The 237,596-nt window shown below is 47.6% G+C and overlaps 8 protein-coding genes across 14 annotated transcripts; 6 read left to right on the forward strand and 2 right to left on the reverse strand.

Annotated features, from left to right (window-relative positions):
• The first annotated feature begins 532 nt into the window (after nucleotides 1–532).
• On the forward strand, nucleotides 533–31,180 carry TECPR1 (tectonin beta-propeller repeat containing 1). The gene is made up of 25 exons (XM_053276819.1): nucleotides 533–684; nucleotides 1,711–1,943; nucleotides 2,711–2,893; nucleotides 5,536–5,658; nucleotides 6,563–6,688; nucleotides 6,921–7,095; nucleotides 7,180–7,280; nucleotides 8,000–8,101; nucleotides 9,213–9,358; nucleotides 9,973–10,484; nucleotides 11,761–11,906; nucleotides 12,544–12,699; nucleotides 14,022–14,171; nucleotides 16,038–16,195; nucleotides 16,338–16,465; nucleotides 16,932–17,034; nucleotides 18,936–19,032; nucleotides 19,419–19,498; nucleotides 20,523–20,579; nucleotides 22,164–22,338; nucleotides 22,697–22,832; nucleotides 24,996–25,088; nucleotides 25,478–25,584; nucleotides 26,191–26,310; nucleotides 27,334–31,180. The coding sequence occupies exons 2-25, from the start codon at nucleotides 1,713–1,715 to the stop codon at nucleotides 27,529–27,531; spliced, it is 3,603 nt and encodes a 1,200-aa protein (XP_053132794.1). The 5' UTR covers nucleotides 533–684; nucleotides 1,711–1,712; the 3' UTR covers nucleotides 27,532–31,180.
• A 5,237-nt stretch (nucleotides 31,181–36,417) lies between these two features.
• BHLHA15 (basic helix-loop-helix family member a15) lies at nucleotides 36,418–42,434 on the reverse strand. Of its 2 annotated transcripts, XM_053276574.1 has the most exons (3): nucleotides 42,143–42,192; nucleotides 41,595–41,754; nucleotides 36,418–38,482 (listed from the first exon to the last, which is right to left on the reverse strand). In XM_053276574.1, the coding sequence occupies exon 3, from the start codon at nucleotides 38,406–38,408 to the stop codon at nucleotides 37,881–37,883; it is 528 nt and encodes a 175-aa protein (XP_053132549.1). In that variant the 5' UTR covers nucleotides 38,409–38,482; nucleotides 41,595–41,754; nucleotides 42,143–42,192; the 3' UTR covers nucleotides 36,418–37,880. The 2 variants fall into 2 exon arrangements, with proteins under 2 accessions (XP_053132549.1, XP_053132548.1); XM_053276573.1 differs by having other exon boundaries at nucleotides 41,595–42,434.
• Nucleotides 42,435–43,972: 1,538 nt separating this feature from the next.
• LMTK2 (lemur tyrosine kinase 2) lies at nucleotides 43,973–104,610 on the reverse strand. Of its 2 annotated transcripts, none has more exons than XM_053276324.1 (14): nucleotides 104,181–104,610; nucleotides 78,529–78,665; nucleotides 75,639–75,783; nucleotides 74,896–74,969; nucleotides 71,885–72,003; nucleotides 70,562–70,649; nucleotides 63,878–64,011; nucleotides 61,526–61,610; nucleotides 59,933–60,054; nucleotides 59,049–59,198; nucleotides 55,407–58,278; nucleotides 53,181–53,310; nucleotides 52,400–52,648; nucleotides 43,973–48,929 (listed from the first exon to the last, which is right to left on the reverse strand). In XM_053276324.1, exons 1-14 carry the CDS (start codon nucleotides 104,224–104,226, stop codon nucleotides 48,901–48,903), a joined length of 4,380 nt encoding a protein of 1,459 aa, XP_053132299.1. In that variant the 5' UTR covers nucleotides 104,227–104,610; the 3' UTR covers nucleotides 43,973–48,900. The 2 variants fall into 2 exon arrangements, with proteins under 2 accessions (XP_053132299.1, XP_053132298.1); XM_053276323.1 differs by lacking the exon at nucleotides 104,181–104,610 and adding an exon at nucleotides 94,888–95,266.
• A 47,257-nt stretch (nucleotides 104,611–151,867) lies between these two features.
• Nucleotides 151,868–161,201, forward strand: LOC128336843 (parvalbumin beta-like). Its single transcript, XM_053277130.1, has 5 exons — nucleotides 151,868–152,009; nucleotides 152,522–152,593; nucleotides 158,131–158,263; nucleotides 159,914–160,023; nucleotides 160,646–161,201. Exons 2-5 carry the CDS (start codon nucleotides 152,533–152,535, stop codon nucleotides 160,672–160,674), a joined length of 333 nt encoding a protein of 110 aa, XP_053133105.1. The 5' UTR covers nucleotides 151,868–152,009; nucleotides 152,522–152,532; the 3' UTR covers nucleotides 160,675–161,201.
• A 1,925-nt stretch (nucleotides 161,202–163,126) lies between these two features.
• LOC128336609 (parvalbumin beta 3-like) lies at nucleotides 163,127–175,241 on the forward strand. Its single transcript, XM_053276519.1, has 7 exons — nucleotides 163,127–163,152; nucleotides 165,767–165,787; nucleotides 167,593–167,633; nucleotides 168,980–169,042; nucleotides 171,764–171,836; nucleotides 173,491–173,600; nucleotides 175,115–175,241. The coding sequence occupies exons 1-7, from the start codon at nucleotides 163,127–163,129 to the stop codon at nucleotides 175,162–175,164; spliced, it is 384 nt and encodes a 127-aa protein (XP_053132494.1). The 3' UTR covers nucleotides 175,165–175,241.
• A 236-nt stretch (nucleotides 175,242–175,477) lies between these two features.
• On the forward strand, nucleotides 175,478–185,298 carry LOC128336610 (parvalbumin beta-like). Its single transcript, XM_053276520.1, has 5 exons — nucleotides 175,478–175,508; nucleotides 177,084–177,155; nucleotides 181,077–181,209; nucleotides 182,717–182,826; nucleotides 185,273–185,298. The coding sequence occupies exons 1-5, from the start codon at nucleotides 175,478–175,480 to the stop codon at nucleotides 185,296–185,298; spliced, it is 372 nt and encodes a 123-aa protein (XP_053132495.1).
• LOC128336844 (parvalbumin beta-like) lies at nucleotides 182,817–203,501 on the forward strand. Of its 5 annotated transcripts, none has more exons than XM_053277134.1 (8): nucleotides 183,795–184,010; nucleotides 185,273–185,324; nucleotides 185,617–185,679; nucleotides 189,001–189,168; nucleotides 190,087–190,158; nucleotides 195,941–196,073; nucleotides 202,642–202,751; nucleotides 203,324–203,501. In XM_053277134.1, exons 5-8 carry the CDS (start codon nucleotides 190,098–190,100, stop codon nucleotides 203,347–203,349), a joined length of 330 nt encoding a protein of 109 aa, XP_053133109.1. In that variant the 5' UTR covers nucleotides 183,795–184,010; nucleotides 185,273–185,324; nucleotides 185,617–185,679; nucleotides 189,001–189,168; nucleotides 190,087–190,097; the 3' UTR covers nucleotides 203,350–203,501. The 5 variants fall into 5 exon arrangements, with proteins under 5 accessions (XP_053133108.1, XP_053133109.1, XP_053133106.1 ...); XM_053277131.1 differs by having other exon boundaries at nucleotides 183,795–183,940; XM_053277133.1 differs by lacking the exon at nucleotides 183,795–184,010 and adding an exon at nucleotides 182,817–182,826 and having other exon boundaries at nucleotides 185,273–185,679.
• Nucleotides 203,502–223,301: 19,800 nt separating this feature from the next.
• LOC128336669 (parvalbumin, thymic CPV3) lies at nucleotides 223,302–227,904 on the forward strand. The gene is made up of 4 exons (XM_053276671.1): nucleotides 223,302–223,362; nucleotides 224,948–225,080; nucleotides 226,394–226,503; nucleotides 227,806–227,904. The coding sequence occupies exons 1-4, from the start codon at nucleotides 223,302–223,304 to the stop codon at nucleotides 227,829–227,831; spliced, it is 330 nt and encodes a 109-aa protein (XP_053132646.1). The 3' UTR covers nucleotides 227,832–227,904.
• Nucleotides 227,905–237,596: the final 9,692 nt, after the last annotated feature.

The raw sequence follows: 237,596 nt of genomic DNA on the forward strand, positions 1-237,596 counted from the left end.
CATTGATTGCATTGCTGTGTTTTCCTGAAGTGCATCTTCTTATTTTGAAATCGAGTATATCTAATTCTGCTAGTGTTTATATATAGAAATAACTGATCAGTTTCCTGTCTATTGCATATAGAATTTTTAATTCCTGCATGGAGTTTCAAGGGCAAATAGGGAATTTCAGCTTCCGGTACGGAACACTGCAACGAGGCTGGAGGTTCGGAGGTTGCCGCTATGGCCACCTCTTTCCACTGGATCTCGCGTTTCACCGGGGTGGGGGGGTTAAGGCCATCCCAGACTCTGGTGGCTTGCATTCTTGGCCAGAATCCCAGCAATTTGACGGTGATCGGCCGCCGGGAAGCTGCCAGTGGCCCAGCGGCCTATTTCCTTGCCCGCCCATGCTCTGCCTTCGTTGGGTGGCGAGGAGCCTCCCCCGGCCCCGCATACTGTGGCTAGCTGGCGACCGCCTGACGCTCCCGCGGGGAAGGAAGGCGGCGGAATGATCGAACGCGGGCGGTGGAATAGAACGCCATGTAGCCATCTGGTCGGCTCGCGGACCAATCGCGGCAGGGCTCTGCGCTGCCCAGCCAATGAGCGGGCTGCTTCGCCGGGCCCGGACTTCCTCGTCCTCCTGCCTGCGGTTGCTCATATAGAAAGAACCGCCGCCACGCAGGACGTGGCGGGCAGGTGATCGCGCAGGTAAGGCGGGCTGCCCCTGATGGGCAAGGGCGTGGCAGTCACCGGGCGGGGGGAGCAGCCACAATCTAGGTCACCGAGGCCACGATTCCCAAGTTGGGCCCCACTCACACTCTCTACTCCTCCTCTCCGCCTCCCCGGCTTGTTATATCACCCATGAATGGTGGCTTTTTAGCTTTTTAAAGATGCATTGCGGAGTGATTGTCGACCGTCATGTCATCTCGGCTGATGCAGCAACGCACGCGCCTCCTTTTCCGCCCTCTTCCAAGCCTAGCCAGGGTTTTCCCTCCCTGCTTCATTACAGGGGCTTCCTTTAAAAAAAAATTTTTTTTTAAGGGAGTTCTAAATTGTGATTAACATTCGTTAGGAGTGTCTCGTATGGAAAGACTCCAAACCCTCTATATCCGAGATACGGGCTGGGTGCCCCCTTACTGGCAAGCTCTGCTGTGACCCGAGCAGCAATTAGATGCGTTCGGTCATCAGCGCACCACCAGGTTGCTGGCAGGACCGAAAAATAATGGTGCCACTGCCACCCCAAATATACTTAATGGGCAGCACGTCCAATGAAACCGGTGGGACTTGCTTCTCATGAGGCGTGCTTGTGATCATGAGAACAGAAGGGCAGCCCTGCTGGATCAGGCCCAGGAAGGCCCATTTGGTCCAGCATCCTGATTCCCACCGTGTTCCCACCAGATGCTGCTGGAAACTGGCGTCAGCCCAAACCGCAATGGTTTTTGTGGGGGGACCTGTTTGTGGGGCCCCACTCCCTTCCTAGATCTCTTAATATAGGGAATCTCGGACTTGGGTCCCCAGATGTTGTCTATGGGGACCCATCTGAGCACCCCTCTTCTTTCCCTGAAGCCAGAGGTTCTCAAATGTAGTAGGTCCCCAGATGTTGACAACTCCCATACTCCCCAGCCACAGTGGCCTGACCCCTCTCCTAAACACTCATTCAGTGCTGAGGATAGCACAGGCCTTTCTAGAAGCGGGGTAAGGCCTGTGCACCTACCTGCCCCTGTTCCTTTCCAGCCATGGCCGCTCCTGGTTCCCTCCTGTGGGCCGTTGACATCTTCGGCAGAGTCTACACCCTTTCGACAGCTGGCCAGTACTGGGAGCTCTGTAAGGACGGGCAGCTGGAGTTCAAGCGGGTGTCCGCCGTCAAAGAGTGCTGCTGGGGAATTGCCTGCGACCATCAAGTCTATGTTTACATCCACTCCAGCGACGTCCCAATCAGGTACCAGGAGGAAACCTACGAGAATCAGGTACGGAGAGAAAGGGGTGTCTTGGAGACGGTGCAGCTGAAGGTGTCAGTGGTTATTTCTGACCGAGATGCGATTCCTTGCCTCCTGTTGGCCTTGTTGGTTATTGATTTTGTGTGTGTGTGTGTGTTTCTGATATTTGTTTCTGCTTTGGAAACTTTTGTTGAAAAGTGGTATATAAATATTTGTTGTTGTTGATATCATTGTCCAGTTTCTTTCACGTGAACCACCCTTCTAATGTTGGTTGGAGGGCGGGATACACATTCTATAAAATAGATTTCTGAGTGCTCAAAGAACCGTAGAATATTGGATTTGGAAGGGACCTTGAAAGTCATCTAGACCAGGGATTCTCAGCGTTGGGTCCCCAGATGTTATTGGACTTCAACTCCCATAATCCCCAACCAAAGACCACTGGGGCAGAGGATTATGGGAGCTGAAGTCCAATACCATCTGGAGACCCAACGCTGAGAATCCCTGATCTAGACCGACCCCCTGCTCGGTGTTGGAATCCTGACAGACGCCCATCCAGCCTCTTCTGTCAGAAGCCTTAAGAACATAAGAACAGCCCTGCTGGATCAGGCCCAAGGCCCATCTAGCCCAGCGTCCTGTTTCACATAGCCTTGGCAGAGCCCACCATTCATGAGTCGGGTGGTTCCACTGTCCAACAACTCTTCCAGTTAGGAAATGCTTCTTAATGTCTAGCCTCAATCTGCCTCCTTAGCCTCTCAGCCCAAGTTCCTTACTGCTCGTCTGTTTGATCTCTCTGCCAGCGCTGGAATCCGGTGGTTGGCTTTTGTGAGAAATTGTTGCCCAGTGACCGATGGCAATGGAGTGATGTGAGCGGATTGAAGCACCAGCAGCTGGAAAGCTTTATGCTGCTGTCACCTCACTGGGAGTGGGAGTCTGACTGGTATGTGGATGAAAATTTTGGAGGGGACCCCACAGAGAAAGGGGTAGGTGAATCACGTTGGAAAGAGATGCTCATCCTCTTTTAAATATATATATATATATATATATTAAAGGGGAGGGTTGGCTACTTGGTAGGAAGAGAGGTGGGCTTGAATTAAAAAATGCTTACTAAATATATAGGTCAAATGACATGCCGGATTGGAATACATATTTATGCGCAATGAGAAATATTTGCATGGGAAAGCTTTCTCGGAAATTTTCTAATTCAGATTTTTAAAAATCTGAAAAAAGAGCCCCTGGTGGCGCAGTGGTAAAACTGCCGCCCTGTAACCAGAAGGTTACAAGTTCGATCCTGACCAGGGGCTCAAGGTTGACTCAGCCTTCCATCCTTCTGAGGTCGGTAAAATGAGTACCCAGAAGTTGGGGGGCAATATGCTAAATCATTGTAAACCGCTTAGAGAGCTCCGGCTATAGAGCGGTATATAAATGTAAGTGCTATTGCTAAATGCTATTGCTATTTTTCTGGAAAGCCCACATCTCTGTTAGTAGGGCCATAGGCCTCATTTGCTACCAAGGGTTCAAGAGGAGAATGTTTTGGGCTCGGATGGGGCATTTTAAACAGAGGGCAGAGACTACTAGGCCAGAGACGGTGCCCATGCAAAGAGCGGGCAGCATCCAGGCTCAGTTAGTCATGACTAAGTTCCATTGGAATTAATGGGACTTAACGTAGTTGTGACTAACTTGTCTCCTTAATTTGGGTGGTGCTTAGTCATGACGAACTAGACTGGATGCTGCCCTAGATTGGATGCAGTTGTGTTAGCAGAGAGAGAGCAATGACTATTGCGCACTTGTTGCAGTGAGGTGGATGGGATCTAATTTGGCATGTTTTATTTGACTTGCATTTAGTCAACAAAGCTAAGAAAACAAATGCAGGGTTTAGACTAAGTCATGACAAAGCATAGTTGAAACAAAACAGGACAAGTTAGTCAAGACTAACTGAAGTCCCTTTCATTTTAATGAGTCATTAACTTAGTCTGAATCCTGCCCACAGTTAATTTTACACGCTGAATAAATATTTCAAGCATTTTTCCAAGAGCCAAAAGAAGTTGAACTGATGTATTTGATTAGGGCAAAAATTCAGACTGCAGGCAGTTTAAATGTTAATATGCAATTAAGTCTAAAGCTTTACATGGAAATGTGTGTTCCCTGGGATACTTGTAAATATTTCAGGACACGGTGATTCAATAGCACACATTTCCCTTGTGTGTTTGAAATTCTAAGAGCAGAACTGAAAGCACTGAACACTTATTAGTTTTCGCATGATCCAAGAGTTGCACATGATCATCTGGCAAAAGTTAATTTCAAGTCTGGAATTTCCCTCTTTGCCTGGGTGTTGTATGTTGCCAGATAATTTTATGGGAAAATGCATTTTTCTGTGGGGGGGAAACATAGCATCAGATTTCACACACACCACTTCCCTCAGCAATTGCTCATCCGAAATCATGGTTTGTGGTTTGGTTTTGGTTAGGGGATTGGGCTTGAGGCTCTCTTCCTGGGACACTGCTCTCTCACTCAAGCCCTATTCCCTGCTATTCTGGTCTCCAGGGCTGCAGAAATCTACTAGTCTGTGACGAGTGAAAAATGCCGTTGTCACGGCAGGCATGCTCTTGGCCCCTTATTGCTTGTGCCAGCTGTGTATTGTCTGTACATCTGGCCCAATAAGATTAATTAAATGGAGCAGAATGGTGTGCTAGAAACAGAAGGAATAGATGTATACCAGTGTTCCCTCTAGCAGGGATTCCCAGATGTTGGTGACTACAACTCCCATAATTCCCGGTCAAAGGCCATAGTAGCTGGGGATGCTGGAAGGTGTAGTCAACAACATCTGGGAATCCCTGTTACGGGGAGCACTGGATGTACCCCACTGAAAAAGGCTGTGTTGCTCTGTTGCAGCAAAACTAAGATGGATCCTTGTCGCACCTTGAAGCTAGTACCTTGGAGAACGAGCTTTCATGGGCTACAGTCCATTTCGCCAGAACCTGAATTGTTAGATACACCTTTGAATGTGTGGACCTTGACTTATGTAGAAATACAGCTTGCTCTTGAACTATACTTTTAAAGCTTTCAGTTTGGAGAAAATTCCAGATTGGCTGTTACAGGAAGTGCATCATGAAATGATTGGCAGGGCCTGTAACTTCCTTTAGACTCACAAAACCAAGACCTTCGAGAGCTGGAAGGGACCTTAAAGGTCTTTCAGGGTGGCCATCTCCCGGCTCACTGCCGGAAACAGCCACAGCATCCGTCCAGCCTCTGCCTGAAAACCTCTCGAGGAGGCTTGGCCACCACTGTGTGAGGCTGTAAAACAGTTAGGAGGAATGTCCTGAGATCTAGCCTGGAATCTGCTTCCTTGTCCTTTCAAATGAAACGTTGCTCAGAACCACAGGCAGGGTGCCGGGTGGGTGGGTGGTTGGTTGGTTGGTTTGGGTTGGTTGTTTTTTTTTAATGGGCAGGGCCAGCAATGATATTTCAACACATCTGTGGGTTTAGAACTGCTCTACAGAGGCAAGGCAGGCTCTTTGCATTAGGGCGGTGGTTGCCCTCTGTGCCTAGAGTGGTTCTGAGCTTCATTCTCTGTAAGGTCAGAGCACTGCAAAAAGCAACTCTCTGCCTCTGTCCTTTCATGTAGGGCTGGACGTATGCCATGGACTTCCCAGCCACCTACACCAAAGACAAAAGATGGAACTCCTGTGTGCGGCGCAGAAGGTGGATTCGGTACAGGAGATACAAATCGCGGGATACCTGGGCAAAGGTCTCTCTCCTCCTTCCTCTTGTCAAGCTTAAGATCTGTCTAGACCAGGGCTACCCAGCTGCCACCCTCCAGCTGTTTTTGGCCCACAGTTCCCAGCATCCCCAGCAGGAGGATGGGAGTTGTAGGTCCACATCTGCAGGAGGGCCAAAGCTGAGGAGCCCTGCTCTAGAGTGTTATGGCTGTGCCAAATCCCTTCCCCGCTCCATGTGTACAGCTTCTGAATGCCTTGCAAAATGAGAGCTGGTCTTGTGTAGCAAGCATGACTTGTCCTCTTTGCTAAGCAGGGTCCACCCTGATTTGCATTTGGATGGGAGACCATGTGTGAGCACTGTCAGATATTCCCCTTACGGGGTTGGGCTGCTCTGGGGAGAGCAGAAGTTTCCAAGTTCCCTCCCTGGCGGCTGAGAGAGATTCCTGCCTGCAACCTTGGAGAAGCCGCTGCCAGTCTGTGTAGACAATACTGAGCTAGATGGACCAAGGGCCTGACTCAGTATATGGCTGCTTCCTATGTAGAATGACAGCTGTGAATAATGCAAAAGTCCTCCTTTAGCCTCCTAAGAAGAGCCCTGCCTACTCAGACCATAGCTTCACTTAGTCCAGTCTCCTGTCTCTGGAAGCATCTGGCTACTGTACTTTAATTATTATTATTAATAATAATTATTATTATTTTATTTATTATTAACCTGTTGCTATTAAGATGCTGTGATTTTCTTCTAAGATTCCCCCTGCCTTAGTTTCTACTACCATGTATAGTCAGTCAGTATTTTCAGTGCCCTTCCAAAGTTGCCAAACGTTCTCTGAACACTGGCACAGTTAATACAGATTGGGCCATGGGCAAGGCAGGCACAGGGCATAAGAGGGCATAAATGCTGATGAGAGGCCATTTCCTCTTGTCTTGCTGTAGATTCCATCCCAGGAGGACCCCAAGCAGCTGCCAGACCCTTTCAGCGATCTCTCCGTTGGAGGATGGGAGATTACCGATGAACCTGTGGGGCGTTTATCCGTCTGGGCCGTCTCTTTACAAGGAAAGGTAATTTTTATTGCTGTTGAGGATGGACGGTTGTTACGACTTGAGGTTCTGCACTCAGGCTATTCCAGGGGTAAAGGCATTTTTCAATGATGGTCGCCGTAAGCAAATTTTCAAGTGGATATTGTGTATACCAAAATTTCCTCCCACTGGTTTTTGACCTCCAGCATGCAAAACTCTGCCACTGAGCTGCAGCCACTTCCCACACTTTCTGAGAGCCCCCTTCTCTCCCTAGGTCTGGTACAGGACGGACGTGTGTCACCACAATCCAGAAGGTTCTTCCTGGTCCTGCATAGCAACACCTGGTGAAGCTGTTCAGATCAGCTGTGGGCCATACGACCTCCTTTGGGCAACCCTTTGGGAAGGCCAAGCCATTGTGAGGGAAGGGATTGACAGGAATAGTCCCCAAGGTAAGCCCCGTCTGATCATGGGAAAGCATTTTTCTTGAATGGCGAGAAGCAAGAGGTCTCACAGTTTGCTCTTCCTTTTGCTAGGAATTTCTTGGACAGTCATAGAACCTCCGGTCCCTGAGAATGGAATCTTGCATGTTTCCGTGGGCGTGAATGTGGTCTGGGCCGTTACCAAAGACAGAAAAGTAAGCAACGGTTGTTGTTGTTGTTGTTGTTGTTATACAGTACTAGTTTCCTTCAATATGGTGCTGACTTTCAAGTTTCTAGTCTAGTTTCCTCTGGGCAGTGGCACAGCGGGGAAATGCTTGACTAACAAGCAGAAGGTTGCTGGTTCGAATCCCTGCTGGTACTATATCGGGCAGCAGCTATCTAGGAAGATGCTGAAAGGCCTCATCTCGTACTGCACAGGAGGAGGCCAGGGCAAACCCCTCTGTCCTTTATTCTACCAAAGACAACCACAGGGCTCTGTGGGCGCCAGGAGTCGAAATTGACTGGATCGCACACTTTACCTTTTACCTTTTCCCTCTGGGCAGCAAAAATGATAAAAGGACTCTATGATTATTAGCAGCCTTGCCACATGACCCGAGCTGATCTTAGGAGAACTATCAGACATCAGAAGACCCATCCTTTCCCCGAATGGTCTTGTGGTAGTGAGCATGGGTTGTCCCCTTTGCTAAGCAGGGTCTGCCTTGGTTTCCACTTGGATGAGAGACTACATGTGTGCACTGCAAAATATTCCCAGGATGGGGAGCCATAGCTCAGTGGAAAAGCATCTGTTCGCATGCAGAAGATCCCAGGTTCATTCCCTCGCTTCTCCCAATAGGGCTTCATTCCTGCCTGTAACCCAACCTCCCCTGCCCCGCCCGCCACACAACTGCCTACTGATTTGTGGATTCTGTCGTAGGTCTGGTTCAGAAGAGGTGTGAACTCGCACAATCCATGTGGCACCAGCTGGATCGAGATGGTTGGCGAAATGATGATGGTGAACGTGGGGCTAAATGACCAAGTAAGTCTCCCGTAGAGTGGACAAGGGCTCAGTGTTCCCTCTAGCAGGGAGTCCCAGATGCTGTGGACTACAACTCCCAGAATCCCCAAGCCAAGGCTATTGCAGCTGGGGATGCTGGGAGTTGTGGTCAACAACCTCTGGGAATCCCTGTTAGAGGGAACCCCGCTGTGGAGAGGATTCCGCATGGGCAGAAGCTTCATCCAAGTCCAACAATTCCTCGGGGGCCACCACTGGCTCCCAGGGCTTACCACGAAGAGGACGGCCTACAGGGAGCCACAGACAACTGCCGGTCCCTTGACTAGCCTGCTCGTCGAGGACACATTTGCCAATGAGCGCTGCACAAAAAGGCCGCCTTCCTTGATGCTTCTCAGAAGAGGAGAAGCTTCTCCAGGCCCTGGAAGTTCCCAAACAGGGCGGCAGCAGCAGCAGCAGCACAAGAAGGCCTCGCAGCAGGGGCAGGGTCCTCGGCCAGCGACACGGTGTTCTGGCGGAGAGAGGCCAGGCGGATCAGATATCCCCAGAGGGCTCACTTCGTCTGCTCCTTGAGTTGCAAGAGCTCCTGAGTGGCTCTCTGCAGAAGCCGGCCTGGCGGACGGGCCAGTCCCCCTCGCAAGATAAACATGGCATCCCCTTGATAATGCCGGGAGTTGTAGTGAACAGCATCTGGACATCCCTGTTAGAGGGAACAGTGCAAGGGTGGCCCAGGAGCAGGTGTGGCCTGCTTTCCCCGCAAAGTGTCTGCTGGAACCCCATACCTGTGGGGAGAGGAAGGACTTCAGGTCTGTTGGTTGAATCAGTGCTCTTGGGACTCAACTTGGCAGACCAGTCCAGGGGACCCAACGAACTCTGGTTTCTTGGGTTAAGACCGAGTCCCAGGTACCTACTGAGCTCCCATGCACGTCTTCCTCTCCCTCGGTGCTCATACCATATTTAGCCATATAGAGATGTCTCTGAATTTAAGACAGCCCCCTTTAAAAAAAGAAAAAGAAAAAGGACTGTACAGGCAAACAAACCAAGATTAAACCATGACTGTGGGTTCAGATATCGTGCGAGACCAAGGTTACGACAAACCAGCCCGTTTTTCCCCTTTCCCCTAATGTACCCTTTTCAGGTCTGGGGCATCAGCTGTGAAGACAGAGCTGTGTATTTCCGGCAGGGCATCACACCAAGTGAGCTCAGTGGGAAAACGTGGAAGGCTGTCGTCTGCAGCAGGGACAGCGACCGTTCTCAGACGGGAAGCTCCACAAGTCTCCTCAGGTAGCGATGAAATGCAAGCAAGCGGTGGGTGGCCAAGAGGGGACTCCCGCTGAAGTGCTTGTGGGACCCAGGCCTGTATAAACACGCCAGTGACGATGCTTCTGTGAATAAGAATGGGCTGGGATTCGCTAGGCGGTCCAGACACTACATGGAACCATGGTTTGCTTTAACTGAGGTTTGTTTGAGAAACCTGGATTGCCATTGCAGACGATCACCAAATCTTGGTTTGTTTTGCCATATTTAGGAATAACAGACCCACTCCAAGCCTTGAGTTCAGATTGTGGTTTGACTGCCTTAAAAATAAATGGAGACTGCTCTTTTTATCCAGGCTTTTGGCCAATGAGCTGTCCTTGCTCTTTTTAAATCTTTAGCTGCTTTTGTTCTGTTTTTATGATTTGATTGTTTTTATCTTCTTATTAACTGCCCTGGGGTCTTAGGACGAAGGGTGGTGAATTAAATATAAATAAATAAGCCATAGTTAAACTTAGCCATGGTTAAATAAACCATGGTTTGTTGTGTGCGGGTCTAACATGCAGACTAACCTCAGTTAAGATGAAATAAACCATGGTTTTGCATCTCTGAATGCAATCAATGTTCGGTCTGTCTTTTCCTAGCGCTGGCTGCTTCTTCACGGATGACATCAAGGAACAAACCACCTCTGTCTCCCGGAATGATGGAGACCTCCCATCGGATCCTGAGGCGCCTCTGGCTCTAGCCGATGTTTGCCTTCCAGAACCCGGTGCTGGTGATGACTGTAACCAGGCCGGCCAGCCAGCAGAATCAAATGCAGCCCTGGTTGTGGATCCTGTGCTCCGCACTCCCGAAGAAGCCCCCTCTGCTTTGGATCAGGGACTTGAAGGTGTCCCAGAAAAGCCTTCCTCGGATCCCGATTCCCACCCCGCTGAACTACAGTGGACTAATATTGATCTGAAAGAGGCAAACAAAGCCGCTCTACTCCCCACTAACACCTACGCGGAGACGTCCAGCCTCTCCTCTTTCGGCATGTTATCCGTCGGCGCCGAGGATCATTATGGCGCTGACGAGCATCCGTTGTGGGCCTGGGTCTCTGGCGGTGGTTGCCTCATGGATTCACATTTCTCACTGAAGTGGTTCACAGTACAGTCGGGTAAGCAGGAACAGAGAGAGTTGCCTTATTGCTGAGTCAGAGCCTTGGTCCATTTAGATCAGTACTGCATACACGGACTGGCAGCAGCTTCTCCAAGGTTTCGGGGAGGAGTTCCTCCCAGGCCTACCTGGTGATGCTGCCAGGGAGGGAATGTGGAACCTGCTGTAGGCGAGCAGATGGCCCTATCCCCTAAGGGGAAAATCTTACAGTGCTCTCATGTAGTCTCCCATCCAAATGCTAACCAAAGCAGTCCCTGCTTAGCAAAGGGGGCAATTCTTGCTCACTGCTACAAGTCCAGCAGTCCTTCCACCCACGATCCCTTCTGTGCAGCCCTGTGCTGCCCCCAAAGCATCATTTATTATCAAATATGTGACATCTTTTGCTTGTCTCAAATTTTAAGATGATGATTTTATTTATTTTTTTAACGTATTTGTATCCAGCCCACTCCCGAAGTCTCTAGGCGGTTGGCAACAACAAAACAATTTATAAATAGGGTGGAAGTCCATGGGTAATACTTGAGGGTGCAGAACGTACATAGGTAGAAGAGGTTTTAAGAGCCCCTGTAATAGGGACGCCTCGGCCCTGCATTTTAGACTGACACACATCTTCAGATTTCACAAACCGCGTATGAATCGGACTGTTGGTCCATCTGTTGGGTGCATTTTCCCTTCTAATTGGGCAAGGTGCACCTTTTCAAGTGGTTGCTCCCTGCTAATAAAAATTAGGAGGGGGAGAGCAACTGTCTCTGTCCAGCTCAGTATAGCCTCCCTCCAGCTGCTGCAGTGTCTCTGTTTCTTTGTAAGATTGTTCCCCTTTTGGAGAAAGGGAGCCATCTTCCTTTTTGTTGTTGTTATATAGACAAAATATAATCTGTGGAATTCTCTGCCACAGGATGTGGTGATGGCCACCAGCTTGGATGGCTTTCAAAGAGGCTCAGACAGATTTTGGGAGGGCAGGCTACTAGTTGTCGCCTATAGTCTACCTCCCAGGCTCAGAGGCAGGATCCCTCTGGATCCCAGTTGCAGGGCAGCATCAGCAAGAGAGAGGGCCTGCCCTCACCTCTTGCCTGTGGGCTTCCCAGAGGCAGCAGGTGGGCCACTGTGTGAAGCAGAATGCTGGACTAGATAGCCCTCCTTGGGCCTGATCCAGCGGGACTCTTTGAGAACTTCTTGTTGAGAAAGCGGCACCTAAGTATTCTTAATAATATTGTGTTCCAGGTAGCAAAATGATAGTCCTGCATGTCCCCTGATCACGTGGTCCTCCTTTTCTGCTCTAGCCTTGTCCTCTTCTGGTCAGTCCCTCTCTCTGTCCATCACCCCGGCGCAGACGGCCGCATGGCGCAAGCAGATCTTCCAGCAGCTCTCTGAGCGAACCCGGCGGGAGCTGGAGAACTTCCGGCACTACGAACAGGCTGTCGAGCAGGTATTGTAAAGAGTGACCCAAACAATTGATTGACTGGTTAGGTGCCGTCAGGTCGGTGTCGGCTCTTAGCGACCACAGAGGTAGATTCTCTCCAGGATGATCCGTCTTCAACTTGGCCTTCAAGGTTTCTCAGTGATGCATTCATTGCTGTCGGAATCAACTTTGCTGCTGGTCGTCCTCTTCTTCTCTTTCCTTCAACTTTCCCCAGCGTTATGGGCTTCTCAAGGGAGCTGGATCTTCTCATAATGTGTCCAACGTATGATAGTTTGAGCCTGGTCATTTGTGTGTCGAGTGAAAATTCTGGATTGAGTTGTTCTAGGATCCAACATTTCTTTGTTTCCCTGTCTGTCCATGGTCTCCTCAAAAGTCATCTCCAGCACCCAAGTTCAAAAGCGTCAGTGCTTTTTCTGTCTTGTTTATCCAAAGTCTGGCTTTCGCGTCCATAGAGTGTTAGGGGGGGAAACCATGGGCCAAACGATTCTAATCTTTGTAAGTGACCCCAACGATGGAATCCTGAAACTTTAGAAGGAAGAAATCTCTCTGTAGGGTATGGAAAGTCAAATGGGGTCGAGGAGGAGGAATGAAGCCCGCTTGGCTCCTGCCTCTAAGTCCCGTCGGGTACGTTCTGTCTCTCCAGTCCGTCTGGGTCAAAACGGGGACATTGCAGTGGTGGAGGAACTGGAAGCCGTACAAGTGGGTGGACGTGCGGGTGGCCCTGGAGCAGTTCACGGGGATTGACGGCACGCGCGACAGCATCCTCTTTATCTACTACATGCACTGCGAGGAGAAGAAGGTATTTCCGCCTGGCATCCTTGCCCTGTTGGCTTCTCGTTGCTGTTTTGAGCAGTGGTGGTAGTTTGTTTGTCTGTCTGTTTTTTAAAATATTTGTATCCCGCTCTTCCTCCGAGGAGCCCAGAGCGGTGTACATGGTTAAGCTTCTCCTCACAACAACCCTGTGAGGTAGGTTAGGCTGACAGAGAGAAGGGGCTGGCCCAGAGTCACTTCGTGAGTTTCAGGTCTGTCTGGGGATTTGAACTCGGGTCTCCGCCATCCTAGAACCAACCCTGGTTCTCAGAGGGATCAGAGAACCCTCTGATCATCCTAGATCAACCCTAGGATGATCCTAGTCCATCCTAGTCCAACATCCTAGTCCAACGTTTGCCAGGTGGTGTAGTCCAACCACTACACCAGGGATTCTCAACCTTGGGTCCCCAGATGTTATTGGACTTCAGCTCCCATAATCCCCAAGCCCAGTGGCCTTTGGCTGGGGATTATGGGAGCTGAAGTCCAATAATATCTGGGGACCCAAGGTTGAGAATCCCTGCACTACACCACCTGGCAAACGTTGGGTTTAGGTAGTGATTGGAGTTAGCTGAGTTCACCGGTCAGCCGCTCGCACAGAGCTAAAGGTTCCTTTGGAATGCTTCACTGCGGTCAAGCGCTGCAGATAGTTCTGTGCAGCGTGGTGATGTAGGGCAAGGAGACCAGGGCCAAGCAAAAAGTTGCACTGAGAGAGGGAATCAGACGGGTTGAATCCTAGCTAGTAGGTGACCGTGGCCAGCATAGGTGGCTGCCATATACTGAGTCAGACCCTTGGTCCATCTAGCTCAGTATTGTCTACACAGACTGGCAGCAGCTTCTCCAAGGATGCAGGCAGGAGTCTCTCTCAGCCCTCCCTTGGAGATGCTGCCAGGGAGAGAACTTGGGACCTTCTGCTCTTCCCAGAGTGGCAGCTCCATCCCCTGAGGGGAATATCTTGCAGTGCTCACACTTCTAGTCTCCCATTAACATGCAACCAGGGCGGACCCTGCTTAGCTAAGGGGGCAAGTCATGCTTGCTACCACAAGACCAGCTCTCCTTCTAACACAGGAGTGTAGCAAGTGGGGCCCATGCCCCTTTCTACCCTAGTCCAACACTCTCACCACCGCATCACACTCGCTTAGCCCAGAAAAGAGAGAAAACGTGCCTCCTGCCCTTTGATCACTCATCCAGGATGTTTCTGGTATTTATTCTTCCATCGTCCTCTTGATCGGAGTCTTTAAAATTTTTTAGTTATCTCTTATCTGTTCTTCTTGATTCGAAAGCCGGTGTTCTATGTCTCCCCACCGCCCCCAGTATATCCACGTGTTCCTCAACGAAATCACCATTCTGGTTGAGATCCTGAACGAAGCCAAGCACTCCTTCGCTCTGTATACCCCTGAAAAGACGAAGCAGCGATGGCCCATCCGCCTGGCCGCCACCACCGAACAAGAAATGCACGACTGGGTGAGGATGACTCGTGTTGGTTGTTTACCACTTTCCCACAGGAATGTACTCCAAGCGGTTTGCATAGAAAAAGAATAATAATGATTTTAAGTTCACTCCAATTTTAATTAACTCTCCAGGTTGATCAGATGAATTCCTTCTTCTTTCACATTCTAATATTGACACCACCTTCAGTGTTTCAAAATTCTGTTCTGGGGCTTGCTTTATGTATGTTGTTTGTTTATTTATTTATTTATCATATTTCTATACCACTTTGTATAGAAATCTCCAGGAGATGTACAAGTTAAAACATAATATTTAAAAAGCAACTGATAGTTAAATCGGTAACTTAAATTCTTAAGAAGCAAGCTGTTCTCTGAATCTGATTGTGTAGGTTAATAAGAACATAGGAAGCTGCCATATACTGAGTCAGACCATTGGTCTATCTAGCTCACTATTGTCTACACAGACTGGCAGCGGCTTCTCCAAGGTTGCAGGAGGCAGGAATCTCTCTCAGCCCTTTGAGAAGCCAGGGAGGGAACTTGAAACCTAGATACCCTTCCCAGAGCGGCTCCATCCCTTAAGGGGAATCTCTTACAGTGCTCACACTTCTAGTCTCCCATTCATATGCATCCAGGTCAGACCCTGCTTAGCTCAGGGGACAAGTCATGCTGGCTACCACAAGACCCGCTCTCCTGTAGTAGTAATAGTTTTTATAATTCTGTGTTTTTATTTGTGTTGTGCTTGGTGGTGTTCTCTGGACTTGGATCATAATAACAATAAACTTCAGTAATAAGAAGTTGGTTCTCTGTCCCCCCAGAGGGCTCACAATCTAAAAAGAAACTCAAGGGAGACATCAGCAACAGCCACTGGAGGGATGCTGTGCTGGGGTTGGATAGGGCCAGTTGCTCTCCTCCTGTTACATAAAAGAGTGTCGCCACTTGAACAGGTGCTTCGTGGACCAATTAACAGAGGCAATTGATTTCCTGCCCCAAAGGGACTCACTGTCTGAAAAGGGAGAGGTACCGGCACCGTCCACTGGGAAGGATGCTTGCTGGGCTGAAGAGGGCCCAGTTCTCTCCCTGCTACATAGGAGAAAGCCACCACTTTGGGGGGGGGGGGAATTGACTCTTTGCCCAGTTGGCAGGGGTGATTCCCACCCAGAAGCGTCTTTCCCTGCTTAGCAAAGGGGACAATTCGTGCTTGCTAGCCACAATCCTCCCCTCTTGGGTGCCATCGGAAAATATCCCCCAGGCTGGTGGCGATAAGAATTGGGGGCAGTCTTCCCTCTCCCGGGGATCCCCAGCTGTTGTGGACGGCAACTCCCAGAATCCACAGCTGCGATGGCTTTTGCTTGGGGATTCTGGGAGTTGTAGTCTACAGCATCTGGGGATCCCTGGGAGAGGGAGCACTGATTGTGGGTCCTGCAACCGATACGAAGCAGTGATGAGTCGTGAGTGGGTCTCTGGTGGGTGTGTGGGATGGTGGCCCGGAGCTCAGGAATGACCCAGCCGCTCACAAGGAGAGGAGAGCTGGTCTTGTGGTAGCAAGCATGACGTGTCCCCTTAACTAAGCAGGGTCTGTCCTGGTTGCATATGAAAGGGAGACTAAAAGTGTGAGCACCCGCCCGGAAGATATTCCCCTTCTTAGGGGATGGAGCCCCTCTGGGAAGAGCATCTAGTTTCCAAGTTCCCTCCCTGGCAGCATCTCCAAGACAGGGCTGAGAGAGATTCCTGCCTGCAACCTTGGAGAAGTCGCTGCCAGTCTGTGAAGACAATACTGAGCTAGATAGACCAGGGGTCTGACTCCATATATGGCAGCTTCCTATGTTCCTATGTTCCACTCCTCCACTGCTCACCCTTGTTCACCCCTGTTTGTGCCTCCTAGCTGGCTCTACTGAGCACATCCTGCTGCGAGAGCCGCCGGATCGGGGGTCCTCCCACCCATCAGGCCATCTGGTCTCTGACCTGCAAAGGCGACATCTTCGTGAGCGAGCCCAGGCCGGACTTGGAGGCTCCCAGCCACCCGATGCCCTGTGACCAAATGTAAGTGGCTCTGGCCAGAAGTGCCAAGACGTTCACTCTTGCAAAGAACTAGGACCTTGGGGGTTCTTGAGGCCCTGTGGGCAGGCCGGTGTGAACGGTGTACTGTGGGTACTGTACTCGGAGGATTCTCTTGTCCCTGTAGGTTCTGGCGCCAGATGGGAGGGCATCTCCGCTTGGTCGAATGCAACAGCCGGGGAGTCGTGTGGGGCGTAGGGTATGACCACACGGCCTGGGTTTACACCGGGGGATACGGAGGAGGCTTTTTCTCAGGTAGCAACCACTGCTGGTTTCTTCTCTTTCTCCTCCTCCTTCTGTGTTCAGTAGTGAGCATCCAAATTGGTTTCCCAGGTTGGTTTCTCCCACCCCCAGGATAAGGAAGGATGCGACTGCCTCCCGGTTTAATCTTGGCTTGAAACCTTTTCCACAGGAATGCTTACTGGACAAAGAGGCACCTTTTTAAAAAGTGGTGGTTCTCTTGTATTTAGCAGGAAAAGAGCAGTTGGCCCTATCCAGCCCCAGAACAGCATCCCTCAGAGGTTGCTGCTGGTGTCTACCTTCTGTTTATTTTGGACTGTGAGCCCTTTGGAGACAGGGAACCTTTCATTCCTTCATTCTTTCATATGTAAACTACTTTGAGAACTTCTGTTGAAAAGCAGTACCTCAATATTTGTAGTAGTACATGTGGTGGTCGATGCTGTGCCCTGCAGATGAATAAATAGCGCTCTGGGTCTTGCAGGTTTGGCGAGTAGCACGGATAACGTTTATGCCCAGTCGGATGTGAAGTGTGTCTATATTTACGAGAATCAGCGGTGGAACCCTGTCACAGGGTACAGCAGCAGGCAAGTGAAGTGGGAACACCGACCAGAGGCCGAAGCTGTCCAAGCAAAGAGAAGAGTGGGTCTTGTGGTGGCAAGGCCATGAACTGTCCCCTTTGCTAAGCAGGGTCTGCCCTGGTTTGCATTTGGATGGGTGGCTACATGTGAGCCCTGTCAGATATTCCCCTGAAGGGATAATGGGGCTGTAGCTCTGTGCATCGGAGCATCTGCTTTGCATGGATATTTTTGTGGATATACCCGTTGAATATCCGTCTGTCTATTGTCGGGGTCCCTGGGTACCCTACGTTACTCATAGGGTCCTAGGCAGTCGCAAGTTTGGTGCCAAAAGCTCAAAGGGCGCGGAAACGCATAGGGAACAGATAGTCATTCAGTTTTGAATACTCTGAGTGTTTTCTCTGAATGCATGCATACCCCCGTGCTCTGAAATCTGTTATTTGACCATGCTAGGGAGACCTAGGAACAGTGTTCCCTCTAACAGAGATTCCCAGATGATGTTGACTACAACTCCCAGAATCCCCAAGCAAAAGCCACCATTGCAGCTGAGGATTCTGGGAGTTGTAGTCAACAACATCTGGGAATCCCTGTTAGAGATTGCACTGCCAAAGAACTCAGCGTGGTTCTCCCAGATGAGTAGATACCCGATCTCATCACACGAGGGCACAGTTGCATAAAACTTTCGACACGCGGAGGGGGAAAATAGTGATCTGTCAAAGACAACTTGCGGTGGCTGCCCAACTCACACATGTAGCCCTAAAAAACATAAACTTCAGTGGAGATCGATATGTGATTGGAAAGGTTTATCATAAAGCTCTGCTTGGAGATCTTGGATTGGCTGCCGTTCCCATCTCAAAGGGTTGCTTGATCACAAACCCCTGGTTAGCTGTTTATATAGGTTAGAGGTTTTTATTGCATTTTAAATTGTTTTAATTACGTGAATGTTTTAATGGTTTTATATTGTGGACTGCCCAGGGACTTTTCTGTATGGGGAGGCATATAAATGTATTAAATAAATAAATATGATGGGTTTGTTCACACAATGGTTCGAATCCACATTTAAGGTGGGCTATCAGTGACTGTAAGAATCCAAGCTAAGGTCGGAATCTCAAATTTATCTTGAGCCATAAACCACCTTGGCGTGGATTCACACAATCACACAGATGTCAGTAACCCACATTAAACCTAGATTTGAATGATGGTGTGAACCAAGCCAATGCAGCCTGGAGCCAAAATTTTAACAGGAAAAATTGGGTTCATTTTTCCCTTCCTCACTTGCATTCAACCAGGATTCCATGGGGAAGTTTCTTTTTCTGTTTCTCTTTTTAGCAGTCACTTTTAGAACACTCTTATGCAACTTTTCTCTTAGGGCTGGTTTGGGTGCCTCAGACTTGTCCTTCCTGTGTGGTGGGGTAAAGGGGGTGAAGGAGGGAAGGGCCAAAGGAGTAGAGCATCTGCTTTGCATGCAGCGGGTCTCAGGTAGGGCTGGGAAAGATCCTTGCCTGAATCCTTGGAGAGCTGCTGCCAGTCAGTGTTGACAGTCCTGAGTTAGAGGGACCAAGGATCTGACTCGGTAGAAGGCAGCTTCCTACGTTCCTCTTTGTTCAGGCGCCCTTGTGTTCAGACTGGGAAAACTGTGTGCTTTAGGCTGTCGCCCTAAACACACTTCCTAGGCCAGGCATCCCCAAACTACAGCCCTCCAGATGTTGCTGGACTACAACTCCCAGCATCCCTAGACACAATTTTTTGTGGCGGGGTATGCTGGGAGCTGTAGTTCAGCAACATCTGGAGGGCTGCAGTTTGGGGATGCCTGGCCTAGACCATTAGTGATGCTGAACTGGGTTGGACTTGCTGCTAAGGAAACATGGACCCACGATGGGCAGTGAATATCGTGCCTGTTTGCTTTACAGGGGTCTGCCCACAGACAGGTACATGTGGAGTGATGCATCCGGCTTGCAGGAGTGCACGAAAGCACACACCAAACCGCCCTCGCCCCAGTGGTCGTGGGTGAGTTGATGCTGTCTGTATGGGAGTTGATTCTGACCGTGGCTGGGCTGGCCTCGTTTATTAAAAACGTGTGTATACGGCTGTCCCTGCAAAAATGCTCTCAAAGTGGCTTATATAGCAGAAGCAATGAGCGGATGCCTCCCTGTCCCCACAGAGCTGGGCGGGATGCTCTGCTTGGTGGAACAAGGATAGCTGACCTCTCCCTGCAGAGGGGATGATGGGAGTTGTAGTCCAGCAACATCTGGGGACTGAGGTTGGAGGTGCACCCTGCTCGGAAGGTGCACTCTGTTGGAAGCCGCTCCTGTGCCCAGGGCAGTCTAGTGGTTTTCTTCTGCTGCTGCTTTCAAATGCGCGTTTCTCTCCAACCTTTCCTCTGCACAATCCAGGTGTCCGACTGGTACATCGATTTTAGCGTTTCGGGAGGCACGGATCGGGAAGGCTGGCAGTACGCAGCTGACTTTCCAGCGTAAGGGTTTCCTTCCGGATAACGTTCATGGTCTGGCTAGCATAACCTACCTCCATAACTTACCTCCTGGTTGGAAATGGCAACATGAATCCATCAGCCAGCCGAGGTGGTCCCTACCCCCTGTGGGGAGAAATGCTCATTGTGACTGTTGACGAGGTCTCCACCCCGGACATGGAAAAGAGGCGATTGCATTGCAAGACTGCTGTTGCACTTCTTATCGGCCTGACGATCGGGCCTGCTGTGGCCACATTGGCAAGGGTGTCTTGAAAGCTTTTAAAAGTTTTGAAAACACAAAAAATGACTATAAAACTTGATTGTGGTCAGAGGAACGGAAGTGAAAATTCCAGAGACATAAGTTTTGGGCGGTATAAAAACATGTAAATAAATAAATAAATAAAATTGCCAGGAATGTCCTGCAAGGATTTTTCCATGCCTCGGCTAACTGGGCAAAGAGGCACCTTTTAAACATGGCGATTCTCTTTATTTAGCAGGGGGAGAGCAACTGGCTCTATCCATCCCCAACACAGCATCCTTCCAGTGGCTGTGGCTGGTGTCTATGTTTTTTGTGTGTTTTAAATTTTTTTTATTTGTTTTAAGATTCTGAGTCCTTTGGGGACAAGGAGCCATCTTATTTATTTATTCATTTGTTTGTTTATTTATTTCTCTATGTAAACTGCTTTGGAAACTCTTGTTGAAAAGCAGTCTATCATTTTGTTGTTGTCATTGACAGAGTGCAACCATTGGTTCGTCCTTGCCCTGACCCTTTCCTCTGTGCAGAAATGACTGCAATTTTACCCTAATCGTTTGAATAAAGGGATAAAGAGGGGGGTGATCACACATGGAAAGCTGTACGTGCAACGATGCTATTGCCTATTTTTGACCCCTAGGGGGGAAACGTTGCCAAAAAATCACTCTGAGCTTTTGTCCCCTGAGAGAAAAGCTTTTGTCTTTGCTGAGGGACAGTAGGTGGTGTCGGATCATTCCGGGCTTGCAATCTCAAGTGGCACTACTTCTTCTTTGGCAGGTCTTATCACGGCAACAAAACAATGAAGGACTTTGTGAGGCGTCGGCGCTGGGCCAGGTAATGCCCTGGATGTTTCCAAACGCTTCCGGTATACCCCTCCTTCAAGCTTCCCCCTTTCTCTCCCTTTGCATGTCCCTTCCCCACCCAACTCTCACCCACCCTGTCGGGCAGTGGGGGTGGGGAGGGAATCCGGTTCGATTCCAGAGTCCACGTTCAGCTTTAACAACTCCGTCTTTAGCATTGTCCGTGAGCCAGCCAGGCTGGTTGGTACCACCTGGGCGGACGGAGGCTCGTTGTGATTCTTGACCGGTTCTATGTCCCCAGAGACAGCCTTGCAGGACTTCTGCTTTTCAGTGGGTTATCTTGCTTTTATTGTCCAGACCATCAGGCCTGTGGTGGCCACATTTGCAATGGTGTTTTAAAAGCTTAGAAAAGTTCAATAAAATGTTGATTTTGTTGGTGGAATTGAAATGAAAATTGACCGGGATGTCCTCCAAAGCTTACTCCCTGGAGAGAGGACAACAGTTTGTTCATCGTTACCTTAGCCCTTTTCTTTGTGCAAAAATGACTGCAATTTTACCCCAGTTTGGGGGTGGGTGGGATAGGGATAAAGTGGGCGTGCTCACCACAGAAAGCTGTAAGGGCAACAAGGCGATCCTCTCTTTTCCATCTCTAGGTGGGGCAGACATGGCCAAAAATCCCTCTGAGCCTTCATCCCCTGAGATGGTACCAATGGCAAAAGTTTGTGGGTTTGCCCCATGGACTTCTTGCCTTTCTCCACAGCCCGCCCCTCATATTAGCTCTGCTTTTAAGGAGGGCTCCTTGGATGAACATTCAGCACCCCACGGGATCATGCTCCAATTCCTCTCCCCACCACCCTCCCTCACCAGACTAATCTGTAAAATACACACTCTTTAATTAACACCCGTATTCAGCATTTCGGGCCTGAAGCACCAGCTTCTCCTATTAGAGCAAAGCCCTCCGGTCTCAAACAGCTGCATATCCTGTCCGTCTAAGTAGGCTCTGTGGGAACTGTGGCTCTGTTGCCAAACATAAGGCCCAAATGTGTTGTGTGTCTCCCCCCCCCCCCCGCCCGCCCGCTGCCCCCATCCACACGCTTAAACTTTCAGGTTTGGATTCAAGGAGGTCTAAACTGAGGGACTGGGAAGAAGGAAAATGCCACATTTTGCAACTAATGTGGAAGCCATCTCTGCTGACTTTGGAGTTTATCCTTCCTAGCTTCTTTCACACCCTCCCAGGCAGAATCCTCAACCATTAGAGTTGGAAGGGACCTTTAGAGGTCCACTATTCCAGCCCTCTGCTCGCTGCAGGAGACATTTCGCGAACGGAAATAGGGACATTCTTGTGTCCCTGTCTTCATGTCTGCGCACATGCAGACATGCCTCTTGTACTATTACCCACTGCTCAGGGCTCACCTCTGCCTTGCTATATACTCAAGCCCTAGTAGTAAGCTTTATGGTTCACAAAGCTTTAATTGCAAAAACACAAAGCTTTTAATCCTTATGGTGGTCTGGACTTGGCATATCTCGGGGCCAGGAGGCTGTTCCCCAGATGTGCAGAGCCATTATCTTAAGGTTTGAGAGAAAGACTGCGCTCCATATGTCTTCCACTCCCTTTTAGGAAATGTAAAATGGTCACCACTGGGCCATGGCTGGAAGTCCCTCCGATAGCCTTGTGGGACGTCTCCATAACCCCTGGATTGCCGGCTACTGAAGAAGAATTTGTTCCTCTGTGGGCCATCAGCGACAAAGGGGACGTGCTCTGCAGACTAAACATCACTCCCCAAAACCCAGCTGTAAGACTGCCTCCCTCACTTTGTGTGTGTGAGTGAGTGTTGGTGTGAGTGTTGGCAGGTTCAGATGGCACACAGAAAACCAGGGTTGCATCTTGCCTCAGAAGAGTTCTCGGCATCGGTCATGACATCTGAGCCGAGTGACCTTGGAAACAAACCGAGATCAATCTTGATATTCCAACCAACTGATCTTGAACTTAGATGGTGGGAGTTGTGGTCCAACGTCATCTGGGGACCCCAGTTTGAGAACCCTTGTTCTAGTGTGCTTAACTTTCTCCAGAATCCAAGAATCACCAAGGTTTTATAACCAACACATTCTTTCTCTCTTCTCCCCAACCCACCCTCCTTCCTGAACTACTAGGGAACCTCTTGGTTGCATGTGGGGACAGACCAGCCCTTCATCTCGGTCTCCATAGGAGCGTTTCATCAGGTGTGGGCTGTTGCTCGAGATGGCTCTTCCTTCTACCGTGGATCAGTGTCTCCTAATAAACCTGAAGGTGAGCCTGTGGCCATTTGACCTTAGAGAGGAGAGCTGGTCTTGTGGTAGCCAGCATGACTTGTCCCCTTAGCTAAGCAGGGTCTGCCCTGGTTGCATATGAATGGGAGACTAGAAGTGTGAGCCCTGCAAGATATCCCCCTCAGGGGGTGGGGCCGCTCTGGGAAGAACCTCTGCATGCAGAAGGTTCCACCTTCCCTCCCTGGCAGCATCTCCAAGATAGAGCTGAGAGAGATTCCTGCCTGCAACCTTGGAGAAGCCACTGCCAGTCTGTGTAGACAATACTGAGCTAGATGGACCAGTGATCTGACTCAGTATCATGGGAATGTAGAAAGCTGCCTTCTGCTGAGTCAAACCATTGGTGTATCGAGTTCATTATTGTCTACCCAGACTGGCAGCGGCTTCTCCCAAGGTTGCAGGCAGATTAGTCCATGAGCTTGGCCCACAAATTTGGGCCATCAGTACCATCTTGGGATGAATGCTCATAGTGATACTTGATGTCTGTCTCCCTAGAGATGATACCATTGTTCCACTTACAGCTTTCTCCATGCTACCATCCCTTTTTAATCCCTACCCCACAAATGATTAGAGTAAAATTGCAGTCATTTTTAATAATTCATTTTTAACAAATGAATTAATCAAATTGATACACTGCCCCAAACTTCCGTCTCTGGGCGGTTTACAACAATAAAAGCAAATTAAGACAAAAATGAAAACCTTAAAACAATTTAGCACCGCAGTCAATTGAAAAAGCTTGGATGAAAAAAAAAAGTCTTTTTGCACAGAGCAAAGGATTAGGGTAACAATGAACAAATTGTCTTGCTCTCTTCATGGTGTAATCTTTGGAGAGTATTCCTGCCAGTTTTAACTTCCATCCCTCTGACAACTTCGATAAAATTCAATCCTAGTTTGTGTGTGTGTGTGTGTGTGTGTGTGTGTGTGTGTGTGTGTGTGTGTGTGTGTTTAAAGCATTTAAAACACCCTTGCAAATTTTACCACTGCAGGTCTGATGGTCAGGACAATAAAAGCATGATAACGCACTGAAAACTGGAAATATTGCATTGCTATCACCTTTTTTAAGCTCCAGGGAAGTAGACCTCATCAAAAATGGGCTGTTCAACTTCAGCCCTCCTGCAGATGTTGGCCTACAACTCCCATAATCCCTGATGCTTGGCCACTGTGATTGGGGATTATGGGAGTTGTAGTCCAAAAACAGCTGGGGGGCCTAAGTTGAGCAGGCCTACTAGATGATGCCAACCAGCCCATCCCCATACTGAATCTCCATTCAGTATAGGGTGCGTGTGTGCATGTGCGTGCTTCTTTCCCACCTTCCCTCCATGATGGAACTGAAGGTGATCTTCATGAGGTTTGCAGGCGTCTCCCATCTGGGCACAGCCCACACTAAGACCTGCTTAGCTTGAGAAAAATGACTATATTGCGTGCATTCAGACCTTAGCTTGAAGCATCCCTGCTTAGCTAGGAGACTGGTTAGCTAATTCTAGGAAGCAACCCCCTCGCATTCCAAAGTTACTGGAAGGGCAAGGTGAGATCGGATATAGAATCGCCTAGCCTCAGCCCTTGGAAGACAGTGGGAAGGAGGGAAAAACTACTCTGCTCCGGTGGTCCCTCTAATTTTTTTTATCTCGGTGCGGAATGAGTTTTGTTCTGGGCGGCAGTATCAAGGCAGGGTGTGTGCCCCATGTCATGTGCATTCAGAATGGGGCCTTCCTGATTCAACCTGAGCGGGATCTACAATGAACTGAGCGGACATCTAAAAACGTGTGAGCACACACACGCCTTAGAAGGAACAGTGTTCTGCCCTGAAACTCTCTGTGTCTGGATGTGTCATAGGATTGAGGTTTTGCATCGAAATAATAATAATAATAATAATAATAATAATAATAATAATAATAATAATAATAATAATTATTATTATTATTATTATTATTATTATTATTATTATTATTATTATTATTAAAAATTCAATTTCTATACCGCCCTTCCAAAAATTGCTCAGGGAGGTTTACATAGAGAAATAATAAATAAATAAGATGGATCCCTGTCCCCAAAGGGCTCACAATCTAAATACAAAACATTTTCCCACCAGTTGTACTTACTTGTTTTGTTTTGTTTGTGCTGGTTCTCTGCCTGTATCTTCATGCAGGTGAATGCTGGTACCACATCCCTTCCCCTCCAAAGCAGAAGCTGAAGCAGGTTTCAGTGGGGCGAACCTCTGTGTTTGTGGTGGATAAAAATGGTGAGTTGGGAATGACTGTAGCTGTTGTTCTGTTTTGTTTCTTGTGTAAACTCCTCACTCCATCTGAGTTACTGTTGAAACACTTGTTGAAACACAGATTTCCTTTTAGACCTTTACAAATACTTACTGATTTCATGATTACATATTTAGAGTTATGATTGTCCTCTTTAGTTACATCTGGTATAGGAAAGCAGTTCTCCTCCTGTGTGGTGGCATTTCCAACTGAAGTTAGAAAAGACAGTACATTTGTCTGCTTCCATACACAGATTCATAATCAGATCCGTCGATGAATGTGTGGAAGGGCAGTACTGAATGCTTAAGACCATCCCAGTAGACGTGAGAGCTGGATGGATACCCCTAAACCCGTCTCACGTTGTCCTCTTTCATAGGTAATCTGTGGTATCGTCAGGGAATCACACCCAGTTACCCTCAAGGATCCAGCTGGGACCACATTTCAAACAACGTCCGCAAAGTCTCCGTTGGCCCTTTGGACCAGGTCTGAGTTCAGCATCGAAGCATCTCTTGAGTTATGACGGAAGTGGATAAGATGCACGAGACTAGCCAAGCTGTGTTACTAGTGTCTCTTACTGATCAAAAAGGGGTGGGTGGGGATACATTGTGGTGCACCATGGAGAAAAACAGGGTTGTAGAAATGGTTGCGGGTTTGCTAATTCCATAGAAAACTTCCCAAAGGAGGCCTCGGAAGATTGTCCCCACCACTGCTTCCATTCTATCCTTGCAAGAACTCAGCTACTTTAGGCTGAGAGCTGGAGTCACACTGAAAGTCGCCCAGTGGGCTGAACAGGAATTCAGCCTTGGACCTCCCTGGTCCTAGTCCAGCATTATAACAGATTTCCAGATGTTGTGGACTACAACTCCCATCATCCCTAGCTGCAGTGGCCTTTGGCTGGGGATGATGGGAGTTGTAGTCAATAACATCTGGGAATCCCTTTACAGGGAACACTGATTCTAACCACTCCACCACACTGGCTCTCTGAAGAGCTGTCTTGTTATCGGTTTTTCTGTACATGTGTTTAAGAGACAAAGTTTATTTGCTGTCCTGTTCCTCTCCTACAGTTTCTCTTATGTGTCTGCATCCTAGGTCTGGGTGATTGCTGACAAAGTGCAGGGAAGCCACAGCCTGAGCTGCGGAACGGTCTGTCATCGGACGGGTGTCCAGCCAATGGAGCCGAAGGGGCTGTCCTGGGACTACGGGATTGGGGTGAGTTCTAGGAACCCAGAATTACTCTAGCTTGGGGGGAGGCAACCCTTGTTTTTGAACTCCTGGGAGTTGTAGTTAAGTAATAGCTACAGAGCCAGGGTTGCCTGCCTGCCCACCCACCCCAGCCTCTAGGTGGTTAATTTAGATGTTCTCCTTTTGTAAATAGCTCAGAGTACTTCTACTGGAGATTAGTGAGGGTTTTGTGTTTTAATGTAGTTAAACATCTTTGCTTTGTGGTCTTAGTTTTTCTGTTTGCATTGATTGTTTTTACTTTATAAATTGTTGTAAACTCTCTTGATGGTTTCCGCCCCCACTGTGGAAAGATGGTCTGTAAATATTATAACTAGGAGGTAAGGCCGGTTGTTGACAGGACAAAGTCACTTTGTGTAGATTACACTTATAAGAGTTCATGAAATTAAGTCTGTGTGATGGGATTTTTTTATTGATGTGCTTGCAAAACAGAACTAAAAGAACAGTTTTGAATTTGTAGGATTTCAAGTTCAGACCTTATTCATTTAATTGAATAATTGCCATACAAAGTGAATTTGAATCTGAGAAAGATCTTCTGCTTCTCTTGGGCATGAGGTCGTTTGTGAATTATTGATCTGATGATTGAATCTAAAACAATCTGTTGAGAACAGTAACAGTTAAGATATGAATATTAGATTCAAAATTTCTTCTTAAAAATACAAATAAAGTTTTTTTAAACCTGGTGTAAAAAGGAGTGTGTTCAGCTAATTTTAGTGGCAGGATTGTTTATGCAAAATTTGGCATCTGTAGGGTAGCAAAAGTGTGACTTTATTACAGTTTATTAAAAACTTTATTTTGCACAAACGAATCCACCAACAAGCAAACTCTTCAAAATACAGAATACATCCAAGTGCCAAAAGATTTACTCCAGTTTCCACAGCAAGTCAGCATGATCTCTGCATTGCTGTCTGTCTGTCTCTCTCTCTCTCTCTCCTGGGCATCCCAGATGCTTAAGAATTTCTGTGAACAAACTCTCCTGTTGCTGACTCACAGGGTGGTTGGGAACATGTGACAGTAAGAGGGAATGCAGCCGAAAACTCCAGGACCGTATCGCAGGAGCCTTTGGCGGAGCACCCAGCCAGATCCAACGAATCGGAAGCCGGAGAGAGCGAAGGAAGAAGAGACCCTCCTCAGATCACTGTCTTTGTGGACGAAGCTCAAGACCAGGACCGAAATGCCGTCCCGTGTTAATGCCTCCGTTCTCTGGACACAGCATGATTTTACCTGCCCGCCTTCCACTGGCTCCACCCACCCCAGGAAATGTCAAGGTATGGTGGGGACTGTACAGCGCACCCGGCTGGACACCTGTGCGAAGGGGAGAGGAGAAGATCTCCTTTTGCGGGCGCTCACTGTGCAACCCCCACATCCTCGGCATCCGTTCGTCTCGGTGCGGATTGGTGGGTGGTCCGGGATGGTGTCGCACAGTTCCCATTGGAGCGGCCGGAGGCTGTGCCCCTCTGGTGCTTGGGGGAGCAGACCTGAAGTGTGGGGTTTGTAGAACTGGAATTTTCTACGTGAATGGTTTTCTTCTAAAAGAAAAAGCAAGAGCCCTTTAATTTATTCTTGAAGTAATATATTTATTAGCCGCAGCGCTCCTGAATAGCCTGCAAAGACATCCGGTCCGTCCACGTAAGCGAAACCTTTGTACGCAGCTGCTCTTTAAATGTGCATGAATGTAAATCGGGTCTCTTGGAACTTGGGTTCTTTGAATACTCTTCTGTTTGTTTCCCCCCTAAATCCCTCCTTTTGGCTATACAGTGTCCCCTAACACATACAGTGGTGATGCTGCCACTGAATTCTGCGGAGCTGCTTTGTGAGAAGAGGGTCCTGACAAGGTAATCTGCTATGGCAGGGGGTCCCGATCTCATCGTACTACAACTCCCTTCACACCCGCCACAGTGTTCTGGCAGGGGATGGTGGGCATTGTAGTCCGACAACATCTGGAGAACCACGGTTGGCCCCCCCAGTGCTACAGGGTGGTTTGTTGAAACTGAGCCAGGCTGAGCCCCTGGTTTTTTGGTTTTGTTTTTGATGGGATCCCCCCCCCCCCCGCTTTTCATTTTTCATAGTGTCCATGAATTCTGCTCTAAAATAGGAGCAAACCACTGACATTTAAGCATAGATGGGCCTTGAACTGCAGCGCTGGTTAGTTACTGGGTGCCCAGCCCAGCTCTGCCCATGATCGTCACCAGCAAACATGTGAAAGCTTTTAGCAACCCCAGATGGCTAGAACTGGGATTTAGAATCAATTTCCAATGACATCCATCACATTGCAGCAGGCATGGAGAAACTTGGGGTCTCCACCAGCAGTGTTCCCTCTAAGAGGGATTTCCAGATGTTGTTGACTACACCTCCCATAATCCCCAGCTAAGGGCTGCTGCAATTGAGGCAGACAGGAGTTGTAGTCAACAGCATCCATGAGTCCTTCTTACAGGGAGCACTTGTTCTTTATCTTCCCTCCCCCCTTACCCCTCAAATGCACTTTAAATGAGACACATTAGTGGAGGAGAAAATGAGTCAGAGGGTTTCTTCCGATGCAAACAATCAGCTGTGATTGAGGTGCTGCATGCACAAACCAGGTGCCTGTCACGGCTCGATACTCGTACTAAAGGCTGATCCTTCACAGAGCTGGGACCTCTTGAGAGGTCAAGAATTCTACTGGTGCAGTAGAATCTGCCTGCAAGATCTGGCACAGAGCTTCGCACTCGAAATGCCCCAACTCGAAACAGGCCGTTCCAAGTGTTTCGTGCTCGAAACAGAATGCCTTTCAAATGAAGGTTCTGTTTCGAGCTTGGCACAGAATGATCCCGTTCTGAGTCAGAATGTTTCGAGGGTTCTGAGTGCCTTTTGGGCGGGCTGCCCCCCCCCCCCGCCCCATTCTGGCTAGTTTTGGCACTGGCTCGTGACCTCCTTGCTTCTTGGTTGGCTCGTTATCTTACAATTTGTATGACAATAAGCCAACCATGAAGCAAGGAGACCGCAAGCGAATCAGAAGCCAGTGCCGAGCAAGGGCAAACCAGCCTGCCAAAAAGGCATTCCGAGCACTTGAAACATATCAAGTTCCTTCTCTCAGAACTGGCTTGGCAGGTTGTTCCAACAGAACGTTCCAGGTATTTGTGTTCCGTTCTGAGTTTGGAACGGAATGCAAATCCCATTCCCTTCCAAATCCCATTTTACGGAGTTGGAGATGGAAGGTATTGTCAGCAGTTGCTCAAGCAACATCCAGACTCTTTCTTCCAGTGTGCGGAAAGGGGCGCAACTGTGTGGATGCCACTTGTGAAACCGCTGGGGGCCACGGCAGCGCCAGCACCGAGGTCTTCTGACCCAGTTATACTGGCGCGTCATAGGAGCCTTCAGAAGCTGTCCATGTTCCCCCATGGTAACTATTTTACGAATTACCCCACAGTTTTCAGAGTTGCATTTCACTAATCATAATATAATAGTCACAATTGTAGCTATTATGTTATAGGCTAATTATAGCCAGGGATTTACAGCGTGTTAGGTGTATCTATCTGGTTTATAATAATTCTAATGAGTTTCAGTTCATTGTATCTGTACTATATCCTGTGCTGGTCTTTGACTGTAATGAAGTTGGTTGATTGATTGGTTCCCCCATGGTGTAGAATCCGATGGGGTGAACATCTGCCTCTCCTGGACTACCAAAGCCGTAAAATGCACATTTCTGAGTGCAGAGTTTGATTCTGGAGTAATTCTGGGATATTGTACGGTGAAACCCTCCCTGGACTGTACCAAATAAATGAAAAATACAGGAGGGGTGTATGTGTGTGAGGGAGAAAGAATGAATGATATAGCACAAGGGTTCCCAGCCTGAGATCCTCCAGCCGTTGCTGAACGACAAATCCAGTTATTCCCCAGCCACGTTAGTGGAGTTGTTGTTCAACATCTGGAGGATCTCAGGTTGGGAACCCTGGATACAGCATGTTTGAAAACTGCAGGGAGAAAAAGAAGCCATCTCTCTCTCTCTCTCTCTAGCATGCTTGCTTTCCATAATTGGGCGTGTTTTATGGGAGGAAGCAGTTGCAGATGGAGTTGTCCACCCCCATGATCCTTTTCACCGTATAGTTGAGCACTTTTAGCCCAATCAGAAGTGTGTTATCAAGGCCTGCAGGCGAACATCCCGACTCACACAGCCCTGGAGCGACAGGGGAGGGGTGACGTTTGCCAATCTCCCCTCCCCTCTGAAGCCCGCTGTGCCTCCCGGAAATATGTCCCCAGGGCTCGGATGACATCTTTCCATGACTGTCCTGTGCGGACATTTTCTCTAGCGATGTAAATAGCACTGTGTGGCATGGGTTAGAGCAATTCTGTATTTGCAGCCAATCTGTTTCACGTTTGCATGTAGTTATCTTTTAGAGCTTTATATGTGCAAGCGTATTTGATGCCAAGCCAACCCAAGATTCACAAAGGGGGGAAATTGAGAATTTTCTTTTTTATAAAACGTGCTCCTTCCAGATAACTTTTGTTCAGTTTTGGAACAATGTTCGGGTTTGCTTTAGTTTTGTGGGAGGGTTTGCATTAATTTATAATGGAGGGAGGAACCCGAAATAACCTTTTGCTGTATTTATTCCTGTGGTTGTACAGAAAAGCCTATGGCAATCACACATGAGTGTTTGGTCTGTTTTAATGTCCTCTTGTTATTATATACCCTTCTTTCTCTTCCCTGCAAAAAACAAAAACTCACGTGATTCTCCCCCCTTCAAATACTGGGAGCAAAGTTTTTCCAATGCACCTCCCCATCTGAAGTCAGTGGGGCTACAGGAGAACACACTCTCTGATGTAGAATAACCTCTACTGTATCAATAAAATGAATGTAACCTGGTACATGTCTTCTGACTGGCTTCTGTACCAACGCTTTGGGTTGTAAACAGCTGCATGGTGGGAGAAGTGTGCAAGGTTTATTGTGCTGAATGGTTTAAAATGGGCATTGCTTGTTCTTCCTTCATATTGTAATGAAGAAGCCTTAGAGATGAATTGCACTAAGACCAAGTTTATTTCCTTTGCTTAAGTGCCCCAAAGTCCATTCTTGGCAGTTGAATGGCCATGAAATTGAGCCAGTCGAGAGCTTTAAAGGTTTAGGCGTCGTTTTCTAAGCCTCCATCAGAGGCAGTCAGTGTTTGGGCAGGTTTGCAAGGAGAAGAGAGTTCCTTTTGAATTGGTGTTGCCTAATTGTCTGAATCCTCTCCCTGGCAGTCTCAAAAAGACTCCACTTCCCCAGCCAAAGAAAATGCTGCTTTCCGTGCTGTGGTCTTGAGAAGCAGGGCCTAACAAAGAGCTGGTATTTACTCAAGGTATTTACTTATTTTGCACAAGCAGAAGTGGTACATTCTGTACCACTTGTGCAACAGTTAGCCTAACGATGGGCCATGCCAAAAGCATGACCGCCTGTGGCTCCCACCGACACAAGGACACAGCCATGAACGAGGGAAGGCGGTGCCTTTTCGCTTCTACAGCCTCCCTTCCTGCTTGTGAGAATAATCGGCGTCTCGTATTTCGCAAAGCGGCCTTAAAAGCAGCAGACGGGTTTCTCCAGACAATGAGGCGATTCTCACGAGCCGCCAAACTCAGGCGAGGGCTTGCGAGCCTAGGCCAGGCTACTCAGGCGCAGCGCCGGAATCGGGGCTGATCCCAGCGCTGCCGCCTTGCCTAACCCTACTTCTAACCCCTGCCAACTGAGCAAAGAGGCACCTTTTTAAAAGTGGCGATTCTCTGCTATTTAGCAGGGGGAGAGCAACTTGTCCTCTCCAACCCCCACACAGCATCCCTCCAGTGGCTGTTGCTGGTGTCTACCTTAAGTTTCTCTTTTAGGTTGTGAGCCCTTTGGGGTCAGGGGACCATCTTATTTATGTAAAACCGCTTTGAGAACTTGGGTTGAAAAGCCGTATATAAATATCTCTCATCGTAGTTGGCTTGATCCAGGGTTATGGGCATGAGCGTGCCCTTAAGCCTGGCCTCAGGGTCATGCAACCCAAGCATACACTGAGCCCAACAGCAAGAGCACCAAGCTGAGAAGGATCCCTCGAATCACTGTGCCGCCGGAGTGGTGCATTGAGAGATGCCAGAGGACTTGCCCCCCCCCCCAGGATATTTGTCTTGGCTCTTTGGTAGGACTGTTGCTTTAGGAACTGCTTAATTTAGATTAAAAGTGGGAGTTGAACAGCCATGAAATAAGCTTTCAAATCCAGTTATCTTTCCCTCTGTGTTGGTCCACCTTCACTCTTGGTTTTTAATTATGGTTGTATGCTGCTTTGAGCATGTGGGAAAGGCGACTTATAAATATTTAAAATCAAAAAGATCAGGCAAAAACGTAGGTCACAGCTATTAGCTTGGATTGCTAGAAAGAGCCAATGGGTTCAGAGGCAGTTGGACCCAACTGGTTTTGAACGTTTCATCTGATTGGGACAGGAAATACTTGTGGCTCCGTCTTGTGGGATTAGGGCCAGTAGTACTTAAGCCAATCAGATGTGGCGCCTGACCTGTAAATGCCACCGGCATACAATCCAGGGCTCTGTATATGCGTGAATCCATGCAGTGTACAGAAAGGCTGATCAAAGAGTTGGTAGCAGATCAAGTTCTCGGCAAATCCTATTAAACCATTTCGTGAGGACATCATTGTTCTAGTTCATGGATCATAACCTTTACCCTGTTCTGCTTAAATGATGCGGATGATTTGACTTTTACCGAGGGCTCCGTTGGCCATAATCTCTTCCTGAAAGTAAACAAGTGTGACCTTTTCCAGATGGCTCTTCCTCCCCTCTCCATCCTCCAGCAGCTGAAGAGGTTTAAGTATGCCACACAAGTCCTCCGGTGGGATAATCTCATCAGTGACTGACATACAGAGCGAGGAGGCACCAGTGCAGGGAGTGAGCAGCCTAACACAACTTCCCCACTAAGTAGCCGGACTGGTGTAGGGTAGTGGTTAGCAAGACCTGAGTTTAAATTCCCGTTCAGTCATGAAACTCTTTGGGTGACTCCGAGCCAGTCGCTGAGAAGATAAACATAACCGTGTATACTGCTCTGGGCTCCTTGGAGGAAGAGCAGGATATAAATGTTTTTAAAAAGTGTAGTGGAGAAGGGATTTTTTTTAATGCCTTCCCCTTCACTAGGAAGACCTCTGTGCCACCCAAAAATGTGTCCTTGAGGGTTGCACAGCCCTCAGGGACATATTTGGGTGGCTGAGTGTGCTACCTAAGGAAAGGGAAGTCATCAAAAATTGCTCCTCCCCTTCTGCACGGGTGCAGTTAGTCTGGATGTTCTGTTAGGCTGTTCCCTCACATCTTGCCATGTATGTCAGGTTAAGGTATATTTTAACCATGACCTTTTAAAGTGGTGTCTCTCCCATTTATCAGGGGGAGAGCAACTGGCCCTCTCCATCCCCAGCACAGCATCCCTCCAGTGGCTGATGGTGGTGTCCAGTTTGTTTCTTTTTAGACACAGAGCCCTTTGGGGATAGGGAACCATCTTATTTATTCATTTCTCTATGTAGACCCCTTTGAGAACTCACACTGAATAGCTGTATATAAATATTGACAGCACAGAGAGTGATTCTATGCTGAATCCAGCAAGAACTCTTCCATTTACTATAAGGGGCTTACAACATGCTAAAAAGCATGGAAATCGCCACTTAACTTGGTCACCTTCAGTTCCCCACCTCTCAGGGGATGGGAGCTGGTCTTGCAGTTGCAAGCATGAATTGTCCTCTTTGCTAAGCAAGGTCCACACTGGTTTGCATTGGAATGGGAGACTCCATGTGTGAGCACAGGAAAATACTCCCCTTAAGGGAGGGGTCCACTCTGGGAAGAGCATCTGTCTGCTTGCAAGCAGAAGGCTCCATGACTTCTCCCTGGCATCTCCAGGTAGGGCTGAGATTCCCACCTGCAGCCTTGGAGAAGCTGCTGCCAGTCTGTGTAGGCCAGTGTTTCTCAACCTTTTTGGAGTCAAGGACCGCTAAATTCTTCGTGCAGAGTTTCAAGGACCAGCAGAACTTGCATCTCTGGGCAGTTTACAATTAAAATAATATAAGCATTAAAATCATTAAATTTGGAATCTTTTGCAAACATGGAATATTAGGGGTTTTCAACCTTGGGTCCCCAGATGTTGGTGGACTTAAACTCCCATAACCCCCAACCACAATGGCATTTGGCCATTATGGCTGGGGATTATGGGAGCTGAAGTCCACCAACATCTGGGGACCCAAGTTTGAGAACCCCTGAATCTAAAAGCCTGAACCTTTCAAACCACTGACCCATTGACCCACCTATTGACCCACCCTTTCACCCACCCTTTGACCCATTGACCCACCCTTTCACCCACCCTTTGACCCATTGACCCATTGACCCACCCTTTGACCACCCTTTTGCCCCCCCTTTGACCCACCCCCCATTGACCCACCCACCCACCCATTGACCCACCCTTTCACCCTTTGACCCACCCTTTCACCCCCCCTTCCACCCATTGACCCACCCACCCTTTGACCCACCCTTTCACCCTTTGACCCACCCACCCACCCATTGACCCACCCTTTGACCCTCTTCACCCATTGGCCCACCCACCCTTCGACCCATTGACCCACCCTTCGACCCATTGAACCTTGCTTGCTCCCCCTCCCCCAAGGAACATCCACCTGCACTCCCTTTCTGCGCCTCCATGATACTCCTCTTCCTCTTCTGTGCCATGTGCAAAACTGAGGAAGTGAGTGCCTTGATTGCAGTTGTTGTGGGGGTGGGGTTGACTCCCAGCCAGGGACCAGCACTCAACTCTTTGTGGACCGGTAGCGGTCCAGGGACCGGTAGTTGAGAAACTGTGGTGTAGGCAATACTGAGCAAATGGATCAATGATCTGACTCAGTAGAAGGCAGCTTCCTTCGTAAGCTGTAAAGATCTTGCAGAGTCTCAGCCTGTGCTGGCTTTACACATTAGACTCCATAAGACCACACTCAGCTTCCCTCTTTCAGCTCACCATTGGGCTGTAGAATGATGCAGTCAGGCAGAAAACCAACAGGTACAGCTGCTAAGCAGTGCCCTTGAGCAATAGGAGGCACCCAGCACTTCTCTCCCGTTGGCTTTCAAACATCCCCTTAGTACGTCAGAACAACTGTGCCAAGCGGCTGGCTTCGGAAGAAGCCAATGTTTGTTTGCCTTGCAATTAAAGTACTTCAAATAGGGTTAGCCTTTGTGTTTGTCTTTCCAGGGCTGCGGGCTCTTTCGTACCCTGTGGCAGGTTTGTCTGTTCTTTCCTTCTCCACAATCTGATGGGCCATGCAGGAGGCGGGGAAAGACGCAACCAGTCTTGCTACGGCTATCTCAAAAGTACCTGGGCATCACAGGAATAGAGGAAGCTGCTTCATGCTGAGTCTGACCCTCGGTCCAGCTGGCTCAGTACTGTCTGCACTGACTGGCAGTGGCTCTCCCGGGTTCCAAGAGGGAGACTTCCCCAGCATTATCTAGATGCCAGGGCTTGAGCCTGGGACCTCCTGCACGCAAACATGCAGATGCTCTTCCACTGAGCTAGGGGCCCCGCCATCCCCAAGGGGAACAGCTTACAGACCTCATATGGAGTCACCCATTCAAATGCAAATGAGGGCAGCTGCTGCTTAGCAAAGGGGACAATTCGTGCAAAACCCACTCCTAATTTCAGGGGTGGGTGGGACCCGTATATGCTGTTTTCCAGCCTAGTCTGAACTATTCCCTTAAATACAACCCAGTCTACAAGTTCTTCCTAGCCCGCACTTTCATTGCATGAGCTAATAGGCCTACTTATTGACAATATTTATACCCTGCCCATCCAGTGCACTGCTGTTCATGTGCAACTTGCAAAAAACAACAACAACAACAAACAAAAAAAACTGCTGCAGGCCTGTGTTAGGTGCTCTGCAGGGGAACTGTATAAAACCTCTGTTTGGTGCTCCCCAAGATCAGCTCTGGTTGCCTTTACCCTTATGACTTTTCGTAAGCAAGACTGTGTGAACGGGAGCCGAGACCAAGAGCCAGAAGATTTGACAGCAAGGAAGGTTGGCGCAAACACACACAAGCACAGAAAACACTCTCCTTGCTTGAACAGTGCCATTCAATCTTTTTATTATGTTTCGCAATATGTGATCGTTTCATTTTTCACATTGCTCCCAGCTGGCCCAGAATTAGCTTAACCAACCACACCCTCATTGCAAATCAACGCGATTAAACTACACAATGTCTTCATTTTCAGATCAACACACCTACAACAAAATACTAGCCATATGATTATTTACAGTTTTGAACAAGACGACAGCTCCTTCCAGCCTCAGTTGTGGTAGGTGCTGGACACAGATAAATTAAGCGTTCTTCCAGGCATCACAGGTCCAGATCCAATAAATATGAACAACAGCCCAGTGTTGATGCCTGGATGTCTCCATTCATTACTGTAACATATGAAGCTGCTTTATGCCGAGGAGGAGAGCTAGTCTGGTGGGAGCAAGCATGACTTGCAACCTTAGCTAAGCAGGGTCTGTCCTGATTGCATATGAATGGGGAGACTAGAAGTGTGAGCACTGCAAGAGATTCCCCTCAGGGGATGAAGCCGCTCTGGGAAGAGCATCTAGGTTCCAAGTTCCCTCCTTGGCAGCATCTCCAAGACAGGGCTGAGAGAGATTCCTGCCTGCAACCTGGGAGAAGCTGCTGCCAGTCGGTGAAGACAATACTGGGCTAGATAGACCAAGGGTCTCACTCAGTATACGGCAGCTTCCTATGTTCCTCCACATCATGCATACTTTCAGAAAAAATCCATCATGTTCTCCATTTGTTGCCTTTTTTTTCCCTAAACTAATAAAATCCTAAACTCTGTAGCCTTTCCTTGGAAAGAAGGTGCTCCAGCCCCCTAGTTATGTCTGCTGCCTCCTTTTCCAGCTCTCTCATGTCGCTTTTGAGATGCGGCAACCAGAACTGCACAGTAGTCCAAAAGGCCGTGGCATTTATACAAAAGCATTCTAATATTAGTAGTTCTACAGTGTGGAATTTGCCGATTTCACAGCCCCCAACGCTGGCTTGACATTTTCATCGAGCTGCTATTTGTTTTTGCATTTCCATCCTGCCCTTCTTCCAAAGAGCCCCAAACAGTGTACAGAGTTACTTTTATCCTCACAACAAGCTTGTGGGGTAGGTTAGACTACAAGAGAAGTGACTGGCCCAGAGTCACCCTGTGAGTTCCATGGCTGGATTTGAACTCGGGTCTTCTCAGTCCAAGTCCAACACACTCTTCGCTACTACACCACGCCGTTCCTTGCAGCTTCTTCCCACTACATTTCCACATTTCCCCTGTGTCTGAGCCATTGTTATTGTCCAGGTCTTGCAGACATCTCTGCAAGCGTTCTGGATGTAACCAGTAGCACCTACCACGCGTCAAACCAGAAGAAGGTACAGCTCCTTCCAAACAAGTGTTCCTCACAAAAGCTTTGGCAGCGGACTGGAGAAAAATCGCACGCTGGTGCTCCGCAATGTTGGCACGCCCCCCAGAAACAGAAATGCAAAACCGGGGACCGGACGCTCACTTTAGCTGCCTTGCCTGAAGCTGTGGATCTGGGTGGAATACTTCTGGAGCTGCTCAGCTGGTTCCTCCTCTCTGCTCTGCTGCTGCTGCTGCTGGTAATGTTCGTACAGTTTGGATCTGCCGCTAGAGCCGGACCCCTCGACGACCGGGAGGTGCCCGTTGGACATGCGGAGGACCGTCGAGGTGAGAGACTTGATGTAGTTCTTGGCCAGGGTGAGGGTCTCGATCTTGGAGAGCTTGTTCTCGGCCCGGACGTGCGGGATGACCTCCCTCAAGGCCTGGAAGGCGTTGTTGAGCTTGTGCATGCGCTGGCGCTCCCGCTCGTTGCTCTCCAGCCGGCGCATGCACCGCTCCTTGCTGCTCCAGGGGCGCTTGGCAGGCCGCGTGGAGGCCTTGCGGCTCTCCGGGTTCCTCTTCTCCGTGCGCCGCGAGCATTTCAGAGCTGCTTCGCTGTTCTGGGTCGGTTCTTGGCCGAGAGCGTCTTGGGCGACCACGTGCCGATGTTTCGTTCCTTTGCTTTTGGCCTTCATCGCCGGCGCACAGGGAGGCAGGCTCCGGAGGGGTTATCTCCCGCGGAAAGATGCTCCCGGCACCAACCAGAGGGCTGTTTTAAAAAGAGGACACCAATTGGTTGCCACTAGGGCCACAACTTTGGGCTTGTCAGACATCACTTAACGGAGCCCTGGCCATCATGTGAGGTGGGGTCCGAGGAGGACAGAAATGGGTATCCTTTGGCACAAGGCTCATAACTAAGAACGTGTTACTTCAGGAGTGGGGCTGGGGCAGTCAGTACCATCTCAGGGGACCAATGCTCAGAGTTATTGTTTGCAACCTCTGCCCCAGTAGAGATGGAAAACAGGAAATAGCCTTGTTGCACTTACAGCTGTCTCTGGGTTACCACTCCGTCCTGATCCCTACCCTCAAACAATTATGGTAGAATTGCAGTTATTTTTGCACAGAGGAAAGGGTTAGGGTCACAACCAGTGTTCCCTCTAACAGGGATTCCCAGATGTCGTGGACTACAACTCCCATAATCCCCAGCCAAATGCCATTGCAGCTGGGGATGCTGGGAGTTGTAGTCAACAACATCTGGGAATCCTTGTTAGAGGGAACACTGTTCCAATGTACTCTCTTCATGGAGTAATCTTTGGAGGACATGCCTGCTAATTTTCGTTTCCATTCCTCTGACAACATCAAACATTTTTATAGTCGTACTTGTGTTTTTAAAGGTTTTAAAATACCATTGCAAATTTGGCTGCTGCAGGCCTGAGGGTCAGGACAACAGAAGCAGGAGAACACACCGAAAGCTGAAAGGTATTGCAACGCTGGGACCTCTTGTCCATCTCTAGAGGTGTAGATCTTGTCAAAAATCGCAATGAGCATCCGTCCCCAAGATGGTACTGACCATCCCAGCTGGTTCATGGACTATACTAGAAACAAACCAACATTTTAATACCAAGATTTAAGTTTAACAAGTCTGAAATTCAACTCTGAGTGCACCTTTAACACATGCTAACCATGCATGATTCCTTCTGTATTCAATATTTCCTAACATGCCTCTCATTCATCATGGGATGAGGCTGCAAATTTTGAATTAAAATTTCTGCAGACAGAAAGTGGGTTAAAACTCTCCGCTCCTACAGATTTGTTCTCATCCAAACCACCGTGTGGACGTGACGTCACAGCTAAAGTGGTCCATTGGGCATTAAATCTGAGTCAGGTCTCGGCTAACGTGCGAATTCTGACCAAGAAACCCACCTAGCCAACATTTCACTTCCCCACCGTGGCCAGCCGGATGGCTCTAAGAAAGCCCAGGTGGTGTGTAGGTTGTTGCTCATCTGGAGGTAGCAGTGAGGCATTATATTAGCATTCTTCCTTGTAAGGCTCGGGGGTGGGTGGCAGCTCAACCCTCAGTGAAACTCCCTATCTAACCTTTCCGTTAGGCCAGAGTGAAGCTTCGCCTAAAGCTGAATATTCTGCCCATGCGGAGATGACCATTCTCACCAGACAATGCTGCACTGTCCCCAGGGCTCCTTTAAAGGGAAACGGAGCCCACTTGAGCCCCCACACCATCTTAGGAAGGATGCTCAGAGAACTGGGCAGTGGCAGCCCAGCTAATGGTCACAAAATTCGTGGGCTCTGGAATGTCTCTTTCTAGTGCTGCATGGGAAACCACACTGACAGGGGTGCCTCTGAGCAGGCAAAAGAGCACCTCTCTACCACTGAAAGACCAACTTCATCACCCACACAGTTGTGTGTGTGCTTGGTTTTTTGAGGGGTGGGGAGGTGTTAAAGTTCTGGCCATGCCGCCATCTTTAATTCTTAAGGTGAAATATGTGTAAGCTTTGAGCCTGAGCTTCCTTAGAATAGAGCAAGCTACCATTCTCAAGACAAATGTGGCACAGAACAAAGCAGTCAAATGACTCTGCTCTTCACTGGATCTTCTTGATGACTGGGAATATTAGCAAAGACAGCTCAAAAGTCAGAGTCCTTTGAGGGGGATAAATGGCTGGTAGAGAACACAACCAAGGCCTGGGGAGTCAACAAAGGGCCCGGGCCCCAGTGAATTACCCAGAACCCCACGTCATCTCAGCCCCCTCCCTGATCTCGTCCTGAAAGGAAGTACAGCAGGAGTCACCTGCACAGAGTATGATGCGGAAGAGAGCCTGACCCAACTCTCTGCTGCCTTCTCCTCCTCCACCGCCACCGGTGCTGTATTCCGTTTGCTACTTTAAATGATTGGTTGGTTGGTTGGTTAAGTGCCATCAAGTCAGTGTCGACTCTTAGCGACCACATAATTCTTGTGGGGCGGGGCATGATTGAGTTTGCTTATCAAAAGGCGGCTGTGGGCGCTGGATCTTCCAAGGACCTAGCAACACCACTGCTGATGGAGATACCAGCCAGAGCCAACTCTAGCCATAAAGACCTTTTGGGGTCCCCACCTCACCCCAAGCCCCTGCACTTCTCACACCCAGAGCCATTGCTGATGTCATGGCAATGCACACCGAAAAATATAGTGCGGACGAGATGCAGTGTGCGTGCAAGCACCGTCTTCCACAAGCGCAATCAGCAAGGGGGTCTAACTGGCTGTCGCTCTCGGATGAGCAGACAGTGGGTGACAACAAGCCGCGACTGATTGCTCCTTAACAGCTCTTGGGCACATCCAAGCTGTTCTCTTCTTCCACTGTGCCAGCCCACCGATTCATGACCGATACCCTCGTCGTCCGCAGCCTGCCCCAGAAGTTCAGGTGAGAAGCTGCAACCACAGACACCTTTTTGCTTCAGCCTTGCTTATGGGAGATTTTGAGAAGTTAAAGCCCGAAGGAGGATTACTATTCCAGGAGGAAGGAAGAGTGGTCAAAGACTAAGAGCAAAAAGTCCGCTTGAAAATGCATGGCTTTGCTTTTTAAAAGGCAGTCACAGCCCCAGTGTGGTGTTCTTCTAGGCTGTGCCATGCATCACGGATCAACACCTAGCCCTCTTCGCCTTCACCTTCAGTTCTGTTCCCGCTCCTTTTCAGGGCTTGACAAGCTTTCAGGATTGCTGGGCCATATCTTCGTTTATTCACTGGGAGGTCATGTGCCAGTAATATATTTTAACACATAAGGTCTCTCTCTCTAGACATATAAACCAACTATTGTATGTAAAGTAAATAGTGTTTTTAAAAAATGCTTAAAAAGCTTAATTTAAAATAGTTTTAAAAAAGCAGATCTTACCCATTTCATGGGACCCGATGTGATTCGCTGGTATGTTTGAACTCCCTGTCTTGCATCTAGTGGCAGTTCCCAATTTTAAAATAAAACGAATGCCCAGAGTCTAAGCTTTGTCCCTCGAGAAGCAGAATTGGAGCAACTCTCTCACTCACAACGTCCATTCCTGGATACAGTGGAAAAGATGATCTAGCACAGAGGAACCGGCTCCTGCCAAATTCAGTGGGGCAGCATGAGTCGCACTCAGGATCATTGTGTGTGCCACAGCTGGACTACCCGTTACATGCCAGGCACAAACTCTGCGGGTTCATTGCACACATGCACAGTTACTCACCCCGGTTCAGTGCATGCACAGTAGTCTGTGCCCTGCAGCTGAGGTGGCCAGAGGCTTCCAAAATAAACGCCGCGGCTCATCACTTGCACAGACCCTTCTTTATACGTACCGACACCTGCACAACATGTCTGAGCGGGGTTTGGGGCACTGGCCTCTCTGAGCAGCTCCCTGGCTGAATGGATTGACAGGGCACACACAAAATAATGAGCTGGGGGCCTACCTGGCAACGCCGCAGCCTCCACCACCATCCCCGGCCGCTCTAGGCTGGCATCAGTCACGGGCGCGCAGCAGGCAGGACCATTGGGCTTCCCCGGTCTCTGGCAAAGTGCTCAGGAAAGAGAGGACACGTCACTTTAATGCACAAACAGGGGAGCGGGGCGGAGCTTGGCTGAGCCAAAGCTTTTGCAAATAAGCCAAGGAGGGTGTGTGTGTGTGTGTGGCAGTTCCAAGACTGGGAGGGAAGAGCTCACTTAGCCGTGCGGCCGGCACTTTGCGGAGCAGAAATCTCCAAGATCCGGGCATTGCTCGCTCTCTCCAGTTGGATCTCCCATCACCCCCAGCCTCAGCTTATTGTGGCCAGGGATGATGGGCATTGTAGTTCAAAAGCAGCAGCAGCTGCTGGAGAGGCCAGGTTGCCCAACCCCTGCGTCACAGCGACTAGGCGGCTGCTGTTTTGACTGGCCACGTCAAGGGAAGCAAAGGGAAGCCCCCTCCGCCGTTTTTCCTCAGGTAGAAAAGTTCCGTCCAAATGAAGCCTGCAAAACGTGTAGACAACCCGGAGCTAGATGGACCAAGGGTCTGACTCGGTAGAAGGCAGCTTCTTTGTGGGAGTCGCTGGTCTTGCAGTAGCAAGCATGGACGGACCTCTTTGCTAAGCAGGGCCTGCCCTGGTTTGCATTTGAGTGGGAGACTCCATGTGCGAGCTCTAGAAGATCTTCTCCTTAAGGGAGGGGGCTGCTCTGGGAAGAGCCCCTGCCTGCTTGCATGCAGAAGCTTCCAAGTTCCCTCGCTGGCAGCATCTCCAAGATAGGGCTGAGGGAGACTCCTGCCTGCAACCAAGGAGAAGCCGCTGCCAGTCTATGAAGACAATATGGAGCTGGATGGACCAAGGGTCTGACTGGGCATCAGGCAGCTTTGTATGTTCCTGATAGGCGTAGGGCAGCAGTAAAACTGAGGTGGTAGCCGCAGCAGCCCCTGCCCTCCATCCCCTCCCCACTGAATGATCTGCTAGCCGAGACCACTGCCTCACTTCACCTCCTTATGATCCAACCTGGTCGATCAGTTTGCTCCGTTCTAGCTCTGCTGCGTTTGGCTGTCTGGGCCCCAGCCAAATCCCACTGGCACTGGAGAATCCATTGTACTCACCTTAGCGAAAGGTGGCCCCTTTGAAGTTCTGTCCACAGTGCTTTCACATCACCTGATCCTGAAGCCTTCCGCACCGGCAAATGCAAGCTCCAAGCAGTCCCTTTTGGGCAGAGAGTTTGTAGTCAAGGCAGGAAATCAGTGCAGAAGACAAGTCTCTTCAGAGCGTTCAAGTTCTTTAATTAGGTTTCTTCTTGGGGAGCAATTGGGCAGGATGTTTTCCCTTGGATCTCTGAAATTAAAATGATGCAGGAGTTGAGCTTTAAAATGGAAGCTGAATCTCCAGCGAGGGGGCCTGACCCCACAGACCCTGCCGTGGCCAAAGCCCTGCAGCGCAGTCACCGCAATAATACTTACCGCAATCTCAATCATAGTGAGAGGCAGCATGGTGTAGTGGTTAAGAGTGTTGGACTAGGACGAGGGAGATCCAAGTTCAAATCCCTGCTCAGCCATTCCCCGAGTTCAAATCTCCGTTCAGCCAACCCCCTGCTGTTCACCCAACTCACTGGGTGACTCTGGGCCAATCACTTCTCTCTCAGCCTAACCTACCTCACACGGTTTTTGTGAGAACATACATAAGCCATGTACACCATTCTGGGCTCCTCAGAGGAAAAGCAGCATATACTGGATCAAACCTCTAGGACTGGGTGGCAGAACATACATACATACATACATACATGGACACGGGTTTATAAATATATACTTTTATTTTATTTTGAATATTAAATAAGGTTCTTTAAATTACAAGCAGTCTTGAATCACACTATGCATGATCAATGTACAGTAGAAATATTACAGTTTTAAAATGTACACAATTTAAAGACAATTCAACCTGAAATTTCATTAACTAGGATATTGCCATAAACCTCATACCTGTATTAGATTCCAATAGGAAAACCTCTCCCCTATGATTTTTTACACATAAATTTCCTCATTTACAAATAGAGTGAAACATCATATATATACACATAAACCAGTACCATTTACCATTAGGTTACATCAACCACTGTGCAAGATCAGACGACTTATTAAAACGGAACTAAACATATCTTAAACTCATTCAAGTTTCATTTGCAAAACACACCAAAACAAAAACCCACAGACTGGTGGTATTTATACACTCATTACATTTTTCTGTTCCGTCTTATACACTTCTCCCCCAAGATTTCTCCTTACCAAAGACTGGATACTTTGTACAACTTAAAGCTGAATAAGTTAAAATGGTTTTATACTCCATTCTTATTTTTAAGGCTATTTCTTGTAAGGCTAATGTGTTTCCAAATCCACCTTCCACCACAAAAATAGCCATTTTACCATCAAAGTCGTTCCAGCCGAGTGCTTAATTGCTATTCTCCCTAAAAACTAAGCTGGTTCATTCTCTCTCCAAAAAATAAAAGATAAAAATAAATGGAGAAACACACACACACAAATCAGACCTGCATATAAATCACAATCTAAAATACTGATTTTTAAAAGTGGGCGTGAATGACTCTCATTCGTGCTTCACAGGGGAGGAGCGGGTGGCTTTTACATTCTCTTACGTGAAGGACGCTGGACATGATTTAGCAGCTAAAACGCTTCCCGTTTCGTTGGGCCTCTCACTCGCGACGAGCATTACAGACTTGCCTCACCTAGATATTTTTCTCATGGAAGCATCAACGTGCATTTTTCAGTCTGGTCCTATGGACCAGTGCTCCCTGTAAGAGGGATTCCCCGATGCCGCTGACTACAACTCCCATCACCCCCAGCTGCAATGGCCCTTGGCTGGGGATTACGGAGGCTCAACCACAACTAGGGGTCCCCGGTTACAGAGAACACGGCTATGGAGCTCTGTCTCCACAACAACACTGCAAACAGGCAGTTTAGACATGGTCCCCACAAAGCCCTGCTTTGGGGCCTGGCAACAGCCCTTGTGGGCAACTGTTCCTCTGGCCACGAGGGTCATCGCCATCCTATAGCAGGGGTCTCCAGTTGGGTCTCCAGTTGTTGCTGGACTCCAATCCCCATCACACACACCCCCAGCCACAATGGCCTTTGAGATTATGAGAGTGGTAGCCATCGTGGCTGGGGAAAGTGGGAGGACCCAGGTTTGAGAACCCTGCCCTGTGGGGTTCAGTGTTAGGGACCACTGCTAACCCCAACCAGCCTCCTGACTCTGGGGGCGCAGCTGCACCCCAAAACAAGACCAGGGTAGGTTAGGCTGCTAAGACGGCAGGGGCCCTGTGGCCCTAACAGTGGCACGATCTGCTGGAGTTTAGAAAGAGAAGTTCTTGCTAGCAATTCATCCCTATGGCGGTGGGGAGGATTCTTTTGATCATGCAGCTGTGAAAGAAAATATTGTGGTCTGCTGGGGAGGGCAGCAATCTTTGCTTATGTAGCAGCAGCAATGGCTGGGATAAGACTCCCTCTGGCCAGTCCTGGGGCTTGCACACCTAGCCGTAGGAACGTCTCAATTCGCACACAGGTTCTTAAGCACGGAGAGGAAACACACACAGACAGATCTGCTCCTTGCAGAACAAGGGAGTCAAGTCAACTGCTCTGACTCTTTCTCTCTCTCTCTTCCTCCAACTATAGTGCAAAAGGGCACAGAAGTCAGCCTGGAGGCTGCATGGCAAGAGGTCTCTCCTTAATGGCGGTATGAAACTTACCTTCAAAGTAAGTCTCGGGAGATGGGGCTACAGGGCGGGATCCCTGGATTTAAGAGGTGCTGGGGGGGGGGAACCAGCATGGGAGTTAAAGTGGCGCACATGTCAAAAGTTTTGGGAGCAAAAAGGTGCATTCCTGGACCATTCCACCAACTAGGAGAGAATCTCTTGCTCACACCAGCGCAGGATGCATTCTGGGAGTCTGTCAGGGCAATGAGACAGCTTACACGGGGTATTCCCCAGATACTGCTGGAATGATCAGCTTCAAAGATCAGAGTTTGGCCCTCATGTGAACACACACACACACCCCTCTACAACACTGGAATTTTATTTTGTTAAGCCTTTCATGGTTGCCACCAATCATACGACTCATTTGCAAGGAATGACTTAGGAACACTCCCAGGGTTCATAACACCTCTCAAGTACAAACCCTGAAGCCACATGCAATATCTGATGTTTTCACGGGGGTGAGGGTGGGGGGGGGACAGTATATTAACGTGGATTTCAGACTTGAGATAAAGGAGTTAAAGTTTCCTCTGCAGCAGGATGTTTTCCAACAACGGTACTGTTTAAAAAATGGGCGGGGAAAAGCTCCTCTCCAGATCGCGGCTGGTGGAATGTACACCCTACGCCTCTGCACAGTTCCTCCTCATTTGACTTGATAAATGACATTCTAAGTCACAAACCACACACTTCGGAGCTTTCCCATCCTGCCCTACAATTCCATATATGGGTGCACACTCCATGGCAGAGTGTTTTCACACTTGCTTTTGGAGTTCCCGTGCTTTTACAAAATTTAGCACGCTATGAGGGAACTGGGAAGGAACACACAACCCCTGTCAAGGAGCCCTCCTCTTTGAAACCTGTGGAAGAGGCTAGCAGCCGTTTCAATAGGCCCAAGGTTGTAGTTTGCGTTCTAAAGAGGAATCTGGGGCCGGTCCAAATGCGCTCTTCCAAAGAGGAGCTCTGCAGGACGCCACCAAGGATAGCGCATCGGGGCGAGTTGGCACTCAAGGGCATGTTCTATGAAGCAACCCATTTCTGCAGCCGATCTCACCACCTTAGAGTTCCTTGTGAATTGAAGCGCTGGCACTGGCAACTGTAATGTACTTCCATTCCAGCCCTTCCCCACGAGGGGAGAAGAGGTGGAGAAAACACCCCAGTGCTTTTATACATTCTTTGATAAAGGGTGTTGAAGCGTGCCAAGGTTATGCGCCTTCCCAGATGTTTCCAGCTCAGACCCAAGAAGAAGGCCATGTAGATTAGTCCAGTAGTTCAAAATACAAAACCAATCCTATTTCAAAACCCTTCCTTTGCCAAAATTGTGGCTGCATAATCTGGTTTGCAGCTCAACTGCTCCCTTTCAGAGCAAGGTAAATAGGAAAAAAAATTGCAAGGGTAATCACAGCTATGTTCACACCACATTTTGTGGGCTCCATTTCCTATCTTATAAGCAAGCCAAAGCCACTATCCAGCAACAGCAGGGAGGTCTGGGAAGGCCTTGAAAACCATGGAAGGAAACCAGAATCTAATGAAGCCCTTACGTTTCCACTTGCTCCCTTAGAAGAACCGTACTCCCCCCAGAGGATACTCTTTCCAGCAGCCAACCTGGAGAAAATCCACAACAGACCATTCTGAATACAGGAGGCATAGGGAGACCCTAACACAGGGGTTCTCAAACCTAGGTCCTCAGATGGTGTTGGACTACAAAGCTCATCATCCCCAGGCGCAATGTCCAAAGGCCCATTGTGGCTGGGGATGATGGGAGTTGTGGCCCAACACCATCTGGGGACCCAGGTTTGAGAACCCTTGACCTAACCTGTTTGGAAGCTTGGTTCTCAGCATCCACCGACTACACATCAGGGAAAGCAGGTAGACTTAGAAAGTCCACTTTATTAAAGCCGCTTCTTTATAATGACCAAAGAACAGAGGTGGAAAGCAACCGCATGGAATAAACACATCCACCAATGAGGTTAGATCCCTGAATAGGAGATGCATGGTATTAGCTGTTATCTAGCAACCAGGATCATCTGGAATGAACATGTGCATGCATACATGCACGCGCGCACACGCACAAGTGCATGGAAAGATCTTATGGATCTTTCCTAAGATCTAAGAAAGGGTCTTACGGATATTTGAAAAGTCTTCCGACATCACCCCCCCGCCCTAAGAAGTCAACTCATGGAGCACTTTACTGCAAATAATAATCTCTCTCTCTCTCTCTCTCTCTCTCTCTCTCTCAAAAGTGGGGCAGAGAATTGCCCTTTTAGACACATTGCTAGCACATAAAGTTCCAGAAATTATAAGAACAGGAAGACTGCAGCTCTGGACATTCCAACAAGAGCACCGCGCAGAAAGGAGGCAGGAATTCAAAGCAAACTGGTTCAACGGGCCAAACCAACCACCACTAGATCAAGAAGCAAAGAAGAACGGCTTTATACAGCGCAGGGGAACCGCAGGAGGAGAAGCCAATAGTGCATCTGCAGCTAAGCAGCAGGCAGAGTCTGGGAAATATGGCTTGCTACGCAACAGCTGTTCGTCATTTCAAGGGACCGCTGCTCAGCGACTGTACAGGTTCATAGACATCATATAACAGGGCTATAAAAGGGGTATGATACAATCCTATATATAAACCAGAACATAACCATTTTACATAATTCATTACAAATTGTTTGTAGAATACTTCAAGTACTTGAGGGAGAGCGGGGAGCCAGCACAGAACCACCTTTAAAGAGGAAAATGCGAAAATGCACCATTTCCAAAACGATACACTACAAAAATTAACATACACCTTCCCAGTCCAAGGCCTGATCCAACATTGCCGTCCATGATCGCCATCCGCTTGATCGGAGGGCCTGGGCAGATCTACTGCCTTTTCAGAGGCAGGAGTTTCTCGAAGGTTTGTTGTTAGAGAGAAGCAGCACTAGATGTCCCCACCAGCGACTTCGTGCACAGAGGAAACTTCAGCTGCCTAGTCTTTTTCTCCATCTTCGCTGCTCCCTGTCAAATGACAAAAAGCCATTAGGTGGGGGGGGTTACCCCTCCAGAAGCAACACCAGTGGGTTTTCTTTCAGGCCCACATCCTGAGAACCTCGCCCCCGCCCCACAAGCTTGAAACTGAGGTGGGGTAGATGAAAGTCTTAAAGGAAAAAAGCAACAACATTTTTGTGTAACGCCTAGTCAACTCAATCCCGCAGTGGACTGCTATATGAGCATTAAGAAAAGCCCTGCTGCCGGATCAGGCTAGTGGGCCATCCAGTCCAGCATCCTACCCCACTGAGTGGCCGACCAGGTGCATCTGGGAAGCCCGCAAGCGGGGAACCGCCCCCTCCTGTTGGCACTCCCACCACCTGGTGTTCAGGGCCATCATGCTGATGGAAGTATGGAGTTGCCATGAATTTCCACTCCATGAATTTGTCTAATCCCCTTTTAAAGCCATTTAGACCAGGGATTCTCAACGTGGGGTCCCCAGATGTTACTGGACTTCAACTCCCATAACCCCCAGCCCCAGTGGCCTTTGGTTAGGGATTATGGGAGTTGACGTCCAATAACATCTGGGGACCCAACGTTGAGAATCCCTGATCTAGACCAATGGCCATCACCACATCTGGCAGCAGCGAAATCCATCGCTTAACTACACATTGTGTCAAGAAGAACTCCCTTTTGTCAGTGTTGAATCTCCCAGCATTTAGCTTCAATGGATCACCCTGGATTCTAGAAGTACGGGGTGGGGTGGGGGGCTGCCCACTTGACCTACACCGTGCAGGATTGTATGCCCCTCTATCATGTCCCCTACTTTCTAAATTACAAGAGGCCCAATGGTTGTGGTCTTTCCGCAGAGGGGGGTGCCTCCAGCCCCCTGTTCATTTTGGCTGCCCTTTTCTGCACCTGCTCCAGCTCCAGAGAGCCTACAAGACTTTTTCCAGTGAGTTGGGCCCTTTGGCTTCTCTCTCCCTCCAGAGTAAGATCCTGATGTTGAGAAGCACAGCAATGGTTATCCATCTCCTGTTAAGAAATCCTCCCCTCTCGGCACACCTGGAAGTCTCTCAGGCACAACTGTCTAAATCGCACACTTCAATGTCACGGTTCAGGACATTCAAAAAGCCATGCGCTATCAATGCCACCAGTGTTTAAGGTCAACGAGGAAAGAACGTTATCTAATCAGCCCTCCTCAAAGAAAGGCAAACAACCTCTCACCACTGAGGCGGAGGGGAGCTCGTAGCCCAAGGGCCTGCCAGTACCAGGGCCGTCCATGTGCCCCAAACCAAGCCAGATTCTACGTCTATCCTTAAATATAAACAATTCGGCATGCTTTAACTTCTGGTGGGTTTGGTCATCCTTTCTGGCAAAACAGGGCTAGCTCCAGGTATCGCGTGCTTGCACAGCTCCTGCCCATTTCTTGTGCAGAAGAAGAACTGCTTGGTGGGTTGAGCTCAGTGGGGATCAGATCGGTCCTGCTTCACTGCTAGGGCAACTAAAGCCTTCGCCTTGCCTCAGGAAGCGACCTCCTCTGTTAGCAACTCCAGGGCAGCTGCTGGAGAAATGGCTAGAAAGCACCATGAGCAAGGGCTGAATGGGCAGAGGGACTGGAAAGAGATCAGTCACACGGGGCAGGGGTTTAAACTTGGGTCCCCAAACGTCATTGAACTGCAACTCCCACCATCCCCAGCCAAATGCCTGAAGGTCACAGTCGCTGGGAGTCGTATTCTATATATAGACTACATTCATTCAGTCCGGTCCACAGACCACAACACCTCTGAAACATCGGAACTAAGAGAGGTATGATCAAATTTACAAAATATAATTTCACGTAAATTTGGCAAGGGGGGGGGGAGAGAAGAGGACAAAAAGGAGAGCTGAAAGCAGCCAGTGTTCCCTCTAACAGGAATTCCCAGATGTTGTGGACTACAACTCCCAGAATCACCAGCCAAAGGCCACTGTGGCCAGGGATGCTGCGAGTTGTAGTCCACAACATCTGGGAATCCCTGTTAGAGGGAACAGCCAATGCAGCTCAGCCTCTCAATATTTCTGACCTATTTGGCTGCAGGTGAAAATGTAGCTTCCTAAAGCCAAAGCCATTGAGACTTAAATGCTCTGCTCCAGTTGAGGCCATTCAAGGCCGGAGTTCTCAAACGTGGGTCTCAGGTGGTATTGGCCTACAGCTCCCAGCATCCCCCAGTCACAATGGACAAGGCCGTGGTGGAAGCCTTCATCCAACCGCATCTGGGCACCCAAGTCTGAGAACTCCCGACACAGGAGGACCACCTAAGCGCTAGGCCCCCCAGCTGATACTGGACTACAACTCCCATATCTATCTATCTATCAAATTTGTATGCCGCCCCAAACTTTCGTGTCTGTTTACAATAACATAACACCAGTTAAAAACACATACCCTGCTAACTGGGCAAAGAGGCACCTTTTACCGTGGTGATTCTCTTTATTTAGCAGGGGGAGAGTAACTGGCCCTATCCACCCCCAGCACAGTACTTCCAGTGACTGTTGCTGGTGTGTGTCTTATGTTTCTTTTTAGAATGTGAGCCCTTTGGGGACAGGGAGCCATCTTATTTGTTATTTCTCTTTGTAAACCGCCCTGAGCCATTTTTGGAAGGGCGGTATAGAAATCGAATTATTATTATTATTATTATTATTATATACAAAAACTTAAAAACACTTTAACAATTTAAAAATAACCCGAGATTAAAACCCGAAAATATTAGGAAGCTGAGAAAGCTTGAGCAAAAAGATGGGTTTTCAGGTGTTTTTTGAAAATTGCCAGAGATGGGGAGGATCGTTCAGGGAGCGCATTCCACAATCTCGGGGCAGCGACCGAGAAGGCCCGTCTCTGTGTAGCCACCAGACGCGTTGGTGGTAATTGGAGATGGACCTCCTCACATGACCTCAATGGGTGGTGGGGCTTGTAATGAAGAAGACGCTCTCTTAAATACCCAGGACTTCAGCCGTTTAGGGCTTCGTAAGTTATAACTAGCACTTTGTATTTTGCCCAAAAACCTATTGGCAGCCAGTGTAACCCCATCAGCAAAGGAGTTACATAGTGGCCAATAGCTAGGGATTATGGGAATTGTAGGCCAACATCTGTAGGAGGGCTGAAGCTGAGCAGCCCTGCACTAGACCCAGGACACAAGCCATGATACTGCTACCGTGTTACCTGTGTGTGCTTATTTTATTCATCGTCACATTTTTATACCGCCTTTCATTAAAACAATCTCAAGGCGGTTTACAAAACATCTAACTCAATATAAGACAAGCATGGTCAGCACACAGAGCAGAGCTCCCTCAAATGACCTCGTCAAACAGGCAGAAACCCTTGTGACCAGGCAGTCCCTCAGGAATTCAGGGCGCGCGCGCACGCACACACACACACACACTTAACACTTTCGTTTTCTTGTGCATGACTTTAAGGCCAATGATGGTGCAAGCAACAAAACTACAGCCCCAAAGGAAATACTTGCCTCCCTGCTCCATATCCGAATCTGTAAGGTGAGTGAGAGAAAAGCTTGCCATGTTTGCTGGTGAGATGGAGAACCTGGAGTAAGGGGACGAGTGAGACCAGTTTTGTTCAGGGCTCCGAGGTGGCGGTGGCGGAGAGAAGTACTTGGAAGTCTGGAGAGAAGGCCTGGAATGAATGGGGCCATTTGCTGCCTTCGATAGAAAAGAGGGCTCTGGAGAAGAGAAGTCGTCGTCCCATTCGAAGCCACCACCTGGAACACACACCACACAAATCAACACACACAAACCTATGGAAGTGTTAGTGGCCACAATCCAAAGGGAATGGACTCCTCGTTGGCCGAGGTGACCTTCTCTGTGGATTGTGCCCAAGTTCAGTATCAAATCGGCAGATTAAAGCAGAGGCCCTGTACCATGTTCCAATATGGCGGCAAATTCTAATGGCATCAACAGTTGCTTCACTAGTAAAAATCAGCGAGGCCAGCCAGATATACCCGGGAAGCCCACCAGGGACCTAACCCCAGCGTGAAATGAGGGCCTCCCTGTATGGAATTCTGTATTTCCTATTGCAATTTATTTGTTTTGTTATGTGTTTTAATCGAATGGTTTTTACCATTCTGTTGTTGGAGCTGCCCAGAACACAGTTTGTCATGGGCCAGCTAACAAAGAAAGTTTATCTTCAGCAGCAGCAGCGTTGGAACTGCATCTTTACAAAATGAAGACTATCCCCTCAGAACACAACACACACTACATAGAACCTTTAAAAAAAAGCATTTCCAGAAATACCTTCTTCATCAGTAGAGCTTTCTGAATTTGTAAATTTATTCAAGTAGTTCAGTCCTGAAGCTGGAGGAGGAGTGGAGTCTGAGTAGTTTGATTCTGCAACTCTGTTTCCAAGCTCTTTGGTTGGCGTTTCCTAAAAACCCAAAGGGAGATGCAGTTGGCTTCTGTAATGGCATGCCTGTAATGGTTCAACAGGTGAAGATTTGCTGAACTCCTAAAGCATGTTATTGGACTTCCAAATGAACTCTGGGACTATTTGCAGGAGTCCAGATTCCCCTGACTTGGGATCGCAAGCCACTGTGCCACAAAAATGACTAGTAACAGTATTGTTATGCCTTTCATTCAGAATTCTATAGCTGCAGTAGCCATTATTTCTGAACATTTAACACCCAGATCATCTTTACTTCTGAACATTTAATGCCCAGAGCATTCAAAGTGCTAGTGTTAACCTTGAAAACCCTAAACGGCTTCGGACCAGGTTACCTGAGAGAGCGCCTTGCTCCATATGTCCCAAGCCAGACCTTAAGATCTTCTTGGGAGGCCCTCTTCTGGTGCCTCTGCCAAACGAGGTGAAGTGGGTACCTACTAGGAAGAGGGCCTTTTTGGTGGTAGCACCCCGTTTATGGAATAGCCTCCCCAGTGAGGTTTGCCTGGCACCGTCCCTTTGTTCTTGTAGATGCCAGGGGAAGACCTTTTTGTTCACTCAGGCCTTTAACTGATTTTTTAAAAAAAGTCTTAGTAGCTCTCTATAATGTCTGCCTTACAAGGGGTGAACTGCAACTGAGAGAGTGTTGACTGATTAGCACAACTACTGCTAATCCATATTTCCTGAGCCCCTGTCTCTATAACACAGCAGTGGCAGGAAGGAAGTTACGAACTTACAGAAAACCATGACAGTGTTTAACCAAATCATCCTTCTCATTAACTCGCTGTTCTGCTGCCGCCTACATCACATTGGGTGTAATATATCAGAGCAGCACAGCTCAGATTTTTCAGGTAGGGTGTGTGTGTGTGTGTGTGTGTGTTTAGAGAAGCACTTTTATCCCAGGAATTCTGCACCGTTCTGAAAACAAGACCTAAATTCACTGTGCTGATCTGTCTTCCCACAAGGTATAGAAGGCACCTTGTGGCTATCTTATTATAGAACTGAGAACTAGATACACAACCTTGGAGCTTGCAAAGTAGGTCAACTATTTTCAGAGAGAGCAAGACATATGGGCACGTGCACATACACGTACTGTTTTGCAAATCTATTGTGCCTTATAATTAAAACTGGAGGCTGCTGTGATCCAGCAATTATGTTTTCGGCCTCACATGCTTCTTTACTGGTCTCCACTCAGTGCAGTTAATGGCACGGTTGTGTACCTATTTGAGAAGCAGACCATGCAGCACGGCACAAGGAAGCTTCTCTATTCACAGAAGGCCATGATAATATTTGGGTTCTATTGCACTAACTGCATTTGCCTGTCCCTGCCATGAATAAGGCAGGAGCTAAACCACAGAGGGCGAGCAGGATACTGTTCAGCAGAGCTCTCTCTTACAGATTCATTCCAAATGTTATAACCTTGCTTCAAACCTCTAAAAAAAAAAAAGAGGCATCAGTTCAGTTACTTCGCTCCTTCTTCTATGTCCTTCCTCGGGCAATTTTAAGTTTCTTTTAACAACTGCGATGTTGCTGGTTTCTTATTTTTGTTAACATTTTGGAATCTCAACCGCTGCCCAGAGAGATGAAGCCATTCTTCTCCCCCACCCCACCCCAACTCCCCACTTTGTTAGCCACAGTGAACCCTGGCTCTACACAGACTTCACATTTAGGAATGACCAATATGGAACTGCAAAGTTGCAGGTATATCCCTTGCTGTGTACATGGTGCCTGAACCTGTGCCTGAGCATGTTCAACACACAAAACCCCACAGCAAGAGCTGAAATGTATCAAGTCCCTTCCCACTCTGAAACACAAATGTGTGAAAACTAAGGAGTTTGAGACACTCTGGGCAGTGACTGTCTTGAGAAAATGTTCTTCAAACTGATGAATTTCCCACTCTTTTTGTTCAAGTTGTCCTTCTCATTCCCTGGCCCTGCGCTCTATTAGCTCTCTCCACCTGATTGTCTGTTAACTACCCTCAGAGTCTGTGAACATTCCATTCCATTGAGTAATGTTTCGTTACCACAATGAGCAGAGGCGCTGCACTACTACAGATATAGGAAATATTATACACAACTATATACCTGATCAAAGAGATAGACTGTGACATCATCAAAGAATGTTACAGCTTTCCTCTCATTTTGCAGGACGTTTTCATGAGGATTGTTCTGTCTCGGAAGCTTTGGGTGTTTCAGCAAGCTCCTCAGATGTTTCCCGTCATCATTATCCGTAAGGATGATTGGTATTGGGTGCACAGTCTCCTCATCGCTGTCAGAGCTAAGACCATGCAGATGAAAAGTTCTCATGTCATCCTCTGAGTCATCACTATTTTCATCTTCTTCATCCGCTTCATCCCCATCCAATGACAGACCAAGCATCCCAGAAACATCAAGTTTGCCAAGGTATTTCCCTTCAATGTCTGGCTCTTTCAGCTTATGACCTTCAAGGTGACACAATGAAGGTTTTTCAAAGGCTTCAACAGGGCCATACAAGTTGGGAACAATCTTTAAGTCTCTCTCAGGAAGAAAATCTGCTGTGTTGGTGCCCATGCAAGAGACGCTTCTGGGGAAATCCTCATATATTTCAACGTCATCATCATTGGTAGATTCAAGATCCACCGCAGGTGGCAATAAAGTTGTGCCACCATCTTCTTGATAACTCTCCTGCCTTGACGTATTTCTCTCTTGTGGCTCTAGCCTTTCAGCTAATTCCTGCTTGGAGCACAAGTTATTCGTCAACTGGCCATCAGCTATTTTGTTACCATTTGGCCGATCCTTTTCCATTTCAAAATATTCACCACACGGCCCACCCTCCAATAGTACTTTTGGCTCGGCTGATGTACTGATAACTTCTTCAGATTTCTTATCGAGCTCAGAATCGTTGTCAGAGAAATAGGCAGAATCTCGGTATGAATTTTGGATCCCACCCAAGGAGGTCTTAGGGACTACTCCAAAGCTACTCGTGGCATGTGCTGTATCGGAATCTCCGTTGGCGTCCGATGACACAATGATCACAGGAGTATCACCATTTCCCCCAGCACCAGACAAAGCAGTGTCTTCATTAGAGTCACTGCCCGTGAGGTGCGAAGTCCATTCTGGAGACTCCAGATTCTCAGTTTCATAACCACTATCAGCAGGCTTATCAGGCGGCAAAAGTTTCTGGGGACCCTGACCTACTAGAGACTCCAAGACCTCACTGACATCTAACGAATCTAATGAGTCTGGTGTATCTACAGATTGCCCCATGCTCTGTGTAGGGGTGGACAGACTGTCTTCCAGGAGACTGTCTTGACTGACACAGTCTGCAAGAAGAGCAGGGGGGAGAGCAGTTCCCTGCAGAGCCTCTTGGTTATGTGTTTGAACCTGAGCTGAAATTCCACCGTTCTGCTGCAGAGGAGACCCCTCATTTTGTTCTGACCTAGACTGCTTATCCTCCACGCCACGGATCAACTTGTCCCAACTACTACTACTGTGGTGATTAGGTTCCTGGTTTTTTATCGGCCTGTCTTGCTCGTGAGCACTGAGTGCAGTCTTTTGAGAGAGGTTATTCCCATCGGTTTGGTTTTTGGCATGAGCAGAGAGCCCTTCGACAGAGGCGGCTACGGAAACTTGATCCATCCCAAGATAGGAGTCATCAATACTGCATCCAGAATTACCATCCATTCCGACCTCTGAAAGGTTTCTGCCAGTTCTCAATAGGGGGGCTAGCTGTTCCTTATCCATCACAGGTGAGCTAGAAAGTAGCTGACTTGCCAGAACAGACGGAGGCAGAACACTCACACTTTCATCTGTATCTATTTGCACTAAATGATCAGCTTTGTGGGCTGGAGTATTTGAACCCATTTTAAGTTCAACCCCCAAAGAGTTCCTATTTGGTGTCTCTAGCATGTGTGTGTTGTTGGATGCGCTTTGGAGATCACCTCTGCCAGCTTTGTTGTTCCCCATTAACAAGTTTTTTTCTTGGAGAAAAAGGAAGTTATCAGACAGCTCTTCTGAAGTCAGAAGGCCAGGATCAGACAACTGCTGTACGGCATCCTCATACAAGTCAACAGATTCACATTCAGAAATCTGCCGAGGAGATCCCTTCTTGGGCAGATCAGCTATGACAGAGTCCTCTACACCCAAATACGAAACCGCTTCAAGCTCGATGTGAATATCATTTATATCTGTTAATTCAGATCTAGTTTTTGCACTTGACCACTGTTCTTTTCCAGGGACATCACTGAATAGATGTTGAATAGGGCTTTCAGGGCCAGTCACATGCAAATCCTTGGAATCTGCATTGCAGAAAAGTTCCCCATCTGTAGTCGATTCCGCAGCATCAAAATCCCCAAGAACCATGAAGTGAGAAGGTCGGTCTGTTGGAATTTCATGGCCGTCTACTTCCGTAGTCAATATGGATGGCTGGTTATCAAAGTTGACTTTAGTGCTTCCGCCCTTCTCTTCTAACTGGATGTAGTAATCATTTCCCACAGAAGGCTTATGGGCGTTGAATACAGGAAGTTGCCCAGGTACCCGGAGGGAAGTTTCCTGCCCACTTTCATCCTGCACCCCCGGTCCTTGCTCGGTAAGTGTGCTCTCAAAAACCTCCAGCGGGAAGAACATGTTGGTGTATGTCATCCCTTCATCCGGGCTGGGCTGGCTGCATTCGTAGTGGTCGTGCTTGGCCGCCTCCCAGATGTATTCGAAGCTGAGCCCGCGACTGGTTTCCGTCACCGTGAGGACTTCTTCCAGCTCGCGGCTGAGTCTGCTGCCTGGGAAGTGATCCAGGATGGGGAAGGCAGAGTCAGCCAAGGGCTCTCGATTGGAAGGGTCCGGCTTGAGATCGTCCCACTGTTCGGGATCGAGCACTGAATCCCTTTGGCTTTGCAGACGGAGGAATGTGAGCAGCTTATGGACTTCCTCGGCTGTGGCTCTCTTGTCCGAAGGCAGCCAGCAGAACTGCAGGACTTCATACCTATGTGAAGGAAAACAATGTGTCAATGTCACTCAGGCAATAGCAATGTCTTTATCACAAGTAACCGATGGCCAGGAAATTTAGGACCGAGAAAAGAAAGGACTTTTTCACACGGCACATAATTAAGCTATGGGATTGCCACAGGATGTAGTGATGGCCACTAGCTGGGATGGTTTTAAGAGGGGCCCCAGACAAATTCATGGAGGACAGGTCTATCCATGGCTACAAGTCTGACGGCTATAGGCCACCTCCAGGGCCTCTAAAGGTTGCAGGGGAGCAGCAGCAGCAGGAGAGAGGGCCTCGACTCTTGCCTGTGGGCTTCTCAGAGGCATCTTGTGGGCCACTGTGAGAAGATGGAATGCTGGACTAGATGGATGCCTTGGGCCCGATCCAGCAGGGCTGCGCTTCTGTTCTAAGTCATTTCAGATGAACCAGCTCCTAATTCGTTCTCTTTAGCCAGCAAATTTTTCAACTAGCTAAACTCCTGCAAGCTTTTTATTCCAATGGCGAATTTGGCATGACAGAATAGATCGTGTCATAGTGAAGAGCATGAGCTTGAGCCCTTATCCTGGTTCACCTTCTACACAACCGCAAATTCACTTATGGTTTTAGGCAAGCCAGTCTCTCTCTGTATCTCAGCCTCTCCTCCTAGCCATCCACAACACTGGCTTCAAAAAGGGAGACAGTGTGAGAAACACTTAGTGCTCAGTATTTGATCTGGAGCTTTTCCCAAGTATTGTTCCATCTATTTCACAAGATCCAAGCGTTACCATCTATCAGAATAGGGCTGTTCAAGAGGTGGTTCCGAGAGCTTCGTCTGTTTCTCTTTTATGACCTGCGTCAGGACCTCATCGTTGGATAGATCTGAGTAAGGCTTCTCCGCACTGCTGAAAAGCTCCCACAGTGTCACACCTAAGGACCTGCAAAAGGAAAGCCATGAAAGCCAGACACCCAATTATAAGAGGAATAGCTCATGATGGCGCATGGGCCATAAGCCACGACGACAGAAATTCCTGATAATCTGGTGTGTGACTTGTTCACTAGCATGGACTGTACTGGGATTTTAACCACTGCCCAACTACACTGTAAACAGCCCTGAGTGCAGGACAAGCATGGACCAGCGGAAGCTGCCATATACTGAGTCAGACCCTTGGTCCATCTGACTCAGTATTGTCTGCACTGACCGGCAACGGCTTCTCCAAGGTTGCAGGCAGGAGTGCCTCCCAGCCCTACATGAAAATGCCAGGAATTGAACCTGGGACCTTCTGCATGCAAAGCAGATAATCTTCCACTGAGCCACAGCCCTCATCCTCACCGGGATCAGGTGTGGGAAGTGCACAGGAAAGAGGCTTGTGTTTTCCCAGGTAGCCAATTTGCTCTAACCCCAAAGGTTCAGGTCACAAGACACCCAACTGTGAAGCAGACTGAGATCAGTTGCTATTTCTTTTATGCAAAAAGCATTTCTTCCCCTACAGTGAGTAGGAATTTGAGCACTACAATTAGTCAACAGCAAATCCCGTGTTAAATTTTCAATAGAACAGAGGGACTCTTGGCAAGAACACGACTTCGCTGAACACTCCTTTCAATCAAAGCCCTCATACAATTCTCAGTATAAAAAAAAAAGCCTTAGAGACTACCAAGATGGTCTTCCTACCAGATGTTACTGTACTTCGTTTGCTCAGCTGTCAGCAGCCTGTCTTGAAAGCTGGTCACCAGCTCTGGCGCAGTCCACCGCAGAGGCACCAGTTTCTTCTCAGCTGTTTCAATATAGTCCTCCTGTCATTTCAAGGGAAAAGCCACCATTAAGGAGAAAGCACAACCATCTATGCCGAAGACTGAGACCACGAGCTTCCCTTTGATTTCTTACTTCGACTACTAAGCCACATTTGCCATCAACCGCCATCTGGCACATGATTCAGGCACATCGCTTCCTCACTCAGAAGAGCAAGCGACAGACTTGCACACAGCTGCATTTAGGACAGCCCCGAGAAGTTTGCTTTTAAGCAAAAAGCCACCTTGGGGAACGGAGGATGACGGGAAACGGCAAGCGAAAGAGGGCCAAACGTCAGCCAGGATTTTAAACACAGGAAGAGCTAGTCTTGTGGGAGCAAGCATGCCTTGTCCCCTTATAGCTAAGCAGGGCCCACCCTGGTTGCATATAAATGGGAGACTTGACGTGTGAGCACCGCAAGATCTTCCCCTCAGGGGATGGAGCTGCTCTGGGAAGAGCAGAAGGTTCCCAAGTCCCCACCCTAGCAGCATCTCCAAGAGGGGGCTGAGAGAGATTCCTGCCTGCAACCTCGGAGAAACTGCTGCCAGTCTGGGTAGACAATACTGAGCTAGATAGACCAATTATCTGACTCAGTATATGGCAGCTTCCTATGTTCCTATGAAGCTGCCTTGTACAGAGTCAGACTGTTGGTTCATCTAACTCAGTAGTGTCTACACTGACTGACAGTGGGTCTCCAGAGTTTCAAACAAGGGTCGTCCTCAGACCCACCTGGAGATGCCGGCAGGGACTGAAACTAGGCTCTTCTGCAAGCAAATCAGGGGCTCTTCCCACTGCGCAACAGGAAATGCTCACTGAAATGCACTGGCTCCTCCCGAATGGCCATCGGAATGCATGGGAGGCCACTGGCCCCGCGGAGGTTCCATGCATTCCATGGCCACCTGGTTCCTCTAGCTCCGTGTTCTCTACACTGACTGGCAGCGGTTCTCCAGGGTTTCAGCAGGCAGGAGTCTCTCCCAGCCCTACCTGGAGTTCCTGCAGGGGACTGAACCTGGGCCCTTCTGCATGCAAAGCAGATGCTCTGCCACTGAGTGACGGCTCCCAACATCGCCCCTGATCACATCCACAGCCTCCCAAGGCTCCTTTTCATTAAAGGGAAAGGGGGGGAAGGAATGGGGAGGGGATTGGTCTGAGGCTCATCAACGTAGTCTTCAGCCACGGCTTAGTGTTGCCTCTGAACTGGGCAGCTTTGTGAATGCAATTCTAGTTTACACACAAGATACAAACATGCACAGAGAGGCTGAGAAAACATCAGCAACTCCCGAAGATAAACGGATATGTTTATAGCACAGGGGGGGTTCGGTTGAAACTACAATAAGGGTACTGAACTAGAAATCAGGTAAGCTTCATAATACATGACTTGCTAGCTTCAGTCACTAGGATCATCAGTAATTAGTCAGAATTTCTCTCACAACACCCAAGCTCTGGTTCTGGAACCATCTTTAAAGTTTAACTTACCTTGTACCTACTGAATCCGATGCCATAATCTCCTATTTTTACGTTTAAATCAGACGTGAGGAAGCAATTCCGTAAGGCTAAGTCACTGGACGGGGGAAAAATCCAAAAGCATTGCCGTGAGAAAAGCAAGAGACAGCTCCAGTCAAGTGCAGATGATAAAAATCAATAATCTAGCTAACAGAGCTGAATTCACCTCACTCAGCATCATACTAGATGATGTTCTCAAACACAGTTTGATTTTAAAGGGCACCAGGAGCTTCTAGCATCCAAAATGAACAAGGAATTTATTTATTTATTTATTCATTCATTCATTCAAAATTTGTACACCGCCCAAACTTTTGTCTCTGGGCAGTTAACAATAGCATAAAACAAGTTTAACATATATACAAAAAACTTAAAACAATTTAACAATTTAAAAATAAACCAGAGATTAAAACCTAAAAAACTGTAGAAGGCTGAGAAAGCTTGGGCGAAAAGATGGGTTTTCAGGTGTTTTTTGAAAATTGCCAGAGATGGGGAGGATCGTATCTCGGCAGGGAACGCATTATTCCACAATCTTGGGGCAGCGACCAAAAAGGCCCATCTCTGTGTAGCCACCAAATGAGTTGGGGGTAACTGGAAACGGACCTCCTCAAATGACATCAATGGGCGGTGAGGCTCGTAGTGAAGAAGACACTCTCTTAGATACCCGGGGCCTAAGCCATTTAGGGCTTTGTAAAGTTATAACTAGCACTTTGTATTTCGTCCGGAAACCTATTGGAATGGGTCAGGCTATGCTTATTTTCGTATGGAGAGCCAGTATGGTACAGCACAGGGGTGCCCAGCCTTTTAAACACAAAACATCCCTTCTATCACAAAAGAGGGAGGAGGGAGAGAGAGAACACACGAACCCGTACATCTACTCCGGTCCCTGGCTTACATCAACGAGGTTATGCATGAGTACTCCCCTTGAAATTAATAGGCTCCCTTAATTTTCATAAACTGCTTATGAGTAACTTAATCTGGATGGAAGCCAATGAGGAGAGTAATCTGTCTCATAACAAACATTTAAAAGTGTGTGTGTGTGTGTGTGTGTGTGTAGACACACACATATACACAAAGGGAGAGAGACTACTCCACTCACTGGCTCACATCCACGCTAAGTTACTCATAAGCAGTCTTACTGAAGTGAATAATTTCAAGGGGAGCGCTCAGTGCCAATGGGGACGCCAAGCCTCTGCATGTAGCCAGCCAATCCGGGGCAGAGGCGGAGGGTCTGCCCGCATCGCTGAGGATGCGTCCGCTTCAAGCCAGCCATCCTCAGAGAGGGAACACACATCACATGGGGAGGCGGCAGGAGGGCTTCAAGGGCCCCCTGGGGTAGCAAGTCGGGGGCTGGCTTGGAACGGCTCAAACCCCCACTCAGCCGCCTCCTTCCGAGTGTTGGACAGTGAGCCATCATCACTTGGGAAGGAACAGAGGTCAGCTTTGAAAGCCTTTTCCTGGCACAGATCAACGGCAGGGCTCCACTGGCTGATCCATAAAGCAAAGCGCAAGCCGTTTAAATTGGGAATGAGTGGTAACATGAGAGCCGGAGTTCTGTTAGCACTCAGGGGAGCCACACGCAACACTGGCTGTAGTCAAAACTGGAATGCCACCGGCCTCGGTGATCTGAAGGTGCGACCAAGGCGTTGTGTGAGAGATCACGGCGGCAACACTATGGTGCTAGCCTCGTATCTGTGATGTCCCAGCCAGGGGCACAGCAAGGTTGGCGTGGGCCCCTGTGCCCCATCACCTGCTCTGGAGAGGGCAAGAGGAGGAGAGCACAAAGGGCAAGCGGCCGCTTAGCTGGCAGGCCCCTTCTCGCTCGGAAGCCCCCCTCCCACCACAGTTCAATTAGAGCCATCCCCCTGGACCCAACCCCTGGACGAACGTTGGACCAAAGCAGTAAGACCCACCATGCAGAGATTCCTCTATTCCCAGGGATGGGAGTACTCCACGTACCCCAGGACATCTCGCAACTCCTTAGACTCAAGGTGGGAGGAGGGGACAGCGATTGTGTGGGAGGCAGAAGCCGAGTAGGACAGGCACATCCGACCCACACCCCCAGCATTTTACCAAAAGGCCGCCTGACCCAGCTCCTGCCTCCCACACAATCGCTGTCCTCTCGCCTCCCACCTTGCTATTCAAGTTTACATGGCAGCCGGCCAGGACTGCCACCGCCTCTCCCACCCTAGCTGCATGCTCCTCCAACCCCGATTAGGCTCATGAGAACCAGCCTCTTGTTTAGAACTTCTAGCCGCTGGCCTGAACAGGAGGCGCTCCCCCCGCACACCCCAAGGTAAGCAGAGTGCGTCTGCTTGGAAGCCGTACCCGTGCACGAAGTTATGCTTATGCATGATGGCGAGCCCGGCAGCAATCTCGCAGGCCATCCTCTGCAGCAGCATGATCTGGGAATCGCCTTGAACGTTCTCCTGCTCGCTGCACAGGTACGCTTTGAGGTCACCCTGGAAGACAAGTTCAGAACACTCATCAATGGCTTCTCGCACTGGCGGCACCCGGCAGGTATTTCATGAAGCAGCAACTAAACACATAGTTTCCTTCTTGTCAGTCAACGGGGTGATTTGGTGGAGTTATAAATAAGCTGGTGCTTAGAGAGCCCCGTCCTCGGATTTCAAGCCTCCGTAAGGCTCCTTAGGAGGAGGAGGAGGAGGAGGCACCCGAAGTACACACAGTGGCCCTTTTAAGGCTATTTAGTGGCTGAGGCACATCCATGCAATTGTGGACAGAGCTGGGATTCACGTTATGGCAAAGTGAAAGGTGCACCTGCAGCTCAACTCCAAGACAGGGAGGGCGCAAGGCAGGACTAGCCGGCTGCAGAAAAGGCATGAGGAAGAGGGGGAAATAGGATACAGCCGGTCTGCGCAGCGTCGGCCCCCTAGCTGCCACTGGACAACAACGTCATCCCTGAATATTGGCCACTGCGGCTGAGGATGATGGGATTTTTTCAACAACTCGAGGACCAAAGCTGTGCAGTCCTGGGATAGAGCAGCAGTGCAGGGGACAGAGTGACCTTTGCCAGAAAATGAAAGGCTGAAGTATCCACCAACACAGGAAGCTGCCTTCTGCAGAGTCAGACCCCTGGTCCGTCTAGCTCAGGATTGTCTACACTGACTGGCAGCGGCCCTCTGAGGTTTCAGGCAGGAGCCTTTCCCAGCCCTGCCCGGAGATGCTGCCAGGGAGTGAACCTGGGACCTTCTGCATGCCAGGCAGATGTGTTTCTGCTGATCTATGACCCCATCCCCTCAGGGGAATCTCTTAGAGGGCTCACATGTAGTCACCCATCCAAATGCAGAGCGAGGCAATCCCTGCTTACTTAGCAAAGGGGGCAATCCCTGCTTGCTACCACAAGACCAGCTCTCCACGACACTCATGGTGAGCAACATTATGAATCTGCCCCCCCCCCCGCCAGGAGCAGAGCCGACACATAAAGGCCTCCTATGAGCAGGTACTACACACACAGGCTTGCGTTAAATGCATCTACGGTTAGGACCAGGCAGACTGATCCACCAAAACCACCTCAAAAACCAGTTTATTGCATTTATTTATCACCCCTTAAGAAGGCGTTTAAGCTTTGCCTTGAGAAGGCATAGTTAAGGTGGCTTTACAACATTTATTTTCTGCACTAAAAACGTAAGCGCTTCACACTGTGCAGCTGGCAGCAAAGGGGACCCTAAATGACAGTGGCCAATTGCAAGCTGCACATTTCAGGAGCAACCCAGGAGGAGATGTACAGAACTCCTCTGCGTCCGGTGACTGGGATCCCGATGCCTGGATTCCAGAGAAAAGCACTGGAGGAGAGACATCCATGGTCTGGGCCTGGGATGATACACACCTGCATCTCTCAGGCAGCCTTGCGTCACAGGACTGTGCCAGAAGTGCCTCGGCGGCAGCTCTAGATGGCAGCAAATTACCAAACAAAAGCAAGCAACTCGAGACTTCCTTCTTCTTTTTTTTTTTTTAAAAGCAAGACCGCAAACTCACAAATTGGCTGGATCAATCTCCTACAACTTATGTGAACTAAGAATGACTGGGGGTTGCTGGAGCACATGCTTCGCCTTCTTTTTAAGAAGGAAGCGATTTTCCTGAATGCCCTCAGCCCAAGATTCACTGGTGCCAAAATATCTCGTGCAAAGAGCCCTTTGGGCAACGGGTCTTTCCAAACAGCACTGGGGAAAGCACAGATGAAGACGAGCCTGAACAAAGCTAGGCTGGGTAATGGCATGAATACTTCCTCCACGCAAAATATGTAAGGGCAGAGGCTGCCAGAGGGTTGTTCCAGCAACACGATTCCATTATGCTCCGAAGAACGTCTCTGTCCACTTGCAGCACCCATCTCAGTGCGGGTGACATGAAGCTTCTGTGCCTGGATGTGTTGCTTCGACCTTCGAGATTGTTAGAATGAGCATGGGTTTTATTTGATAGCTCGTAAGAGCTCATTGCCAGCCACTCAAGGCTTGGGTTATTTCACACCCTCCACCAACTGTGCACTCCAAAGCAGTGCTCTTTGCCACTTTGGCAAAACCACCCTTGCCACCGGGCTCAAACGTTCCAAGTCCCCTCCCTGGCAGCATCTCCAAGATAGAGCTGAGAGAGTTTCCTGCCTGCAACCTTGGAGAAGCCGCTGCCAGTCTGTGTAGACCATACTGAGCTAGATGGACCAAGGGTCTGACTCCGTATATGGCAGCTTCCTATGACCTCTGCACAGCCCTGTGCTTTTCTCGGTGCTGGGAGGACCCTGTAAGAGAGACGGCGCATTGTCTTAATAGCTCTGTGGGGAAAGCACTGGGAACGGCCACACTTCCCAGCGCTCCATGCACGCCTTCCAAGATGGCGCTACTGGGGCTCAAGAGGGCTCTCTTCCCCTTAAAGGAGCCCCTTGGCACTGGGCAAAACGCAGCACTGTGTGGAGGGCATGGTCGTCTCCGCACAACGCCGGGGGAACTGTGCAGCGGTGTTCCCTCTAACAGGGAGTCCCAGATGCTGTGGACTACAACTCCCAGCATTCCCAAGCCAAGGCTGTTGCAGCTGACGATGCTGGGAGTTGTGGTCAACAACATCAGGGAATCCCTGTTAGAGGGAACCCCGCTGTGGAGAGGATTCCACATTGGCAGAAGCTTCATCCAAGTCCAACAATTCCTCGGGGGACACCACTGGCTCCCAGGGCTTGCCACGAAGAGGACGGCCTACAGGGAGCCACAGACAACTGCCAGTCCCTTGACTAGCCTGCTCGTCGAGGACACATTTGCCAATGAGCGCTGCACAAAAAGGCCGCCTTCCTTGATGCTTCTCAGAAGAGGAGAAGCTTCTCCAGGCCCTGGAAGTTCCCAAACAGGGCGGCAGCAGCAGCAGCAGCACAAGAAGGCCTCGCAGCAGGGGCAGGGTCCTCGGCCAGCGACACGGTGTTCTGGCGGAGAGAGGCCAGGCGGATCAGATATCCCCAGAGGGCTCACTTCGTCTGCTCCTTGAGTTGCAAGAGCTCCTGAGTGGCTCTCTGCAGAAGCCGGCCTGGCGGACGGGCCAGTCCCCCTCGCAAGATAAACATGGCATCCCCTTGATAATGCGGTTCTTTGCTCCTCATTCATCATTCTATCAACAAGGAACTCTGTGCGCTGACAAAAGGTTGGCCACACACAGCTGGGTAATATATTGCCGTTAATGAGGCCATTGCGACACTATTTTTAACCTGGTACAAGTCTGTGATGACAGGAAATGATACCCCATTAGTTAATTATAGATTAAGAGGGTGGCCACGAACATGCCATGTAAGCTGCAGCACCATCATTGGAGGCAAGGGGACACCAAGGAGCCATCACCCGCTTGGCAAAGCGCGGCAGCTCTGCCCGATCGAGGGCCCAGGACAGAAACTGGTGGCGAACACTTCCTCGTTCACGAATGCGCTGCTGCTCTTGCTCAAGGCCATACAGAACAATACAAGAGCAAAGTGTGTATAGCTGCAGCATTCTTGATGGTCTCCAGGTAGTAAACCAAAACCAGCCAAGGACGACAAGGGGAAGAGAGTGGGTCTTACATAGGAACACAGGAAGCTGCCTCCTATTGAGTCCAACCCTTGAGTCCATCCAGCTCAGTATTGTCTTCACAGACTGGCAGCGGCTTCTCCAGGGTTGCAGGCAGGAAACTCTCTCAGCTCTATCTTGGAGATGCTGCCAGGGAGGGAACTTGAAACCTTCTGCATGCAAGTTGGCAGGTGCTCTTCCCAGAGCAGCCCCATCCCCTCAGGGGAATATCCGACAACGCTCACATATAGTCTCCCATCCAAATGCTAACCAGGGCAAACCTTGCTTAGCAAAGGGAACAATTCATGCTCGCTACCACAAGTCCAGCTCTTCTCCCTTAAGACATAGGAAGCTAAGCAAGGTCTGCCGTGGTTTGCATTTGGATGGGAGTCCAGATGTGAGCTCTGTAAGATGTGGGGTCACAGCTCAGCAGAAGAGCATCTGCACACTTACATGCAGAAGGTCCTGGGTCCAATTCCTGGCAGCACCTCCAGGTAGGGATGGGAGAGACTCCTGCCTGCAACCTTGGAGAAGCCGCTGCCAGTCTGTGTAGACAATACTGAGCTAGATGGATCCATGGCCTGACTCTGTAGAAGGCAGCTTCCTAAATTTCAAATGACTGAGAGTGGGGCTGTCGCTCAGCAGTAGCGCATCTGCTTTGCATGTAGAAATTCCGAGGTTTAATCCCTGGCGGCCCCTCCAAGCACGACCAGGGAAGACTGCGGCCTGGAACCTTGGAGAGATGCTGCCGGGCAGTGTAGACAATACCGAGCAAGATGGACCAAGGGTCTGACTCCGTAGAAGGCAGCTTCCTAGATCCCTAACATTTTCCCTCGGACAAAACCTAACACCACACTTCAGCGACCTGCTCCGACATGAAGAAGTCAGCCTGAAATTGGTCTCCATCCATCCTAAATCCTGTAACAACTAATCAAGTCTCCTCAGCCAACCAAGGCCTAATTAAAGCAGGACTGCAGCAATGCCCCTTCCCTTGAGCAGGTCCTTCCCAGCAACTGCTCGCTGCCGTGACCCACTCTGCTGTGTGCCACACTATTCCTATCCAGAACAGCGTCCCCATCAGAAAGGGCTCATCAGTGAACATCAGCCGGGGAAAGGCACGGCGGCCGTGCTTCCACGCTGAGCGCACACTGGCCTGCTGTTTATGGACATTTACACCCGGTCCTCTGCCAGGTGTCCTCATCTTCACAGTGCTACTCAAATACTGCAGCTCCGAGGCCCTCTGATGCCACCGCCTGGCAAGAGGCACAAGCTTTCAGGAGGAGACCTGCTGCATCCTGATGTCATCAGCCCGGTTTTAACCCACAGGCATGTAGGCAAGCACAATGAATTCTAAGCTCAGTACATGAAGATGATCTCCCCCCGCCCTGGAAAAGAGCATCTACGAAGGAAACATTTGCCACGCAAACATCTGTTAATAGGGCCAGGGAGCACAGAAGGCTGTGAACGCCAGCCTCACGCCCCACTTTTCTTCTCACTTGCAAAAGTTACACACCTCGCACTTACAAGTAACAAAGTATTTTTGCAGCTGACACACTGTGCATTATTCTGCTTTCAAGAGCAGCCTCGGTTTCACCGAAGCAGACTGTAGTCGCAGGGGTTAATTTCTATGGCTATCATTTAACTCCACTCTCAAGTTTACACAGGTGCCGATTTCTTAGCTGCAAAGCTACAGTACTGGCTAGAACAGAAATTTTATCCTGGCACATAAAATCCTGTCTGAAGTGTACTTGTACAGGGACCAGTGGTTTTTAATTTATTCAGAAATGATCTAGGGGTTGGGGTAAGCAGCAAGGTGGCCAGATTTGCAGATGACAAGTGAGCCATGAGTTTGGTCTAGCAATACAACTTTATAATCATTTCCTTTAATAATTTTCTGTCTGTCTCTAGAGGTGTTCAGTGCTAATTAGCTTTCATTTTCTGCCCTTCCCGGGCGTAGTGTGCTGAACACAATGTTTCTGTCTTTGGAGTCTAGGTGGATAGCTACCAGCAAAGGGTCTTCTCTTGAAGACCTGGCTGCAGAACACTCTCCCCAGATCGATTTGCCCAGCACAGACACAGTTAATCTTTCGATGCAAGGTTAATACTACAGTATTCTCTTTTCCTGAGCCTTTGACTAACAGCATTAAGCTGCCTCTTCCATTTTTAATTGCCGTCTATTGCATCTGTTTTATCCATTTATGATTGTAGGTTGCTTTCTTTTAAATACATTCTGACATTTTATCTCTGCAATGTTTTAAAATCAAACATAATCCACTTGAGGACTTACTGGTAGAAGGACAGAGCAAAAAACCCCAACAATTTAAGCACACAAATGTGGTTTACTGCTAGGTATGTTTACAGGGGGCAGAAAACCAATGCATTTATATCCGTTACTTATTCTGAATGTTCAGATTCCTATTGCAAAGAATGAAGGGACTCTTTTCATTTCAAATTTTACCAACCACACAAGTCGACAGGTTTGTCTCCAAGGCAACCCAAAATAGATTCAATCTCTCCCAAGGCACGGAAATCAATCACTATCATCATAAAGATGTCTTCACAGTGGTCTTGCACTGATGCTACATATTTATTTAATCATCATATTCATCATATATGGCAGCTGCACAACTGGAAACTATCTAGAGCAGTAGACACCACCAAACTGTGCTATACGTATCTGACTTACATGAGTGATAGTGGCAAGACGGAGCCAAAACCAAAGGTTCCGCGGAGAATTAAAATCCCTACAAGCGGGCTAATACACCAGTGGAAGCAGGAAGGAAACTCTTGGGACCTGTGCTGTAATGGTTAGGGATTGCTGTCAATCTGTTCTAAATGCATAGCAATACACAGAATGCACCCGTGAAGCTGAGGAGCCATACATTTGTTAACCTGGACCCAGTTCTAAGACATTCAACTCCAATTGTACACCTGCAAAATGTCAAGTGGCTGTTAGAAAGACATCGCGCGTTTTGCTTACCAAGTCACAAAACTCAAAAACCAAGAGATAAGGAATGGCTTCTACACACTGCCCGGTACACTGGAGGACGTTAGGATGCTGAAGAATGCTGCAAAAGGAAAGGGAAGAGAGACAATCTTAGGGTCAGAACACCTTGTTTCATTTCAAGTTCATGAGCTACCAAGTCAGAGAACTCTTGACCACAAGCATCCGGTGGTCCATGACAAGCGACACCCGCTCCCCCACCAGCCCCCAGGGCCAAACTCAAGGGCACAACCACAAGAAGCCCATGCTCAAGCTACAGACAAGGAAGCTCAGGCACAGTACGATGTAACTGGACTTAGACAGAGGAGACCCGGGTTCAAATCCCTACTCCAACTATGAAGTTCACTTGGGATCCACAGGCTGGTCACTGCCCGTGTTCCCTCTAGATGAGATTTCCAGATGTTCACTACAACACCCAGCATCCCCAGCTGCAATGGCCTATGGTGGGGGATTATGAGAGTTGTAGTCAACGACATCTGGGAATCCCTGTTAAAGGGAACACTGGTCACTGCCTCTTACCTCAACAGTTATTAGTGTAGCCAGGCCCACAAACATAGGGCATCGGTATCATCTCAGGGGACGAAAGCTCAGAGTGGTTTCTAGCAACGAATTAAACCACCACCACCGCAAGAGATGGAAAATAGGTGATGTCATTTTTGCACTGGCAGCTTTCTGTCTGTTATCACTCCTCCTCTCTCCTGACACCCAAATGATTAGAGTAAAATTGCAGTCATTTTTGCACAGGGGAAAGGCAATGCTCTCACCTGTTTTCCATCTCTAGGGGTGCAGAGCTGGTCCAAGTCCAGAAGGAGCATTCGTTCCCCCGAGGGTACCAACCGCCCTAGCTGGCTCATGTGGTATAACCTAGCCTTGAAAGCACTGCTTAGGAAGATAAACCCGTTTATACCACCCCATATACCACTCTGAGCTCCTTGGAGGAAGACGGAGTATGAGAAAGGAGATACGTGGCGCTTGTACGTCACCAGGAAAAAAGCTAACTTCCTCAGTGTTTGTCCCCATCCACAGACCAAACAAAGCTTGCTATTTACTCCTGCGGTGAAGGTTCATTCGCAATTTGAACATCACATCAAGGCTTTGACTGCAACCCCTCTGGGGACAGGCAAGCATTCTCTCATGTATTCTGGTATGCAAGCCATTTTGAGAATGTTTGCTGGAAAGCAGGATAGCAAGAGAGCTTTCTCAGCCATGTTTTCGTTTTACTAAGCGTTTTGTCACAGTGAAAGTTGTGAAGGCTATTTATTTATTTATTTACACAAGAAGATGAGCATCTCTACTTACAAATAAGGCTCGCCGTGCCTCAAGAACCGCTCTTGCTCCTTGGGTCCAGCACTCGCTTTCAATTCCTTCACCACCACTCTTGCCACGCTGCTGCCTGTATAAACCTCCCCCAGCAGAACCTGAAACACAGTTTTTCGTCATGTCTTATTTAGGGGATAGCGGCTTGTGGGAGCGGATACAAGAAGATGGTGGTCAGGAGCCAATTCAGACCCAATCAAGCCACCGGGTCTTCTAGTCTAGAACTCTCCGCCTCGACTGGCAGCAGTTCTCCAAGGTCTCAGCCCAGCTATCCAAGACTCCTGAAGAGGAGATGGCAGGAACTGAGCCTTGGACTTCACATCCTTCGCCACTCAGCTATGGTTCGCCCACTGCTGGCTTTGCAGTTTGTGTCAGCTCCGCCTCGAAATGAAGCTCATAAAAACATCAGAAGCTGCCTTAAACCGAGTCAGGCCACTGGCCCATCTAGCTCAGCACTGTCTGCACTGACGGGCAGCAGCTCTCCAAGGTTACAGGCAGGAGTCTCTTCCAGCCTTACCTGGAGATGCTGCCAGGGACTGAAGCAGGGACCTTCTGCATGCAAGTGCTCTACCACTGAGCTATGGCCCCATACCCTCAGGGGAATCTCTTATGGCAGGCACTCACATAGGAAGCTGCCCTATACTGAGTCAGACCATTGGTCTATCTAGCTCAGTATTGTCTACACAGACTGACAGCAGCTTCTCCAAGGTTGCAGGCAGGAGTCTCTCTCAGCCCTCTCTTGGAGATGCCGGGGAAGGAACTTGGGACCTAAATGCTCTTCCCAGAGCAGCTCCATCCCCGCAGGAGAATCTCTTACAGCGCTCACATGTGGTCTCCATTCCAAATGTAAATCAAGGTGGACCCTGCTTAGCAAACGGGACAATTCATGCTTGCTACCACAAGGCCAGCTCAACAAATATATAATTCCAACATACAATTTCACTTTCCAGGAGGAAATTAGCTCTTTTTAAAATTAAGTTTAGAATAGGCATAGTAGTGTATCCAAACCACCTCTCCTCTCAAGAGAAAGTTTTTAAAAGTATGTTCTCAGTCCAGTTAAAATTCTTAGCTAGATCAAGTTGTAATTTTAACTGCTTACCAAGCATTCAATCCAGGGTCCTTATGTAAATAATGTATAGAGATCTCATTCCATCTAAACTCATTTCCTAAAATTCTGAATAAATTTTAAAAGTTGTAAACCACCCAGAGACGTAACTTTTCGGCAGTATAAAAAACCAGTGTGTTGTAGTGGCTAGAGTGTTGGACTAGGACCAGGGAGACCTGAGTTCAAATCTCCACTCAGCCAAGAAACTCAATGGGTGACTCTGGGCCAGTCGCACATCTCTCAGCCTACCTCAAAGGGTTGTTGTGAGGATAAACATAACCATGTACACTGCTCTGGGCTCCTTGGAGGACGAGCGAGATAAATGGAATGAATGAATGAATGAAAGTAGTAATCATTTCCTGGGTTTTCATTTTAAATGCACACATTTTAGGAAAACAGATATATGCCCTAACTTATGCATCAGATCACAGCTGTATGCCAAAATACATTGCTGTGACATGGTCTATTTGTCTCTTGCACAAGACAAACACAAGACAAACATAGCTATTGCTACTGCTACAAGACAAACATGACAGAACACTGCTGAGAACAAAGCTCTTTCCCTCCTGGAGCCTGACATTACTGTATGGGTGGAGAAGAGAGACTTCCGTATTTAGAGAGACATTAAGGGCCCAGTGCACAAACACAAGAGCCAAGTGTGTGACCACATTCCATAACAAACCAAGAGCATGATTCTTCCGTGCTTATCGCATCACAGAGCCCAATTCTGCCCTTTCCTGCTTGTGCACAGACACCCACACCAGCCCCACTGCAGGGCATGAGGGGTGGGCATATCACCTCCCATTTCCCCTGCAGCTCTCCCCCACATGCTTACTCAAAGCACAAAACCCAAGCTTGCATTTCCTGACCAAGCAGCAGCAGGAAAGGGCTGGAAGGGGATAAGGAAGATGCACATGCAGACCTCCCTGTCCCCTTAAAGCCTGGCATGCTATGTGCCCATGCACCCTGGGGGGAGAAGAAGAAGTGGGGCTGTTTTGTCTATGGATTATATCAATCAAGTGCCTTCCTGCATGGGTGCTGGGCCCACCCTTAACACAAATCCCTTCCCAGTGTTTTAAATCTCCCTTTATTCTGCCTCCCACAGAACTGGCAGACTCCAAACTCCTCTACCAGGAAGCAACATGTTAAGCTACCCAGAATGTAGAATCTGAACTGTGAGTGCCACCAAGAGGAAGACCGGTTTAGGACAGTTGTACTTCATCCACAAGCTCTACTAAAACCAGGAAAAATAAGCAATCCCAGAACAAGCAGCCACTCACACAGTAAGAAAAGTGGCATTGCCTTCTACTAACGGGATGCAGAGTTATATACTCCATCAGACCCCTGGTCTACCTAGAGCAGTATTGCCTGCTAGTCAGCAGAAGCTCTCCAGGGTTCCAGGCAAAGCATCTTCTCCAGCCCCACCTAGGGACCGAAGCAAAGACCTTCTGCATGCCAAACAGGTGCTTTAGCTATGCCTCCACAACTGGGGTGTGTATGTGTGATGCATCCTGTGTAAGTGAAGACACACAGAAATTGTAATGCACTACAATTCTAAGTTTATAGAAGCAGCCTACATTTTAAGCAATTATCAGAAACACTTTGATGAGCTGAAGAGCAGCAGCAGTGGTGTTAATCACTGCTGTAAGCAAGTATGCTTTCAGCGTTACATTTGAGAAATGGCTTTTTTGTCAGTTATCAAAAGCTCAATTTTGAAATTCAAATACCAACAAAAAATGTCTCCCCCTAAAGCTCTCTCTCAACATCACAGTGAGCTCACACTTCAGAATTTATTCATGTGCTCTTTCTGCCCATCACAACACTGGAAGATATTTTAGGAGAGAAGGAAATGAACAGAAGAAGGTATTAAAGAGAAAGACCTTCTTACCTTTCCAAACCAGCCATTTCCAATTTCTTGGATATAGTTTAGATTTTGACGTACAACCTGAGACTTCAGTCCTTCTAAGATACAAAACAAGAGAACATCAATCAATAAGTAAATATGAGTCATGAGTAAATATTCAAACTATCCCTAAAATCCACTAAGGATTTTATATTTAGCACATTTCTGTCCCGCCCTATATGTAAGTCTCTGGGCAGTTCACAATCTAAAAACAACTAAAACAATTTAAAATACAGATAAAAAACCTCTAAAAACTTAAAACTGTAAAACTATGAACTAAATGCCTGACTAAATAAGTATGTTTTCAGATATAATATCAGAGCATAAACAATCACCCAGAAGACACCTTATTTACACAATTGCCTTTCCATAGCTATGGCTCACCAGTTCCCTGTATGGCTGATGACCAGCACTGGCTCATCAGTATCAGGCCTTGCCCTCAGCCTTCTACTGAGTCAGACCATCGGTCTATCTAGCTCAATATTGTCTACTTTAACTGGCAGTGACTCTTCAAGGTCTCTTCAAGATCTATGGCCTTAGGCAAGTCTTATGGGGACTGCTAAAAAGCAGCCCCAAGGGTAGAAAGTTGCCCCTCGAAAGTATGCACATTTCTCTTTGGCTTAGCTAACAATACTGAAAAAAGCACTTGTGAGACCAAGCTTCAGTAAATAGGATTGTACTATGTTCAGGAATTGGGAGGTTCTCTCTCAGCTGGGGAATCATCCTACCTGTTGGAAGCTGGAACTGGGATGGAACTGATAAAGAGACATTGGGAACTGTAAGGGTAAACACATCTGCTGGAGACTGAACAGACGGGGTGTCTTCTGCAGGTGGTGTGAAGTCTATTTCATCATCAAAATTGTCTTCAAATTCCTACGAAAGCAATGAGGTTAGGAGAACAGAAATCTTTTTGCTGTATTCTGAAACTCAAAATTAACACACTATTTAGATGGTGTGTCAAATGTGACCCATAAATCTAGCTTGTACCAATACCCTGCTGTACAGATAATACTAGTGTAGACACCAGTGCTGCCATCCCCAGATCACTGCTGCCTTAACATACAGAAGAAACCTTAAAAACAACATTTAACGAAAACTCCCTAAATACTGAGCCAGTAATAAGTTTTGTTTCTCTCCAGAGACACAAACATGGAAAACTACAGATGAATTGGGGGCAGGAGATCTATGTGGATTTTGCAAACAGAATACTGGGGCTGGGATCCAATTATATGCTTTAGGCAGGTCCAGAAGGGATTTCCCATGCTCCGTAGGTGTTTTGGTGGGTGTATCTATATCTCCCATCCCATGCCAGGTTGCAAGTTTTATTTGAAGACTGCTCAGTTTCAAAAGCTCCTTGCCAGGCAGCATGACCGGGCTGCTGTTTCAGAAATACTTTTGAAATAAATAAGTCTTGGCTTTGGTTCCTGATGGGTCCTGACAGATCTTTCCTTTCTGCTTCAAGTTTTTCACCTGCTTGCCTCTAGAGGGAAAAACATATTACATCAGAATGACCCCTCCGATCCGTGTGCCTGTGACAGAGGATTTTTTAAGGTTCTCTCCTGCACAGGAAATGTCAGCTTCCACAGTAGTTCAGCTAATTTAACATGACTGGAAGGGAAGAAGACTACCACAGGGAGAGACTAACATCCATCCAAGGAGCACAAGAAAAAAACAACCCATACCCAGACGCCGCCTGATAAAAGGGATCCTTTCATGCTTGCCACTCAGTGAGGTTTGGCGGAACAGCTGCCAGAACAATATCCTGTTTGTCTCATTCTTTACATTCCAGAACTCCAAACCTATCCATACCTTGCAGCTTTCATCCTCCAGCTATGTTGCAATAACTGAAGCGACAGAACACGAAGGAATATTGAAGCAATAAAGAGGCTTCAGAAAGAAAGCAGAGCTAACTGCTCACAGCCAGGCATCTCCAGATCCATTTGCCCGCTCTCCTCTGCTTGGGCTTGCACTAGCAAGCATGAATTGTCCCCTTTGCTAAGCAGGGTCTGCCCTGCTTTGCATTTGGGATGGGCGACTACATGTGAGTGCTTGTAAGATATCCCCTTCAGGGGATGAGGCCTGAGCTCAGGGGAAGAGCAGCTGCTTGCAGGCAGGGAGCCCAAGGTTCATTCCTTGCCTTCTCCAGGTAAGTCTAGGAGAGACTCCGGCCTGTAACCTTGGAGAGTCGCTGCCAGTCAGTGCGGACAATACTGAGCCAGAAGGAACAATGGTCAGACTCTGTTTAAGGCAGCTTCCTATGTTCCTGTGAGCAGGACATCCAGGTCTCATTTCCGCGGCCAGTTTTGAGAAGGTAAGGACCAGCAGGGATCCTTTCTGAGCAGCAGGAGAGGGCTCTCATGGTTGCTTACCACCTCCACACCCCAGTGCAAATGATGGATGACCCCACTTCGCTCCTAAGCACTCTGCTTGTGTGCCAGAAGAGGATCCGAGGGGATTGGTGGCAACCATAAATAATGACTGGCTCGTGAGCCAAGCCTAGATTTTTCAGTCCCTGCCCTTCGCTAGCTTAAAAAAAGAATCAGTAAGCTAACTTCTTCAGAGTAAGAGTGGTGGATTGCCGCTTTCAAAAACATCACTTAAAATCCGGTGGCACCTTAAAGACGAACAAATGTATGGTGTGTAAAGATTTTATCTTTACAAGCTACACATACATCTCTCTGGTCTTGCTGCAACCGATTAATATGGCCATCCCTCTCAAAATAATCACATCAGAATGAGACAGACACGCAAAATCAGATGAGAAGTCAGGTGACAATTGCCACCTTGGTGTTTAAAGCAGGCAGCTTTCATCCTAATATTGGCAAGCATGTTCTTTCCTAAATATTTAATCCAGAATATGCAGGTTTCGGGAAAAGCTCAGATTTGTGTGTGGTTTCCAAACCTGTTATTCATAGGAACCTAAGAAGCTGCCTTCTTCCAAGTCAGGCCTTTGGTCCATCTAACTTGGTATGGTCTACACTGACTGGCAGCAGCTCTCCCAGGTTTCAGGCAGGAGTCTTTCCCAGCCCTACCCGGAGATGCTGCCAGGGAGTGAATCTGGGACCTCAAGTTCTCTTCCACCGAGTTATGTTCCCATCCCCAAGGGAACATAATCTTACAGCACTCAGATGCAGCTACCCATCCAAATGCAAACCAAGGTAGAACCCATTTAGCAAAGGAGACAATTCACGCCTACTGCCACAAGACCAGCAAACAGCCACTATGTTGGTTTAGTCACCAGGACTAATAAGGCCTACACCTTATGAGTTTTCCCACTTACTTTATATTAAGCAGAACTACCTGGAAATCAAATAGTTAGAAGGTGCACAAGCCCCTCCTCCGCCGCCAACTCTCCTCTTTGATCGCTTTGCAAATAAGAGCAAAGTCCAAGGAGACAACCACCACTGGAAAGAACACGTTCTTCAGGAAGTGCTTTGAAGGCAAAGCAATACTGTATGGGGTCATTTAAGCGGCTGGTGGCTTCTTGAAGGCAGGTGAGACACCAATGCTTTTCACCACTAAGTGACCAGCAGGAATTAAGTATGAACAACCAGCTGTACCGGTCATTAGCAGGTACCATACCAAAGAGATACTACTACTTCTATCTCCTGTACTCACCTTGAAGTTTATCTCTTGAGTTTTACAACACCATATACAGTTCACAAGCAGCAGGACCAGCGCTACTAGGCTACAGGCAGAAAGCACCACGAGTGAGAAGGGAATTTCAGCTGTTGCTGCTGCTGCTGCTGCTTCCCCTAGAAGAAAAGAGGAGAGAGAGAGAGATGGTTAAAACTAGCAATTCTCTATATTTACACACAGAGAGCCAAGCACTAGCTCACTAAAGCGACAGAAATCTAACGTTTCCTGTTATTCCCCTCCAACTTGTGGGCATGTGTGATTGTACATCTGTGTTTCAATACCACCATCGCCGCCGCCGCCTTAACAACCCCTTGTTAGTTCTCTGCCACCTCTCTTTGCTGTTTTGGGTTTGTGTCAGTGGCAAGACTCTCTTTCACCACAGTACACATTTGCCCCCAATCACTCAATCTTTATTACGGCCATAGACCAGCACAGCCCTTGAAACGGAAGTATCAGTTGCAGAGACGTCTACGGTATGTTTCCAATGCAACAAGAATTCCCTTTTGGGAGGGGAGGCAGAAGCACGAAGATGGCTCCCCCTCCGGCCCACGCTGGCTGCAGAACAAGCCTTCGCCGTAAGTACACTGCGGAGTCTGAGAGGGCACCACCCTTCTGCCTTTCTCCAATGGCTACAGCGTGGTGTAGTGGTTAGAGTGCTGGACTAGGACCGGAGAGACCCGAGTTCAAATCCCCATTCAGCCATAAAACTAGCTGGGTGACTCTGGGCCAGTCACTTCTCTCTCAGCCTAACCTACTTCACAGGGTTGTTGTGAAAGAGAAACTCAAGTATGTAGTACACCGCTCTGGGCTCCTTGGAGGAAGAGCGGGATATAAATGTTAAACAAAACAAAACAAAACAAAAACATATGGGCCACTGGAGTCCAAGGCTAATGGAGCAACTACTCTGAGGAAGCTAGAAGGTGTCGCCGGTCATGTTGAGCCATGGCTTTTAGAGAGTCTCAGGGGTGGCTGGGGATGATGGGAGTTGTAGTCCAAAAGCAGTTGGAGGGGCCAGGTTTGCCCACCCCTGACCTAGTACAACAGTCATATTTCAGCTACATCGGCCCACCATTTTCAAGTCAAAGCACCCACTCAGTAAACCTGCAAAATGAGCTTCCTTCAGGGGGCAACAGCAAGGAAAAGCGGACAGGAGATCAAGGAGCACATTTACATAACCACCCCCAGAGCCTTTGGATGGACAGTGTTGTTTAGAAATGTAACAAACAAACTTGGTTTCCACTGGGGAGTATGCCTGCCTGCAAACCTACCTGAGACATGCTTACACAAGCAACTTCATATTTTACTAAAAATTCTTCCTGAAGCATGGATAGGTCATGAATGTAAAGCAACGAACTTGAGCATGTCTAAACCTGACCATGTGAAGAGGTAAGAACAGCAGATCAAGAGGGGGGAAACAGAAAAAAGTGCAGAGAAATATCCATGTTGAAAGAGGACTGCTGTGCCACAAGAGCCGTGTCGAAAACCAACACACTCCTGAAATGAAGTCTTAGTGGATTTCATATTACAGTGTACTCGGTAACTAGACCTCATAATTTCAAATATCTCACTGCATTCCTTCAAGATTACCCTGAGTAAAAGCCAATGTACTTGCAGTTAAACTACCTGGCAATTAATATGGTTGCCACAGACATCAAGGAGGCATCCTTTGCCACTGAAATCCCCTAACCCCTTGTCCACCAATGCAGCACAACTGTTACAATAAATAGTCAAGACAACTTTACACCAATAACTGCTGTATGTGCTTGGTCATGTAACCACTTCTGCAGGTTAGTACTGATGAAAGAACCCAGATAATTATAGAAATTGCTCTTTTTATATCTGAGGCTAGTGGATCAATTAGTTGATAAAAGTAAATTCTATATGATAGCAAAGAGATAATTTCACACAACAGGGAGTCCTTGACACATCTGGGTAGTAATAATATACTGTACCTATTGTGCCTGCATCATGAATTCCACAACTATCTGATTTTATGGAATATATGCATCCATTCACCTAGCAAGATCTGGGACCCCAACCCTTCACAGGAACACAGGAAGCTGCCTTCTACTGAGTCAGACCACTGGGTCCATCTCGCTCAGTATGGTCTCTACACTGACAGGCAGTGCCTCTCCAAGGTTTCAGGCAAAAGTCTCTCCCAGCCCTACCTGGAAGCCAGGGAGTGACCTGGGGCCTTCTGCATGCAAACAGATGCTCTACCACAGAATATGGTTCCATCCCCTCAAGGGAATATCTTACAGCAGATAGCACTCACTTGTAGTCACCCATCCAAATGCAAACCAGAGTGGACTCTGCTTCACTCATGCTTGCTACTGCAAGACCAGCTCTCCTAGTTCAGGAACATGCTTTGCTTCCTACAGTAGAGCCATGCCGTAAAACGTCAGAGTATTCTCTAGGCCAGAGTTTCTCAACTGGTGGCACTCCAGATATTGCTGGTCTACAACTCCCATCATCCCCAGCTATAATTTATTGTGGCTAGGGATGATGGGAGGTGTAGTTCAGCAACATCTAGAGTACCACCGGTTACAAACAGGAGAAGAGAAGAAACACAAAGCCCAACACAACCCTGAAGCAAGTGTAGCCACATCCACATAACCCCCATCTTGGCAGTCAATGAATTAATGTCATGAAACACATCCTCAAAATCCAGCACCATCTCCATATCCCACCCAGTTAACCAAACATACTTGTAAGAGTGTGCACATTTGGGTTTTTTCACAAGTCTATAACCTTTCTAGCTGCCACTCTAACAAGTCTGCCCAATACATTCAAACACAGCGTCATCTTGTGGACTGCCTTATCTGTTCTGACAGCCTCTACAGAGCAACGGCATAACCCTTTCTCCTTCCAAAGCCCACAAGGCATCCTTTCAGCCTAATAGGCAAGCTTGGCTGATGGCCAAGCGGTTGATACCATCAGTTACCTAGTCACCTCGGTCAAATATTCCCTCCAACACCGTTGTAGACACCACCAAGAGGTTGGGATGCAGAGCTATGCTACAGTTTGCAGCTCAAGCATCAACTGAAGGGCTTCTATTCACAACCTAGTTTGTAAAGGAACGTCAGTAGCATTGTTCATTGGTTTGCATGTATTGTGCTTTATAGGAATTATTTATAATATTTGTGACCCACCCCTCCAGGGCAATACCGCTCAGAGTGGCTCACAAGGACAACAGGTAAAATATAAAATTCAATTAAAAACTAAACCCAGTTGAAACCACATTTACAGATTAAAAACCTACTGGAAACAGAGAGAATACAAACGGAAAAGCCTCTTTTAAAAGGTGGGTTTTCAAGTGTTTAATGTTTTAACCTTTAAAGCTTTAAAGGAGAGCTGGTCTTGCACTAGCAAGCATGAATTGTCCCCTTTGTTAAGCAGACTCTGCCCTGGTTTGCTTTTTGGATGGGCAGGGGTTGGAGCCTCTCTGGGAAGAGCAGAAGGTTCCAAGTTCCCTCCCTGGCAGCATCTCCAAGAGAGGGCTGAGAGAGACTCCTGCCTGCAGCCTTGGAGAAGCCGCTGCCAGTCTGTGAAGACATTACTGAGCTAGATAGACCAAGGGTCTGACTCCGTATATGGCAGCTTCTTATGTTCCTAACTACATGCACGCACTGTCTGCTGTAAGCTCTTCCCCTTAAGGCAGGGGTTTGTTTATTTATTTATCAGATTTGTACACCGCCCCAAACTTTCATGTATGGATGGTTAACAATAACAGACTTGGTTCCCCAGATGTGGGAGTTGGAGGCTAACAACATCTGGGGACCCAAGTGTGGGGGGGATCCTGTCCTAAGGGGATGGAGTCAAAAGCTCAGTGGCAGAGCATCTGCTTGGCACGCAGAAGGTCCCAGGTTGACTCCCTGGCAGCATCTCCAGGTAGGGCTGGGAGAGACCCCTGCCTGAAACCTTGGAGAGGCCTGCCAGTCAGTGTAGACAGTACTGGGCGAGAGAGACCAAGGGTCTCCCTGGGTGTGAGGCAGCTTCCGATGTTCCTTTCTTTAAAGGCTGCCTGCTCTCATATGAACCCGCCGCCCAGCTGCCAAGACCATCATCAGAGGCCTGGCTCCAAGCATCCACCCTTTCTGAGGCAAGGCAGGTGATTAGCAGGGATGGAACTTCCTGGTGCAGGTCTGTCGGCTGTCTAACTCCTTCCCCTTATCAGCCTGACTGGCATCACACAATGCCCTTCAAGTCTGAGAGGACAAGATTGTTCTAACAGTTTTTAAGACTAGCTTTAAATTGGCTCCAGGACAGATTGCTGCTACTGAAAAATGCCATTTTTAACTATTTTTGCTGTTTTAAATACATGTTGAAGCCACCTAGAAAGTATTTTATTGAAAAGAAAGTAAACACATTTTAAACACACAGAGAGAGAGAGTACTCAAAAGGAATACACTGAGGAAGTTGACTCCACCTATCACAGAAAGATTACCATTGTTGACACAAGACAGAAGTAACCAGATACAGGAATGGGGACTTTTCCTTGAAGGTAACCATGGTGTGAGGTTACCTGTGGCAATGGAAGTGTTCTTGCACACCCAGAACTTGGGAAGGTTCTGCTGATCATTATTTCAGTGTCTCATCACGTGAACACCAGTGATAACCACAATTTCAAGAAATGCTCACACAATTAGCCCCCGGCATCACTAAGGAGTCACCTAGTTTGTGGACGTGAACGAAAGCAGCTCTCTCGATAGAAATAAAGTGTGTGCACATAATGCACATGTGCAGGCAGCACTTGACACCGATTGTGCCCTGTGAGAGCCATTAAGGCCAATGCACTGCTAGACAGGCAAAGCCAGACGTTAACGAGCCAAAGTACAGGGGAGGAAAGGTTGTGCCACAATTAATCCCACCCAGGATGAAGAGAGAAGCAGCCAAGTCACCAGGTCTCTCCCTTAGCAAACAGAAGCATCACCGCAGTGAAATCCCAACCCTCTGCTTCCGGGAAAGATTGTATGAGATGTTTGTGCAATACATGGTACCCTGGCTCAATAGGTGCCTTGATAAATTGTGACAGCCAGTTGGAAATTATTATAAGAATGAGACAGTTAATGGATTGGACTTCTGGTAAGAAGCACAAATCATGCCCTATGCTAAGTAGGTCCATCACCTTGGACCCCTGCTAACTGGGCAAAGAGGCACCTTTTATACCGTGGTGATTCTCTTTATTGAGCAGGGGGAGAGTCACTGGCCCTATCCGTCCCCAGCACAGCATCCCTCCAGTGGCTGTTGCTGGGGTCTACCTTATGTTTCTTTTTTAGATTGTGAGCCTTTTGGGGACAGGGAGCCATCTTATTTGTTTGTTATTTCTCTTTGTAAACCGCCCTGAACCATTTTTGGAAGGGCGGTATAGAAATCGAAGAATTATTATTATTATTATTATTAATAATAATAATAATAATTTGAATGAGAGACTACATGTGACCACAGTACAATATTCCCCTTAGGGGATGGGGCTGTAGCTCAGTAGAAAAACATCTGCTTTGCATGCAGAAGACCCCACGCTCACTCCCCAGCAGCATCTCCAGAGAGGGCTGGGAGAGACTCCTGCCTGAAACCTTGGAAAAGCTGCTGCCAGTCAGTGCAGACAATGCTGAGCTAGATGGACCAAGGGTCTGACTCGGAATAAGGCAGCTTCTTATGTTCCCCAGACTCCATCAATTTGATCCCGTTGTAGACTTAACACAGGGCTTGACAAATCCCAGGCACCAGGGAGCCATGGCTCCTAGAAATTTAATCATGGCACCATGGCATATCCTATTTAGAGGTAAAGTGTACCGTCAAGTCGGTGTCAACTCCTGGCACCCACAGAGCCCTGTGGTTGTCTTTAATAGAATACAGGAGGGGCTGACCATTGCCATCTCCCACACAGTAGGAGATGATGCCTTTCAGCACCTTCCTAGATCACTGCTGTTTCCCATACATACCAGCGGGGATTTAAACCAGCCACCTCTGGCTTGCTAGTCAAGTCATTTCCCCGCTGCACCATTAGAGGTAGGCATTGCTTAATAAAATCCTTATTTGTCTCAGGCAATCCTGCTTCTCTTCTAAGTAGGTTACTTGTAAATGGGAGAAAAAGAGAAGACCATTTACCTCCCCAATGTCTGTCACTATGTCAGGTAGTTTCGTCAAATGCCCGCGGGCTGGCTCCTAGATGCAGGGAAAGTTTGCCAAGGCCTGTCTTAACAGAACTTCTGCATTTCCCCCACTCCCAGACAGCCAGAACCCCCAGAATCCCTAGCTAGATTCCCCCCAACGGCTCCACCCTCACCTGCCTTCTTACTGGTCGACCGCTCCCCAAAGCAGGTTGCATCATCTCTCTCCTCTCCATGCCCACCCTGTGCAATTCTGTAAGGTGGCATCTAGCAGAGTTTTCAAACTATAACCTCAGCATGAATGCTATGAAAATTAAACCAGTTTAAGATAGGCATTCAAAGTGCTCCAGATGACCATATTTAAAGATCTAACTGGTCAAATGCCGAATGCTGTCCCTCAAATATGATGAACCCCAAGGAATGCATAATACTGTAGATATTTTTAATCACCTCCCTAGGCCAATGCATGTTCTTCAGAAATTAAATTTAGGTATTTTTTCTATTGAAAATCTGTGACAGCTTTCTTCCCCATTCTTGACAATGACTCAAACACTTTAAATAGTCGTTCTTAAAAATAGAAAATGGTTTGATAATTAAAAGCAGTTTAAAACATCTCCAAAATGAGCCAGGTATGACATTTTTCTAAGTCAGCAGCTACTATGACTGTAATGTTAAGAAACTGAGGCAGAGTGGGGAAGCACCAGTATAAAGTTTTAACTCTAGAGTTCGTATTTTCATCCATTTCAAAGTAGTCTGTCAATAGTCTGGGAAACAAACCCCAAAATTTAGGAGCCAGCCAATGGACACTTGCCTAAATTATCAGACTTAATAACGGACATTGTAAAGGGGGAAGGTAAATGAGCATCTCTTTATTCCCTTTACAAGTAACATTCTTAGAATAGGAACCAGACTGCCTGGGACAAAATGATTTTATTTAATAACTCCACCAGTGAATATCCTAGTCTAGGTGTCATGGTTAATTTTTTAGACACCATGGCTCCCTGGCACCTGGGATCTGCCAAGCACTGCCCTGGAGTATTAAAACTGGGTGCAGTTGTCCAGAAAGAATATCTGCACTGAACTGGAAGAGGCACTTTCTCCTGTTCACAACCATGTGCCACATATTACTAACACACAAGCATATGCACAGGTATGCAAATTAAGAACTGTGTGTGGCCTAGTAACATTTGTGGATTTAGAAAGCTGGATAACATTCAGAGTCACAGCACACCAATGCCAATTCTCAAGGGAGTTGTTACACAGGACCTAAGAGGGGTTACTTGCAGAGCGTGCCACTAGTCAATGCAGGAGTCTGACACACGCCGGATACAGCAGTTGCTAGTTCAACATTACTGTCCCGAGTCAACCACTTGACTGGATCTGTAAACTTATGATGGGAAAAGTTTCTCACACAGCCTTGCAAGTCACCATCAACACCGGCTGTTAAGCTCGTTCTATCCGCTGGAAAGCCAGTTCTGTTTACACTAGCTGTTATTCCAAAGCTGAAACCTCGGGCTCAGGTTCAAACCCTGAGCTCATCTCTCCATTCCTAATGGTGGCCCAACGCTTGCTTGATTTCTGATTTTCCTCTCAATACTCAGGTTCATAAATTCAGTGTAATCTGGGAGCATAGCAACAGCCATAACTAGGATTTATCCATCCACACATCACAGCAGACCACAGTTAGCACAAACCAGAATTTGCAAACCTACTTCATGCCACGGTTAGCCAATTCTGATTTGCTAGCCAGTGGTTTGTCAAATTCAGACATCATGCCAAACCGTAACCATTCCTTTGCCATGGCTTGGTAAGAGGTCTGAACTGAATCCTAATACTGCTGAATCAGCATCCTCCTGTTTCTACCTCTAACTGATTCCAGCTCTGATTTACCTCTTGAATATGCAGGGTTACATTTCAGAATTAGAAATCATGTATATTAGGTCTAGTGACAAAGTTTATAAGACATTATTATTATTATTACTATTATTATTATTATTACTATTATTACTATTATTACATTTATATCCCGCATCAGATTACATCAGATTCAAAATAGCAGAAGCAAGGGCTATTATTTGAAAAAAAAAATTCAAATGTATTCTCATTTCAAAGAGAAATTAATTGTTCCATGATAATTATACTGCACATCTTCAGTATATATTTTTTTACAGTTATATCCCGCTCTTCCTCCAAGGAGCCCTGAGCAGCATACTACATACTTGAGTTTCTCTTTCACAACAACCCTGTGAAGTAGGTTAGGCTGAGAGAGACGTGACTGCCCAGAGTCACCCAGCAAGTCTCATGAGGCTGAATGGGGATTTGAACTCGGGTGTCCCCGGTCCTAGTCCGGCACTCTAACCACTACACCACGCTGGCTCTATCTTCAGGGGATCAGAACATTTAGGACTCAAAAGTGCTGCTGTCAGTCTTAACCACAAACCACCACAACAGCTGCCCAAACCACAGAAGAGTTGAAACTCCTTTTCACTTCTGTTTTTGATATTCTAGTCAACAACTTCTGGAAAGCCAGGTCTTTTTCAGTGCACTGAAGCTGTAAAACTTTGCAGACACTACAACCAATGACAGAATAAAGGGGGGGGAATATGGATTAAAAGGATCCTACCCTTTAATCCTTTTTAAAGGATTAAAAAAAACATCCCCATAGCAGCTAGAAAAGCAACAGAAGTAAAAAGCAGAGATCCACATTGCTAGCTATGGCAGATAAATCCCAGTGCCATGACGCCTAGAAATATAACCATGAATAGGATATTCAGAGGTAGTTATTTTATTAAACATTTCTTTGTCCCGGACAGCCCCGTTTCTGATTTAAGTCTGTTACCTGTAAAAGGGATAAAGAGAAATCTATTTAGCTTCCCCCTCCACAGGGACCATCACTATGTCTGGTAATTTTGCCAAATATCTATGATCTGGCTCCTAAATTTTCGGGTTGGCTTCCAGATTTTTTTTAAAAATAAAAAATGTCAAAGCCTGTGCTCTGGAGCAGGTCAGAGCAAAATGGATAAGCTTCCGTTGTTATCGCTTGTGGGGAAAGTGCCAGACCAAAGGAACATCCTGCAATCCCTAATCAAGGTTCTGCCCTTTCCACGGCTCCTATAGGATAACTCCTACCCTCCTTGCGCCCCACAACATCCCTTACATTACAAGCCTGCTCAACTTAGGCCCCCCAGCTGTTTTTGGAGTACAACTCCCAGAATCCCCAGGCAAAGTGGCCAATAGCCAGGGATTATGGGAGTTGTAGGCCAACAACTGCAGGAGGGCCGAAGTTGAGCAGCCCTGCGTGACATTCTTCACAACCCATTTTCGCCAGAAACTATCATGATATACAAATCCAAGTATTAAGATCTTGCCATTTAGTAAACCCCTGCTAACTGGGCAAAGAGGCATCTTTTAAGGTGGCGATTCTCTTTATTGAGCAGGGGGAGAGTAACTGGCCCTCTCTACCCCCAGCACAGCATCCCTCCCGTGACTGTGGCTGGTGTCTCTCTTACGTTTCTTTTTAGATTGCGAGCCCTTTGGGGACAGGGAGCCATCTTATTTATTTCTTGTTTCTCTGCGTAAACCACCCTGAGCTGTTTTTAAATAAATAAATAAATAAATGATTAAATTAAATTAAATTAAATTAAATTAAATAATAATTTAGGGCACTATGTGCAATTTGCCCCCAGTATGCACAGCCCACAAGGGCTGCGCAACCCTCAGGGACATACTCCTGGGGAAGGGGAGGGGCTTGGAAATTCCCGACAGCATCGCTGCAGCTGGTTGGGGAGTTCTGTCCAGCTGTCCACTCACTGTGTCAGTGCCTCCTTGATAGGTCAGCCATAGAGGAGAGAACAAGGACATTCCGGTGAGGAGCAAGGAAACAGGACAGCCCTTACAGGTTCAGCCTCTTCCAAGCTGCAGAGCTCTTGCTACAGAAGTGGGCAGTTCTGCCATTTGCACAGCAAGTAGGTTATCTTTCCCCTGCGGTGAACACCACACGATCTGGATCTGAAGGGACCGGCATGTGTGAACGATGCAGTGGAGATGCCAGGGAGTCACAGCCCGTCACTGCTCCCCTGTGCGTAATGGGAGATGAAATGCTAAGCGCCCTCTGTGCCAGTCAACTGCCCATTCCTACAAGTAACAGCAAACACACCAACTGTACGGCATCTGCTCGGAGGTAGAAGCCACAGCTGCAAATCCCTGCTCTGCTGCGATATTCACTGTGCAGCCTTCGGGCAAGTCACTCACTCGCCGCATAACTCCCAAGTTACCAGGGCATAGGAACATAGGAAACTGCCATATACTGAGTCAGACCATTGGTCTATCTAGCTCAGTATTGCCTTCACAGACTGGCAGCGGCTTCTCCAAGGCAGGAATCTCTCTCAGCCCTATCTTGGTGATGCTGCCAGGGAGGGAACTTGGAACCTTCTGCTTTTCCCAGAGCGGCTCCATCCCCAGAGGGGAATCTCTTGCAGTGCTCACACATCAAGTCTCCCATCCAGATGCAACCAGCATAGACCCTGCTTAGCTATGGGGACAAGTCATGCTTGCTACCACAAGACCAGCTCTCCTCTCCTTCACTTCACACAGTTGACCTTAGGGTAGGCAAACGTGGCCCTCCGGCTGTTTTTGGGACTACAACTCCCAGCAGCCAATAAACTGTGGCTGGGGAAGATGGGAGCTGTAGGTTCCCAAGCTTGCCCAACCCACCCTACCCTAATTCGGGACCCACACACACACACTCCCATTTTAAGGTGGTGTGTTAGATAAACACAAGCTTGGAGGCAGCGTGCTTGATCGACAGTCAAACCCAGCTGGGCAGGATGGCTTTTCCTCCTACCTCATTCTGAAGCTGGGGACAGAATCTGGGTAGGGACTGCTGGTCCGGCCCAGGTGGGGCTTAGCTCCCCACCTCCATCCTCGTTTTTACCAAACACGCAATCTTAAAGCAGGAGTGTGTGCGGCTCCCGAGGGAGGGTAGGAAAAGCCTCCAACCCAATGCCGATTGTGTGAGCTACCCTACTGTCTCTCATCAACTAGGCCTGCACTGCAAGGATGAATGGCAAGTATTTAAAGTGCTTTTACACCAGAAGTGCTATATCCGCGACAGATAATTTAGGAGATTTGGGCTTTCGCTGCAAAAACGGCTACCAAAAAAATGCTAAAGGGAAGGCTGCAGTCAAGCTGCATCACACACACACCTCCAGTTTCCAGTATATCTGGTACTGTATGTGAGAAAATAATGTCTCCCTTTATTTGGGTGAGGAAGAAAAGTAATACAGAACTCGGCTATTGCTAGGGCAATAACATCCTGGAGAGGATACGGTAGCAACAGTGTTCCCCAGATGATGTTAACTACAACTCCCACAACCCCCAAGCAAAAGCCACTGCAGCTGGGGATGCTGGAAGCTGTAGTCAGCAACAGCCAGGAATCCCTGTTAGAGGGAACACTGGATAGCAATATTGCTTACGGCTTAATGAAGAAAACAATTTGAGCCCAACATACAGCTTGCATCTTCCTATCAACTAAGTACTAACCAAGGGTAGTACCCTCTAAACCAGGGATTCTCAACGTTGGGTCCCCAGAGGTCATTGGACTTCAACTCCCATAATCCCCAGCCAAAGGCCACTGGGCCTGGGGATTATGGGAGTTGAAGTCCAATAACATCTGGAGACCCAACATTGAGAATCCCTGCTCTAAATTGTATCCTCCATAAACCATCTATAAACCTCTGAACAGCAAGGTCAGAGGCACTCAGCAGCAGCTTAACAAAGTCAGAAGTCCCCTTCCCTTTAGATTCATCAAAGTCCACGCTTATTTTCCAGCAGTCCCACAAGACTTCCTCGTTCAGCCTGGCTTTTAACAGAGCCAAGCAGGTATGGGTTCCTTCTAATCAGTTTCTCTATAATGCTCCAATGAGCATTCCGATGGAGCCGTGCATGTCCAGTTTTTAACTTGCTTTGTTAGGATGGGGCAGGGTAGAAACTGGAATATTTCAATGGAGAAAAGCATTGAAAAGAAAATCCAGAAAACCAGTTCTGAGCCACAAGACTGCACTGTAACATAAGGCACGTGGACACTGGAGAAAAAGCATTCCACTCCTAGGATGCAGTTCAACAGAAGTGGCAGAAAAGGTATGCCACCAAACTGGAGTAGCAGGAAGACAGATTATATATGAGCAGTCAGCAGGAAGAGAGTCTGCAAAGCCGACTGAGGCCCAAATCTAAGACACAAACCTCAGTAACAGAAAAATACTTGACTGACCTCACAGCAGTGGGTCAAAGCAATGAATCCACAAACAACCCACAGCTGAAGAGAAGCCCCCCGAAACCTTCAAGAACTGCAACATAGGAGGAATCTCTTAACATTAAGCCTGACTTGGTGCTGGCGAAAGAAGATAACCCCCCTCACATGTCATGATGGTGCACAATGACCTTGGGCAACAGACTTTGGCTGCCAAAGAGACTATCTCCTCTCTGACAGACAACATACTAGTAATACTGGGGAAGGAAATATCAATGACGACGAACGTCTATTGCTGTTTGGACTCTATCTCCTTTTCACACAGAGTACTCCAGCAAGAGGTTACTGGTTCGAATCCCCACACTGGCACGTTTCCCAGACTATGGGGAACTCCTATATCGGGCAGCAGCGATATCAGAAGATGTTTCCCCATTCACAAACTTCCCTCTCTTTCTACAACTCTTTGCAGCACCATAAGAAGATCTGGCCCAAGGCCTATCTAGTCCAGCACCCTGTTTCCCACAGTGACGCACCAGATGCCTCTGGGATGCCCACAGGGAAGAGATGAAGGCATGCCCCCTCTCCTGCTGTTGCTTCCCTGAAACTGGTATTCAGAGGCATCCTGCCCCTGAACATGGAGGTAGCCTGTAGCCACTAGTAGCCATTGATAGACTTATCATCCACAAATTTGTCTACAGTACCACACCAGCCCACCCCCCACAACACCAAATATATATTAAAAAGGTCACACACCAACTTAAAATGGATCAGCCAAACTCTGGCCATCTCCTATGCAACATGATTGTGCTTTTTCACATCCTGTATCTGCAGTACTGACAAAAACGCACATCAGCTAAAACATACGTTTGGTTTTAACACACCACTCCCACTTTCTATTCCACATTAACTGTGTGCACGGACACGCAGTTAAGGAAAGGTTCAAAGGTGCTTTCCAGTGTCTTACGCGGACATGCCCTTTGAGCATCCACCAGAAGCATGAACTTCCCCCTTATTCCAGATGGAGATTCTAATCCACCTCCATAACTGGAAGGACCGACTATAATGGACCAGATGCAAAACCTAAAATCATTGTAAATTGTATTTCACTTCTCTAGGTCATATTTTATAGATCCCGCTCCCCACAAACGCACACACTTTAAAATGACAGTAGCTAATACTAGAGTGTGTGTGTCTCTCTCTATTTCACATTCAGATTATACTTAAGCCTCATTCCAATAACCTTGACACAAGCCTGCAAGAAAGATTTCTTTGAAGCAATAGACGGAATCCAACAGCCGGGGGTAGGGTGGTGGTGGTGGTGGTAAGCGGTATGGAAAAACTTGTAAGCAATACCAACGGTATAGGCAAACACTAGCTTCAAATCCCAGTGTTTCAAACACCAATCTTTGTCAATGACAGAGGAGAGCTGGTCTTGTGGTAGCCAGCACAACTTGTCCCCTTAGCTAAGCAGGCTCTGCCCTGGTTGCATGTGAATTGGAGACTAGAAGTGTGAGCACTGCAAGAGATTCCCCTCAGGGGATGGAGCCGCTCTGGGAAGAGCCTCTGCAGGCTCCAAGTTCCCTCCCTGGCAGCATCTCCAAGAGAGGGCTGAGAGAGATTCCTGCCTGCAACCTTGGAGAAGCCGCTGCCAGTCTGTGAAGACAATACTGAGCTAGATAGACCAATGGTCTGACTCCATATATGGCAGCTTCCTATGTAATGACTAGTTCTATATTCTTACATCTGTTTCTCAGACACTTAGCAGGTCATTCAAACTAGTCACTGACCAAGTCTGGTGTTTGAAACAGAAGATATTCTGTCAATTACAGAGCTGCTCAGCTTCAGCCCTCCAGCTGCTGTTGGACTAGAACGCCCATCATCCTCAGCCACAGTGGCCAACTCTCAGGGATGATGGCAGTTGTAGTCCAACAACAGCTGGAGGGCTGAAGCTGTGAAACCCTGGTCAAGCAGGTGGGCAGACCCAACTGCCTTACTAATTTGTGAATCCACTCCCCGCCTCACCGAGAAAGTCTGGCATTCAAACCCCCACTGGGAATTCCACACAGTGTGCGACTCATACCATTCACTGCCACAACGCAGAGGGATGCCCATTAACCTGGATGGACTTTAGACAGAGATTAGACAAATCTACGGAGGATAGCTCCATCAACCGCTATTAACCTTCAGGTTCGGAGGCAGCGTGCCAATCAATACCGACTGCTGGAGGAGGGGAGAGGCAGACATGAGAAATGAGGACGGGTGCCTTCCTTCCTGCCCTGCTGAGGGTCTTCCCAGCAACATCTAGCTGCGAACGATGATGCTGGACACTCCATGGACCTTTGGTCTGATCCAGCAGGGCTATTCTTATGGAAGCCCAGTTGGATAGGTGCCATCATTAGCAGGTGTAGTCGTGACACTGTATCCCTCCTCCTTCATCTGCCACCAGCCTGCTTTCTTGTAAAGTTGTGCCGTCGAGTCAATGTCAACTTCTAGTGAGTGCAGAGCCCTGTGGTTGTCTTTGGTAGAATATAGGAGAGGCTTACCATTGCCATCTCCTGCGCAGTTTGAGATGATGCCTTTCAGCATCTTCCTATATCACTGCTGCCTGATATAGGCGTTTCCCATAGTCAGGCGAAAATGCCAGCGGGGATTCAAAGCAGCAACCTCTTGCTCCCTAGGCAAGCTACTTCCCCGCTGCGCCATTAGGTGGCTACCTGCTTTCTTGACATCTCTCTAAATCTCACTTCCTGAGGGACAAATGATGGAGAGCGCTTATCTTCATGGCCTGCTTAGCGTCTTCCCAATTTAGGGAATAGGTGTCAGCTAAATGGATCCCTAGTCTGACCCATCACAGCTTGTCTTCTATTATGTCCTTAAGGATATCAATTTTTTTGCCTACACAGCTGGTACCAGTGGAGAAAAGCTTTTGTTCTAGAAAAGAGAAACTAACTCCATATGAAGAGGGAGGTCTGATCATGACATACGTGAGAGGCACCAATATAAACAAGTACAATGGACTCGTGTGGCATCTTGGAGACTAACACCTTTACCGTGGTACAAGTACCACAGTAAATGTGGCACTTCTGGGGACTTGAGCTGACTTCCATGGATGCATGAAATCTCATGTACAGTTGGCGGATCTCTCTCTCCACTGACATATGGGAACACACGCTGGAAACAAATGATCAGGAAATAAAAGGAGATATAGTGGGCCTGTGACAGTTCCATGCAAAGTGCAAGTTTGCATAGAAGGTGAGCACAGCGACCAGTCACAAGGGCGTTAATTTCCACCTGAACAATTTCCTCTTTACCAATTATTTCTCTGTGTGCATGAGACATGTGGGTGAACACGTCAGGACTGAACATCACTGAAAGGAATGAGGCAAGCCAGCCACGGCAAACTAGTGGGCTCCACCAGACCAGTCAGTCACGACTGAGCACCGTTCACATCACCCAGGCAGATCAGCCACGACTGAGCACCACTGAAAAGGAATGCAGCCAGCCAGCCACAGCAGAGACACTTGGGCATTCAAATCGGCTCAATCAATTAACCAGAGGCATCCATCCAGACCAACCATGACTGAGCACCCCTCACATCACCGAGACAACTCACGGCTGGCTTAGCCTGGACCCGACCCACACACACAATCACCCCAAATAACACAAGCTCCACCTTGCCCAAAAAATCATTCCTGCCCAAGGACCCAGGGGCAAATATCAGGCACCCCACACCATCAGCACCCCTCCCTCCTTACCCTCAACCCCCCCAACCTGCACCCCCTCCTCATCCCAAGGGCGACGATCAGGCACCCCACACAATCAGTGACTCCCCTCAGCTCCCCTGCCTCCTCCCCCCCACCTTCACCCCCCAGGGACCCTGCACAACCAGCAGCCCACTCCCTCCCTCCCTCCCCGCTCACTTCCTACTCCCTCCCCCCACACCCCCCTCCCTCTCCCCGGGCTCCCCCGCAGCAGCACCTGCTGGCGGAAGCGGAGCGGCCTGGCTGCCTCCCAGCGGCAGCAGCAGCAACCAGAGCAGGGTGGCGAGGAAGAGTCCAGGCGCGGGGCCGAGCGCCAGCCCGGGGGAGAGGAGCCGGCCCGGCCTCCCCTGCATCCCGCCGCCGCCGCCTCGCTCCAGGGCTCCGGCTCCTCCGGGGGCTCCTCGGCTTCTCCTCCTCCTCCTCCTCTCAGCCGCAGCCGCCTTCGCGGCGGCATCGGTCCCCGCCAGGGGCGCGAGGGGAGGGGGCGCAGGCCGGACCCGCAGCTGCGGCCACCGCCGCTCCCGTCACGCAGCCCCGCCGGCCTCCCCGGCGACAGCCCACCTCGCCGCCACCGCCGCCGCCATCTTCCGGGCTACCTGAGAGGGCTAGGCGGGGCCCGAGCGAGATGGGCAGGCCGCTGCGCCAATAGCCGCCTCGTCCGCTCCAGAGGGGCGGGCGGGAGCAGGGAAAGGGGCGGGGCTGGCTGAGCCGGGCGGACGGACAGCTGGATCGGGCCAATCGGGAGCGCCCTCGGCCCTCGGCTCAGAAACGAGCGGCGAGGGAGGGAGGGAGCGCGCGCGAGAGAGAAGGGGAGCGGGCTTGCTCCGAGACTGACAAGCGAGCCGGCCAATCAAGCCTTTCCTGGGCGTGTGGGTGTGTGCCCTTGATGGGCAGCCGGTTTCTCCAATAGGAGAGCCGAGTGGCTGGGAGCGAGAGCAGGAGGAGGGGAGCCTTCTTTCTTTTGGAGAGGAGAGCTGGTCTGTTGGTGGCAAGCCTGACTTGTCCCCTTAGCTAAGCAGGGTCCACCCTGGTTTGCATTTGAATGAGAGACTAGAAGTGTGAGCACTGTAAGATGGAGCCACTCTGGGAAGAGTATTAGAAGCTTCCAAGTTGTTTCTTGGTCCATCTAGCTCAAGGAGAGGAGAGCTGGTCTTGTGGTAGCGAGCATGACTTTTCCCCATAGCTAAGCAGGGTCTAAGCAGGGTCTGCCCTGGTCCCATATGAATGGGAGACTTGATGTGTGAGCACTGTAAGAGATTTCCCTCAGGGGATGGAGCCGCTCTGGGAAGAGCCTCTGCAGGCTCCAAGTTCCCTCCCTGGCAGCATCTCCAACGAGATAGGGCTGGGAGAGAGACTCTGGCTGCCTGCAACCTTGGAGAAGCCGCTGCCAGTCTGTGAAGACAATACTGAGCAGGATGGACCTATGGTCTGACTCAGTATATGGCAGTTTCCTATGTTGCTATGTTCCAAATTCCCTCCCTGGCAGCAGCATCTCCAAGATAGGGCTGAGAGAGACTCCTGCCTGCAGCCTTGGAGAAGCCACTGCCAGTCTGGGTAGACAATACTGAGCTAGATGGACCAAGGGTCTCACTCAGTATATGGCAGCTGCCTATGTTCCTATGTTTCTCTGCCCCAGCAGCTGCAGCAGAGGTGCTCGGGTAAGGGGAGCCCTGCTAATTAATACTGTCTGGAGACATGGAGTTAAAGTCCAAAATAAATAGTTTATTTAGGAAATCCATCAGAGAGAAAGAGAAGCCTCCATGCCGAGCTGCTTGCCACATACGGGAAGAGGAAGGGAGTGAGTCTCTCTCTCTCTCTCTCTCCCCCCCCAGAAAGTGGAACCTGAGACTATCCGTCTAACAAAAGGAGAAGTAGAGTAGAGAAAGTAGTAGCCACCAGAGAGGGTGTGCCCTTACGGCCTGCCTCTACCCTGAGTGCTCCTAGTGGTCAAGCACTAAGAGTCGATGTCTCCAACAGTAGAGCTTCCGGAGTGCCAAAGAGGCTGATCCACCCCCTCTGAACCAGAAGCCTTTTTTTTAAAGAGGTGTGGAAGAGGTGGGAATGCAGTCTGCACATGCTCAGGGGCACCTTTTTAATGGCTTTCTGCACCTGCTCTGGGACGGAGCTCCCTGAGCAATTAGCATCTAGCAGGTGGCATCTGCTGTGTGCTACAGGGAAGGGACAATTTGTTGTCCTTTCCTGTCACCTAATTAAAGCAGGATTCAAATCTGATCAAATTTGCATATGGGGGGAGGACACAATGGGCAACACGCAGATTAAGTTAGTCACGGCTAAGTCACATTGACATTAATGAGACCTCAATTAGTCATAACTAACTTGCCGCATTTTCAGATTATGTGGATGGTTGGTGCAGAACAAGGCAGCATCTCAGAAGCGGTATTTTTTCCCACACACTGGAAGGGATGCCTCTCCTACCTTTTGCCATCCTCAGTTTCTTTAAGCACTTGTGTTAAGAAATGATTTTAGAAAGCTAAAAAGCTGACGACCAGTTCCTTGTAGGCAGCTTTTTGGCCGACCAAACCATTGCAACGGAGGAATCTTTAGGAGGTTCAAGATTCAAGGCAGTAGAGCGTGCCTCCCTGTGGTGGTTCCTCGTTTATGAGTCTCTTGGCAACCCTGTGAGAACATGGTTGGGTTTTGTTTTTTTACTGGAAAGTGGTATATAAATATTTAAAATAATAATACTAAACATTGTTTCAGTCGACATGTTGACAAAACATTGCAGGTTTGCTTTCGCTACAGTTCAGTGGGATCAGTGCTGCAAAATAAGAGTTTTTAGACTAATACAATAATATAAATAAGATAACAGGAGTTATCTAGTTTGGGAAATAATACCTTGCCTATTTCTATCTATCCAGTTCTTATCCCACCCTGACTCCATAGAGCTCAAGGTGGCTTAAAATGTGGGCTCCAGAGGCTCAAGATCACCAGTAATGTTGCTGGCAAAATAGGGTTTGAATGCGAGTTTCCCTGGACAAAGTCCCAAAATGAATGGCTCGGGCCGAAGCTCAATGGTAGAGCATCTGCTTTGCACGCAAAACCTCCAAGTTCAATCCCTGGCAGCATCTCCAGCTGGGGCTGGGAAAGAGTCTCGCCTGAAACCTTGGAGAGCGGCTGCCAGTCAGTGTAGGCAGCGGCACTGCTGATCAGCATGAACCAAGGGTCTAAGAAGATAGGAAGCTGCCATATACTGAGTCAGGCCCTTGGTCCATCTAGCTCAGTATGGTCTACCCGGACTGGCAGCGGCTTCTCCAAGGTTGCAGGCAGGAGTCTCTCTCAGCCCGATCTTGGAGATGCTGCCAGGGAGGGGACTTGGAAACCCGCAGATGCTCTTCCCAGAGCGGCTCCATCCCTTAAGGGGAATGCCTTACGGTGCTCGCATGTAGTCTCCCATCCAAATTCAAACCAAGGTGAACCCTGCTTAGGAAAGAGGACAGTTCATGCTTGCCACCGTAAGACCAGCTCTCCTCCTGACTCAATAGACGGCATCTCCCTATGTTCCTAACCCAGAGGTTCTCAAACTTAGCCCCCAGATGTTTTTGGACTACAACTTCCATCACCCACACCCACAATTCAGCCATTGTGACTAGAAATGATGGGAAATGCAGTGCAACAAAATCAGAGGACCAAGTTTGCGAATCCCTGCTCTATCCACTGCACCACCTGGTTCATAGCTCCCTTCCTCACTTTTCCTGCATGTGTACACAAAGGTGGAAGTTTTGGAACCAGAACAGAAATCCATTTCAAATTATTTCGCCCCGCAAACCAAACCATTTGCAAGGCATTTTTGAACTTAAATTGGAACAAAGCTATGTGTGTTTTGGCAGCGGGGTGGGGGGAGAATAATTTGACTCCCCTAGCAACGAATAAAGGTTCAGCTAAAAAAAAGACCGGGGTCATCTTGACCCCAGGCTGTGCTGCTTCTTCAGAAAATATTCCTGGGATAACCCCCCAGAAAAAGCATTTGGAGGGCTGGCAGGGAAACAGCTCCTGGGCTTGTCTTGGCTTCTCAGCTCTCTTCAGTCCTCCATTTGCTGCATAATATTTAATTAACTGAAGGTGTGCTTCATAATGACGTCCTCCTCCAAGTCATGCCACGGCCCAGAGTTGTCATAACAAAGCCAGTTTCAAGCCAAACTGGTTTCCAAACCTTTGTTTGTTCTTTACGCCTTCCATCTTATGCTCTCACAGCAGAGCACACATCTGTTTCGGCTTCAAGGGTTCTCAAATGAAGGGCCCCCAGAAGTTGTCGACTACAACCCCCATCATCCCCAGCATTGCAGCTACTGTGGTAGGGAGTGATGAGCTCTGTAGTCCAACAAGCTCTGACAACCCAAATTTGAGCTAGGATAGTGTGATTCAACTGCAGCCCTCCAGCTCTTTGTGGACTACAGTTCCCAGCCAATAGTTAGGGATGATTATTATTTATTATTATTTATTCAATTCTATACCGCCCTTCCAAAAATGGCTCAGGGTGGTTTACACAGAGAAATAAATAAATAATAAGATGGATCCCTGTCCCCAATGGGCTCACAATCTAAAAAAGAAACACAAGATAGACACCAGCCACAGTCACTGGAGGGATGCTGTGCTGGGGATGGATAGGGCCAGTTGCTCTCCCCCTGCTAAATACAAGAGAATCACCACGTTAAAAGGTGCCTCTTTGCCCAGTTAGCAAGGATTGGGAGTTATAGTCCAGAAACAGCTAGAGGGCCGAAGTTGAGTAGCCCTGAGCTAGATGAATCTCTTCCTCTAAAAAGAGAGCCAGCATAGCATAGTGGTTAGAGTGCTGCACTAGGACCGGGAAGACCTGAGTTCGAATTCCCATTCAACCATGAAACTCCCTGGGTGACTCTGGGTCAGTCATGTCTCTCTCAGCCTAACCTACCTCACAGGGTTGTTGTGAGGATAAAAATAAGCATGTACTCTGCTCTGAGCTCCTCAGAGGAACAGCAGGAGAGAAATGTTAAATAAATAAATAAAAAACTCCCAATCAAAGAGAGGAGTTGGCAGACCAGAACAATGTAGTTGAATAAAAACAAATAGGCATCATATAACTCCTTGACACTCAAACCGCAAATCTGGAGAGGGCTGTTCCACATTCCACAAAACAACATCCGGGGTGTTCTCTTTAGGAACAACTATACAATCATTCATGGTGTGGAAAAAGTGGATAGAGAGACATTCTTCTCCCTCTCAGCTAACACTAGAACCAGGGGTCATCCCACGAAATGGATTGCCAGGAAATTTAGGTCCAGCAAACAGAGGTACCTTTTCACACAATGCATAATCTACTTGTGGAATTCTCTGCCACAAGATGTGGTGGCAGCCAACCACCTGGATGGCTTGAAGAGGGGTTTGGAGAACTTCGTGGAGGAGGGGTCTATCATCGGCTACTAGTCGGAGGGCTACAGGCCATCTCCAGCTTCAAAGGCAGGATGCCTCTGAGTACCAGTTGCAGGGGAATCACAGCAGGAGGGAGGGCAGGCCCCTTTTAACTCCTGCCTGTGGCTTCCAGCGGCATCTGGTGGGCCACTGTGTGAAACAGGATGCTGGACTAGATGGGCCTTCTTGGACCTGATCCAGTAGGGCTGTTCTTATGTTCTTATGACAGTCTCTCAATATCCCTGTGCCAATCTGAATGAGTCAGTGGTTTTCATGCATGGGATAGACTTTTCTGATGGATGGGTGCATTGCTATGCTAAATTCCCTTGGCCCAAATCTCGCCTCAGCAACAATCTCAGAAACTGACTGTAACCACAGCTTAAGGAGCAGCTCCTCACGGGTTACAGGGGGAGAAGAAAGACACTTTTGGGGAAGGAAAAAATGTGCTCTCCCCAGTTTCGGCCCTCCACTGTTGTTGTACTACAGCTCCCATCATCCCCACCCACAGTGGCCAACAGTCAGGGATGATGGGAGTTGTAGTCCAAGCTGGAGGCCAGCGTTGTGGAACCCCGGTCTACACTGACTGGCAGCAGCTTCTCCAGGTTCCAGGCAAGATTCTCTCCCAGCTTTACCTGGAGATGATTCCAGGCATTGAACCTGAGACTTCCTGCATGCTAAGCAGATGTTTTACCCTTGAGCTACGATCACTTATGGGGGGCAGGGGAATGCTTTACCAAATTTAAGGTTTCCAAATAGGTGCATTTACTGAAATGCAAGCAAAAGCCAAGGATTTTTATTTATTTATTCTTGGTACAAAAACTGGGTTATCTAACGGAACAGCTGCATGATCCCTCATTATGCACTGCTATCACCACGTTGCTTACGCTGCTGTGGTGCGTAGGAAGTGTTTAGAAAAAAATCTTTTTTTAGACAGGGTTAATTGGATCATCTCAAAGAAGTGGCATGTTTAACTTCTGCTGCATTGCCTTCAGGACTTTTGAAAAAGTGTTTTTTGTCTGCAGGGAATCTGGTCTGGTACGGAAGATGGAAGCATCTAGCTTCCAAGAGCTAGGAGTGCATGGACTTTCTGTGATTGTTATTATTCAAGGCCTGTTAAAGGAGGGGGCTTATTTGAACTGTTGGTGAGTATTCCATTGACAGTTTATTTATTATTATTTATTTATTTAACATATTTATATACCGCCCCAAACACAAGTCTCTGGACAGTTTACAACAAAACAATAAAAACAACAAGTTGAAAGGTTGAAACATTACAACAATTTAAAACAAAACTATTAAAAACCATCAAACTTTTAAAACCGTATCTAATTAAAAGGTGAACAGATGTGTCTTGGCTGTCTTTTTAAAAGTTGCCAGAGATGGGGAGGCTCTTATTTCACTAGGGAGCGATTTCACCAGACCAGCCGGTGGCAACTGCAGACTAACCTCTCCAGATGATCTCAATGGGCAGTGTGGTTCATAGCGAAGAAGACGTTCTCTCAAATACCCTGGGCCCAAGCTGTTTAGGGCTTTACAGGTTATAACCACGAAGACCTTGTATTTTGCCCAGAAACTTATCAGCAATCAGTATAGATCTTTTAAGATAGGAGTGAGATGGTCTCTCCGAGATGACTCAGAGACCAACCTGGCTGCTGCATTCTGGACCAACTGCAGTCTCCGGACTACACAGCCCCACATAGAGTGCTGCTCTCAATCTCCAGTTGAAGATATTGGAAAATGATGGTCATGTAATGGTTTCTTTGCTATAAGCCCCACCACCCACTGAGATCTGTGGGCTTCTCAGAAGCATCTGGTGGGCCACTGTGTGAAACAGGATGCTGGACTGGAGGCTATTGAGCCTGATCCAACAGGACTGTTCTTATGTTTCTATCATCTGGAGAGGTTCGTCTGCAATTGCCATCTAGTGGCTAGTATGGGACAGGCCTTCTCCGTTGCTGCTCTGAGGCTTTGGAATGTGCGCCCTGTTGAAATAAAAGCCTCCCCATCTCTGATAACATTTAAGAAAGCAGTTAAGACACATTTGTTCACCCAGGCTTTTAATTAGGCTTACAGTTTTTAACATTGTGTTAAATTTTAAATTTTAATGTTATAACATTTTAAATTTGTTTTAATGTGTACTGTTTAATTGTAAACCACTCAGAGACATACGTATTGGGTGGCATTTTAATATGTTGAATAAAATAAATAAATAGAAACTATCAATAAAGATTATCTTTTAGAAGATAAATGAATCAGCCAGGATTGTTTTTATGAAAAAGTAAGAACTCCAGCAAGAAGAGGTATCATCCCAAATTTCATTTGGAGAATTGGACTTGTATATGTATCCCCTTGAAAAAAGGCATTACTTTCAGAATGGAGGAAGTCCACCGTGGTCACTGTTGTGGATACTGTTGCAGCTATATACCCATTTACTTTATTATTTCATCATGATTGTACATGACATTTTAAGAGTTTCACCTCAACAATATTCCACTTGGATAATTGTAGTTATGTGCTCAACTTTATATAATCTATTAAATATTTGTATCATTGGATGGATCCTCATTATTGTTGATTGTTTTGTGTTTTAATGTCTGCTACACAGTCTTCAATACTTTTGAAAAGTGTTCTCTGTCTGTAGGGAATCTGGTCTGATACGAAAGTTGGGAACGGGTGCTCCGAGATACGCTACTCTTAGCAGCTAAATACTGGGTCCTTGTGTGCCTCAGGACTCGTTTACCTGTTCCACTTTGCCAACAGAAAAAGCACATCTGTGTAGAAAGCAGCATGAAACCCACATGTAGATCATATGTGGAGGCTGCACCCACATACATTTCACAGTGGAAACCCACAATGGCCTACATGGAATCGTAGAACTAGAGGGGTTCCTAGAGGCCATATATAATCAAACCCTCTGCTCACTGCAAGACAGCCAGAGCATCCTCAGCAGATGGGGAGGAGAGCCAGTCTCGTGGTAGTGAGACCTCGGATCCCAGTTGCAAGGGAGCAACAGCAGGAGAGGGGTCATGCACATACCTCTCGCCTGTGGGCTCCCCAGAGGCATCTGGTGGGCCACTGTGGGGAACAGGAGGCTGGATTAGAGAGGCCGCCTCAGGCCTGATCCAGCAGGGCTGTCCTTCTGCTCTTATGACTGTGTGCAAGGCTCCCGCTGTGTAAGAGGGCTAGCTGGCGGGGGCCTGGCCTCTTTGAAAAACCACCCTTGCAAGCTTTGCAGGTGGCATGTGAGGCTGGGGAGGAGGGTTGGTGGCCACCAGCCTCCTCTTCCCTCCTTGTGCTTCTCACAAGCTTTGCCAGGCTCTTGGGGAGAGGCAGAGCTCCTTCCAAAGCTTGCCCGGGTCTGACCGCTCCCAAAGAGCTGCTCCAATCGCTGCAGCAGGGGTGTCTTGCCACTGTGCTGGAACCCCAAGAACGGTGCTGGGTTGCCGCTGGAGGCAACCGGCTCACCTTGCCTCATGAGAGATAAGGGCCGTCCGTCTCCTCTCTGGTCTTCTGCTACCCTGAGAAAGTGGTCGTGAAAATACAAGGAGGCAGGACTCCCCACATGAAGGGTCTGTCCCAGATTGACACGATTGCACAAGGGCTGTCGAGTCGGTGTCGACTCCTGGCGCCCACAGAGCCCTGTGGTTGTCTCTGGTAGAATACAGGAGGGGTTGACCATTGCCTCCTCCCGCACAGTATGAGATGATGCCCTTCAGCATCTCCCTATATCACCCCTGCCCGATATAGGTGTTTCCCGTAGTCTGGGAAACGTACCAGTGGGGATTCAAACCAGCTACCTCTTGCTCCCCAGGCAAGTTACTTCCCCACTGCGCCATTAGGTGGCTTCCCCCCTGAGATGGTAAAGGTAAAGGTAAAGTGTGCCGTTGAGTTGGTATTGACTCTTGGTGACCGCAGAGCCCTGTGGTTTGTTTGTTTGTTTGTTTATATTGTTGCATTTATATACCGCCTTTCGTTGAAAGACAACCCCAAGGCGGTTTACAAAAGTTAAAACATACAATAAAAAGACAATAAAAATGTTAAGCTAAAAAAATATACAAACAAACCAAATATAAAAACAAACCAAAAATATAAAAACAAACCTACCTGTCGTTGTCTTTGGTAGAATACAGGAGGGGTTTACCATTGCCATCTCCCGCACAGCATGAGATGATGCCTTTCAACACCTTCCTACTTCGCTGCTGCCCAATATAGGAGTTTCCCATAGTCTGGGAAGCACACCAGCGGGGATTCGAACCCAAAGCCTCCTGCTCTCCAGGCAGGTTGCTTCCCCGCTGCTCCGTTAGGTGGCTATATGCCAAGAGAGGAAGCTGTCTTTTGCTGAGTCAGACCCTTGGTCCATCTAACTCAGTATTGTCAACACTGACTGGCAGCAGCTCTCCAAGGCTGCAGGCAGGAGGAGTCTCCGTTCCCAGCCCTACCTGAAGATGCTGCCAGGGTGTGAATTTGGGACCTTCTTCATGCCAAGCCGATGACCCACCATTGAGCCGCAGCTCAATTCCAAGTCCCCACTCCAGTTCAGGTATCTATTTAGTGTTTTGCCCACATATGCCTCCACACACAACGTGCTTCTGATACACTGAGTCATCACACAAATGTAACAGAAAAGGTCATTTATGCTGAGGAAATTAGCATCGGCATATGCTACAAGAGCATTCTAGAAACCCCACAACCATATGGTTCAGGAACACGCCCGCAAACATTTGGTTTACAATCCAACTGCTTTTTAAGTGGGTCTGAAATCAAAAAGTTTGGCTTCCTTTAAATAAAATTGCACACATTTCAAATTAATGCGGCTGCATTCACACAGTCATGAAGATCCTGGTTAAAAAGTTAATCAGGATTAGTGCTCCCGTGCAGCTGATTGTGAGAACCCAGAATTGGAGGGCAATCTTGGTCAAACTGGTTTACCAGCATTTAAGCAGGATAAATAACTAGGATTCTATCTTTGTTAAATACTGGTTAACCAGAGCGAAACTAGGGTTTGCTTGAAATGCAACCGGTGCAAGCATACTTACTGGAGAGTTTAATAAACAGAATTTTATCTTTCCATTGTGGGTTTGTCCCTGTTTTTCTTGGTTTCAGCAAACCCCTGAATGTCATGAGACCGCTGGCAAAAGTTAGATCTCTGGGTGCTCTGATTCAATTTCTTCTGATTCAATTTCTTCTGCTGCAAATGAGTGAATAAGAATTACCTCCTTGAGTATGCTGAGAAAGGTCATTCTTTCCACAGAGGGTGCAGATGATAACTTGGTCTTTTGGGATTAGGCCAAACCTTCCAGCCTGCTTTCCAGGTTAGTTTTTGCTTCCTGTCCAAAACCATGTGCCATGAAAGACCAGAGCGGGGAGAGAGCCCAGTACCTTTGCGCTTTCCAGATCAGACCCTGCAACAGGGTCATGACGTATCTCCAAAATGTGCTTCCTCACTTCCTGTGTTGTGACACCACAGTCCCTGCGCTGACAGCAGGGTGCCGTTCCCATTTCTGATGCCTTGTTTCAGATTTAATCGCTGCGATTTATTGCTATAACGTTATATGTCTGGCGTAAAAAGTTTGCTCTATTTCCCAGTTGTTAGTTTTCACGAGACTGCTCCCCCTGCTGGGCGCTTTGCTATTTACGTTTTGAATGGGATTTGCCCGAACCGAAGCATTTTGCCGCTGTTGAGCAGCTAAACTGGAAAGTGCTCAGGCTAGGTAAAATCTGTAGGGGAGATGACCCTTCAACCCCACCACACGCGTGGTCTCACCCAGCCCACTTCCTGGCCAAGAAGGAAGTGAAGGGGTTGTCCTGGCTGCTGGGAGGCCGGAGGAGTCTCCTCTCTACCTGGCTGCCCCAGCTTCTGCTGGAATAGTGAATGAGGCTTCTTTAAACAGAGGCCTTTGAAAATAATGAATTCAAGCTCTAGAACCCCAATATTGCCTGACACTTTGCTGTGAAGTTCCGGTCTGGTGGATGGGGGAGCGAAAAGGGGAGCAGGGCATATGGGTGGGGGCAGGGGGGGAGTGTGTGAGCACTACCCATTGAACATCCTACATCCCTGCCTGGGAGTGATCTCTGATCCAATTTCTTCTGGCCCAGAGTAGTTGAGTAAGAAATGCCTCCTTGAAAATCCTGAGAAAGGTCGCTCTTTCTACAGAGTGTGGATAAACAGGGCTAATCATGACTTTTGATACACGTAAATGGAGGATGTGACACAGTGGAAGGTGGTCCAAAGCTCCACACACTAATGACAGAGTCACTTTCACCAGCCAAGCAAGATTTTGCCTTCTTGTGAAGAAACAGAAAGCCGGGCGGGGGGGGCGGAGAGGCTGGGTGTCTCAAGAGGCAACATAATGTGAAAATTGCGGAGAAAGATGAGCTATTTCTGAACAGAGGGGATGGGTCTGAAGATGACTCAGATGCAAAAATGGTTGCTTTGAGAGCCCCATGAGACTCACTGAACATCCTCCTGGCCTTTTCTTCCTCAGTCCTGTGTAGTTTAAGATCTTTGAGAGAAATGGAAGTGCTGGGTTGCTGGGGAGGTCTTGGAAAGGAGAGGAGACATTTCTGGGGCAATGTCCCCAGAAATAGGGACATTGCAATGTGGGGAAACACATTGCAATGGACAGAAACTACGAATGGCCCCCAGCCTATAATGAAGCATTGAATAACGCATTACTCTCAGTTTTAAACTGTTGCACTATTCCGTCACACGTTGAAACCTTTTATTAATTGCAAATCTCGTAATCTGGAAAACGCCCAGGAGAAGTATAAACTGGAGACCAATTCTAAACTGAGAGACAAATAGAGTCAGACTGAGAATCTGGCATTCCGGGGTGAGCAAGCTCAAAAGGCCAAGGAATCACTGCAGAACAGCCAGAAGATAAATGCAGGGATGGTAAGGCATTAAGAGGTCTTTAAATTGCATCCCTTCTTAGTGTGTGGCTGGTCAGAATGCTGCCTGCACTTTGTGCCTTATAGCTTCATTGAGAGTAAAAGGGCTACAGACACACCTTTTCAGAAAGAATCAGACAGGGGGATTATGCTTGCCCCCCACACAAACACAGCCCCTCCAGCTCCGAGTACCCAGATCTGATCTGAGAGCATATGGTACAGCAACCTGGCTGGAGCTAAGTATAGGGACATAGGATGCTGTTTAATACAAAGTCAGACCCTTAGTCCACCTAACTCGGTAATGCCAACACTGATTGAGCATCAGAGGTTCTCCAAGTTTTCAGGCAGGAGTCTTTCCCTGGAGATGCTGCCGCCAGAGATGGAACCTGGCACCTTCTGCATGCCTGAGCCATTTTTGGAAGGGCGGTATAGAAATCGAATGAATGAATGAATGAATGAAAACAAATGCTCTTCTGCTGATCTACAGCCCCCTAGCACAGGAAGCTGCCTTCTACTGAGTCTGACGCTTGGTCCATCTAGCTCACGTTGTCTACACAGACTGGCAGCGGCTTCTCCGAGGTTGCAGGCAGGAGTCTCTCTCAGCCCTTTCTTGAGGATGCTGCTGCCAGGGAGGGACCTTGGAACCTTTTGCATACAAGCAAGCAGATGCACTTCCCAGAGTGACCCCACCCTCTAAGAGGAACATCTTATAGTGCTCCAGGAGTGCCCCACCCAGGAAGCCTTTGATATGTCCCGCCACACTACAGCAGGGCGCTTTCCAGATTAGACCCTGCAATGGGGTCACGTCGTATCTCTGAAGTGTGTTTCCACACTTCCTGTGTTGTGATACCGCAGTTCCTACGCATTTCAAATCAGCAGGGTGCTGTTCACATTTCCGGGACAGCAGGGTGCCGTTCACATTTCCAATGCCTTGTTTCGAATTTAATCGCTGCGATAGAGTGCTATGATGTCACGTTAAGAGGTTGATGTTTGGGGGGGGGGTTGTTAGTTTCCCCCAGACTGCTCCCCCTGCTCTTTAGGTTCCAAGTGCGACTTGCCTGAACGGAAGCATTTTGCTGCTGTTGAGCAGCTAGTCTGGAAAGCACCCAGGAGCACGATCGCTGGTCCTCTGGAGCGGGGCTTTCCCAGGGCCTCAAGGCGAGAAACTCTTCCGCAGTGCCATAGGCTGCCACAAGGGGCAGAAACATGCACAGCTCGGATCAGGTAGAATCTGACTGTAGCCCAGTGGCACTGGAGCACTGGCTTCTCATGCACAGAAGGTCCCAAGTTCGATCCCAGGCAGGACTGGGGGAAATCCCCCCCATCTGAAACCCTGGAGAGCGGCAGCTGCCAGCCAGTGTAGAGAGTACCAGGTTAGAGCGACCAAAGCTCTGACACACTTCCAGTTCTGCCATTGCCTTCCCCGCGACCTCCTTTCCTCCTGCAGAGCTGCCCCCCGCAGTAACGGCTGGAGTTTCCCCAACAACATTGTTTAATAGCAGCAGCACCCTCAGGAAACCTGCCCACAAGCAAGTTTATTGCTGGAGGCCCAGGGCAGCCTGCTTTCCCTAATTAGGCGACATCTGTATCTTATATATATATATATATATATATATAGGAACTGATTTCACACAAGATCTTGTCCGCTCAGGGCTGCTGACTCAAAAGAAGACCCATCAGCACCTAGGAACCCGGATACATACGGCACACCTAAAGGTAGCCACTAGATGGCGCAGCAGAGGCAGGGCCTGCAGAAGCATCAGAGAGAGACCCCACGATATTGAGGCTCTCTTTCTGCATCTTCTCCTTAGCAGGCTTGTAGCCCCAGGGGGGTGGGGGCCGTGGGGGCCCAGCTTCCTCACAGCTTCCTCCCCTTTTCATTAAACAATTAGCCTTTTTAATTGTGGAAATGCCATATTTACCTAAATGGAAGAGGCCTCCGAGTTTAAGACGCCCCCCTTACAAAGCACAAGTTAACTACAGGTTGCACTAAGGACTAAGGCCAATTCTCAGCGCATGGATGATGATGTTAGAACTAGCTAGCAGCTTGAAAGCAATTGTTTGCCACTTGCGGATATCCCCACCACCACCCATGGAGGATGGGGTGTTTGAACCAAGGATAGTGGCCAGGAAACAGACCCTGTCCCTGCCCAGTGGGGCCTCAGGAGGAACAAAGGAAACTGCTACATACTGACTCAGATCGTTGGTCTATCTACTAGCTCAGGATTGTCTGCACAGACTGGCAGCAGCTTCTCCAAGGTTGCAGGCAGGAGTCTCTCTCAGCCCTATCTTGGAGATGCTGCCAGGGAGGGAACTTGGAACCTAGATGCTCTTCCCAGAGTGGCTCCATCCCCTGAGGGGAATCTCTTGCAGTGCTCACACATCAAGTCTCCCATTCATATGCAACCAGGGCAGACCTTGCTTAGCTATGGGGACAAGTCATGCTTGCTACTACACAGAGGTCCGCCTAGGTAATTTTGGAGCCTGGACCTAAAGGCCTTTGGAGCCCCAACCCCTTACAAATTAAGCATCATCATGCTCGGCCGGGCAACCACACCAGCCAAGACAGACTAAGGAGGATTTGGGGGGGGCCCAGGGGTTATGGAGGCCCTAGACTTCAGCCCGGAAGCCCAGCAGTAAGAGCGCCTGTACTAACACAAGACCAGCTCGCCTCTGCCCAGAGAAGACAGAGAGTGACCCCGTTCCGAGAAGAGGAGACTGACCCACAGAGACCCCCGTAGCTTTTCTGGAGTGTGTGTCTGGTCTGCCTGTGCTTTCCTGTCTGAAGCTGCTGCCCCCGTTCCAGCCTCCTCCACCCACGGTTGCTGGCTAATTCATGCTAGTTCAAGACCAGCTGAGAGCTGGTCTTGTGGTAGCCGGCATGACTGGTCCCCTTAGCTAAGCAGGGTCCACCCTGGTTGCATATGAAAGGGAGACTAGATGTGTGAGCACTGAAAGAGATTCCCCTCAGGGGATGGAGCCACTCTGGGAAGAGCAGAAGGTTTCAAGTTCCCTCCCTGGCTTCTCCAAGATAGAGCTGAGAGAGACTCCTGCCTGCAACCTGGGAGAAGCCGCTGCCAGTCTGTGAAGACAATACTGAGCTAGAGAGACCAAGGGTCTGACTCAGTATATGGCAGCTTCCTGTGTTCCTATGGATCCATTGTCTGCCCCATTCATCTCATCGGGCCTCTTGGCCGCTCTGGCCAAGAGCTCTTCATGACTCCTGCTCAGGCTGCAGGATATTCCTGTCGGGGGTGGACAGCAAAAGAGTCTCAGGGGGCTGGAACCAGCCCTCGGGCCTTACTTTGTACAGGCCTGCCCTAAGGGGAATATCTTCCAGCAGACAGCGCTCACAGGTAGTCACCCATCCGAATGCAAACCAAAGTGGACCCTGCTTAGCAAAGGGGGGCGTCCATGCAAGACCAGACCGGAGATCTTCCCAGTGATGGCTACCACGTCCATGCAAGGCGGCTTCTTCTCGACCCCCAGATCGGCCCATAGAGGCTGCTGCCACGTCGCAAAGGGCCCTAAATCTTTAGATGCCAGGGATAGATCCCGCAGATCCCCTCCTAAACCCCAGTCACGTGAGGAATTGCCAGTTAGCTTTGTCCACTCCCCGTCTGCAGACGGAGATAATCCGAGCCATCAATCTCCGGGACTCTGAAAGGGAGTTACGTGTTAGGCGTCGTTGCCACTCGCAGCGTATGAAAACACAGTGCCCTTAGCACACTCCCTGTCATAAGTCCAGTTCGGAAAAGTTGTATCTCGGCCACAACCGGATAGGATAGTCTCCTGTTCATGCAAAGCAGTAATGTGACCCCGTTATACCGTTTTACAGACACAGCCAGGCTGAGAAGAGGCATTTTTAAAAGGTGTTAGAGGAAGTGTGACCATTTAAAGGGGCATTTGCTTAAAATACAATGCAGGTGCTTTCAAAGCCACGGATCTCAGTGGACGGCATGAGCGAATGCCCTAGAAATGGCCAGAGAAGACAGGCATGTAGAGCCCTGGGGGCCAAGATGCCAATGTTTCGCTGGGTGCCCCAAATCTCTTAGCCCATTATTGCGGCTGGTGTTGTGGTTGGGAGGGCCGGAGGAATGGCTGGTAGGAGGACTGGCCTTGTGGAAGCAATGCATGGGTTGTCCCCTAGGCTAAGCAGGGTCGACCCTGGTTTGCATTCGAATGGGAGACCACATGTGTGAGCATCACAAAATATTCCCCTTAGTGAGAGGAGAGCTGGTCTTGTGGTAGCAAGCATGACATGTCCCCCTAGCTAAGCAGGGTCTGCCCTGGTTGCATATGAATGGGAGACTAGAAGTGTGAGCACCGTAAGAGATTCCCCTTAGGGGATGGAGCCGCTCTGGGAAGAGCCTCTGCAGGCTCCAAGTTCCTTCCCTGGCAGCATCTCCAAGAGAGGACTCAGAGAGAGAGATTCCTGCCTGCAACCTTGGAGAAGCTGCTGCCAGTCTGTGAAGACAATACTGAGCTAGATAGACCAACAGTCTGACTCAGTAGAAGGCAGCTTCCTCTGTCCCTCTGACAGCAGCTCTCCGAGGTTTCAGGCAGGAGACTTTCACAGCTGCCAGGGATTGCGCCTGGGGCCTTCTGCAGGCAAAGGAGATGCTCCCCCACGATGGAGCCACAGATCCACCCCCCAAAGGTGGCGTGCCTGGATGGCCCTCCCATCCAGGCACTGACCACCCAGAAACCTGCTTAGCTTCAGTCAGGTGGGTGGCCGCATTGACCATGCTCTGCTCCTCCCACTTCAGGATGCTGCCCGGCTGGGTTCTCACACCCAAATCCCCATCGGTTGTCGTTGGACTACAGCTCCCATCACCCCCAGTCACGACAGCCACAGGGAACGCATCCACCATTGCATGCAGGGGCTGCAGGAAATGCCTGCTTGGGCTGGGAGTGCACATGCTGTGCAGTCAGGAGGCTGCTGCTGCTGCCCATCGGTGTCACACCAGGTGGGATGTGTGTGTGTGTGGAGATGCCTGCAGGGAAAGCAGAGGCCGCTCCAGGCACGGGGCAGGGGGGCTGTGGAGGAGAACCAGAGTGAGAGGTCAGGGCTCAACCCCCGCGGTTCTCCAGCTGTTGGACTACAACTCCCATCATCCCCAGCTGCAATGTCTGAAGCCAGGGAGAGCTGCTGCCAGTCAGGGTTGACAATCCCCATGGTCTGACTTGGTACCGGGCAGCTTGCTGGGGCTGTCGCTCTCCATGGCAGAGCACTTGTTTTGCGTGCAGAAGGTCCCCGGTTCAACCCTGGGCAGACTCTCCAGGTAGGGTTGGGAAAGGACTCCTGCCTGGAATCCTGGAGAAGCCGCTGCCAGTCCGGGTAGACAATACTGAGCTAGATGGACCGAGGCTCTGACTCAGTATATGGCAGCTTCCTATGTCCCTGCAAGCAAAAAATGGGGATAAAATAGATGCATTGATTTCTCAGGGAGAAGGAGCAGTGTCGGTTGCGCCTCTAGGGGGCAGCCTTGTGCAAGCCACCTCAGCCCGACGAGGGAAATGCAAGTGTAAAATACAGGCCAATAATCACTGGCATGCATGCACAGTTGTGAGGAGCGTTGCACGGCCATTTCCCTTCCATGCAGCATGCTCCTCCGCGACCCCCTCTTGCTCCCTCACACACACACACACAGACACACACACCTGCACTGAGCATCCAGCCGCTCAAGAGCCAGAGACCGTATGAGTTCAAAAAGAGAAGTCGCTGCAGATTGTGGCTCCAAGCCGTGTGTCTGTGTGCCTGACTGGCTCCCGTAAGCTGGGGATCCTGTGTCTGCCGCCTCCAAGAATGATTCATTTCCCAGGAATGTGGGTATCAAGCTGCAGACAGCTCTTCAGCTCCTGGCCAGGGGTTGCTGGACTATCTGGTTCTTGCTGATACAAATTTACACCCACTAGGGGGGAAAGTGCCCGTTTCATGCCTCCGTCTGCACTGGATCATGGCCAGTTACTCTGCTTACCATTATGCAACCTAAGCCAGAGGCAACTCAACACCACCAGACAAATTTAGAAGAGGATAGAGGCATTTGCGCCGTGCGCGATCCGTCCAGAAAGACACTTTTCTCCCCCTTTTTGCTCGCCATGTCAGGATGAACGTGAGAGGCACGGCTGATTTGGGCAGGCAACACTTTCCCAAGGTGTCTTCAGGAGGTCTTTCCATCCATTCAATTGGCCCAACAAGAGTCAGTCTTGACCTCTAAAGCTTTTCCATGGGGGGTCTCATTAGGGGCCTTGGGCCCCCCAGTGATGGCTCAGAGCCCCGAATCTCATTGAACATCAGGAGGTGGGGAGTCAGAAGTTGCCGCTAGCAGCAACCACAGCTTCTTCTCTGTCTCCTCCCTAAAAAGGCGAGGCTAGGTCAAAACTGCCTGTTTCATATTGGTTTGACTGTCACTCATGGCTGAGAATTGTAGTATACTGTGGGGTGCTCAGAGCCGAGTTCCAGGTGCCCTTCCCCATGAAACTACAATTCCCAGAATATCTCGGGGGAAAGGAATAGGTCTGCAGTGTGGGTCTGCTCTGGAAAAGGCAGCACAAGAGAACTGCAGAAGACAGGAGCGTGAGAATCTCAGCAGGTTTCAAGATGGCAAGATGCTGGACCTCAGGGCCAAGCAGGCCATGTGCCGGAAATGTGCAGGCCATGCACAAGAATACTGTATAGGGAGCTCTCTTAGGCCAAGTCAGACCATTGGTCCATCTTCTATCTCAGTACTGTCTACACCAAGGGTGCTCAGCTTTGGCCCTTCTGCAGATGTTGGCCTACAATTCCCATAATCCCTGGCCACTGGCCACTGTGCCTGGGGATTATGGGAGTTGTAGTTCAAACACAGCTGGAGGGCCCAAGTTAAGCAGGCCTGGTCTACACCAAATGGCAGTGGCTCTCCAAAGTTTCAGGCAGAAATCTCTGCCAGCCCCACCTGAAGATGCTGCCAGGTATCGGTTCATTCACTAGGACGACCCAGGTGGTCACCTAGGACTGCTTTTCTTGTGGGGCACCTAAACGGTGCCAGAAAATACTACCAAGTATTGTTTCTCTTCCTGAAGCACTGCACAGTGGTCTAAGGGCATCTGAGGGAATCCTGGACATTCTGCAACCCAAGAGACAGTCTTTCCTCATTGCACCTGAGAGAAGAGCTGGTCTGGTGGTAGCAAGCATGACTTGGCCCCTGAGCTAAGCAGGGTCCACCCTGGTTGCATATGAATGGGAGACTTGAAGTGTGAGCACTGCAAGAGTTTTCCCTCAGGGGATGGAGCTGCTCCGGGAAGAGCAGAAGGTTCCAAGTTCCCTCCCTGGCAGCATCTCCAAGACAGGGCTGAGCGAGACTCCTGCCTGCAACCTTGGAGAAGCTGCTGCCAGTCTGTGCAGACAATACTGAACTAGATGGACCTAGGGTCTGACTCAGTATATGGCAGCTTCCTATGTTCCTCCTCAGCCCCCAACAAACGGCTAGTCTCATCAGCTGCACTCCCTCCCTTGAATATGAACGGCCGGCCTCAGCATTCGTTTCCAAAAAGAAATGGGCTCAGGCCAGGTTTCCAAATTAACAGTAGCATCTTTTCATCTCTGGGGAAGCATGAAGAGTTTTGCCCCCATAACAGACTGGGAACTCTCTCCGACTGGACCCTCAAACCAGCGTGGGCTAGTCATTCAGGGGTCATCTGCACAGGCTGGCCATTTGACCTCACGGATGAGCAGCCTGTGCAGCTCAAGTTAAACCTGGGGCTTCACACTTCTCGGCTTGGGAGGGCACCCAAATCAAATTTCACCCAGGGTGCCAAAAACCCTGGAGCCAGCCTTGACAGGGACTGAACGAGGGCCCTTCTGCATGCAAAGCAGATGCTCCAGCACTGAGCTACAGCCCCTGCCCCCCCCCATCTGCTCTGGAGAATCTCTTACAGCAGACGGTGGTCACATTTAGCCACCCATCCAAATGCAAACCCAAGTGAACCCTGCTTAGCAAAGGGGACAATTCATGCTTGCTACCTCTAGAGATGTGAAGGCCCTGGGGGGGAAAACCATCCCCCCCGGGGGGGCGGGGAATGAAGGAAAAAACCAGAGGGTTTTCTCATCCCACCCCCACCCCCCAGGTCTTCACATCTCTCGCTACTGCAAGATTGGCTTCCCATCCAAGAGACTGGATGCTGAAATGCCAGAAGCCAAAGAGGTGACTGAATAAGATTTCCAACGGCCATGGGGTGGGGAAGAATAAATCAAGGCAAATGGAGCCAGTGTGTTTATATTTGCTTAACTGGGACAATGCCAGTGGAAGAATCCCTGTTTCCTTGACACATAATTTTGGGTTGCCCTTCTGCAGAATGTTTGCTTTGTGCATAAGGTGGGCCTTGGCAGAGGTGCCATCAGTCCTTAACAGAAGGAATTCACTTCCAAAAAAACCCCCACCAAACAAAACACAGAGGTCGGATCCAGCTGGAACCGATGCTAACGAGTATTCTTCTCGCCCTCGATTTCAACAGGTCAATGTCATCTGTTAGTGCCTATAATTTATACGGGTTTGCCCCGCCAGTAAACTCTGATTCTCACTGAAGCGGCCTGTGTCTCCTGTGAGGAAGGAGGGGATGGAATTTCCCTGGCTCAGAGCGGAGGACACGGCGGAGACTCTGTACCGTATTTGTCCCGGAGGGAAACCTCATCTCACTCTCTGCGCTCTCACTGGTGGACTGGGCAGGAGTGACATGGGGAGGGCTTGCGGGCAGAGTTGCCAAAAAGATGTCTATTTTGGGAGCATCTCGGATTCCAGGGAACCTACCTTGCCTCAGAACCTCAGCACTCCGCAAAATGTCAGGGGCTTCCCAGAGCCGGCCCGAGATATTTCGGTGCCTGGGGCAGAAAATTCAAAACAGCACAACAATCTTGTGGTCTCTCTCTCTCTCTGGGATGATGCACTGACTTGGGCAAGGCCAGCAGCTAGGTTTTTTGCCAGGCACTGCTGCCACTGCAGCTGGCCACCAACCTCCACCCTCCCTCCCTCCCTCCCTCTTCATCACTGCCAGCAAAAGAGCCAGCATGGCGATGCTGGTGGCTGACCATAAGGAATTGGACTGAACTGAGCCAGCACACTGGGCTAATGACCACCACCTGGCGCATGCCAGTGACATCACTAACCCTAGCCGCTATCGGCAAAGAGCCGGTACGCAGGTGAATGATGTCAATGCCCAGCTCATGTTGCCAGGTGGTGATGCCATCAGCCTGCCTGTCGGTTCTTTGCCGATGGTGATGAGGGTAGAGGGAGGCAAGCATGAATAATGCAGCTTCCTATATCCCTGTGTTCCTATATTATATTTAAATCTCATACACAAAATGAAGTTTCCTAAGCCCAAAATGGTTCAGGACCTGGGTACCATGAGGACCACCTTTCCCCCGACGTGCCTTCCTGTATGCGCCGATCATCATTGGAGACCATCCTGCAGGTCCTTATGCTACCCGAGATGTGGTGGGCATCCACCAAGAGCAGGGTCTTTTCAGTGCTGGCACCAGCTCCATGACATTCCCTTCCACTGGAGGCCCCTTGAGCTACAACACTATACTTATTCAGGCATAAAGTTAGAACCTGGCTTTTGTGTTGCGTTTTGGAGTGGCCTGTCATGTAATATGTTGGTTTCCTCATTGCCAGTTTTCCAGGCTTAGCATTTTTGTTCTTGGGATTTGTATTTCATGGCATCCCTCTTTCAAGAGCATGTTCTATTATGCTCCTGTAAGCCATTTCAGTTTGCTTTGGGAATTTAAAAATTAACAAAATACAAATGCAAATCAATGATTTTTATTTATATACCACCCCATATGAAATCCCTGGGTGGTTTACCAATTAAAACACAACAATTAAGACCTTAAATCATACAAAACAAATTAAAAATATCAAACTTTAACACATTATGAACTAATATCTGTTTGATGGGCATAACCCAAGAACGCTAGTCTCATCTGCCCGGCAGTTTACTGTAGTTTGAGATGGAAGACAGGCAGGGGAACTGGTCTTGTGGTAGTGAGCATGAATTTCTTGTAGAATAATTTCTTATCCTTTATAAATAATTGAACAGGGAGCCAACTTTAATAAATATCAAACTCTTCTTTCTCAGTTACTTACTAAACATTGGTTAAGAAAACAACAAACAGGCTAACAGTCTCTTATGCAGAGAAAGGGAGAACCTCTCAGTTTGAATTCAAGTGAGCAAGTAAGAAGGAGATCAACAAGTACAGTGGGTGCATTTGCACGTAACGCAGAAGCGAGAATCTAATGGGCCCATGGTTCTGCACCCGCCCTGCACAGTTACCTGTCCGCATTTGGACGTAACTGCCAGGGCCCGAACTGCAGTCTTTGGAGACTGCAGAGAGTGGGGGGAACTGGCTGTGTGGGTTTCCTTCTAGAATGCACAGCTTCAGCAGCCAATCACAGCCAGAGAAAGGGAGGAGCTTTCTCCCTCCGAATCTCCATTTTCTGCTCGCTGCAGCATTCGGATGTAACAACCAAAATATAAAACCTGAGGTAGGAGCAGCAAAACCAACTACAAACTGAAGGTTCAAATTAGAGTTTGGGGAAGGAAGCCTCAGGTCGCTTTTGTGTCCGAACCACAGTTGCACGCATTCGGATGATGTGCAAGAAATTCAACCTCAGGCCCCTTCAACTCCAGTTTCCCATTATGTGAGAATGGGGCCAGTGACTCTACCCCCAACTGAGTACACAGGCACATCCAAGTATGAACAAGCATGTCTTGGCTCAAGAACAGAGAGAGTGTCTATAGCAAATCCCAACAGGATTGTCCCCTTTAGTAAGCAGGCTCTTTCTCGGTTTGCATTTGGATGATGACTGCATGTGAGAGCTGTAAGATATCTCCCTTAGGGGCTGGGGCCATAGCTCAGTGATAGAGGGTCTGCTTTGCATACAGAAGGTCCCAGGTTCAATCCCTGGCAGCATCTCCAGGTAGGGCTGGGAGAGACTCCTGCCTGAAACCTCGGAGGACCTGCTGCCAGTCCGTGAAGACAATACTGAGCTAGACGGATCAAGGATCCAAGTTATATGTTCCTACTAGCATTGATTTTTCTCTTCTTCCTTAGTCTCAATATATGTGGCTCCAATACAAGCCAGATGGAAGCCGATGCAAAACATCCATCATCGGGGACACTTGATTCCAGGTCTGCTTCAGCCCTGTGATGGTTGGCTTGCACACAGGTACAACATGCATTCACGGGAGAAACACCCCCACCCACACACACTGGGCTGGCTGCTGCTGCCTCTTGCAAGGAAAGAAGGCCAAGCAAGTCCTGGGCCAATATTAGTCCTTAGGATTACAGATTGTACCTTCAGCTTTGCATGCTAAAAGTTGCTGGTTCAATCCCTGGCAGCATCTTCAGGTAGGGCAGGGGGAAAACCCTGCCTGAAACCCTGGGGAAGACCCTCAGCCCCCTCCCCCACTTTATTAGAATAAAATTTACAGTGCAGAACAAAATTAATCCAAACACAAACAGCAAAATATCATACGACAATCCACCAATTCATCAATCCATTCACCTTCTAATATTATTTGGGGTAAGAAGACAGCCCCTAGTTCTCCCAATTGGTATAAGGAATGAAATCTGACCATATTACATAAGAAGAGTTATTTGCGGTCTGGTTTGGACGGGGGACCAAATAATATGGGTTAACGTTTCGGAGATCATGGTATGCCAAAGATGCATATATCCAGATATCCACTGACGCAGTTTGATTTTTCCAGTGCTTGGCTATAGCTAACCAGGGAATTAATTGCATATGGCTTCAGGCTTTTGAATAAATGTTGAGCGAAGCCACTTCGAATTACACTAGCGGCGTTGCGGGAAGCAGCCCCTCCCCTCTGCTCTTGGATTTTGTTTTGAAACAAGTTCACATGGCATGTGTCCATGTTTCCCTTCTAGCCAATGGGAAGGGGGAGGGGGAGAGAGCTTCCTAAAGAGTGATATCAGCATTTCTGAAGAGAGCATGCCTCTTATCATGCTAATGATTCTACCTTAGTGCCTCTCCCTATTTGCTCCAGTGTTTTCAGAAAAAGTAGCTTAAAACCAGAATTCTAAAAATCCAGAAATACATCAAGATAAGCTAGAATTCGCAAGACAAAGCCCGACTTGTGTGTGGCCTGGGTCCAAGGATCTCAAATGGACTTCGGGGTAAGTTTGGCTGGAGTGTGAACACACACACTCTCTCCCGAAGGAGATTCGGGGTACAAGCCTTGTGTGTGTATCTAAAGCCTCCTGGCTGCAGTAAACACCACTTTTGTTGTTGTTGTTGTTGACACATCTGTATTGACCCCAGAAAATATATTTGCTAACGCCAGCTGGGGGCATGATCCTATTTTCTGATTTGTGATCTTGCTCATCTCCATGAAATGCCTCTGATCAAAAGGGTAAGACCCTGGGGCAGGTCCACCCAAGATGAAAATTGGCTCCCTTCATCCCACAACCACTCCAGCAAAGCAGGGAACAGTCTCTATGAATGTGTGCTAATTTTACAGGGGTCAGGTATCGATGGAAAACAATTAGACCAGCCAGTGCACTCAGTCCTAAACTGGGTCAAGATAAGCACCCTACCCAGCTTCAGGAGCTGCGAGCAAATCTGATTTGGAGCCAAGAGTTGGCAAAACCCTAGACAGGAGACGGATCATCTGCGAGAGAGTTGCTGGGTAGGCCAGCTTTCTAACTACCCTCGATAAAACACTGGATGGAGTGCTGGGTAGCGATCCAGTCCCTGGCGTGCAGATGCCCACCCTCCCCTCCTAGCTGCTTCAGGGCCCGATTCAGATCAGGAGCATGGCATGCCCGGGCAGATTTAACCTTTGGCCCCTGCTGGGTCTCGATCTGGATTAGACCTCTGTCTTGGTTCCAACAAGGGAAGCTTCTGCTGGTGCAAACTCGAGCAATCTGCATGCAGTGAAGCCGGCTTAACGGGGGCAGAGTTCCAATCAGAGTGACACGGAGGAATTGGGGGGGAATTGGAATTGCCCCTTCCAACTTTCACACCTGAATGAAGACACCCAAGACCACATTCAGAACTGCAGGTTTTTGTTAAATATAGCCCTAAACTATCACTATGCTGGAAGGTATCTGTCAGCTCGAACTGCATCGGCAAGCATGTAACCCTATGCCTCCCTCTGTCAGATCTCTGCAAGTGGCTATAAGGTTATTTAGGCTTATTTGGAGTGGACTTTTGGCAAAATGAGTAACCGCAGGTGGGGTTTTCCATTACTGCTTTTCAGCTGTAATTAAAACAGGCGAAAGGGCCAAATTAGACATGATGCAATCATGTCATTTGAACCTAGGCTTGTTTCCTCAATTTGAGTCTAGGTTTAATCTGGGTTACCAACATTGGAGCGATTGTGTGAATCTACGCCAAGGTGGTTTATGGCCCAGGATGAATCTGAAATTCCCACCTTGGTATGGAGCCACACAATCATGCCAATCTTGGCTTCCATGGCCAGCCATTGAAACGCTAAACCTTAAGACCTTGAAGAATTGGGTCAACATTAGTACACTCTTGCAACTAATGGAGCAACTGGTCATCAACAGGATCAGTCTCTTTAAGCCAGGGCTACACAACTTCAGCCCTCCTAAAGATGTTGGCCTACAACTCCCATAATCCCTGGCTATTGGCCACTGTGGCTGGGGATCATGGGAGTTGTAGTCAAAAAAACAGCTAGGGCCAAAGTTGAGCAGGCCTTCTTTAAGCCCATAAACAACCTTCTCATCTTGATCAACATCCTCCTCCTCCTCCGAGTTGGATAGAGCTCTTCTCAACAATGTGTCTGCTATAAACATATTCTTGCCCCTAGTATCAACACCATGTATGTCAGGTTTTTGAAGCTGCAACATTGTAGTCTTGCTGGAGCTTGTCCAATGGGTTTAGCAAATATGGCTTCCAAGGGTTTATGGTCCGACTGAACAACAGGTGCACCAAACACGTATTGATGAAATTTTCTCATAGCAAAGACAATAGCTAAGAGCTCTTTATTCTTTTCAGTCATGGTCAGGGGCTTTGAGGCATATGCGATGGGCTGGTCTTTCTGAAACACACATGCACCTAAGTCAATATATAATTATTCCTTAGGATTTTCAAAAAAAAAAATCGAAGCAATGGGGCCACTGAAATCACTAACTCCAGGTTATCAAAGGGTTGTTGATGAAACGAGTCCCAAAGCCAAACAACATCCTTTCCTAAAAGGGCTCTCAAGGGTCCTGTCAGAGCCGATTTGTTAGGTATATACTAAGATATTGTATCATTCCCAAAAGTCTCTGAACACCCTTCTTATCTACTGGTGAAGGCATTTGTCTTATTGCTTGCACTTTGTCAACACCAGGCTGCACACCATTTTTGGATAAAACGTGTCCCATGTACTTGACATCATCAACCAAATACTGAACTTTAGTTGGATTGAATTTTGTATCTCTTTGGCGTACTCTTGTCAAAACTTGTTTAAGAATTGCATCATGTTCTGCCTACATTAGCAGCCAAATTGGTACAAAATGTACTTTAGATGGTATATTACTCCTACGATGATTGCGAAGATGGATAGTAATTTCCCTTACTCTCTGTAGGCTTTTTTGTTAAACATGACTAAATCCTATATTCCTACTAAGTATTCAGAGTTGTCTTTGTATATGATCACTGCAGCCAGGATCTTATATGCGGCTAAATGGAGATAATAAATAATCCTGACAGTAGATGAGTGGTTATTAAAATTATGGGAATATGCCTCTATGGCTAAGGTTACTGCTTACTTACGGAATATTTCAGATGAAACATTTATTTCTACTTGGGAGCCTTTCAAAATCTACAGTTTAGCACAGGGTTAACACCCCCATCCAAGATTTGGCTTTTCTTTCTAGAATATATAGCTATTTTGGTGTTTTTCCCCCCTGTCTCTCCTTTTTTCTAAGAATTCTTGGCAAGGGTGGATTTGTGTGGGTGGGTGTCTTTTTTTGGAAGGTGGAGACCAGTTGGACCTCCCAACTGATGTATGTATTTATGAGATGTCTAAGAAGTGCTAATTGTAAAATTACTTTTATTTTCTTTCTCTTCCTTTTCTATTATTTACTGTTTCTTGTTTATTTTTATCTTGTTGAAAAACAATAAAAATATATTTTTTTAAAATAGGAAAAAGAAAGCTAAGCCACACCCAACTAGGGGTGTGCACAAAACCGGTTGGCCCGGTTCAAGTCAGAATCGGGCCAGTTCGGTTTTGCACCCCCCTCAAACCCACTCACCCTGTTTGGGGGGGGGGATTTAAGTTTTTAAAAAATGATGTCACCCAACCATGCAGAGGCCCATTGGGCATGTGCAGCAGCCTCCAAAATGGCTGTCGTGACAGAGGGCAGAACCAGAACGGGCTGGAGACAGCCCAAACCAGGAGATTTCTGGCAATAATGGAGGCCAACGGGGGAGGGGGAACCTCCGGAGACCCCCCCCCACAGCCTCAGCAGTGCCACCTGGAGGGGGTAAGTTGATTTTAAAAAAAATCTTTAACTTCGAACTCCCCCCCCAAGAGGTCGGGGGTTCAGCTTGATGCCAAACCAGTGGGGTGTGTGTGTGTGTTTCGGCTTGACATCGAGCCATCGATCCAAATGGCTCCATATCAAACTGGTTCGGTTCCGAACCGGTTTACACATCCCTAAACTAAACTAAACACAACCTAATCTTAAAGAAACAGGACATATATACTACATACACAACTGATTTAGAGCTCCATACTCTGTATATTTACTCTGAAGTAATGAAGTAAATATAATTGTGTTCAGTGGGGCTTACTCCTGGAAAACTGCACGCGAAATTTCTGCCTTAAGGCGTAAGGATTTCTGCCTTACAGTTAAGCAGATCTACTTGGAAATAAATTACATTGAGTTTAATGTGGCTTACTCCCAGGAAACTGTGGAGAGGATTGCTGTCTCACATTCAATCTACTTAAATCAATCCACCAGTTATGAAGTCAGCTATTAATTTGATATAAATGGTGAACACAATAGCTAGTAATCTTAAAATACACCTTTCTGAAACAGAGGTTTTAAAATATGCCTGCCTGGAAATTAATTCATTTAATTGTCATATGGCTTATTTTCAAGCAAATGAATTCGGAACTCGTGTATCCGTTATATCAAGTGTCCATAACCAATATGGGTTGCCAACATTTTTCTTGGCAAAGATCCTGTGTCTTTAATTGCAGCCTGATATGCAGAACTCAAGCATGAGAATCTTTTCCTGGACTCCAAATAAAGTGATGGGAAAGTCTTGACCTGTGTGCCAGACTGCTAAGAAAGGCAGAGGAGCAGGGCCAGAAAAGATGTTGGCAACCCTAGTATGTGTGACATAGTGGGAGTGTTTGGCTTTTAGCTACATGATGCCTTTTTTGCGATAATAAACTCTGCAGAGTATGCCAATGATTTGCTATCAATTGGTATTCATTCCTTTGCAAAAAAAAAAAAAAGAAGTGGTAAACTGATGACAAAAAAACCCCGTTTTTCAAACCCTTGAATGGCAAAGCAAGAAAACATGTCTATAAACCACCCCTGGGTCTGAGAAGTTTCCTAAGAATGGTGCTAAAGCAGGCATAGGGGATTTGGGTCAGCTGAGATACAGGATATGTGATCCTCCAGATCTTGGATGGAATTTCCTTACTGGTTGAAACAGTAGAGCTCTCGCTGAATTGTCAGATTCATCAGACAGCTTGAAATGGTCTTAAATTAAGCAGCAGCATGAAACCTAGTGAAATTTTGGAGGGGAGTATTGGAGGTGGAGATGGGAAGAAATCCCGTCAGGAAAGCATCGGCTGGTCAAATCTGTTTCATGAACTCAGCAGATCTTACGTAAAGGGAGGTTCTCCCCAAAATAGCCTCTGCCCATCAGCGAGATGCAGCCATACAACTCCTTTTGCTCACTGGCACGGTGAACAAAATCAGATAGATAACAAAACTCTAAAACTTAGAACTATAAATTAAGAGCCTGGTTAAACAGGTATCTTTTCAGATTTTTCTTTAAAACATCCGGAGAAGGGTAGCTTCTAATTTTGTTAGGAAGCCTGTTCCAAAGTCCTGTGGCAATCCTAGCAAAGGCCTGGTTTTGAGTCACCAACATTATCATCATCACCTATATTATTATTCAACAACAACAAAAGGGCCTCAAAGGAATAAGGCCTGGTAGCCTGTCCCAAAGGAGCTCATAATCCAAAGAGAAACACAACGGAGACCCCAGCAACAGTCCCTGCGAGGGATGCTGAGCTGGGCTGAAGAGGGTCAGCCGCTGTCTCCCAGAAAAAATATGAATGAGTGCCTCTTTGCCTCGTTTGTTTGTTTGTTTGACACATTTTTATACCACCCAAAACGTAAGTTCTCTGGGTGGTTTACAACAAAACAATAAAAACAACCAATAAAAAGATATAAAACATTTCAACAATTAAAATTTAAAATGTTAAAATTATTAAAACACAATTAAAACAATATATAATTAAGAGCCTGGGTGAACAAATGCGTCTTGACTGCCTTTTACAAAGTTGCCAGAGATGGGGAGGCTCTTATTTCACTCGGGAGCATGTTCCAAAGCCTCGGGGCAGCAGCGGAGAAGGCCCGGCCCTGAGAAGCCACCAGAGGAGCCAGTGGCAACTGCAGGCGAGCCTCTCCAGATGATCTCAATGGGCAGTGTGTGTGGTTCATAATAAAGAAGACGTTCTCTTAAATATCCAGGGCCCAAGCTGTTTAGGGCTTTACAAGCTATAACTAAAACCTTGTACTTTACCTGAAAACTTATCGGCAGCCAGTGTCGATCTTTTAAGAAAGGAGTGAGATGGTCTCTCCAAGATGACCCAGAGACCAACCTGGCTGCCACATTCTGGACTAACTGCAGTTTCCAGACCACACACAAAGGCAGCCCCACATAGAGCGTATTGCAGTAGTTGACAGGATTCCCAGGACTGACAGGATTGCCAAACTGTGTGCCACAAGAGCATCTGAAAATGGTTTCCTGCCCCAAAAGGCTGTTCTCAACCCCTGCTAACTGAGCAGAAAGATACCTTTTAAAGTGGCGAGGCTCTTATCTTTCACAGGGGGAGAGCAACTAGCCTTATCCAACCCCAGCACAGCATCCCTCCAGTGGCTGTTGCTGGTATCTGCCTTATCTTGCTTTTTAGACTGAGTGTCCTTTGGGGACAAGGGACCATCTTATTTATTTTTCGATGTAAACTGCTTTGAGAACAGAAGGGAAAGTTGTAGTATGGCTCGCAGTCCAAAAACAGGACCCAGCTGTGCTGGGCTGAAGAGGGACAGCTGCTCTCTCCCAGGTAAATAGGAGAGAACCAACATTTCAAAAGGTGCCTCTTGGCCCAGTTTAGTACAAAGATATTCCATTTAGGCACATGATGGAACAGTGTATGATGTAGTATCCAGTATGATGTAGAGTTTACAATGCGGGACCAGAAGTAGGGAGAGCTGGGCTCCAATACCCACGGAATTCACTGGGTGACCCTCGACCTGTCACTATCTTTCAGACTAACCTACCTCTCAGGGTTGTTGTGAGGATAAGGAGACCATGTTTACTCTTCCAGACTAGCTGCTGGAATAGCAGCAAAATGCCTCCGTTCAGGCAAGTCGCATTCGGGACGTAAACAGCAGGAGGAGCAGTCTCGTGAAAACTAACGACCCGAAAAAACAGCAACATTTCCACGACTGATATGCGACGTCCTTGCTCTATATTGCAGCGATTAAATTCGCAACAAGGCATTGGAAATGTGAACTGCAGTGTCACAACACAGGAAGTGTGGAAGCACACTTCCAAGATTCGTCCTGACCCTGCTCTAGGGTCTAATCTGGAAAGCGCCTTGAGCTCCTTGGAGGAAGAGTAGAGTGATAAAAATGGTGCAGCAACCATCCTGAAGATAAGCGCTCATGTTCTAATTGCTGCTGTCTACTATTCTGTGTATAGTATTTATACAAGACACCATAGTTTATTTCTTTAATGTTTCTGGTTTTGGCCACCATTCTGGTATCGTTGGATGAAATATGGTATAGATAAGGGGTTCTCAAACTAAGTCCCCAGATGTCGGACTATAGCTCCTCCAACTAGTGTGGCTGGGGATGATGGGAGTTGTAGTCCAACAACATCTGGAGACCCAAGTTTGAGAAGCCCTGGTATAGATTATGAGTGTGTGTGTGTGTGTGTGTGTGTGTGTGTGTGTGTGTGTGTGTGTTTTAAAGAAGCATATCTGGGCTAGGTTAGTACCTGGATGGGAGACCACACAGAAACCATGATGCATGCTGACCTGTACTCCAAGATGGAAAGCAGGCAGGGCATCCATGGGCAATCCAAAGGGTAACGGAATCAGGCCCATTACCACTTTTTCAATGACTGAAGCCATAAACAATTTTTCAAGTTAATACTTGATATATCCACAGGCTAGAGAACATCTCCTACTACAAGGCCATCTTTTTACAAAATCCTTAGTGTCTGGAATCTGTAAACTACAGAAGGAATAGTCATAATGGAACCTGTCCCATCGGAATCAGAAACTATGTCCAAAGAGTCCAATGCTGTTAGTGACATATTTTGCACATTTCAGACACTATCATATCTAAGGGTTTTGTAAAAAGATGGCCTTATAGTAGGAGCTGTCTTCTTGCCAGTGGGATATCTGTCAACTTGAAATTTTGCTTATGGCTACAGTCATTTAAAAAATGGCAACATACGTGATTCCATTACCCCTGGATTGCCCCAGTGTTAGAGAATAAATATTTTCCTTTTCACCAAGCTGCCTTCATAAAAACAAACAAACAAACAAACAAACAAACAAACAAACAAAAACACTGATTCTGTAATCCTGCAGGAAGCGGAATGTAATCTGCAAGGCCTCAGTCTGTTCATTGTTGGAGATGGATGGCTTTTCTTTTCTTAGTGTAGGAACTAAGAGTGGAGGCCACAGGAGTGGGTAAATATACTGCAGAGGGCTCAGAGTGGGAAGCTTTTCTATCTCTCTTGGGGAAATGAAAATTTGGGGTGGTCTCCTCAAGAAAAGGCAGAGGGGTCCTACGAGTGGTAGCAACCTCCTCTACTGTAACTTGAGGATGGCTTATCCCTGCCCTGTACTTGCGGGATCTTTTAAAAAAAAAAAAAGATTGACCGAGTACACATTGCTTGAGAGTCTGCAAAATAAGGTCATCTGAGGGGAAGCCATCGACTCCCGCCTTAAGGCTGCAAGCTGAGATGCAGGTATGCAGGGTCTGGAGTAGAGAGGAGAGGGTGATAGCCCTCAGCTCCCCAAATGGAGGGGGCCCCCTACAAAATATGGCTTACTACACAGGAACAGAAAAGGCTTCTGCCTTTTAGGATCAACCATCAACAGTCAAGGATCCAGCAGTCAAGAAATACGCCACAGACTAGCACTCAGTAGGGTTTCAATGAAGGCCTTGGAAAGGATATTTAGATGCTGTGAGGTGTCTATACCTACAAAGATTAGAATCGTGCAGACCATGGTTTCCCCCGTAACACTCTATGGATGTGAAAGCTGGACTTTGAAGAAGCAAAATAGAAAAAGCATTGACACTTTTGAACTTTGGTGCTGGAGAAGACTTTTGAGGAGACTATGGACAGCCAGGAAAACAAACAGATGGATCCTAGAACAAATCAATCCAGAATTTTCACTTGGGGCACAAATGACCAGGTTCAAACTATCCTATTTTGGACACATTATGCGAAGACCCATCTCCCTTGAGAAGTCCATCATGCTGGGGAAAATGGAAGGAAAGAGAAGAAGAGGACGACCAGCAGCAAGGTGGATGGACTCGATTACGACAGCAATGAATGTGCTACTGAGAGACCTTCAAGGCCAAATTGAAGACGGATCATCCTGGAGAGGATCTGTCTCTGTGGTCGCTAAGAGCCGACACCGACTTGACGGCATTTAAGCAATCAATCACACAGGGACATAGAAAGCTGCCTTCTACCAAGCCAGACCCTTAGTCCATCTAGCTTAGTATCGCCTTCACCACAGGGCTGCACAACTTCAGCATCGCTAGCCACAGTGCCTAACTATTGGGCACTGTGGCTAGCGATGATGGGAGGGGTAGGCCAACATCTGCCAGCAGGCCAAAGTTGTGCAGCCCTGGACTATTCTGACTGGCCTCCAAGGCTTCAGGCAGGAGCCTTTACAGCCCAGTGGTATTTCATGACCAGATCGATCCTTTTAGGGACATGGGAAGCTGCCATATACTGAGTCAGACCCTTGGTCCATCTAGCTCAATATTGTCTGCACAGACTGGCAGTGGCTTCTCCAGGGTTGCAGGCAGGAGTCTCTCTCAGCCCTCTCTTGGAGATGCTGCTGCCAGGGAGGGAACTTGGAACCTTCTGCTCTTCCCGGAGCGGCTCCATCCCCTGAGGGGAATATCTTCCAGTGCTCACACTTCTAGTCTCCCATTCAAATGCAAACCAGGGCAGATGCTGCTTAGCAAAGGAGACAATTCATGGCCTTGCCACCACAAGACCAGCTCTCCTCCCGCCACCCTCCTTTCATTCGTGGCAGTAAAACTAATTTGATGTGCCTTTCCTGCCACATGGTCTTGGACAGGAAGAGAAAGCTAGCCTGGAAAGCAGACCGGAAGGTTTGGCCTAATCCAAGAAGGACAGTGAGGCACTTCACCCAATCAAAGTGAAGCACCTCAAGGTGGTTTACGGGGAGAGTGGGCTGAGCCTGTTCTCCCCACACACGAGCCGGGAGGCGTCCCTGGGTGGCCGGATCGGCTGCCCACACTATTACCAGCTCCATCACAGAGCCGGAGTCTCAAGATGCCCTGGGGCATTCTGGGGAGACCTCCAAGGCTGGGAAGCTTGTTGGAGCCTCCCCGTTGGGGGTCTCCTCATGAGTCACTGTGGTGTGGAGCCACACCGCAGCGTCTCAGAATCGGAAAAAGCAGCTTAACTGAGTGCTCGATCCGTTGACCTGGTTTAAGAGGAGGGGTATTTTTGAAGGTTTGCTGCCAGGAGCCGGACCACTCCCATTGCAACACACGGCTGTGCGGAACCGGGCTGGCCTTCCATGCAGTCGTGAGGAATAGCCTCAGTGTTTTCTAGTATGCATTTTGCCCATTTTCTGAAGAAGCTCGGAAATATCAAGCAAACTTCATTAAGAAGGCAAACACGAATTACCTTACCTCTGTAAGTATTTAATGTACAGCCAAATCCTCACTCCCCTAATAATGTTCTTTGCTCCCCCAAATTAGATGTCAACTCTGGGAGACCGTCAAAAGAGCAGTCTGCTCCCAGCCGCTTAGAATCCCCCAAAGGCCCTGTAGGACTGGAATAAAGAAATTTGGAAAGGGGCAGCCGATGAGGTTTAATGAGACAACAGAGATGGTCTCTGGCAAAACAGAAGAGGGTAAAACCAGTTTAGAACTTCTGCAGATCATGAACCCATGAGAAATGCATCCCTCTTCTTGCTCCATACAAGGCTGTTGAGCTCAGGAACACTAGGGGTCAGTGTCGCTGCTGGAGATTCCCAGAGCCTTGGCACAAGCTAACCTGAAAAAACCAGCCTTACACGGAGCAAAACTCCTTATTGCAGGGGCGGGGAGGCCCCCCCCCCACATATATCAGGTTCTTCAGAGCCTCCACTCATTAGTGGGAAGGTGAAAAGCTAACAGAGCACAGCTTGTAGGACGGGCTTTGTGGGCGGGATTCTTGGGGGTTCTCCCAAGCAGTGATAACTGGGTTTGCTGCTCCCAACCTTCATGTTGATGCTTGTGTGAATGGCCCCATTATGGGGGTCACCTATTCCCCTCCTCAGCTGGCAGACCTGTAGGATATATCAGGGGTTTCCCAAACTTTGGTCCCCAGATGTTGGTGGGCTACAACTCCTTTGCCTTCAGCCACCATGGCCAGAGGTGCAAGAAACGGAAAGGCGATTTAATCATCTGCCGGGATTCTGAAAGTGTCCATAATGTAGCAATACTTATTTTGCTGCAAGAGTCACTGGCCAAGATACACCGTGGCTTGGTCCACGCAGTCAGTTGAACCGAAGTTTGGAGTGGGTTACAACGCTAGCATGATTGTGCGAACCCATTCCAAGGTGCTTTATGGCCCAAGAAGAAGCCAAGATTCCTACCTTGGCATGGTTTCACACAACCATGCAAGTGTGGTTAACCCACATCAAACCTAGATTTGAATTACTGTGTGAATCAGCCCCGAGAATGGCTTCATGGCTATAAGCCTCAGTCTAACACTCTCCCTCCTGGCCAGAGGAGCATTTCCGAATGGCTGTGGAAAGAGGTTAAGCATGTCAGCCTTGGCTAAATAAAAGCCAAGCTGATTCTTTGCATCACCTCTTAAGCCCAGCAGCTGGAGAGAGCAGCTCCCCCCGCCCAAAAAAATCTTTTGCAGCAACAATGTCCAATGCGCCATTGCTGAGTTGCAGGAGAGACATTAGCAGGCAAGCTATTTAGTCATTAAAATAACTTCTCTGCCTCCCCCCCAGGATAAGGCTCTGTTTGAGGTGGTTGCTGTGACAATATCTGACACGGGATACTTTCTCCGTCTAATTGTAAATGGAGCACAGCCGAACAGATGTCTCTGGCAGGTGGCTCCACTCGCAGACCAGGGCTGAGTGATGAATTCCACAAGAGAATATGTGCAGCCAGCAGGGGCGACATGATTATTATGTCTGGGAAGCGCACGGAATGAGTTGGGAAGGGGCGCAACAAAGCACCCCATAAAAGCAGAACTGCAGGCAGTAATTTGTCTAGGCATTAACAATTGCTTCAATAAATTCCATTACCTGTCACTCACTCCTAGACCAAGCCTCCATCCCTAAGGAGGAAGCCCCACTGAACTCACGTTTTGAGCAAGTAAACAGGGGGCTCATTCTCATGACCCGAAACAGGGTTGGAGCAGTTGTGTGTCTGCAAAGATCAAGGCAGGAGGAGGGCAGAGTGACCACGCAGGAGGTGGGAGCTGGCAGGACGGCTTTACATCCAAGCTCGAAAAAATGTTGGAGGACAGAATTTGGGTTGCCTGTGCCTGTCCTACCCAGCTCCTACATGACCACTCTTCCATCCTTCCTTGATCTTTGCAGACACTTGGCTACTGATAGGGAGTGAGCACAGCTCTCTTTCCCTGGCTGGACACCTTCTACCCTGATTTGGATTGCGAGGACGAGCCCCGAGAATTCTCATTTGGGCTGTATTTAAGATAAATAAAAAAAACCAGCAACAAAGATATCCTGCTTCTGTTTTTCAAGACATCCAGAATAGCTGACAACCAACAAACGACAACAGTGGAAACAATCAGAGGCAATGGGATAATCAGAATCAAAAATCAGGCGCTGACATAGAGCAGCAAGAAAAGACGTGTATCGATCAGAAGAAAATAAGACATACCATCTGAAAAGGCGCAGTAAAGACACAGCCCAAACTGACTCCACCAAAAGCCTGCCCAAAACCCCACATCAGAAGGAGGCAGCAAAACAAGCTTATAGACCAGGCAGGTTCATAGGAAGTAGGGTTGCCAACATTTCATTTCCAGAATGAGGGACACAAGTGTTTTGGGGGGGGGGGCTGTCTGGCTGGCTGGCTGCGTGGGTCAGGAAGTGTATGCAATGGTAACCAAGAGCCTGAGTGTATGTATGTGTTATTGAATTATATGCTATTGAATTATGCCAGCATTGTTATTATTTAGAACATATTCAAGTTATATCACCTTTCAACCAAAAACTTTTCAAAATAAGAAACTGCCTCATGCCGCCTCACTGCAAATGCAGCCCCTCTAGTGACCAACATTTCATCTCTGAAATGAGGGACGTCCCGCGTAAGAGGGACAGTTGGCAACCCTAATAGGAAGCTGCCTTGTACTGAGTCAGACCGTTGATCCATCTAGTTCAGGATTGTCTACACTGACTGGTAGCAGCCCTCCAAGGTTAGAGGTCGGAGTCTCTCCCATTCCTGTCTGGAGATGCTGGGAGGTTTTGAACCTGGGGCCTTCTGCCTGCCAAGCAGATGCTCTGCCGCTGAGCGATGGCCCCATCCCTTCTCTCTTTGCAAAAGAGCACAACTCACCTCAGGTTTTAAAGTGGCAGAGGATAGGCTGTTGTGGATTAATTCAGCAAACCACAACTCTACGGGATCTCAGAAGGTGCCTCAGTTGCCAGATTTGGCTTTTTTAAAGCCAAATTTTGGGTTACGGCCCATTTGACTCACGAGTATACCCCTGAGGTTCTGGCCAGGTACATGGCTGAATGTAAGAGAGCCCCATTAAAAACAGATATGTACACTATGCCTTTATCTATACTAGCTGGGCTGGGCACAGAGCATCTTTACCTCCACTAGCCCACTTCCCCCCCACCCTTGCCCACTTCTTTCCCCCCTCCCACTTCTTCTCCCCACCCCACCCCACTTCTTTCCCCCCACACACACACCCCGCCACCTGCCCGTGGTTTCTGGCTCGCAGGACCAGCCCGCTTTTTCTGACCTTCCTGCCCGGTGCTTTCTGGCTAGCGAGCCGACCAGAAAACCGGCCCGCCACCTCCTCCCGCCCGCCCATTCCTGGCAGCTGGCCCACCACAGTGTACACATTTGACAAATAAATAAATATAAATTCCAAATATAACTATATTGGCAATCTATATATTCACTTTATAAAAGATAGGCAACTTATGGTCATAAAAGTAATACAAATAAAATGTGTGCACATCCAAATAAAGCTTATAAAATATATACAAGGAGATCCCCAGAAAGGGATGCTCAAACAGGTCCTGAGCTTCAAATGAGTTTTGAGGAGAGGAGAGCTGGTCTTGTGGTAGCAAGCATGACTGGTCCCCTTAGCTAAGCAGGGTTCGCCCTGGTTGCATATGAATGGGAGACTAGAAGTGCGAACACTGTAAGGGATTCCCCTCAGGGCATGGAGCCGCTCTGGGAAGAGCATCTAGGTTCCAAGTTCCCTCCCTGGCAGCATCTCCAAGATAGGGCTGAGAGAGATTCCTGCCTGCAACTTTGGAGAAGCCGCTGCCAGTCTGTGAAGACAATACTGAGCTAGATGGACCAAGGGTCTGACTCAGTATATGGCAGCTTCCTATGTTCCTATGAGTTAACAACTGCCTATATCAGATATACGAAGTATACTGTATCACATGTAGTTTGCACTCCCATGGTGGGGCACAGCATAAGGAGATGTTTTGATAGTGTCCTGGACCAGATATTATTATTATTATTTATTTACACAGTCAGACAGATGTTATTGACTGGTTTGTTTTATCCAGACATTGAGTCCTTCCCAAGGACCTGGGATGGCTGAATTTTATTATCAATATTGTTGCTGTTATTATTTTAGATATATTATTATAGATATCGTCGCAGAATATAGGCTGTTCCCAGTAAAGTTGCTTTTTGTAATTGGCTGATGGTGATTTCTGTGGCCCCTATGGTGTTGAGGTGCTCTTCAAGGTGTTTTGGAATTGCACCTAGGGCACCAATTACTACTGGGATTATTTTGGTCTTCTTCTGCTATTATTTTAATAACACATTTTGTTAACTGTGGTAAAGCATGCTCTTTTACTTTGCATGTAACAGTTCTATCTACAAACAACCAGACTATGCTGCAATTGACTTACCAACTTTTTCCAATGTGGTTCTTCCCTCAGCTGGGAGCCATATCGACCTCCAATCTCTATTAATTAATTACCTCAACAATGAGGTGATATGTAGCTATTCCATATGCAAACAATCATAGCTGAGCAGATTCAAATGATGTATTAATCCAATTTCTAAAATATACAGAATGTATATAAGAGGGTATAACCATCCTCACTCACGATTTGGTATTTCATCTCCTTCCAAAGAAATCTATGGCTGGGAATATCCTTCCTCTGGGACAGCTGTTCTACAGTATACACCAGGTGACGAGACCACCTGTGTCTCATTAAAAACCTTTGGTGTTCAAATATCTGATTCTGAAATGGCTTAAAAACTCAGCTCAGGTAAAACACTACAGTTTCCAATTCATTTTTCCAAGGGAAATCAATACAACTGGTTCTTAGATGGTGTAGTATACATTTTATATATCTATATTTACCTATATATTTAAAAAGACCAATTGGTGAACCATATGCATACCTAATTTCTCTAAAACTGTATTGGGATCCAGTTCTTCAAAGGTTTTGCAATTACTGAATTACAATATGTCTCCAACAAAGAACAGGACTGTTTAGCAATGATAATTATACATGATTTATAACAGTAATTAAAAATGTCGAAGTCAGAGCCAACACGTTGCAATAAGGTAACATAACTTGGGATACCCAGGTTCAAATCCCCAATCAGCCATTAAATTTACTGGGGGTCTGTTCGTACAAGTCGTCCATAAATAGAGATTTATAAAATTGTGCATGATGTGGAGAGGTTCTTCTCTCTCTTTCACAAGACCAGAACCAGGTGTCATCCCATAAAACTAATTTCCAGCACATTTAGGACTGACAAAAAGAAGCACTTTTTCACACAGCGCAAAATTAATCTATGGAAATGTCTGCCATAGCATCATTATTATTTACATTTTATATCCCACTCTTCCTCCAAGGAGCCCAGAGCGGTGTACTACATACTTAGGTTTCCCGTCACAACAACCCTGTGAAGTAGGTTAGGCTGAGAGAGAAGTGACTGGCCCAGAGTCACCCAGAAAGTCTCATGGCTGAATGGGGATTTGAACTCGGGTTTCCCCAGTCCTAGTCCAGCACTCTAACCACTATACCACGCTGGCATGTGGTAATAGCCACCAGCTCGGATAGCTTTGAGCAGGAATTAGACCAATTCATGGAGCACAGGTCCATCAGTGGCTACTAGTCTTGATGGCTATAGGCTACCGCCAGGCTCAGAGGTGATGTCTCCAAATATCAGTTGCTGGAGAGCAACAGACCGTCTCTTGCCTGTGGGCTTCCCACAGCCATCTGATGGGCCATTCTGGGAAACTGGATGCTGGACTAGTTGGGCCTTCTTGGGACTGATCCAGCAGGGCTGTTCTTATGTCCACAGTCCAGCACACCCAGTCAGGACCTGGTCACACCAAGATCTCACTGGAGGACATCCTGATGCACTTTCAGGGTGTCCCTTAATCACATGAGGGAGCTGCATCTGATCACCCCTCCATACTGGACTGAGCATTCTCAGTATCTGAGAGTGCATCAGGATGTCCTCTGGTGATGGTGGTGGTGTCTTCTAGACAGGCACACTAGCAGCACAACCCCTTCCTGATTGCCCATGCCAGCGAACATCTCATCCAAAGCGACCCTTTGTGATCTTAGCCCTGATCTACCTTACAAGATTGCTGTGAGGACAAAAGGGAGGGGCCCTGTACAACACTTTGATCTTCATGGACAAAGGATGGGATAAAAATATAATTTATAAAGGATTATTAGGGTAAAATTGCAGTCTCTCTCTCTCTCTCTCTCTTTTGGACAAAGCCAAAGGTTACGGTACCAATAAACAAACTGTAGGACTCTCTCCATGGAGTAATCTTTGGAGAACATCCCTACCAATTTCCATTCCCATTCCGCTGCCAGCAGTGATGAAATTCTAGAGTAGTGTTTGTGTTTTTAAGACTTTTAAAACTCTAGTTGCCAATGTGGCCGTGGCAGGCCCAATGGTCAGGTCAATAAAAGCACAATAGCACATTGGAAGCTGGAAATCTTGTGGTAGCAAGCATGACTTGTCCCCTTAGCTAAGCAGGGTCTACCTTGGTTGCATATGAATGGGAGACTAGAAGTGTGAGCACTGTAAGATGCATCCCTTAGGGGATGGAGCCACTCTGGGAAGAGCATCTATGTTCCAAGTTCCCTCTGCCAGCAGCATCTCCAAGATAGGACAGAGAGAGACTCCTGTCTGCAACTTTGGAGAAGCCACTGCCAGTCTGGGTAGACAATACTGAACTAGATAGACCAATGGTCTGACTCAGTCTATGGCAGCTTCCTATGTTCTAAGTCTTTGACCTTGTCAAAATCCACAATGCTCATTATGAGCATCCACCCCAAAAGATGGTACCAACCACTCCAGCCAGCCTATACTATACTGTACTATAAGGGTTTGAGGTTGTTGTTGTTGCTTTGTTCCCCCCTATTTTAATCCCAAGATAAACTCCGCAGCTCAGCTTGCTGGGCAACAGCTCCTAGCAGCTTGCAGAGGAACAGAGAAATAGGGCATCCCTGTTCCGGGTACGGCGGGAGATGTCGCTTAATGCTGGGCTGTCTCAGCCGAACTAGAACAGGTGGTCCTCCCTCGTTGGCGCAGATGCTAATCTTAGCCAGAGCCTGGGCGAGGAGGGAGACGCAGCTGCAGGAATGTGCTTCAACAGCAGCTCCTGTGGCTTCTGCTCCGAAGCTCCAAATAGGGCATCGTGTTCAGTGCCGCACTGCTTGCCTCTTTTACTGAGCGTTTCCTCACTGAGCCCTGCCGTTGCCGGCACGCCTCGCCTCGCCGTAGCTGAGGTTGCAGGAGGCAGAATGCCTTGATCGGAGGCCGCCGTTCTGCGCTGAGCCTTCCTGGGTTTGGGACCTGTATGTCTTCGTGGGCCTGTTTTTGTCTTTAAGAAAACGTAGGCCTCGCCTTTCGGACTCAAGGAGGCTCCCGGCAGGGTGCAACACTGATTAAAAACAGGCAGTACTGAATTCACCTGCAAGGAAGGAGATGCTGAATTTAACAAAAACCCCTAAAAGACAGAGGTTAGATACAGGCGATCTCTGTATTTACCGGAAATGAAGAGAACGCTGAATTTAAGATGACCCCCCAATTTCTGACATCATATTCTGGCAGCCTGGGGGGCAGGACTAGTTTTGGATTCAGGTAAATACAGTAATGAAAAAAACAGGAGACACAGCAGAGCAAAAGCAGAGAAGAGAGATGATGGGCTACCAGTCCTCCAGGATTGGTGTGGCGTCTCCAGGAATCCGCCTCCACCTCTGGGGAAGACCTAGGCAACCCGAGATAAAAAGCAAGAATGAAATAATCCACCCCAAAATAGTCCACCAACGGTCACATCACCTTCTCCACTGTCAATACACTCTAATAGCCTCTCATAGGAGCCAATAGGGAAATGCCTGCATGGCCGGGTTCAGGCTTAATGCTAAACTATGATTTAGCATGACAAGAATGAGCCTCCGAGACAGGGCGAGCCCTTCCACTCGACAGGCAGTCGCTTAAGGCATCAGTTCTTGGGGGGCGCGGGGGGGGTGCATAAACAGTGCCAGAGCACAGCACTGTCGGTTATTCTTTTTCTCCCTCTTGGATTGCAACTCTGAAGAACTGCACAGTGGTGTAAGGGGATGAGATGCCATCCTGCCTCCTGCTCCCCAAAGGAACAGCACACCTGAAGTACACAGCCTTCTTTGCCCACTGCACCTCAGCCGCCAATGAACTGCTAGTCTCAGAAGCTGCTCTCTCTCTCTCTTGGAGATGAATTGCCGGCCTCAGCATTCAGTTCCAAAAAGAAAGGAACTAACACATTTCCAAACTAACAGCAGCATCTTTTCATCTCTGGTGTGTTAAGAGTTCTGCCCCCCACCCCAAACAGACTGGGAACTCTCTCCCACTGGATCCTCAAACCAGAGTGCGCTCACGTTCGTGTTTTTGGTTTTGTTTTTAAACTTGTTCATAGCCCGAATGTTGTACTGTGCACATTCGGAATTTTGGATAGGAAATCATCTATGTGCTTTCATAAAAATTACAATCCAAATCGTAATTACTTCCTGGCAATATTATTATTATTATTATTATTATTATTATTATTATTATTATTATTATTATTAGCCTTCCACTGGATTTAAAATGAAAACGGAACCATTCCCTATGATGAGCTATTTTTTTCATTGCTTCTTATAGATCTTCTCCAAGAGGAGACAGAATCTGTTTTATTTTTAGCACTCTTGTTAGCAGCGTTTTCCCTGATGGATCACAGGGATCAAACTCCAGCAAAACCAGGCAATTAAGGACAGGAGGTGTCGTTTTTTTCGATGTCATCAAAAGTGCTTCTTTGCCAGAAAGCGGGGCAGAGACTGAGAGAAAATGGTAGAAATCAGAGCAGGACCGTTTTTAAAATAAATAAATATATCTATTTGGCTCACCCCTTCATCCCCCCCACCCCCAGCCAAACTCTTGGCATTGCAGGCAAACATGGAGATCAGCTGAGCGGTGAGGGCAGGATACCCACCCTGCGAGATGCTTGGTCAGCCGCCACCAATTCCCTAAGGATTCCGGGTGCTGGCAGCGGGTACATTTGGCTGTTTTTAAAGTTATATCTCACTGCCCTCACCTCCCCACCTGGGCGCTTTCCGGACTAGTTGCTCAACAGCAGCAAAATGCTTCCGTTCAGGCAAGTCGCATTCAAAACATAAACAGCAGGGGGAGCAGTCTCGCAGCAACTAACAATCGGATCCCCACAAAAAAAAACCCAGCAACTTTTTCACACCGGATGTACGACGTCCTTGCTCTATATCGCAGCGATTTAATTCGAAACAAGGCATTGGCAATGTGCACGGCACCACGTAGGGACTGTGGTGTCACGACGCAGGAAGTGTGGAAGCACCCTTCCAAGATACAACGTGATCCCGTTGCAGGGTCTAATCTGGAAAGCGCCCCCACAGAGCAGACCTCCGCAACCTCTACTGCCACTTTCAAAAGATTTTTTGGAATGCAGAGTATAAATATGCAGTTTATAGATAAATATAAACATGCTCTTGAAATGCAGTATATAAATATGTCGGGGGAAGGGGAGGGAAATTAATTAAAGCAGTCCCTTTGAAATTAAATTAATTCCCATGGGACTACTCTGAGTAATTTCCCTCATCGTGTCAGCCAATAATACTAATAATAGCGATCATGGCAACGACGACAGGTTCTCTGCTGCTTAATGCAGAGAAATGCAGCCATGGGATATACAAAAATCTTCAGCGCAGCCCTTGTCAGTTAGCTGTGTTGTAATAAGCACGTATTAGGGGTTTTCATCTCTTGGGATTGCACCCCTCAATACCATTCAGAGCAGTCTGAAAATAGCCCCTCTAGGTGCAGGGTGGCTGCCCGGAGAGAAAGTGATAATATTTGTAATTTTTACTAGTTTGCTTTGCCAAAGCTCACATAAAGGCTTTCCGATATCCTTATAATTTGTTGGTCTGGCATCCTCCACGAGATATGTACCCAGGACCAAGGTCCATACTCTGGGGGTTGCCACTTGGATCCCCAGATGTTGTTGGAACTCGGGTTGCCCTATTCTGGCTTTTCCAATCTGGGTGCCTAATTTGCACATTATATAAACTGGCTTTAAGGTCATTTAAGATCATTAAGATCATTTAAGCAGAATAGTGACTGCACGTTTTGCTCCATAACTCCACTTCTACAAGGGCTAGAGCTTAGCTTTTTTTAAAAAAATTATTTATTTAATGAAAGCTGAAATCCAGGTGAATCTGGGTGGGTTTAGCAATCTGGGTGAGATGCTTGAATTCCGGGTGAAACCCAGAATTCCAGGGAGGGGGGCATGGCAACTCTAGTTGGAACACAACTCCCAGCATTCTTTGCAGCAATAGCCCAAGGCCATTGTGGCTGGGGATTGTGGGAGTTGCCACCATCCAACAACATCTGGGGACCCAAGATTCAGGACCCCTCCATTACTCCAATAAATGGGAGAGAAGAAACACGACAACCACCACCACCCCAAATACTCCAGCACTGCTGTTTAGGAATGCCAGGCTCTCACCGAAGAGAAGCTGCATTATATTTCCATCTGGATGGGAAATTTAAGAGAGCGCCGCCTATTAAGATCATCGGGGGAGGTCCGGTTGTGGTTGCCAGTGGCTGGCTTGGTGGCGACCCAAACCGGGCTTTCTCTAGGGCTTCGCCGGGGCTCTGGAACACACTCCCCATTGAAATCAGAATCTCCCCCACCCTGGCTGTTTTTAAACAACTTTTGAAAACACACCTGTTTTATTGGGCTTTTCGTTTATGATGTTTTAAAGTTTTTATTTATGGCGATTTAAAACTTCTTTTATTTGATTTTTTTTTTTTTAAGGTTTCAGTTGTTTGTTTCAATTGTAAGCCGCCCTGAGATTTTATGTGGGGTGGTATGTAAATGTGACAAATAAATAAATAAGTGAAAATACCCTCACAAATGCCATTAATTAGCAGTCTTCCTATTTATCCTGATTCTCTTCCAAGCCATAATGGTTATGGTGTAATTTTTATGATCAGGAACTAGGTGAGTAACATAATCAAGGGGCAATGGAACAGTTGCTGGGCGGTGGGCTTTCTTTCTTTCTTTCTTTCTTTCTTTCTTTCTTTCTTTCTTTCTTTCTTTCTTTCAGAACGGCAGAAACAAAGCATGCTGGAACGTTTATATAACTTTCGTGACTAGCAGAGCCAGGAATTGCAAGCTGATCACGTAACACTGTGGGCAGCTCAGTTACAGCCCAGAATGAAGCCGAGGCGCTTGACAGATGAGAGCCGATGAACGCAGACAAGGAATCCTGGCAGTTTGCATCTCTCCATGCCTTGGCACTCGGGCATAATGCAGAATTGCCGTGCCTATAAATCCTAAGTCTCTCCCCAATCTCTTTGATGTTGCATCTGGGCTGACATCAGAGCTTGCGCCAAATGCCAGAATGCAATTGGCAAATAGTGAACCAATTAATGTGCTTTTCTTTTAGGCTATCCTACCCTAATGGCGCAGTGGGGAAATGACTTGCCTAGCAAGCTAGAGGTTGCCGGTTCGAATCCCCACTGGTATGTTTCCCAGACTATGGGAAACTCCTCTATCGGGCAGCAGCGATATAGGAAGATGCTGAAAGGCATCGTCTCATGCTGTGCAGGAGGAGGCAATGGTCAACCCCTCCTGTATTCTTCCAAAGAAAAACCACAGGGCTCTGTGGTTGCCAGCAGTCGACACCGACCCGATGTCGGCACACTTTACCTTTACCCTATGCATTTTGTGTTTTAAAAACTTTTAGAAGCCTTTAAAGCACCATTGCAAATGTCGCCACTTCGGGCCTGATGCTCAGGTCAATGAAAGCATGAGGACCCACCGAAAGCTACTGCAATGATGCTGTCACCTCTTTTCCATCTCTAGCGGTGTAGACCAAGTCAAAGATCACAGTGGGCATTTGTCCTCCCAGATGGGACTGGCCACCCTAGCTGGCTCACGGACTGACACAGGGGAAGGATTCCCCCAACATAGGGGAACATGCCCGAAACCTCAGCCAGGAGCTGCAGATATTACTGGCAGCTATCCTTTGCAAAGGTTGATCGGATGAAATCTTTGACAGAGCCAACATCTGTTCCCACAAAAGTGTGTAATCTGCAGAGTTACCTAAAGCTCCTCTATATCCTAATGGAAGGAACTCTCTAATTCACTGCTATGGAAAGAGCATTTATTCATTCATTCATTCATTCATTCAATTTCTATACTGCCCTTCCAAAAATGGCTCAGGGCGGTTTACACAGAGAAATAACAAACAAATCAGATGTTTCACAACACTGTGATGATTAGCACATTGCATGAGACACTGGGGAAAATCCTTCCCCTGTGATGTCCTTTGGGCATTTCCTGCTGTCCGGGCATTCTCACACTCAGGGCATAAATCAATCTGTGTTTAAATCTCTCATGCAAACATAAAGCCCATGTCGTCAACTGGAAATGCAAGTTCAATGACTCTCTTACGTTTTCAACACCCTGCATTGCATTCACATTCACCCATGGCGTGAATGTTGGAAGTGGGGGAGAGCTGGTCTCGAGGTAGCAAACATGCATTGTGCCCTTTGCTAAGCAGGGTCTGCCCTGGTTGCATATGAAAGAAGTCTGAGCGCTGCAAGCGATTCCCCTCAGGGGGTGGGGCTGCTTTGGGAAGAGCCCCTGCCTGCTTGCATGCCGGCGGTTCCAAGTTCCCTCCCTGACATATCCAGATAGGGCTAGGAGAGACCCCTGCCTGACGCTTTGGAGCAGCCGCTGCCAGTCTGTGTAGACCATACGACTGAGCGAGATGGACCGATAGGCTGACTCAGTATAGGGCGGCTTTCCATGTTCCGATGGCCCCAGGCAGAATGGGTGAGTCTCACACCCAGCCTTGATAGCCCTGCTCCAGGGGAGTAGGGACCCCACTGGCCGCGACGGGACCAGCTCTTCCTGGCAGCCCCTCCCCCTGTGCTGCTGGTGGTGCGCATGCAAGCACACGCAACCACAGCCCCTGACCTAATGCCACCTGCGAGGGGGCCTGGTCACTTCCCAACTGGCACGTGGGGAGGCTTTGAGAGGCAGCCTGAGCAGCCGGGTGGCTTTCCTGCCACCTCTTTAAGCATCCCCACTTCCCTAGTGATGGGCTGAGGAGGTTTATTGTTTAAATGGCCATGCCCCCCACTTCCCAGCTGGCATGTGGGGAGGCTTAAAGAGGCAGCACGTGTGGCTGGAACACTCTTTCATTATCCCAGCCACTTGTACCACCTGAGTGTGGAACCTGAGAGGGTGAGGTTAAGCACTCCAATATCATAGATTCATCATTCATGGTACTTTCCTGGAGCATGACCCCTGCAATACTGGAAGGCTTCTGTATACCTTTAAAAAACAACAGTCCTTGAGTTCAAATGTGAGAATTGTGAAATGAAGTAATCCCTTCTATTCAGCAAAACTAATATGCATATTTTAAGTGAAAACCAATTAAGCTTTAGGCCCTGAAATATTTAACCCAACGTCGATATCTCCTAAACTTGGTGAGCGTTTTGTCTGGCACTGATTAACACAATGGAAAAGTTTGCCATCAAACACTATCTAAGAGATATTCTGAATGGGTAAACAGCAGATGATGAGGAAGAGGTAAAGGTTTTTAAAAAGTCATTGTCATAGTCTTAATTCCAATTGAGGTCCCCATGGCTACTTTTACAGAAAATTTAGAAATAAGGTAAAGCCGATCATAATATCTGTTGATTCAATTAGCAAGACCCCTGCCCTGCCCTTTGGCTTCTTTCACACCGTGCTTCGTTCCGCTGCCACCACCGGGGTCGCCTTGCATCGTCTGCTCCAAGCAGAGAAAGACTACGCCCCCTGACCCCACCCCGATGGTACGGGAACAAAGCAGCGTCAAGTGAAAGCAGCAAAAGGGCGGCACACCTGTTGGGGCGACAGGCAGAGGACAAGCATCTGGTGGGCCTCCAGAAGTGTGTGTGGGGGGGGGAGTGGGGGGTCAGCCTCTGCTGGCTCCCAGAAGCGTTTGGGGCGACTGCCGCCTGAAAATACCCCCCACCCCCGATCACTGATAGCCATGCGCCTGCCCGGTTCAGAGGTTATGTTCGATACGCGTGCAATGTACAGTGTCCACACATACGGAGCTGTACGCACCTACAGTCGTTCACACATTAGACTTGGATTTGTACAGGACAAGGGTCAAAAGCAAGGTAGGAGGCGGGGACCGTGATCGCCTGCTAAGGGCCAGCTGGGTCGGACAGTTTTTCCTCCTACCGCATTTGAAACGGAACGGAATCCGGGTAGGGCGCGTTCATCCTACCCAGCCGGGGCTCAGCAGACAGCCACACTCCGCTCCTCTCCAGGTTGAGACAAGCCCGACCAGACCTGAGCGAGGGCGGTCTTTAAGGACCACTCACACAGTTTTCAGAGAAGGTACTGTCAAACCTTGCAGGGCAGGGGTGTCGCTATCATTGAGCAGATGGGTTCAAAGAACCCGGGCCTCCAGCTCCTGAGGGCCCCCTAGCTCTACCCTCCCTATTTCAGTCATTAGCTCCCTCACTCCAAGGGGCTGCCCCTCCCTAGCTACGCCCCTGTTCCAGGCACATATTCTGCGTGGCCCAGGACTCCTGCCACAGAATTATATCAAAAGCGCACCACTAATGGATAAAAAGCTTGTCCTATTTTTTATTTTCCCAGCCTGCTACATTGCAGGAAATTATTCTTAAAGTTACCTTGAACCACAGATAAAGGATAAAACATCAAAATACAAGACCACATGAAAGATAAATTATTACAAGGATCATAGTCCTCAATTAAATATGACCCCGCATTGCTCTTTATTAATGTGCCGGGTCATTCTAACAAACCAGTTAACTATAGTTCTTAATTGTATAAACCCTCAATCCTATTGACAATCTATGAGGTCAGCTTGAACCTGACCAACCTGACCTCTCTTTGTCTGTCCTGCTTTTATCTTCTAACATTTCTCATGAGCAAGCAGAAAACCCTAAAAGATATGCATAGTCTCTTATAGGTACTCCTCTTCCATTATTCCATCATAACTTTAACTCAGATATAGAATGGATCCCTTTCCTGTCAATTTAAACTCTTTTCTCCAATTCTGGGTTTGAGGATTGGAAACTTAGAGCTGGATTAACTATGCCAGAAACATTCCTGCCAAGCAGAAATGTGAAGTCTCAGGTGAAAAGGTTACAGTTAAGGAGTCATAATTTTCTAGGCCAAATGCATCAAATGAAGGAAAGAAGGGGTAGTTTATTTCTATATCCTTGCATGGACGACTCCGAAGGGTAGCAAGGCACTCCTCCCAAAATATTTCCTGCTCCCCATTTCACTCCCCATCTCGGTTCCAATCCGCCGCGAATCAGACCCAATCCACCATGAATTGGTCCCAATCCACCATGAATCATTCATGATTAATTTCGTCTGAGTGCTTAGTCAGGATGTGCACCAGTGACTGTAATAGTCTGTCTCAAAACATTAACATTTAAATGTGTGCACGTGTGTGTAAGAAAATAATGATTTTATTTGTTTGTGAGGAATTTTTCATTTCAGTTTTTGTAAAGCTTGTTCATATTTGATTATTCTCTAAACCATTTTGTTTTTAAAAATATCTGATTTTATATATATATAACCAGCTAAGCAGCTAAAAACCCTGGAAATCAGGGCAACAATTTAAAACAGTTTGCCAATCATTTAAAAACCTAGAAGGCCATGCCAAACCATCTGAATCTAGATTTTACATGGGTCATTGACATTAGCATGATTGTGTGAGCCCACACTGAGGTGGGAATCTCAAACTTATCTCGGGCCACCTTGATTCACACGATCATATTAATGTCCGCATCCCACATTTAACCTAGATTTGAACTATTGTGTGAACCACTGGCTGGTTAGCACTGCTTTCATGCTAGAAAGGGCCAACTGCGGAATGCTGCTGTCAGCCAAGGGAACTGACTGACACTTGATGGAGGCCCTAGGGGATCGTTTGGGGCCAACGTCATATAGTGCTGGGAAGGTTGAAACCCACACAAGCTGAAGGAGAGAAGTGGAAGGTGTGTGTGCTATCTGGCCCGAGAGATACTACAGCTATTAGCTGTAGACTAATATGAGAAGCAAAATTATTCTGATGGATTCGACTAAGAAGAAGAAGAGCAGAGAAAGGGAAAGAGGATATGGGGCCTGTCATTCCACATTCACACCCAGACCGCTAAAGTTTCTTCTTTGAATTAGCAGCCAACCCACGTGGGGCAGGCTGACCAGAGCTGCCTCCCAGAACACAAGATCATTTCACACAAACAGAGCAGGAGGTTGGTGGCAGCCAGGGTGGGGGTGGATAGCAGGGTAGGCCGAGGGAGCCACGGATTGGATTTATTTCTTGGAATGGGACAGTGAAATAAGCACCTCTGGGCTGGATATAGGGATCCTCTGAATGGCAAGGTTATAAAACGCCATTTCTGAGCTTCCAACCTTGTTGGCATCCTTGACATGGTTTAATAGGAACACAGGAAGCTGCCATATACTGAGTCAGACCCTTGGTCCATCTCGCTCAGTCTTGTCTTCACAGACTGGCAGCGGTTTCTCCAAGGTCGCAGGCAGGACTCTCTCTCAGCCCGATCTTGGAGATGCTGCCAGGGAGGGAACGTGGAACTTTCTTCTGCTCTTCCCAGAGCAGCTCCATCCCCTGAGGGGAATATCTTGCAGTGCTCACACTTCTAGTCTCCCTTTCATATGCAACCAGGGTGGACCCTGCTTAGCTAAGGGGACAAGTCATGCTCGCTACCACAAGACCAGCTCTCTCTAAAATAAATAACATTTTATTATTTATAGCCCACCTGCCCTCCAAGGCAAGCCGGGGTTCAGAGCAGCATTTGAACCCAAAAATAACAATGTGAGGTCGGTTTGGCTAAGAATGATTGCTCTGATCCCCATTCCCCTGGAGGTTTCTCACACCTGGCTTGTAGTTTGCATCTCCTCCAGAATGGAGGTGTGTGTTCACATATCGGCCAAATGGACCCCGCAGACCCTGCACGCTATCAGGGAGCACTTCACACACGATTCGGGTTTTTCGACGTGCATTAGAGTGTAGCCCAATTTATATCCAGGGTAAAAACAAAAAACAAAATCCAGTTTTGCATCGATTTTTGTGGGGGGCAACTTCGAACTCACTGAAAACCCGCAGCAAGCCTGCTGTCTGGGAAAGCTTGTGGTCAATATCATGACACATTGGAGATTCTAAGATGGGTTTCCCACGACCCCCATCCCAGCACACAGTCAAGCCCAGCTTTCCTGGGCCTTCATGTAACAGGACGAGTGAGGATGGGGGAGAAGACAAATGGCAAATGCATCCTCTCTTTGGCATGTGCCTTCCTCTGGTGCCACCTATTGGCACACAGCAATCTAATCACATAATGGAACACCAGTTGTCCTACATACAAGTCTTTAAATAAAAGGTCGTTCAGAGGATTGGCATATAAAGACAGAAAAACAGAATACCTATCTCTGCCCTACAATTGAAACTAGGTACCAGGGACCTCTCCAAGTCCTCTTTCAAACATGGGGTGGGGGCAGCCTGCCTTTCTGGTAAATTCCTGCCTCCACCACCTAAACACCAATTCCCAGCTTCTCTTGGGGCCCAGAGGAAGATGGAGGCCACATCAGCCCCATTAACAAATGCCTGTTATGACCCAGGCCTGGAGGAAGCAGAGCCATCACTAGACCCTGTAGCAGGGCCCGACACTGGACCACAGCATGAAAGAAGGAGACCTGGTCTTGTGGTGGTGAGCATGGATTGCCCCCTCTGCTCAGCAGGATCTATTTTGGTTTACATTTGGATGGGAGACCACATATGAACAATCTAAGATATTCTCCTCAGGGGATGTGGTCATACGTTCAGTGCTAGAGCATCTGCTTTGCATGCAGAATGTCCCTGGTTGAATTCTTAGCATCCCCAGGTAGGGCTGTTGGAGACTCTGGCCTGAAACCTTGGAGAGCAACCCCTCCCACACCTTTGCACTGCCTGGTATCTACATGCCAGAGCTGGCAACAGGCTAAGGAGGATCAGATGGGTGGATGAGGGTTGCCAGACTCCAGGCCAGAAATCTGCCCCTTTAAGGCTTCCACTCTACTTAAGAGCTCCATCTGCTTCTGACGTTTGTTGGAGCAACTTATCCCTCGGAGCTCTCCGTGGTGCTGCAATTTGCCTGGTCAAGCCTAGCCTCGCGGGCTCTCCTCTGTGGAATGGCACAAGACCAGACCCAGCCAGCCAAGCCAGTTGCCAAGGAAGGCTACCTGTTAAGAGCCCATTGGGACTGACCTGCCAACCTGGTGAGCTATCCCACAGCCACACAATGCGTTGATAGAATTCAGTTCTCAGATGAAACAAATATCTTTCCCAAGCAGAGTGTAAAATGCTTCTGTAAAATGGAATCACACAAAAGAATATCGCCAAATCCACTTCTCCGATGAAATAAATGTCCTTCCCAAGTGAAGTGCGAAATGGAATCATATAAGAATCTTCATGAGAATAAATATTTCAAATGCCAGACATGTTTCCACCACAAGTCTTTCTTAGTGGCATTCCATATACATCACCACTCTAATAACAAATACAATTGAGCTATTTACATGACGGCCCACGAGCAGTCAGGCAGCTGAGCGGGAAGGCAGGGTTCAACCTACCTTCCCCCAAATGACCGCTCCAAGCCACTGTGGAGCACAAGCTGAGCACCCACATGACCAGAACTGCCACACTGTTTATCCATGCGCTCCTGGAAGCGCGGGTAAACATAGGTCGGGACAATGGGTATACTCCAAGAATCCCACAGTAGACCATGCGCCACAGTGCAATGGATTCCCCCAGGGTTCAGGTACTCTACATAAAGCACAGATGTGGGATAGGGATTCCCTTTTGAAGAAAAATACTGATTGGAGGACTGTAGACAGAATGATTGTTCCAATCAAAAACAATTCTCATTCTCGATGCATAGAAGACATCATTAAAGAATATTGGTACTTATTGAAAGATATCCCCAGGCATAAATCTCCCCATGTTTGCTTATAAACAGAGTGAAATCTTGAAAGATTTGTTAGTATGTAATGAGAGAGATTCCTACGAGCCAACCTGAGACAATTGCAGGGGTTCGATCAGGGGCGTAGCTACTATTGGGCAAGGGGAGACATTTGTCTCCAAGCCCGCTGCCTCAAGGGCCCCCCAGAGGCAAGTCACATGATCATCATCCCGGCTCCCCAGCGCCTGCGCTTCCTTCAGTGTTCCGGTCGGGGGTATTCCTTCGCTCTCTGTCTCTCTTGAGTCCCCTCTCTCCTTTCCCCATCTCCCTTTTGCTTCTCCTTCCCAACCCCTCCCTGGCCCCATCCAGCCTGCTTTCTCTGGTATTGGTCAGGGCTCACATTCACTGGCGGGTGGACGCGTAACGCGTCAGAGCCCTCTGCACATGGAAGCAGAGAGGAGCAGCTGACCAGTGGGTGAGCAAGCAAGAAAGATTGCTGTGTGTGAGGGATGCCCATACCCCATTTATCAAGGCTGCTGTTCCCGCCCTCCTGCCTTGCTGCTGGTTTAAGCGTCTGCCCACTGCTTTGTTTGTAGGCAGGGAGGGCAGCTGCTGTGTGTTTGTGTGCTGAGGAGGAGGAGAGACATGGAGCCTGACTCCTCAGGTGAGCACTGGCTCTGACAGGCTCCTTCCTCCTTTTTCTCAGGGCATGAGAGAGTTGAGGGGGTTCGTGCTGCTGCCGCAGCTGAAAGGGACACCCAGAACTGTGCTTTAACAAAAGCCATTACTGCCTGCAAGAGAGCCTCCAGTTTATTTGCATTTCGTCCTAATAAGGAAGAGGATAATTTGTAGGGGGGCTGGGTGGGGAGAGGCAACAACATGGTCTGTGTATGGCTGTTCTCAGCATTTTTACAGAGGCGGCAGTGCATGGACTTTTAAAAGTAATAGAGGACCTATTATTTTGTCTCCTGACAGAACTTCCAGGTTATTTTTGACGCTCTATCCCCCCCTGCCCCCGCATTAGGTTGGTAAAAGCGAAGACTACATTTCTAACTCAATGGTTTAGTTGGCATTTATTGTATCTTCCTGTTCCCTTCTCTCTCACCTTGATGAGTTCGTATTTAATTTGCCATAACATTTATAATTCTACAAGGGACAGGCTTTATCTGAAATATTACAGAGGGCTAACATGTTTCTTTGTCGGTGGGAATCTCTGCTTTCTATATATTTATGGAATATGTATACTAATTATAGAAACCATCCTTTTAAAGAATACTTCATTTACACAAAATGCCAATTCAAATCTAACAAGGATAAATACTTTCTCTTAATGTCATGAAGTAGGGCTCTCTTGCTCAAATATCAGTTCAGCAGTACTGATACAAAATATTTTTTAATACCAGAACAGCATGTCTTTCACTAGTAGTTTCTCTAGTTGGGATGTGTGAAATGATTACTGTTCATCATTGATACTGTTGTATTAGTTGGTTCTGCTGTTATTTACACCTTGTAACTAGTTGGGATAATTAGCAGAGACATCGGGCCAGGAGAAGGTGAGGAAATCAGTGAGGGGGGGGGGCCATTTTAAAATCTTATCTCTGGGCCCACTCCAATCCTTGCTACGCCCCTGGATTCGATTTAGCGAGGGAATATATATTGCAACAATTCTTCACAGTCAGTTGAAGGGGTAGTATATACAATTGAATGTCCATGTTTATTGTTCCATATAGGGGAAACGAGTAGCTGGTGATGACACAGAGATGGGTGCCTAGAGTGCCTGTGCCCTGAGTGAATCCCCAGTGCACTGCACTCAGCACGCAGTGCATTGTGGGATTCTCGGAGGCCGGGACAACGAGACTTGCTCTTGCCAGCGCTGGTCACGTGGTTGTCTGGGGGAAAGTAGAGCTGCACCCTACATTAAAAACTTTCTTAATTTTATCTCCATTGATCAACTTCTGCTTTAAGTTGGAGACTATCTGCAGTCAGGGCTAGGAGCCTTCACTGCTTTCTGGTTTCAGCACCAGAGTCCTGAATCATAGCAAAAGGTCTCCCCATGTCCCTCCAGAGTCAGAGAGGCCGTGTTCAGCAGCTGAGTGCAAGCTCGCAGCTACAGAATGGGCTGACTTCGGGCCAGGAGAAGTACAGGGAGTTCCTTCTCAAATGCTGACATACTTTTGGCTGGGCAGAATTCCAGCTCACCTCCAACATGTGTTTAACTCCCATTGGTGTCGGGGAAGCTGCAAGCAGCCAATGGGCTTTATCCACGAACCAATTAAGACAATGAATTTGGAGCGGAACTTGTTTCATGTTTGGGCGGTGGTGGGTGGCACCAGGACAGAGATATAGGGAAGGGGGTACAGAAGACACCAAGTGCATTTGAGGAGGGGGATGCAAACTTTAAAAGAAAAAGAATGGTGCTTTTAACACAGATGCTCCCATCCCAAGCATAATCAGACATGAGCCCATGGGGAACCTCTCTTTGATGCTTTTTATAAATGTGATGATAATGAAGGAAAGCATTCTAAGGGCTGGCCCACATAATCAGTGTAAGGGCTGCCTGGAAATGAACTCCAAAGAGCTCCGGAATTGGTTTTGGGTTGTATGGTTTTTTATTAGAAACACTGGTGTGGACAATACTGAGCTAGATGGGCCCATGGTCTGACTCAGTAGTGTATGCCAACTTCCTCTGTTCCCTAGCCCTAACCCCATGAAATGTACAAGAATTGTAAGTTTTGCCCCATTTGCCATCACTCTGCAGTGCCCCCTGAAAGCACAGGACCCTGTTCTGGTGCACATGGCACACACCCCTACTACTACTGCTGCTGCTGTTACTGCTGCTACTACTTCTACTACCAATGATGTTTATATACCTCTCTTCAACCAAAGATCTCAGAATGGTCTACATATAAAAATAAATAGCACATAGACATGGTCCCCTGTGCCCAAAGGGATCACAATCTAAAAAGAAACATGAAGGAGACACCAGCAACAGCCACTGGAGGGATGCTGTGCTGGGGTTGGATAGGGCCAGTTGCTCTCCCCCTGCTCAGTCTAAGAGAATCGCCACTTGAAAAGGAGTCTCTTTGCTCAGTTATCAGGGGTCATTTTGCACCCCTAGAGCTGGCCCTGTTTGTTACTTAGGGTTGTTGGTCAGCAGCCGGGTTTCGATGTCTATTAAAATAAGTACAAGGGAGGGGGGTGTCATCTTAAAATATGACTGAGACACAGTGGGGTGAAGGTGTCTCTGCCATCAACCCTACAGTCAGTTTTGCCAACCAATCTACCCAGCACAGCTTTACTCTCCAAGTAGCCCCATTGGATCGAGTGGTTTGGCTTGCAGCGTTAACGTTACAGAGACAGTCCTCCCCAATTAAATGGCAAACTCTCAGGTGTCTCCTTGAATGGGAAACTGGATAAAATCAACATGTTCAAAAGTATTTTTCAACTTTCAGTTTACAACTTTCCTGTCCACTTGGGTGCCATCAGGACTTATGGGTTGGGGAGTTCTTTTTGTGTGCCTCTCAAACTTGTTATATTGTCTAAGACCCAATGTACATTCCTTTGAGATATAAATATCAATTTGATTAGCTAGCAGGTCTTGACAGCCACAGTATCTTATCCCCTGGGGCATTTCAGCAATGACGTGGTCGCAGAACTTCTGTAAAAGGCCTGGGAGGTCTTAGCGAAAACCTATATAAGACCGGGTTTCTGCTCTGGCAAATACCCTAAGAGAAGAGCTATCCTTAGATCTTACTGCTCATTTCTCCCCCCAGCTTTGGAAAAACAGTCATAAGGTGAGTTCAGTCTTCCAGATTTTTGCAGCCACCAGTATCCACTAAGCCTTAAATAGTCCACTGCTTGGGAAACTATCAAGATTGTCAAGCTACGGAATTCTGAGTTTTGCACAAACTGGAAAATGGACTCTGAGAGAAGAGCAAAAAAGGATCCACTCCTTGGCCATCCTGGTTGTGGGGAGGAAAAAAAAAAGCCCTCTGGATGGAAAAAACAGGATCTCTTTTGAGGAAGGAATTGTGCTCACTGGTTCTGAAGGGCAGTTCCCTTGCCTTGGACTGTAATCTTTCCTTTTGCTTCTGCTGCTGCTATTTAATTAAAGATACAAGGACAAGATATGGCCCCATCTGGTGGTCACACAACGGCCAAGACTGACTTGTCAGCTCAGGCAGTGACCACCACATCTACCCTAGGATCTCCCGGCCTTTGTGGCCCCTGCTTGAGAATGCCATTAGCTCATAATTTTCCAGCCTGTCTTTCATTTCCACTAACGATGTTTCCCTCCTCCCTATAGCTCTTGCAGGTATGGCTCTTTCAGGGATCCTGTCGGATGCAGAAATTGCGGCTGGCCTGAAAAGCTGTGAAGGTAAGTCCTATCTTTAAAAGACTTCTGTGTGCCTCTCCATCCTGCAAGGGAAAAATTTAATTAATTTATTTATTTATATTCTGCCTCCAAGTTCTTTGACGTTAGACTTCAAGTGGTTGTCTGAAATTCAGAGTTCCTCTTGGGTAAATACAGGGTTAGCCGGTCATCTTAAATTCAAAGTCATCTTCTATTTGAGTAAATGTGGCCTTTGTGGCTTTCTTCATCCTCCTCCACTCCCCAGTCCGACTCCTGATTTTACAGCGTAAGTGCATCAGAAACGGTCATATACATTTATTTTAAGTATAATGCATCTATTAAAGAGAGAGGGATTGAGCGGCAGATTCTTCCCGACAATAGAGTTGGAAACGTCTCTTCGTTGGTCTGAGCTTGCAGCCATCTTGCTGAAGCGAAGGAGGCCCAAGTCTGCTTGGGCATTGTTAAATTATTGGTAGAACAAATTGAAGAAAATCAGCACTTCCAACATTTTAAAAAGCGATCAAAATGACACAGCTAGAAAAACACCACCTAGCTATGAAGTACGAAATTTATAATTCTTAAAATTATCAGATGATGAGCTGGTTTGCCCAATGACTTTAATGTCCAGTCAATGAAAACCAGGGATCCTGATGGCTCTCAGGTTCCTGCTGAGTGTGTTGTGAAGAAATCAGAATTATAATTTTTTATGATCTTCATTTGGCACCACGCCAATCCAACATTTAACTGAGATAGTTAATCGTAGATTTGAAGTCAGGTTTTCGATGTGGGCGTTCAACCACAGAATAAGAACATAAGAACAGCCCTGCTGGATCAGGCCCAAGGAGGCCTATCTAGTCCAGCCTCCTTTTTCTCACAGTGGCCCACCAGATGCTGCTGGAAGCCTACAGGCAGGAGCCGAGAGCATCCCCTCTCTCCTGCTGTTACTCCCCCGCAACTGGTACTCAGAGGCATCCTGCCTTTGAGGCTGGAGGTGGCCTATAGCCCTGCGACTAGTAGCCGTTGATAGACCTCTCCTCCATGAAGTGATCCAAACCCCTCTTCAAGCCATCCAGGTTGTTGGCTGTCACCACATCTTGTGGCAGAGAATTCCACAAGTGGATTATGCGTTGTGTGAAAAAGTATTTCCATTTGTTGGTCCTAGATTTCTTGGCAATCAATTTCATGGGATTACCCCTGGTTCTAGTGTTAGGTGAGAGGGAGAAGAATTTCTCTCTATCCACTTTCTCCACACCTTGCATGATTTTATAGACCTCTATCATGTTTCCCTGCAGTCGTCTTTTTTCTAAACTAAAAAACCCCAGGTGTTGTAGCCTTGCCTCATAAGGAAGGTGCTCTAGACCCCTGATCATCTTGGTTGCCCTCTTCTGCACCTTCTCCAGCTCTACAATGTCCTTCTTTAGATGTGACCAGAATTGTCCGCAGTGCTCCAGGTGTGGCCGCACCATAGTTTTGTATAAGGGCATTATAATATTCACCATTTTATTTTCAATCCCCTTCCTAATGATCCCTAGCATGGAATTGGCCTTTTTCACAGCTGCCGCACATTCAGTCGACACTTTCAACGAGCTGTCCACCATGACCCCAAGATCCCTTTCATGGTCAGTCACTGACAGCTCAGATCCCATCAGCGTATACTTGAAGCCTGAGCTTGGGGGGAAATCCTGAGTTCACACGACATGCTCTGTGGGACTGGGAGGAAAGCTGGTCTTGTGGTAGCCAGCATAAACTGTCCCCTTTGCTAAGCAGGGTCCACTCTGCTTTGCATTTGAAGGGGAGATTCAAATCTGCACTCCAAGATGACCCCCTTAGGGGATGGGGCTGCTCTGGGAAGAGCATCGGCATGCTTGCCTACAGAAGGTTCCAAGTTCCCTCACAGGCATTTCCAACTAGGCTTGAGAGATTCCTGCCCTGTAACCTTGGAGAGGTCACTGCTAGTTTGGCCCAATAGTCTGCACTAGCTGGCCCAATAGTCTGACATGGTAGAAGGCAGCTTCCTATGTTCCTATTTCTCTATGTGCCCCCTGGGAGGTCTGGTTCTTCTTTACTGACATCACGCTCATCATGTGAACCAGCCCTATACGCCTCTTTCCACTTCCCCCCTGCAGTTAACATGTCACTTTTCTAAACTGCGATCTTTCCATTTAACAAAGAGACAAATTTAAGTGAGGCACACATGTATAATATTCTATCCAAAACTGGTGCTAAAGCTGTTAACATCTACCCTAAAGGTTTTCAGGGCAAACATAACCAGGAATGGGATTTCTTTGTTGTCATCATCCCAAAAACATATGTAACCCAGATGTAGAGATGGTTTTAAGAAAATGACCCAACACTTCTGTGGCAATGCCTGAAATCTCAACAAAGAATATGCTAATTTCAAAAGCTAACCTTGTTAAATCAGATGCATCGCTTTCATGTCTAAAAATCTGCTAGAGCTAACAGCTAAAGCAGGCACGGATAGCATTACTGAAATTGATCAAAGGATTTATCATTCTCCAGATTACGTTTAGATGGGCAGCCTGGTGAACCTGTTTTCTCTTTGCATTCTCTGACAAAAGAACTACCATGGATAAGATGCTGGCATAGCCCCATTGGCACAGGGGCGGCCCTTCCATGAGGCGAGATGAGGCAGCCTTCGGGCAGTAGAATATTGGCACACCAGAGGGGCGGCAAACTGGCCCCCAGCTCTTAAAATGGGGGAAAGGAGGAGGAGGGTGCACACAAGAATGTAGCATCTGCAACCTGGATGCCTTCAATGGCCACCACGTAGACAGTCTGTTGCCTGTGCGGGTTTCAGCACAGCAGATCATATCAAGGGTTGTTTTCCTGCATCTCTTGTGTTCTCTGGGGCAGCAAAGTTGTGCCTAGAATCATACCCTTGTAGGGCTGAAAGAGCCTGGCGGTTGGTTGGTTCAGGCTGCAAAGTAAGATGATCGGATCTCTGCATCCTGTGAGATTATTTTACACTGTCCAAATTAAAGTCTGGCCGAAGCAGTGGGGAGACATGAAGAAGATAGTCTTTGGGGAAGGTGCCCATACAACAAGTATAGTTATATAGAAGTCCAGAGCATGCCATGACCCCAAATAAAGTCAAATACATTTGCTTTTTAAAGCAGGGGTTCCCAGCATCATCTCTCCCACCTGCCATCGGATTTTGTTGGACTACAACTCCCATCATCTCCAACCATCACTGAGGATAATGGGAGTTGTAGTCCAACAACATCTGGGGAACCAAGGTTGGGAACCCCTGTTTTACAGGGTCACCAAAACCATCCTGGGTTCACCACTTAAATCTGACCTGAGAGGAATTCTTCCCTGCCTCCAAATACAGAAATCAGATTCAAGGGGCCAGTTCAGACCACAAACGTCATGATTGCACTCTGTGGAGAATGCAAGGAAGCTGCATACAGCTTGTCACGCATGACAACTGGGCACATGTGTGTTTCAGAATCTTTGCTCCATGCATGTCTGATGCCCCGCATGCTAGAAGCCATGCATGCAAGATCTGCAAGCTGGAGCATCTCCATCAGACTATTTTTCTTTGCTCTGAACTCTGTGACCTACATGCTTTAGAAACTAAGGCTAAGAGATTTACATATCAGGCGGTATAAAAATATGATAAATAAATAAATAAATGTGATAAGAAAGAAAGAAAGAAAGAAAGAAAGAAAGAAAGAAAGAAAGAAAGAAAGAAAGAAAGAAAGAAAGCTGCACAACTTTGGCACTACAACCAAAGCACTACAAGCCCTATCATCCCCAGACACAGTGTCCAATAGTCAGTTGGACTGACTACTGTTGGACTACAACTCCCATCGTCCCCAGACACAGTGGCCAATCATCAGGGATGATGGGAGTTGTAGTTCAACATCTGCAGGACGGTCCAAGTTGTGCAGCCTGGCTTTGGGCCCATAGCTTTCAGTGCCTTAAGATCTAGATCTGCCCTGAACTCCAACTTGCAAAATGGGGCCAACCTTCAACTGGTTTTTTCAAAGCCAAATATTTTTTTCCTCCCTCTTCTATCTCCTTCCATCTTTCTACTTCTAAGAAAGAAACCAATCAAGCTAGCAGATAAATTTATTGGGGCTGCTGTCACAATTACCTCTGGTTGGGACATGCCCCATTTGGGGTCCCCAAACTGTAGGGAAAGGCTGGCGAGAAAGGTCTGTCCCAGATCCCAGCAGGAACCCTTAGATTAACACCTGCTCTCCGATGCCCTTTACTAAACTGATCAACCTTCTCCCGCTGAGCTATGATAATGCTACAGTGATCCTCAAGCAGTGCATTGTCCATATGGAACATCAGAGAGATCTCAGCCGGGCATCAAGTTACATGCCGTTTGGAGCGATTAAGCCCTTGCAAAAACTAGCTCCGTATCTGTATAATCTGGCATGCTCAACACAGAGAAGAGCCCTGACATTAGCTCAGCCTGATGTGCTGCCCTCTGTGGTACTAATGGTAAAGTGTGCCGTCGAGTCGGTGTCGAATCCTCCTGGCGCCCACAGAGCCCTGTGGTTGTCTTTGGTAGAAGACAGATGGGGTTTGCCATTGCCTCCTCCCGTGCCGTCTGAGATGATGGCTTTCAGCATCTTCCTATATCATTGTTGCCCAATATAGGTACTAGTGGGGATTAGAGGGTAGGTATAGGAGAGCCCCTTGTTTGGACAGAAAGTGTTCGTATAGGAATGGGGATGCTGAGACAGTTGGGCATGTGCTTTTGTATTGTTCCTTCTATCGTGATTTGCGTTTTAGATATATTTCCCCTCTCATTTTCAGATACCCAAATAATTCAGATGAGTTTTATATAAACTTATTTCTTTCTGATAAATACACTGATGTATCCCATCTGGTAGCCAAACATTTCCTCCATCCTGTTTCAGTGACCAGCCCCATGGAGTGAATTTGAGGGCTGGTTCTCATGACCAGCCTCAGGGGGGCAAGGGCATCCAGCCAGGCTCCCAAGGAACAGTTGCGTGTCCCCAAAAACCGAGGAAGGAGGAGAGGGATGCTAGACCTGTCTGGGAAGGATGCCACTTCTCCTCCGCCCTCGAGACAGTGCAGGGCTGCCTAGCACTGTCCTACCCCAATCCGGGATAGCACACAATCCCTTCCCCCTGCATCTCAGGCACGGAGCTAGGGAAGAGTGGGCTGGGCTCTTTTTCAGCCCTCTTGCCAGCACCAGCCAAAGCCAGATGGCCCCCAGGAGCTCAGTGGCTCGTGTTCTTTGAACCCATCTATTTATTTATTATTTATTCCTTTAATATTTTTGTATACCTCCCACTACCCAAGTCTCTAGGTGGTTGACAGCAATACTACTCAGTGAGGGCTCTGCCCCCCAGGACACTGCTGCAATTGCGCCAGGACATCTAAAACTCCGCTCATGTTGAGCATGTCCTTTTGGGAGGCTTGCAAGTTCTCTTTCTTGGGCAAGAGAGTCTCGTTTTTCCAGCTACTAGAACAGTCTCAGTGAGGCGCGTTCCCTAACTTTTTGCCTCACTTTCCTTTTCTCCTTCTTTCCTTTGTTTTTCTTTCCCTGCTCCAAGCTAAGGATACCTTCAATTACAAGACCTTTTTTGCCAAAGTTGGTCTGAACAACAAATCTGATGAGCAGATGACAAAAGTCTTTGGAATTCTTGACCAGGACAAGAGTGGGTTCATTGAGGAAGATGAATTGAAGTGAGTAAATGAGACTGGAGGCGTTGGGGAGGAGGCCACACACCAAAACCAGTTGCCAGGTGAAAAATAAGCATGGTCCTCTTTTCTGCCCATGGGCTGGATGGATCATGTCCAAAGGTGCCCTTCTCCTCAAGGGAAGAGTCTTCCAACTTTGACTATCAATATTTATATACTGCTCTTCAACACGATTTTCTAAGCATTTTGCATAGAAAGATAAATAAATAAGTTAAATACAACCCCGTCCCCATAGGGTTCACAATCTAGAAAGAAACACAACAGAAACTAGCTACAGCTACTGCTGAAGGGGTGCTGCACTGGGGTTGGAGAGGGACAGTTGCTCTCCCACTGCTAAACATCAGAGAATCGCCACTTTAAAATGGGGCTCTCTGTTCAATGAGTAGGAACCCACTCATGCAAGAGATGCTTCCCACCCTTGCACTAGAGCACTGTGTGAGAAAAGGGAAACAAAACCCAAAGATGATGTGCTTCTTGTGTAGTGGCATGTGCAACCTCCACACCAGCAGGGGATGGAGCCATAGATCAGAAGTAGATCATCTGCTTTGCAGGCAGAAGGTTCAGGTTCAGTCTCCGGCATCTCCAGGTAGGGCTGGGAGAGCCTCCCACCTGAAACCCTGCAGAAAATACTGAGCTAGATGGACTAGTGGTCTGGCTCAGAATAGGGGAGCTTCCCATGCTCCTTGGATAATGGCTATAAAAGAGCAAAGAGAGCTGTTTCCAGAGGGGAGGCTAGCAGCGGCCGTGGTGGCGATGGCAGCAGCACGATTGACCAACTTCACTGTGCTAGTTCAGGTGTCAATGACCGGGGACAGCACTGAGCAGAGCAAGGCCAGAGCAAGGCCAGCTGGCATGGAGCAGCTCAGAATGTGGGGTTTCCAGTGTGCCAGTTAAAGGGGAAGGCGTGGGATGGGTGATGGTGGTAGGGAACCGCAGTTCGGAGCAATTAGGAAGGGAACGTCAGCAAGCACATGGCGTCCGTGCATGCACGGGCACCATTTGCACAAATGGCATCCGTGCGTGTACGTGCTGATGGTGCGCGGGGCTTCTTGGGATACACGCTGCCCCAGCTGGAAGCTGGAAGGGGAGGCAGACGGCAGCTAAGCACCTGCTCTGCTTCTCCTTAAAGTCCCCTTCCGAACTTCCTTTAAAGTGCCCAAATCGCAGCTTGAACTGTGGTTCGGGCACATCCCTAGATAGCGGCCTGAAGAAGACTTGGAATCACAGGGATGTTTCAGCTGGCAGGATTGGGAAGGGGGATGCAACTGGGGTGGCATTTTGAGGAGAACTGGCCTTGTGGAAGCTAGCATGAATTGTCCCCTTTGCTAAGCAGGGTCTGCCCTGGTTTGAATTTGAATGGGAGACTACATATCTTTGCACTGGAAAATATTCCCATTAAGGGATGGGGCCACTCTGGGAAGAGCGCCTGTGTGCTTGCATCCAGAAGGTCCAGGTTCAATTCCTGGCTTTTCCAGGTAGGGCTGGGGAAGAGTCCTGCCTGAAACCTTGGAGAAGCCACTGCCAGTCTGTGTGTAGAGACAAAAGTGAGCTTGAGGAACAAACGGTCTGACTTGGTATAAAGCACCTTCCTATGTTCCTAATACACTAGCCTCTTGGCCTATTCCTATTTGACAGGAAATTCCTGCAGAATTTCAGCACAAGCGCCAGAGATCTGACTGATAAGGAGACTGTGGAGTTCTTGAAAGCAGGCGACACTGATGGAGATGGCAAAATTGGAGTGGACGGTGAGGAAGCTTTGATATAATGTCTGGCAAAAGTACCTTTATTACTAAGAGAGGCAGCTGTGTTTTGGACTTCCTAGTTTAGAGAAAAGGTTGCAAAGAGGACACAACGAAAAGGGTCATGTATCGGTATGAATCGAGTGGGGAGGAGGGGAAGTGATCATGGGCTACCCACAATCCGGGGTGTGGGGCAAGGCAGTGTTTTGTACTTCACTTCAAGTGCCATCATACCTTGAGCCGCCCTGATGAGAACCATGCTGACCTTATTCACACCCAAACCTAAAACCAAGCTACATATACAATAAGAGTCCTGCTGGATCAGGCCCAAGGCCCTTCTAGTCCAGCATCCTCTTCCACACAGTGGCCCAGCACCAGATGCCTCTGGGGAGCCCAGAGAAAAGAGACGAGGGTGTGCCCTCTTTCCTGCTGTTCCTCCCCCACAACTGGTATTCAGAGGCATCTTGCTTCTGAGGCTGGAGGTGGACCTTAGCCATCAGACTAGTAGCCGTTGATAGACCTGTCCTCCATGAATTTGTCCAAGCCCTTTTTGAAGCCAGTTAAAGGTCATTTTCCAAGGCTCAAGATAATGAAATCTGAATGTTTTGCTTTTCTTCTTCCCCTCTAGAGTTCAAGGCCTTGGTTAAATCAAAGTGATCCAGAGGAAGACCAAGTTAATTGTACTGTAAAACACTCTTTCTTATTGCAAGTCAACTATATGTATTTATACATTTTATACAGTGAAATGGCATTGCCAGTTGCCAGTATATTGTTTCTTACCGTTAGAGAACTATGTTAACTCACACACTGCGCTCTTTGATCTTTATTATTGTCTGGTGTCGTAATTAAACAGCTCTGCATCAGGGACAAAGTATGAACCTAAGGAGAAGAACCTTGAACTGTCTGTTTCATTTTGCAGTAGGTGCTATTTGAAATAATCAGTAAATGTGGGAATTCAATGAGATCTCTGGATACCTTCCTTCAAGAGTTAACTGACACCAATCTTCTCTCCAGCCAAGGTGTATGTAATGAGAAAGGAAAAGGAAGAAAAAATCACATTGATTTTTGTTTAATGAGATTGTTTAAACTGGTCTTTGCCTTAATTAACCAGCTTCATAAAATGCCGTGCTATAGTCAAACTGGTGGAAAGGTTTCATTCATACATATAAAGTCACTTCATCATCCATGAATTTCTGGGCTCATTCTTTAGTCATGAAACTTCTATTCTTCCATTCTTTCTTTCTATTTTAACATGATGCATGAATATTTGATAATCACAACCATGCTGGCTTTGTCAAGCTTTTAACATTTTAGTTTTACCTATTAGCAATAGCAATAGCAATAGCAGCAATAGCACTTACATTTATATACCGCTCTATAGCCGGAGCTCTCTAAGCGGTTTACAATGATTTAGCATATTGCCCCCAACATTCTGGGTACTCATTTTACCGACCTCGGAAGGATGGAAGGCTGAGTCAACCTTGAGCCCCTGGTCAGGATTGAACTTGTAACCTTTTGGTTACAGGGCAGCAGTTTTACCACTGCGCCACCAGGGGCTCATATTAAAGCCAGTAATGGTTTTTCATCCCTGCCTTTCTGCCAAAAAAATATTACACAAAGCCAGTAAAGACGTACACAGTAACACCAACAACTTTATTTATATACTGCTTTTCAACTAAAAATATGTTGGTGACAGAATCCGGATTTTTGGCCATGGTTTCTGATTCTGTTATCTGCATATTTTGCATGTTTCAGACTCCTTCTACTATTTAAGGTTTTTGTAAAAATATGGCCTTATAGTAGATGTTCTCTTTCCATTGGGTATATAGACTTGAAAATTGGCTACAGTCATTGAAAAAGTGTTAACATTCCTGATTCCATTACCCCTGGAATTATTAACAACAACAACAACTTGATTTGCTAGCCACACCATAACAAATTGTTCTCTGGGCGGCTCAATACAGTCCTCTTTCAAACATGGGGTGGGGGCAGCCTGCCTTTCTGGTAAATTCCTGCCTCCACCACTTAAACACTAATTCCCAGCTTCTCTTGGTGCCCAAAGGAAGATGGTGGCCACATCAGCCCCATTAACAAATGCCTGTTATGACCCAGGCCTGGAGGAAGCAGAGCCAGCACTAGACCCTGTAGCAGGGCCCGACACTGGGCCACAGCATGAAAGAAGGAGACCTGGTCTTGTGGTGGTGAGCACGGATTGCCCCCTCTGCTCAGCAGGATCTACCTTGGTTTACATTTGGATGGGAGACCACATGTAAGCACTGTAAGATATTCCCCTCAGGGGATGTGGTCATACATTCAGTGGTAGAGCGTCTGCTTTGCATGCAGAATGTCCCTAGTTGAGTTCTTAGCATCCCCAGGTAAGGCTGTTGGAGACTCTGGCCTGAAACCTTGGAGAGCAACCCCTCCCACACCTTTGCACTCCCCGGTATCTACATGCCAGAGCTGGCAACAGGCTAAGGAGGATTGGATGGGTGGAGTAGGGTTGCCAGACTCCAGACCAGAAATTGGCCCCTTTAAGGCTTCCACTCTACTTAAGAGCTCCATCTGCTTCTGACGTTTGTTGGAGCAACTTATCCCTCGGAGCTCTCCATGGTGCTGCAATTTGCCTGGTCAAGCCTAACCTTGCAGGTTCTCCTCTGTGGAATGGCACAAGACCAGACCCAGCCAGCCAAGCCAGTTGCCAAGGAAGGCTACCTGTTAAGAGCCCATTGGGACTGACCTGCCAACCTGGTGAGCTATCCTTTAGCCACGCAAGAATGTGTTGATAGAATTCAGTTCTCAGATGAAACAAATATGCTTCCCAAGATATAAAATGTAAAATGCTTCTGTAAAATGCAATCACACCAAAGAATCTTCATGGGACTACATATATTAAATACCAAATGTTGAATCGTAACTGCACCAGTTATCACCAAATCCAGTACTCCGATTAAATAAATGTCTTTCCCAAGTGGGGTGCCAAATGGAATCAAATAAAAATCTTCATGAGAATAAATATTTCAAATGCCAGACACATTGACACCACAAGTCTTTCTCAGTAGCTTTCCATATACATCACCACTCTAATAACAACTACAATGGGGCTATTTACATGACGGCCCACGAGCAGTCAGGCAGGTGAGGAGGAAGGCAGGGTTCAACCCACCTTCCCCCAGATGACCGCTCCGAGCCACTGTGGAGCACAAGCTGCGCACCCACTTGACCAGCACTGCCACACTGTTTATCCATGCTGTTCCTGGAAGCACGGGTAAACATAGGTCGGGAGAATGGGTATACTCCAAGAATCCCACAGTAGACCATACGCCACAGTGCAATGGATTCCCCCAGGGGACAGATGTGGGATAGGGATTCCCTTTTGAAGAAAAATACTGATCGGAGGACTGTAGATGGAATGATTATTCCAATCACAAACAATTCCCATTCTCGATGCATAGAAGACATCATTAAGGAATATTGGTACTTATTAAAGATATTTCCAGGTGTATATCTCCCCATGTTTGCTTACAAACGGAGTAAAAACTTGAAAGATTTGTTAATATGTAATGAGAGAGCCTCCCATGAGCCAACCCGAGACCATTGGGTGGTTCGATTTAGTGGGTCGATTCACTTGTGGTAGATGCTCGGTGTATAACATTGAGTACAATGTCCACCATGTGATGCCTTCAGGTCTCAGCCTATATCGCGGGAATATATATTATGACAATTCTTCACATGTACAATTGAATGTCCATGTTTATTGTTCTATATAGGGGAAACGAGTAGCTGTTGCTGACACAGAGATGAGTGCCTAGAGTGCCTCGGCACGCAGTGCATTGTGGGATTCTCGGAGGCCGGGACAATGAGGCCTGCTCTTGCTAGCGCTGGTCACGTGGTCACCTGGCGGAAGGTAGAGCTGCACCCTACCTTAAAAACTTTATTAACTTGATCTCCATTGATCAACTTCAGCTTTTGGTTGGAGAGTATCTGCAGTCAGGGCTAGGAGCCTTCACTGCTTTCCGGTTTCAGCACCAGAGTCCTGAATCATAGCAAAAGGTCTCCCTATGTCCCTCCAGAGTCAGAGAGGCCGTGTTCAGTGGCTGAGTGCAAGCTCGCAGCTACAGAATGGGCTGACTTGGGGCCAGGAGAAGTACAGGGAGTTCCTTCTCAAATGCTGACATACTTTTGGCTGGGCAGAATTCCAGCTCACCTCCAACATGTCTTTAACTCCCATTGGTGTTGGGGAAGCTGCAAGCAGCCAATGGGCTTTATCCACGAACCAATTAAGACAATGAATTTGGAGCGGAACTTGTTTCATGTTTGGGCGGTGGTGGGTGGCACCAGGACTGAGATATAGGGAAGGGGGTACAGAAGACACCAAGTGCATTTGAGGAGGGGGATGCAAACTTTAAAAGAAAAAGAATGGTGCCTTTCACACAGATGCTCCCATCCCAAGCATAATCAGACATGAGCCCATGGAGAACCTCCCTTTAATGCTTTTTATAAATGTGATGATAATGAAGGAAAGCATTCTAAGGGCTGGCCCACATAATCAGTGTAAGGGCTGCCTGGAAATGAACTCCGAAGAGCTCCAGAATTGGTTTTGGGTTGTGTGGTTTTTATTAGAAACACTGGTGTGGACAATACTGAGCTAGATGGGCCCATGGTCTGACTCAGTAGTATATGCCAACTTCCTCTGTTCCCTAGCCCTAACCCCATGAAATGTACAAGAATTGTAAGTTTTGCCCCATTTGCCATCACTCTGCAGTGCCCCCTGAAAGCACAGGACCCTGTTCTGGTGCACATGGCACACACCCCTACTACTGCTGCTGCTGCTGCTACTACTACTATTACTACTACTTCTACTACTACTACTGATGTTTATATACCTCTCTTCAACCAAAGTTCTCAGAATGGTCTACATATAAAAATAAATAGTACATAGACATGGTCCCCTGTGCCCAAAGGGATCACAATCTAAAAAGAAACATGAAGGAGACACCAGCAAGAGCCACTGGAGGGATGCTGTGCTGGGGTTGGAAAGGGCCAGTTGCTCTCCCCCTGCTCAGTCTAAGAGAATCGCCACTTGAAAAGGTGTCTCTTTGCTCAGTTATCAGGGGTCATTTTGCACCCCTAGAGCTGGCCCTGTTTGTTGCTTAGGGTTGTTGGTTAGCAGCCTGGTTTCGATGTCTATTAAAATAAGTACACGGGAGGGGGGTGTCATCTTAAAATATGACTGAGACACAGTGGGGTGAAGGTGTCTCTGCCATCAGCCCTACAGTCAGTTTTGCCAACCAATCTACCCAGCACAGCTTTACTCTCCAAGTAGCCCCATTGGATCGAGTGGTTTGGCTTGCAGCATTAACGTTACAGAGACAATCCTCCCCAATTAAATGGCAAACTCTCAGGTGTCTCCTTGAATGGGAAACTGGATAAAATCAACATGTTCAAAAGTATTTTTCAACTTTCAGTTTACAACTTTCCTGTCCAATTGGGTGCCACCAGGGTTGGGGGGTTCTTTTTGTGTGCCTCTCAAACTTGTTATATTGTCTAAGACCCAATGTACATTCCTTTGAGATATAAATGTTAATTTGATTTGCTAACAGGTCTTGACAGCCACAGTATCTTATCCCCTGGGGCATTTCAGCAATGACGTGGCTGTAGAACTTGTGCAAAAGGCCTGGGAGGTCTTAGCAAAAACCTATATAAGACCGAGTTTCTGTCCTTAGATCTTACGGCTCATTTCTCCTCCCAGCTTTGGAAAAACAGTCATAAGGTGAGTTTAGACTTCCAGCCTACAGATTTTTGCAGCCATCAGTATCCATTAAGCCTTAAATAGTCCACTGCTTGGGGAACTATCAAGATTGTCAAGCTACAGAATTCTGAGTTTTGCACAAACTGGAAAATGGACTCTGAGAGAAGAGCAAAAAAGGATCCACTCCTTGGCCATTCTGGTGGAGGGGAGGGCGGGAAGAAAAGCCCTCTGGATGGAAAAAAAACAGGATCTTTTTTGAGGAAGGAATTGTGCTCACTGGTTCTGAAGGGAGGTTCCCTTGCCCTGAACTGTAATCTTTCCTTTTGCTTCTGCTGCTGCTATTTAATTAAAGATACCAGGACAAGATACGGCCCCATCTGGTGGTCACACAACGGCCAAGACTGACTTGGCCTACCCAGTTCAGTTCTATGCCAGACCAGCCTTGAATGCAACTGGGCTAGTTCGATCCGGCACCCTCTTGAATGCCCCCAGTTTGTCTCAGTCCCAGGTGGGGGGTCGCAAGCCTTAAAAAAAAATAGCCGCGGGGAGGTCAGTGGAGGTTACCCCGGCCCCTACAGGCCTTATTAATCACCGCCGTGACCGGTTATATAGTTCTTTTTGGCCGCCACCGTGCATGCACAAATGGCCTCTGTGAGACCATGACCAAGCCTCACAGAGGCCATTTGTGCATGCGTGGTGCTACGGAGGCCCAAAAGGGCCAAAAAGGACTATAAAACTGGCCACAGCGGTGATTATTAAGGCCTGCGGGGGGAGGGGGAACCACTGTGGACCCCTCCCCTTGCTTTCTTCAGCAACCTCCCAGAGAGGGTTTAAGGGGGATTTTTTTGGAAAAAATAAAGCCTCACAACACCCCCCCCGTAAGCACCTGCTCTTCTTCTCCTTAAAGTCCCCTTCCGAACTTCCTTTAAAGTGCCCAAATCGCATCTTGAACTGTGGTTCAGGCACATCACTAGACAGCAGCCTGAAGAAGACTTGGAATCACAGGGATGTTTCAGCTGGCAGGATTGGGAAGGGGGAGGCAACTGGTTTTGCATTTTGAGGAGAACTGGCCTTGTGGAAGCAAGCATGAATTGTCCCCTTTGCTAAGCAGGGTCTACCTTGGTTTGAAATTGAATGGGAGACTACATATCTGAGCACTGGAAAATATTCCCCTTAAGGGATGGGGCACTTCTGGGAAGCCACACCATAACAAATTGTTCTCTGGGCGGCTCAGAACAATCCTCTTTAAAACAGGGGGTGGGGGCAGCCTGCTTTTGTGGCAAATTCCTGCCTCCACCACCTAAACACCAATGCCCAGCTTCTCTTGGGGCCCAGAGGAAGATGGTGACCACATCAGAGCCATTAACAAATGCCTGTTATGACCGAGGCCTGGAGGAAGCAGAGCCATCACTAGACCATGTAGCAGGGCCTGACACAGGGCCGGAGCCTGAAAAAAGGAGAGCTCGTCTTGTGGTGGTGATCACGGATTGCCCCCTCTGCTCAGCAGGATCTACCTTGGTTTACATTTGGATGGGAGACCACATGTGAGCACCCTAAGATATTCCCCTCAGGGGATGTGGTCTTACATTCAGTGGTAGAGCATCTGCTTTGCATGCAGAATGTCCCTGGTTGAATTCTTAGCCACCCCAGGTAGGGCTGTTGGAGACTCTGGCCTGAAACCTTGGAGAACAACCCCTCCCACACCTTTGCACTCCCCAGTATCTACATGCCAGAGCTGGCAACAGGCTAAGGAGCATTGGATGGGTGGAGGAGGGTTGCCAGACTCCAGGCCAGAAATCCGCCCCCTTAAGGCTTCCACTCTGCAGACGTGGCGGCAAAGCCCAGGAGCAGCCATCTGAGCTCAGAGGTACCTAACAGCTCCATCTGCTTCTGACTGCTGTTAGAGCAACTTATCCCTCGGAGCTCTCCGTGGTGCTGCAATTTGCCTGGTCAAGCCTAGCCTCGCAGGCTGTCCTCTGTGCAATGGCACAGGACAAGACCCACCCAGCCAAGCCAGTTGCCAAGGAATGCTACCTGTTAAGAACCTATTGGGACTGACCTGCCAACTTGGTGAGCTACCCCATAGCCACCCAGCAATGTGTTAATTTGATAATTAATTTGATTAATTTGATTTCCCAAGAGGAGTGTAAAATGCTTCTGTAAAATGGAATTACACCAACGAATCATCATGGGACTACACATATAAAATGCCAAATGTTGAATCAATGCAGTTCATTGTGGGATTCTTGGAGGCCAGGACAACGAGGCCTGCTTTCTCCAGTCACGTGGTCACCTGTGGGAAGGTAGAGCTGAACCCTACATTAAAAACTTTATTAACTTGATCTCCATTGATCAACTTCAGCTTTCGGTTTGAGAATATCTGCAGTCAGGGCAACGAGCCTTCACTGCCTTCGGGTTTCAGCACCAGAGTCCTGGATCATAGCAAAAGGTCTCCCCATGTCCCTCCAGAATCAGAGAGGCCGTGTTCAGCAGCTGAGTGCAAGCTCGCAGCTACAGAATGGGCTGACTTTGGGCCAGGAGAAGTACAGGGAGTTCCTTCTCAAATGCTGACATACTTTTGGCTGGGCAGATCTCCAGCTCGCCTCCAACATGTCTTTAACTCCCATTGGTGTCGGGGAAGCTGCAAGCAGCCAATGGGCTTTATCCATGAACCAATTAAGACAATGAATTTGGAGCGGAACTTATTTCATACTTGGGCAGTGGTGGTGGCACCAGGACAGAGATATAGGGAAGGGGGCACAGAAGACGCCAAGTGCATTTGAGGAGGCAGATGGAAGCAAGTATCCAGGTCGTCTGAGCCAATTCTACAGTTCCTTGCTACTCTCTGACTCTAAGCCTGCCATCACATACAGCATCAGCAGGTACTGTGCGGCTGCAATCAGCGTTCATCAGCAGATAACAGGCAGTGAGTCTTATCAGCCTTAATCTGACTCTCGTTGACTCTGGGCAGGCCCTGCAATTGCTCACGCGCCTCCTTATAACTAATTAAAGATCCAAGGACAAGATACGGCCCCATCTGGTGGTCACAGAATGGCCAAGATCCACTTGTCAGCTCAGGCAGTGACCACCACACATACCCTAGGATCTCCCGGGCTTTGTGGCCCCTGCTTGAGAATGCCATTCGCTCATCACTTGCCTGTCCGTCTTTCATCTCCACTAATGATGTCTCCCTCCTCCCTATACCTCTTGCAGGTATGGCTATTGCAGGGACCCTGTCCGAGGCAGATATCGCGGCTGGCCTGAAAAGCTGTGAAGGTAAGTCCTGTCTTTAAGAGACTTCTGTGTACCTCCCCATCCTGCAAGGGGAATGTTTGTTTGTGTGTGTGTTTATATTCCGCCTCCAAGTTCTTTGAAGTTAGAAATCAAGTGGTTGTCTTAAATTCAGAGTCCGGTTCCTCTTGGGCAAATACAGGGTTAGCCTGTAATCTTAAAATTCAAAGTCGTCTTCTATTTGAGTAGATGTGGCCTTTGTGGCTTTCTTCATCCTCCTTCATTCTATAGTCCTATTCCTGATTGTACAGCGTTAGTGCATCGGAAATGGTCATATACATTTATTTTAAGTATAATGCATATATTAAAGAGAGAGGGATTGAGCGGCAGATTCTTCCCTACAATAGAGTTCGAAATGTCTCTTCGTTGGTCTGAGCTTGCAGCCACCTTGCTGAAGCGAAGGAGGCCTAAGTCTGCTTGGGGGTTGTTAAAACAAAATGAAGAAAATCTGCACTTCCAACATTTTAAAAGTGATCAAAACAACACAGCTAGAAAAACTCCACCTAGCTATAAAGCACCACAATTATAATTCTTAAAATTATCAGCTGGTTTGCCCAATGACTTTAATGTCCCGTCAATGAAAACCAGGGATCCTGACAGCGCTCAGGTTCCTGCCAAGAGCGTCATGAAAAAATCAGGATTTTTTTTTTAAAAAGATCTTCATTTGGCACCGCAACAACCCAACATTTAGCTGAGATAATTAATCCTATATTTGGAGTCAGGTTTTCAATGTGGACATTCAACCACGGCATGAATCTGAGTTTGGTGGGAAATCCTGAGTTCACACCACATGCTCTGTGGGACCGGGAAGAAAGCTGTTCTTGTGGTAGCCAGCATAAACTGTCCCCTTTGCTAAGCACAGTCCACTCTGGTTTGCATTTGAAGGGGAGATCACTCCCACTTTGGGAGATTACTCCCACTTTGCTAAGCAGGGTCCACTCTGCTTTGCATTTGAAGGGGTGATTCAAATCTGCACTGCAAGATGACCCCCTTAGGGGATGGGGCTGCTCTGGGAAGAGCATCTGCATGCTTGCCTGCAGAAGGTTCCAAGTTCCCTCACAGGCATTTCCAACTAGGCTTGAGAGATTCCTGCCTGTAACCTTGGAGAGGTCACTGCTAGTTTGGCCCAATAGTCTGCGCTAGCTGGCCCAGTAGAAGGCAGCTTCCTATGTTCCTATTTGTGTATGTGCCCCCTGGGAGGTTCAAGGTGGAGGCTAGGGTGTGGATGGCTATCCTCTGCCACTGGCTCAGACTATCCTTTTGCAAGCCCAGTTGGTCTTGCCCCCCTAACCCTACGTGATGATTATCAATCTAGTTGGACAATTGATAATTGAGACACAAATAGCCACCTTGGGTCTTTCCCCCTTGCCCCTGTTTAGTATGGGTTATGACCAGGCAAAAGCCACCATCAAGCAGCGCATGGTAGACATTGAGCGCCAAACCAATCTCAGCAGGGTCCCAAAGTTTCAGATCAGTGATGGGCTTAGATACTCTGCCTTTCCAGCGGCATACCTCGCTCAACAGGAGGGTCCAAAGCACTGGAGGGCCATCCCTCTGGCTCGCTGCTATGCCCTCCCTTCAGCAGTGCTATAGAGACATTCATGCCTCCCTCATCCTTCCATTGCTAAGCAAGTGTCCGGGACGTCCGAGCCAATTCTACAGATCCTGGCTGCTTTTGGACTCTATGCCTGCCATCACATATAGCGCTGCAAGGTTCTGTGTGGCAGGGACCAGCATTCGTCAGCAGATCGTAGGCTGTGAGTCTGATCCATGCCAGGGCAACCCAGCTCCTGGCTCCCACACGATCATGCTCCCCTCCTCCTCCTTTGATGTTTGCACACTGGGAGCACGAGCAGCTCTCCTACCCTGGCTGGGCCCTCCTCCCACCCTGTTTCGGGCCACATGAACAGCCCCATGGAGTGAATTTGAGGGCTGGTTCTCATGACCAGCCTCAGGGTGGCAAGGGCATCCAGCCAGGCTCCCAAGGAACAGTTGCGTGTCTCCAAAAACCGAGGAAGGAGGAGAGCGATGCTTGACCTGTCTGGGAAGGATGCCAAGGGTTGCGCTTCTCCTCCGCCCTTGAGACAGTGCAGGGCTGCCTAGCACAGTCCTACCCCAATTCGGGATAGCACACAACCCCTTCCCCATGCTCCTCCCTCAATCTCTAACCACATACCACTATCTGGGGTAATGTGTGCATGGGGCATGCAGCCTGGCTGGGTGTTCTTTCGATCCTGATTTTGGTCATGAGAACCAGCCCCAAGTTACAACTTGTAGTATACTCAGGCACGGAGCTAGGGAAGAGTGGGCTGGGCTCGTGTTCAGCCCTCTTGCCAGCACCAGCCAAAGCCAGATGCCCCCCAGGAGCTCAGTGGCTCATGTTCTTTGAACCCGTCTATTTATTTATTATTTATTCCTTTAATATTTTTGTATACCTCCCACTACCCAAGACTCTCTAGGCGGTTGACAGCAATACTACTCAGTGAGGGCTCTGCCCCCGAGGACACTGCTGCAATTGCGCCAGGACATCTAAAACTCCACTCATGTTGAGCATGTCCTTTTGGGAGGCCTTCAAGTTCTCTTTCTTGGGAAAGAGAGTCTCATTTTTCCAACTACTAGAACAGTCTCAGTGAAGCGCGTTCCCTAACTTTTTGTCTTACTTTCCTTTTCTCCTTCTTTCCTTTGTTTTTCTTTCCCTGCTTCAAGTTAAGGATACCTTCAACTGCAAGACCTTTTTTGACAAGGACAAGGATGGGTTCATTGGTCGAAATGAATTGAAGTGAGTAAAGGAGGCTGGAGGCGGTGGGGAGGAGGCCACACCCACAAACCGGTTGCCCGATGAAAAATAAGCATGGTCCTCTTTCCTGCCCTTGGGCTGGATGGATCATGTCCAAAGTTGCCCTTCTTGTCAAGGGAAGAGTCTTCCAACTATGACTATCAATATTTATATAGTGCTTTTCAACACCATTTTCTAAGCATCTTACATAGAAAGATACATAAATAAGTTAAATACAACCCTGTGCCCAAAGGGCTCACAATCTATAAAGAAACACAAGAGAAACTAGCAACAGCCAATGCTGAAGGGATGCTGCACTGGGGTTGGAGAGGTGCAGTTGCTCTCCCGTTGCTAAACATCAGAGAATCACCACTTTAAAACTGGACTCTCTGTTCAATGTGTAGGAACCCACTCATGCAAGGGATGCTTCCAACCTTGCACTAGAACACTGTTCAACCTCCACACAAGCAGGGGATGGAGCCATGGATCAGAAGGAGAGCCTCTGCTTTGCAGGCAGAAGGTCCAGGTTCAGTCTCCGGCATCTCCAGGTAGCGCTGGGAGAGCCTCCCACCCAAAACCCTGCAGAAAACACTGAGCTAAATGAACCAGTAATCTGGCTTAGAGGTGTGCAGGGAACCTGCTGGCCCAGTTTGGTCTCAGGCCGGCCCAGCCTCGAAAGCAACTGGGCCAGTTCGGCCCGGCACCCCCTCCAACCCCTCCCCCCAGTTCTGCTCAGTCCTGGGGGTGGGTGGGTTTCAAGAGCCTTTTTTTAAAAAAAGGTGTCAGGGAGGTCAGCGGAGGTTCCCCCTCCCCCCACAGGCCTTATTAATCACCGCTGTGGCCGGTTCTATAGTCCTATAGTGCATGCAAAATGGCCTCTGTGAGACCCTGACCAGGCCTCACAGAGGCCATTTGTGCATGCGCTGTGCTACTGAGGACCGAAAGGGCCAAAAAGGACTATAAAACCAGCCACAGCAGTGATTATTAAGGCCTGCCGGGGGAGGGGGAACCACCACGGACCCCTCACCCTGCCGCCTTCCGCAACTCCCTGGAGGTGGTGTAAGTTGAATTTAAAAATAATAATTAAGCCTCGCAAACACCCCCGGGAAACACCTGCTCTGCTTCTCCTTAAAGTCCCCTTCCGAACTTCCTTTAAAGTGCCCAAATCGCAGCTTGAACTGTGGTTCGGGCACATCACTAGATAGCAGCCTGAAGAAGACTTGGAATCACAGGGATGTTTCAGCTGGCAGGATTGGGAAGGGGGAGGCAACTGGGGTGGCATTTTGAGGAGAACTGGCCTTGTGGAAGCAAGCATGAATTGTCCCCTTTGCTAAGCAGGGTCTACCCTGGATTGAATTTGAAAGGGAGACTACATGTCTGAGCACTGGGAAATATTCCCATTAAGGGAATCGGGCCGCTCTGGGAAGAGCACCTGTGTGCTTAAATCCAGAAGGTCCCAGGTTCAATTCCTGGCTTCTCCAGGTAGGGCTGGGGAAGACTCCTGCCTGAAACCTTGGAGAAGCCACTGCCAATTTTGTGTAGAGACAATACTGAGCTAGAGGAACCAACGGCCTGACTTGGTTTAAAGCACCTTCCTATGTTCCTAATAGACTAGCCTCTTGGCCTGCCTTCTGATCGTTTCTATTCCTATTAACAGGACATTCCTGAAGGCTCTCAACTCAGGTGCCAGAGATCTGACTGATGAGGAGACTGAGGCCTTCTTGAAAAAAGGCGACACTAATGGAGATGGCAAAATTGATTTCGATGGTAAGGAAGCTTTGATATAATGTCTGGCAAAAGTCCCTTCATTACTAAGAGAGGCAGCTGTGTTTTGGACTTCCTAGTTTAGAGAAAGGGTTGAAAAGAGGACACAACTGAGGCTGCTAACAGGATGCCTGGTGTGGAGAAAGTGGATAGAAATTATTAGGCTCATACACATGACCCTAAAAAAGTGGGTAGGAGGCAGTATAGTCAGGGATTCATGGTCGTGAGAACCCACAGGGATTCCCCAAGCCTAGATCCTAAAAACTAAGGCAACTCAGATCCTCTACCTAGTCCTTAACTGATGTAGGATAGGAATCTGAGCTCCCCTTCCTCACAGATTTGATCAGGGGCGTAGCAAGGTTGGTGTGGGCCCAGAGACATGATTTTAAAATGCACCCCCCCACCCGCCGCTCACTGAAGCTCAGCTCATGAAGTAAAGAAATCTCAAATGAGGCTGAATAGTGGTAACAAGGAGCATAGAAAAAAATTACACACACACACACCCCTATGTGCCACAATAGAACATCATCTGAAATTATTTTTTAAAGGTTTTGTAAATTGTCGACGATGCAAGTCATTTAATGGTACTGTTCTGGTAGCTCCAGGTCTTAACACTCACACCAATCCCGGAGGATGAATGCAACTGAAGGAAGCCCGGTCGGGTGCTTGGCTGGGGGAGTCTGTCATGTGACTTTCCTCTGGGGAAAGTCAGGCACTGGGCCCCTGGACAAATGTCTCCCTATGCCGTAGTATAGTTACGCCCCTGGATTTGATTGTGTGTGAGCATTTCTCGGGGTTTCTGGCAGCCGGTGGTCATGTTTGTAATAGAGTGCTGAGTCCACAGAGGCTGCCATCTCTTAATGTGCCACTCTGCACTTCACACTCTATGATCCTTTGCTCACAATGGCTTGAATAGTGCTGGGCACGCCTCCTGCTCCCAGAAGGCATATCTGGGGAGAGGGCTCATTCTTTAGTCTTGTAACTTCTATTCTTCCGTTCTTTCTTTCTTTTTAAAATGATATATAAATATTTGATAATCAAAAGTATGCTGGCTTTGTCAAGCTTTTAACATTTTAGTTTTACCTATTGAGGTCAGTAATGGTTTTTCTTCCCTGCCTTTCTGCCCAAAAATATTACACAAAGCCACTTACAAAGCCAATAAAGAAGTACACAGTAACACCAACAATGTTATTTATATACTGCTTATCTAGTAAAAATAGGTTGGTAACGGAATCAGGATTTTTGGCCATGTTTTCTGATTCTGTCATCCGCATATTTTGCATGTTTCAGACACTATATACTATTTAAGGGTTTTGTAAAAATATGGCCTTATAGTAGATGTTCTCTTTCCAGTGGGTATATAAACTTGAAAATTGGCTACAGTCATTTAAAAAGCAGTAACACGCCTGATTCCAGTACCCCTGGAATTATGAACAACAAGAACAACAACTTGATTTGCTAGCCACACCATAACAAATTGTTCTCTGGGTGGCTCAAAACAGTCCTCTTTCAAACAGGGGATGGGGGCAGCCTGCTTTTGTGGCAAATTCCTGCCTCCACCACCTAAACACCAATGCCCAGCTTCTCTTGGGGCCCAGAGGAAGATGGCGGCCACATCAGAGCCATTAACAAATGCCTGTTATGACCAGGCCTGGAGGAAGCAGAGCCATCACTAGACCCTGTAGCAGGGCCCAACACTGGGCCAGAGCCTGAAAGGAGAGCTCATCTTGCGGTGGTGAGCATGGATTGTCCCCTTTGCTCAGCAGCATCTACCTTGGTTTACATTTGGATGGGAGACCACATGTGAGCACCCTAAGATATTCCCCTCAGGGGATTTGGTCGTACGTTCCATGGTAAGTTCCATCTGATTTGCATGCAGAATGTCCCTGGTTGAATTCTTAGTATCCCCAGGTAGAGCTGTTGGAGACTCTGGCCTGAAACCTTGGAGAACAACCCCTCCCACACCTTTGCACTCCCTGGCATCTACATGCCAGAGCTGGCAACAGGCTAAGGAGGATCAGATGGGTGGAGGAGGGTTACCAGACTCCAGGCCAGAAATCTGCCCCCTTAAGGTTTCCACTCTGCAGACGTGGCGGCAAAGCCCAGGAGCAGCCATCTGAGCTCAGAGGTACCTAACAGCTCCATCTGCTTCTGACTGCTGTTAGAGCAACTTATCCCTCAGAGCTCTCCATGGTGCTGCAATTTCCTTGATCAAGCCTAGCCTCGCAGGCTGTCCTCTGTGCAATGGCACGGGATAAGACCCAGCCAGCCAAGCCAGTTGCCAAGGAATGCTACCTGTTAAGAGCCTATTGGGACTGACCTGCCAACTTGGTGAGCTACCCCATAGCCACCCAGCAATGCGTGAAGTTGATAATTAATTTTATTAATTTGATTTCCCAAGCGGAGTGTAAAATGCTTCTGTAAAATGGAATCACACCAACTAATCTTCATGGGACTACACATAGAAAATACCAAATGTTGAATCAACGCAGTGCATTGTGGGATTCATGGAGGCCGGGACAACGAGACCTGCTCTCTCCAGCACTGGTCACGTGGTCACCTGTGGCAAGGTAGAGCTGCACCCTACATTAAAAACATTATTAATTTTATCTCCATTGATCAACTTCAGCTTTAAGTTGGAGAGTATCTGCAGTCAGGGCAACGAGCCTTCACTGCCTTCCTGTTTCAGCTCCAGAATCCTGGATCATAGCAACAAATCTACCCATGTCCCTCCAGAGTCAGAGAGGCCATATTCGGTGGCTGAGTGCGAGCTCACAGCTACAGAATGGGCTGACTTTGGGCCAGGAGAAGTACAGGGAGTTCCTTCTCAAATGCTGACATACTTTTGGCTGGGCAGATCTCCAGCTCGCCTCCAACATGTCTTTAACTCCCATTGGTGTCGGGGAAGCTGCAAGTAGCCAATGGGCTTTATCCACGAACCAATTAAGACAATGAATTTGGAGCGGAACCTGTTTCATGTTTGGGCAGTGGTGGGTGGCACCAGGACAGAGATATAGGGAAGGGGGCACAGAAGACGCCAAGTGCATTTGAGGAGGCGGATGGAAGCAAGTATCCAGGTCGTCTGAGCCAATTCTACAGCTCCTTGCTACTCTCTGACTCTAAGCCTGCCATCACATATAGCATCGCCAGGTACTGTGTGGATGCAATCGGCATTCGTCAGCAGATAACAGACAGTGAGCCCTATCAGCCTTAATCTGACTCACGGTGACTCTGGGCAGGCCCTGCAATTGCTCACGCGCCTCCCTTTTTACTCTTCCTTATAACTAATTAAAGATCCAAGGACAAGATACGGCCCCATCTGGTGGTCACAGAACGGCCAAGATCCACTTGTCAGCTCAGGCAGTGACCACCACACATACCCTAGGATCTCCCGGGCTTTGTGGCCCCAGCTTGAGAATGCCATTAGCTCATCACTTGCCTGTCCGTCTTTTATCTCCGCTAACAATGTTTCCCTCCTCCCTATAGCTCATGCAAGTACGGCTCTTGCAGGGATCCTGTCCGAGGCAGATATCGCGGCTGGGCTGAAAAGCTGTGAAGGTAAGTCCTATCTTTAAAAGACTTCTGTGTACCTCCCCATCCTGCAAGGGGAATATTTGTTTGTTTGTGTGTTTATATTCCGCCTTCAAGTTATTTGAAGTTAGAAATCAAGTGGTTGTCTTAAATTCAGACTCTGGTTCCTCTTGGGCAAGTACAGGGTTAGCCTGTCATCTTAAATTCAAAGTCGTCCTCTATTTGAGTAGATGTGGCTGGCGAGAAAAGTCTGTCCCAGATCCTAGCAGAAAGCCTTAGATTAACACCTGCTCTCCGATGCCCTTTACAAAACTGATCAACCTTCTCCCTCTGAGCTATGATAATGCTACGATGATCCTCAAGCAGTGCATTGTCCATATGGAACATCAAAGAGATCTCAGCTGGGCATCAAGTTACATGCCGTTTGGAGCGATTAAGCCCTTGCAAAAACCAGCTCCATATCTGTATAATCTGGCATGCCCAAGACAGAGAAGAGCCCTGACATTAGCTCAGCCTGATCTGCTGCCCTCTGTGGTACTAATGGTAAAGTGTGCCGTCGAGTCGGTGTTGAACCCTCCTGGCGCCCACAGAGCCCTGTGGTTGTCTTTGGTAGAAGACAGATGGGGTTTGCCATCTCCTCCTCCCGTGCCGTCTGAGATGATGGCTTTCAGCATCTTCCTATATCACTGTTGCCCAATATAGGTACCAGCGGAGTTTATTTGTTCATTCATTCATTCATTCATTCGATTTCTATAGCGCCCTTCCAAAAATGGTTCAGGGCAGTTTACACAGCAAAATAATAATTAAATAGGATGGCTCCCTGTCCCCAAAGGGCTCACAATCTGAAAAGAAAAATGATAGTCACCAGCAACAGTCACTGGAGGTCCTGTGCTGGAGGTGGAAAGGGCCTCTTTGCCACGTTAAAAAGGTGCCTCTTTGCCAAGTTAGCAGGGGTAGGTCTAGGAGAGCCCCTTGTTTGGAGAGACTGTTTCCTTGTGGAAATGGGGACGTTGAGACAGTTGGCCATATGCTTTTGTATTGTTCCTTCTCTTGTGATTTGCGTTTTCATTTTCAGATACCCAAAAAATTCCGATGAGTTTTATACAAACTTCTTTCTTTCTGATAAATACACTGATGTGTCGCATCTGGTAGCCAAATTTGGTATGGCTACGATTAAAATCCACAAATGGTGTTTTAGAAATGGTTAAACCATTTCTAGTTTTTAGTTTGTTTCATTTTGTTCTATCTTATTTTAATTTTATGTAACGGGGTGTGTGTGTGTGTGTGTGTGTGTGTGTGTGTGTGTGTGTGTGTGTATACACACATCTGTATTGATATTCACTTTTAAGTCTCCATTTTATCTGGGTTTGGAAAGAATTTTATATATTTGATCTTGCAACTCTGGAACTTGTGAAATCTAAATCCCTGCAGGCAGCACTCCATGTCCCAAGATGTGTCTCCGGTGCCACTTTGCACCTGGAGACAGGCCGGATCAAGGTGGAGGCTAGGGTGTGGACGGCCATCCTCTGCTACTGGCTCAGACTATCCTTTTGCAAGACCAGTTGGTCTTGCCCCCCTAGCCCTACGTGATGATTATCAATCTAGTTGGATTCGGACAATTGAGACACAAATAACCACCCTGGATCTTTCCCCCTTGCCCCTGTTTAGTATGGGTTACAACTAGGCAAAAGCCACCATCAAGCAGCGCATGGTAGACACTGAGTGTCAAACCCATCTCAGCAGAGTCCACAAGTTTCACATCAGTGATGGGCTTAGATACTCTGCCTCAGGAGTGTATCTAGGGTAGGGCAGGCAGGGCATGTGCCCCGGGCACCAATTGAAGGGGGCGCCAATTTTTTTAATTTAAAAAAATAAAAAAATAAAATGGCCACTGTGCATGCTCAAATGGCCTCTGTGAGGCCCTAGCCCGTTCCAGGCATCGCAGAGGCCATTTGAGCATGCACGGTGGCCATTTTGTTTTCAGTGGCCATTTTTTAAAAAACAAATTATTTTTAAAAATGACCACTGCACATGCTCAAATGGTCCCTGTGAGGCCCTAGAGGGCAACGGGGTGGGGGAACCTTTGCAGACCCCCCCACACAGCCTTTAGGAAGCCCACTGAAGGGGCTACAGGTTAAAAAAATTGAAAATTAATATAATATAAGTCACTGTACACATATTCAGATTGGAATTATGTACAGAGAATCAGGGCTTGTGAATACTGAGCTGAAGCTTATGAGCTAGGGTTGTATTCATTTGCTCTTACTTTGCTTCTTATGATAAGTGAGTTAAATGTGATGTCTTAATAATATGGCTATTAATGATGAGATTGTCTTTGAATCAGTGTGAAATCCTTAGTATTAAGGCTCACTGGGAGTTTCTTGCTCTCTTTCTCTCATTTAACTTTCTTTCTGAAATACTAGAATATATTCCAAGCAGTGACACAGTTTACTCTGCATATCCTTTAATTATTTTCAGAGTATCTGGGAAAAGTCCACTTCTCCATTTATTTTTAAAACTGATGTAATAGTGATGCTACAGTGCATAGTAGAGAATTAGACAGGCACTTCTGTTTAATTTTCCAAGTACACCTCCACATAGTATTGAGGTATTTCATGAGCCCCAGCATACTGCAATTTGTAGTTTTCCAGCATTTTTTGGTCTGGCTACGTCCCCTGCTAAATAGTTTTGGAAATATTAAAAGATTAACAATCTCAACTTGAATTTTTGAGCTGATATTATGGTAAAGTTATCTGAAAGATGGCTGTTAGATGTTTGGACAGGGGGCGCAATTTCAGTGTTTGCCCTAGGTGCTATTGTCCCTAGATACGCCTCTGCTCTGCCTTTCGAGCGGGATACCTCGCTCAACAGGAGGTTCCAAAGCACAGGAGGGCCATCCCTCTGGCTCGCTGCCATGCCCTCCCTTCAGCAGTGCTCTAGAGACATTCATGCCTCCCTCATCCTTCCATTGCTAAGCAAGTGTCTGGGACATCCGAGCCAATTCTACAGCTCCTGGCTGCTTTCAGACTCTATGCCTGCCATCACATATAGCGCTGCAATATTCTGTGCGGCAGCCACCAACATTCATGCGGTAGATCGTAGGCTGTGAGTCTGATCCATTCCAGTACCACCCAGCTCCTGGCTCCCACACAATCATGCTCCCCTCCTCCTCCTTTGATCTTTGCACACTGGGCGCACGAGCAGCTCTCCTACCCTGGCTGGGCCCTCCTCCCACCATGTTTCGGGTCACATTTACAGTCCCATGGAGTGAATTTGAGGGCTGGTTCTCATGACTAGCCTCAGTGTGGCAAGGGCATCCAGCCAGGCTTCCAAGGAACAGTTGCGTGTCCCCAAAAACCGAGGAAGGAGGAGAGGGATGCTAGACCTGTCTGGGAAGGATGCCAAGAGTTGCGCTTCTCCTCCGCCCTTGAGACAGTGCAGGGCTGCCTAGCACTGTCCTACCCCAATTCGGGATAGCACACAACCCCTTCCCCCTGCATCTCAGGCACGGAGCCTACACTCAGGCACAGAGCTAGGGAAGAGTGGGCTGGGCTCATGTTCAGCCCTCTTGCCAGCACCACCCAAAGCCAGAGGGGCCGCAGGAGCTCAGTGGCTCGTGTTCTTTGAAGCCGTCTATTCATTTATTTATTATTTATTCCTTTAACATATTTGTATACCTCCCACTACCCAAGACTCTCTAGGCGGTTGACAGCAATACTACTCAGTGAGGGCTCTGCCCCCGAGGACACTGCTGCAATTGTGCCAGGACATCTAAAACTCCACTCATGTTGAGCATGTCCTTTTGGGAGGCTTGCAAGTTCTCTTTCTTGGGCAAGAGAGTCTCATTTTTGCAACTACTAGAACAGTCTCAGTGAAGCGCGTTCCCTAACTTTTGGCCTCACTTTCCTTTTCTCCTTCTTTCCTTTGTTTTTCTTTCCCTACCTCAAGCTAAGGATACCTTCAATTGCAAGACCTTTTTTGCCAAAGCTGGTCTGAACAACATATCTGATGAGAAGATAAGAAAAGCATTTGGAATTTTTGACAAGAACAAGGATGGGTTCATTGATCGAAATGAATTGAAGTGAGTAAAGGAGGCTGGAGGCGGTGGGGAGGAGGCCACACCCACAAACCGGTTGCCGGATGAAAAATAAGCATGGAACTCTTTCCTGCCCTTGGGCTGGATGGATCATGTCCAAAAGTGCACTTCTCCTCAAGGAAAGAGTCTTCCAACTATGACTATCAATATCAACACGATTTTCTAAGCATTTTGCATAGCAAGATAAATAAATAAGATAAACACAACCCCATCCCCAAAGGACTCACAATCTAGAAAGAAACACAACAGAAACTAGCAGCAGCCAATGCTGAAGGGATGCTGCACTGGGGTTGGAGAAGGACAGTTGCTCTCCCACTGCTAAACATCAGAGAATCGCCACTTTAAAATGGGACTCTCTGTCCAATTAGTAGGAACCCGCTCATGCAAGGGATGCTTCCAACCACTGTGCAACCTCCACACAAGCAGGGGATGGAGCCATAGATCAGAAGTAGATCCTCTGCTTTGCAGGCAGAAGGTTCAGGTTCAGTCTCCGGCATCTCCAGGAAGGGCTGGGAGAGCCTCCCACCTGTGCACAGAACCAGCTGGCCCGGTTCGGTTCTAGGCCGGACCAGCCTTGAACCCAAATGGGCGGGTTCGGTCCAGCACCCCCTCGAACCCCCCCCCGTTCGGCTCAGTCCCGGGGGTGGTGATGTACAAGTGCCTTTTTTAAAAAAAAGGTTTCAGGGAGGTCGGCGGAGTCCCTGACTGAGGACTGTCAGAGGGTCCCCCCACAGGCCTTATTAATCACCTCTGTGGCCGGTTCTATAGTCCTTTTTGGCCGCCGCCATGCATGCAAAATGGCCTCTATGAGACCCTGACCAGGCCTCACAGAGGCCATTTGTGCATGCGCTGTGCTACAGAGGCCTGAAAGGGCCAAAAAAGACTATAAAACCAGCCACAGCAGTGATTTTTAAGGCCTGTGGGTGGAGGGGGGACCACCACGGACCCCTCCCCCTGCCGCCTTCCGCAACCCCCCAGAAGTGGTTTAAGTTGGAATTAAACATAATAATTAAGCCTCACGAACCCCCCTGGTAAACATCTGCTCTTCTTCTCCTTAAAGTCCCCTTACAAACTGCCTTAAAAGTGCCCAAATCGTAGCTTGAACTGTGGTTCAGGCACATCCCTAGATAGTAACCTGAAGAAGACTTGGAATCACAGGGATGTTTCAGCTGGCAGGATTTGGGAGGGGGAGGCAACTGGGGTGGCATTTTGAGGAGAATTGGCCTTGTGGAAGCAAGCATGAATTGTCCCCTTTGCTAAGCAGGGTCTGCCCTGGTTTGAATTTGAAAGGGAGACTACATGTCTGACCACTGGAAAATATTCCCATTAAGGGATGGGGCCGCTCTGGGAAGAGCACCTGTGTGCTTGCATCCAGAAGGTCCCTGTTTCAATTCCTGGCTTCTCCAGGTAGGGCTGGAGAAGCAGCTTCCTATGTTCCTAATACACTAGCCTCTTGGCCTGCTTTCTGATCATTTCTATTCCTTTTTGACAGGAAATTCCTGAAGACTTTCAGCTCCGATGCCAGAGATCTGACTGATGAGGAGACTGAGGCCTTCTTGAAAGAGTGCGACACTAATGGAGATGGCAAAATTGATTTCGATGGTAAGGAAGCTTTGATATAATGTCTGGCAAAAGTCCCTTCATTACTAAGAGAGGCAGCTGTGTTTTGGATTTCTTGTGTAGAGAAAGGGTTGCAAAGAGGACACAACTGAGGCTGCTAACAGGATGCCTGGTGTGGAGAAAGTGGATAGAAATTATTAGGCTCATACACATGACCCTAAAAAAGTGGGTAGGAGGCAGTATATTCAGGGATTCATGGTTGTGAGAACCCACAGGGATTCCCCAAACCTAGATCCTAAAAACTAAGGCAACTCAGATCCTCTACCTAGTCCTTAACTGATGTAGGATAGGAATCTGAGCTCCCCTTCCTCACAGATTTGATCAGGGGCATAGCAAGGTTGGAGTGGGCCCAGAGACATGATTTTAAAATGCACCCCCCCCCCCCCCCGCCGCTCACTGAAGCTCAGCTCATGAAGTAAAGAAATCTCAAATGAGGCTGAATAGTGGTAACAAGGAGCATAGTAAAAAATTATACACACACACACCCCTATGTGCCACAATAGAACATCATCTGAAATTATTTTTTTAAAGGTTTTGTAAATTGTCGACGATGCAAGTCATTTAATGGTACTGTTCTGGTAGCTCCAAGTCTTAACACTCACACCAATTCCGGAGGATGAATGCAACTGAAGGAAGCCCGGGCGGGTGCGTGGCTGGGGGAGTCTGTCATGTGACTTGCCTCTGGGGGGGCCCCAAGGCAGTGGGCCCCTGGACAAATGTCTCCCCTTGCCCTAGTATAATTACGCCCCTGATTTTGATTGTGTGTGAGCATTTCTCGGGGTTTCTGGCAGCCGGTGGTCATGTTTGTAATAGAGTGCTGAGTCCACAGAGGCTGCCATCTCTGAATGTGCCACTCTGCACTGCACACTCTATGATCCCTTGCTCACAATGGCTTGAATAGTGCTGGGCCCGCCTCCTGCTCCCAGAGGGCATATCTGGGGAGAAGGCTCTCCAGAGGTATCTGATGGGTCACTGTGGATAAGGGAAAGACCAGTGTGCCCTGAGAGGAAGGCAGGAAAAGAGGAGCCCAGACCAGGGAGCTCTTGTCCTCGGCTCCTGAAAAGACCAACAGTCTGAGAAGTTTTATTAATATTCTGTAATTTGTTTCTTTTAATATTCTAAATAATAACAACAATAACAACAACAACAACAGGATGCTGAACTAGGTGATTGCAGTCTGTGGGCCTGGCAGCTGCTATATGTAGTGGGAGGAAAACATTACTACAGATTGATTTTGCCTGGGTCAAAGACATCCCCAAGTCCAACCCAGTTGCACCAAATTCAGTCTGTGGTAGAATCTAGTAGCATCTCTAGATGGAACCCAGGTTTTGGCTTTAGGGGATTTTTATTGGATAATACAGCAATGCTAATAACACTTAAGGTAACTGAGCCAAAACAGAAAGAACCAACCAAAAAGCAAGGATTAAAGAAGCACAAACAAGTAAGGTGTAAGAGTTAATGAACATAAGAACAGCCCTGCTGGATCAGGCCCAAGGCCCATCTAGTCCAGCATCCTGTTTTGCACAGTGGCCCACCAGATGCCTCTGGAAGCCACAGACAGGAGTTGAGGGTGTGCCCTCTCACCTGCCATTACTCCCTTGCAACTGGTACTCAGAGGCATCCTGCCTTTGAGGCTGGAGGTGGCCCACAGCCCTCCAACTAGTAGCCATTGATAGACCTCTCCTCCATGAAGTCATCCCAACCCCTCTTAAAGCCATCCAGGTCGTTGGCTGCCACCACATCCTGTGGCAGAGAGTTCCACAAGTGGATCACGCGTTGTGTGAAAAAGTACTTCCATTTGTTATTCCTAGACCTCCTGGCAATCAATTTCATGAAGTGATCCCTGGTTCTAATGTGTGAGAGGGAAAAGAATCTCTCTCTCTCCACTTTTTCCACACCATGCATGAGCCTCACCATTCCTGAGCAGAGGTGTCAAAGGGGAGGGAGGGAGGTGAAATCCCTCCTCCTCTGCTCCTGAAACAAAGGCTGATTCTCATCCTCAAAGCTAGGTAGGAGGAGTATCTGGAGCCTTGTGCATGCTCCCGGGAAAGGGACATGTGTTGGCACGAATGGAGGGAGGAGGAGGGGAAGTGATCATGGGCTACCCACAATCCGGGGTGTGGGATGTCCTGCTGGATCAGGCCCAAGGGCCTTCTAGTCCAGCATCCTCTTTCACACAGTGGCCCAGCACCAGATGCCTCTGGGGAGCCCACAGAAAAGAGCTGAGGGTGTGCCCTCTTTCCGACTGTTCTTCCCCCACAACTGGTATTCTGAGGCTGGAGGTGGACGAAAGCCATCAGACTAGTAGCCATTGATAGGCCTGTCCTCCATGAATTTGTCCAAGCCCTTTTTGAAGCCAGCTAAAGCTCGTTTTCCTAGGCTCAAGATAATGAAATCTGAATGTTTTGCTTTTCTTCTTCCCCTCTAGAGTTCAAGGCCTTGGTTGAAATATAGTGATCCGGAGGAAGACCAAGTTAATTGTACTGTAAAACTTTCTTTCTTATTGCAAGTCAACTATATGTATTCAAAACAAATCTTTATTGTTACGGTCGTTTGACCAGCAAAACACAAAGTGAAAAAGCTTTACGTAAAAGTGAGCTTTACATAAAAACGAACTTGGTCAAATAAAATAATAAACTGTATTTATACATTTTATACAGTGAAATGACGTTGCCAGTTGCCAGTATATTGTTCCTTACCATTAGAGAACTATGTTAACTCACACACTGTGCTCTTTGATCTTTATTATTGTCTGGTGTCGTAATTAAACAGCTCTGCCTCAGGGACAACGTGAACCTAAGGAGAAGAACCTTGAACTGTCTGCTTCATTTTGCAGTAGGTGCTATTTGAAATAATCAGTAAATGTGGGAATTCAATGAGATCTCTGGATACTTTACCTTCAAGAGTTAACTGACACCAACCTTCTTTCCAGCCAAGGTGTATGTAATGAGAAAGGAAAAGGAAGAAAAAATCACATTGATTTTTGTTTAATGAGATTATGTAAACTGGTCTTGGCCTTAATTAACCAGCTCCATGAAATGCCTAGCTATCGTCAAACTGGTGGAAAGGTTTCATTCATACATATAAAGTCACTTCATCATCAATGAATTTCTGGGCTCATTCTTTAGTCATGAAACTTCTATTCTTCCGTTCTTTCTTTCTTTTTAACATGATGCATAAATATTTGATAATCAAAAGCATGCTGGCTTTGTCATGCTTTTAACATTTAGTTTTACCTACTGAGGCCAGTAATGGTTTTTCTTCCCTGCCTTTCTGCCCAAAAATATTACACAAAGCCACTTACAAAGCTAATAAAGAAGTACACAGTAACACCAACAACTTTACTGCTTATTAGGGATGTGCAAAACATTTCAGGTACAGAATGATCTGTACCCAAAACGACCAATTTTGGGTGATTCAGAGCCAAACCGAATCACCCCCGACGAGTTCCGATAAATTTTGGACCCGAAACGAATCACCCCTGATTCAGGTCCGAATTTTTCGCGTGTTTTGGATCTACATTAAGTGCCCCAGAAAAGTGCCAGCCTTGTCTTCTTCTTCCCCCTCCGTTTTCAGTTTGACATCTCTTTGAATTTCCCGCCTTTTTGCCTCCATTGATTTCAATGCAGAAATTGCTTTCCTTTCACTTTAATTGTAAAGGTCCTGGGGCCAAAAGAGTGGGGTGGCGTGGTAGTGCCCAATGGGTGGAGGCTACCACCCCAATTACAGAGTGATTGGGCAGAGGGCTGATTTTTGGTGATTTTTTGAGAGTTTTAGTGTCTATGGGGCAGATTGGGGGCAGAAAGTAGGATCTGGGGCAGAAGGGTGGGGTGGGGTGGTAGTGCCCAATGGGTGGATGCTACCACCCAAATTCCAGGGGGATTGGGCAGAGGGCTGATTTTTAGTAAATTTCTGAAGTATAAGCATTTTTAAGGTTTCCCCCCTTTAGGTATAATCACTTCACGTTGGGGGGAAAGGGGTGGCCTAGAGTGGGGTGGGGTTGGTGGTGGTGCGGGGTAGGGGCAAGGAAGCTACCTGAATTTTTTCAAAGGATTTGGGCAGAGGGCTGATTTTTGGTGATTTCATTTGTTGGAGTTTTGTTGCTTCTGAGGTGTTCTGAGTGTGGATTCTGTGATAGCAAATGAGATTTTCAATGACACACCATGAATTCATTCTCATCTGCTATCATAGAATCGAAACCTTAAATACATGTGAACTTCAACAATTCACCAAAAATCAGCCCTCTGCCCAAATCCTTTGAAAAAATTCAGGTAGCTTCCTTGCCCCTACCCGGCACTACCACCAACCCCACACCGCTCTAGGCCACCCCTTTCCCCCCAGCATGAAGCGATACACCCTCCATTCTACCTAATGGGGAAAAACCTTAAAAACGCGTAAACTTCAGAAATTCACCAAAAATCAGCCCTCTGCCCAATCACTCTGCAATTGGGGTGGTAGCCTCCACCCATTAGGCAACACCACACCACCCCACTCTTCTGGCCCAGATCCCACTTTCTGCCCCCGATCTGCCCCAAAGACACTAAAATTTCAAAAATTAACCAAAAATCAGCCCTTTGCCCAATCCCCCTGAAAATTGGGTGGTAGCCTCCACCCATTGGGCACTACCATTCAACCGCACTATTTTGGCCCCAGGACCAGTTTTTTTATCCAAATTGATTCGGATTCAGATTCAGATTAATTCGGGTCCGAACCGAATCAGGGGTGATTTGGGTGGGCAAAATTCAGGAACAGAACAGGGGTGTTTTGGTTCGGATCCGAACTGAAACACCGAAAATCCAAATTGCACACACCTACTGCTTATCTAGTAAAAATAGGGTGGTAACGGTATCAGGTTTTTGGCCATAGTTTTTGATTCTGTTATCCGCATATTTTGCATGTTTCTGACACTATATACTATTTAAGGGTTTTGTAAAAATATGGCCTTATAGTAGATGTTCTCTTTCTATTGGGTATATAAAATTGGAAATTGGCTACAGTCATTGAAAAAGTGGTTACATGCCTGATTCCAGTACCCCTGGAATTATGAACAACAACAACAACTTGATTTGCTAGCCACACCATAACAAATTGTTCTCTGGGCGGCTCAAAACAATCCTCTTTCAAACATGGGGTGGGGGCAGCCTGCCTTTCCGGGAAATTCCTTCCTCCACCACCTAAACACCAATGCCCAGCTTCTCTTGGGGCCCAGAGGAAGATGGAGGCCACATCAGCCCCATTAACAAATGCCTGCTATGACCCAGGCCTGGAGAAAGCAGAGCCATCACTAGACCCTGTAGCAGGGCCCAACACTGGGCCAGAGCCTGAAAGGAGGAGAGCTGGTCTTGCTGTGGTGAGCACGGATTGCCCCCTTTGCTCAGCAGCATCTACCTTGGTTTACATTTGGATGGGAGACCACATGTGAGCACTGTAAGATATTCCCCTCAGGGGATGTGGTCATACGTTCCATGGTGAGTTCCATCTGATTTGCATGCAGAATGTCCCTGGTTGAATTCTTAGCCTCCACATGTAGGGCTGTTGGAGACTCTGGCCTGAAACCTTGGAGAGCAACCCCTCCCACACCTTTGCACTCCCCGCTATCTACATGCCAGAGCTGGCAACAGGCTACGGAGGATTGGATGGGTGGAGGAGGGTTGCCAGACTCCAGGCCAGAAATCTGCCCCCTTAAGGCTTCCACTTTGCAGACGTGGCGGCAAAGCCCAGGAGCAGCCATGTGAGCTCAGAGGTACTTAACAGCTCCATCTGCTTCTGATGGCTGTTATTTATCCCTTAACTTATCCCTCGGAGCACTCCGTGGTGCTGCAATTTCCCTGGTCAAGCCTAGACTTGCAGGCTCAAGCCAAGCCTGGTTTTCCTGGTCAAGCCAAGACCCAGCCAGCCAAGCCAGTTGCCAAGGAATGCTACCTCTTATGAGCACATTGGGACTGACCTGCCACCCTACCATGAGTGAACTTGATAAAATTCAGTTCTCAGACGAAATGAATATCTTTCCCAAGTGGAGTGTAAAATGCTTCTATAAAACGGAATCACACCAAAGAATCTTCATGGGACTACATATATAAAATACCAAATGTTGAATTGTAACTGCACCAGATATCACCAAATCCAGTTCTCTGATGAAGTAAATGTCCTTCCCAGGTGGAGTGCCAAATGGAATATGGTTGATATGGATGCCTAGAGCGTCTGTCCCCTGAGTGAATCCTCCAGTGCACTGCGCTCAGCACAGAGTGCATTGTGGGATTCTCGGAGGCCGGGACGATGAGGCTTGCTCTTGCCAGCGCTGGTCATGTGGTCACCTGTGGGAAGGTAGAGTTGAACCCTACATTAAAAACTTTATTAATTTTTTCTCCATTGATCAACTTCAGCTTTTAGTTGGATAGTATCTGCAGTCAGGGCTAGGAGCCTTCACTGCCTTCCGGTTTCAGCACCAGAGTCCTGGATCATAGCAAAAGGTCTCCCCATGTCCCTCCAGAGTCAGAGAGGGCATGTTCAGCGGCTGAGTGCAAGCTCGCAGCTACAGAATGGGCTGACTTCGGGCCAGGAGAAGTACAGGGAGTTCCTTCTCAAATGCTGACATACTTTTGGCTGGGCAGATCTCCAGCTCGCCTCCAACATGTCTTTAACTCCCATTGGTGTCGGGGAAGCTGCAAGCAGCCAATGGGCTTTAACCACGAACCAATTAAGACAATGAATTTGGAGCGGAACTTGTTTCATGCTTGGGAGGTGGTGGGTGGTACCAAGACAGAGCTATAGGGAAGGGGGCACAGGAGACGCCAAGTGCATTTGAGGAGGCGGATGGAAGCAAGTATCCAGGTCGTCTGAGCCAATTCTACAGCTCCTTGCTACTCTCTCTGACTCTAAGCCTGCCATCACATATAGCATCGCCAGGTACTGTGCGGCTGCAATCGGCATTCGTCAGCAGATAACAGGCAGTGAACCCTGTCAGCCTTAATCTGACTCTCGTTGACTCTGGGCAGGCCCTGCAATTGCTCACGCGCCTCCCTTTTTACTCTTCCTTATAACTAATTAAAGATCCAAGGACAAGATACGGCCCCATTTGGTGGTCACAGAACGGCTAAGTTCCACTTGTCTGCTCAGGCAGTGACCACCACACATACCCTAGGATCTCCCGGGCTTTGTGGCCCCTGTTTGAGAATGCCACTCGCTCATCACTTGCTTGTCCATCTTTCATCTCCGCTAACGGTGTTTCCCTCCTCCCTGTAGCTCTTGCAGGTATGGCTCTTGCAGGGATCCTGTCCGAGGCAGATATCGCGGCTGGCCTGAAAAGCTGTGAAGGTAAGTCCTATCTTTAAAAGACTTCTGTGTACCTCCCCATCCTGCAAGGGGAATGTTTGTTTGTGTGTCTGTTTATATTCCCCCTCCAAGTTCTTTGAAGTTAGAAATCAAGTGGTTGTCTTAATTTCAGAGTCCTGTTCCTCTTCGGCAAATACAGGGTTAGCCGGTCATCTTAAATTCAAAGTCGTCTTCTATTTTAGTAAATGTGGCCTTTGTGACTTTCTTTGTCCTCCTCCACTCCCCAGTCCTACTCCTGATTGTACAGCATAAGTGCATCGGAAACGGTCATATACATTTAATTTAAGTATAATGCATATATTAAAGAGAGAGGGATTGAGCGGCAGATTCTTCCCTACAGTAGAGTTGGAAACATCTCTTCGTTTGGTCTGAGCTTGCAGCCACCTTGCTGAAGCGAAGGAGGCTCAAGTCTGCTTGGGGGTCGTTAAAACAAAATGAAGAAAATCAGCACTTCCAACATTTTAAGAAGCGAACAAAACAACACAGCTAGAAAAACACCACCTAGCTATGGAGTTAAAGACATGTTGGACACAATTATAATTCTTAAAATTATCAGCTGGTTTACCCAATGACTTTAATGTCCAGTCAATGAAAACCAGGGATCCTGACGCCACTCAGGTTCCTGCTGAGTGCGTCGTGAAGAAATCAGGATTTTTTTAAAAAAAGATCTTCTTTTGGCACCGCACCATCCCAACATTTAGCTGAGATAATTAATCCTAGATTTGAAGTCAGGTTTTCAATGTGGACATTCAACCACAGCATGAATCTGAGCTTGGTGGAAAATCCTGAGTTCACAAGACATGCTCTGTGGGACTGGGAGGAAAGCTGTTCTTGTGGTAGCCAGCATAAACTGTCCCCTTTTCTAAGCAGGGTCCACTCTGCTTTGCATTTGAAAGGGAGATTCAAATCTGCACTGCAAGATGACCCCCTTAGGGGATGGGGCTGCTCTGGGAAGAGCATCGGCATGCTTGCCTGCAGAAGGTTCCAAGTTCCCTCACAGGCATTTCCAACTAGGCTTGAGAGATTCCTGCCCTGTAACCTTGGAGAGGTCACTGCTAGTTTGTCCCAATAGTCTGCGCTAGCTGGCCCGATAGTCTGACTCGGTAGAAGGCAGCTTCCTATGTTCCTATTTGTGTATGTGCCCCCTGGGAGGTCTGGCTTTTCTTTACTGACATCACGCTCATCATGTGAACCAGCCCTATACGCCTCTTTCCACTATCCCCGCTGCAGTTAACGTGTCACCTTTCTTAACTGTAAGGATCTTTCCATTTAACAGACAGACAAATTTAAGCAAGACAAACATCTATAATATTCTGTCCAAAAATGGTGCTAAAGCTGTTAACATCTACCCTAAAGGATTGGCTCGACATAGAAAAGATCCTAGCAGAGGAGCAAAATGGTTTCAGGGCAGGTCATTCGGTAGCAGACCCAGCCTTTGTACTTTAACATTTAGCCGAGAAATATACAGGAAAGTCAAATTCTGCATTATACGCTACGTTTGAAGATTTTAAATATGCATTTGATTTAATCTCAAGGGAAATACTGTGGGGGAAATTGGTAAGATCATCCATTGATGGGCGGTTGGTACTCTTAATAATTAAGATGCATGAAAATTCAAGAATAAGGGTGCGTTGCAGTAACCAAGGGCATCTTACAAATGAAATCAGAACGAGTAGAGGGGTCAGGCAGGGGTGTATCATGGCCCCAATGTTATTCAATATCTATATTAATAACTTAGTTACTCAGATGAATAACCAGGATTTCCACCCCGCCCCCAAAATTGGCACCTGAATATATTCCTATATAGGGATGATGCAGTGATTTTATCACGGACCACAATTGGCCTCAAGAGAGCCCTTAATGCTTTGGTGTCCTACTGTGATTCACAGGCGATCACCATAAATTTTGAAAAGACCAAGGTGATGGCTTTTGCCAACAAACCTAAGAAGCGGTGTTGGATGTTGAATGGACATAGACTTGAACAGGTATCACAGTTTAAGTATTTGGGTATTGTTTTCCATACCAATACTAGGAGGAATGCGCACAAGGAATATATAATGCAAAACGCCTCAAGGGCAGCAGCAGCAGCTATTAACTCCTTTCATAGGCTGCCCTTAAACTTTTTTCGGCCAAAGTCCGGCCTTTACTCCTTTACGGAGCACAGCTAGGTATCTATTCCAACCTTGCCAGGCTGGAGGCAATCCAATCAAAATTCTTGAGAAGTGTGCTCGAGCTACCCCGAGGTGTCCCCAATGCATTGCTACGATTGGAAGTAGGCTGGATTAGGGTGGAGGCAAATGTTTGGCTGGTAATATTTGAATATTGGCTGAAGCTGATTTTTCAGCCAGTAGGACTAGCACCCCTAGTGTTGAGTGATACATACAAGTCTAGGTGGAAATATTATGTGGAGAAGGGGTTGAATTAGTATGGCTTCTCCAGCAATGCTTTGGTTGTCTTGGGTTATGGGAGAGCAAGATCATGTCTGCACCAACGCATTATGGATATGCAGAAACAGATGGACAAAAGCCAGATAAGGGCTGACACCTATTTAGGTAATCAAACATCACTGTCTGGCCCAGCAAGATACCTTAATAAAATATTAGTACCTAGTTTCCGGAGGGCTCTGATGCTGGCCCAGAGTAATGCCTTAGAAATGGCTGTCTGGGAGGGGAGATATTGTAAGATCCCCTATAAGGAGTGTGTCTGCCCTTGTGGTTCTGGGGAAGTGGAGTCAACGGCCCACGTTATCTTGAACTGTCAGTTTTATCAAACTTTGTGGGAGAGATTTATAAGTCCTTTTTTAACAGCATCCCCCAGTTGTTCTGAAAAAGTTCTATCTGGAATTACTTTTGACAAACAAATGGGATGTAGTATCCTACAACATGGTGAAGTATTGTTTTCTGGCTAATAAGACTAGGATAAGAAATGTAGAGAAGCGAGATATGGGGTTGGATTGAATTAAATTTTAGATTATTACAATGCATGGAGCCCTCTTTTTTATGTAATGGATGAACTTGGGTGTTATGGTAATGTTTTATATTTCAACAGTTTATTATTTAATTTGACCAAGTTTGTTTTTATGTAAAGCTCGCTTTTATGTAAAGCTTTTGTACTTTCTGTTTTGCTGGTCGAATGACCGTAACAATAAAGATTTGATTTGATTTGAAATATATGTTTTCCTACCTCTTCTATCTCTTTCCATCGTTCTCCTTCTAAGAAAGAAACGAATCAAGCTAGCAGAAAAATGTATTGGGGCTGCTGTCACAATTACCTCTGGTTGGGACATGCCCCATTTGGGGTCCCCAAACTGTAGGGAAAGGCTGTCCCAGATACCAGCAGGAAGCCTTAGATTAACACCTGCTCTCCAATGCCCTTTACAAAACTGATCAACCTTCTCCCTCTGAGCTATGATAATGCTACGGTGATCCTCAAGCAGTGCATTGTCAATATGGAACATCAGAGAGATCTCAGCCGGGCATCAAGTTACATGCCGTTTGGAGCGATTAAGCCCTTGCAAAAACCAGCTCAGTATCTGTATAATCTGGCATGCTCAACACAGAGAAGAGCCCTGACATTAGCTCAGCCTGATCTGCTGCCCTCTGTGGTACTAATGGTAAAGTGCGCCGTCGAGTCGGTGTCGAATCCTCCTGGCGCCCACAGAGCCCTGTGGTTGTCTTTGGTAGAAGACAGATGGGATTTGCCATCGCCTCCTCCCGTGCCGTCTGAGATGATGGCTTTCAGCATCTTCCTATATCATTGTTGCCCAATATAGGTACCAGTGGGGAATAGTGGGTAGGTATAGGAGAGCCCCTTGTTTGCAGAGAAAGTGTTCGTATAGGAATGGGGATGCTGAGACAGTTGGGCATGTGCTTTTGTATTGTTCCTTCTATCGTGAGTTGCGTTTTGGATATACTGTATCAATCAATGCTTTATTACAGTCGGAGACCAACATAAAATAGATACAGGTTTAAAATTACATGTTATGTGATGTAATTGTATTGCTTTTGTATTGTTCTTTCTATCGTGATTTGCATTTTAGATATATTGCCCCTCTCATTTTCAGATACTCAAATAATTCCGATGAGTTTTATACAAACTTCTTTCTTTCTGATAAATACACTGATGTGTCGCATCTGGTAGCCAAATTTGGTACGGCTATGATTAAAATCCACAAATGGTGTTTTAGAAATGGTTAATTCAAGTTTTTAGTTTGTTTCATTTTGTTCTGTCTTATTTTAATTTTATGTAACAGTGTGTGTGTGTGTGTGTGTGTGTGTGTGTGTGTGTGTGTGTGTACACACATCTGTATTGATATTCACCTTTAAGTCTCCCTTTTATCTGGGTTTGGAAAGAATTTTGTATATTTGATCTTGCAACTCTGGAACTTGTGCAATCTAAATCCCAGCAGGCAGCACTCCAAGTCCCAAGATGTGTCTCCGGTGCCACCTTGCGCCTAGAGACAGGCCTGATACAGGTGGAGGCTAGGGTGTGGATGGCTATCCTCTGCCCCTGGCTCAAACTATCCTTTTGCAAGACCAGTTGGTCTTGCCCCCCTAACCCTATGTGATGATTATCAATCTAGTTGGACAATTGAAAATTGAGACACAAAAAGCCACCCTGGGTCTTTCCCCCTTGCCACTGTTTAGTATGGGTTACGACCAGGCAAAAGCCACCATCAAGCAGTGCATTGTAGACATTGAGCGCCAAACCAATCTCAGCAGGGTCCCAAAGTTTCACATCAGTGATGGGCTTAGATACTCTGCCTTTCCAGCGGCATACCTCGCTCAAGAGGAGGTTCCAAAGCACAGGAGCGCCATCCCTCTGGCTCGCTGCCGTGCCCTCCCTTCAGCAGTTCTAGAAGGCTGTTCTAGAAGGACTCCATTTGCCATTTTCAGGTTCCCATTTGCCATTTGTGGCTCAGGGCAGATCGGAACTAACGAGCATGTCCTCCGCCACTGTTTGTTCTATAGAGACATTCACACCTCCCTCATCCTTCCATTGCTAAGCAAGTGTCCAGGACGTCCGAGCCAATTCTACAGCTCCTTGCTGCTTTCGGACTCTATGCCTGCCATCACATATAGCGCTGCAAGGCTCTGTGAGGCAGGGACCAGCATTCGTCGGCAGATCGTAGGCAGTGAGTCTGATCCATGCCAGTCCCACCCAGCTCCTGGCTCCCACATGATCATGCTCCACACCTCCTACTTTGATCTTTGCAGACGGGGAGCACCAGCAGCTCACCTACCCTGGCTGGGCGCTCCTCCCACCCTTTTTCAGGTCACATGAACAGCCCCATGGAGTGAATTTGAGGGCTGGTTCTCATGACCAGCCTCAGGGTTGAAAGGGCATCCAGCAAAGCTTTTGGAGCTGTGTGTGCTCCCGAGGAACAGTTGCGTGTCCCCAAAAACCGAGGAAAGAGGAGAGGGATGCAAGACCTGTCTGGGGAAAATGCCAAGGGACATTTATTTATCATTTATTCCTTTAACATATTTGTATGCCTCCCACTACCCAAGTCTCTAGGCGGTTTACAGCAATACTTCCTAATGAGGTCTCTGCCCCCGAGGACACAGCTGAAAATGCTCCAGGGAATCTAAAATTCAGCTCATGTTGAGCATGTCCTTTTTGGAGGCCTGAAAGTTCTCTTTCTTGGGCAAGAGAGTCTCATTTTTCCGGCAAGTATAACAGTCACAGAGAAGCGCTTTCCCTAACTTTTTGCCTCACTTCCCTTTTCTCCTTCTCTCCTTTGTTTTTCTTTCCCTACTTCAAGCTAAGGATACCTTCAATTGCAAGACCTTTTTTGCCAAAGTTGGTCTGAACACCATATCTGATGAGGAGATAAGAGAAGCATTTGGAATTCTTGACAAGAACAAGGATGGGTTCCTTGATCGAGATGAATTGAAGTGAGTAAAGGAGGATGGAGGCATTGGGGAGGAGGCCACACCCAGAAAACCAATTGTCGGATGAAAAATAAACATGGTCCTCTTTCCTGCCCTTGGGTTGGATGGATCATGTCCAAAGGTGCCCTTCTCCCATCCCCAAAGGGCTCACAATCTAGGAAGAAACACAACAGAAACTAGCAACAGCCACTGCTGAAGGGATGCTGCTCTGGGGGTGAAGAGGGACAGTTGCGCACTTGCTGCTAAACATCAGAGAATCACCACTCTAAAATGGGCCTCTCTGTCCAATTAGTAGGAACCCACTCATGCAAGGTATGCTTCCCATCCTTGCACTAGAGCACTGTGCAACCTCCACACAAGCAGGGGAGGGAGCTATGGATCAGAGGTGGAGCCTCTGCTTTACAGGCAGAATGTCCAGGGCTGGGAAAGTGTCCCACCTGAAACCCAGCAGAAAATACTGAGCTAGATGGACCAGTGGTCTGGCTCAGAATAGGGGAGCTTATAGAGTGAGGCCAGCTGGCATGGAGCAGCTCAAAATGTGGGGTTTCCAGTGTGCCAGTTAAAGGGGAAGGCGTGGGATGGGTGATGGTGGTAGGGATGTGCCCAAACCGCAGTTTGGAGCAATTAGGAAGGGAACGTCAGCAAGCACATGGCGTCCGTGCATGCACGGGCACCATTTGCACAAATGGCATCTGTGCGTGTACGTGCTGATGGTGCGCGGGGCTTCTTGGGATACACACTGCTCCAGCTGGAGGCTGGATGGGGAGGCAGACAGCAGCTAAGCACCTGCTCTTCTTCTCCTTAAAGTCCCCTTCCGAACAGCCTTAAAATAGGGATGTACACAAAACTGGTTCGCCCGGTTCAGTTCGAATTCAAACCGGGTTCGAACTGGGAGGGGGTGGTTCAGTTTTGGTTTTGTCCGAACCACCCCCTGGTTCGGTTTGAATTCGAACCGGCATTAAATAATATCTAATTGGAAAGAATAGAATGTGTGTCAGTGCGTGAAAGGAACAGCCAGCAAGCTCTGAGAGAGATAGTTATTTCATTCCTTAGGAAATCCTAATAAAAAAACCCATCACTCCTATCCATCCAGGGATGCTTGGGAGGGACTGAGGCCATTTTTGCCATGGCCCCAGACCCACTTTGGGGGTGCTGCCACCCCACAGAGGTGGGTCCGGGGCTGCCCCAAATCCCCATTCTATCCAACGGGGGAAAAAATTCTTCAAAAATTCACCAACAATACTATGGGCACCCATCAATTGCCACCCCAGCTTTTTTGCCCCTCTCTGGGCACCCTAACACGTAACACCCAGTCAGTCCACCTTACCTACCACCTACCCAAGCAACTAAGATGACACACAGACAGACATCAACTATTGACTCTCTGATCTAACAAAAAGGCCACTGCTGCTGCTCAGGAGTTTCTCGACCACCTGAAACGGCTGGTCATCGGTGGAAATCATCTCCCCTATGAGGCGGGTGAGGTGATGATGATCCACACGAACAGTATGCTTGCTGCCCGAAACCTGTGTCCACCGCTGGACTGGCAGTGTAGCCTGCTTTTTGGCTGGCGCAGGCACACTGCCCTTGTCCACCCTAGTGGCAGGTGCACAAGGCGCACTAGCGCTGCCAGCCTAGCCAAGGAGACCTGGGTGGTGACGCGCCATGTGCCTCCACATGGGTGTCGTACCCAGGTGCCTTGCATCCTTGCCATGGCTGACCTGCACCCTGCAGTGGACACAGCGGGCATGGTTTGGGGCATTTTCAGGGACCTCAAAATGCTCCCAGACACCACTGTCCTTGGCCTCCTGCGCCCTGGGCGCTCTCTTAGGCCTCTTTTGGCTGGGTGGCTGCAGTTCTGGGGGGGGCAGCTGCCGCTGCCTGGCCACTACTGCCACCCAACCCACCCCTTCCGCCCTCCACGCGAGAGGAAGGACCCGGCTCCACTGGCAGAGGAGAGGCAGGCCTCTCCTCCACCACCTCGGCAGACCGTTGCTCAGAGTGGTGGGCTTCACGAGGGGGGGACCCACTGAGCAGCGAAAGGATAGGGGGAAGGGCCCCAAGAGGGAGGGAGAACCTGGCTGCATCGCTGCCAGCCGTAAGATCCTCACCACCCTCTACCTGCTTTCCCACACCAACAGTCTCCTCCACCACCACTGGCGGTGCCCCAGCAGCAACTGGTGCCGCTGAGGAGGGACCCGCCACAGCCCTAGCGCCTCTGCCTCCGCCGCGATTGCCGGCAGCAGGCTGGGGGAATTTGAGCCTGCAAACAAAACCCTCAGCTGGGGCAAAGAATTGTGCAATGGGGAGGACCGGGATATCCTCAGGCTCCCCGTGTCCTCTCCCTCCTCTCTGCACCACAGCCGCCACAGGAACAGCCTACACCTGGCCTCTCCCACCTCTGCCTGGCAACCTTCTGCGAGCCCACGGCGCTCGCGTTGCTCAGACATGTTAGACTTTTTCTAAAGGAGGGAGACTTTATGAGGAAGGCCAGAAAGGGGCAAAAAATAATTTGGAAGGGATGGGAAGGGGCAAAAAAAGCCAATTAATTGGGAGGCAGCGGGAGGGAAATTTGATGGGGAAAAGCCAATTGGGGGGAAGGGAAGACTTTTTGATGGGGGAGAAGCCAATTGAGGTGAGGGGGAGGGTAACCTTTTGAAATTGGGGTGGGTCAGGTGTGAAGCCAACTGGGGATGGGGATGGGTTTTTTGTTTTTTTTTTTTTTGGAAAAAGGATGGACCCCTGGGTGGGGGTGGGTGGCACGGGCAGTTAGGTGGAGTAGTTGTGGGGTGGGGGCCAAGTCTGTGGATTATTATGGGGAAAATGGATGGGGGGAGGGCACAGCACCTACCGGGGGGGAGGGATGCAGTCAAAGCTTGGGAACCTGAAAATCAAAGGAAACCCTTATTTAGTGAACTGAACACAGTGTGTGGGTGGATTGGGTTGGGGGGGTGGATTTCAAGTAATGCTGGGGTACCAAGCATTAACCTTGCAGCCTATTTAAGAAATTGCACTTTCACAAAACCCACCCACTCGACCCAAAGCAAGCAAGCAACGCAAGCAAAACACATGATGGAACATCATATATCTTCAAAACATAATAACAATGACCCCAGGAAACCCTTATTTAGTGAACTGAACACAGTGTGTGGATGGATTGGGTTGGGGGGGGTGGATTTCAAGTAATGCTGGGTACCAAGTATTAACCTTGCAGCCTATTTAAAAAATTGCACTTTCACAAAACCCACCCACTCCACCCAAAGCAAGCAAGCAAAACACATGATAGCACAACATATATCTTCAAAACATAACAACAATGACCTAGGGTGGGATGGTGGGGTGGGGAACCTGTTAAAACAAGAAACAACCTGCAAGAAAAGCATGCAACACAACAACAATTTCTTCAGCAAGACACAACAACAGTACATCTCCAAGTGTCCCTCCCCACACCCAAATGCATTTCAAAATGCAGGTTTCCCTATTTAAAACCGCCAACTAGGGAGGGAAAGGGGACAACAAAAGGTGCACACAATTGCGCACACACACTAACCCCTCTTCTTCTGGTCCTTCTCCTGCCGCACACTGCTGGTCACAGACGCGCCAGCCAGTCACCCCTGGGCTGAGACACAGACAGGGCGGCCGCACGGGGCACAGGCAGCCGGGGTGGGTCAACGATGGAGGGGCAGAAGTGAGGAGACAACACTATTTGTGTTGCTCAACTCACCCCCAAGCAGAGACAAATAAAATGAAATACTTTAAGAAAAAAACAAAAACTGATGGCAGGGACCAAGTGAGGTCGGTGGTGGTACTGTGTGGCTGCAGCTGTGGGAAGAAGGGATGGATGAAAGAAGGAGAGAGATGAGAGAGAGAGAGAGAGAGAGAGAGAGAGAGAGAGAGAGAGAGAGAGAGAGAGAGCGCAGCATGGAGGGTGGTGGGTGGAGGTGTGATGTAGCAGGGAGGGGGGATTCAGGGGGGACAGCAGCAGCAGGCCCAAGAAGAAGAGACCGGGGTGTGTGTGGGGGGGAATCAATGTAGCAAGGGGGGTGGGGTGTTAGGAGGCAGGGGGCAGCAGTCCCAAGGAGAGACCAGAGGGTGTGGGGGGGGGAATCAATGTAGCAAGGGGGGTGGGGTGTAAGGAGGCAGGGGGCAGCAGTCCCAAGAAGAAGAGACCAGAGGGGGGAGTGTGGGGTATCAATGTAGCAAGGGTGGGGTGTTAGGAGGCAGGGGGCAGCAGTCCCAAGGAGAAACCAGAGGGGGGGGGGTGGAGTGGGGGGTATTGATGCAGCAGGGGGGTCTTGGGAGGAAGGGGAGGGGGCAGCAACAAACAGCAAAGAACAAACAAATGGGAAAAAATCTCAGGAACAGAAGACCACAATGAATAAAATAATTAACTGGTAATAATCAGCAGCAACAGAATCCTTAGAAGAAAAGCCCAACTCGGGCAGGCGGCAACAGCAGGGAGTGTGGGTGGGTGAGTGTGGGTGGGGAATCTGGATGGGAGGGGGAGGGCAGGAGCAGAGGGGGCAGCAGGAGCAGCAGGCCCAGTCAATGGACACACAAATTAATTAATAATTCAACCAAAGCAGAAAATATATAAATTAACAGCAGCAGCAGAAGCAAATCCAAAAACAAAGCACAAATAATGAAACAGCAATAAATGAAAACAATGCAGATGGATGTGGGTGGGGGAGAGGAAGCCAAATGCTAAAGGAGGAATGAAAAAAAATGGAGGGTGAGGAAAGGAGGACAACAGAAGAAAAACAACAGGAATATGGGGAAAGTTAAGAAAAAAGTAAAGTAAGTAAAGTAACAGAGAAGACACAGGGCAGATGGACAAAAGAAAGAGCACAGCACAAGTGGTACACACTAAGGACACACAGTCAAGGGACTCACACAGACACCAGCAGCAAACGAAGCAAGGGTCTCAGATGATGATCCCACAACTGCAGCCAAAGAGAATTTTCCAGGCAAGAGGCTTGGTTTAAATAGGTTTGAAACTCCCTCCTTTGGGAGCCCCCACCTTTGCACTCCCCCCCCCCCAGCCAACAGGGTGCCAGCTCTCAACAGTGCAACAGCCAACAGCCTACCAGAGCGCAAGACTCATTCTGGCCAATCAAAGGATCAATGGCGCAGCCAATGCAATGCCTGAAAAATAGCCTCACAAAATGGATGCCAGGAGCAAAAGTTGAAAGAAGGAGCCGCAAAATGGAGGACACACTATTCAATTACTACAGACCCTATAGAGCCCTATCGGATTGAACCGGTCCGGATTCGGTTCAAATTCGAATGGGTTCGGATTCGGAAGAGCCCGGTCTGGTTCAAATTCGAACCATTGAACCGGGCTGGTTCAAATTCGAACCAGTTTGCACATCCCTACCTTAAAAGTGCCCAAACCGCAGCTTGAACAGAGGTAGATAGCGGCCTGAAGAGGATTTGAAATAACAAATCAAGTTGCCTCCAGGGCAATTTGGAGAGACCATATTATGCCTGTTTTGAAACAGCTGTACTGTCTGCCGATACATTTCTGGGTGAAATACAAAGTGCTGGTTATTACCTTTAAAGCCCTGAACGGCTTAGGTCCAGGTTACCTTAGAGCAGGCCTGCTCAACTTAGGACCCACAGCTGTTTGGGGACTACAACTCCCATAATCCCCAGCCACAGTGGCCAATAGTCAGGGATTATGGGAGTTGTAGGCCAGCAGGAGGGCCGAAGTTGAGCAGCCCTGCCTTAGAGAGCGCCTTCTTCGGTCTGATCCCCACCTCATGCTAAGATCATCTGGGGAGGTCCGGCTCTGGTTGCCACCGACTCGTCTGGTGGCGACTCAGAGGCGGGCCTTCTCTGTAGCCGCTCCTGGACTGTGGAATGCACTGCGTGCAGAAATCCGTAATTTGAATTCTTTATTGGCATTTAGGAGAGCCCTAAAGACCTTCCTGTTCAGCCTGGCCTTCCAGGGTTTTTAAATTGTTTTAAAGGGCTCTTAACGTATTGGGTTTTTTAAATAAGGTTTTGAATTGTTTTATTTTTTAGCTGGTTTATTGTATTTGAAATTTTTTTGGGTTTGATCATTGATTGATTTTACCTGTTTTGTGGTATTTGTAATACCACAAATAGCCCTGAGCTATTCTGTAAGGGCTAGAAATCGAACAAATTAACAATAAATAAATAAATAATAAATAACAGGGATGTTTCAGCTGGCAGAATTGGGAAGGGGTAGGCAACTGGTTTGGCATTTTGTGGGGGAAAGCATGAATTCTCCCCTTTGCTAAGCAGGGTCTACACTAGTTTGAATTTGAAAGGGAGACTACATGTCTGAGCACTGGAAAAAATATTCCTCTTAAAGTGATGGGGCCAGTCTGGGAAGAGCACCTGTGTGCTTGCATACAGAAGGTCCCAGGTAGGGCTGGGAAAGACTCCTGCCTGAAACCTTGGAGAAGCCACTGCCAGTCTGTGTGTAGAGACAATACTGAGCTAGAGGAACCAACAGTCTGACTTGGTATAAAGCACCTTCCTATGTTCCTAATACACTGGCCTCTTGGCCTCCCATCTGATTGTTTCTATTCCTATTTGATAGGAAATTCATGCAAGATTTCAGCCCAGAGGCCAGAGAACTGACTGAGAAGGAGGTCACGAGCCTCTTGGAAGCAGTTGACTTTGATGGAGATGGCAAAATTGGATTCGACGGTAAGGAAGCTTTGATATAATGTCTGGCAGAAGTCCCTTCATTTCTAAGAGAGGCAGCTGTGTTTTGGACTTCCTAGTTTAGAGAAAGGGTTGCAAAGAGGACACAACTGAGGCTGCTAACAGGATGCCTGGTGTGGAGAAAGTGGATAGAAATTGTGATCAGGAAAGTGATCATGCACCTTGGTTTTTGGTTTGGGTGTGAATATGGTCACCATGGTGACCATATTCACACCCAAACCAAAAACCAAGTTGCATAGGAATATCATAAGAGTCCAGCTGGATCAGGCCCCAAGCCCTTCTAGTCCAGCATCCTCTTTCACACAGTGGCCCAGCACCAGATGCCTCTGGGGAGCCCACAGAAAAGAGGTGAGGGTGTGCCCTCTCTCCAGCTATTGCTCCCCCACAACTGGTATTCTGAGGCTGGAGGTGGACTAAAGCAATCAGACTAGTAGCCATTGATAGACCTGTCCTCCATGAATTTCTCCAAGCGTTTTTGAAGCCAGCTAAAGCTTGTTTTACTAGGCTCAAGATAATGAAATCTGAATTGTTTTGCTTTTCTTATTCCCCTCTAGAGTTCAAGGTCTTCGCTAAAATATAGTGATCCAGAGGAAGATCAAGTTAATTGTACTGTAAAACTCTCTTTCTTATTGCAAGTCAACTATATGTATTTATACATTAACAGTTGCCAATATATTGTTCCTTACCATTAGAGAACTATGTTAACTCACACACTGCGCTCTTTGATCTTTATTATTGTCTGGTGTCGTAATTAAACAACTCTGCCTCAGGGACAACATGAACCTAAGGAGAAGAACCTTGAACTGTCTGTTTCATTTTGCAGTAGGTGCTATTAGAAATAATCAATAAATGTGGGAATTCAATGAGATCTCTGGATACTTTACCTTCAAGAGTTAACTGACACCAATCTTCTCTCCAGCCAAGTTGTATGTAATGAGAAAGGAAAAGGAAGAAAAAATCACATTGATTTTTGTTTAATGAGATTATGTAAACTGGTCTTGGCCTTAATTAACCAGCTTCATAAAATGCCTTGCTATCGTCAAACTGGTGGAAAGGTTTCATTCATACATATAAAGTCACTTCATCATCCATCAATTTCTGTGCTCATTCTTTAGTCATGAAACTTCTATTCTTCCATTCTTTCTTTCTTTTTAACATGATGCATGAATATTTGATAATCACAACCATGCTGGCTTTGTCGAGCTTTTAACATTTTAGTTTTACCTATTGAGGCCAGTAATGGTTTTTCTTCCCTGCCTTTCTGCCCCAAAATATTACACAAAGCCACTTACACAGCCCATAAAGAAGTACACAGTAGCAGCAACAACGTTATTTATATACTGCTTTTCAATTAAAAATAGATTGGTAACAGAATCATGATTTTTGACCATTGTTTCTGATTTTGTTATCCACATATTTTGCATGTTTCAGACACTATATAATATTTAAGGGTTTTGTAAAAATATGGCCTTATAGCAGATGTTCTCTTTCCAGTGGGTATATAAACTTGAAAATTGGCTACAGTCATTGAAGAAGTGGTTACATGCCTGATTCCATTATCCCTGGAATTATTAATAACAACAATAAAAACAACAACAACAACTTTATTTGTTAGCCACACCATAACAAATTGTTATCTAGGTGGCTCAGAACACAGCCTTAAAACACATAAAACACATGAAATCACAACACACACACACACACAAAATACAGTACAAAACTTTTTAAAAAACTTTTTAAATGTCAGTTTTAAAATCAGATTTAAAAATCAAATTGAAAAGGCTCGAGTTAACATGAGGACACACACTCCAGTTACAGAGTGGGTAGCAGAGGATGGTTTAGTTATTGCAGCTATTTAGAGAAAACACATGGGGATCCTTGTATAACTACACTTAGATAGGAAAGACCCTTATCTAATCTAAAGGACTACATAGGTAAGGAGAGAGAGAGATGTTTCCATCTGCTCTCTAGGAGTAAAGGGAGGATTGTGACTCAGCACAGGAAGCGCCGGAGAGTCAGATCAGGGGTCATAGAGTAGAGACAGGTAGAACAGTCAGGGAGACCCTTACGCACTATGTCTACTCCCAATAAACCTAGTGGTCATTAGGATAGTTGGTGCAAAAGATCAATGCACTGGAACTCCATTTCCAATAAAATCTCAGATCCTGCATGACTGCACACTAGGGTTGTGCAATTCAGATTTTTGGTGTTTCGATTTGGATCTGAACCGAAACACCCCTGTTCTGTTTTGTATCCGAATATGGCCCATCCGAATCACCCCTGATTCGATTCGGATCTGAATTAACCTGAATCCGAATCTGAATTGATTTGGATTAAAAATGGGTCCCAGGGGCAAAATAGTGGGGTGGGGTGCTAGTGCCCAATGGGTGGAGGCTACCACACAAATTTCAGGGACATTGGGCAAAGGGCTGATTTTTGATGAATTTTTGAAGTTTTAGTGTCTTTGGGGCAGATCGGGGGCAGAAAGTCGGATCTGGGCCAAAAGAGTGGGGTGGGATGGTAGTGCCTAATGGGTGGAGGCTACCACCCCAATTGCAGAGTGATTGGGGCAGAGGGCTGATTTTTGGTGAATTTCTGAAGTTTACGCGTTTTTAAGGTTTTCCCCCATTAGGTATAATGGAGGATGTATTGCTTCAGGTCGGGGGGGGGAAGGGGTGGCCTAGAGCTGTGTGGGGTTGGTGGTAGTGCCGGGTAGGGGCAAGGAAGCTATCTGAATTTTTTCAAAGGATCTGGGCAAAGGGCTGATTTTTGGTGAATTTCTGAAGTTTACGCGTCTTTTAGGTTTTTCCTCATAAGGTGTAATGGAGTGTAGATTCTATGATAGCAGATGAGAGTGGATTCATTGTGTGTCATTGAAAATCTCATTTGCTATCACAGAATCCACACTCAGAACACCTCAGAAGCAACAAAACTCCAACAAATGAAATCACCAAAAATCAGCCCTCTGCCCAAATCCTTTGAAAAAATTCAGGTAGCTTCCTTGCCCCTACCCTGCACCACCACCAACCCCACCCCACTCTAGGCCACCCCTTTCCCCCCGACGTGAAGCGATTATACCTAAAGGGGGAAAACCTTAAAAACGCTTAAACTTCAGAAATTCACCAAAAATCAACCCTCTGCCCAATCCCCCTGAAATTTGGGTGGTAGCCTCCACCCATTAGGCACACCCATTAGGCACCACACCCCACCACACCTCCACCCATTAGGCACCACACCCCACTCTTCTGCCCCAGATCCCACTTTCTGCCCCCAATCTGCCCCATAGACACTAAAACTCTCAAAAAATCACCAAAAATCAGCCCTCTGCCCAATCACTCTGCAATTGGGGTGGTAGCCTCCACCCATTGGGCACTACCACCCCACCCCACTCTTCTGCCCCAGATCCCACTTCCTGCCACCAAGACACACACCAACACTTCAGGAATTCGCCAAAAATGTTTCCAACAGCAAGCATGATGATGTCACGCAGATGCAGCAGTAGAGCAGAAGACGAGCTAGGCCGGCCCTAAGTCCAACAACAGTGCCCTGCCCTGACCCTCTTCCAAACTTTTTTTGTCCACCACAGTCAACAGAGAGGCACAGCCAGGAACACGCATTGGATGAGGAGGACGCAAAACAACATTCTGCAAGTGGAGCAGCAAGGCTTGGCATGTTGCCCCCTCGCAGCGCCCACACAACTTTGAAGAGTGATGCATTGATGATGATGGCAGACAACAATGGCAGCACACACGTTTTTGGCACATTTCTTTTCCGCAACCTGTGGCATGTGATCACTGCGCAGTGCAGTGCATAACTATGTAGAGGCAAGGCAAGCAATCTTTGAATTAAAATGCTGATGGCAACTCACAATATGACCCGATCGTCATTGTAAAAAAAAAAAAATCCCCCACACACGCACAGACACAGTGAATTGCACCTGTCCTGTCCTTTGCCCGGCCCCACACCACACCATGAGAAGAGGTCTCTCCAACAAAGCCAACTAGAATTGGCAGGCATTTTCGGATTGCGTTCCAATGCATTCTGCTGGGACTGGGGAGAAAGACTGTGCAGTCACATGACACATTACTACTAGTATACCATTATTACCTGTGTGTGCGGGCGTGCTCGCTCTGCGAGAGGGTTAGTGGATTCAGGGCTGAAAAATTGGCTGTGTCACCTCAGTTTGCAATGTGTGCTCTCTCTGTCTGCGTGAGACAGACATTTGTGAGGGCTGCACCAGCATCAAGCTCATCATTGGCGACACAGCTTTTTGCAGGGGTGGGGGGTGCATGTGTGCATGTGCTGCTGCTTCAGTCACAGTACTCCTCATGGGCAGAAAAAACAAGCAAAACATATAAGCAATTAAAGTTTCAGACAGCAGCAGAGCAGACAATGTTACTGACAACTTAGTTAAGTAATCCAAGCCACATTTTTGAATTTGAACAGAGAAAAGCATGAAGAACCCCAGCAAATCAGAATCAGAATCACATTACATTGAGAAAGGCATCAGACAGACATTTAGAATTCAGCTTCAATTCAATTGTTCATGGGAGGAAGCAATTGACAGTTTGGGGACAAGCCCGAGAAGCAGGCAAGCAAAGCTAGCAATTAGCAAACCCTCTCTGTGACAGTGTTGCCCCCCACCCATATGTGTGTGTGTGTGATGTAATCCACACATATGAGTGCATGCCATTGCACAGAGGTACTCTCCCCCAGGGATGTTCCTTCCTGACTGTGCCCCCCCCCACACACACACACACGCAGCAGCAGCCTGTCTCTGAGGTGGATGGTGTGCTGCCTTCTGGCCCTCATCAGGACCGGGCAAGTGGGTGCTCCTGCCAAAGGGAGGGATCCACCACAGATTTCTTCTGCAGAGACAGCAACTACAGCTCCAATTGTCCCTAGTCTCGGTGGTGGCCAGCTGTTGCAACACTGGAAAATGGGAGTTGTAGTCTGTCTCAGCAACATCTGTGAGATGTGCAGGAAGTACTCACTTGCCCTAGCCCTGATTGCCAGGACAGAAGCAGTCTACCATCCCAGGCTGACAGTGCAGCGGTGCCTGTGTGCGCATGCGTGTCTGGATGTGCCAGCAGCACTAAGGGGCAGGGAGGGATGGACTGTGACACATCTTTTGGCCGGGATGAACCGCCGTGGTGTGGGAGGTGCTGCATGGGGGGGGTGACACGAGTCACTCGCCCTCCACGGCCAGCTCGGGGTAGCCCAACAGGGGGAGGTTCGCCTTCAAGAAGACGAGCTGCTCAACCAACTCAGCGTCCAGGCGTGAGCGCAGAGGAGTCACCACGTCCCTGGCCATGGAGAACAACCTCTCGCTCGAGACGCTGGTTGGCGGGCAAGAGAGGCACCGCACAGCAACGGTTGCCAAGTCCGGCCAGACTTTGCGACGTGTTGCCCAAAAGAGGAACGGCTCACTCTCCTCGTCTTCCGCCTCCTCCTCCAGGTACTGCAGAACACTCTGCTCAGCACGGCTGGAGCGAGGGGCAAGCTCCTCCCGTCTCCCCGGCAGGATACCAGAAAAGCCCCTGAACCACCGGGTGGTTGCATTGGCTGCTCCGCTGGTGCCACTGCCAGAGAAACCACGCCGCTGGACTGGGAAGAAGTGGGGGGGGTGGCAGTGCTGCTGCTGCTGGGGGTGGGATGCGCACTGCCAGGCTGCGACCCAGACCCCTCCTCCTGGCCGCCTGCTGCATCACCTAGCCCTAGCCTCCTTTCCTCTTCATGTTTCACGTGTTCGACCAGGAGGCCCCTCCACTTGGGCAGCTCGCCAGGAGGCACAGCGCTGCCCTTAATCCTTGGGTCGCAAATGCATGCCAGGGCATGCCATGCAGATGCACCCAAGGGTCTCTTGAGCCGCTCAACTACCCCAGTCCTCAACCGACCTGCCAGGGCAATTGCAACCCCAGTGGTCAGAGTGGTCTGGAGATCGCTCATTGCCTTCTCCAGGAGAAGAGCAGCGGGCAAAGCCTGGCTCAGCGTGGCTGTCTGAGTACACAAGTCGCTCGTTGCAGAATAGAATGGCTCGAGTACTGAGACCAGCTCAGAAATGATCTGCCAGTCATCATAGAGCGGCTTGCACATTTCCAAGCAACCATGCCTTGCCAGGCTGTGGAGAGCTCCCTCTTGCTCGTGCATGCGCCAGAGCAAGAGAAAAGTGGAGTTCCACCGGGTAGGAACATCCTGGGGGAGCAGGTGTTCAGGCAGGCCCAGCTCAATCTGCTTGGCCTTGAGCAGGCGCCTTGCCTTTTCACTCCGGTGGAAGTGGCCCGCTAACTTGCGGCACCGCTCCACAAGAGCAGCCACGGGAGCAGCAGGATCCTGAGCTGAACTAACACCCTGCGCACGCAGCTTGGACTTCGACACCTCCTTGAGCCCAAGTGCATCCTGCACCAACAGGTTCAAGGTGTGCGCAACGCAAGCGATGTTCACACCGTAAACCTGCCTAGCTGCCTTGCTGATGTTAGCTGCGTTGTCTGTCACCATGAAGCCTCGGCGGAGGCTTGGCTCCCTGGCCAGCCAACCCCCCACCTGGCGGTCCATGATGGCAGCCAACTCATCTGACCTGTGGCCTGTATCCATCACCTCCACATGCAACACTGCTCAAGAAGGCGTGCATGCATGGGAGGAGCTGGATACAGCACCAGCAGCGCCAGATGTCCCCTTACCCCCATGCCCCCACCAATGGGCTGTCAGGGACATGAAGGCAGTGTGCAGCCCGCTGTGGCTAGTCCAGATATCCGCAGTGAAATGCACACTGGTGCTGGGCCCAGCTGCACGCAACCGGGCCAACACAGCCTCCCTGCACGCATGGTACAAGGAGGGGACCACCCTCCTGCTGAAGGTGGTCCTTGAGGGGATCTTGTAATCTGGAGAAAGCAGCTGGAGCAGACGGCGGAAGCCGACATTTTCAACAATGGAAAATGGTTGGTCATCCAAAGCGATCATCTCAGCAATGGCCCGAGTCACGAGATGTGGTTTTGGGCGATCAGACCGCTTTCCAAGAGATTGCACCCACTGATGATCAGTCAGCTTTTCCTGCCTGTGGGCAGGAGCCGCTGGCCGCTTGCTGCTGCTGTCACTACTACTGCTTCTGCTACCAGGTGAGGCACTGGGCCTACTGCCAGTGCCAGCAGAGGTCTCCACACCTGGGTACCGCCGGCGCAGGTGCGACAACAGACCCGAGGTAGTGAAGTGCTTAGGGTCCTTGCCTCTGCTGACCAGCGCCTTGCAGTGGGTGCACTCAGCATGGGTGGGATCACCAGGGCAAAGCTCAAAGTGATCCCAGACCACACTGCCGGACTCCCCTGCGACACGAGGTTGCTTGGTTGGTGGCAGCTTTGCTGGTTCCTTCTCGGGCATACCACCACCGCCGCCCTCAGAGCTGGCCTGGGAAGGCCCAGGGACAGGAGGTCTTCCCTCCTCCTGAGCCTCCTCAGATGCAACCCTGGGGCCCCCACCCCCCACAGGGACCGGTGGGGACGGCGGCAAGGTGGATCTGGCTGGACTGCCAGCCTCCTCCACCAGCACCAGCTCCTCAGCTGCCACAGGAAGATCTTCTTCCCTGGCAAGCTGGGAGGCCCCCACCCCCGCCTAAATTCTGCCCAGCCGCAGGCCCTGGCACAGGGCCAGGTTGACTCGAGAAGTCTAGCCTGCGCGCCGAAGCGGGGCCGGGGGTGACTCGGGGAGTAAGCCCCTCTGGCCGCCCCCTGCCACGACCAGCAGGGAAGAACAGCCTCCCCCTTCCTTGTACCCTCCCTCTTTCTGCTGCTCTACCAGCCCTCCCAGCCATCGTTTCGGGGCTTCTTTTTAAAACGTAAAAAGGGGGGGGTCTCAGGGGGCAGGTAGACTCAGAGGGCCAAAAACAGGGGCTGCTGTGCTGTGATGACTTGTGGAATGTGGAGTGGAGTGGAGTGGAGTGCCTCCTGGCTTAAGGCTTGTTGGCACAAATACTGTGGCTGCCTAAATCTCAGAAGTTGCCGTGGAATGTATCACACAGAGGGACTGGGAGTTAGATGTGTGTGTGATACAAGAGAAGCAGGCTGTGCCACAGAACCATACATAAAAATCTTAGCTTGTGGCGCTGATGTGCAGTGTGCACACAGTACAGTGGCTGTGTGGAGGAGTGAAGGCTGGCACAGTGCACTCACCAAGCATAACAGGGAATTACAGCTATTCTCTGTCTGTGGTTCTTGGAATGGAAGTTAGTTACAAATGTATCAAAATCTAATTATGTCTGTCAATGTCACAGGCGCAGAAGATGAAAAACTAACTGAATTGTACACACAAGTCAATCAAACAATGTGTGTTTCAACTCACAAATGTTGAGCAAAGAAATGACTGGGTGGTGGGCACTGGGCAGGCTAGGGGCTTTAAATATTTTTGAAAAAGCAGCAACACAAAAGTGTAATATGCGCAGGACTCAGGATAGGAGGAGTCAGTGCTGAGACAGCTAATATCCTATCCTAATATCCTATTAGCACAAGCACCAGAACAGGCTCAGGCTCCTTTCCTCTTTAAAAAAAATTTCTTGGGAGGGGAAAAAAGAATTATTTATTTAAAGCACTACTAGGCTACGCTTCCAGTCTACTCTACAGTTGAACCACCACCTACTACCTAGCTAATGGGGATCCAGCCTATAGACTCTAAGGCTACACACACTGAAGAACCCCTATTTAAAAACCAATCTTCCAAATATCGCAAAACTTTTAGAGAACAGTTAAACCCCAAAACCTTAACCTCCCTCCAAACAGGGATAAAATAATAAACCCCAAATATACAATTCAAGGGAGACTAGAGATTAGAAAGCCGTGTGTGACGTGTGTGTGTGTGTGTGTGTGTGTGTGTGTGTGTGTGTGTGTGTGTGTAAAATATAAATGGCTGGGCCACTCTCACTCAGTTGAAGGCTTCTCCAACGCTGGGTCTCTGTAGTCCACCTCTGAGGGTCTGGTCACAGGAGGATGGCACACAGGGCCTGGAGTGCAGGCAGGCAGGCACAGGCCGCAGTGATGATGATGAATGGTTTTCTCTCTCCACAGCAGGAAGAAGTTGCAAAAAATCAGGGGGGGGGGAGTTTTAAAAGGAGGAAAAAAACCCTCCTTTTCTACCAATATTCTCTCTTGCTCAATTTTTAAAAAGGCAGAAAATGCAGGAGAGAGAGAACGGCTGCAGGCTGGCGTTGCAGCAAGGCAGATTTTTTTTTTTTTTTAATTCCTCCTCCTCTTCTCTTTTTCTCAAAAAAGGGATGAAAAAGGCAAGGCTGGGAAGGCAGATTAAAAAAAAAAATCCTCCTCCTCTTCTCTTTTTCTCACAAAAAGGATGAAAAAGACAAGGCTGGCAAGGCAGAGGTTTGTTTTTTGTTTGTTTGTTTGTTTTTTTAATCTCCTCCTCTTCTCTTTTTCGCAAAAAAAAAAAGTCTGAAATCAAGCAGGAAAGGCAGGCAACCGGCAAGGCAGAGCAATGGCGTAAATGCTGAACAATAGCACCCACACAAATCGCTGAGCAAAATGGAGGCAAGGCTGAGTAAGCAGGGCAATAGAGCTCTCTCTTCTCCCACACAAGGCAGCAGAAAGGAAGAAAATGGCTACTGGTGGCCCTTTAAATATCAAATACCCTCCTGTAAAGCCCTCCAAAAATTGCCCCCATCCTTGACCCTTCCTCCACCTCCCCCTGGCCAATGGGAGGGTGTTATTTACTAATCAACACCCTATATGGTCATTTCTCTGCAGGTCAGACCTTTTCAATTAAAGTGAATGGGAAGCAATTTCTGCATTGAAATCAATGGAGGCAAAAAGGCGGGAAATTCAAAGAGACGTCATTCTGAAAATGGAGGGGGAAGAAGAAGGCAAGGCTGGCACTTTCTGGGGCACAAAATTGAGGTCCGAATTTCGGATCCGAAACAGGGGTGATTCGTTTCGAACCCGAAATTTATCAGGGCTCATCGGGGGTGATTCGGTTCGGCTCCGAATCACCCGGAATTGCTCGTTTCGGGTACAGATCGTTCTGTACCTGAAACGTTTCGCACATCCTTACTGCACACTATTCAAGAGATACTGGACTACACTGAGATGATAAGAGTTACAGTGCAATAAGAACAAGAACAGCCCTGCTAGATCAGACGCAAGGAGGCCCATCTAGACCAGCATCCTGTTTCACACAGTGGCCCACCAGATGCCTCTGAGAAACCCACAGGCAGGAGCTGAAAGGGGCATGCCCTCTCTCCTGCTGTTACTCCCCTGCAACTGGGACTCAGAGGTATCCTGCCTTGGAGGCTGGAGGTGGCCTATAGCCCTCCGACTAGTAGCCGTTGATAGACCTCTCCTCCATGAAGTTATCCAAACCCCTCTTCAAGCCATCCAAGTTGTTGGTTGTCACCACATCTTGTGGCAGAGAATTCCACAAGTTGATTATGCATTGTGTGAAAAAGTACTTCCATTTGTTGGTCCTAGATTTCCTGGCCATCAATTTCATGGGATGACCCCTGTTTCTAGGGTTATGGGAGAGGGAGAAGAATTTCTCCCTATCCACTTTCTCCACACCTTGCATGATTTTATAGACCTCTATCTTGTCTCCCCGCAGTCGTCTTTTTTCTAAATTAAATAGCCCCAGGTGTTGTAGCGATGTCTGGGTATGCAAGGCTGGGAACCCCATCATGGTGGGTGGCCAGACAGGAAACACATCTGCCCAATAGCTTCTTTCAAGGTTGACTCAGCCTTCCATCCTTCCGAAGTCGGTAAAATAAGTACCCAGAATGTTGGGGGCAATATGCTAAATAATTGTAAACCGCTTAGAGAGCTCCGGCTATAAAGCGGTATATAAATGTAAGTGCTATTGCTATTGCTATTGCTATTGCTATTGCTATTTCAGCCAACTTAAATCGAGGCAAGTTGATATAAAGAAGCTGCCCAATAGCTTCTTTCAGCCAACTTAAATCGAGGCAAGTTGATTTAATCTCTCAAGGCATAAGCGAACAAGAAAAGTAGTTAAGAAAATTGGTGTGTTCCCTGGAAATACATGACCACTTGATGGCACTCTCGTTTCACACACAATCACATTTTTTTTAAACACACAACATCCACAGGTAGCCTGTTAAGATGGCCAACTCTGACCCAGGTTATTCCTGGGCATTTTTTTGTCCCCTGTATCCCCCCCCCCTCCAGTATTTTTCACACTGTCAAGTCATTAAAATATCCAGGAGTGCTTTCAACAATCAGCTGGAAATGGGTGCTGGTTCCTGGAGAATCCAAGCCACTCTGGTTGCCCTGGAAGACCGGCAACCTTGGAGTTGGCAACTGGTGGAGGAAAAGTTGGCGACTCGTCTTGATTTTTAATTATTTATCTATTTGAATAAGACAATACATAAACATAAATAATAAGACGGATACATAAAGACATCCATTAACCGTCCTTCCAGATATGTAAATAATTAGATGGAGGAGAATAACTAAAATTATCAGAATAAAATCTGACCATATCATTAAAAAAAAATCACTAGAATTAGCTTGACCTCTTCGAAGACGAATAATATGAGTCAATTTTTCAGATATGGCAATGTGCCACATAGACTGGTACCAAGATGTCAAAGAATGGCTGCGGTAATAGGGGCACATACTTCCATTTATGCTGGTCCCTGTCCCAGTATTTTCTGCTTTTGGTCAGAGGTAAATGGGTAAAACTACACAACAGATATGAGACCAGAGTTGGCTCTATTAAATGTATTTTCGGGAGTTAATTTGGCATTATCATCTGAGGATCTTATAGTTTTTATGTTAACTGCGGCTAGATTATCCATTGAACAACACTGGAAGCATAAAGGCTACTTGCCTTGATGATTGTAGGCTACCTCCAGGCTCAGAGTCAGAGGCAGGAGGCCTCTGAATCCCACTTGCAGGGGAGCAACAGCAGGAGAGGGGCCCTGCCTTCATCTCTCTTGCCTGTGGGCTTCTCAGAGGGATCTGGTGGGCCACTGTGTGAAACAGGATGCTGGACTAGATAGGCCTTGGGCCTGATCCTGCAGGGCTCTTCTTATGTTCTCAAGTTCTTAATCTTAAGCCCTGTTGGCCCATTAGACAAAAATCTAAAGCCCAAGTAGCGTAATACCTTGATGAGGGGCCACGGAACTATCACAAGGAAGTCTGACTACTTTGCATCATTTTAGTTGGCCCTAGTAAAGATATTGTTCTGCTCCAGCTACAGAATATGGATTGCCGGCCTCAGCATTAATTTCCAAAACGAAATGGTCTCAGACTGGATTTCCAAATTAACAGCAGCATCTTTTCATCTCTGAAGTGTTAGGGTTTTGCCCCCATAATCGGCTGGGAACTCTTTCCCACCAGATCCTCCAGCCAAAGTGGGCTAGTCATTCACTGGTCCTCTGTGCCAACGGGTCATTCAACCCAGCAAAAGAGCATCCTGTGTGGCTCTAGTTAAGCTGGGGTTCTGCGTTACTTCTCAGCTGGGGATGCAGGCAAAGCCAAACTTCACTTATGGCACCAAAAACTCTAGAGCCAGCCCAGGGAAGTGGCAGGTGAGTGAAGCGAAGTGAAGGCCAGCAGAAGCCAGTGGCCAGCAGAAGCCAGTGGTGAAGGCCAGCAGAAGCCATTGGCTCACCAAAAAAAATAGACATGGGCCACCACCAATGTCATTATTATTCTGCTGTGCATTTCCACCACTCTTCCTGCCCCATTGGCAGACCCAGCTAACGAGTACACAGCAACTTCAACTTCAACTTCAACTTCAACTTCTTCTTCTTCTTCATTATCATCATCATCATCATCATCATCATCATCATCATCATCATCATGTATTACATTTATAACCCGCTCTTCCTCTAAGGAGCCCAGAGGCCCATGGTTATGTTTATACTCACAAAAACCCTATGAGGGAGGTTAGGCTGAGATATGCATGACTGGCCCAGAGTCACCCAGTGACTTTCATGGCTGAGTGGAGATTTGAACTCAGGTCTCCCTGGTCCTAGTCCCACACTGAACCAAAGCACCCCTAAGGACCACACTGGCTTCACCGACCCGACCACTGCAAAGGGAGTCATGGAGATGGGAGTGTTTGGGGTTTTTTAAGGTCAGAATCCCACAAGCAGCAGAAGCAGCAGCACCCTGACTCCCTACTTTGGATCTGACTATCTAGTTTCCAGACAGACAGTCCAAGAGTTTCACGTTTGAGGCTGTCCTGCTAGCCTGGCAAATCTGAGACACTTTTGCCACTTGCCTTTCCATTAGGGACTATAAAAAATTGATAGTGAGACAGGTCCAGCATCTGCTTCAGTGATCACTATGGCAGATAAAGCGGAAGAACTTGCCGCCCAAGAGGTCTCTAAAAACATTCCTTCACTTCCATGGCTGACTTTGGGCAGAGCCAGGACAGAAAGAGACATCGGTCTCTCTTTCAGTGTCAGTTATATTTGTTTAAAATATAAAATTTACTGAGCCGGGGCTCAGTAAATGGCCTGGGTATACCTGAAGCTCAGCAGGAGTGGATCTGATCAGTCCCTTGGATGGGAGACCACTTGGAGGCTCATAGGACATAGAGACATAGGAAGCTGCCCGATACTGAGTCAGACCATTGGTCCATCTAACTCAGTATTGTCTACCCTGACTGGCAGCGGCTTCTCCAGGGTTGCAGGCAGGAGTCTCTCTCTCAGCCCTGTCTTGGAGATGCTGCCAGGGAGGGGACTTGGAACCTTCTGCTCCTCCCAGAGCAGCTCCATCCGTTAAGGGGAATATCTTACAATGCTCACATGTGGCCTCCCATTCAAATGCAATCAGGGTGGACCCTGCTTAGCTAAGGGGACAAGTCATGCTTGCTACCACCAGACCAGCTCTCCTCTGGTCATGTAAGAGCAGCACATCTATATAATTACCAGGTCCCTGGTTCCCTCCCTGGCAGCATCTCCAGATAGGGCTGAGAAAGTCTCCCGCCTGTAACCTTGGAGAAGCCGCTGCCACTGTGAGTCCCAACCTGGGAGGACTCCAGGTGTTGCTGAACTACAATTCCCATCAGCCCCAGCTACAAATTACTGTGAATGGGAACGATATAGTTCAGCAACATCTGGCGGCCCCCAGGTTGGGAACCACAAGTGTGGCCAATGCTAGGCTAGATGGACCAGTGGTCTGACTCAGTGTAAGGCAGCTGAGCTTCCAGTGTTCCTATGGAATAATAAATTCAGGACAGAATAAATTCAGGCCTGAGGGAGAACACAACCATCTTAGACGACAAAGCCCAAAGGGGGCCATTTTATTAAAAGCATAACAAAGATCAGCCTGCATTTCAGCAGCCTGCGTCCTTGGCTTGCCACCCTGGAGCCATATGAGGCAGGTCGGCTTCCGCCACCATTCGATATACTGTATGATGAGCATTAAACCGATTGTCGGGTGTCGGCAGTGACCCAGTAACACTATCTTGTGACCTCAGTGCTACACGCAATTGTCTAAGATGTTCCTGGTGGCTGTCAGCAGCGTAATCAGGGAGGGTGATCTTTGGAGCGCTGAATTATTCAGGTTTTCTCTGTCATTTTAACAATAACTCTGCCCTAAAGGCTAGAGGGTGATTAAAGGTTTAGAAAACTCTCTTGAGATAGGTAAAAGCTATGTGTAAAGAGCGAGAGGGCTCTGGCGACATATATTGTTACTAGCTTATCTTCTAGGATTCCAGAGTGCGTATCGTCTTAAAATAATTAACCCTGTCAACACTGGGGACCTAGGAAATGGGCTGGGAGCATCCGATGCGCCATTTTTACTGCCGACACTAAGCAGGGGTAGGCTCGGTAGCTTGGTTTCCCCATGGTCACCTTCAAAGGGTGGCCATGAGGAAACTTCATGTAAAAGCAGGATTGAAGACTATTATACTGCAGATTCGGATCTACTGTCTTCACTGTAGATCACTGTAACTTATCCATGCGTGTATTCATATCTGTCAATGTAGATTCACAGCAATAACTGCGCCACTTTTTAGCTGCCTGCCTACACCTTTAGCTTAATTGTCCAGGAATAGGAACACGGCGGGGTTGAACATGGTGCCTTCTAAGCACAAAGCTCTACCACTGAGATACAGATCCGCTGCTGCTCGACTAGGCTAGGGGTTTGCAATCTAAAAGGAAACACTAGCTTTACCCCTGCTAATATAAGCAAGTCGCCACTCGAAAAGGTGCCTCTTTGCCTATTAGCAGGGCTTAGGACAAAGAGATCCCACCTGCATGGAATTCCCCCCAATGTATTGCATCAAAATTATCCTCCCAACGTCTTTCCAGATCCATGGGTCAGGTGTATTTAAGAAGCCCCTTTTCCCTTTACAGGAAACACTGGCCTCTGATGATTTCATTCATCCTAATTAAGACAGACAGAAAGCAATCCTTCAGATGAAGAGTGTCATTAATTAATAAATAAATAGCAGTAACTGTAGATTACTACCTGTATCGCTGCACACTGGCATCGCCTCCGTTCTGAAATTCAGTTCTTTTTTCGCTTTTGTAACCAACCTTTCAGGGAGGATTAGTATCACTTTGGGCCTGGGTGTTCGATTTCAAATTTGCAGGCCCTCATCCTTCACAGTCGAGGTACAGCATCTTCATCGTCTTAATTAACATCATTGTCCCTTACTGCACTGCTCACTTTAGTTAGTGGTTGTATGTATGGTATGGTTAGTGATTGTATGTATGTATGTATGTTAGTGGTTTCCAAATACATGCAGAGGAGAAGGAGGAGGGGAGGTCTGTTTTACAGCTGGAAGTGCTTAGCAGGCATGACCTCCCAGTTGGTCTGGGAGGAGAGCTGGCCTTGTGGTAGCAAGCATTAATTGTTCCCTTTGCTAAGCAGGCTGCACCCTGGTTTGCATTTGAATGGGAGACTACATGTGTGAGCACTGGAAGATATTCCCTTAGGGCATGGGGCCACTCTGGGGAAAGCAGAAGGCTGTTTGTTTGTTTGTTTGTTTGTTTAGAATATGTATACCCCACCCCTCCAGTATACTACTGTTCACAGTGGCTTAAAGTAAATAGCTGCAATATAGAACAATTAAAAAGATTACTATTTTTTTTTTAAGATTAAAAGACCAGGCTGAAAACTCCTGGGTGCATGCCATCTGGCCCTGGTGATTTGTTACTTTTTAATCTTTCAAGGTGGCTTAGAACACCTTCTCTTGTCACTTCTAATTGACTCAGTTCTTCAGTCTCCCTCCCTGAGAAACTCAGTTCAGGCATGGTTATATGCTCCATATCCTCTGCTATGAAGACAGATGCAAAGAACGCGTTTAGCTTCTCTACAATCTCCATATCCTCCTTAATAATCCATTTCTCTCCCTTGTCATCTAATAGTCCAACCACCTCCCTGGCAGGTCTCTTTCTGATGTATTTTACATAAGTTTTTATCATTCCCCTTGATGTTTTTAGCCATATGTTCCTCAACCCCTTTGTTCATATCCCTTATTTAGCCAGAATCTGTGTTCCTTTCTGTCCTCTTCCTTAGGGCAGAACTTCCATATTCTAAAGAAAGTCTGAACAAGACTCTGCTTGTTAGCCATGCTGGCACCCTGGATTTAGTGATACCTTTCTTTCTTTTTGGTATACATTCTGAGCTTTTAAATAAGCTGCAAGCGCTCTGGAGCAATTTGACCCTCCCAACTTTCTCTTTCAGCTTTATTTTCACCAAATGCCTCATTTTTGAGATGTTGCCTTTTCTGAAGTCCTAAGTGTTCCTGTTGGACTTTCTAGGCAAGTCTCCACTTGCACATATGCAGAATTGGATCACACCATGGTCACTCTTACCTATCAGTTCCACAACACTGGCATCCCGCACCAGGTTCTGAGCACCAAACTGGATTAAGCACAGGTCACGTTCTCTCTGGTTGGTTGGAACCATTGAAGTTTGGCCTCAAGGACATATTTTAGGTGGCACAGAAGGGAAGGGGCGTGTCAAAAACCACCCTTCCTTGCTGCGTTGGTGCAATTAATGTTACAGAGTGGGTAGCAGAGGATGGTTTGGATATTGCAGCTGTTTAGAGAAAACACATGGAGATCCTTGTATGACTAAACACTAAACATTTATTGGTTAAATACACTTAGATAGAAAAGACCTATCTCTAATCTAAAGGACTACATAGTGGATAGGTAAGGAGAGAGAGAGATGTTTCCATCTGCTCTCTAGGATGAAAGGAAGGATTTTGACTCAGCACAGAAAGTGCTGCAGAGTCAGCTCAGGGCTCATAGAGTAGGGACAGATAGGGAGACCCTGACTCACTGTCTCTACTCCCAATGCCTCTAGTGGTCATTAGGACAGTTGGTGCAAAAGGTCGATGCACTGGAAGTTCATCTCCAACAATTAATTGGGAAGTTCTGATAGGCTGCACTTTCACTGCACCATCCTTGCTCTGCATGTTGGCTTCTGATGTCTGTGGTCACCAAGAATTGAACTTTCTTGCTCTTCCATTCCAGAGATAGTAGTGTAATTTAGGAAGTGACTTCTAGCATAGGCAATGAAGCTGGCTGAGGAAAATTCACCCTAATGAGTATCGGGCTTTTCTCTGTCCTATTGATGGACTCTCTTGTCAGGCTGACAGGTTGTCCTGTGCTGTCTTTCACCTCCAACGCCTTTCAAAGGAGCAGCAAGCTTTGTGTGATAAAATCAACTCTCCTTTTCTGTGCATTGACCTGCTGGCATCGCCAAGGCAAACACAAGCTTTTGGGTCTCATTTTGGCACCCAGAGTAACCCTTGAACATACAGAGGATTCCAACAGAACAGCCATCCCGACAATTAGTTTATTGCTGGGGCCGGAGAGTCTATAGCGGAGATGATTCTGAGAGGTAGCTAGGGTTAGTGGGCGCTCCTGCAAAGACATTTCCTGTTTCCCTTTTTGTTCTCCTGTCCGTCAGACTGTAACTTTACAGCCAAGTGTCAGACCACAGCATTCTAGTATACTATGCTCCTTTAGCTTGAGTTCATTGTTTTAAGAGGCCTCTGTTGTTTAAAGAAGCCTCATTCGCTTACTCTTCTAACCCGGAACAAGCAGCAGACACCAGGACAGCCAGGACAGGAGAGCCCTCCAGCCTCCCAGGAGCTGGCCAACCTCATTGCTTCCTTCCTGGCCCGGACGTAGGCTGGGTGGGACCATGTGTGCAGGCGGGTGCAGGGTCATCTCCTTTGCAGATTTCGGCCAGCCAAGTGCTGACCCCTCTCCCCACTCCAGTCTTTCCTGCCACAAAGTCTCGGATAGGAAAATTAGCCTGGAAAGCCGACTGGAAGGTCTGGCGTAATCCAAAAAGATCATGCCAGGGCCTGAGCCTCCCACGCACGGAATTGCCCTCCAACACGCTTCAGATGAAGGGCATACGCGTGAGGCGCCTGCCCGGCAGGAAAGAGTGACTGACAGCCGGGCGGGACTTGCACCTCTTTTTCGGAGGCTGCAGCCTCCATTTTAGAACACCTGAAGGCGGCTAGTGTCTTCTAAGAGGAATCTGGCCCATTTTCTGAAAAGGTTTGATAATGTCAAGCAAACTTCATGAATAAACCAACAACATTTGTTGCCTTGCCTCTATAAGTACTTAGTGTATCGCAAGATCCTCGCTCCCCTAAAAATGTTCTTGGCCACCCCATCCCTTAACTCTCCCAAACTAACTGTCCTATAGCGTCGCCTCTGGTCTGTAGCTTTCTTGTATATTCTCCTTGAGTATAAATAGAAGGGGGGGGGAACCACCCAGTTCATTAGTTAAGCAAGACATTTGAGCAGGGTCTCAAATTGAGCATCTAATCCACGAAACGGTAACCTAAGTCGCTATTGTCACCTCCTGGATCCTATATAAGTTAGGCAGAAGAGTCCGAACCAAAGGTTCTGTTTTATCTGATAGCGACTCAGCACTTTCCCCCCCTCTCCCCTACCTGGGAACCACAAAGGTGAGCAGTCTGCTAAGGGATTAAAAGGCCAGAGCACCTGTGCCAGACTGAAGAGGGAGTAAGTATGTATTTGCTTCTCTAAGATGGGAACAGTCTATTATCTGTTCCCTTGCCTACCCTTCTCCGCATTTGGAGAAACCAGAAAGGTGAGAAGTCGGCTAAAAGACTGAAGGGAAAGAGAATCACCTGTGAACAGTTAGTATGTATGCTTCTGCCTCTTTAAGATGGATCTACCTGTTCTTCTGTTTACCTGTTATCAATTTACCTGTTATTCTCCAGATGGCACACGAAGCTGGAATGGTTAGCCATCATAGTGAAAACATTGCATCTTGTTTTTCAGCCAGAATGCTCTCTTAAATATATTTTCCTCTATTATGTGTTTGTTTGTTTGTTTGTTTGTTTGATTACATGTCTATACCACCCAAAACTTGCGTCTCTGCCAGTATTATGTCTCTGCCAGTCTCATTGCTGTCCGTCGGCAATGCCATACATTCCAATGGCATTGCTGTTGTTTGGGAATGGGGCCTTACTTCAGTGGTAGAGCATCTGCTTTGCAGGTAGAAGGTGCCAGTTTCAATCCCTGGCAGCATCTGCAGAAGGCTTTACAGCCAGGGCTGTTACCCTGAATCTCCTTCAGGAGAGAGAGTGTGTGTTCACACACCAGCCAAACTTACCCTGAAGTCCCTTCAAGATCCTTGGACCCAGGCCACACACAAGTCGGGCTTGTTGTTGCGAATTCTAGCTTCTCTCGGTGTATTTCCAGGTTTTTAAAATGCTGGCTTTAAGCCCCATTTTCTGAAAATGCGGAAGCAAATAGGGAGAGGTACTGATGTAGACTCATTAGCATGATAAGAGAGATACTTTCTTTGGAAATGCAGATATAGCTCTTTAGAAAGCTCCTCCCACCATTGGCTAGAAGGAAAACAATATGTGAACTTGCGTCAAAAGCAAACCCAAGAGCAGAGGGGAGGGGCTGCTTCCCTCAATGCCGCGAGTGTGATTTGAAGTGGCTTCGCTCAATATTTACCCCGCAGCATGAAGCCCAGTGCGAATAACTCCCTGGCAAAGAACCTTGCCTGAAGCCAGGGGTGTAGCTAAAATTGAGCAGATGGGTTCAAAGAACCGGGTCCCGCGAGCTCCTGAGAGCCCCTTAGCTTCACCCTTCCCTATTTTCTTCATGATTTCCCTCCAAGTGGCCACCAAGGAGAGAGGTGAGCACAGGCCCCCTCTCCCCTAGCGACGCCCTGCTGAAGCCTTGGGGAGCTGCTGCCAGTCAGTGTGGACAATATTGAGCTAGATGGAGCAATCGTCCGACGTGATAGAAGGTAGCTTTCTATGCTGCTAGGTACTTCACTGCTGCAGGTAAACTACAAGATAATCAAATACCGAAGTAGACCCAAAGGAGATCCCGAGATTTGAATGCTGTGCATTAGAACAAGTGGCTCCAATCAAAAGTTAGGCTGGTTGTGCCGGTGTTTTTAAAATCCAGATACAGAGATGAACACATTTTGCTGGGAGTCATATGTTTACTGGCTTGTTTTTCTTCCGTGTATACATCTTGCAGTGCTTGAAGGAAAGGATTGTCTCATGTCTCTGTTTCCTTTGCTTTTCGGACAGATTAATATGAGCATCACGGACATCCTCAGCCCTTCTGATATCTCTGCTGCACTCAGAGACTGCCAAGGTAAGACTTTGTCTAGCTCAGGGATTCTTCATTTCATTCATTCATTCATTCATTCAGTTTCTATACCGCCCTTCCAAAAATGGCTCCGGGTGGTTTACACAGAGAAACAATAAATAAATAAGATGGCTCCCTGTCCCCAAAGGGCTCACAATCTAAAAAGAAACACAAGATAGACACCAGCAGCAACCACTGGAGGGATGCTGTGCTGGGGGTGGATAGGGCCAGTTACTCTCCCCCTGCTAAATAAAGAGAATCACCATGTTAAAAAGGTGCCTCTTTGCCAAGTTAGCAGGGGTCTTCACCTGGGGGTCCATGGGGTAAGGCCAGGACAGGTGGGTGTGGAACTTCTTTGCTGCACTGAATTTAGTTTTCTTCTTAACCAGAATAAGGTCATAGAAAATAACTATCCTGAGTACTTATTTTTCTAAAGGTTATGGGGAGCCTTATGGGGGGAAATGGTACAAATGAGGTGAGGATCCATGGGGAATACTTGAGCATCCATGGGTAATCCCCCATTTGTTATGCTTCTTTGTGGCCAATAAAAGGGCAACAGATAGACAATAATGCAGATTTTTTAAGACTGCAAATTTTCACAGGGTATATACAGTACAGTATCTACCAAATCAATTCAATTAAAATACCATATTCACCTGAATCCAAAAATGGGCTTTTTCCAAGTTCTTTGATGTTAGAATTTGGGGGGGGGGGTCAAGTTCAGAGTCCCCTTCCTCTCGGGTATACAGGTATATATATTTTTAAGGGGTCTTAAATTCAGAGTCATCTCCTATACGGGTAAATACAGTAGCCCCATTCCTGGGGCATATCATTTTAAAGAAAAATGACTGCTTCCTGTTTTTCTAAATATATTCCCACATTTTGGCAATATGATAATTTTAACAGTAATATCGTAAGACTGAGCCAGTTCCACGAGTGGAAGTTTGCCACTCTGCATCTGATCTCTCACTGAGTTGCCTCTCAACAGCTTATGCCTCAATGTGTGAATTCTAAGAAATGTTATGTTGCAGTGATGTAGGTTGATAAGAAAGCTCATCTGGGGGTTTTGATTTGTGATGGGTATTTCCACATTTAAATCTTCACTAGATGCTACAGTCATGATCCAGTGGTAAATGAATGTCTGTACATATGTCTGTACCAAAAATTCCACTCGGATTTTATTGTTTTAATTTATTATTGGGAACTGCCCTGAGATATTTTATGAATGTCAGTATATAAATGTAACAATAAAATAAAATATAAATGGATAAATAAATATGTGAAAGTGCGAAAAGTGCCACTTGTGAATACTTGTGTCACAAAAAGTATGAAAAGCATTGCTTTTGAACACTTGCATCACAAAAAGTGCGCAAAGTGTCACTTGTGAACACTTGTGTCACAAGTGTGAAAAGTGTCACTTCTGAACACTTGTGTAACAAAAAGTGTGAAAAGTGTCACTTCTGAACAAACACATGCACTATGTCCATTAGAACATTTTAGCATCTTTGGAGACTAGAGCTTAGATCAAGACAAAAGTTATCCTCATGTCCCCAAACTCCTAGGTAACATCAGCTTTCTTTTTCTGTCTTAGCTCCCGATAGTTTCAACCACAAAAAATTCTTTCAGATCAGCGGCATGACCAAAAAGAGCGGCAGCCAAGTGAAGGAGATTTTCCGGTACCTAGACAATGATCAAAGCGGCTTCATCGAAGAAGATGAACTCAAGTGAGTTTGGGGTCTTCCCCCCCCATCTCTCACACTCACTCACTCTTTTCCTCCTCTGACCTTCAGAGTGGTTTTAGAATGGGCAGCTTCACCCTTTCCCATGGGTATGGGTCCCAGAGAGGGTGCCCGTACCAAAAAGTCACCCAAAAAAGGCCCAGTTCCCAAGTTGCTGTTGACATCTGCCCAACATTCTTGGTACAAATGTCGGTTACCAATGTTGGGCAGATGTCGGCAGGCTGGCACAAGAACCAGACTTGGATGCATTCGGATGACACGCCAGCCAGAAATGCGTGCCCCCCCCCCCCAGGCACCAGACTTGTGGCAGACAGTGTGAAGTCACCGGGTGCTTCCTTTAGAGGAAGAACTCACTTGTTGCAAAAGCTGGATGAGTTGAATGCAAACCACATTTCTATGTTGAGAAATCCTCAGCAGCAGCAGCAGCATCAACAAATATTTATATACTGCTTTTCAACAAAAGGTTCCAAAGCAGTTTACATCGAGAAATCATAAATAAATAAGCAGCATTGTTTGGGTCCATAGCCTCCAGGAGGCTTTACAGACCAGGCTTGTAACCCGAATCTCCTTCAGAAGAGAGTGTGTGAGTTCACACACCAGCCAAACTTACCGGGAAGTCCATTTGAGATCCTTGGGCCTACTCCACACACAAGTCGGGCTTTGGCTTGCAAATCCTAGCTTATCTCGAGTTATTTCCCGGTTTTTAAAATGCTGGTTTTAAGCTTCTTTTTCTGAAAATGCCAGAGCAAATAGGCAGAGACACTGATGTAGAATCATTAGCATGATAAGAGGGATACTCTCTTTAGAAATGCAGGTGTAGCTCTTTAGTAATCTCCACCCCCACCCCACCCCCACCGCATTGGCTAGAAGGAAAACACGGAGGCATGCCATGTGAACTTGCATCAAAACAAAACCCGAGCGCAGAGGGGAGGGGCTGCTCCCCTCAATGCCGCGAGTGTGATTCGAAGTGGCTTTGCTCAACATTTACCCCACAGCATGAAGTCATGTGCAAATAACTCCAAGACTTGAGGTCTCAGGGGGCTCTCAGCAAACTGCCCCCCAAGAATCCGCCCCCTGAGGTGACCGACTCACCTCGCCTCATGAAAGGACCACCACTGACTTAAACCGGTGTAACAGGCATTCCCATTTTACAGGGAACTCCAGGAATTGTTGTATGGTGAAGAGGTAGGGATTTCTAGCAGAGAATTCTAGGCATCCCAGACTACAACTCCCGGGCTTCTTGGGAGACCAGTCCAAGCATGACAGCCAAATGGATGTGATTTCTGCCCCTCTCTTAGATTTTTCCTCCAGAGGTTTGAGAGCGGAGCCAGAGTGTTAACAGCTACAGAAACCAAGACATTTTTGGCAGCAGCAGACCATGATGGAGATGGGAAAATCGGGGCCGAAGGTACGAACTGAGCGGGTTTGTAAATCTCGTAATGTAGGCACAGGTCAATCCTGTAAACTCCGCTGCGATCTCTACATGGGATGCCCCCACTGCAGTAGGGCAGGGCTTCCCAACCTTGAGACCCTAGATGGTGTTGGACTACAACTCCCATCATCCCCAGCCACTATGGCAGTTGGAGGTGATGGGAGTTGTAGTCCAACACCATCTGGGGACCCGAGGTTAGGGACCCTGCAAGTCATGTGGCCAGGGAGGCAGTTGGGGGGGGTCAACTGGCACCCTCTTGGGGTGTGGCAAGGTTGGAGTGGAGCCTTGGCCGTGTGGCGACGCACCCCTATGCCTTCCTCTCCTTCCCTTGCCAATGTTGGTGGCGAGAAACATACAAGGAAAGTGACTCTAATCTGATCCAGGCAACAACAACAACAACAACAACAACAACAAATGTTTATATCCCGCTTTTCAACAAAATTTTCCAAAGCGGTTTACATAGAGAAATAATAAATAAATAAGATGTCTCCCTGTCCCCAAAGGGCTCACAATCTACAACAACAACAACAACAACCTGAATTCTAATCGGAACCAGGCAAAAATAATAATAATGCACAACTGTATATGCCATGGATTCCTCCCATGTTCTGGACCATTGTGGCCAAAGCTCTCCACAGGAGGCTCCTGGCCTGCCCCCTCCCCTCGCTCCTTCTTTCCTGGTGATGGGCTGGATGCTGATTGGTTGGACCACTCTCTGAAAGCAGCCAGGGAAATGCCAACTGCTTAGCCTGAGCACCTAGCCAGCCAGTAATGACAAGAGGAGGTAGTAAGGATGCTGCCTGACACTCTTCCCCTTCCTATCCTGGAGAGGACTTTAGGCTCCTAAGGGGGAGGTCTTCAAGTGCTTGCATGTAGTCAGCCAACCAAATGCAAATCAAGGTTGGTCCTGCTTAGCAAAGGGGGCAGTTCATATTCACTACCACATGACTAGCTCTTCTCCTCTAAACAAGACTGTCAGGAAATCCCTGTTGTATCAGACCAAAGGGATATTGATCCAACACCCTGTTGTTCCACACAGTGACCTCCCAGATACTTCCAGGAAGCTCATAAGCAGGGCATGCAGGCAGTAGACTTCTAGTGCTATTGCCTAACCCAGCAACTGGTATTCCAAGGTATACTGCCTCTCAACATGGAGGCTCCATTTAGATAGCCATTGATAGACCAAGCCTCCATGGTGGTGCCTAGTTTTTGTCTGGAATAAGCAACTGCCTGTATATGTCAACCTTGCAAATCATCTCCCCCACTCCTTTGGTGCAGAATTCCAGGAAATGGTGCACTCCTAAGGCGCTGGAATTGGCCGTGCATGACGAAGGAACTGATGCATCTCTAGAAGACACTCCTCCGGAATCTTGTAACAAATCCTTTGTTAATTTGTTTTTGCCTTGATTGTGTGTTGCTGGTCTATAGAGGTTAGGAGGTACTACTGCACTAGTTAATAAAGGTCATGTTGTGCTAGGGTAGCCCTTGGTAATCATCTTAGCCGTCACTTTACTGACCATTAAATATATGTTTCTCATTGTGTTCCCATTGTGCCTCTCGTCAATATTTGGAAATGTGTATTGGATATCCTGGTGAGTTTGAATTTTGGAAACTGGGCTCAACTCCTTGCTCGGCCCTGAAGGGTGGTCACTCAGGTTTTTGTGGGTGATCTGTGCTCTGATTTAGAGAACCAGCCATCCACAGTTCAGTATTCAGGAAGCCGATCCCCATGGCAGTAGTTGCTGGTCCAGGAGAGATAGCCAGTGTAACAATATCTGTCCTTCCCCCATGAGATTTCTTTACCTATGCAACTCAGCACACTCAATTGCAATAGAGAAGGCTCGATAAAGCAAAATGATGCCCCTGGTATTGAAATGTGAAAAGGCAATGAAGAATTATAGTCTAGCCTTTCAGAAAACATTACCCATCAGAAAAGCTTACTCAAGTATTGAAATTTTAACAGGCTAATGAAATATTTCATACTAGTCAATTATAAAACATTATCCATCAGAAAAGCTTACCCTGATATCAAAATCTGACAGGCTAATGAACTATTTTGGACTAGTCCATTAGAAAGTATTATTGGTCAGAAAACCTTACCTAATATTGGAATCTGACAAGGTAATGAAGAATGTCAGACTAGTCTGTTAGAAAACATTACCCAACAACATTATCCTGGTATTGAAATCTGACAGGGTAATGAAATATTTCAAGTCTGTCAGAAACCTTTACCCATCTGAGAAGCTTTCCCCAGTTTTGACATCTGGCAGGGTGATGAAAAATTCAGTCTAGTCCATCAGAAAATATTACTTCGTACTGAAATCTTACAGGGTAATGGAAAAGTTTGTCTAGACCAGGGCTGCACAACTCAAATGCCCTAGTGGGCCAGAACCATCCACAACTTGTCATGCAGGGGCCAAGGTCAATTTTTAGCGCATGATTACATTAAAATTCAAATATTATTAGTTACTTGTGGATCTATTCCCCCTGTCAATGGACCCAAGAATAGTGGCCAGAAAATAGGTCCTGTCCCTGCTCAATCAGTGGGACCCCTGGAGCGCAAGCCAGCCCCACATAAATGCCAACTCCTCTCCTCTCCCTAAATTGCTGTTGCTTTGAGGCTACAATCCTAGGCATGTTTACATGGGAGTAAGCCTCACTGGGTACACCATGGAACATATTTCTGAGAAAACATGCATTGGATGGAGCTATAAGGCAGTTTCCAGCTCCTGTGTTGCTGCAGGATACCTGGGGGCCAGTGAAATAGTCCCTGCAGGCTGAATCCCTTATGAATGGCTTATGTTGTGCAGGCCTGATCTAGACCATCAGAAAATGTTATTGGGTAAAGGAATTTCACAGGGTAAGGAAAAATACTATTGCACTCAACCAGCTTGGGCAATATTGTTCTCTTAGACATTTAGAGCTACCATTGGTATTACTAGCATGTTGGTGCAGCATTGGTAGCTAAACCTACCCAGAATTACCATACCCAGAGTTACCTGGGAAAGGGAATGTCTATTCAGTCAGTGTCACAATGCATGGTCAATATGCCTGAGATTCTTCCTGTTACTGTTCAGGCCCAGGGACGATGGGGCAGGGCAGCAAGGCAGGAGCAGGAGCTGGAACCAAGAGAGGGAGGGAAGTGGTTGCACCAGCAGAGGCCAGGCCCTGAATGAGAGGATTGCATGAGGAGCAGTGCTTCCCATAACTGGGGTTCCCAGATGTGGTTGACTACAACTCCCAGCATCCCCAACTGCAATCGGGACGATGGGGGTTGTAGACCACAACATCTGAGGGTCCCCTGTTACAGGGGACCACCTGAGTCCCTCATCTTCCCGGAGCTTCAGAATAGCCCTGATTTGAGACAAGTGCCTGCGCTGTTCGTGGATCATTCTGTTCGTAAATGATCTGTTTGGGAAACAGGCCTTGGGCTATCAGGCAGACATTCTGTCTCCGGTGCGGGAGTTCCACTCCGGCCCTGCGTCGCCTCCACTCCTGGGGTTCTGGGAGTGACAGAGGGGGTTCCCGGAATGGGGCAGGGGTCCTGCTGATGGGATCCAGCTCTTGGTGCCCCAAGGGCGGCCCATGGGATCTGGAGAGGAGGCTGTCTTTGGGATCAGGAGTCCTGGCTGGAATTTTCTCTTCTTTTTCTTCCTACTCCTCCTCCGGGTCCAAGCCCAAGTGGATCTTCACCGTCGAACTTCTTGCTGTGCACTGCTGCTACTGGCCAGAACTTCTGGAAGTGGCCCCCGCCAAAGTCACGTCTGTCCCTTATCGCTGTCGTTGGATGGTTGGGAGAGCAAAAGAGTTAATGAAGAAAAGAAAAAAATTGCTATGGGAATAATCTGTGACTCCGGAACAAAAAGGAGTATTTCCCCCCCCCCCCCATGATTGTGTCCTCTGACTTAAGCAAACGGGAACTTTTTGTGGGAAGGCTCTACTGGTCTGAGTGCATGATTCTATCACATTTCAGCCCCTTGCCCTTAAATGTTTGTTCTAGTACAGGGATTCCCGACCATGGTTCTCCAGATGTTGCTGAACTACAAGTCTCCCATCACCCTCAGCTATGATTTATTGTAGCTGGGGATGCAGGGAGTTGTAGTTTGGTTTGATTTGATTTGATTTGATTTGATTTGATTTGATTTGTATACCACCCTTCCAAAATGGCTCAGGGCGGTTTACAATTAAAACAAACCACTAAAACAGTAAAGAGCTAAAACAAATTAAAAAACAATATAACAATATAATTTTGCCAGTTAACTGGTCCAATTAACTGATTAAGATCCATTTGCATGCACGTAATTGAGGGGAGAGTTTTGTGCACCTCTTGGTAGGCTTAAATCCACCAATTTGTTCACATTAAAAATGTATCTGTAAGTCCCGTCCTTCTTGCATAGTAATAGACGAATTCCACAAACTTGAGGGGAAGTGGACGAATCTTGAATTACAGAGTGAGCTGTTCACTGATAAAACTACTCTCATTGTTTCTGGCATTTTTACATACTTCCTTTTGCAAGACTTCCAGGATTCATTTTGACTTGTCAGGCACTTCCTGTTTCAATTGCACGAACTTGCTGGCCAAAGTTTTCTGAAACACACAATTAATTTACTGAGTTTTGTTGACTGTGACATAAACTAGACATATTGAAATGCTATATTTTAGATATAAAATTGAGCTCTTAGGATCCAAAACTTGATTTTATGTAAATAGGAATTCCACAATCCTTACTATCTTTAATTTGCTTCATCATCTTCTCAGCTGGGTCAGCTTCCCAATGGGTCAGTTTCCAAAAGGACTACCCTAAAACAGTGGATTTCAAATGCTATTCCTTGGAAGTTTTATTTCTCAAGAGTTTTTAAGGGTTTCCGTACTAAAAAGATCCATGAGCCCTCTTCAGACATTACTCTGTACATGCATACAGATGTCTGTACACATGTACATGTTTTTGTGTAAATGAGTGTATGTGCATTCATTTAAAAAGTGAACCTGGGAACAGGCAAATGCAGGATACAGTGCATGCACTGTACACAGACTGTATGTGTGCTGAATGTAATGTATAAATAGGGTTCTAGTGTTGGGTGCAGCTAGGGTATGCTCTACGTTTGTGGGGAGGAACAGGCCCAGTTAGCAACCACATGGACCAAAAATGCATCCAAGCAAGTTGCTCAGAATTTTCTCCTATACACAGAAATTCTACAGACAGTACGCATGGCTTTCATCCTTACTTGACATACAAATCAATGCTGAAAGCGTTTCTGGAGGGAAATTTGAAAACTGCTTTCCTTGGGAGAAAAAAAGTCAAGAAGCCGCACTGAAGTGATGGACAGAGACATCATCATTGTACGTCTGGAGATCAAGCCCAAGATGAGCAACATGGTTCACATGACAAGCATATCATAGCCTCTCTGTCTTCTTGCATGTAGGGTTAGAACCAAAATTTTCCCAAAGGGAAAGTCAAAAGAGAATTTCAGGTTTTGGAGAAACTGTAATTTGAAGACGAATTTCAGGGTTCATTGCAAGGAGAAACATTGGAAAGATTTCTCCAATGGTTTGTCCACATCCTGACTTGTATGCCATGTGTGAATGTTGCTAATCTGGGACAAAAGGCGGAACAGAGTAATGTTACATCAGATGTACATTCTGGCCAATGTAGGTTTTATGTTTGCATTATACATTCATTGAAGCATGTGCGTGCACACACACTCAAAGTATTTCAGATTCATCTTACTTGTTTATTTGTTTATTTTGAAAAAATTATATCCCGTCCCTTCAGTGCAATGCTACTCGGGGCAGCTCACAAAAACAGTACAACGATCAACATGATAAAACACTAGAACATTAATACAATTAATTTAATTAGTAGAAAAAATAACAAAAAATAAGACCCAGTTAAAACCAAATTTAAAAGTTGAAAGTTAAGAAGTTAAAAACCCACCAGGGAGAAGCTGCAGATAAGACACTAAAAAGCAGCTCTAAAAAGACAGCTCTTGAAATGCTTTTTTAAAACCCTGAGAGAGGGAGAAAAGCAAAGATCTTCTTGATGGTGTTCCAAAGCCAAGGGGCCACCACCCAAAAGGCCCTGTCTCTAGTCTCCGCCAACCGAATCTCAGTCAGTAGCAGGGCCATGATCAGGGCCTGAGACCTCAACAAAGAGCTCTGGCTGGTTCATATGGGCAAATGCAGTCCAGCAGATTCAATCTCAATAGGAAAACTCATTCCTGGAGGAAATAAGCTATTTTCCAAGAGCAAATGGGAGTGAGAACACAACCTTTAAAAGGAAACACAAACCAGAGGTACTGGAGAAGTACAGACCTGGAGTATGCAGGCTTTGCTTTCCTCTGATCTCATCATTCTCTCTATAATAGCTAGCTTATCATGCCGTTCTAAAAGGGAAAAATCCCCCCCCCGAGTCTGCTATGTGGGGGGAGGTGGATCGGGGTTATTGGAGGACGGAGGCCTTCTTTCTGCAACTCTGCTAAAACAGCTCCAAACTGCTGACTCGAACTTCACACTTTTACGAATGCTTTTAGACTAGGGGCTGTCAATGAACAAACTATTTGACCCGTCAGCTGTATTTGTTTACCACTGTCATCTCCGACACCCAGCATGATTGATAATGTTTTTGTTACGTCTGATATTCTGTCGCTGATGGAAATGCTGAAAATAGTAGCTGGAAGCGCAGCCAAGAAACCTTAAAGCATAGGGCTCTGCCTCTGATTAAAATGTTCCTGTTTCCCCCTGCAACTTCTGCTCAGGGCCCAAGCAGAATTTCTCTGGGCCTGCTGCAAACAAGGTCCCCTGGAAAAAATCTTATCTCTTTGGGGAAATCAGATGGTTGACGGGCGTCCTTTGTTTCAGCAACTTATCTTTCCGGCTGCTGAGTTTTTATTTATAGCCAGACACTGCAGGATGGAGAGCTGGTCTTGCAGTAGTGAGCATGAATTGTCCCCTTTGCTAAACAGGGTCCACCCTGGTCTGCATTTGGATGGGTGACTACATGCAAGTGCAGTCTGCTGTAAGATATTCCCCTTAAGGGATGGGGCCTTAACTCAGTGGCAGAGCATTTTGCTTTGCATGCAGAAGGTCCCAGATTCAATTCCGTATCTCTAGGTATCGCAGAGAGAGACTCCTGCCGGAAACCTTGGAGAAACTGGTGTAAACAATACTGAGCTAAACAACCTCTGGCATGGTATGCAACTTAACCTCATTTCTTTCTTTGCGGTAATGGGCTTACAGCTCAGGCTGGGGCCCCTTGGACCTGTGGGCCTTCTCCCCCATCCCCATGCTCGAACCTTTCTTATCCTTCCATCGCCGACACGAAATGGTAAAACACAAACGGTGGTTCTCATTCCCTGGGGCAGTATAGGGTTGCCCACTGTCCAATTCCATTTTAAATACATTTGACAAGCACTTTAATTTTGCGTAATGAAAGGTCCGGGAATCCAGTTTCAAACCAGGGAACTATCTCATGTCGCTTTAGAAATGGCCAAGGTGTGGTGTCACTTTGCATACAATTAAGAAGATGGGATGAAACTGGAACCATGGCCTTTCCTCCCAAATTCTTAATTTGTAGGCCAGGATTGTAGCAATCCGCCAAATGTTACAGCTGTTTATAAAGGGACTGAGCCTTCTCAAGTGTAGGGCTGTCAGGACCCTTTTCACTGAAAAGTAGCACCCCTTGGCTTAGAGTTTGCCCTGCAATGCTTAAACCACTGGGACTCTCTCTTACAAACTTCACTGCTACCTGAATGCTGGACAGACTTCAGATCCATTGGATCTGGTCCCTAAGCCCCTTCCGCCCCTTGCTCCCGAGCAGGCCTGCCTGTTCCTCCAAAGGAGGCTTCAGTCTCTTTCTGTTCCAGCTCAGAATCAATATGCTCAATTTTTATGGATTAAGGCCAGGTCTATACATGCAGTGGAATGAGACAGATCAGCGAGAGAGATCATAGAGAGGGTTCTCACGACCTGCACAAGAACAGCAGACTGGGAATTGGGAGATTTGTGAGCCATGCACACTCCTGATTTATGGTCATAAGGACCTGGAAATTTTCGGCAATGTCAGGTTGGCACCTGTGGGGGACGGTGGCGGGGGGGGGGGAGAGACTGGTTCTCACTCCCAGCTCCTTTTCATAGGACTGTCTCTGGGAAGTATTTTTCAAGTGAATAAATTTCCAGCCCTTTTGTTCAAGCCCTCCTTCCCTGTCTCCTCAATACTACTATTAACTCAGCCCACCTGGTTGTCTGTTAAGGGCCCTGTGAGTCTGCAAACATTCTACTCCACTGAATTACCTGGCAGTGAATTGGGGCAGTTTGGGGCGAGGGTTTGACTCCCATTAGGTGTTTCCTCCCTCATTTTTGTGAAACTGGTGTATTTGCACGTTACTCCAAGCCTCTTGCAAGTGCTCCAGTTATGCATTCATAAAGATTGTAATATTTCCAACTTTTTCAAAAATAGGTATAAGATGGTCCTGCGTGTGTGTTTTTAAAAAATGTAAATAGGGGGCATGGAAGCCTGACCTTGATCGGAACCATGGTATGAGAAGAGCAGACAGAATCAGAATCCCATTGCTGTAGCTTTTGCACTGTAGCATCAATCAGTTTCAAACTTTTTCTAACTCACCAATAGCTTTGGCATGGTTTTTGTGTGTGTTGTTTCTGCTAAGACCAGATCTTAAGCAGTATTACCACCTTTCTGTCCCTGGCAGTGGCTCTGGTCATACGGAAACATATATAGTCACCCTACTTAGCACATCCAGTGAAACATTTTATTATGAAGGCATCAATGGCAACACCATCTTTAAATTTATGTTGAGATCTGCACTTCTGCTGGGCATGAAATCTATTTTATCTCAGCACCAGATTTACAACATTTCTATTTATGATTAAGAACCTACTTTACTAGGAAAGGGGGGAAATAATGTTATTTAGTTATTTAGTTTGTTAGTTATTGCATTTCTAGACCACCTCATCCAAAGGCTGTGGGTGGTGCTGCACAACAATTAAAAAAAAAAGATTAAAACCAACACCATTTAAAAACACACTGCTTAAAACAATATAAAAACAATTTTAAAACAATCCAGAGCCATTTAAAATCCAATTAAAATACTTTAAAACAATTAAAAAACCTTGGAAGGCCAGGCCAAACAAGTAAGTTTTTAGGGCTCTCTTAAAGGCCAGCAACAAGCCCAAATTAAGGATATATGCCAGAAGTGCATTCCATAGGCCAGGAGCAGCTACAGAGAAAACCCGGCTACCAGACGTACCGATGGTAACTGGAGACAGACCTCCCCAGATGACCTCAACGTGCGATAGGGATCATACAGAAGGCGGCGCTCTCTAAGGTAGCCCAGACCGGTTATGTAGCCTCGCGAGTGCAGGATAGGCGTGTATATGTTCAGTTTACAAATGAAACAAAACTTGAGGTGTAAAACAAAAACAAGTTTATTGTTTATAACTGATTGGAATAAAGGCCTCTGCAAGGCAGGGCACATACAATTCTCTACAAAGTTGCTAAATACGTCAGCAGTTTAACTCTCTGAGCATTTTTCCTTCTTGATAAAATGTAACATTTAGGGAGGTGATATAACTGGGGCAGAGGCAAATAAAATTGGTTTGCAGACTTAGTGAATCAACTCAGTCCTTCCTATCTACGGTATCACCAGGAGGTTTCACTTCTGGGCACCTTTCACATTCAAGGTTTCTTTCCAAGGCTTAACACTCCCCCCACCTTTTAAGAGCACTGCCCCAGTGTACGGCTGGTTCCACAGTCTCCACACATTCACCATTCAAGACTCACACAATCCCCTGAACAATCACTCTCGTTCAGATCACATAAACCAATCTCTTTTGCTTTGTCCAACCTCTCACTCCTAACGCTCAGCTCCGACTCCCTCCAACTCCAACGGTCTTCTCCTAACCAACTACGGTCCTTATTTAAATCCCTCCCCCTGAACATTCCATTCCTGGTTACTATGGCAACACACACATACACTCCCGCACTCACTCTCCAGCTCCTTTATGTACATTCCATCACAGGCCCTTTCACACATTTGGGATTAAAAGTATACACTGTATACATGTGGGCATGTATCCATGGTTGGCCAGGCCTCCAAAGTTTATAAACAAACACTGAAATAGATTCACACCACTTCCTTAAACACAGCAGTGTACACACGTATTTATTTATTTTTTATCTCTATTTCTATTATTTATTTATTTATTTATTTATTTATTTATTATATTTATTAGATGATATATTATATATATTTATTATATTATATATTATTTATTTATATAATTTATTTATTGTTTCTATTTATAAATAATTTATTTATTTATTATTTCTATACCGCTCTTCCAAAAGTGGTTCAGTGCAGTTTACACAGAGAAATAACAAATAAATAAGATGGCTCCCTGTCCCCAAAGGGCTCACAACCTAAAAAGAAACATAAAATAGACACCAGCAACAGTCACTGGAGGTACTATAGACAATATTCATTCTTATTAACGGTAATTTATTATATATCATCACTGAATTCCATTCTTCCTCCAAAGAGTCTGGGCAGGCATAAAAGGGGGTTATTCTATATCTATGTAAGCCACTGTGGGAACTTTTGTTGAGAAGCGGTGTATAAATATTTGTTGTATTCGTATTCACATTCTGGCTGATCCTGCGTCTAGACCCTGCTTCAGTAAACATCTAGTTGTCCAACAAGAACATACTAGTAGGAGAGGCCCCTCGTTGATCTGGCAAGGTCATTCTGCAAAGATTACCCTTCTAGGAAAGTTCAAGAAATTAAACCTATGTAATCTGATTTTTTATTAATGTGCTTGCAAAAGGGAAGTAAAAGAACAGTTTGACATTTGTAGGATTGGGGCAAAAAAATAAAACTATATATAGGGAGAGAGCCCAACTTCACATATACGCTGGTGGAGTCTGAGCAGCTCATAACCTCCTATTAAGGGGCAATCCGAGGGGTTTCTGGTTCTCATGCAATCCTAAATCGGCTGCCACCACCGTCGCGCATGCAGAAGATTTCCTTCTAGGCATGTGCAGAGTGCCTCCCGA

This window comes from Hemicordylus capensis, chromosome 13, assembly GCF_027244095.1.
Source record: "Hemicordylus capensis ecotype Gifberg chromosome 13, rHemCap1.1.pri, whole genome shotgun sequence".
NCBI classification, from domain to species: Eukaryota; Metazoa; Chordata; class Lepidosauria; order Squamata; family Cordylidae; genus Hemicordylus; species Hemicordylus capensis.

What these genes read in the sequence shown, in the direction of transcription:
- TECPR1 (XM_053276819.1), top strand. Translation starts at nt 1,713, where the DNA reads ATGGCCGCTCCTGGTTCCCTCCTGTGGGCCGTTGACATCTTCGGCAGA. An exon ending in TGACAGGAATAGTCCCCAAG is followed by an intron (nt 7,096 to 7,179) that starts GTAAGCCCCGTC and finishes TCCTTTTGCTAG; the next exon opens with GAATTTCTTGGACAGTCATA. An exon ending in TGCACTGCGAGGAGAAGAAG is followed by an intron (nt 12,700 to 14,021) that starts GTATTTCCGCCT and finishes CACCGCCCCCAG; the next exon opens with TATATCCACGTGTTCCTCAA.
- LOC128336844 (XM_053277133.1), top strand. Translation starts at nt 190,098, where the DNA reads ATGGCTCTTGCAGGGATCCTGTCCGAGGCAGATATCGCGGCTGGCCTG. An exon ending in TGGCCTGAAAAGCTGTGAAG is followed by an intron (nt 190,159 to 195,940) that starts GTAAGTCCTATC and finishes CCCTACTTCAAG; the next exon opens with CTAAGGATACCTTCAATTGC. An exon ending in CTTGATCGAGATGAATTGAA is followed by an intron (nt 196,074 to 202,641) that starts GTGAGTAAAGGA and finishes CCTATTTGATAG; the next exon opens with GAAATTCATGCAAGATTTCA.
- LOC128336609 (XM_053276519.1), top strand. Translation starts at nt 163,127, where the DNA reads ATGACGGCCCACGAGCAGTCAGGCAG. An exon ending in GCAGCCATCTGAGCTCAGAG is followed by an intron (nt 167,634 to 168,979) that starts GTACCTAACAGC and finishes TACCTCTTGCAG; the next exon opens with GTATGGCTATTGCAGGGACC. An exon ending in TGGCCTGAAAAGCTGTGAAG is followed by an intron (nt 169,043 to 171,763) that starts GTAAGTCCTGTC and finishes CCCTGCTTCAAG; the next exon opens with TTAAGGATACCTTCAACTGC.
- BHLHA15 (XM_053276573.1), bottom strand. Translation starts at nt 38,408, where the DNA reads ATGAAGGCCAAAAGCAAAGGAACGAAACATCGGCACGTGGTCGCCCAA.
- LOC128336669 (XM_053276671.1), top strand. Translation starts at nt 223,302, where the DNA reads ATGAGCATCACGGACATCCTCAGCCCTTCTGATATCTCTGCTGCACTC. An exon ending in TGCACTCAGAGACTGCCAAG is followed by an intron (nt 223,363 to 224,947) that starts GTAAGACTTTGT and finishes TTTCTGTCTTAG; the next exon opens with CTCCCGATAGTTTCAACCAC. An exon ending in TGGGAAAATCGGGGCCGAAG is followed by an intron (nt 226,504 to 227,805) that starts GTACGAACTGAG and finishes CCTTTGGTGCAG; the next exon opens with AATTCCAGGAAATGGTGCAC.
- LOC128336610 (XM_053276520.1), top strand. Translation starts at nt 175,478, where the DNA reads ATGTCCCTGGTTGAATTCTTAGTATCCCCAG. An exon ending in TGGGCTGAAAAGCTGTGAAG is followed by an intron (nt 177,156 to 181,076) that starts GTAAGTCCTATC and finishes CCCTACCTCAAG; the next exon opens with CTAAGGATACCTTCAATTGC. An exon ending in ATTGATCGAAATGAATTGAA is followed by an intron (nt 181,210 to 182,716) that starts GTGAGTAAAGGA and finishes CCTTTTTGACAG; the next exon opens with GAAATTCCTGAAGACTTTCA.
- LOC128336843 (XM_053277130.1), top strand. Translation starts at nt 152,533, where the DNA reads ATGGCTCTTTCAGGGATCCTGTCGGATGCAGAAATTGCGGCTGGCCTG. An exon ending in ATTGAGGAAGATGAATTGAA is followed by an intron (nt 158,264 to 159,913) that starts GTGAGTAAATGA and finishes CCTATTTGACAG; the next exon opens with GAAATTCCTGCAGAATTTCA. An exon ending in TGGCAAAATTGGAGTGGACG is followed by an intron (nt 160,024 to 160,645) that starts GTGAGGAAGCTT and finishes CTTCCCCTCTAG; the next exon opens with AGTTCAAGGCCTTGGTTAAA.
- LMTK2 (XM_053276323.1), bottom strand. Translation starts at nt 95,023, where the DNA reads ATGCAGGGGAGGCCGGGCCGGCTCCTCTCCCCCGGGCTGGCGCTCGGC. An exon ending in CTCAAGAGATAAACTTCAAG is followed by an intron (nt 75,784 to 78,528) that starts GTGAGTACAGGA and finishes TTGCTTTCGTAG; the next exon opens with GAATTTGAAGACAATTTTGA. An exon ending in ACGAAGTACAGTAACATCTG is followed by an intron (nt 59,199 to 59,932) that starts GTAGGAAGACCA and finishes TTCCTTTTGCAG; the next exon opens with GTCCTTAGGTGTGACACTGT.